The sequence below is a fragment of the Pseudonaja textilis genome, chromosome 1 (genome assembly GCF_049901715.1).
Source record: "Pseudonaja textilis isolate UNSWEBS1 chromosome 1, rPseTex1.2, whole genome shotgun sequence".
Lineage (NCBI taxonomy): Eukaryota > Metazoa > Chordata > Lepidosauria > Squamata > Elapidae > Pseudonaja > Pseudonaja textilis.
In genome coordinates, this window is record NC_141990.1 from 266,725,835 (window position 1) to 267,014,192 (window position 288,358).

At 38.3% G+C, this 288,358-nt stretch overlaps 5 protein-coding genes across 7 annotated transcripts in view; 3 read left to right on the top strand and 2 right to left on the bottom strand.

Moving 5' to 3' along the window:
* The first annotated feature begins 12,392 nt into the window (after window positions 1-12,392).
* GALNT16 (polypeptide N-acetylgalactosaminyltransferase 16) lies at window positions 12,393-173,173 on the top strand. Its single transcript, XM_026708816.2, has 15 exons — window positions 12,393-12,856; window positions 86,658-86,833; window positions 107,135-107,233; window positions 125,312-125,379; window positions 129,859-129,924; window positions 131,491-131,612; window positions 136,972-137,059; window positions 139,677-139,761; window positions 141,309-141,412; window positions 144,028-144,154; window positions 146,262-146,354; window positions 151,708-151,791; window positions 153,130-153,271; window positions 159,998-160,114; window positions 170,763-173,173. Exons 1-15 carry the CDS (start codon window positions 12,641-12,643, stop codon window positions 170,898-170,900), a joined length of 1,725 nt encoding a protein of 574 aa, XP_026564601.2. The 5' UTR covers window positions 12,393-12,640; the 3' UTR covers window positions 170,901-173,173.
* A 36,277-nt stretch (window positions 173,174-209,450) lies between these two features.
* ERH (ERH mRNA splicing and mitosis factor) lies at window positions 209,451-215,094 on the bottom strand. Its single transcript, XM_026708837.2, has 5 exons — window positions 215,011-215,094; window positions 214,524-214,766; window positions 213,585-213,672; window positions 212,434-212,554; window positions 209,451-209,887 (listed from the first exon to the last, which is right to left on the bottom strand). Exons 1-5 carry the CDS (start codon window positions 215,092-215,094, stop codon window positions 209,785-209,787), a joined length of 639 nt encoding a protein of 212 aa, XP_026564622.2. The 3' UTR covers window positions 209,451-209,784.
* Window positions 214,956-233,686, top strand: SLC39A9 (solute carrier family 39 member 9). 2 transcript variants are annotated; one of them, XM_026708850.2, is made up of 7 exons: window positions 214,956-215,566; window positions 217,610-217,718; window positions 224,832-225,026; window positions 227,194-227,262; window positions 228,575-228,660; window positions 229,628-229,762; window positions 230,233-233,686. In XM_026708850.2, the coding sequence occupies exons 1-7, from the start codon at window positions 215,471-215,473 to the stop codon at window positions 230,461-230,463; spliced, it is 921 nt and encodes a 306-aa protein (XP_026564635.1). In that variant the 5' UTR covers window positions 214,956-215,470; the 3' UTR covers window positions 230,464-233,686. The 2 variants fall into 2 exon arrangements, with proteins under 2 accessions (XP_026564635.1, XP_087777840.1); XM_087921714.1 differs by lacking the exon at window positions 214,956-215,566 and adding an exon at window positions 217,471-217,481.
* Window positions 233,687-237,463: 3,777 nt separating this feature from the next.
* Window positions 237,464-277,639, top strand: PLEKHD1 (pleckstrin homology and coiled-coil domain containing D1). The gene is made up of 13 exons (XM_026708863.2): window positions 237,464-237,794; window positions 247,388-247,481; window positions 251,105-251,194; window positions 251,954-252,030; window positions 257,335-257,426; window positions 260,222-260,274; window positions 263,517-263,611; window positions 265,037-265,130; window positions 266,499-266,677; window positions 267,018-267,150; window positions 268,074-268,218; window positions 271,325-271,474; window positions 272,140-277,639. The coding sequence occupies exons 1-13, from the start codon at window positions 237,646-237,648 to the stop codon at window positions 272,292-272,294; spliced, it is 1,506 nt and encodes a 501-aa protein (XP_026564648.1). The 5' UTR covers window positions 237,464-237,645; the 3' UTR covers window positions 272,295-277,639.
* Window positions 277,640-286,059: 8,420 nt separating this feature from the next.
* Window positions 286,060-288,358, bottom strand: part of CCDC177 (coiled-coil domain containing 177) — a 4,563-nt gene continuing 2,264 nt past the window's right edge. For both annotated transcript variants that reach the window (XM_026708873.2, XM_087921715.1), the window contains one exon: window positions 286,060-288,358. This exon is cut by the window's right edge and continues 291 nt beyond it. In XM_026708873.2, the coding sequence (XP_026564658.1) occupies window positions 286,621-288,358 (1,738 nt within the window). In that variant the 3' untranslated portion in view covers window positions 286,060-286,620.

Sequence of the window (288,358 nt, forward strand, 5' to 3'; positions counted from 1 at the left end):
TCAAATTTCATACTAGATACACCATAGAACATTTCTTGGATCAATAATGATATGAAATTAGGCATGCTGATGTTCACAATGTTATGGTTTTGTGATGGGCTTAATTAAAGCCCCTTTTCCCCATCAACTAAAATATAAGTATTACCTTTCTTGTGCTAATGTACATGATTCTTGATTTCGGCCTTCCTGTTAGGGAGAGTGGATTGCAAACTCAGACAGCAAATCTATATAGCCTGCCATGTAGGCTGTGCCTAAGAAAGTTCAGTGTCATTATCCAGTATGCTGCGTAGCTTATCAATAATGTGTTTGAGTGGTTTGAGCTGTGGGTGACAATCAGTAGTATTCCACTGTTCTATTTTTGAGGATTTTCCTTTAATATATGTTCTCTGAGAACTGAATCGGCTCTATTGATTTGTTTATTAAACTTGTTGAGTGGGTAGTTCAGTCTCTTGGTTTAATTCCATCAGTTGATAATCTCTGTCAAATAGATCAGCACAAATGCAGCCGTACTCAACGAGTAGTCCTTAATGGGTCTAAGTCTACATGGAGGGAAGTGAGGAGTGGGGTGCCAAAAGGTTCCATCTTAGGCCCAGTACTCTTCAATATCTTCATTAACAACTTAGATGAGGGAATAGAAGGGGAACGTACCAAATCTGCAGATGATACTAAGCTGGCAGGAATAGCTAACACCCAAGAAGATAGTCTCAAGATCCAGATGGATCTTGACATAACATATCTAACAAAATGAAATTCAATGTAGAGAAAAGTAAAGTCCTATACTTAGGCAAGAAAAACCAAAAGTACACATATAGACTGGGTGAAACCAGGCTCAATAGCAGTAACTGTGAGAGGGATTTTGGAGTCTTAGTGGACAACCAGCCAAATATGAGCCAGCAGTGTGCAGTAGCAGCCAAAAAAGCTAATGCAATCCTAAGTTGTATTAACAGAGGGATACCATCAAGATCAAGATCAAGATCAAGATCACTAATACCACTCCGTAAAGCCTTAGTAAGATCACACCTAGAGTACTGCATCCAGTTTTAGTCACCACATTATAAAAAAGATGTTGAGACTCTAGAAAAAGTACAGAGAAGATCAACCAGGATGATTAGGGGACTGGAGGCTAAAACATACAACGAACGGTTGCAGGAACTGGGCTTGGCTAGTCTAGTAAAGAGAAGGATCAGGGGAGACATGATAGCAGTCTTCCAATATTTGAGGGCTGCCACAGGGAGGAAGGGGTCAAGCTATTTTCTAAAGCTCTTGTAGGCCAGACAAGGAATAATGGATGGAAACTGAACAAGGAGAGATTTAACCTGGAAATAAGGAGAAACTTTCTGACAGTGAGAATAATCAACCAATGGAACAGCTTGCCCTCGGAAGTTGTGGGAGCGCCATCAGTTGAGACTTTCAAGAAGAGATTGGACTGCCATTTGTCAGAATTGGTGTAGGGTCTCCCGCTTGGGCAGGTGTGTGTGGACTGGATGACCTACAAGGTCCCTTCCAACTCTAATTATCTGTTCTTTTTTATCTGTACCACAGAGCCTAGTTTTAGATGATAAATTTGGTGGTTTAATCCAGCCAGGAGCTGGAATCATGACAATCTGTAGGTTTTCATTATAATGTGCTATTTCTGTGTCCACTGGGTAGTTGTATTGTGACAACAAGGAAGTGGGATTGCTCTTGAGGCTGAGAATGATGGTAGAATTTATGATGTCCTGATGAATTTGATGAGATTTGTTTAGTTTCCATGGGTCCAGAGGATGAAAATGTAGTTAATGAATCTCAAGTAAAAGGGGAGATTTAAGGGATTAAAGTATTACTCTAGGCCAGCCATGAAGATAAGGGGGTTATTATGGAGTTATGGCTATGCTTCTGATTGTTATGTACAAAGTTGATCAATGTGGTAGCAAGGGGTGTGTGATGCTGTTCTTAGTGGCTTGAAGATCATGGTTTTTTTTGGGGGGGGATATTGGTGTATTAACACCCACAATAGCTAAAATGATTTTGTTAGTGGTTGTCCATGGTGTTCTGCCTTCTTAGGAACTGTGTGGTATATTTTATGTAGCTGGGAATGCAAGTGACATGTGATCTGAGTATAGAATCTATGAGACCTGATAATCCAGTTGTGGTTATGTGGTATATGCATTGCAGTGCAATGGAGTAAGATGTGCAGATCTGAGCACTGGGGAAACGGAATAACCACTTCACAAACGCATGGCATAACACAGGAGAATCTGTATCTGATAGACAAAGGTCTTTGTCTTTTGAAGACAGCAAAGCTCATGTTCTGGACAGAGTATACCACTGGTTTGAAAGAGGGGTCAAAGAATCCATCTGTGTTACCTCTCTCTCAACAAAGGGTAAGGGATATGATACCACCCATCTCCTGTTTACAACACAGTCTTTTCAGCCCTCCCAAGAAGATTCCACATCCGTTTGCATTCTAACTCAGGTGACTGTGAAGATACAGATAAAACCCCAAGTGGCTTTAACAGCTCTCAGAAGCTAATTACTGATCCCCAGAGTGCTAACAACCAGCTGACTGCAAGGAATTTAAATCCTTCCATTCTCCACCAGTCAGTTAGAATGGAATAAGCTTCTTGCATGAGAAGTGAAACATTTTCAAAGAAAAAGAAAGTCAAGTCAATAAAGTCAAGTTGCCTTTTGGGGGAAAATAAACACCTTTGGGACAATCATGACCTGGATGATTGAGAATCGCCATAGACAAAAACGGTCTGTGTTGATTCTAACTATATAAAGAAATGTTATTTTAATGCTATCAATAAAACAGGATCCTTTACTGGGAAAACAATGGAACAGGACTGTCATGGCTATCCCTCAGAATCAGGTGCTTAATGTCATTCCCAAATTCTAGCTACTGGTTGGGATAGTCCTGATCATTCCTATTCTCCAGCATTCCCCAGTTTCTGCCAGTCACTTCTCCTTTAAATTAGGATTGCCTGGGTTCCCAGAGAGACATGAAACTATACAGAAGTTGCATAGATTTCCTGTTCCCCAGCCTGACAGTTTATCTGCATCCTATATTTAGTTTTCTGATGGCAATAAAGTATTTCTCATGTTAGTACTATTCCAGAGGAGAGATGGCTTCAGAAAGTTATATTTAACATAAATCTATTTTTAGTTGCCATCCCTTTTAGCAACATTCTTCGTTTTTGGTTTCTTTTAAAATGCCTTTAACTCAGACTTCATTATCTTAAAAATATCCATTTTTTCAAAACAAAAATTAGATGATTTCTATTTTTTCTCAATATAGAGATAATTTATTAAGGTTTATTTCACATTTAGGCTATTTCATATTTAGGCTATTTTATATTCAGTTTAACTAAATAATGCATTCCAGTCATCATATAGCTAATAGGCCTCTTGCAAAGCAAATTCTGTAATTAGTTTCCCCTTCTTAAGCTATGCCAGCAGAATTTACTCCATCTGTGAGTTAGAAAATAAAACAGACTCCTGGTGGCTATTGGAACAATGAATATTTCAGCTTAAACTACCTTCCCAACTTGATGGGGCTTCCTGTCGAACACATCTTAGCCTAGGGAAGACTGATTTAACAGCATGTAAATACTTATGTATTGGTAAACATCTGTATCTTTTGCAATCCCAAAAGCACTTTGTATTTTAAGGCCTGGTTCTTAAGAACAAATAATTGCCCTCTCTGTTTAATTGCAGCTAATTGTCAAATTATATAAAGATGCCCCCCACCTTCTCAAAAAGATAAGGAACATTTATTTTAGTTTGTTCTTTTGCAAGGGCATTGTAAATATTTTCTGTTTCATTTAATATTCCTGCATGATGAAGGGTTTTGTTGATGGTATAATTGTTTTCAATATGGTTTCATATATCGTTGGTCTGGTTATATACTGGCTTGAATTAGGGGTTTTTAAACTGATACTTAATAGCCAGTTATGGGATATCATGGTACTGTAGGTCAAATAATATTGAAAGAGTTCTTGATCAGGATGTTCAGAAACAACAAAAAAATTGCTCTTCTGAAAATGGTTTCATTTTTTTCTATGACCAGAAAGTTTTTATGCAATTTATCTCCGATCAAAGGAGGAAAGGGACTGAGCCAGTGACATCTGAAAGTTGTAGGTTTGGGTTAAACCAATGAAATTACAAAATCATTACTTTAGTATAAAAACATAACCAGAAACCACATGGTGGCAGCATCCTCAGAAGAAAGTAGACAGTTTCTACCCAATTTTTGTATTGCTTTCTATAGGACAACCTTGCTTTAGTTGGTGCCATCCTGTTGACTTCAGATTGAAATTCTCTGCATAACTAGATGACTTCCGGTTGAGCAAGGTTGCGTGGAACTTGATGGAAGAACATGTCCAGTTTCATAGAGAGTGTCAAAAATATAGACGTTCTCATGAAGGACTGAATTGCCAGTAGAAAATATGGCAAGTTTAATAAATTAAGCAATTAAATTAGTGTAAACCCAAGATCAGGACATTTGTTATCACTACATTTTATTTCTGGAAATTAAGTCAAAAAATATTTCAACCAAATTTCAACCATAGTTTATTGTGGTCAAAAGAATGATGAAGCTTATGACAACTTAATGATAAGCAAGTATATTATGGAATTATCCAATCTTTTTCCAGCTGTTCTCATTTTTTCTCCCCCCTTGTTTTTTCATCATTATATTATCAAAAACTTTCATATGATGTTGTAAATAGTGTTGGCCTAATAAACATATTGCTCAAATCTTGTGGAGAGACAGGATGTATGAAGTTACATAGATAAAATCTGTTTTTAATAATGAACTTTGCATGAAATTGTAAATTGTTTCTAGTTTTTAGAAAATGTGTGAATGACACATTGCCTGTTGCAGCCCTGATTTCTCAGATCAGAGGAATTTTCTGAGGAAAAGACCATTCCAGATGTTTAATCAACAAAACTTTAGATGGCTTATACCATGATATGTCAAACTTCTTTTGCTGTTGTTCTCTGCTCAAAAGATGGAAAGAACAGTGATTCATTACAGGATATTAAAAAAAGAAAAATCCCTGGAAATCAGATTTTAGAGCCATTACTTAACTAAGTCAGTTCTTCAAACCTAGAATAATCATTTTTTTCCTCAGTTGCTTGCAAAATCTGCAAGGTATATCAGTATTAGTTATCCCTGACTGTAATTCAAAAATCTCTCCATATATTTCACTTCTGAAGCAATATATCTTGATATAAATGCAAACCAGGCATTTGGGAATGCGTTTTTGCAGGAAGGGAAGGTTAATTAATTTAATCAGCATTCTGAGATTGAATACACCAGACGTTGGATTTTGATAACTACTATGTAAATCAGATAGTGCTTTTCCCCCTCTTTAGCTCTAGAGAAAACAGACAACCAAAGATTAACTGCCCTGAGAACTACAGTAATGGCAGATGAGATGCACTATTTTTGGACTTTTGCTAAAAATGATCATCCCAACTTAAATATATTTCCCACGGAGAGCAAGCCCAGTAGATTTTGACTTAATCTATTTAGAACTAAACCTGTACAAATAATAATTTATTTGTTTATCCTGTCCTTCCATTTATATTTTATTTTTACTAGGCATATTATGGTATATTGCTATATAGTTTGTATATTAAATACAAAATAAATGCGAATAAAATAATAGCTGCCTCAGTAATATAAACTAGTAAAAACTTAAAAGTCTAATAAGATTAACCAAGAGACATAAATATTTCCATAGCAGTTATCGTAATCTATCATCATTTTTGTCAATAAAGTTTGGGAGCCTCACCTTCCCCTATCTGTTCTGTTCCTGATATCTTGGATTTCAACCGCCATATATATCTTTGACCAGATTGTGGTGGCTAGGGGATGTAAGAATGCAGATTGCTCTAAGTTCAACCCACATTGCCATTGGAAGGGCATCAGGTTAAAAAGGTTAATAAGATGCTGCACCGAAAAACCCACATTTTCGGCTCCACCTCCTCTTTGGAAGCAAAAAACATCTTCAGAGGGAGTGTTCATATTTGCATCCTCTTCACACATGAATAAATGGAAGTTTTAATGCTTTGGATCATTGAATGCAATTGCATTTAGTTTGGTTCTTTTTCAGATATTCAGCAAATACCTAGAGTTTATGGGAGGAACTGAATGCTTATGATGTAAAGAGAAAGGTAAGATACAGGAATCTATTCTGCCTCTATTCGTATATCAGCCAATCATCTTGAAGGGAGCTACAGAGAAAGATCTTTCTCTGATTCAAAGCCTTTTACAACTCTAAATATAAATAGATGGTGTCAATATGAATTTGTGTCCTGTATTATACTGGAAGTCACTGGAACTATTTTAACAATGGCCAAGCACATTTCCAGCATTATAGCCAGATCATCACATTCTGTGTAACCTATATGCAATTTCTCATGACAGTTTGGATAGGAAACTGTATGGAACCCATTGGTACTTGTATGAACCCATTGCAGAAAAACTGTAGCCAAGCTACATTTTACAAAAATGAGTTGTAGGCAACTGGACAGATAAGCCTGGTGAAAGACTCTTCATTTAATTAATTCTGCTGGAACCTCCAAGGATAAGATTTCTCTATCTCTTACTCTCTCTCTCTCTCTGTCACCCTCACACTCTCTGTGTAATTTGACTTAGTGTCATGAACTCTTTGATTGTCATTGGAGCTATCTAAACTCAGTGTTTTCCACTTGAAAATTGAGCAAACATTTTCTTCATATTGTGATCCTTGACTGCATTTAAAGGATTTCTCCATCAAATTTCTACACACACACTCACAAAGGGGGGCCAGGCAAAGGAAACACAAAGCTTATTAGTAAATGATAGCTTGTACTACTGATTATTTGTAGCAAGGCAAAGTTAAAATGCCATCTGTTAAAACCAGCTATTGTTTTCTGGACATATTCCAAATGTGTTTTAGGAAGTAAGATGTCCTACGGTGAACACAATGTTAGAATCTATCAAATAAATGCTGGTTTCTTTGTTCTTTTGTGCCTTTTCAAGTACACAAGCCATAAGCATTGGGACATAAATCACTATGAAAATCTTAAGTCATAATTAAATTTTGAGTAGAGCTGAAATAGAAAATAAGGCTTTTTAGAAGCTTGCTTTGAAGCACACTCAAGATTCAAGACTACTTTCATTTAATAAGGTGATTAGGATAATATAGGCAAATGTTAAGCTTTGAGGACAGCTATGCTTAAGTGTGGCTTTGAGTAAAACAAGAGAAAAGGACTAAGAGGGACCTTAAGGACTAAGAGTAAATTAAACTGCTTTATCCCTCGAAATTCCCCACTGCCTCCTCTCTGTTTCCAGGGTCCTTATTCTGCCAGGGTGCTTTGGGGTCCTATTGTGTTATCAGTATTTGATGTATTTGCATATCTCTTTAGGGAATATCTCATTATTGAGATATAGTAGATTGTATAGAAAAAGTGCAAGCTATCTAGTCAAAAGTCAATCCTGCTGAATGTCTAAAAAAGGTTAAATCATGGCAACTCGACCAGAGAGTTAGTAGTCCACTAATCTGGAGCATACCAGATTAGTGAAGGCTATGATGAGGGGTGGGCTTCAAAATTTTTAGCAAACGGGTTCTCTGCCTGGTTGCTAGGTGAGCGTGGCCATGCTGGGCATGGCCTAGTCGGCCTCTTGCACCATGGCAGGGGGCTCTCCTTGGGCTCTGGACGCTTTCTTCAAGCCTCTGGGAGGGCGAAAATGGCCTTCCTGGGCTCCGGAGCCTCTCTGGAAGCCAGAAACAGGCCTGTTTACGGCCTTCCCGAACTCCCAGGAGGCTCGTTTTTTGCCCTCCCCAAGCCTCCGTGCGCGCCCTGCACTTACTTCCATCCAAAACAGGCCATGTGGGGACTCCTGGGAGGGGTGGGGTGGGTGGGCCCAGCCAGGAATGGGATTTGGGGGTTCTCCAAACTGTGCAAAATCTTAGCTAGGGGATCTCCCGAACCCCTGTAAACCCCCAGCAGCCCACCCCTGTCTATGATAGAAAGTCATTCATTTTCTGGTAAAACAATTTGGCGGCTGTGCTTTGACTCTTACCTGTTTTTCTGCATATGGTCATAATCTCTGTGCTTGTTAGTCGTGGTCAGGTTGGCAGAATGGTCTCCTGAAGGGGAAGGAGCAAAGGGGATTTTTCAATATATCTATAAAATTGATACAGATGAGTTCTGAGGAACAATAGGGCTAGTGATTACCTTCATGTTAGGAGGAAGAAAAAAGAAGGAATAAATGTGGCCAGGGCAGCTGTGTAGTCATTATTTCACTATTCACATATCAAGAAAACCATGACTTTGCCACTGAATATATAGAGAAGCACAGCCAACTTTGGCTTCCAAATGTACCTAATTGCCTGATGAATGTGTCACATACACACTGTACTTATACTTGAAGCAACTGAAATATTCACCTCTATGAATGTTCCCTTTACATGTTCAAATATGCTTCCCAGCCGCAAATATGAGGTATCCATGATCTAAGGGTTATAAAGTGGGTTAGACTTTCTTAATCAGAAAAATGCCGGCAGAGAACAATCCACGGAGGGATCCATCCCTCATTTTGGTGTTTTAGAACTTCAGAATTTAGTTACCCTATTGCTTTTCTTATTGCTGTTCTTTGTTTTTTTAAATACATTTTTGTGCCATTCTCTGTGAATGTCAATAGTTTTTAGTATAGTTTTTAAAGTTCTCACTGACTGCAGACAGTTCAAACAACCCTATTACCGTGAGCTTTGTTTTAAAAGAACTAAGAATAAAATCAGGGTCAGTTGGTGTCGATGTATGAGATGGCACTGATCTGAAAGGAATAGGAATAGCAAAATAACAGAATTACAGAGTTGGAAGGTACCTTGAAGGTCTTCTAGTCCAACCCCCTGCTCAAGCAGGAGACCCTATATTGTTCCAGACAAGTGACTGTCCAGTCTCTTCTTAAACACCTCCAGTGATGAAGCGCTTACAACTTCTGGTGGCAAGTGGTTCAACTGGTTAATTGTTCTCACTGTTCAGAGGTTTCTCCTCACTTCTAGATTGCGTCTCTCCTTGATTCATTTCCATCCATTGCTTCTTGTCTTCTGTTGCTTAAAAGAATAGGTTGAACCTCTCTTCTTTATGGCGTTCCCTTAAATATTGAAAGACTGTTATCAAGTCCCCCGCCCAGTCCTTCTATTCTCTAGATTAGATATACCCAATTCCTGCAACTATTCTTCATATGTTTTAGTCTCCAGCCCTCTAATCATCTTCGTTGCTCTTTTCTGCACTCTTTCCAGGGTTTCAACATCTTTTTTTATAATATGTTGACCAAACCTGGATGCAGTGTTCGAAATGTGATCTTACGAAGTCTTTACAAATGGTACTAGTAGTTCATGTGATCTTGAGTCGATCCCTCTGTTGATGCAACCTAGGATTGCATTAGCTTTTTGGGCTGCTGCCGCCACACCTCTTCATTCTTGCCTTCTCTTTTTCACTCAGTTAAGGGCTGCCCATAGGAACTACCATATGAACTCACATTAATTACTCTGTCCTCAGTGGTTCTTGAATCTCCTCTAGGCAACAGGTCTCCTTAAGATCTTTTCGATGGGGAAGCTGAGCAACTGGAATTCAAGCCATGTTTTATTTTTAGCGATTCAGGACAAATTCAGACCAAGACTCCAGATGATGATGTAAAATGAGGGTAAGATGGGTAAAACATGGATAAAATGTTTGCCTCCGTAGAACTGGATCCCCTTTTCCCCCTCAGGAGATATTATAGGATTCTCCTTGTGAGATTTAAAAACGTTCCAAAATGTATACTCACTAATTTGATAGGCAACTCTGATGTACAAAGAAAGTTTATTAAAAATGCGTTTGCCAAGGCAGCCTTCACGTCCCTTTCCAAAATGGATTGAGATCATGAAGCGCAAAATCCCATATTCAAGCAATACATTTATACTCCCTACACAATGCACGCCATGCTGAAGAAGCTCTTCCAACTTCCCCTTATTATCTTAAACCATACTATAAGCTAAACTATAAGCTAAAGGGTCAACATGACATGTTCTTCTATGCAACAGATATCGTATTTTGTTTTACTTATGGACTTCGCCTTGGGCTGATGTCCCTATCTTATTTACTTGTTGCCTGGCCCTGGGTGATGTTCCCGTTTTCCAAGAAAATTGTAACAAGTCACCACATACCTTTAACTAAATACCCTCTGGGGTTTTAGGGTGGGGGTTTTAATATGTAACAAAAGGAATATTCTAGCTTAACAATGCATAAAACACTATTATAAAAGAGTAGCTTATTATACTTTTCCTTTATCCTAAACATAAGCCTTCAATCACAGGATTGAAGTCTTGGTTGGTCATAAAGGGACCACAGGACTCTTTCATGTTTCTCCAGCAAAAGGCGAACTCTTTTAGTGCCATCCTTTTGAAAGCCGTTGAATTCCCCCTTCCTCCTCCTCCTAAAGTTATCTTCCCAGGAGAACGTGTTTGCTAGTCACCTCCAGTCTGAATCACTTCTGAATCATCAGTATTACAAAGGCCCTTCTCTCTGCAATGGACAGCTCCAGCGCTTTCTTTTAGAAGCAGAGTTTAGAAGTAGAGGACTGCATAAAAAACAATTGCTACCCACCTGCCTTCCGTTGAGGACCTGTATGCTGCACGAGCCAAAAAGAAGGCTGTGAAAATATTTACAGACCCCTCACATCCTGGACATAAACTCCTTCCCTCAAAATGACCCTATAGGGCACTGCACACCAGAACAACTAGACAAAAGGATAGTTTTTTTTTCCTGAAAGCCATCACTCTGCTAAACAAATAATTCCCTCAACTCTGTCCAACTACAGTATTTACTAAGTCTGCATTACTATTACTATTGAACTTCTCATCATTCCTTATCACCCATCCCCTCCCACTTGTGTCTGTTTGACTGTAACTTTGTTGCTTGTATCCTTATGATTTATATTGACTGTTTCCTAGTATGATTTGATTGCTTTTTGTACCCTATGACTATCATTAAGTGTTGTACCTTATGATTCTTGATGAATGTACCTTTTCTTTTTATGTACACTGAGAGCACATACACTGACAAATTCCTTGTGTGTCTAATCATCCATGGCCAATAAAGAATTCATTCATTCATTTATTCATTCATTCGTTCATTCACCCACTTTTCCTCAAGAAAGCTGAAGGTGCAGCTTTATCACAGACATCAATCTTCCTGAATTGCTGGAACTAACCATCTTTAGTGAGGTCCAGATTCCAACAGTTGTCCTATTTCATTTCTAGGGCCATCAGTGGAGCGGAAAGTTTTGATTTATTTTAATGACATTCAGGATTGAAATTCAACAGCACCTGTCAGTAAAGATCCTGAATTTAAATGAGCCTGCGAACACACCCACTTTCCCCATTCAAAGAGGTTCTTGCTACACCGGTGGGAATAAATGTTTGGATATTTACTGACTGTTGGATTTCGGGGGCTGGAGGATTACATCCGAAGTACGATGGCAAGAGATTGTGCATCCTTTGTAACGGGGAAGTCAAATATTCCGCCTCCCCTCCCCCTCCCCAAATCGCTTTCAGTGTCCGTTTTTTTTTTTTTTTAATACTTTGGGTTAGCTCGGGAAAGCTTTTTCTTTCTCTAGGAAACTCCTGGCTTGTCCCATTGCCCACGACGATCGGAACTGCATCTTCTTGCCCCCCCTCTACGTGGCATCCGACCCATTTGATATCAACTGTGCGCAAATTACAATGCCGGCTTTATGAATGAGCCCAGCGGCGGCGGCGGCGGCGGCACTCGAGCGTGGGAGCTGACTTTCCACGGCCGCCTTTAACACGCCAACAAACCCCTCGCTGCTGCTTTAGGAGAATTTAGGGTGGCATCACAATATAACCCCCCTTTCCCCCCTCCCCCTCCCGAAATTATTTTCAAAAGCCTTGAGGTGAAATATCCAGCCTTCCCATCCTCTATATCAGTGGTTTATTATTTCACTCGAACCTCGCACCCGCTGAAATAAATAATAAATAAAAATGCCAACATATAGCCAATATCCTATTATTTACCTGGACTTTTCTCTCAACCCCTGGAATATCGTCTCGCACCCCAGGTTGGGAACCCCTGCTCTATATTCCCCCCGCCCCCACACACACACGCACAGGGGAGCAAAACAGGAAGGCGAGAACACCGCCGTCCCTGCTCGGGTTTGAGCTATAGGATTGCGAGGAAGCGCCAGAGCTGGTTCCCGAGGAGCGATCCCCAGATTGGATCCCGCCAGCGCTGCTCCTTGTCTTCTCCGGATGGGTGAAGTCCACGGGGGAGCAGATCTCCGTAGATCTTCATCGAAGGCGTTAGGACCCGGAAGACCTGCCTCCCGCTCTCTTCCTCTCCCTCTCCCTCGCTCTCTCGCTCTCTCTCTCTTTCTCTCACTCACTCACTCTCTTTTCGCTCTGCGGGACTGAGCCGGGAGACAAGAGCTCCAACAAACAGCTGCGACCCGCTTGAGCCTAGCCAAACAGGGAGGGAGGGAGAGAGAATCGGGTGGCGCCGATTTCCCCCCCCTCCCCATCGCTCTCTCGTTCTCCTCTCCCCCAAGACCTTGAACCTCTTTTCAGCTGACCCGGAGCTTCCCAGGCAGCCCGGAGGTCCCGCGATGAGGCGGATCCGGGCTAATGCCATTGCGATCCTGACCGTAGCCTGGATCCTGGGCACTTTCTATTACTTGTGGCAGGACAGCAAGCCGCCTCATTCGGCCGCGTCCAGCCGATCTCCCAGCAGCGGCGTTGGCGTTGGCGTTGGCGTGAAGAGTGGCCCGAGAAGCTCCGGCAAAGTCGAGCTCCATAAAGAAGAGAGGACCCTCCCCCTTCTGGTAAGTGCGGTTTCTCTCCCCCACCCCCCCACCTCTCATCCCAACGCAGGGCTCCCGGAGCCCGGTGCCCGCGATGGCTTGGCGATTCCCGCGGCTGCCTTACCGCTGAACCACAGATGCTGCGCGGGAGTGGGGAGGAGGGGTGTGTGTGTGTGTGTGTGTGTGTGTGTGTGTGGTGATGGAAGGGCGGAAGGCAGGAAGTGCGCGGAGGTGTGTGTGTGTGTGTGTGTGTGTGGAAGCGCCGGGCGAGTTTGCGGGGAGACGGGCCGAGTGGATGCAGCTGGCGAGGAGGACGAGATGGAGTGGCACAGCGGAGGGGGGCGGGAGGGCAGCGTGGCTTGCGCCCGGGGGTTTGATGTATTTAGTCCAGCATGTTTCCAGGTAACCATGGCAGCATTTACAATTTGGGGGATGGGCCACCAAGTGATGGGGATGAGGAGAAACGGGGGTGGGGTGGGTGGGAAGGGGTCCCGCGCCGCGCCGCGAAGTCTTGCGACTGTTGTTGCTCCGAGTTCTCGGCACCAGGCTTAGGAACCCGTGTGTGTGTGTGTGTGTGTGTGTGTGTGTGTGTGTGTGTGTGTGTGTGTGTATAAAAGCCGCCTCGGAGGAAGAACCGGTTTGGCATTCGCGAGGTAGCATTGTCAGCGACAATCCAAAGATGCGGTTTGCAGAGCGAGGGGTGGGTGGGTGGGAGAGAATAAGAAGATGCTCAGTCCAGAGAGTTATAAACACAGCACAAAAAATAAATAAAATAAAATAAAATATCATGGGTTGCTCTCTTTCTTCTTTGGAAGAGATTGCGAAGCCCAGACTCCTCTCTAGAACATTAAAAATCTCCACAGACCATTCTCATCCTGGACATTCATATTTCGAATTGTTACCATCAGGGAGACTTATAGGTGTCTTAAAATGAGGACTAATAGACTGAGAAACAGTTTCTTTTCTTGATTCAATTGTCTTGAATCAAACAGCCCATTTGTGATCTAGTTCTATGTATATAGTGGCATTTTAAAACTATTTAACTTGCTAAATGTTTTAGATAGGATTATTATTATTATTATTATTATTATTATTATTATTATTATTATTATTATTATTATTATTATCTTAATTATTTTAATTTTTAAATACTCTGTAGTGTGATTGTGATGTGGTGTTTGGGGCACCGTGCTGGAGTAGCTTTCAAATTTCATTGTATTTGTGGAATGCAAAAATCCAAAATTCAAAATTCAAATTCAAAGGTAAAATCCAAAATTCAAAATTCAAAGAATAAGAATGAAACGCACGTGTGGGGATCGAGCTGGAACTGAAGATGGTGGTGGTGGTGGTGGGGTGGTGCTAGAGAGGAAGAAGAGGTCCTGGGGTCCCAAGACGTGATGGGGTGCGGCTAGAAGCCTTTTGCACAAGGGAGGAATCGTCCTGGGTTCTGCACACTTTGGAGACTTGGCACACAGGAAATGGGCAAGATCTGAATGGTCGCTGAAGCTGCGGAGTGTGAAAGGACGAGTTCATTAGGCTGTAGCTTTGCAAATTGCGATTCCAGATGTGAACCTTCTCTCGCGATGCAGGGGCAGAGGGCTTCTCTGCCTCAAAGTTCACCTAGTTGTACCTGGGATCTTCATTTCAAGGCATTCAGCACTCGCATTTGTAGAGGGGAAATAATATACCTCTTCCAAAGATAAGGACGTTATTATTTACTCTTCAAAAGATTAGTGCAAGCCAAAATAGGTTTAGGATTGGTAGAGGGGTGGGGGAAGTAAGTAAGTAAGTACGTAGGAGAGTTGCATTTCTTTTCCTCCTTTTCTTAAAACACATGAATTGGGACTTAAAGATTTATCAGGATAGTGGGAAGTTTCAGAGTAAGCAAGCTTTACACTGCTTGCCAATGAGTGAATTATTGCCTTCCTCTTTCTCAAATCCTCGGAGCAGGTTCGATTTCTAACATCTCCAGTTTTCAGGGAGCTGCGCGTCTGCGGGGAGAATAACAGGCGAAGGAAAGATCTTTCCTAGCCATTGAATAGCTGGGCCAATAATATGAATTAATGGCAAAACTGGTTCGTTGCATAATACGAGACCGTCAGAATTACTCAAAACACACCATCAATTCATCTACATTTAGCTGATTACACAGCCCTGACTGCTTCTATGGCAAATGTAGATAGATTTTTCATTAATCACATGTTGAATAGAGAGGCTGTGCTCATCTGAGAGTTAAACCAATATTCAGACATTCTTGGTTATGACTAAAGGAGGCGTAAGGACCAAGTAGAAGTCTGTCCCCACATTTAAAGTGGGACAGCTCGCCATTTCTGGGCCCTCTCTGTTTTGGGAGAGTTCTGAATCTACAATATCCTTTGCAAAGACTGCACTCTGCTCTACCTTAATGCTGTTGCAACAAGGGGGGGCACTTCTATTTTGGGCATGGGAAAATTATGAAAATCTTTCATCTCTGTTAGAGATGCAGGCTTTCTTTTGTCACAGACCTGCTTCTTCAAGCTACAAGGTACCATAATCAAAGTAATCTGTTCACTAAAATTACCAGAACATCATTGGAACGACCTGGCTGAAAGCATTTTAGAAATTGTATCTCATTTTCAGTGGATCAATTTGCTACCTAGATGCAATGATTAAAATAGCGACTGACAATGGGCCTTAAAAGCAAAACCAGTGGAGCTCAGCAGCTTGGGGTCATAATCTTGTTAGTGATGGAGATGGTACTACTGTCTACAGTTTAGACTTTCTGTCCTTTGTGTAATTATACATACATACATACATATATATATACATACATACATATATATATATATATATATATATATATATATATACATACATATATATACACACATACATATATAGCATACTTTTCCTAGGTGTTTCAATGAGTTGTGCTGTACTTGCATTATGTAATGGAAAAATGGCAGTATATAATTTTCCTCCCACAGCTATGATACTGGGGGCATCCATGGGATGGGAGGTGGGTGGGGCTTTCATCACATCAAAATGATGATCGGGCAGTGAAAGCCCATCCCTTTTATACACACATCACATGCATGTAAGAAGAGGTGAAACTTTAATTGCCTGATTACCACCTCCCGCAACATTCTTATTAACAGAACCATCATCTACCCAGAAATTACACAGGTGGTTCTCAATTTGCAGCCATTCATTTAGCCACCATTTGAAGTTACAATGGCATGAAAAAGAAAAGTGAGTTACAACGAATCCTTGCACTTGCAACTGTCACATGGTCATGTGATCAAAATTCTGGTACCAGTGTTGTGGTTGTTAGTCAAGCATTACCTATATACCCTAGCAATCTAAGAATTTGAGTTTAGACAAAAATGTAGGGGATGTGGCATTTTCTTAGACTCCGTTCTTGCCTGTAGTGATTATTTTCTATTTTCAGATAAACGTATATATATGTACATAATACTTCTTTTTTATTCTGATGTCCATTATTAACATTTGTAATTTGGGGGGATGAAATTTAGGGCAAATTATTATATTTTTATTTATTTTATTTTGTCAAGCGATTATAAGATAACAGGTATAAGTATGAACATAGCTATGAATACATGAAATGAATACATATAAGAAAAATATAAAAGAAACAATAGCACAGGGATGGTAGGCACGTTGGTGCACTTATGCACTCCCCCTAGAGACCTCTTAGGAAAGGGGTGAGAACAATAGTAGAAGGTCTAAGGTTAAAGTTTTTGGGGTTTGGGGAAGAAACCACAAATTCGGGGAGAGACATTGACCACTCTGTTGCTGAAGTCGTATTTCCTGCAATCAAGTTTGGTGTGATTAACCTTGAGTTTGTATCTGTTGTGTTCTCTTGTATTGTTATGGTTGAAGCTGAAGTATTCATTGACAGGTAGGACATTGCAATGTATGATTTTATATACTATACTTAGATCGGACTGAAGGCAGCGTAGTTCTACGTTTTCTAGGTCTAGAATTTCAAGTCTGATGGCATAAGGTATTCTGCAATGAGTAGAGGAGTGGAGAACTCTTCTTGTGAAATATATGATTATTAGTATTATATAGAATACACAAAAGTATGTGATTTAATTTCAAACTCATCTGATTTCACAGTATTCAGAAAAATATAAAGTTCATAGAAATAGATCTGAACCCATTTGCTAACTGCTGTCTTCTGCCTTCCTTTGGTACAGTGTTTTTTAATCTTGCCATTTTAAGATGTCTGGACTTCAACTCTCAGAATTCTCTGGGGGAATTCTAGGAGTTGAAGTCCCCGCATCTTAAAATGGTCAAGGTTGAGAAACACTACTATAGTTAGAATCTGTTTTAGCAGAGCCATTATGTCGGAGTGCTGTTGGACTTCTTCAATCTTGCTTTGTGCATAAGTAAGTTGACCCAGTGGGACAAATGCCTTTTCTTTCTTCATTGTGGTAAAGTATTCTTTCTCAATGTAACCATGAGTCACTTTATTTAATTAAATTAAATAAAATACATATTATGTTTAAAGTGAAGATATATGATTTTTTTAAATCTTTTTTTGTTTTTCTGGGTAGCTGATTTGTTTCGGATGCTTTTTCCAAAGTATATGTGGTAAGCCAGACTGCCCCTGAAAGCATCAGTCTACTCAGAAGTCGTACCCCTGTTGCTGTGTCCTCAAACAGGTGTGCTTCTACTGATCTGGCAGTGCACAGAATAGTTAATGAGGATGCACTGAGATGTAATGGGAATAACAACACAACCTTTACTGGCAGTAGCGCTACCACCTTGGCTGAAGCGGAGGAGAGGGGAAATGGATCAACTTAATAGCTGGAACTGAAAATGTCTCAGATTCAACCTCTCATAGGCCAAGCCAAATCATGAAGCCATGCTTTGCGAGAAAGGAGGGCGCTATGCAACATGCTCTCATAACGTTGCAGTCTGAAATTCGCAAAGCTGGATAAGAGTTAAAATGGGCTTTTGCACTTTTTGAAAAGCAAAATCCAGGCTCAAAGGCCTTCCTAGCATTAGCTGTGAAATTACCCCTTAACACCCAAGCCTGGGTAAATGACCCTAAATTGGGTAAAAGCGGTCCTTGTTTGGCTGACTTGCAAACCCAATCACAACAGGGACATTTCAATTGATTTTAAATGCACCTTCATGGGGCAAAAAAAGGATTTCCCGATAAGCAGTTTTGGATATGAAGTAAAAGTTTGGGAAGCGCTGTCTTAACATTTCAAGAAAAAAAAAAATGAAGCTGGATGAAGAGAAGCAGTGAAGGCCAAAGAATAATCAGATAAGCATGAACTCACCATTTTTTAAAAAATAATATTTTTTTTCTGGCAATGTTCTTTGGAAAATGGAATGACTAAATCAAACTCCAAAACAGAAACATGGCTGTGTTTGATAAGTGTAAAAGAACAAATGTATTTAATGGGGAAGCTGCTTAAGTATGATTTCTTAGGTTCTGTACTTTGGATGATAGGTGGGAAAGTTTCAAAATCTTGTTTCAAAACCTTATTTCAAACATGCTCAGATCAGGAAGGTATTAAGGGAAAACCCTCATTAAGCTTGTAGACAAGGAGACTTTTGATACTGTTCTCATTCAGAAAAGCTACCCAAACCTAAAAGCAAGCGTGCTTTTACTATGCTAGAGGATATTGCAGCTAGAGATTGGTCCCCTTGGTGGGTCAAAAGCTAGGAAATTGGTTGTCCTTGGTTTGGTGTGTGTATCTCTGTATGCTTTGTTCTTTTATTTCTTTCTATTTTATTTCCATAGACTTGTAAATTACTTAGAAGCTTTTCAAATTCAGAGTCTAATACACTACAGAACAGTGGTGGGATTAAATTTTTTTACTACCAGTTCTGTGGGTGTGGCTTGGTGGATGAGGCATGGCTTGGTGGGCGTGGCAGGGGAAGGATACTGCAAAATCCCCATTCCCTCCCTATTCCTGGGGGAAGGTTACTGCAAAATCCTCATTCTCTCCCCACCCCACTAACCTGCTTTCTATCTCCGTTCTCCTGTACAGGGCAACAAAAGAAGACCCAGCCAATCAGCTGGGAGTCGGGAGGTAGAGAATAGATGGGGGCGTGGCCAATCAGAGGTGGTATTCCAAACTACTCAAAATGTCCACTACTAGTTCTCCAGAAATGGTCAGAACCTGCTGAATACCACCTCTACAGAAACAAAAAAATGTATTGTTTAAATACTGAAATGACATACAAGTAATCCTCAAATTACGACACAATTGTTGGCAAGGAAAACAGTTGTTAAGTTAATCTGCTTTCCCATTGACTTTGCTTGTCAGAAGGTTGCAAAAGGTAATCAAATGACCCTGGGACACTACAACCATCATAACTATGAGCTAATTGCCAAGTGTCCAAATTATGGTCCAATCATGGGACCATTGGGGATGCTGCAATGGTTGTGAGTGTGAAAGACAGTGGGAAGTCCCTTTCTTCAGTGCTGTTGTAACTCTGAATGATCACTAAACACATTGTAAGTCCAGCAGTACCTGCATTTGTTTGGGTTAAATATTAAAACAAAATAGCAGTTATCCCTATTTAAAATAAAATATTCTACTTTTCCAACCTATTGTACAAAAGGGGCTTTGTACAACAGAAAGATGCAAGTTTTGTGTTAGATCGGGTAGATCGGTTCCCACAGAGACGCGAGACCAAGTGTACATTCAGCTCTTTATTTCAGTATACAGACCTGTCCAAAATTTTGGAGCTGCGGCAGCCCTTCATATAGGGATTGCTCATAGCTTGGCGGCCAATGACAGGGCTTTGAATCTCCCGCGATCGGCTCAGCCAATCGCGGTTGATTCTTAGCGCACCAATCACAGCCGTTCAGTTGACCAATCGGGTTGTGGTCTGTGTGGACCAATCAGGATTCAGTGTTTGGAATATAGAACTAATATAGAACACTTTGGAACCGTATAAAACAGTAAAAAGTAAGATTACAAATAAGTAGCATCAGTTTATCCCAATCTGCATGTTATTATAGCCCAGATCCATACATGATGTCTCTTTCGCTTTTGACTTGACATAATTTCCCGCAAAAAAACCCTCCCTGCCCTCACTCTAACTATTTTATGATAATTTTCAGACCACTTATGAAGATAATATTGCAATACAGTAATCGTTTGTAGATATGACGATCATTTATACAAAGCTGCTGCGAAAAAAGGCAGACATTTTGGATAAGTTTTCTAAAGGGATTAAGGAATTAAGATTTGCCTTGCTGATAAAATCAATTTAGGAAATTAAGTAGAAAGTTGACAGCGGCCAAAGGCAAGATAAGAGGCAGAATGCAACAACCTCTGCTTCTCCAAAGTGATTATTCAGGAGGACAGGATGTTAAAAGTACAGCAAATGTGAAGAATGGACGGTTTTCATTTCTGCTGACTGAAAATTAGGCTAAGGAACCAAATGTGTCGGAAAATTGGAGCCTGCCGTTTTATTGGCTGCTAAAAACATTTGGCCTTTCAAACACCTACTTTTCTCACACTTACAAGGGATATGCTTTGTTCTCACGTCACAGTAGATTTTGCACTATACTATTTGTCATACCAGGGTGTCCACAGGAAAAAATAAAAAGGTGGCAGCTGTGGATCTTCATGATTGTAGCTGCCATCTTGACTTTTTTGATTCTTCTGCATGTGCTCCGGGCCACTTACTTATTGAGCTAAGAATACTGGTGAAGGAGGCAATGAATAATGACTTTAACAGCAATATGGCAAACACAGGATGATCAGAATGAAGAAGAATATTTGTGTCTTTAAGAATGTGGAGGTGGTATCTGGATATAAATAATAAATAATTGTGTGACTCTCTGAAAAGCATAAGGAAGAGAACTCATCATCAAATGGTTTGATCGCACAACCTTCTTCAGTGATTGTGTATTCCCATAAATGTGTGCGCGCATTTAATGGCAAGTCCTGAGAAACAATGAACAAGAAATACATTTTAGAAAGCTACTGCTATTACAGAGTCAGAAAAAACTTCAGTGTAGATCCAGACTAGGAAAATATTTGGTTAAAAAGAAAAAAAAAACTTCAAGATACGTCCCTTCTCTACTGTATCCTTAGACAGCTAAGTTGTGGCTAGTCAAACTAAATGTAAGAAGGCAACTTGGTATGATTCTATGCTAACTTGGTAGGGTTGATCTCTGTACCAGGAAGAGAACCTGTGGCTCTTATTTCTGCTGAGTAGGTTACTGATTACACATCCAAAATATAATCCTGCTGAAATGTTATATAATATTTACTTCTTTAAATATGAAGATTGATTGACACTTTCACCATTGTGCAAAATTCTGTGTTTATGACAATAAACAGGTTGCTGGTCTCCATTTTAAATCACGAGACCAAGGGGAAAAAAGCTTATAAAAAAAATTGTAGGATCTGTTTATTGGGAGAGAAGCAACAACATTAATTTAAATCAGTTGTTCAGGTTCTGTTTTTGTTTTTAAATGAAGAAAATTTAGAATGTTATCTTTAATGGCACCTTAACAAAGACCTCCTGAAGCATTTTATTAACAAAGGCTAACATGAAATGGAGCCTTCTCTCAGTTACCTCTCTCTATCATGGAGCTAAATATTAGGTATCATTCTAGGTAGTAGATCTATTAGACAGATTGGCAACAATGAGTAGGGATTATGGAAACTGAGATCAATACATCTGAAATAATGGGAAAAGTGTCTTAATAATAACCTTCAACTTGTTGTCCTTTCACACATCCATCTTCCTAACTGCATACATATACTGCCTCAGACATATACAAAGATGTAATTTATATATTACCATATCATGGCTTTTCAGGTCATCAAAACCTATCTGCTTGAAGCAGCCTTTTCTTTCCTAGATATCAACAATTGAAATAAGGCAGCAGTTCTAATAAAGACGCATTTGGAAATAGATGAGTGATTGGGATTAGATTCCTATTCCTTGACTCCAGGGAGGAAGAACAAAAAGTTTAAGAAAAAGAAGCAGCAGCAAAAATCTATATTTGTCAGTGCCAAGTCAACAGACAGACTTGCAAAACTTCTTCAAACTATATGACTTTGGTTCTTATTCCCTCCTGCCTTTGTCACCGTACAATTTACCTAATGTGAAATCAAAGTTGTTACTAATATCACAGGAAAGCAGTAGTACATGAGCTAGCCTCAGAGTGAGGGGGAAGAGCTTTTGAAAGTGAAGCATCTCTCTATATATCTATGCTTAGAAACGATTGAGAAAAACATACCCAGTTCTGCTAAAATTGCCAGATATTAAACTCAAAGAATCCTTCTCAGCTTTCGGACTGGAAGAGAACAAGAAACTTGGTGCTTAGAAAAAACTAGAAAACCAAAATGCCTGGAGGCTGCATTAAACAACTGAGTAGCTGTTCTGTTCATATCAAATGTTGGTTGGCTTTTTGATGGATAACAAAACACACTTTGTCCATGCTCTAAGGCAGGTGTATTTTGATTTAGTTAAAATATTTATTCATCTGCTCCAATGTTGGGATCTCTGAGCATAGATTTGGGACCCCCTTCTAGACAGTTTAAGCTTAAATGACTTCATAAAGTGAGATAGATATAGATACATTTGTATAGATACAAATTCCACATATATGTTGAATGTGTTTCTGAATCATGTTTCCCTTCCAGCAAATCTGGATTTCTACACAATTCTGAAGATTTTCTAATATTATGTGTGCGAAACATTATGTATGGGAGTCAAGCTCCAAAGCACCCAAAGGCAGGACAAGAAGCAATGGATGGAAACTAATCAGAGAGAAGCAACCTAAGACTAAGGAGAAATTTCCTGACAGTTAGAACAATTAATCAGTGGTACAACTTGCCTCAAGAAGTTGTGAATGCTCCAACACTGGAAGTTTTTAAGAAGGGATTGGACAACAATTTGTCTGAAGTGGTGTAGGGTTTTTGCTTGAGCAGGGGGTTGGACTAGAAGACCTCCAAAGTCCCTTCCAATATTCTATTCTGTTTTGTTCCGTTCCATTCCATTCCATTCCATTCCATTCCCTTCCATTCCATTCCATTCCATTCTACTTTGAATCTTTTCCATACCTTTCAGAATCACCAGTATGATTCTTTTAGATCATTCATGCATTCGGGTTGGAGGACATGGGGTGGGGGGAAGGAGGATGTCCAATCTAAAATTTAATATTTGAAATAACTAGGTGGATGCAGAGGGAATCCAGGGTAGGGAAATCAAAGAGGTCAAGATAGAGGCAGCAAATACATGATTGCAGCCACACTTCTTTTTTGGTGTGTGCGCAATGCATGTGAAAAGGGGTGGTCATGATTGCAGCCACCATCTTAATTTTGTTGATTTCCCCCTCCCTTTCCTCTTCTTTGGTTGGATCAATGTTTTTAATTAAAGACAGCAAAGCAAATTAGCGACACTTGTTATTTCAATATCTCAAGCTCCTTCACACTGTCCCAATTATTTAACTATTAAATGAGCAAAAAAAAAAGAAGAGAGAGAGAAAAAATGAGTATGACCCAGAAGAGGGTAAAATGTAGAAGGGGTTGGCACGTGTTCAAATGAACACTCTCCTTCTAGAGCTCTCAGTCTTGAAAAATCCTGCATCTATTCAATGGATAAAGGTATATGCGGTAATCTTTGAGGAAAAATGGTTGTGGCAGCAGATTAAAGGCAGCACCAGAAACAGAATCCTTAGATAGCAATCTTCAACTTTGTGCCTTCCTACTGATATCAGCTCTCAGAATTCCCAGCTAATGTGACCTTTGGCTCTGCTGTTTGAGAACACAGGAAACTAATTTTCTTCCCATCTGGAGGTCATCAGGTTATAAAAGGTGTCTTTAAAATAACAAGGGATTTAGAGGATGAGAAAAAATATTTGGAGGAAAAAAATGTTTTGAGAGACACCCAATGAAAAGCAATGAAAAGCAATCAGTGGACATCTCTGAGGAGGGTGTCCCCCCCCACCAAAAAAAAGGATATCTCAACCAGTAAGACTTTTTCCCCCTTGTTATTATCTACCCCATGTTGGAAGTGACACAGATATACCTGGAGACGTGCCCAAGGAAGATCTTAACACAATGACTTCAAATGATGGAAAAGAGTTTTTCAAATATAATGCCCTTTATGAGTTATGGTGTGAAGAAAGATCAAATAACTTTTCTGCTGACCAGACAGTTTTCAAGACTCTGGGAAAATTCTGGTTGTATATGTCTTATGTCTATTTCTCATACTTGCTCATTTTTGTCAATCTGTATATCTACCTTCCCAGTTATATCATTTTGCTGCTTCAGCTTGTTATTTTTTAAAGTTTGAATGTAGTTTGGCACAAATTTCTCAAAACATATACATTCATCTCATGTATTTTTGTGATTTTTCCTAATGTAATACATTTTACCTAGTTTGATGAAGATTGGCATTTGTGTATGAATATTTTGCGAACACACTTAAACATGATAAGCTACATGCAAAATTCCAACAGTTTGGACTTGAAATAAGCTTTGGCTTGTGCAACTGTTTACTGAAATGCATGCTAAAACAATTTCTCCCCTTGCCTGTCTTACTCAGGTTAGCCATCACATACTCTGGTCATTTGAACTTTCATCATCATCTCCTCTTGTTCCATGAAGCTTCAGTTATTAACCCTTATCTAAACAATTGTTCACTCTCTCTATATATACATGTTTAACTCTTAACTGCCTATTCTCATGCCTGGATCAGATAAGGAAAAACAATTATATTGACAGCATTTCCTTCCAGATAACTCCCCCTAACTTGGAGGTGATAAATAAGCATTTGTCTAGATTCATAGCACCAGTTGCTACGTTGCAATCCATACAGAATTTTGTGCATCTTACAGTTCTGTGGTTATGAAAGGGTTGGTTATGTTTTCACTGTATTTTGCTTCATTTGATGGTCCAGGCTCCATCTAGAGGACCTCTCTCCCCCAGGACACTTAAGAATGACATAGGTGGGATGAATGAAGGATATTGCAATTTGTGAATTGCATTGTTCGCTGGTGCACTGTTTATACTATTAAGGTGGAACATTTATCATAACAAAAATTCACCTTCCAGCATTTGCCAGCTGAAGAGTCATAACATGTGTATTTTCATTTTGTGCAGTCATTGCTAATGTATAATGTAGCTTGGTTCCCAACTGTGCTAGCTCATTATTCTGGCAGCATATTGCAACACCACAAACAAGTACTGTGACTTGACATGTTTAAACTCTGTAATAATTGGCAGAAAAAGTTAACATATATGACACAATTTTGGGTTCAGTGAAGTGGACGGGTATGCTAAGCTGTAGGAAATGCAATTTACAATATTCTGGAAGAGCTTGCCACCAGAAACTAAGAAAAGTGTTTATATTTATCTTATTACAATCCCTTTATTTTATCATCATAAAGCAGGACTATAGCTAGTTTTTTTTTTTTTACTGCAAAGGCTGGCTTTAACTGTATATTTATTCAGACACTTCTTCACTAGATGCCTCGGGACAACATTTCTTTTCTGGTTATTGACATTACAGGCTTCTGCAGATGCCCTCAAAAAGTATTTATTGTTTTTTTTAAGTATTTTTTTTACTTCGTTCTTCAGCACAAAAGGCTCACAGAAGGGTTTGCCAAACAATAAAAAGAGAGAATTTCTGCCTTCAGGTTTACAGTCTAAGAGGCAATATAAAAAAAGCAGAACAGGGCAAGGAGACAAGAGGAGAATAAATAAAATCTGCCTGCAATTTTTAAAAATAGCCAGATATAATTAAAAAAAAAGGTTCATGCAGTGAAGGAACCAAAACCAAAACAAAAAACCACTCTTTCTGCAGACCTGACCCAATTCACCCATCATAGTAAGTCATATTGTTACCTGTTTTCTTTAGGTTTTCCATATCCTTGGAATGCATCATTGTGATTTGTAATACCTTGGATTATGAGCTCAGCCAATTGTAAGTTATTACATAAGTCCGTGGTTAAACAAACCATGGTTTAGTGTGATGTGCAAACCCAGCCACAAAGAGGCTCTGCAATCATCCTTTTTTCCTGCAGCTAGGTAGAATTCCTACTGTTAGGTAACAGTGCATGAAAATAAAAAGGCCTAAATGTCTCCAGTCATTCAGTAGACTTGCTGGGCAGCTTCTGCTTTTTTTTTTTTTTTCAGGGATTCAGATCCACCAGCACTATGCAGAAATACATATAAGATAGATAGATAGATATTCCCTTCTGATCTCAAACAAATCTTCCTTTCCTTGCTATGTTGTATTCTAGTACTGCTTTCTGAGCCATATGCATGTAGCTCTTATTCCAGAATATCATCACTTAGATTTGTCTCTTACTGCTTTTGTGCAAAAGAGAAGGATGGTCCCCATGTCATCTCCTTCATTCCATTAAATAAGTATGCATGTTTTTAACTCAGAATATGGCCTCGTTCATGTGATGCAATAGACTCTGGTTTATATGAGTTAACGTCAAAACAGAGACTTACCAGCAGAATTTTTGAGGACTTCATGTAAGTCAATAATCTGGCTCTACATGCATCATGGCATAAGGATCTTTGCAAAGGACAATTGCAGGACCACAAAGTTAAATAAAATTTAAAAAATGGCTGCCAACTTTTGCAAAACCACTAAATCTATTTTAGATAGTTTTGATATCATGCTCTTTTCTGTAGTGTTGACTGTCCCAGATACTCCCTTGAGTTTCAGGTGGTCAGAAAGTCCAGTTGCCTTTTGAAAAAGCACCTTTGGAACTCTTCCCTTTTAGATAATTTAATACATCCTCTTGTCTAATGGCCACCATTAGAGTTCCTTTGCAAAAAAAAAATATCTCATTACTGTTTAATTACTTGCATCCATTTAAATAATATTTTCTTTGTTGCATTCACTGACAATGATTTAGCTTACGTTTTGAAAAGTTACAAATGCTTAGTGCACATTTGTAGTTCCATAGTAGCAGGAGGTAGCTGACTTTGGCTGACTTTGAAAACTAAGGTGGGTCAGATCTGATTAGTTTTTGGAGGGGAAATCACTAAGAGAACCCTGTCTTCTAGGCTAGATGCGAATGTTCAAAATGAAGAAACAAGCACACAGACACAAAGAAGGCAAACCATTTCAATGTGCTTTGAGTGTACCCCAAGAAGTCATCTTCTACTTCTGTCTCTGTGTTACTCCTCTTATGACAAGTAGAAGAAAAAGGAATTATGCCAATGAGTGGCATAAAGAAAGGCTGATTTGGGGGAATTGCCAGATATATGAAACACCGTTTTTATTTCATACCTTATATGTTGCTGGGATGGCAGATCCCAGGAAATAAAAGTACTTCCTAGCTCTTATCTGAAGTGTTAGTGGATCAGATCATATCTTTGATCAAGATCAATTCTTTAATTCCCTGAGACTCCACTTCTTCCCAACTGATTTGTTTTGAACGCCATACAATGAATATCATTACTTTGGTTATTTTAAAACTTAAACAGACTTTTGGGGGAATAGATACAATTGAATTAAAATAGATTGGTGGACTCAATATAAAACATTTTTTGTTTTTCAAAAGTGAAACTGGACCAAGAGAAAATAGTATTTTCTCTTGGTCCAGTTTCACTTTTGAAAAACAAAAAATATTTTATATTAATTTTATCATTGGATATATACTACCTTAATCTAATCTTTGTATTTTAGTTGAATGCCAATACTTTTGAGATTTATAGTCTGTCTCCCATTTGGGAGTCCAAATTGTTTTGTCCAAATGAATGAATTTTTTCCCTTCAGCCCCCCTCAGTTCTTCTGATTTGGACAGGGAAGTTTAAGGAGAAGGTATATATGTGAAGTGCAAGATCTGTCTGATAGCTCTATAAAGATAGGCAAACACAAGGTCTACAGAATCTAATTTTTAGTAGAACCAGGACTTTTTAGGCAAGATAGTGAAGACAGTTGCTTGGAGATGTACAAATTAAAAACAGCTGTCAGGGTTCCAACGATTGCCCTAATTAAATCATGAGCTTGAGCCAAGCTTCAAAAAAATTCAAAAGATTTATTAGGAACAACATGCTGGCATTAACCTAAATGAAGCCAACTCTGGCATACATAATTTAAGTCACCTGTGACTCTGTTTCCCCCCTCCCCCCTGGGTGTATCATAAATCAGATTCCCCAATGAAGCACGTTAGTGGGCTGGGTGTCATCAATCACATTCTCCAATAAAGGATTTTCCCCGAGCAGAAGATCCAGTAGCCTAGCTACAATCTTTATAGATAAGGGTGGAATGTACTTCTCGTTTTAAACTGCTGTAATGCTCCTTCAGATTCCCCCCGTTTATGGCAACTCAAAACAGGCATAGGAATGTTTTATGAAGTGACAACAGCACTCTAAAGTTTGGATAAGGATTTGGATGAGGATAAAGTTAGGATAAGGTGAACATCTTTTCACCATTTTTCTAACTGATCAGTTAGAATGTAATGCCATGGCTATCTCCGGTTTTTTCTACACCCTCCCACTGACCAAGCCACTGATTTTAATGGATTGAAAGCAATGGAGAGGACAGAAAATAAGACTGATATAGCAGGCAGTGAAAAGAAAGTGGGTAGGAAGGACTTTCCTTAGTTAGAATGCTGATAGCTACCATCCCAGGAGTGCCAAACTGGTGGCCCATGGATGGATGGATGTGTCAAGTGCAGGCTACACCCACCCCAGCTCCATGAAGGGAAAAAATGTCGTGAAACATCACGTGATGGCAATGTGATGCCACAGGTTTGACATCTGTGATATAGGCAGTCTATAACTCTAGGCAGGAAAGGATTTATTGTAGCTCAAACATGACTTTACAACCCTCAGATACTACTAACCAGGTTTGCTGAAAATGAAAGGTGTGGTTTTTCTGACGTTTTATGATGGGAAACAGATGAAGGCTATGATGTAAAGCTCTAAATTAGGCATCAAAAAAATTCAAAACACATCCCACCTACTTGTATACAGTGATATGGTTTCATCTGGGGGTTTTTTGGGGGGGGGCGGGGGGGGGAGGATTTCCACTTTCCCAAAATATTAACTCTAGCCTTAATCTTCAAAGCAAAAAGTCTAGATTTAGAGTTAAAGAATTCTGAACCATAAATGAATATAGTCATTGTAGTTCCGTAGAAAAAATACTGCTTCTGGACACTATATATTTTAATTGGTAAAGTACTAGATAATTTTGTCACTGCTGTTAATAAAAACCTTTTCTGGTTTATAAAATGGGTTGCATTGAAGTGTGCATAGAAAGTGGACCTGCCAGAAATGGTTTCTTTGATTTTCAAGGCAAGCTGAAATAATTCTTAGCTATTTTCTCCTGTCTCTTTAAATCTATCTCTGCTCTTCTTTTGGAAACATCTGAGCCAATAACTATAGTCACATTTGTCTAATTATGTTCACTGGTTTGAAAAGTAATTTAAGTTTCCAAGACAGCTTCATTAGCAGTGATTTTAGGAGGCTGCATTGACCAAAGCTTCTGCATATACAACATGTTTGATGTCACTGAATTCAAGACAATCCACTTTTCATTGATAAACGTTGAATGGTTGTAGTAATAATATTGACCCAGCAGCATTGATAGTCACATCTCAGTCTTCTTAAACTGAGTGGTCTCCAGACCTTAAATCCCAGAGATCCTCAGCAGCATGGACAACGTTCCTGGAAATTTAAGAGTCGAAATCAGCTGGATGGAAAAGGAGTGAAAATTTATATGTTATTCATTTCTCCCCTCCCTCTCATCTACCCAGGTTGGGGAAGGATGGTAATATGTATAAAATTGGATTGAAGAATGTTTCCTATGTTAGGCAGAGAAACCTATGGACTACAATTCCTGTGAGCCCTCTCTCCTCACTGGGAGTTATAGTTTAGCAACGCCTGACTTCACATAGCATGTTAGCTGCATTATGGTTTAGAGCAGGGGTGTCAAACTCGATTTCATTGAGGCCACATCAGAGTTGTGTTTGACCTTGGGGGGCATGGCCAGGGTGGGCATGACATCACTCATGTCGGGGCACCTGTGGTGCCAGCAAAAACGGAGCTTGGGAGTGCAGACCTCCTGAGTTCTGTTTTTGCTGGCAGACGTACTGTGGGCCAGTCCTTCAGTGTTTCCAGGGCGGCCCTGCAAGGTCAAATCTAAGCAGCTCACAGGCCGGATTCGGCCCGCCAGCTTTGAGTTTGACACCCTTGGTTTAGGGGGTTGTGTTATTCAAGCCACTCTGTTTAATTTAATGGGGAAGCTCAGTCTCATTTCTCTCCTACCAACTGACTCCCTGGTATAGTGTAATAGTTGGTTCCCAGACTGATAAAGATTCAGAAGATCCTTAAACAAACAGCTAGCTTCTCCATTATTGTGGAAAGACCTGCCTTCTTTATAGTTTGTGGGAAAGCTGTTAGAAAGAGAATGAAACAATTTCTCCCCTCATCCATTTTGGGATATATTGGTTCTAAATGATAAAGAATTCAATTGCGGGAGTTCTTGTAACCCTTTTCCTATTATCTCAATAAATCTTGCTAAAGAGAACTTGGTTGCATTCATGCATGCAAATAATCACGATCCATTTTAGGAAGTGAGCAAAAATTCTGTGATTGAGGCTATATTTGGGTAGGGCTCCCGAGTTTTTCTTGTTTTTCTTCTGTTTATGGAAATATAATAAGAGTTCTCATGAGGTGGTCATGACAGAAGTGATTCAGAATTAAAGCTCTTAATGGTGCTACTCATTAAAAAGCTCACAGTGTTCCCCTCCCTGCTTTTTCCCCCAGCTGCAAAGATGGTAGGAATTCATCCATAGTATTAAATCCAAGCAATTACATTTAGCTTCTTTAAATTCTGCTTGCTGTTTCAACAGGAATAAATTACTCTGGTGCTTCCTTATCTGGAATTAGTTGTGATTCTGAGTCCTAGCTTAGCCCAGGGAGGTGGTGTGGTGTGCCAGGTTTCCTTCTGTTATTGTATTTTTTTAAAAAATGTATGTTGTGGGAAAGCTTTGTAGCTATTCTGTGGATCTGTTTCAAACCATTTTTACAAGCTGGGTGATCTTTAGCACTAGCAGCTAGTTTTCACAGAATTTTTGTTTTTGTTTTGATATCCTGAATCCACTTTCGGCACTTTTTGAAACATTCCACAGAGAGCAGGGTTTTGCCAGTTGTACGAGCAGCAACAGATACTCTATTGCTTTTCTGGAGCAGCTTTTACAAGTAAACAGTTTCAGCCCCGTTATTATTAATAATATTAATATTATTATTATTTATCGCATTTACGCTCTGAAATTAGAGATTCTTATTTGCTTAAATAGATGAAATTAATTTTATATTCTGTGGGTCTACTCACACTCCCTGGGGTTTTAAAAATGTAAAACAAACACACAGCATAAACTGCCCTCCCAGTGGTTTTAAAGCATTTGTATGAAGTCCACCTGGCCTTTGTAGATTTCTTACTTACCTCCATTCAGGTGGAAAATGATTCTAGGCATGAGATGAGGATGAAAAGAAAGCTACCATGCATGAGCTGCAAAAAACAAACAAACAAAAAACAACAGGTGACCACTAGATGGCAAAGAGCTTTCTTAAGTCTGCCATCTAACCCTTGTATGAGGCCTTGTATGGTTATCATGCTGGGTGAACTTGCTAGCCAAGCAAATTCAGGCACGCTGTCTCAGTTGATAAGCTATGGTTAATGACTGTATGTGAAACAAATAACTGAATACAGCATTCCTCAGAGCTATGGAACCAGAAAGGAAACATGACGGAGAGTTGCTGGCATCAGATCTGTGTTTCGGATCCAATTTGATATATATTAGCTTCCTCTCCAGGAAAGGAGGGGGGGTCAGATTTTCAGCTGACAGATCAGGGAAAAAGGATTCCCTGAAGGGTATGGAGCCCGAAAACCATTCAGACAAATGTTAAATAAAGTAGAAAGCCAAAGAGCATTAAGCAGCACTAAAAGAGAGAACATCCCAAAGTAGGATATTTAGATCAAGTTGGATTATATAGCTTTTATAATATAAACATTTCCTGAAACACAACAGGAGCTGCAATTAATTATCTAATTGGCTTGCAGGCTGGTCCAAAGTATGTTTGCTGAAAAGTGCTTTCCATTCATTTCATTGAGCTTTGTCCTGATGGTTAGAGAAGATTATTTTTGATAGGCTAGATGCAGCTCTTAAATTACTGTATATGTCTGTGCCTCAGCTGGATTCTGCCCAGAAAGACAGACCCAAATAAGAAAGAAGATTAAGTGAATGACCAGATTGTTTATCACCCTGATTGCATTTATCTCTGTTTTGTTTTCCCCACATCCCTCTTTTGTGCACTTGTCTGTTTTTCTTACCAAAATAATTAACTTCTCTCCCAGACAGGAAGATTCCATAATCTCTGACAGGCTTGGTTAGAGCAAAAATAAGATTCCCCTCCCCCCTCCACTTTCCTTGTCTGCCTCATTTTCAATTTCTCAGGTTGGCTGTAAAAAAACAAAACAAAACCACACAACAAAATGAAAAAGAGGTAACGGGCTTTGTGATGAGCTATGCTCAGTCTTATTAAATATGTATAATCATCACTCAGCTGTACAATGTGTCCCTTTTGAAATACCCTCCTTGAGTGCCTGCAATCTCCCATGGTAACCATGTTCCTTGGTTTTCTGAAGCATTATCAGAAGTTTCCAAGCAATTTCTTTTTACAGGGAGTTGGAATTCTTGTTTCGCATTATGAAAATTACTGTATTCACCAACCTGTTGCCCTGCAGATACATCGGACAACATCAGCCCAGCCAGAACAGAAAAGACCTTTCTTTCAAACGGGATCCTTCTCCTCCCGCTGGAATCAGATTTTTATAAACTTGTAGCTGCAGTATATTCACAGTTATAATTGATTCTTTTGTTTACACAAATATCATGTCTTTTTTAAATGGAGGCATAAATAATTTGTATGGCTACCAGCAAGACTTATCTTATTAAGAATCTGCTCAAAGTTATAAACACTGAAGGGCAGTCTTCCTCACACTTACTTTTCCTCAAAAATCATCCAACTTCTCTTTGGCCTCATAATGAACTCAGCAGCTGATCACCAATAAGATTATAATCAAAAGGGACAACTGAAAATAAAGAGGGAGGCATCATCTTTCCCAATATTTTAGTTAAGTATGTATGTATGTATGTAAGTAAGTAATTAAGTAAATAAGCAAGCAAGCAAGTAAGTAAGTAAGTAAGTAAAATGTCTAGCAGCAGACTGACAACAGAAGATTGGCTAGCTGAAGCTCCATAGAGGTTTCAATGCTCAGTGGAACTTTCAGCAGGACAACACATATAAGGATATATTGAAGCATTCTGTTGCTGGTTTACTTGTGAAAACTAATAAAACATTTATTAGATGTTCCTTTGAGATTAAACATTAAGATGCCATCATTTGAGATATATTTGGGATAATCTCAGTTCAGGACAGGAAAGAACAAGAATTACATTTTCATTTCATTTCCTGAGATATCCATATGGAGAGGATTCCCTTGTCTTTTCTTTCAAAATTAACTAAGCAGTCATGTTGTCTAATTGTTCTTGAGTAGTTTATGGATAAAGTTGTAAATCAGTTGATGAAGAATTTGTTAGGAAAAAAAAACTATTGGAGAAGTCCCAGAATAATCCAGTTTATAAATGTTTCTAAATGATGTTTATAAAATGTCGATTAATTTATCTTTTTGGAACGTTCTTTTTTACAGTAAATTTATTAGAAATTACAAGTAGAAAGATAAAAACTGATACAAACTAAAAAAAAAGAAAAAAGAAAAAAATTACAAAATTTGAATGAAAAGCGAACTAGAAAGTTGGAAAAGAAAAAAATAAGAATGTAATAATGAAAAAGAAAAGAAATATATAAAGAAATGACTTCTCCCTTCATTACAACTGTAAACAATTTTAGTAACCTATCACCTTCTATTAAAATGTACCCAGTGATCCGATCTTCTCATATTCTCTTAACTGTAAACAAAATTTGAAAGCTTCATTATTCAGTTCTGATCAACGAAAGTGCATTAATAATTACTAGACATATCTATTCATCTTGATCAACTAAATCAATTTCATACTGTATTCCTTCCTTTTTTACTTTCAGTAATCTTGATCTTTAGTCCCTTTAAGTAATGTCACAGATCTTGATTTATTTTCATTGTTTTTTTGGCCCTTCTCACAAAATTCTTCAAAGCTTTAACAATTTTCTTTTGTAAATTCAGCATACAAAATTTATCCAGGTCACTCTTTTGATTTCTAATTTAATTGACACCAGCCAAAAAAATTTGTATGTCCAGGGCAACATCGTTTTCCTGGTAGCCTGTCATTTTAAAATCCATTTTAGATCAGTCTCAATCCTGTTGGGTACGATTTGTTCCTATTATGTAACATCTTTAAAACACAGTCTATCTATAGAAGCAGACACTTTAAAAAATTAACTTCTGCCTCCGTTGTTCAAAAATATTCTTCAATATGCCCAATGTCAAAATATTTTGTTTCATTCTGTATTAGTAATTTTAAGTGTTTTTTCTTTAATTGTAATCTTTAATTCCTTCTGGTTCCTTATAGTGCCCAACCTTCAAAGTCTTACATTATCATGGTTTGTTTTTTACAAAAAATCAAAACAAAAGCATTTTCCCATGGGAAGGATTATGATAATTACTTTCAAAATCTTATTTAAAATCCATCTGGAATCTTAATCTGTTTATAACTTTTCAGAAGCAAAGTCCTTTTGCTATTCATCCTAAAATATATTTTTAAATTTTCTTCCACTAAGGATGAAAGAAAACTCATCCAGTGCTACATAATTTGTCATTCCAAAAGGTTGTTACTAGCTGAAGAGCAGTTAATAAGCAATTTACATAAAGGATTAAAGTATGCAAACATAGTATCCATTGCAAAGGTGCTGGTCACATTTTCAACAAAGATGGGTTTCCCTCATCTCCCAGAACTCTAAGACCACCAGGGACTGCTGTCTTGCAGTCTCCTAACAAGGAGCAACTATGTGAAGCACTTGATATCAAGTCCTCTCCTTGTCTGGAAAAAAAGTTATGAAGACCCTGTCTACTTTCTGGTTCTTAATTATGCTGTGGTTATCAACTTCACGCTCAGTGGAATCATCTTCTGTTACCATTTTTCCCCTGGAAGTCCTATCTTTTTAGAGCTTTCATAATTAGTTCTTACTTGTAGATCCAAAATATGTTGGCAAAAAGGTGAGAAAATTGCCTTGCACCCATGTTTAATAACTACATGTGAACAGTACCTAATAAATAGTAGGCCCCTGAGAAAACCATCTCTAACATCATCATCTTGGATGTGACAAACTGTAAGTCATGATCATTATTTTTAACTGGCTCCATGACTGAAATTGATTCTGATTTCTAACTTCTAATTTTATGCAGCAAATTATATAAGCCTGGAAACTGTGCCTCTAACTTGTGAGGTATATGTATCTTATAAACAGTTGTTTGCCCTTTGGGAATGATAATTTCTTGGGCTGTTCATTGACTCTTCTGAACAGTGACAGCTATGCTTTGTGCTCTTGAATCAGGTAAGTCAGCAAAGCAGTGCTGTCTGTCAGTGGCCTGGTGGTTTAAAACGGAAGAGAAAGGCTGTGAAAATGTTTGTTTATTTAGAAAGTAACTATTCATTTGCTTGATGAACTGTGAGAATTGAAATTAGTGGTAATGCACAGAGCATTAGCCTTCCTAAGGAAAACCCTATGATCGATGCAGATCATGTGCTGTAGTTTAATTATATATATAAAAAAATTAACATAATAAATTAGGTTAAATACATGTTAGGCTATAATGTGAGTTGTTAGTTTTGGCTTAATATGAAACCACACACTAAAGCTTTGTGTTATACTGTTTGTATTTTGTTTGTTTTAAAGGGCTGAAAAAACACCGTTCTAGTTCTTGTGAAAGATGAAACATTCTCATTTCTACATTATTTATTACATGTATGACTTTTTATCCACAAGCTGTATTATTAATTCTTCCACTAACAATTTAATTCCCACAACAATTTCCCTCTGAAATAAGTTGGATGAAGACCCAGAATCATCTATAGGGTCTGTGATTGAATATCATCTTGGAGCTTCTCTTTTAATCAATACAGGACATTCTTCTTTGGGTGAAGAAAAAATGCTATTTTAAAACAGTTGTTTTCCTAATTGGGGCTTGTTGATAATAGTTTCATTTATTAACATTAGTCTTGTGACCCTAAAACAAACAAACACACAAGTAAATAAATAAATAAAAACATGATCTAATTCCAGGATAAAATAGATAAAAAAATATATAATAATAAATACATATGTGGAAATATGAAGAATCAACACTGAGATAAATACATCACCTCTACAGGATTATAATGTCAGCAGTGTTCAACAATCATTACAGCAGCTGCAAATTATTAGGACCGGTTTTTTTTTTTAAAAAAGGGGTTAGGAAGAAAAGGCACAGCTCTAAAAATATTCATAGCACTGTTTTAGAAAAGAGCCATGAGTTGGTTATTCTTTATATACCATTGCTAATACTTTTTTCTAGCTGCTTTGGGGTTATATACTGTCCTAGTTATCTAGGATTTATTTAGTTCTTCCAATTCATCTCCAAGAGTCTTTCTTACTCTCATCCACCAATTTTTTGATAATGGATTGTAACAGCTGCCTTAAGCTTGAAGAAGATTGGATTGTTTTATATGTGGTTTCCTTCATTTTAATCTTAAAATATTTTTGTGACGAGGGAACAGGAACAGAAAAATTAAAACACCATTGTTTCCAACAAGTCCTGTGGAAAGGACAAGAGATTCGACGTGAATATTTTAAAAAACTTCCTCTCTAGTGTCCTTGTAACTGTTGTGTTGGATGTTCTCCAAGTGTTAACCTGTGACAGCACTACATCAACTTATTTTCATGGTTAGCAGCCATTATAACTGGCAAGGCACGAAGCGTCCTTCTTCAGGCCAAACTTCCCTGCAATTTTATGAAATGTTAGCTCCAGGTTTTGAGGCTCCCTTAGGGCAAAAAATCTTCACAGTAGCTCAAATGTGTATTTCTATTTTTTTTTTCTATAGGGCTATCCCAGCTTCTTATTGCTTTCTTTGACCCTCAGGGTTTACCTGATATTAAGATCTAGAGAATCCACTGTAATCCAATATTTTTTCTCCTTGCTTTTGTCATTGTTTAGTCATGTCTAAAGGGCAAGAAAGTAGCAGGAGGAAAGATCTTCAAATTAAGGCCAACTGAGTATAGATCTGAGCCTATTCCCATTGATTCTAGGGCTGCTCTATCACAGCTCTTCCTTCATCTCAGTTTTCTATGTGTCAATAAGAAATGTCTTTGCTCACCTGTGTATGAGTTGTGCTCAATGAACTTAAAGTCAGAAATACAGATAGAGGGAACTTTGACAGAGCTGCACTACGCTCACAACAGTGCCTACAATATCCTTTTAAAACGTTGACCAAGAGCTTTGCTTGCTTGTGAAGTTTGTGATGAAACAACCCAGCTTTATTTTTCCATTGCTGTTTAGAATAAGAGAGGAATACCAGCTGCCTCCATCATTAATGTAACAGTCAACCACACGTGACTTCCAAAAACAGTATTAGAGAAAGGTGGCCTTGGGGAATGTTTCAATGAGGAGAGAGGAACACCCCGCCCCCAGAAATGGCAGCATAGATAACTGTATGTGTGTGATTTTTCACTCTGTCAATAAAAGAAAAACTCAAACCTGACCTTTGCAAAAGCTGGATGGAAACAAACCAGCCCACTCAAAAGAGAATGTTAGATAAGGTGGGATGAAAAATTAAGTGGAAGAAGGCTACAATCTATGTCCTATAAATAGGGCTGAGTGTCTATAGAGATTCTCAATCATCCAGGTCGTGATTGTTGTCCCAAAGGTGCTTTTCCAAAGACAACTGGACTTCGTTTTTTTTTCTCTTGAAATGTTTCACTTTTTATTCAAGAAACTCCTTCAGTTCAGAGCTGAAAAAACTTCTTCAATGAGAACAAAACATTTTCAAGGAAAAAAAAAACCCAAGAAAGTCCATTTGCCTTTTGGAAAAGCACCTTTGGGTCATAAATGGAGCTAGTTTTTGATTGCTAAAATCATTTTGATTATAACTATCTGCTTTCTTCAATAAATATTCCTGTCAGTGTTCCAACTAACGCCCCCCAACGAAAGAATTCCGAGGCATAAGGTCTCCTCAAAGAACATTTTATTAGAGTATGTCATATTTATTTATTTTTATTTTATTTGGTTTGTCAATTGCTTACAAGATAATAGGTATAAGTAAAAACATAGTTGTGAATACATGGATACATATAAGAAAAAAGAAACAATAGCACAGGGACAGTAGGCACGTTGGTGTGCTTATGCACACCCCCTACAGACTTCTTAGGAAAGGGATGAGGTCAATAGTAGACAGTCTAAGGTTAAAGTTTTTTGGGTTTGGGGAAAAAAACCAGAGTCAGGTAGAGTATTCCAGACATTGACCACTCTGTTGCTGAAGTCATATTTCCTGCAATCAAGTTTGGTGCAGGTAACCTTGAATTTGTATCTATTATTTGCTCTTGTATTGTTATGGTTGAAGTTGAAGTATTCATTGACAGGTAGGACATTGCAATGTATGATTTTATATACTGTACTTAGATCGGACTGAAGGCGGTGTAGTTCTAGGTTTTCTAGGTCTAGAATTTCAAGGTATTCCGCAACGAGTAGAGGAGTGGAGAACTCTTCTTGTGAAATATTTCTGGACTTTCTCAACTGTGTTAATATCAGATACGTAATATGGGTTCCAAACTGATGAGCTGTATTCAAGCATTGATCTAGCAAATGTTTTGTATGCTCTAGTCAGTAGTGTAATATTACCAGAGAAAAAGCTACGTAAGATTAGGTTAACAACTCTTAATGCCTTTTTGGCTATGTAGTTACAGTGGGCTCTAGCACTTATATTATTAGAGATGAGTATTCTAAGATCCTTGACAGAGTTTGGATCATCAACAAGGTCTTGATTATTCAGACTGTATTTTATTTTCTGATTTTTTTTGCCAATATGTACGACAGAGCATTTATTTGTTGAGATTTGAAGTTGCCATTTGTTTGACCATTCTGATACATAGTCGAGGTCTTTTTGAAGGGTAGTAGTATTGTCTGTGGTGTTGAATAGCTTTACATCGTCAGCGAAGAGAACGCAGTTGCTCTTAATATGATCACAGGGGTCATTTATGTAGAGTATGAAGAGAGTTGGTCTAGGTATGATGCTGGTGAAAACCGCATCTAAAAGTTCCCACCGGTTTCCCCCCTAATTAAAAGTAAGTTTGTCACTTCCCCCAAAGCATCGATCACATGGTCCAATCAGCACAGAGTCCAGATGCAGGATGACCTCAGTCTCCACCCCTCCCAACCACCTGCACACATGATGTTGGTTACCAGGGGAAAGAATGTTGTTTTGGGTTATAGCATCCCAGCTATCTTTACAATCCCCTCCCTATCCTTCAACTCCAGTCTGTGTCAGCACTGAAGCTTTGAAGAAAGGAAAATCCCAGTAGAGTAGTAAGATGGCCACCATCTAACAGCTTCAGGGTTGACATTCCATTTTGTCCATTCTTGGGGACATGATTCCAATCATTTACTTTGTCTTGGAATCTGCCTGACTCATCCCTGCAGTTTTCCTGGCAAGATTTTTCAGAAGCTTCCTACCTAGGGCTAAGAGGAAGTGACTGGTCCAAGGTCACCTAGGTAGCTTCCATGTCTAAGGCATAATTAGAACCCACACCCTCTTAGTTTCTAGCCTGATCACTATACTAAACCTCTTCCACGTTCAATGGCTGAGGAATAAGAAGACTTGGAAATGATTTATAGCACCACATTTTCCCCCCATAAAAGGCTGTAGGCACTGAAGGCTGCAGGCACAAGTGGAGGCCCAATTTGGTTATTCCTAAAACCATCACTGATGTTCTTACAAGCTTAACTTTAGCAATGAGGTGCTTTTCAAATTCTGCATAATTCTATTATGTTTGATAAGCGATGGAGGAATTAGTTACTATGAGCAATTAAATCCTGAATTACATATTGCTTTCAGTTTCTGACTATCTTTCTTCAGAATGGATAAATTTAAATTTTAAACAAATATACGTTCCATTTATTTAAAGGGAATAAGGGAATTGCAAAATAATTGCTGTTCAGCTAATATGGTTTTTGTCTTCTTACACACAATATTTAGAATATTAAGCTATGAGCAATGACATGGCTTCATTTCTCTGATAAAGCTCAACAGTAGGCAATTGATTAATTAAGTGTAATTAACTTTTGGCATCCCCATTTGAGCAAATTTCTCTTTGTATCATAACACAAAAAGGTATGTCTTAAAGGTCCTGTTTAAGTTGTGGGTAAAGTTATTATGCTAGCCGCAATTTCTTTTAACAACTCTGTAATCCCTTGCATCTGGGTGAAGTTGGGGCAACTGAATGGAGCTTGAGTATTTATTGGCCGGATACCCTACCTGATGCCTATCTGATGGACAGCTGACAATTACTCATTGTGCCCAGACAGAGAACTACCTGCTCCTACCTAGGATCAAACTGACAGCCTTCTGATTGTGAGGTGAGAGCTCCATCTCTAGACCACTGCACTGCTCTGGCCACTACTCTACATAATGAGCAAAATATTTCAAATCATGGAAAAGAAAGCTGGTTTTGGAACTGAAGGAATAAAAAATAATTTAGATGATACTCAAATCCCAATAAGGATAACTTTTTTTTCATTTATTATTTTTTTGAACCTGGATTCTGTCAGACTTGCTGATAAGTCATTGGCTGAAAGTCCCAAATACTTGACTCAGGATAACTGGCTGGATTCTAGACATACGCACTTGGCTTAAATTCTCCTTCCATGGCATGGAACAGCTGAATACATTTCTTTATTGCTTTCTAGAAAGAATGGATCAAGTTGATTGCTCGTGTCAACATGAAGATGGAATTGTTTTTCTATAGCCACTGAAATTTAAGTTCAGTGTGCATTTCTCCCATTTTTCTTTTGGTCTGTGTTTCTTGACCTTGAAGCTAGGTTAATGTTGGTTATTGACATAACTAACATCTGTCTCAACAAATTCTACCTCTCAGCTAATGCAGAATCTCAAAAATGAATACAATTTTTTTTCTAGCAAAAATTTCTAGACACATTTTACATGTCTAGCAAAATTAGATGCAGTGTGAGTTGAAAACAAGCCACTGGTAAATGTAAAGATGAAATCTTTTGTCTTATAGCTTCTTAGGTTTACTTAATGGCTTTCACAGTCTATATGGCAAATGAACAGCTCTATATCATTTTTTATCTCATTTCTGTCTTCCATAGTAAAGATTTTTTAAAACAGTTGGAAATTTTCTCTGACAGCATCTTGGTAACTCCATGGGAGCATAAGAAAGAGTAGCTATAGGGACCAGCCGCTCTATTTTCTTCCCTCCTTTTACAATGCTTTAATTGGCAAGGAAAATAGATTATTGGTTAGGCCACAGTGATGGTATTTTCAAATTAGTTCCATTTCTGTATGAAAATGCTGCATCTGTCTTAATCTTAAGAAGAAATAACCAAGCCATAACTTGTATTCCTGTAACTTTGGTTGGAACAGAGGTAATTAAGTTGCTAAATTGCCCATTGAACAACTTGTCAGAGGATAAGAATTAGGGTATTCTGTGACAGCTTCTAAGAAATTACAGTCCAAGTCAACAGTATAAAAGGGAGCAGGCAAAAACCTGTGATGAGAGCTGAAAATGCTGCCACAGCAATGCAGAGCAGCCATTTTTTGAAGCTCCAGTACTTTAAGATAATCCCATGAATGGTTGAGGAACCTCAATGTATCTGCAGAACTTGCTGCTGGAAACAGAATGATTACAGAACAGGGAATGCAGGAGACGGTTATCAAGAGCAGATATACCATATTCTTCACAATGGAGACATGATCAGAAGGCACTGTTTCATGCGAAGCAGGAAGACTCATGTGACTGACCACCGCTGACCACACATAAGTGAAGTTCTGTAAGGCAGGGGTCTCCAACCTTGTCAACTTTAAGCCTGGCGGGCTTCAACTCCCAGAATTTCCCAGCCAGCTTTGCTGGCAGAGGAATTCTGGGAGTTAAAGTCCCCCAGGCTTAAAGTTGACATGGTTGGAGACCCCTGTTGTAAGGTGACCATGCAGCAGGTCAGAGAACCAACGTTCTCTACCATTTGCAATTCAAAATCCTTTTCATTCAAGTATCCTGTATTCTGTTTCTTAAATAGAAGAGAATATTTATTTATTTATTTAATTTATATTGCCGCCTATTCGTCTATGGTGACTCGAGGCAGCTCACACGATGTAGAACCATATTTAAAACAAAAAACAAAAATAAAAAAACAATAAAGCTAACAAAAAAGAATCAAATAAAGTATAATAAAACAAAATCTGGGGGGGAGAATCACCCCCCCCCAACTCCCACCCCCCCACCCCGACGACAGCAGACCACCCTAACCATTTGATGGGCCCCATCCCACTCTGGTTCCCCAGGTCCGCTGGCACAACCAGGTCTTCAGTGCCTTCCAAAAGAGTGTTAGAGTGGGGGCCATTCTAATCTCTGGGGGAATGATATTCCAGAGAGAGGGAGCCACCACGGAGAAGGCCCTTCTTCTGGGTCCTGCCAGAAGAATTTCTCTCAGAGACGGGACCCGCAACATTCCCTGCCTCCCCACTCTAATGGGTCGGGTAGATGTGACCGGCAAGAGACATTCCCTCAGATAATAGCAGTACAGGTAGTCCTCAACTTATAGCAGTTTCATTCCGTGACTATTCAAAGTTACAACAGTGCTGAAAAAAGTGACTTATGACCGCTTTTCACACCTAACAACCGTTGCAATACTCCCATGGTCATGTGATCAAAATTCAGACACTTGCCAACTATCTCATGTGTAGGATGGTCACAGTGTCCCAGGGTCATATAATTCCCTTGTGCTACCTTCTGACAAACAAAGTCAATGGGGAAGCAAGGTTCACTTAGCTAATTTAATGACTGCAGTGATTCACTTAACAACTCTGGCATAAAGGTCTTAAAATGGGGCAAAGGGCGCTTAACTAATGTCTCACTTAACAACAGACATTTTGGGCTCAATTGTGGTCATAAGTTGAGGACTACCAGTACTACAATGATACACTAGTTTCAGTGTTTCAGCCTTTCCTAATCTGCTGCTCTCTCATTCGTTTGACTGTAAGTCCCAGCATTCTTATGAATTGCAAAAACCTACAGTCATAAGCGAATCAAGCATTGCCTCTAAGACGCTGCTTATGAGAATGGAAAAACTGTCAAAAGTTGAGCTGGCTAATTAAATGACCTGAAAAGCAGTATTAAAAAAAAAAAGTTACCTGTATTCTACAAAGATTGGAAACTGATTCAAAAGCTTAACTTCTCAAGATACAAATTAAAATTAAGAGTGGATATTGAATGGAATGTGAAATGCTCTTGTTTTTATTTTCTTCTGGAGTACTTCTGTTTTTTGGGGGCCAATCTTTTAAAACACTGAGGCATGAAGTGGTCACATTGCATTTGGATTTGCTGAGCTGCCTTGGAGCGCATATAGGCTACTTAGGGGCTGTGTCAAATCCTTGAGTCTCCATAAGGTATCATGCTTCCTATTTCTCTTAGTGGAGGTTAAGACATGTTTGTGTGCAAATAGAATAGGCAAGGAAAGGAAGAAGAGAGAGAGAGGAGAAAGATTATTTGTATGTGTGTGTATGCATTTTATATATATGTTTTCTTAAGTTTTTGCGGGTACTTACATGTATGGCATTTAGCTTTGTTCGGGTATTTTCCCATGTCATTGTAGTTGTGATATCACACATAAACATGTATATGTATATATCCCATCTTTATTATATTTACAAATAATTCTAGGTGATGAATATATCCAACACACCTACCCCCTCCTATTTTCCCCACAACCCAACTTTGTAAGGTGAATAGGGGTCACTGATCTTTTGGACCTCAGGGACCACCAAACTCATAATTTTAAATCCCACAAACCAGAGACCCTGGGAAAATCCCCCCAAAAAGTCTGCAGGAAAATTCCCCACCCCGTTTTCCTACCGATCAATCATTCTTTATTTGGGATCGCAGGATACCATCTCCAGCTCCGTTCTCACGGAGAGAGAGAGAGAGAGAGAGAGAGAGAGAGAGACTGACTGACTTTTGGCTTCATGCAAGGAAAGCAGCAGAAGCAGCAGAAGTCTTTCTTTCTCTCCCCCAAATTATGCCAGAAATGAGTCTTTGTGAGACTTGTCATGCCGTCGCAGTGTCTTGGAGCAGGATGCCTTGCAGGGTCCCAAAAACTCATTTCTGGCAGAGTTTGGGGGTGAAAAAGAAAGACTTTTGCTGCTTTCCTTGCATGCAGCCAAAAGCAGAAGAAGGAAGAAGCAGCCTGGTGGCCAGGCAAGGCGTGTGGGGAAAGTGGGGCAAGTTCCTGCCTCCACCCTTTCCCACCTCCCCTCACTACCTTGTGTTGTTCGCAATGCAAGTGATGCAAGCCTTGTGTTCCCGTGGGCCATGTGGGTTGTGCAACCTTGTGTTCCTGCACAGTGTGGATTAATTGCTTTGGGGTGTGTGCTTTGGGGGTGACATTTCTCTGTGGACGACCAAAATTTTATCACGGACCACCAGTGGTCCCCAGCCCACTGCTTGGTGACCACTGGATTAGAGTAACTGGCTCAAAATCACCCAGGTGACTTTTGTGTCTAAGGGCAAATTTGAACTCATGGCCTCCACTTTCTAGGTTGGTGTCATAACCACTAGACCAAATTGGCTCCAGTATTAATTAATTGTCATGACCTTTACCTAGTCCTGAAATAGTGCATCATAGGGCAACAATTTTTGAACCTCAAATTGTTTCAAATGGGCTAACTTAGCTCAAATGGGCTAACTTACACAATTTGTCCAAATTCTGGGATCCACAAGTTCCTTGAGAATGAAATTTGGGGATGTTCTGACTGCTTCAGTGCTACTGGCTACAGCTGGGCTGCTGGGCTGTTGTTGCAGTCATGTGATACCCCTTCTGAATGTTTTGTAACAGTTTACCAGCCACTCTCACAATCCCTCATTCCCTCCCCCACCCAGCAACAAGCAATTGATACATCATGTGCTCTTAACTTCCACTTTAAGCAACAAGAAAGGCCTGCATATTTTTCATTGCTTTAGGTGCCCCTTCTCTGGCATGCAAACAGGCACACGTATCTATATCCCATCTTTGTTCATGAACTCAGGGCAGATACATTGATTCCAACCACTTATATTTCTTCACAACTACCCTGTGAGGCAATTTGGGCTGAAGTGTGAAGCAAGTGAGCTGCTGTGGCTGCAGATGGTATAGAAACTGGATCTTTTTGGTGTCAATTAAATACATTAGTTGCTATGATAATGATAGCAATAGCACTTAGACTTATATGCCACTTCATAGTGCTTTCCAGCCCTCTCTAAGCAGGGTCAGCATATTGCTCCCAACAATCTGGGTCCTCATTTTACCGACCATGGAAGGATGGAAGGCTGAGTCAGTGAGCCAGTGAGCCTTGAGCCAGTGAGACTTGAACTGCCAAACTGCAGGCAGCTGGCAGTGAACAAAAGTAGCCTGCAGTACTGCATTCTAACCATTGCACTACCAGGGCTTATGATGATGTTATCCATTCAGTCGTGTCCAACTCTTGGCAATACTATGGGCCAGATCTTTCCTCATCTTCCAATCTTGCACTGTTCCTTTGAGGTTTTCTATGTTCTGGCTGATTCATTTTTCAACTGCTCCCTACTTTGAAACTGAGTGTAGACAGCCCATCCTTCAGCCACCAGAGATCAGGTAGACTAGTCCTATCCTATCCCTTAGGAGGTTATGTGATCCTGTTTTTAAACTGTCACCGATAGCTTCCTACAACTCAATGGAGGAGCGGGGAGGGATTATAAACTGAGGTGAGAATGGTAACATACAACATTATTATGGAGGAAAAATTATTGTGTTAAAAAATGACGTTGCCATGATTCCAAGAATTATGCTCAATTTATCAGAAGGTGAACATGTCCCTCTTCAGTGAGCACAGTTCCCAATATAGTCATACTTTGCTCTCACTAGATATACTCTGCAAGGACAAGCCATGGAGAATGTGCTGATTTATCTGAAGAAACTGGTATTCCCGCATGGTCAGATGCATATTGCTTTAAGCTGAAGGAAAAGAAGTAAAAATGTTAAGAGTACTGTACTCTTAAAGAATGGCAGATCAACCACAAATCTTATCAAAAGTGTCCTTTATAAACAAAAAGGATCTATATTTGCCTTGCTATGCATCTTTCTTCTTTAACAGATGTTTTCTTCGTTAATTTAAAAACCAAAGCAACAGCAACCCACCCATGGTCACTCTGTTTAAGTAAATAAATATTTCTGGTGGAGGATCTTTGGTGCTCTCTTAGCTTGGTGGTTTTCTTGCAGACATTTCATTATTAAACCAGGTAGCATCAGAAATGCTAGAAGGGAGGGGTTCTGTTTTATTTAAAGAAATATCTCTGGAAGGACGACCCAACAGATCACCAATTGGTGTGTGTGTGTGTGTGTGTGTGAGAGAGAGAGAGAGAGCGAGAGAGAGAATGAGAATGAGAATGAGAATATATATGTATATGTGTACATTTATAAGGATGTGTGCATATGATGGAATTAATTCTGTCTAACTCCAAATTTAGCCCTGCTGTCACGCGCATGTTTTGCTTACAGATTTTCTCCCTATTCCTCAAAATGTGGCCTTTTTTTAATAGAGAAATTTCCTGTCACTGAAGTATTAAAGCCTTAAAAATGAAAGTGAATAGCATCTAGAAGTGGCTAGTGGAAATAGAGAATTTGAGTGAGCAAACATCCTGTCCATTACTTGCAACAACGTGGACACATTTTGCCTTGTTGCTATCTGTTCCCAAACTTAAATGCCCCTTCAGCATGGCAATCAAGGTTAGTAACAGACATGTCCTTCACAAAGCTTTTCTGTCAGTAGTTTTGCTCATGTGGATAATCTGATCCAAATCTGAAACATTTTTCCTTGGTAATAAGATAGGAGCTGCAGAGATAAGAACAATGAACACTGATGCCAAGTGAATAGACATATTCACTTGTACATGAATGATGAATGATAAAGGTCAACCGGATGGACTGTGGGAAGGGGGAGAGAAGCTAAGGATCAAAGAAGAGACTCCACCTCTCACATATTTAAAATGAGGAGAAAGGGATTTTAGGGAAGGATGACTTTGATTTGGAAAGATCCAGCTCTCAAAATTCCATTGTTGAGCATGATCAACAGCTTCAAAAGTAGGAGAAACATCAAGGATAAGAAGAGAACAGAGTTAGCGAGATTTAGCCAGGAAGAAGTCACGAGGGAGCCAACAAAAACAGCTTCAGTCAGCTTAAAATGTCAGAAGTTCTTCTCCAAGGAAGCTGGGAAAAACTAAAGTCAAAGAAATCAGTGCATTGATTTTGGCCCATGTAAATTAATTCTATAAAAAGAAGGGCAACAGTCTGTAGTTAAACATGAAGGTCAAAAGTTCTTTGACAAGCCTGCCTCTTTTTATTCTGAATCTTTTTTTTTTTTTTTGCTTCTCTTCTTTCATTTGAAAGTAAAATAGCCAAAGGCACTTAGCATCCTTCACTTATTCTGAATAAATATTCTAAAATCAGCACCGCAAAAAATGGCTGTGTTTGGATGTTACGTAAACCTTCATCTGGCTTTTTTGAATTTAGCTTTTTTGATTAGTTGTTACTGACAAATACCGATAACTGTGGTTTATCAATAAATTGTGGTGATATGTAAAGTAAATCATGTCAAATGTGATATGTAAATGAAATTGATCCATAGTCACAGAGATTTAATGTTTATAATTTTCCTCTATTCTACTGCATTTGGGAGGCAATAATACTCATTGTTAAGGAAAACTGATGGGCATTTACAGAAGGGAGCAGTAAAATATAATGAGACACTATACTGTCATTAAGGAATGAGGATGAATCAAATCAGAGGCCATTTCAAACCTGGTCTGTAAGTTAAACAAAATAGGCTAAGCACTTATCCACATTGGCAAATTGCCTCATTGTACTTAATTGCTCTTAAGCCTGGGGCCTAGGTGGGTGATTGAACCTATCTCCTGACTATTGTAAATATGTATTTTTCCTGGTTTTAATATCATGAATTGCACACAGCCGTGTACTTGAGATAGGCAGCCAAATACCATGTTTTCCCAAAAATAAGACCAGGTCTTATATTTTGGGGGCTCCAAAATAAGTACTAAGGCTTATTTCAGGGGAGGTCTTATTTCTTTTTCCATGTGTAGGAGGCCCCCTTCTGCTTGCTCATTGTCGCAACAGGGTAGGCAAGCCAAGAGATGGTGGGATGGAGTGGATGGCCAGTCGAGGGAGGCTCATCTTCATGTCTCTTGGCTTTCCCGCAGCCTGCACGGTGGGTCGGGATTGCCTGCCTTCCCGCTGTGCCTCTTTTCCCTCTGCTTCTGGTGCTGCCGCATAAAGAAGAGTGTCCTGTGGCTTCCTGCCCACTCCATCCCACTGACTCTCAGCTTTTCTGCATCCCATGCGGCATGACCAGATTGTGTGCCTCTGCCTCTGCCTGCTGCTTGGACAGGTAATCAACCCACCTGTGCTACACAGGCTGCTGCTGGACACTGGCAGTCCCCGCACCCTCACCACCTCCAGTTCTGGCCACTCTCCCTGCTGATGACAACCTTAACTAGAACTTATTTTTGGGGTAGGGTTTATATTTGGAGCATGCTATAAAAATCAGACTCGGTCTTATTTTTGGGGAAACACAGTAAATAAAATAAAATAAACAACGGGCTAGCAGTGGGTAATAGATAATGTCATCCTCTATTAATTTTTTTATTAATATATTAATTATCTATTATTTGGGGTTTCTTCCCCAAACCCCAAAAACTTTAACCTTAGACTGTCTACTATTGACCTCACCCCTTTCCTAAGAGGTCTGTAGGGAGCGTGCATAAGCCCACCAACATGCCTACCGTCCCTGTCCTATTGTTTCTTTTATTTTTCTTATATGTACCCATTTCATGTATTCATAATTATGTATATACTTATACCTATTATCTTGTAAGTGATTGACAAATCAAAATAAATAAAATAAATAATCCTTCACTAATTGTCAAAACAACTGTCAAAATACATTTTTCCATGTTAAATCACTTCAAGCACATTTACCTGTTTTAATTAGTAGGGTTCAGTTAATTACAGCTGAATCTAGTAGTTTACTGCTTACCTCACAGAGGCAGGAAAGTTCCTTTGGCAGAGTCAATGCTTGCCATGGTTGCAAATGCCTTTTAGAACTATCTTTATCACGCATGCTGTAGTTGTACAGTAGTTAGAATACTTTTCTGGCAATTAGAAAGTTGCTTATTCAAAGCCTGGCACACACACATGCACACACACACAAGCACATACATTTAATCACTACTTTCTTTTTTTTTCACAAACACAAACATTAAATTATGAATGTTAAATAAGACCTTCTTGCATGAATAAAAGGATATAGCAAGCAAGGGAATTTTAATGATAGCCTTTTATTCAGACTGAATACCTTGAAAACTGTTGCCAAAGGGTTTGTACTGATCATAGAGAATTGCCTTGAAGGACAGGAGGAAGAGCTGCTACCAAGACAACCGTTAAGTGGAGCTTGAGCCAAAAAACAAAAAAGCTTGATAAACAACTCAGTCAAGCTCCTTCCTGGCTTGCAACAAGATAACATGAAGAAGGGTGAAGCACAGACTTGCAAGATTCTCCTCCTCCTTTATCTTTATCTTCCACTTGTCCTTCAAGGCCATTGCCTGTGTCCATTACAGTGTGTCAGCCCAGGCAAATTTTCTTGATTTGGAGTGAAGGTGTCATGAGCTCAGGGCAGAAATTGCTTAAACCTCTATTACTGGTTATTTTCCAGCCAAGGTCATGTAGCGAAGGTAGTAATGTATGAGGATTCCTGCTTTCCGGAGGTTGGACTAGAACAGGGGTAGGGAAACTTGGGTCTTCTGTCACTTATGGACTTCAACTCCCAGAATTCCTGAGTGAGCCATAAAAGATTCCCCATCCCTCGCCTACTGTTTTTCAGTTGTGAGGGAAATCAATTTTTGACTTGAATAAGACTGTTTAATATACATATGTAGGACAGTCCCATTCAAGTCAAAAATTGATTTCCCCCACGAATGAAAAAGCAGTAGGCCAGGGATGGGGAACCTTTTATGGCTCACTCAGGAATTCTGGGAGTTGAAGTCCATAAGTGACAGAAGAGCCAAGTTTCCCTACCCCTGGACTAGAAGATCTCCAAGGTTCTTTCCAATATATTATTCTAAACGATAAGTACAGATATGTCCTAAGACAGAGGCCTCCAAACTTGGCAACTTTAAGACTTGTGGACTTCAAATCCCAGAATTCGTCCATAAGTCTTAAAGTTGCCAAGTTTGGGGACCCCTGTCCTAAGAGATATGCTCACAAAACATATTTTTCTTGCATTTTAAATTCTTTCTTATATTTATATCAAACAGAATATGTTTTTCTTGTAAATTGGTGGCCAATTCAGCAGTGCTTTATAGTTATGACCTTGTACACAGATACCAATCTTTCTTTAGCAGGATTGCCATTTGTATTCTTGCGTTGTCAAGCCATTGTCAAAGTAATATAAAGCCTGTGGTAATGTTATTTCAGAGCATCAATAGCTGGATGACTCTAGAAGACACAAGTCATTGGTAAGGATCCCGCCTTTATCTGTACAGTAGCAGAAAACTCTCATCTATTACTTCTAAGAATTAAACCTGCCACCTGTGTCATTGCTTCATTAGTCAAGTGATTTTCCCCCAGAATTAAAACGGAAGGTCCTCTTTAATCTTAGAGCTGAAAAAGTTTGCTTTTAAAATACGAATGGCCAATTTTCATGGTTCTGTATGAGTCTTCAATCCGGTTCTTTTGATTTTATGGCAGAATGGAACAAACATTCATCTCAAGTTGCAATAAATAGTTTCCTTGGGGGACAGAGGCTGCTCGAGGATTTTTAATGATGATTTGATTTGTTGCACAAGCCATAATGTCCTGGTTTGTACATAATGCTAAATCAAAATCTAACAGACCCCGTTATAACTTAGTGTTATGTGTGCAAATTAGACCACTGCATCTCTGTAGACAGTAATTATCTATTCCAAGCCAGACTGTTTTCAAAGTGGTAAGGTCAGAAGAAGAGTAAATCTCACAGAGATACAATGGGCAATCTCTTCTGAAGGCAGATACCTTGAGCTTGAAAAGGCCATTAAACATTTCTTAAACAGTATTTATTGCAGCACACCAATCATTTTCTCCCAATTCACCAGAGTGCCTTGGCATAGCTTGAAAGTCATGGTTTTAATTCTGCCTTTTTTTTTTAGTTGATGGCCTCCATCCAAATTACAAATAAAATTGTTCCTGTTCTCAAAGCAAAGAAAGATGGGACTGAGACTTGCATTAAGAATACTGTGTAGCATTTGTTAAAGCTTAATAAAGCGGATTTTTTTTCCCTGCACATCCTACTGGAGCTGACAGGGGCTCCCATCTATTAGGGAGTATGTGGAGGGTAGAAATTGTGCCTTGTCTGTCCCAGCACCTGCTGTATGAAGCAGCATCCCCCTAAAGATCTAGATGGCCCCAGGCTTGTTAGTCTTTCATACAGTATTAAAGACCTTGTTGTTTTCCCTGGCTTTTGGACCAGCTCCCTTGACTGATCTATTTGTTTCCAATTCTTGAATTATAGGTGGAATGTTCTTGGACCTTTTGCATGTACTTATTTGTTATTTCTACATGCTATATGTACTGTGTTTTTTCTTTCTTTCAGTTTTAATCCTTGTTCATTATCTAAAGTCATTATATTGGGGAATAGAGGGTTTTATAAATTGCTTGAATAAATAAATGATAAATAAATTGTGGAAAATTAATTTGTCCTATGAAGACTACTGATGCAGGCTGACTGGTAATAATAATTAAATATAGATATGCCACAAAAAGTGACTGATAATGTCCTCTTTGGTGACCAATTGTTCATTATTAATTTTCCCATGTTCTTCTTTTGTTGTACTTGTGTTTTGGTCTGTGACCGCAAATAAAGTATTATTATTAATATGAGCGACTAATCATGTGAAAGCAAGATGTGACAGATATATGTTTACTGTAAAGTTGTGAAAGTTAGAATTAGGGGAGGCCTCACATATATTGTAGGGACATAAAGTGGGGTTAGACTTCAATCTCCCATTTGCACCTGTCATTTTGATGACATTTGTGTCATATATCTGTTCCCGCACAGCACTGAATGTTGGCAGTATACTACTGGTTTATAGTAGTATATTGATTTGGATGGATGAATGGATGGATAATTGCTTAAACTGGAAATAAATAGTACTAAATTAATTCTTAATTATTGTGGAATAACTAATTCCCTCTGTTGAAACTTCTATCATTTTTTTGTCCTGCTATGGTAGATTTCTGCATTTTATTTTTATTCATCAGTTCACATTTATGTCATAAACAGGCAAATGGTTAGAGTTTATAAGTAAGCATAATAAACACGTATGAATCTCTGGATTCTCAAATGTTATATTTGCTATAGAGGCTTCTGGAGGATTTATAGTGGAAAGTCATTTTGTCTGCTGTCGTACACATAGCAAAATAATGATAAAAGTGTCCTATGCAGATATTTAGTTTTATTCTGTTTCTAAACTTAATAATCCACTTATGGGCAAACTAGATTTCCATCTATAATATCATCTTGTAAAACTCTTAGTATAAATGACAGGCAATTTGAGTTGTGGTGTGTTTTATAACCAGCAGTCAATGATTGTTTCCTTTGTGAGAAAATAATTGTGACTAATTGTATCTAATAAATTACAGTTATGTCTGCTAAAGTTACATATAATATAGTAAATTATGCTAAATGCTCCTGTCCTTCTGTTCTCATGGTATGTATGAAACAGACAATTCTTTAAATTGCCCTTATGTCAAGGATGCCCACATTGTTTTAAAAAATGTAACAGAAGTATATGGATTGGTTTTATTTCCTGAATTTAATTAATTTAAATCAAATTTAGTTTTTCTTTGGGCTAGCTCTCTTTTTTCTTGCATTCATCATTATGTCACTCAGAACCCAAATACAGCCATTGGCATCAAAAGAATTGCACAGACCTGGCTTATTGTTATCACATAGCAGTGTTTGAACTTGGCAGGATGGATGAAAATACTGTGCCTTAATTATGTTGATGTGATGGATTTGAGAACAATGCTCCTGAGATTTGACTCCAGGCTAATAATAAAATCACTTCTCTGTGCATTGAGGGGAAGAACAAATGCTTACATTGGCCCATCACAATTACAAGATAATGGATGTACTTGCACACAAAGTGTTCTTAAAAATTTGGATTACCGAAAATAGCAATATGATACATCCTGATCAGTGACTGTCACTTGGCTTCTTCCACAAACAAACACATCTAACAGATGGAGATAATTCCAGTTGTGGTTTGCTTATTGTTACAAATGAATCAGGATTTCTGCTTGTTCCTCTCCTAATAATACAAGGGCAAAAAACAAAATAAATCATGGTTTATGACTATGGTATTTTTTTCTGATCTATGTACAGCCAAAAGGCAAACTACAGATGGAACTATACCTTTATTCCAAAGGGACAAACTAAGCAGGACATGCTAGCAAATTACTCATTCTGAAAAATCTGGCTTACTGCTATGTATAAACATGACTGATGTGTGATAGGACCATGCAATTAGCTGACTGTGTGACTCATTGCACAATTCATCAGCATATAGCTGTATCATAGTATGGGCTTATTGGAAGAACATGGGTAGTATGGATACATAGAGATACCTATAGAAGAGCTACTTTAGGTGAATCAATGATCTATGACCATCTGATTGCCTGTCCATCTCAGAATGCTGCTGGAAGCAAGTGCTGCCATAGCAAGCAGATTGGTTCCAATTAATTTCAGGATTAGAAGCCCCAAAGCTCTGATTGGGATTGCTCTGCTGCCAATTGTAGAATTATTTGAGATAAACTGTGCTGGGTAGTTTGGCCGACATTCGACCCCTTCTGAAGTGAATAGCAGAGAGATCAAATCAGGTTTACATAGGCAGGTATGCTACAGCAATCGCTCTAAAAATGGAGCAGCCCTGTACAGTGATTTTAGAGTCGTTATTACCTGTGGCCAAGTATTAGGTGCCATGTGACATGAGCATATAATTTTTAGAGAGCCCATGACTTTAGCTTTATTTTATTTAATTTATTAAATTTGTTTGCCACTCATCTCGCCATAAGGCGACTCTCTATATTTCCAGGTATGCTTTGCTTTGTTTTCTTTGCCTTCCAAAAGAGATGTTTGCTGTACTGCCTTCACCTCTAACTCATCCCAGGGGCATCTTTGGTCATCTTCTATTCAGCCGCTCATCCAGCCAGTGTTTCTGTCAGTGTTCCAAGTAATGCACCCATAGAAAGAAGAACTCCAAGGCAGGCATATCCCTCAAAGAACAATTTATTGGATACATCATATTGGCACAACTGGTGAAAGCCGGACTCTGAAAGTTCCCATGGTTTTCACCTGATTAAAAGTAAGTTTCCCCTTTTCCCCCAAGTCATTAGTCATATTGTCCAATAGAGGTGCTGGCCAATTGCTTAGTTATTCCACTCCTCCTCTTCTCAGCCACCTTTTGGAATGTCTTTGGTTCCCACAGGAATTTTGCAAAACCCCAGCTATCTATTTCCCCTTCCCTGTCCCCTCTTCTTCCTTGTGGCAACCCTGAAGCCTCAAAGATGGCCCCAGCCAGATTCACTTCAGGGCTGACAGTTTCTTCAAGTTGGCCAATTGGAGAATAGAAAAACTGGCAAGTTGTCCCTTTGCTTCATCCTTAACCTTGGTGTTGATCTGTGTGTTATCTGAAATAAAGGGGTGGGTGTGGGAAAGCACACTGGTCATCATGCGGAAGAGTGGCAAAAACCTGATTCATAGCTGCCAGGAATTGCTGGGGTAGGAGATTCCTGGAGGAAGGAGAAAACCCAGTGGGGAAGCAGAGAATGGGCAAATTATTATTTATTTAAATTTGCATAAATATTTTACCTAGAAAGCAGAAAACCTCCCTTGTCTTGGAATGTTTGTCCATTGCTGATGTGGTTGCCGCTACTTCATACTGCTGACTAATGTGGTTATAGCAGTGGAAGGAACATCTGCAGCTACCAATTAGATTAAAGTCTAAAACCACCAAATGTTTTGGAATTGGGGACTATTAGTTCAATGTATTTTGAGGCAGTGAGCAGAGGATGGTTGACCTTGGATTCAGTTGTTTTTGACACACATCACTAATCGAGGATGGGTGATGGGTACATATTTAACAATCACCACATTTCCATTCTGAGAAAGGGCATCTGTTGCAATTTTGGACAATTACGTAATTGTTGCAGACAAACAGCTACCATTAGAGGGAAACGTCACAGCAACTGAGATAGATGAGTGTCCTTGATTTAAGCTTGAATGCAAATTGATTTAAGTAGAATGCAAATTCAAAGTATTGTTTTGATATTGCAATAGGCTAGTCTTTGGGCAAATATTTCAACATCTGAATTGCGAATATGAAATGCTGAACAACTTTGTCATACTCCTCCAAGTTTGCCATTGGAAAATAGATTTCACATTTAAGTGAACAGCCCATTTATAACGTAATAGCCAAGTGGGAGAACATCTTCCATGAAGTTTGGCAAAAAGCCCCATGAAATTCTTTTTGGCATATTAACATCAAAATAGACATTTCTGTTCAGAATGTGTATTGTAACCATCAATGTTTAAATGTCACATATTTGTACATATTTTTCCTGCCACATATCTGAATGTATATATTCTACAAAAGCACATTCATATCAGTCAGATATCGATGTAACACTGCTTGTTTATAACCCTGATGAAAAGCTTGCAGCTGCCATCCTTTTCTTCTTCTCTTAATTATAGCAGTAATAAACTGTGGTTAACAATAGCTAACTTCATTTTTTTAATCAAATCGTGGCTGGCATTAACACTAAGCCATAATGTAGTTTGTCGTAGCATTATGACTGTAAACCTATGACTTGGTATGCCATGTAAACCTAGCCAATTGTGGCACAATCAACGAATCACAATTAAACACACTAGCATTTAATTCAAGAAAGTGAATTTTGTTACAGTTTGCAGCCAGTTTCAAAGACTGCTTCTGAATTCCAATTAAAATGCTAATATTGGATGGAAAGTTTAACAGTGACAGGTTGGTGATTCATACCTATGTATTATTTAATTTGAATTGCACAAATCTTGCCTAGCTGTCAAGATGCTGAAAAAACACATAGATCTGGTAGTAGTTTATGATGGATGTAATTGATTTCAATCTTTTTCATACTAGCGCAAACTTTTTGGAACAGTTCCTGCTACTGCCTTGTCCTTATTCTACAATGAACCAAAGCTATTTTTGTTTTTGTAAGGGAACATCAACGGTTCTTCCTTTAAAGAAAGTTATCTCCTGTATGCTTATAAACACTAAGTGGATTAATTTGTACACAATGGCATGGGAACTATTTACAAAGCCAAAGTGATTAATTTTAGAAAGCAATGCTGTGATGAATATTGTGTCTTCTTATCCTCTACCTGGGGGCAAGAAAGTGTTCTTATGCAGTTAGAGCAAAATAACATGATGCAGTAAATCTGCCTATTACAAAAACAAATGACAGATGCAAATTGACACTCCCAGCCAAAGGATGGGTCCCAGATATTAGTCTCTCACATTTGATGGGAATGAGCAATAGAGTTGAAAATTGTTTCTATATATAAGGTTTGCTCTTGAAATGGTTGTCATTTTTTTTAATGGCTTCATAGCCACAATCAATATAGAATTATTTACAGGAATTGCTTAACTGGTTATAGTTCTGCCTATTGGGTGAAATATGGGACTAATTTTCCAAGGGCTGATTTCTTCTATTTCACACATGCACGTACGTGTTTCCTTTTACATCATTTATCATGTTCCACAATGGAGCTATAGCTGGATATGTGCAGCAACTAAATTGAAAATAGCTGAATTCAAGATGGCTGCACGTCCTCTTAAAAATCTACTCATACCATAGAATTCAGTTTCTACAGAAGTTAACAAGTTGCCAAGTGTTGGTTTCTATAACTCTGGATATGGATGGCAACTTCAACACAAACCCCATCCTCATAACAGACATCTGTAGAGTGGCTGGTCTTGATTACCTAATATATTTATCCGTGTTTCCTAGTTTTGTACTGAAATTCTATTGTTAAGTTTACCTGGGGAGTCCACCGGTTAGGATAAACAAAGAACATTTTTTCCCATGAGGTCAGTCCAGGCTGAACTCAGATCTGATCATATGGGATTTCCTAATTGAAGCGCCATTTTGAAATCTTTGAATGAAGTACTGGGGCTAAAATACTGATTGAAGACTTATTTTCTTTTGGAAATTCTTTGTAATGAGCTTGATGCTTCTTTCTAAAACAAACTGTACCCAGAGCCAGGCTGAGTCCTGTTAGCACATGAGGCAGGGACATTTGCCTAGTTTTTTTTTAAAGGGCAATGAAGTAAATGGTTAGTGATTTATTAGTTCTAAAACGTGCTGCTTCCAATGGTTGCCTCATTCGGTCTTGATATATAGTCAACCCTGGAAGATGCTGTTGTGGCTTTACCCTAACTTTTATAGTAAATGATGTGTTATTTTCTCTTTTTAAGTGGTTAAACTCTGTAGCTTTATCAAAGCTCCAAATTGGCTGTTTACTTCTTTCATGCTAGACTCAAAATAAGCAATAGGCCAAGTGAAAAGTGGTAGCACTGTAGAGTAAATCAACAATTGTGTAGACTCATTAAGTTTATAAAGTTAAGTCATTAAATTTATAAAGCAAGGCTTTTTTGTTTTTCTCTCTGCATCACTCCAGACATCAAATTTCCAAGTCTAGCAGAATGATTTCTCCTGCATCTATAATGAAATTACCTCAGACACAGAATGTGGCAAAGACATTTTAAACAATTTCTGCTCAGTATATTTTCACCTCAAGTTAAAAAAAAACTTAACAAGAGATTTCATAGTTAGCTCCCACAGTTCTTTGCAAATCTACAAAATCAAAAACCATTGAACAAAAAAATTGGTTGGTATCCCTTACATTCCTTCCCTTTGACACACAAACACACACACACACACACACACACACACACACACACACGTATATGGTCTGTGTCTTCCTCATTATCAGGTTCTCAGGCCTGAGATTGGTTCTGAACACTATCTTAGCTATCCCTAGCACTGCACTCTTCTGGATAGACAGCTCTGAAGTTTTTCCTGGAATCTGTTGGAACCACTCTCCCATCTTAGGGAAGACAGCCCTGATTTCTCCTACTACCTCTGAGGCCACTTTGGCCTTTACTTTTCACATGCTCTCTAGTGCTGCTAAATATATACATTAGGTCCACACCATGGATATTGCTAGAATGAAGATCCTAATCACAGCTTTAGGCATTTGGAAAAAAGGGGGCCAAAGCTTCTTGTTTTGATAATTCGATCTATCAGCTCTACTACTGTATAGTAAATGCACACGAGGGAGCTATTCCTCAGTTTTCCCAACTCGAATATTGCAATCATAATTCCTAGACAAGAGAGGGCCAGAAAGAGGTATAGAACAAAAGCAATCAACCCACTGCCTGTCATATGTTTTGAGACTCCACTTCTCCTCGGCTGACATGGTAATGAGGATTGTAGTCCAAACATATTTTAATATGGGCCACGCTTGCTAAATACAAAGACATGCTTTGAGGTTCACAGACAACTGATCTTTTGAATAAATACATATATATATATTTTCTATTGGGAATTAAGAATCCTTGGAATTAAGAGTCACTTGATATAACTGAATATAGCTAAGCAAAGTTGACACAGAAATTAGAAGCTTATTTTTAAGAAGAAGGAAAATGGTAATATAACATCTGCCTAATGTTGGTCCTTTGGAACCAGATGAAATGAAACTTTAAAGACTTTGTACTTTAAAATTACTTTAGTAAAAAGCACATAGCCCATGCATGTTTTCAGTCAAGTCAACTAGTTCACACCAAAACTGACTTTTATACTGAGATTTACTTTCTACTTTTATAAACAGCCAAATGCTCCTTTGTGTCCTCTGATGAGATTTGCATCTCGAAATCAGAAGCCTGCATTAACAATGCAAATATGAACAATCTAGAAATTAATTTTTCATTCTCTAACAGTTGTTCATATTTATTAATTCAGTTTCTCTCATGCAAGGTGATAAAAGCTCATAATTATTATATAGCTTCCCAGCAGAAATGTTTGCCATATACGTCTCTTGAATACTATTTGGCCCTTGCAGAGCTAAAACTAGCAATCCATGTGCATCTTGCAGAAAACCACAAACTGAATGATACTGGCAAATGGGCAGGATTTTGATCTCAGGTGTGCTGGAAGACATGAAACTAACAGGGTCCCAATCTTAATATAATGTTATTGATCCATCACTCCCCAGAAGGGAAAAGGATGCCAGCTTAGTATGAAAGATCAGGTGGCTGTTTTGGTGCCAAATTTTGCACTCTCTTAATATCTTACATTAAACAGTGGAGAAACCACTATGTGAAAGTGTCCTGGAATTTTCTTCATCCAGGACTTGATGTTCAAGATAGAAGCAGACCTGCCCTGGCCTGATGTCTCCTAAATGCATTGCATTGGCAGCATCCAGAATTCCCAGCCTTTTACCAGCTGGAGGAAGGCTTAGGAAAAGAGGAATCAGTAAGTCTGGGTTGCCATGTAAATCCCTCTGCTTAATTTAAAGGAAGTTGACTTATCTCCAATCAGACTGTGAAAACTAAAAAAAGGAGCTTTCCCCATCTCTTGCTATTTGTTCCTTTCCATTTGGATTGCAGCGGGATCTTCTGCCTGCAAAGCATTTAATATAAAATTGAACCACAAGCACACAGACACCGCCCCCACCACAAGGTTATGGTGCTAATCAGCTTATTGCTGTGTGATAAAGGAATTTATTAAACACATGCTTTGTAAAAACATTTTCTTATTTCCCCTAGCATTTTTATTTCTCTTCCATTACTTCTGACTCTATAGGAAGAGTAATTTTTTTTTCTAGAAAAAGTAAAAAATACGTGAGTTTCATGTTATTAAATATTTGCTGCTGGCTTCTCCAGTGCTTTCTTTCACTTTTCCATCTGCCTCTACTGGGTCAGGTAACTAAAACCAATTTAACACGCTCTGTCCAGCAATTCAAACAACCAAAAGACATGGAAGGGAACAGTATAAGGAAGGAAAAAAGAAAGCTTAAGGCCAGTTCTTGTAATTAGAATTCTTAGTATGACTTGCCAGGGGTAGAACAGTTCAAGGAGCCTGTTGGGCAGCTGCCAGCCAAGTGATGTTAGGCAGAGGGCAAAGCAACAGGGTCCTTTTCCCTTGACTCTTCAGCCTGTTTGAAATGGCCTATTCTAGATCACCACTGGAAAAGAAATTACTCTGAAGAAATATCATGTGGAGGATGTCCAAATTCTATCCCGTAAGGGCTAGCTAGCAGCCAGAGAGATCATAAAAGGTTATTGCCACCAAACAAACGATGCAGATAATATAGGGAATATCTGGGGAGACACTAGTGTGAATGTGCTCTGACCAATTAACAAATACACAGCTCTCTAGGCCCAGTCAAGACATTTCCTTCTTAAGCTGTTGCCTCATAACTCCCTCTGTCCTCTTTGTCCACCACATAGCTCTCTCTCTGGGTTCAATGCCAGGTTTCTTTTTATTCTCACGATCAGATGAGCTCATTTAAAACAAAAAGGATGAAGACCCTAGCAACAGGCAGGAAATGCAAAGCCGAAGATCCTGTCAGTTGAAATTGCTTTCAGTCCTGCAACTGAAGCAATGCAGTTAGTGAAAAAATTCAATCAATTCAGTTGGATTTTATTTGGCTTCTAAATAAAATGCCAGCAGTCTGGGTTTTTTTTTTGTCTGAAATCTATACTGGCAAATGGAGCATGAGGTTTTTTTCAGTGTTGCATAAGCAAGTGTCATGCTACCTGCCTAAATGCTTGGAAAGGAGGATTAGCACAATATCAGACTGTCTGATCCCACAAATGTTAACAGTGTAATCATTGATATCAAACACAGCATTTATCTAGATCCATGCTTAGTTCTGAGGTTCAAGGAGGTAACAACATACAAATAAGCAATGTTTGAAAAAGGGGGGAGAGAGAGAGAGAGAGAGAGAGAGAGAGTCAAACAAACCTAAAAGTATTATTTGAAGTATCAGTTTAACTTGGATTTTTTCATAACCAGGTGATGTTATTTTATCCTTATAACTCATTAAATGATAATTAAATGGACCCGGTTTCATTTGGGTCTAGAAAGAGTGTAGCCATAGAATCCAATGAGTGCTAGGAAAACTAGGAATAAATTTTGGGGAAATTGTGCAATTTCAAAATGAATGTGTGATCAAGCCAAGAAAGGAGGTTGGGAATGATTATCTTGTTGAGCAAAATGAACAAATGGATGGGGATGAGAAAGTAGAGCAAAATTGATTGGACCATTTGGAGACCCCAAAACGAATGGAATGCTGATTGATAAGTATCTGTTCAAAGGAAGAGTTGTTTTGAATAAAATGCTGAAGCCAAAATCTATTCATATTTCCTTTTCACACGGAAAAGGAATAAATAAAAAAGCATGACTGATTGGATCATTTTATGATGAAAGATTGAAAGATGCATAAATGAATGTGTTCTGAGTGTGAAACTGGCCTTTTTGGGGTAGCGTTAAAAGTGGATCTTGGAGAAGAAGTGGACATGAAAGAAAAGGAAAGAAGTGAAACAAACCAGAATGAAAGTAGAATGACTGCTGGAAATGTGAATTGTGTATGAAAATTGTAAGGAGATATATTAATTCCCCAACAGAAGAAATTGGAATGTTGATATTCTGGGAACAAGATAGACAGAATTATGTCATGGATTGCCCCAGGCTGTGGGGAGTTATGCTAATATGGAATGTGAAAAAGGACACTTGGTAGAATGATGTGGTGAAAGAGGTTGTGTTTTGTGAAATCTTCTGACTCCTCTGATTCAAAGGATAAAGAGTCCCAGCCTGCAGTCCAAGTTGCAAAAGGCTGTCAGGCACTTGTGAGTGATGTGTCTGACCCAGTACAGGCAGCCATTGATTCTAAGAGTAAAGAGCCAGAGCCTCTTTCTGGGTGAATGCCAAGTCCTAAATCATACTACCAGCTAAAGAGAGACAACCAACAGAGATCAGTATGGCTCCTGGAGAAAAGGGGGTAACAACTCCTCTAATTAAGCCAAGCTAGGAACTCTGACTATATAACAGTGTGCTGCTGACCCTTTCCTCTTTTCTGAAACAATTCTTTTGCTTTATGGCTAGTGCTCTTGTGATGTCCTGTGCCAATTTCTTCTGCTTCTTCTCCTGTAATTGGTTGTTTGGCTTGATATTTGGACCAGCTACTGTGGAATTTTCTGACACTTGACCTATAGACTTGGAGATCTCTTGGCATAAGGCAAGCAAATAACTACTCTCTGAACTCTCTAAATCTTTATTCTCCATCTAAATTACCACCCATTAATAATGCCTCAGTTACTGGGGGAAGATTTACAACTCACCAGCAAAGTACTTAGACCTGTAATTGTTGTACTTTCTCTTTGCAACAGTCTAGTGTTTTCTCTTTGTAACAGTCTAAGGCTTGTACAGGACACTATGGGTGAAAACAATTCATATCAGAGAATTAATGCTGCCAAAAATAAAGGAGTGTGCGTGAGAGAAAGTTATTAGAGATAATGTATATTAAGAGAAAAAGAGAATCTCAAAGAATGCAGTCAAACAAAACAAAGGAAGTTTAAAATTCAAAGAGGTAGAGAATACTGGAATTAATGGAAATAAAATTGTTTTTGAAAGGAAAAGACTAAACAAGAATCAGCAGTTTGAGTTGAATGAAAAATAAAAGTGATAACATAAGAAGAAGAAGAAGAAGAAGAAGAAGAAGAAGAAGAAGAAGAAGAAGAAGAAGAAGAAGAAGAAGAAGAAGAAGAAGAAGAAGAAGAAGAAGAAGAAGAAGAAGAAGAAGAACAACAACAACAACAACAACAACAACAACAACAACAACTTTATTGTCATTGTACAGTACAACGAAACTGTGGATGCACCCCAGCAACTGTTCGCAATACAATAAAACCAGAGCACTTAAAAATGAAGATAAGAAAAATAGGGGATGATGGGGAATGATGGATTGTATATTTTACAGATTTGTACAGGAATAATACATTAGAGAGTGAAACTTATCCTATAAATTGTAGCGTCCAAGGGGGGGAAAAAATGACAAAAAAGAAATTGTAAATACTCTGTGAATGTTGAAAATTAGAAAGGAGAAATATGGGTGTGGTTTGCTTATGGAGTGACTGTATGACTTAAGTGGCATTTGTAAAGACTGAATCCATGCCTGAAGGCTGGAATAACACTATATTATCATAACCCACTGGAGGATTAGTTTGTTAAGTTGCCTTGGAAAGTGTTTGGCAGATTTCTGATTGAAAGTGTATGAAGTGCCACAATGGATAAAATTTGAGAAGAGCTGTGTGGCTTTGTGCCTGGCATGGCCTGTGTGCAGATGAGTTTTTTTTGTCTCCAGCGGTTATTAAATTATGGAATCTTCCATGAGAATATGGAGTTGAAGTTTGATTATTGATTAAAAAAGAAGGTCTATGATGGAAGTAAAGCCTGTGTGTGAATAAATGGAATGCTTAACAAATGGTTAATTTGCCTTCATTTGGTTACTATTAAGCAGGAATGAAGACCAAGATGGGCAATGTTCCATTGGTTGCTTAATGTATTTAAGAATACATGTGTAAGAATGCTTGTGTGTTGGGGCATGAGATTTAATTCACTGATGTTACTCAGGATTTTCTTCATTTAAAAATAGTTCCTTCAAGAACTATATTAAAAACTAGACTATTGTCCTTCCTTAGAGTATGAACAGAGGATACACCTGGAGATAAAGAGGATATACATGGACATAATAATTGTCATTGTTTATAGAATGTTTATAGATGATAGTATCCAGTAAGATAGATTCCTGATAGTATAAAGAAATATAGACATGCCATAGTAAGGACACCCCTAATACTGTATCAAAGGTATTTTTGTGTAGAGTTCATGCTGTGTTTTATAATATTATCTATATTTTGTATGTGATGTAACAAACCAAACACATTTAACCTGTACTTTTGCTCTGTTTGGGCCCTTCTGCAATTCTTTGGAGAGAAGCCAATGGTCATTATAGTTCCAACATGCCAATAAAAATATTTTATAATTCAAATTGGTTTGGTTCCTGGTTTATTTGGGAATTTTTCTACAACATCATTATATGGGTGCTTTTGTATTGGGTGGTTCATTGAAGATCCAAATAATTTATAGCAAATGTTTGATAGTTTATATAAGTAGGGGCATGGGTATGAAAATTAATCATCAAAAATGTTAGTGGGTTTGACAGGCAAAATGGAAAGAACAATGGCAAGTTATTCATAAATTTCAGACAAGTAAAGCAAGTAGATGTATTCCTACAGGTAGTTCTTGACTTATGATCACAATTGAGCCTTGAAGTTGAGTTGTTAGTCATTGTGATCTTTAAGTGGGCCACCATGTGGCCTAACTAGATTTTATGAATATTGTTACAACGGTCATTAAGCAAGTCATTGCACTCATTAAGTGAACCACATGGTCCTTAATCAAACCCATCATATTCAGTAGCGTAGGGTGTTTTTTTTTGCTATTTTCTGCCAGCAAGTGGCAAAAAAGTAACAAATCACGATTACATAAACACAGATTGCATAAGTGCAAGTCAGTTACTAAGTGCCCCAAATGAGATCAAATGTGGAATAATAGGGTGCAGCAGTTGTAACTTTGAGGATGGGTTAAAAGTAGCTTTTTTGAAGTCTGTCATAACTTTCAGTTGTTGTTAAGCAACCAGTCATTAAGCAAGGACTACTTATAAGTCAGTATAATGTTAATTAAATATGGGAAAATGAATGGAAAAAATTTAAGGCATGAAAATGCCAGTAGAAAGATAGTTGGCATTTTGGAGTTTGTGATGAGGAATGAATGTCAAAAGAAGAGAAGATTGGTGTACAAATTGTGCTGTTATACAATTTGTTATAAAGAGGTAAGAGTTGGACAATGTCAGGGGAAGCATGAAAATAAGTTGAATGCAGTGAGAATTGATTTTTTAAAAAGTTTTGTGTGGTAAAAAGTGAAGATAGGATGAACAATGAATGAGTAGTGAATGAAATATGGATTGAATACAGTAGTGAGAGACTTGAGGTGACTTGGTCATAAGAAAAGAATAAAGGAGGATTGGATTGCAAAATGAAATATGAAGGAAGGATGAATGACAACAGAGGAAAGACTGAATAAATAATGGCTGATGGAGCTGAGATTCTCAAAAAGATAGAGATGGCAAACTTAACAAAGAGTAAGAAACATTGAAACTGTATATGGGTTATGATAGATAATCTCCAAGGATAGAAAGATACACAGAGATACAGTGAATGTATTCTTCTAAATCAGATTTAGCTGCATTTCCTTCTTTTATCCTATCTGATACCATTAATTTGATAGCACCAATGTGATATAGTGGTTAAGGAGTTTGACAAATGCAGGGAGACTCAAATTCAAGGTATCCTCAACCACAGAGTGACCTTGGACAAGTCATTCTCTCTCAATCCAATATATCTAACATGTTTGTTGCAAGGGAAAATTGGAGGAGGACACCTCATGTGTTGGCTTTTGCTTTTGAACAAAAAGTGGGAGATCCAACTTAACAAAGAAATAAATACATATTTGCTTACTCTTTCTTGCTTCATTTTGTGATGGATATAGGTATCTTATAAATGTAGTTACTGAATTTAAAAGTAGCTTATCTTTTTCTGCTTGAAACATAACATGGTAGTTGTTCAACTGTCCTTTGATGTCTCACTTCCACTATGCTGATTTCCTGTTCGTTTTGTTTCTCTTGCCTTTTTGCCGGCCAGCTAGCCACACTTTATTTTTTGGGTCCCATTACTTCCTGGAATTCTGCCACTTGAGAGGTCTGAAATGGATTCAGCCCTAACCTGAGAGTAATCACGACACCAGCTGTCCCCAAAATAGACATGAATCATTGGGAAAGAGCCAGAAAATGAAGAGTCAAGATGCATTCAATAGATGATGTATGTCCAGTGGGTATGGACATGTACTGAAAGTATGGGTGGCCTATGATAGGAACATCAGCATATGTTAACCATGTCCCCGCCTTACAACACTGCTACCTTTGGCTTCAGTAACAAAGATAACAATATTCCCGAAGTTTTTGTGCAAAAGCTGATGGAGAACACTTGTGACCATAAGTACTATAATCTGGAATCTCAGTGAGTATAATTTTTATAGGAAGTGCTAAATCTAATTTGGTTCAGACATGAACTATTTGATTGCTTAACATTTTAAAATTTTAATGTCTGCCAAATCACACCTCTCTTGATTCTTAATTCCTGCTTCATCAGCCAACAATGAAAGTTCTGATATCTTTCTGAATGTATCCATTTATTCTTTTCCTGGCAACATAATAGAAGTCATTTGTCATAGTCTTTCCTCCCCCCCACCATGAAACCTCTCAGTCTGATCCATACTCTGGGATTTCCTAGTGGTCTCTCATCCAAATATTAACCAAGTACAACCCCACTTAGCTTTTAAAAATCACCTAGATAGGTAGTTCTGCTCTATTTTCTCCCTGGTCTTCTCTGTCCTGTTATTTCAGATTTCCATTCTCTTTAAACAATCTGTTTTAATCACTTATTTAGAAATATAATATAGAGAAAATGGAAGAATTAATATTTTTTTCTTCAGTTCAATTAGGTTTGGTTCTCAGAGACTTCCTGGAGAAGTCCCTGAAGTTTTCTTAGCAAGACTTCTCAGATATGATTTGTCATTACCTTTTTCCTAGGGCCGAGAGAAAGTGACTGATCCAAGATTACTCAGGTAGTTTTGTATCTAAGAATGGACAAGAACTTACAATCTACCGGTTTTGAGCCTAGTGCCTTAAGCACTGCACCAAATTGGCTCTCATTGCTTTTAATAAGCATATTTAAATTTTTCCCTTTCTTTATTTTATTGACTAACATTGGGATGAAAAAACACAGGGCATCCTGATTTGGATTGTGCTCCCAGTCTGAACTGGAATTGTGCGCTTTCTATTCATCAACAGCCTCTGGTTTGCAATTAGAAACACCAGTTTGGGGGAAAATAGAAATATATAAGAACTGGTTGATATTTTCTGGCTAGAAATAGATATAAGTTCCCAATTCTGATCAGGAATATCATTTAAAGGAGGGTATTAAGCATCTTCTTTTTCTTCAGAATAAGGGAGTTGACATAATAATTTTAAAATATATCTAATGTTAGATACAGATTAACACTTTATTTCCAGGGAACAAATTAGGGCTAAGAACAGGAAAAAAACAAGAGTGGTGTCTTTTGGTTTGTGTATTTCTTGATGACATCCTGGAAAATGATATTAGCAAGCCATTTCTAAGCTGTTCCTGACAAAAGTCTATGGAACTGTCCAGGTAGCCATTAACTAAACTTAAAGAAGACTCTGTAGCTTTGCCTTACTATCTAAATTTTTTTCTTGTTTAATGACACTCAGAAGGAGAACTAAGTTCTGGATGAGAAGTTCATATGCCAAGAGTGGAAAATTGCTTCTATCTTAAGCAGTTCGTGGGAACCCTAACATGTTTAACTGCAAAGCCTTCACTTAACAATAAAATTGTTAAGAAAGAATAAATAGTATTCTCCAAAGCCATTCTGTTCTCCCCTCATGTTATTACTAATCTTTGTGGGTCTTATTTTTATACACATTATGCCTTTACCGTCTATCATTTATTGGTTATTCTGTTGGGTTTATTTAGGTGACCAATTAACACCTAAATATTATGGAAAGCAAAATGGAATAAGTGAGGCTAAACTGAACATATTCCAATTCAAAGCAATTTCAGAATGGGTTCATGCAATTCTCTGTCTCAGTGCTTTGGGGGGGGGATCTATCTATCTATCTATCTATCTATCTATCTATCTATCTATCTATCTATCTATCTATCTATCTATCTCTATGACCTATCTATCTACTTATCTAAGATTGGTAAACATAAATGCATGGATGTCAAATTTTAGAGGATAGTTAGGATAAGTGTAGAAGACACTTCATGCAGCTTAAACACAAGTTGATTTTGTCATAATCTTGTTATTGTGAAGCTCTCAAGTTACTTTATCTTGAGCTTGGGGAGTAATTTCATTCTCTAGTAAATACTGCCATCTCAAAGATAAGTTCTTTTCTTTCTTTTCTATCTTTTAAAATATATTATTATGCAAATATAATCATATGTTTATGTAGACAATAACACACATCAATTTTCCAGCAGCTGTGCAGTGCCTATATTCTATATAACAAAAGTTTGCATGACACATAATATATCTGCATTTACATAAAAATAGGAAATGCATTTCACTCCATGACAACTATAGTATATCATGCTTGATTTGAATGTAGTCTATTGAAATACAGACTTATTAGATTTTTGGATATGCCTACATATGCATTTGATTTACAACAGTCTTCCCTAATCTTTTAGAATACAACTGCTCACATTCTCAGTTAACATGACTTAGCTGGCTGCAAATTATGGAAGTTGTAGCTTAACACATAGATGGCTTCAATGTTAGATATATTGCTTGCATTTATTTGAAAGGAATATCACTCCAATTTTAAGATGATTCTTCTCCTTGAAAGAATGGACAGAAGACACATTAGAAGCACAAAAATCTTGTCTGATGCCTAGAAGCCAAGCCAAACCAAGCCAAGGTTGTCATTTATACCTGAAACCAATCCCTAAAGATTCCACCCTGCCAAGTATGCCAGTGACACACTTGCATATAGTATGGGCTTTTATTTGCAGTATATCTTTTGTATATCTATTCCTGCAGAAGCGTCTCTCTCTAAAATGGGTAGGACTAGGACAATAAATTTACATTCATTGAATTTAATGAATTGAATTAATGCCTAACTAAAATTAATTTAGTGAAAAATTCATGTGTAAATTCATACAATGCATGTACCAGCTTTTCTAGGCCTCAAGCAGAAATTTGCAGACAAATGCACATATCTATGCTTCTCTCTTACCAACCAGTAGAAATAGCTAATAACAATCAAAGAGGAGAAGAATGTAAAACAAAAAAAGGAACATTGGAGGAGAACATAGGGTTCTAGTGTTCAGTTGTAGGAGTTTTCAAAGCTTGTCCAAACACCTCACTACTTACCTAAACAGGGAATGAAACATGTGCAATTGAAAAACCAGGCTCGGAGAATTCCTACAACCCAACAGAGAAATAAGTCCCTTATTAGGTCCTATGAAAGGCCCAACCATATTGTCCAAGCAAAGTTTAATCTTCAAAGAAATCTGTACTTTTCAACAACAGATCTGCAGTCTTTCTTCCTCATTCTTCTGTTTGCACAGCATTTTATATTCTGACTGGTGAAAGTAAGGTGAGGGTTTCCTAATGCTATTCATTAAAGGGATTATTCATTGAGTTTATAACACTGCATAGGATTGCAGCCTGAGTATATTAATATAATCACTTGGGTTTAGGGGTTGGATTGTCATTTAGAGCGGAGATGGTTATGTTAATCACAGCTGGATTGTTGGGTTTTTTTAAAAAAACTTGACTATAGTTTATTTTTACTGTTGGTTTTTATTTTTTAACTGTGTGAGTGGCCCATTGACACTATGGTAAGATGGATGGCCATATAAATCATTAAGTAAATAAGTACATATTTGTTCCATTCAATCATGTCCAATTCTTGGAGACTGTCTGGTCAATCCCTGCAGTTTTCTTGGCAAGATTTTTCAGAAGTGATTTGTCCTTGCCTTGCCTCCTTCCTATATCTGAGAGAAAGTAACTGATTCATGCTCACCCAGGTAGCTTTGGGCCTAAGGCAGGACTAAAACTCACATTCTTCTGGTTTATAGCCTGATGCCTTAATTACTACACCAGACTGGCTCATATAAGCAAATAAAAATAAATAAATGAATAAAACAAAACATGCTTTTAAAAAAATAAAAACCAGTGAATTCAGAGAGACTTGAATGAAAAGGTATTACAGGATTGTTCTGTCAACTAATACATTTGCTGAATCAGGTTGTTTTAGTGCTAATCTTTTCTCTCTTACAGTACTTGTGTTAGAATCTACTATTGCCACGTATCATTTGTGTCAAACGGGCTAATAGCACATTTCCAATTATCCTAGCATTTAACAGCCATTTCTTCCTCCTAATGAGGAGATTGAGGTTGACTACTAAGTGAATATTTAATCCTAAAGAACATACTCACAGACACTAGCTAATTTCCATGTGGCATTATAGAAAATTCTCTGGGCTACAATTCTTCTTACATTAGAATTTTCTAACAAAAACTGCTTTTAAGATATTGATTCTCAGAGAGATATTATATACCGGTAATACATTTCTTTGCATTTGCCCAGCGGACTGTGCTTAAACCCTGCTTCAGTTGTAATGCAGAAACTGGCTGAGGTGTCATTATTAATGGTGATTAATGTAAGCGAGATAGGATAGAAAACCTGTCATTCAACAGATCTCGAGAGTAATCAGGCCTCAGCAGCAGTGAAGAATGGTTAATGAAAAGAGAAAGGACAGGGCTTCTTCAGTCAGCAAGTTTAGGCACAGAATATGGCAGAATAAGGTGAAGTTCTATTGACCCCAAAATGCTGTATTGGAACAAATTGTTGGATCAGCATTTTGGAATAAAAAATGGCCTTTGTCAATAGTGGTTGGAATTTGTGGGTGAAAAGGGAAGGTGTGTGTGTTGGGGGGTGTGTCCAGTGATGAAGCAATGTTCTGCAACAAGGATCATGTTTACAAATTATAGGTTTGTTGTATGTGTTGTAAATGTGGGAGAGTGAGAGAACACAAAAGATTAGAGAAAAATGGTCATCTTCCATGGAGCAGAATACAAATAATTCCCCATGCTGGATTAAAAGTTTTTAAAAATTTTCCCAATATTCCCGAAGCTTCCTCTAACATTTCTTTTTCTGTGTAACTGGTCACTAAAAAAAAAAAAGGATGGTCAGGATAGAAAGGCTACATCAGTTGTAACAGCTGGCTAATTTTTTTTTGTTGGTTTCCATGGTAACATCTTCTACTGTATTTCTTTTGGCACGTAGTCTGAGGTAATTGAATAAAGCAAACGCTATTGTTTTGGACAAAAAAAATGCTTGGCAAAATTAGTGTTTGTGTGTGCATCTATATATATTAGTTCTATAGGGAGAAATATAAGCAAAAACTGTCATTTTTTTTTGTTCCACCCGAAACACTTTTCTTTGGGCACAGCAAATATATTTCATTTGTAGCTTCCAGCATATCTGCTAAAGCAATGCTAGCCTTACTTTTGAAAGGCTGTTGAGAACACTTTTCCACTTTTTAAGCTATATTAAACTCTAGATGGAAGTTTGTACTTGAGTTCTATATTTATTCTTCAGCAGCCCAATTTACATGGGAAATTGTTATCAAGAAATCTTAAAACAAAGGATTAAGAAAACCCTCAGTGTTTTACAGTGATTTTCATTAATAGATTTTGAAGGACCTTTTTTAAAAAAAATCTTTTTAATGTGGTCTGACCAACACTCCAAAGAAGCAGTTAATCTATTTGGTTGTGTCCAAAAGACACATGGCATTTTATAAATGTGTGTGTGTGTGTGTGTGTGTGTGTGTAAGTTTATAGTGGTGTATAAGTTTATAGTGTGTAAGTTTATGCTTTTTAGAGTACACCCTCTCAAAGTGAAATATGTTGCTAGCATAATAAATTAAAAGACATCAATTTGTAAATAATGTAAGAGGAGAAAAAATATTTTGGCATACAACTATAAGCAATTTAGCACATTAGTCAAAAGCAATTCTAAAACACAGAGTTTTAAGATTTATTTAAATGAATCTGGCTGGATTCATGCATTGTGCTAAACCATGACTTATGTAATAATAGTTTGTTGAATGCTACAATTAGGTGGGTCTACACATTATGCTAAACCATAAACCAGAAGTGCATAACTTTTTCAGGCTGATTTGCCAATTGTGTAGCCTGTCAGGGGCTACCTCCCCCGCCCCCCCCAAAAGATGGGATCAGGCCAGAGATTTAAATGGGGCATGAGAAAACATAAGTTTAATGCAGTATAATTTGCATTTAAATGTAATTTAATTAGTTGAATATAATTAATATGATCATACCTGATCTTTTTAATAACTTTCCCTTTTATCTAATTAAGATCACAATTAATTTTTGGAGAAGCAATGAAGACAGATCAAAAGTTCATTTGAATCTCAAGGAACTTAGACCTGGCACCTCTTCAATAAATCAAAGCTTACAAACTGCAGGGGCTGATCCATACATCTTGTTAATCCAACAGAAGAATACATTACGACAGAGCAGACTATATATACATGCGTATAAACTATATGTGGATAAACTGACCCTCAAATTTTTAATCAAACCACCATGAAAATGCATTACCCTTGGATAAGCTGACCCATATTTTCCATGATATTTTGGTTAAAATTTGAGGATCTATTTAGCTATGGATAGGCTTATGTTTTTAGACTATATAGGAATATGTAGGTTCTTTAAATATTTATATATATCTACTTATGGATAAGCCTATCTATGGATAAGTTGAACACTATTATTTGAGTATATTTTAACATCTAGAATTCTTGGCTTCAACACAATATATACAGCAATACATAAATCCAATCACTGTGGACCTAGCAGTTTCCATAAAGACATTAAAAAAAAGTAAATTTGCCTCAGATTTCAGCTGTGGGCAGACATGATCATGTAACTGAAGGTAGATATTTATATCAACCATTTAGGATTTAGCATTCATAACACCACTTTGAATTTGGCTTTGAAGTATGTCAGCCTCTGATTTCATAAGTGCACAATTTATTTGTGCACAGATTTATTATCTTCCACCAGCATCTGGATACCCTTAATCTGCATCATCTGAACTAGTTTAAATTTAATTTGAAGGGGTTTAACATACCTTATGCTGAATAGGGTTCTAAAAATAAAGTTGCTATGAAATACCTAAGCTGATAAGAATGATTCCTGACTATTGTGATCAGCTGAGTTTTTCCAACATCTCCAAGAGCACTTTCAAGCTGTATGACTGATCTTTAGCAGGAATGTAATCCATTTAAAACCTCTTCGACTATCCAGGTTAGGTAACTTTCCAAATACAACCTATATATTTCAACTTGTTTACCCCTATGCATACCAGTACAACAGTTTCAGAAGCCCCATAATTTCTCTGATCATGCAGCTGAAAAAAAAAGGCAAACCTGCAAGTCATCCATAGCACTGGCCAAAAAGTATGAATAACATCTCCCAATAGATTCATACAGAAGTTGCAGAAAATATAATGGCAAGAAAGCCATCCATGCTATCTGCTGTAATGGAAGTATTAGAATCACTGTGCTCCCCAAATCCAGAGGAGTGAATCCAGACAGAAAAAATTGTGGTAAGCAGTATCAAATACTGCAGAAATAACCCCCAAATAAGGAGGCTCACATCCCAGGCACTTGGCTTCTGCGGCAAAATGTAAATTGGGAGAAGGCTGAGAAGATATCATACTTCTATTTTCACAGCGGGTTTTAGAGGTGATAAATCTTGGATGAATGCAGGCACTCTTCTCAAGGTAGGGCTTCCTGGCTGAGTAGGGAGTTGGACTAGAAGACCTCCAAAATCCCTTCCAACTCTTATTCTGTTAGAAACCAGCTTAACTGTGAGGGGAGATATTTAAGAGTATACCTGAATCAAAATGTTCCTAATTACAAAAAGTGAAATATTAAAGCATCTTAGATGTTTCAATCAATAAACTGTCCGAGTAGACAAATCTGATCATATCAGCAGTTGCTCTGCATCAATAATAATAATAATGAAACATATGTTTCAAAAGAAATGATTAACCTTTATGCATTCTCTGCTCCCCACTCTTCTTCTGAGTCTTATCCCTTTGCTCTAGTAGGCAGTTTCTATTTTGCTCTGGAGCTGCAAAGATAAAAGATTTTGTGGAATGAAAGTAATAAGAAACTTAGGCTGTGCAAAATTGGTTTTCATATTTCCTCTAATTGTCCCATAGCTATAAATATTTGCTGTGTGCTAAGCCTCACATATTGTATTGTGAAATGTTTATGGCCTAGGAGGAAACATCATTTTTCTTTTGTGGAATATCATGCCCGCTAGCTGTAACAAAAGAGAAAAGCAGCTACACTGAATTAATTTGGATTCATTATTTGTTTAGAGTCAGTTGAAGCTTTGCTTTCCAGAGAACACTTTTGTTAAAAAAAAAAAATCCCTAATATGAGTATACTTATATTATTTGCACCACAAAGGGAAAGGGTTTGGGTTAAAATGATGGCTTATCTCAATTCTTTTCACATTTGCATTTTCTCATACTTCTTTTCATACTGTAGGCTTTTATTCCAAATGCTACCCATTAATTAAAGCGATTAGAATGATCACTTAACATTTTCAGATCTTTGACAAAACAGTGGTAAAGAGCTATCTGTTATTAAAAGTGGCTGCCTGTGGGAAGATACAAGATACAAAACAAATGGATCAAGAGAATCACTTACAGAATACAAACACTGAGTTTGATTTATTTAATAAATAAAGTTTTAGGGATATATCAGGTCAACCATCTAAATCAGCTCTACTTGGTTTTGAAAGAACTTTCATATACCATATAAAGCAAAACAACAGCAACACCAAGATTCACTTATGAAGAGTTTCTGAAACTGAGACAGGGAAAGGGAGAGAAAGTTATTTCACGTAAATATATATTCCATTCCATTCCCCACTATCCTGTCAGAGCTGAAGAAGCTTTTTGGATGAGAAGCAAAGCATCTTCAAAGAAATGAAAAAACAAGAAAGTCCAGTTGCCTCCTGAAAAATCACCTTTGGGACAGTCGTGACCTGGATGACTGAGAACCACTACAGACTTTTATTTCACACAAACTTTTTAAAAAGTGGAGAGTTGAGAGAAGCATATACATTGAAACTTTGCATCATCATATTTGTATATTTACAAGTTATCCCATGTTACAGCTTCCAAATAGGTATCAACTGTTACAAAGTGGATACCAGTATTCACACTGAAAATCTGAAATTCTGTAATTGTGTAGAAAACATATTCATGCATATGAAAATTATGGTTATTCGAAGATTCAATTGGATGTCACATTTCAAAACTTGGCAGGCTAACTCTTGTTTGCTTGCTTGAATTTTCTTATGGATTAATAACAGAGGTGGTATTCAGCAGATTCTGACCAGTTCTAGAGAGCTGGTCGCGGAAATTTTGAGTAGTTTGGAGAACCAGTAAATACTCCCTCTGACTGGAGATTTTACAGTATCCTTCCCCTGCTATGCCCACCAAGCGACTCCCACAGAACCGGTAGTAAAAAAAATTGAGTTCCACCACTGATTAATAAGTGTCTGTTTTTAGGCCAGAGATTCCTCACTTCTGGTCCCCAGATACCATCAGTCATAAAGAATCCTTTCTCTTCACTTTCATTTATATTGTTTTCATTTATTATAATCAAAGCAAATATAAATCCAAAAAAATAAACTACTCAAATAGGCAAAGATACTTTGATTTGTTATTGCGATAAATACATAAATAAGTATTTTCTCATCTTTCTTTTTGAAAAAATCTGCTCATTGTCTCATCTGAGTCAAAGCAATGGTTCTTGAACTATATGTTTTCCCCTCATCTTCTTGTCTAGAGATGTTCTTTAGAAAACAGTAACAAATGGCGGTGGAGGGTGGGAAGAAAATGGGATGCTGAAAAAATGTAAATAGAAGGCAGTCTTTGATCCATGATCCAGACATGCAAATCACAAGGGGATGTTATCATGTTATTAATCTTCTATGGAACTTCCTTTCTGTAAGATGAGAGAAACCACAATGAAAATACATTAATGGGTCAAGGACTTGTGGAGGCTAAGGAACTATTCAATTGATTCCCAAGTATTCACCTTCAGACTTCTGTTAAATGTGTTTCTTAACTTTTTGGCATATTCTTACCTAGTGCAGATACAGCCTCTTAACTTGTGTCTCTTTGGTTTCACAGTTGTGGACCCTGCTAAGTGTATTTGTCATAATTGGAATGTCAAGATTGTTGCCTTGGGCAGCAAGATGATAAACTTTGAGTTCTTTTTAAAATTTATTATGCTGATGTAAAGATACTATCGCCTTCTTCTTCTTTGCTATATTTTTGATTTGAAAGTGCTTCTGTATTTAAGAAAGTCATAAATCACTAGGGAACTAATGACCTGCATATATGCTGATAGAATTCAGTGGGAGGCAAATTCACAATACATGCTGACAACTCCTCCAGTCTTATTCAGAGGGAACTTTCATTTTAAATTACTGCATGATAAGGAAAGAAAACTAGCTAAATGCATAAAACAAAACAAAACCCCAATATAGACAGTTATCTGAGGAGCAAATACAAATGCAAAATAAAAAGAGAGAGATCAGCTTTCTTAGTTATTTAGCAGAAAGAATATTAATAAACATAGTTCATCTTATCATTGAAATATGTAGCCCCTGGGCAGATTTGATGACTTTTATCACATGTCTCTTGTCTTTTTCTTTTAAAATTAAAAAAATTGAGTATACCACTAGAGAAAATGATGAACCCATTCAAACGTCATAAAAATTACACCCTTACAACAGTGGTATCAAACTCACGGCATCATGGCCATGGTGGTGTCACGTGATGTATTGCAACTTTTACCACCACCCCTTCGCAAAACTGGGCCTGGGCCTGGCCAGCATGTGAAATATCCGGCCTGCGGACCATGAGTTTGATAGCCCTGCCTTAGAATTTCAGACTCTGCCCATTCTGCTGCCCTCTAGATGCTGGCAATTGAAAATCTCTGCTCTGAATAACAGTAATGAAATAATGGTGTCTGATATTATCAATCCATATAAGAATGAAGCAATCCGACTGGGATGAACAGATAATGAAATTGTTGTGTTGAGTTCCAATAAACTGAATAACCTGTAAGAAACGGAAGCAAATAAAAGCCTTATCAGGGATTGGGATAATGGTATTTTTTGAAAAAGTCTACTTCTGGAGCAAGAAATGCAGAGAAATCTCATGATGTATTAAAACTGCATGATGTTGTGCTTAAGTAAGAGGTGGAAAATTGTGAACTATGTTCAGGGTTCGGTCTCTCAACTGAAATTCCTTAGATAATAAAATTAATTATATTCTCATAGTAATTTATACTTCCTTCCAATAACAATTGTTTCCATTCTATTTTGTCCCCTTGTAACTAAGAGAGTCACTTCCTAGATACTCTGTTTCCTCTTTCCTCAGAGCAGAATTGAACCCATTCTTGGTTCAGATGTATTTAATTTGTAGAGGATCCTACAACAGCAGCAAATAGATGAGAACTGACTTCCTTTAACTTGGTGCCTCATATCTGATGTGATACAATTGTCATTTTATTTATTTACCTGTATGGTCTTTTCTATCTGGCATACTCATGGCTATAAACCATCTCAAAATGAGAACACAGCTCATTTAAAAACAGTTATATTTTTTAAAACAAGTAATTTGCTTATAAAAATACATTGACACATATGTTTCTTACAAATGTGTCAAAGAGAACTGTATGAAAGTAACAGATAAAATGCAGATGAAATGCCTGATGAAACAGAGAAATCATAAGATGTCATTTAAAGCTTATGAAAACTGATGCCAACTCTATCTTAATAGGTTCATAGTTGGCAGCATCATGTATTTGGCTTGAGAAGGGTCAATAAAGAAGCAAACTTGACAAGTTTAGTGATATTGGACAATTGTCCTTATATGATACATAAAGCAATCTGACACTCTCAGGGTCAAAGCAGTGATACACTGCAGTTGAAGCTCAGATTTAAGTTGGATTCCCACTGTTGGTGTAAGGGCAACAGTTTTACTCTAATGCAAGCACCTATACCCTTAAAGCAAATTGGATGCAGGCTCATGAACCACAAGGTTAAATATAAGATTGCAGTTTAGATAAGCTCAGATGTAATAGTAGGATTACTGTAGTGTGATTCTTTCATTCTTTTAGATGTATTAATTCCTTTGTGTGTGGCCAGTCAGAGAGAAATTCAGACTTCTTTCTTGCTGTCTACCACTTCCATTTTATCTGGGAGTGTTGCTCAGATTCTTTTTTTAGGGAAGCCTTTCAATGTTCCCACCCTCATAGTTGTCATCAGATACACGTATTTTTATTATATTTTACTAAATGACATATTCATGTCTCTGGAATCAAGCTCACAATTCTGAAGCAGACTCAGGGTCCAATTATCTCCAGCCCATCTCTCTTCAGAGGTTGCCCACAAATATTCCATTTTGTATTCTTTTGGGCCTCAGGGCATTGTAGCAAAATATTTATTTTTAATTTAATTACTCTATTTCCTGCCCCCTGACTTTCCAGATAATGGACTATATTCATCATGAACTGATCTTGCTGAAAACCCTGAGGATGGCAGCTTATGACTTGAATGCTGTCAAGGAATGGTGGCATACAGTAGCAAGCAAGACCTGTTTCTTGGCAAATCAAACAATAATCAGTACCTTGGAGAGTGCAATTCACCACTTGTTTTAACTAGAAGCATTGCTGCTTCAGCTGTGTGTATAGATAACTGAAGCAGGCTTTAACAAGACAGGCAAAGCCTGTAGCTTTGCTCTGCTTGTTGCTGTAGCCATTTTGAAAGCTTCAGCTTTTCTGCATAGTGGAGGCTCACAAGAAGCCACTGAGGGATTGATCCTGCAGATCAGGCTTCACATTGCGTATTATTATGTGACAGCATTCAGTCCCATAGGACCTGCGTATTATAGTTGAGGTAGTTTCTCAGTGATTTAAGTATGTGGAATTCTAGATGACAACAGATTCCAACTAACTATAATTTGGTTCAGTTGCATGTAAAGAAGAGATTGGTTCACATCCAATTATGTAACCCATTTTCCTAGCATTACTAATTTGGAACAAATTTGTTCATGTTCTGTTTTGGCTTTATTTGAAGTATTGGTATTCCCATTGATTTAATTTAAGGATTTAACCTGTAAGGGTATAATTAAAGATTCTTAGATATGCTTCACATAGAGTATGTAAATTGAAATGCTTAGATAAGTTTAATGAACACGCTGTAGATGCCTGTCACACAATACCTAGCCATTAGCAGACAAATAATATGACTAAGCAGCTGATAGACACATTGTGCTAACCCCTCTTCTCATTACATTGTGTCCTAGTTATACAGTATGTGTTTTTAGCCAAGTATGCAATTAATGATGCAAATTGCTTAGCAATTATATTATTGTTGTAACAATTTTTTGTATTCTATTATTGGAAGGACAAAACATATTTGAGAAGGAAAATCCATGACTGAATCTCCTGACACTTTTTGAAAGTCATTAAAACAGACTTATTAAGGAGGGAGTTGAGTTTTATCAAAATCACACAACAAGCTGAGATTTGCCCATCTGGATAGAGGAAAGGAGCTGAAAGCAGATACTAAATAGTAGCTCAAAAATTATGAATTGTGATTAGGACTGTACTGCTCTGGAGAGGAAGTGCTGCGTCCTATTTTCTAGAGCATCTTTGTTGTCAATTGTACCCCCATCCTGCTGTTGCTTTTAAATCTAAAACAAAAAATGACAGGAGATCCAATTATAGATCTTCCCTATAATATCTAGTTTGGGATCAGAAACCACAAATGAAATTATAAATGTTGATATTTTAAAATCATGATAAATTCTAAGGTTACGGAGGCAGAATCACAGAAAAAGCTTGAGAATGATAGGCTGATTCTTTCCTGTCTGTCACTTCCACATTTTAAAGGGACTAGTACAGGATTCTATATACTGTAGGCAAGTCTTTCATTCTAGATGTCAATTGTGTAGAAGACAGATTCAGATCCTGGCCCATAACCTAGCTCCTCCTAGCAGTAATACTGTTCTTATCCCTGATGTTTTACAAAGTCAAGGAACATTAAAGGATCTTCTCTCTGTCCATCTGTCAGTGAAGGGCCACTCCAAACTTTCATGTAGATATTATATTCAGTTGTGGATTGCGTGCTCTACCAGGAGGCTGCTCAAATTTATTTATTTATTAAACAAATGTATATAGTCACCCAACTCACACATAGGTGATTTTGGAGGACTTACAACATTTTAAAAAAACTCTACCATATAAGAAAAACAAGAAAAACCACCTCACTCTTCATGGGTAGCAACCGTTCAAATCAACCACTTGATAGGCTCCATCTCCATTCATCATCCTCAGGCCTGCTGGCAAAAATCACATTTGTAGATCCTTTTTGAGAGCACTAGGGTGGGGACCAACAGTATCTCTGGGGGAATGATGTTCCATAAAGAAGGGGCCACCATTGAAAAGGCCCTTTTTCATGATCCCAACAGATGCACCTCCCTAATAAATGACACTTGTAACATGCCCTGCCTTTCCATCCTCGTGGGCCAGGTGGATGAAATAGGGGAGAGGTTGCCCTTCTAATAGCCTAGCCCCAATAAAGGTGATAACCAGCATCTTGAATTGTATGTGGAAGCAGATTGGCAGTCAGTGCAGTTCCCGCAGAAGAGATAACACATGCACAAGTCCAGGCTTTTATGTTAATGATATTAATGTTAATTTTAAATATCAATGTTAATTCCACTGTCTCAGATCTTATACTGAGTGTCCTCTTACAAACATTTTATGAAATCAGAGACAGGGTAACCACAAAAACATTTCTCTGGTTGTGACATTCAGGTGTGTGGAACACAGCAGCAAGGAGGAAGGGGAGATTACAGGAAGGAAGTAGAAATTATGGGTGAGAAAGGAACTATATATATCAGTGGTGGGATTCAAACATTTTTATTACCGGTTCTGTGGGCATGGCTTGGTGGGAGGTGGCATGACTTGGTGAGTGTGGCTTGGTGGGCATGGCAGGGGAGGGGTACTGTAAAATCTCTATTCCCACCCCACTCCTGGGGGAAGGTTACTCAAAATTTCCTCCAGAAATTTTCTCCAGAATTGGTCAGAACCTGCTGAATACCACCTCTGATACCTATGCTAATAAAGTGTCCTCAAAATACCTTGCTCATCTTGGCAACACCAAGAAGAAAAAGCCCATCACTTTTACACATCCCAGAACTATTTTTCTGTTGAGTGGAGTCTTACTTTCCAGCTGGAAACTGGGTTTGAAACTACTTTGAACTATGAACATACTAAGAGTATCTATCTATTCATGCCTCATTTACAAAGTAACCTATGGGTTAACATTCTACAAAGGTGTCTTGGGCTTCTTCGCTCCCTATCTCTTCTCTTACTGATGGCTAAATACTTGGTTCCACTTGCTTTTGTTTGCAACCGGCTAGAATACTTATGTCTGGTTTTCCATTATTTGCCTGAATAAGGTCAGAGCAAATTGTGCTTTATGAATCTGGCTTGTCTGAATCAACTACAATTAAAACTAAAAGCACTTTCTAGTAGATATGGAAACCAACTCTTGTTAGCAAAGGATTTCATGGCATAGGAGTAGAAGAGAAGGGAGAAGGTTTGCATGTACAATATTAAACAATGGCTTTAGCACTGTATATGATTTCAAAGCCTCCTGCTTCTACCTGTGATGGTTGATTAATAATGCCTATGCCATAAGAATCTTTAAATCACTGTGTTGCTGGAATTTACATTCCAGAAACATGAGTAGAAGAATTTCTGACTATGCAACATTTGTAGGACCCAAGACAGGGCAAACAGGAAAACCATAGAAAAGTTCAGTCAGCTGAAATAATTGTAGTATTGGATAGCCATCTTATATTTTCCTGAGCATGGTGCCTTTTCTAGGGTAATTAGCCACTCTGGGCCTTTTTATGAGGGAATATTCTTTTAAGGAATTGGATTAATCCAGCCTCCAGAACTTGTTTCTCTTGATATGTTGGAACTACAGCTCTTATCAACTCCAGACATGCCTTGAAATAGGACCTGAACTGAAAAATAATAAATGATACAGGAGAAAATCAGGCTAACAGCTAAGCCAAAAATTGATAGCCATGTTTGCTCTAGGGCCACACTTCATAGTAACAATGAGTCAAAATCAAGGAGAAAGCTGAGATAACTTTTTTTCTTGGAGATCAGATAAAAAGGAAAAAAGTAAACAGCACACTGTCAGATAAAAATGGTAAAACATCTCCCAATACCTAGGAATGGAATATTTTTTGTGACATTGGAGACTCAATAAGAATCAAATAAAACAAATGAATTAGGATGCTTTTGCTTCAAATTTCTATTAAGTCCTTTTAATGTACTTAACAGCATTTCTGGAGGAATGCAATTGGATAATGCTTCACAATCACATTTTTTTCTGTTCTGTTCAATTGTGTCTGTTTCTCAGAGATTGCCTGGGCAAGTCTCTGCAGTTTTCTTGGCAAAGTTTTTCAGGAATGATTTGTCATTGCCTACTTCATGGGGCTGAGAGAGAACGAATGGCCCAAGGTCATCCAGGTGGCTTTGTTCCTAACACTAGCTAAAACTCAGAACCTCCCAGTTTCTAGACTGATGCCTTAACCACAACACTAAACTGGCCTGTGCATAGCACCATGAACAAAAAACCCAGAAAATTAGTGACTTAAAGCATCACTGTGATGCTAACACTACCTGGGAGATGGGTGGTTAAGAAGTTTGATATATAAAGTAATTAAATAACTGGTAAGAATCCTGGAGATAGTTTATAAAAAGCCATCTTCAGACTCCACTGTTTTCAGTCAAAAGAACCATGACCACTTCACAGGAAATTTGCTATAGAAGTCTCTGTGTAAACATTGATTGATTATTTATGTGACATCAAGTCATTTATGATTCCTAGTGATCCCATAGATTTCCCCCCATGACAATCTGTCACTAACCTGCTTTTACAGGTCTCCCAATGGCACACTCATTATCACTATAACTGAGCTCATCCATTTTGATGCTAGTCATTTTCTTCTGCTCTTTCCTTCCACCTTTTCTAACATTAGAGCCTTTTCTAAAGAGCTGAATCTTCACATTGATTGAAGTAAGATAACTTGAGCCTAGTTATTTGTGCCTTAAGTGAGAACTCTGGATTATTTTGTTTGGTGATCCACCAGTCCATGATGTTCTGAGGAGACTTTTCCAACACCAAAGTTCAAATATTTTTTTCCTATTCTGCTTCTTCAAAGCCCAATTTTCACTTCAATAAAGGGTTACCAAAAATATCACGGCTTGCATGATTCTGATCATTGCAGATTTAGAAACCTCACAGCATTTGAATTTCTTTTCCAAGGCCTTAATGGCTGCTTTACCAAGTGCTGGCTTGTGGTGTATTTCTTAACTGCTTGTTTTCTTATGTTTGACAGTTGATTCTAAAAGACAGAAGTTATCTACCATTTCAATATATTCATTACCAGGTCTAAGGCTAGTTGTTATTGGAAGATCAATTAGTTCAAAACTGAAATTCTCATTAGCCTGTCCCTTTCATTTCAATAAATCTAATTAAAGAAGGCTTTGTAAGGAGATTGCTTAGGAGAAGTATTTTCAGTTTGAAGCAGCTGCCTAAACCTGACACTTCACCCAATGCTAAGGCAATATAAAACGTGTCCTCATTATTATTTTGATACAACAATACTTGAAAAACTCTAGAAGACATTTGGGCCTTTTCTTCACTAGTCACATCTTGTAAAGTCACTCAGCCATAAGAACAATGAAGATAGGCTTCATGCAATCTGCAGAAACAAATATATTCCATGGCAAATTTGAATATATTGTTGTACACGTGGCAGTTAAGCAAGCTGCCATTGTCAGATGCATTTCCTAATCTCCCTCCCATGTTCTTTTCTTTGAGACTCCTGCTTTAGAGTACAAAACTATGGACAGGGATTGTATAAAGATTTTTTGGGGTGGGAGGGTGGGGGGCTACATTGGCAGCTTTTATCAGCTGTGAAGGGAAAATGCTTTCCACCAAAAAAAATTAATTATTTTGCCTCTGGCATTTCTAGAGATCAGGAAGGAAAGCGAGCAAAGGTTCGCAGATAAAACAGTATATAGGCATTGAAAGGCTTGTCACACTTGTCCAGTACCTTCTTTTAAAACTGAAGATAATTGTTTCAGACATTTGAAAAGAAGAAAAAGCTGAAATGTAAACAGTTCAATTCTAGGGTATTACTCAGATGGAATTCATCCATCTTAAATAGGCATCATCTTGGATAGTTTTCATTTATCATCTGTTTTTCTACTTGAAATTCTAACCTTTTCTGATGACTTATTTTGTATGAATTTGCTGCTGTAATGGTTTTCAGAAAATGGTTTATACAGTTTTCCTCACAAAAGTGTAGTTTTCTTTGCAGGTGGTCTTCAGCTAATAACCATTCAATCAGCATCTGTGCTGAATGGTGCTGAACGAGGAGACTTACAGCTGGTCCTTACACTTGTAACTATCGTAGTATCCCCACCATGCCTCGGTGGCACAGTGGTTAGAGTGCAGTACTGCAAGCTATTCCTACTGCAATTTGGCAGATCGAATCCCACCAGGCTCAAAGTTGACTCAGCCTTCCATCCTTCTGAGGTGGGTAAAATGAGGACCCAAATTGTTGGGGGCAATATGCTGACTATGTAAACCACTTTGAGAGGGCTGTAAAGCACTATAAAGCAGTATATAAGCCTAAGTGCTATTGATATTGCTACCATCATCTGATTGTAGTTCAGTGCGTGGCAACTGGCTTGCAATTAAGATTGTCTAGCATCCATCAGTCATGTGATCATCATTTGTGACCTTCATAGCTTCCAACAAGAAAAGTCAATGGGGAAGTTGCCAGGAGATAGCAAATAGTGATCATGTGGTGATGTCATGCCTTACAACCACACACAGGATTTATCTAATGACTGCAATTGGAACTTCCGGAATTGCAATCATTGGTTGGTGTGGTCAGGTGACATTGCATTTTATGGCTCTGTCACTTAGTTACAGAGTTCCCCATCCCAATTACCATTGTTAACTGATGACTACCTATATTTCCACTGCTTTAAAAAGGATAAAAGCTGTGAACACCCGTTTTCATTTTGCATTCTTAGTTGGCAGGACCTACACTGAATAGTCAATTGGGCAAGAGTCATTTAGAAAACAGATTATTTTAAGTGTTTTAAAACAAAAAGGAAGACTGCAATAAATCTGGAAGAAAAGATATGGATTTTCTATACAGTTTGCTGAATCACCATAGGATACATTTTCCTTGGCTATTCATTAGGAAACTTTTCTTAAATCTGCTTTCTCCTGTGAATAAGGTCTGGACAGATATTGACAACTATCTCAACAATTCCTATCTTCAAACATTTTATCAAACATCGCTCATTGTTTAGTATGTTCTAAGGTCTCAATAAAGAGGTGCATCTCTATATGGCATTTAACCAGCTTATCCTAACAATGAGGCTCATTTCAGCTTACAGAAGATGAAAGCAGTTATGGAACTGATAGAAGGATAACTTTTTCATGCAAAGCAATGTTGAAGGAGGAGGAATAGATAGTGCATCATGTATCTGTGGGACTGTAAATTGTAAAGCAAGCCCTTCCTTTTCTTTGGACAGATTTAGTAGACTTTTCACAATTATTCTTTTAGGTCAAAATAGTTGACCGGGTAAGATGATTCTATATTAACCTTTCCCAGTTTAATGCTCTTCAGATGTAACTGCCATATTTCTTAGAATTCATTCTTGACTGAAGTTGATGTTGGTTAGGAATTTAGGAAGAAAAGGCCAGCTATGTAGCAGCACCTAATTGACTATGACTTATCTTAAAACATTAAGATATTATTTGGATGGGGCCACAAAGGCCATTGGTTGGACCAGAAAGTTGAAAAAAAATTGGGTAGGAAAAGACATACCAGTTCCATATTATTGTTAAAAAGAGTCCAGAGGTATATGTTGTATGTATCATTCAAAATATAGGTATATATCTAAACTGAAGTCTGCAATATTTTAACTGTATTACTGTGAAGTAGGGCCCATTGAAAACCAATTTGGTTGTAGTGAGTAAGGCAATGGTCTAGAAACTGCGAGACTATAAGTTCTAGTCTTGCCTTAGCTACAAAGCCAGCTGGGTGACCTTGAGCCACTTGCTTCTCTCAGTCCCAAGAAGCAGACAATGGCAAATCAGTTTCAAAAAACCTTGTCAAGAAAACTGCAGGGATTTGTCCAAGCGGTCACTAGCTTTCAGGACGGACTCAAAGGAACAAAAAAGCCCTACTAAAATAAAAATATAAATATGCAAATGTTTTGACAAGAATAGAAGGAAACATAGTCCTCATTTCTTCTGCATGAGCATAATCAATCAGCCAATAATTAGACTGACAAAATAAATTTCTGTGCTTCATTTTTTCTCCCCAAAATAAAACTTTGTACGTATTACTTTGAAAATCTATTTCTGGTTTTCAATAGAGTGTCAGGTTGTCACTTGTATCCTAAAAGGCCTTTCCTTTATAGGACTAACTTTTAACTCTGTCTCTCTCTCTCTCTCTCTCTCTCTCCAGGCATCCAAGCCACCACAAGCTGAGAAAAATGGCTTAAGAGGATTTGATGAAAAAGCCTATGTATCGTCAAAGCTACTGAAGGCTGGAGAAGACCCTTATCGGCAACATGCTTTCAATCAGTTGGAGAGTGACAAACTGAGTAGTGACCGGCCCATTAGAGACACTAGACATTACAGGTACTGTAGTGCAGATGAGTATTGATTGTAATCAATACTCTGTACCATGGCATCTCTGTGACCTAATCTTTGAGACAGTTTAATTCTGAAAGACAGAAAGATATTATCTGTATCCCACCTGACAGAGGACTTCTCATCCTTAATGCAGACTGTTTTATTTATTTTAACATCTGGATATAGTTAACGTAAAGATGTCATAGAAGATGGAAACATTGTTTAACATTTAAACAAATCTCTAGAAATGTGATAATGCAATGAACTGGGCCAGATGGTTATGTATATTTAATTCCTATTAAGGATCCTATTAAATAGTGACTAGTAAAAAGCCAAGTAATTTCACACAACACAAATATGCTCTGACAATACCATTTTTTTCTGCCTTTGACCCTGTGTTGTTTCTTTCATCTCAACCAGCTCTTGAATGAAATAAATCATAGTTATCTTTGGTTGGATCATCATTAGAAATGTATTATCTTTTTTATTTTGATATGGTCCAATGGCAAACTCAAGGTACATATAAAATCTGTAGGCTTTGTCACCCATCATTTTGGAGGAAAATCAGGTGATTGGCAGTAACTGAAAACAGAGGCGAGATAGGCAGGATAGGAACTGACAGTTGGGGTAGCCAATTTCATTCTAAAATAGCATGGTCCCCAAGTCCTGGTCCGCAGACCGTGGGCCATTTGGAACCAGGCACAAGTGGTGGGTGAGTGTGTGAAGCTTCATTCGTGCATGCATGGGATTGGGTTGTATGCACGAAACCATCCCTGCTACCGCCTGCTGCCGATCTATGGAACTGCAGGATAATTTTCTGCTGATTCAAGAAAGGATGACAAACTCTGGAGAAAGGGTCAAGGAGTTTATGATTGCCTGAATAGCTTATCTAATCTTTCTTCCTGGAATTGTAGTTTACCATCTCTCTCTCTCTCTCTCTCTCTCTCTCTCTCTCTCTCTTCTCTCTCTCTCCCTCCCTCCCTCCCTCCCCCCCTCTATCTATCTATCTATCTATCTATCTATCTATCTATATTCTTAAGTTTTCGTGGGTACTTACATGTATGGCATTCAGCTTCGTTCGGGTATTTTCCCACGTCATTGTAGTTGTGCTTTTAAAGTTGTAGCAACGTTTTGGCAGAATCTCATCTGCCATCATCAGGCTTCTGTATTGTGTTCATCTGTGAGTCAGACTTTTATAGTTGTTTCAGTTTTAAATTTGGGGCTAGCCTATTGCTGTGCCAGAATGGTTTTTTCTTCATCCTGATTGGTTGGGAGTCTTGGTCTGTGTTTATTGGTCTTGAAGTTTGCTGTGTTCTGTTTGATTGGTGTTTCTAATATCTTCTGTCTGTTTTGTGGCTTTTTTTGTCTTGATTGGCTGGCAACATTGTGTTCCTGTATTGGAGGCTTTTAGTGCAGTTTGGCTCTGAGTAAATGGATGGCTATCATTTATTAGGAAGCTAGGTTTCATCTGGGTGCCTGGTTGGAGTGTGTTTGAGCTGGAAGTATCAGGGGGGATCTGTTTGTGCCCAGGTGTTTGCCTGGCTAGTGGTGTGGAGATTTTTTGTTTGTGAGTGCAGGCTTCCAAATAATTGACAGTCTGGAGGAATCATCTCTTCTATTCATTTAAAACTGAAACGGCTGTGAAAGTCTGACTCACAGACGAACACAATACAGAAGCCTGATGATGGCAGATGAGATTCTGCCGAAACGTTGCTACAACTTTAAAAGCACAACTATAATGACGTGGGAAAATACCCGAACAATGCTGAATACCATACATGTAAGTACCCGCGAAAACTTAAGAATATATATATATATATATATAAAAGTTTTTGTAGATTTTCACGGGTACAGTATGTAGGTGTTGTGACTCCAGGATTGGAATCTGCTCCGTTGGCAGATGTGAGCTCGAGCGAAGACGATTTGGCAGTGAAATTTGAGCTGGCATTGCTGAGTGATTCTGAGGGCAGCCAGGATGAGGAAGTGGACAGTTATGAGACACGAATCTAATTTGTTGGAGGTGAATTCCCCCGAATCTCCCTCGCTGACTATACAGCAGCCGGGAACAGTTAATTAGGAGAATGTGCGAGAGTTTTCAAGTGCGGAGGAAGAGGGGTTTGAGGGATCTTGGCTTGACGTGAGAAATAGACGGAGATTGAGACGTCAATCTCAATTGGGAAACAAGCGTCAAGCCAGTGATTAATGAGACTGACACGCCCCCTTTAGGGGATAAAAGGAAACGGATTGGCTTGAGAAATTTGCCAGAAGCAAAGTGTCTTGTTAGAGCGAAAGTCTTGTGAAGATTCTCTGAGGCATTGTGATTTATAGGCACTTCAGGTTTGCCAAACAGATATCGGATTTATTGCTGAGGACTGGAAAAACTTCAGCAGTTATCTTGGTTGGGGTTTGTTTTTAGTTGCTTATAATTTTGGAACTTCAGAATTGTGATTACTCACCTGTGGATTCAGGTGAGGCATAACATTTAGGTCTACATGCGTTCGGGTCTTTACCCGTGTAAGATTAAGAGTATCTTGGCGACGTTTTCGCGAGGTCCCATCCTCAGGCTGGTGCTTTCAGCTTTGTGCCAGTGCAAGCATCACACACTGCTTGCACTGGCACAAAGCTGAAAGCACCAGCCTGAGGATGGCGAGTGGGACCTCGCCGAAACGTCGCCAAGATACTCTTAATCTTACACGGGAAAAGACCCGAACACATCTAGAACCACACACACACACACACACACACACACACACACACACACACACAGAGTATATATAAATCTCTGCCATTGTTTTTTAAAGACCTAATCTAAAATCATGGTGACTCTTCTGTTCCTTTGCTTTATAAAGAAGACTTTTCAATATTTTTAACCAGAGAAAGAACAGCTCATAAAATGACTGAAACTCTCTAGATAAGGAAAGCCATTTTTAAAATCTGTCCGGAGGTAACATCACTTCTGCCTCATCACAGTTAAGAAATCCAGCTTTACAATTGTAAAGGATGAGTCATCAAAGTTTCTAAGTTCTGAGCTGAAGCAAGGGCTGTTGGCCTTATAGGAGGCCAACATATAGGAGCAATGGATAGCCACAGCTCTGTAGACTTTCAGTTTTATGGAGATATGGATGTTGTATTGATTAAGCACTCTAGTATACAGCTGCCCTGTGCCTGGATGACGTTATTGATCCTGGAGTTAATTTCTTTGTCCAAAAACTCATTACTTGAGATGATTCTTCCCAAGTATTTGAAGTTTTATTTGTCAACAGTGAATTTTGGTCCTATGGGCTTAGTATTCGGTATGGGATTTCAATCTTGCTCAGACTAGTAATCAGGCCAAGGGCATAATGGTATCTAAGAATTTGTTCACTATTAACCGTAGATCATTGTCTTTGTGCCCTAGAAGCTCAAAGTCCTAGCAAAATGGATTTCTTGAAGGCACTTCATCTATGTATTCAACTGGCAATGGTCAAAAAGATCTTTGCTTGATGTACACTCCTTATTTCAGACAGCATGCGATAACATGCAAGTAAATAACAGATTGAATAGGACTGGGGCTAGCACACAGCCCTATTTTATCTCACTGGAAATGACAAATGCAGCTGACATATCAATTTTGTAAAACAAAACAAAGCCCTGTCCTTTCATTCTATTGTGGAGTAGCTGAATCAACTTCACAAATTCCTTGGGCATCCACAATGTCTCAGGATAATCCAGAGACTCTCCCTGTTTGCAACCCTTTCTCAGGTCAATGGAGAAATGGAATAATTGTTCTGCTTGTTCTGATTGATGCACTTTTCTGACTTGCCTCATGGCAAGTGTCATGTGCTGAAAGCTGTACTGCACCTCTGGGAGGTCCCTTTTTGAGAAAGTGACAAATCTGTTCAGGAGAATGTGGGCAAAGATCTTGCCAGTGAGACATTTTTGTAATTTCCACAGTCTCATTTGGTTCTCTTATTTTTATAGAGAACCACAATGAGGGCATCATAGAAGTCATCAGGCATTTGACCTGTGGACCAAATGTCTTCCAAAAGTCTTGTATGCCTGCAAGGTGTTTGGGTCTAATGTTTTGTAGATCTCATTAGAAATGCCATCCTGCCCTGTTACTTTATTTGAGCTCATCTGCAAGTTTGCTTTCCTGGTCTCATCAGTAGAAGGAGGGAGGCAGATCTAGGGCATGCAACACTGGCAGCTGTAAAACCAGCGGTGGACAGCCTATTGAGTAAATTGGAAAAGGGTTTGGCTCAGTGGGTTTTTCAGTCTTTCCTGGTCTTTGATCAAGTTCAATGCATTCCATGATAGCAAGGGGAGCATCCTGATTTAGAAGGATCATAAATGGACTTTATGGCACTGAGGGACTCTGTGGTGGCCTGCACCACCTGCACAGTGTTCCACCTTCTTAGCTTTCCTCTGCTGCCAGCCTTACTTGCACTTCTGTGTGTGCTTTGGACTGCAGGTACTTAACATTGTCTTTATATGAGACAGATGATGGATCATTCTGCCAGGCTGCCTAGGGCTAGGCCTTGTTCTTGACCTAAAGAGCTGCTGAAATGGTTTTGCGGTTTTCATCAAACCAGTCTTGATGGGCCCAGAGTTTCAGTCCAAATGCAGTTGTTGCAGCCTGGGTGATGGCATCTTAGAATTGTGGGTCCATTTTTCAGAACAGGTTTCTAGAAGTGGTAAATTGCTGGAGAGCTTTATGGCCTGTGCATTTGAAGGACCATCTATTTCCTGTAGTTTCTGCCCATCATGTATAATGGAATGTAATTGGCATGCTTTGGGTCCCATCAATTAAATGATGGCTCTTCTCTGACACTGTGCCTGTAGTCTGGAACAGTATTCCCCCAGATGTTGGTATGGCACCTACTTGGCCCTTGTTTACATAGATTCTAAAAACTGAGTTTTCCCCAGGCCTTGACAGACCTTTAATGGGAATGCTTTATATTTGGGATGTACATTTTATTGTCTTTCTGACATTTATTGCTTGTTTTTGTTATATTGTTTTGAACTCTATCTAATACCACCCCCAGTTATTATGGAATCAATCAGATTTAGACAATTAACAAAAGTGCAAAACAAAGAATCCCTTCCTCAAATGCAACTTTATTATTTGGGATCAGCCATGGGGCTAACAATAATCCAAAAAAGTAGGTCTTTGTACCAATACTAATATTTTGCAACAAATTCTTAGGGATTGTCTGTCTGCAACATCTATGATGAATACAACTTTGTTGCAGGGGGGAATCTCCCTTGGGCTGCTGTTTCAGCAGTGACAACATCAGTGAATTCCTCAGAAAAACTAGGCTACCTAATTTTGGATTCTATGTTCACAGCACAGCTGTACAGTCAGAATTCTCTCCCCGCTTTATAGAGTTTGCTGCTGTAGATTGTGCCCAAATTGGAAACCATTTGTGAGTTCTAGTCTAGCCTTAGGCATGAAAAATCAGCTGGGTAACTTTGGGCCAGCTGCTCATTTCACATTTGTTGTGAGGAGAATATGAGGAATAATAAATGCTAGCATATTTGCTACCTTAAATTGTATATGAAAAGGAGGATTAAACAAAACGAATTGCCCATTCTTGCAGGTTGGCTGGTGTGCTGTATGTCAGGTATGTAGCCTTGGCTTTGCATGATAGATATTGCCGGTTTAACTCCTGATTTCTGAGAATAACTCCAATAAAAAAATCTGGTTTGCTTTGCCTATCAGAGTAGTCAACATGCTGCTATTTTAGAACATGGCCTTCTAAAAAATTATCTGAAATTGGCATTGGGTTACTTTTAAAATCCCTTTAGATAAGATAAAAAAAACTATCTTAGGCTTCAATTCTCCTAATTTGCAGTCAACCTGAACATTTAACATTTCTGATGATCATCAGGTTGGCAAAGGTTGACTCAGAGAAAATGTTTCTATGCATACATGTGTTTCCAAATTAACTGGCAAGGTCTTCAGAGGTATAGCAACTATTCTTTTCTTCTCATAATCTGAGTAATTTAACCTGTCTGGGTAGTTTAGCATTATGAAGAATGAATGATTCTTCCCAAAACATTAATTTTCTATCTTTTCAGCCAAATGTGTGTAATTACCTATTTTCTGCAACTCTTTGTTTTTAAATGTCCTGGAAAGTCACCAATAGATCAAATAACAAATGATACGATCGTATTTCAAATTACTTTTGACACAATTTTTAGTACTTTCCTTCTTCCATAACTAGCAGTCCTATAAATGGCTTTCCACATTTATAAAAATTACTTTTTAATTACAGTGTATTGTTCCAGTTTGTCAAATGTTACATACAACCTTCAGTTGATTAGAAAAATGAGAGATCCTTGTTCCAGCTATGAAAATATCTTAATCTATTTATTCAATTTATAACTCTACAGTTGGATTCAAGAAGTTAATAATAAAATACATATTTCTCTACAATTGGATTCAAGAAGTTAATAATAAAATACATAATAGAATGCAGGCTTATAAACAAATCAAAACAGATCAATGAGCAACTCATAGTTTTAAAAATCAGTTTTAAAGCTCACACTTGAATAATAATAGTAAATAATAGTGATTCAGGATGCAATCTGAGTTGGCCACTGAGATCAAAGGTTTCTTATTCCAAGCTTTCAGGCTCGTGCTGGAATCTGTCATCAGTGAGCTTCTCTCTCTCCAGAATGTGTGTCTTAGCTGGTTCTACATGTTGTATTTATATGGTACTTAGTTGTGTATGTGTAGCTTTTAGGGTGTTGATGACTGTCATTGATTGTTGTTTTCTTGTGTTGCTGTGCCCTGGGCTTTAAGTACCTTATAAACTGGTGGTAAATCAGCACTCCTGTTGACTAACAGGGGCCCATTTCCCAGGCTTCAATAATTTCTCTGGCTATTTTTGTTCCTGCTTGGCCAACAATAGTAGTAGCTGCAGAACTGAATGCATGTCCTTGTTTTTGCACTGTGAGGCTACCAATGAGTTTGGGTCTCCACATCTAACTGCTCGCTCATGTTCTCACAATCTGGTGGTTAGCTTCCTTCCTATCTGGCCCACATAGTTGCAGGGGCAATCCATTCAGAGAACCCAATACATTACTTTTAAAGTTACTCCCAACTCCAAACATAGTTATGATTCAAACTACTGTTAAACAGGCTGCTAATGATGCCAGGAGAGGAAAAAATAAGGCTCTGTTGTGAATCTTTGATCTGTCATTGAGGCCAGGAAATGGTCTGATGACCACTCAAGGTCCTATGTGACAAGAAGTTAGGCCTATCACATCTAGGCTGCAAACATCTGAATGAACACTCGATGATAACGAAGCGTTAGAGGTTTTCTTGGCCTTTTTATGTCATATGGCTTCCTTTGTGGGGAAAGAAGTCTTCTGCTTCTTATATCTGGTGTTGTTTAAAAGTGAACTGGCAGCAGTCTAGAGATTTTCAGGCTAGACAAGAAGTCACAAAAACAAACCAGGGTTCTCTGAAGGCACATAGGTTTCAAACTGGTAGAAAATAGGCCCATTGGACTCTCCTTGTTTTCTTTCTGACTTCCCCATGTCCACCTGATATTCTGAAGAAGATGTGTACTCTGTGCAGTCTGGGACCCTATTTATTATAGTTCCAGGTGAAGCAGTAAAATTATGTTCATGAAAAATCTCTCAGCTGAAGATATGGATCAGGAATAGAAGGGGTGGGGCTGCATGTACTGCCCTGATAACTTTTCACCTTAAAGGTCTGGGGGAAACTATATCTCTTTCTGGGTTTTTTTTCTTCAATATTCAATGCAGTTACCATCTGCAAAATTCCTTTGAGTGGCATCCAGTTAATTCTTCTGGCTCATGAAATGTTTTCTGTTAGTTGGTACCCATAGTTTCATCATTTGGATGAACATTAGGAAGCCCTGGTTAATTAGATATTTTCTTATCTGATCATTTTGCTACAAAGGAGGAAGAGATTGCATGTACAGGTGTAGGACTCATTTTGAATGTGCCCAGTATTAACAAAAGAGCACATCACATTTGACACTACAAAGGGCCAGATTTTTTTTTATTAAGCTTATTAAACTGAGATACAATCTTCTGAAAATTCTATTATCTTCTATTATGTTTTCATTGCTATTGATGTCTGAGATATTTAAGCTTTACATTGATATTGATTTTAAAATTATGGATTTTTGTTCATTTTTTTCACAATTTCTTTTTGCTTCAGAACATTATAGGAAAATTAGAAAAAAAGATGAGAAAAATCCATACATTTCCCTTCTGAGAAGAACCATTTATGAGGCTGACAATAGGGATACTGGTCTATTTTTCCATTATTATCATTGTAAGCCATTTATTTTACATCCTTGAACCTAATCCATTGTTTTAGAGAGTAGGAATGTTCAAAACCAAGGGAGCTTGAATTTATTTTTTATTGGACCACTTGTTTCAAGGTCAAAATGATTGTTTTGAATGTTCTTTGACTCCTGCTAGCATATGCTGGCTTGAAGCCTTTGGTTAACAAGCAAATATGCTTGCTTGCCAGCTGTAACACACAGATGAAGGGGAATTTTGTCTTGAATCATATTGGATTATCTCCCCTCCCCACTCCGCTGGATTTTATTGCTTGTGAGATGCCTTCTAGATGGAGAATAATATGATTCACTTGCATGACTCTTTGTTGGTCCCTGCTGAGTAATGTCACACAGGATAGAAGTTGATGTGACCCCCTGCTACGTTTTTAATACCCATGCCACTTGAATAACAGTAGGATTCAGCTACGATTCCTCCCACAATCTTCCATCCAATTTTATCCTGCTCGCAATCCTTCTTCATGTATGATCAGTGATGAAGTTAGCTCTGAAGCCACAAAGTGCACATGTTGTCTGGAGGCCATGCTCTGCTTGGATGCTCACAGGCTAGATGGACAGAAAGTGAGGATCTTTCTAAGCCTCATGTCATTACTTGTCTGCCTGAACTCACCTGTTCAGAGTTACAGAATCATGTCAAATATGAATCAACACAATCAATTCATGAACCTCAGGATCAGAGTAGAAGATTTAGTATAGAGCGTGCACACTGACACATATATTTAAGTTAATCAGACCCACGCAATGTGTTTTCAAAACAGCTTCATTATACTGGTAATAACTTGTTCCTTTTGCTCTTTGTTTTAATTGTTTGAGCTTTGGCAATGGTATTCATTGCTATTTCTGACTGCATTTAAATACAGACATTCTGTGGTTTTAGTTGGTTTGCTCAAATTTTGACATGCATATAATTGGTACATGTTCTTATACCTTAGAACTGTTGAATTTTCAGAGTAGATTGTAATTAGACTATAGCTGAATGTTTATTTAATTTTTGTAATTGTGCATTTTCTGAAAGGGCATGATGGTGTGATCTACTGTACTGAGTTTGTTTTTTTGGTCTGTTGGAGCTTCAGGATTTAAAAAGACTTTAATATACGATGTATATGTGTGTGCAAATGTGTGTATACCTGGTACAGGTATTGTGCATATGAATACCTAAACATACTTAGCCTTCACTGTTCCAGTTGTTTTTTGTAGCCACGATCTGATATGTTTTTAAAAGATCACTTTTCTTTTTCTTTAATAATTTACTGATTTTCAAAAAAAAATTACAACATTAAAAGATAGATAAAAAGATTTGAAACAAGAAAAAGCACAGAAAAGAAAAAAAGTGAAGTGAAAAGAAAAAGAATGAATTCTGACTTTCTTTGGTATAGATGTAAGTAAAAAAATACATCAAATTATAAAAATATCAGAGTTTTCTTCTGCAATTCCAAAATTTATCCCATTGGAACTCAGTCAACCCAGAAAATTTGGGTGGAACATTTTTGAATGGGACCGTACTGAGTTGAAAATAAACCATCTTTTATCTTTTAACCCTATTGTAAATATCAATCTGTTGTTAATTTTCCCATTATTTATGCCAGTCTGAAGTTGTGTGCAAATAAGCCCTGACTCCTAGCAACTGCCTGGATACTCCGATGCAGTTTCTAGATAACTTTTTTGGAAATGGTTAGCCCTTGCCTTCTTGCTAGGGATGAAAGAAAGTGGCTGGCCCAAAGTCACCCAGTTGGCTTTGTGCCTAAGGCTGGACTAGAACTCACAGTCTCCTGGTTTCTAGCCTAATGCCTTTAACCAGTACCCCAAATTGATTCTCATTCTTCCACATATCTCATTGCAATTCCCCACATATTTTATTTCTGCTGCATTGCAGATTAGTAGGCAAAACTGAACTTACAAGGATGATCTTTCTAAATTCTTTAGAAGCTCTCCTAAAACTAGATTCTTAAAGATTGAGTCGCCAGCTGTGCAAAAGAATGGTAAAAACTCAATAAAGTAGCGTCCTCCCACAGTCTTTTTCCAGATGATGCCGGGCAGTGCTATTTCCATTGAATTGCAAGCTGTAGAATGGATGTAGTGGGAAGCACTCATCATTTACCAGTTGATACTTATTTAAGTGCATGAAGAGATAACGATGTATGAAACGGATGAAGTGGTAGATAAGATTATCAGCAGGCTACTGTTCAAAGCAACAGAGCTGGCAGGTCTATTGAATAGGATATGAATACTTCAACAATTCCGGACTTGCCAAAAAACACCCGGTGATGATACATTATCAGAAAGAATAAGTGGGCTTTGTTACTGTCTTCACAGATACTTGCTGATCTTTAATTTCAAGTGGTAATCTCAAAGGGGAAAACTCTTTTTCAAAGGCTGGAGGAGATATTTCTGTCATATTGTATGAATTAAGTCGTTATATGAATTAAGAAACATTAGTGATATTGTAATACTTGTCCTAAATGTGACGTTTTAGAAAAATCTTTGCAATTCACCCAAGCCTCTCAAATCTCTGGAAGTGCAAGCAGCTTATTGCCTTGAAAAAATCCATCAGGAAGAGAAGCTTATCAAGGGTCAGCTGGTCTCTCCCTTTACTTTCTAACTGGCAAGGGCAAAACAAATTTCCAGACCGTGGCTTTGCTGAAAACAGGCAAAGTGGAGATGGTGGACTGGAAGAAGAACCAGAAAATCCTTTCCTTGTATTTCCCAGAATCCTGAGGCAAAAGTCTGCCTGATTTTCACCATTCTTCCATGAGATTCATGGATGGGAGGAAGAGAATGAGAAAGCCCCCCCACCCCGCTTTCCCAGAACTGCCAGCCAATCAGAATAACAACAGAATAACAGAGTTGGAAGGGACCTTGGAGGTCTTCTAGTCCAACCCTCTGCTCAAAACAGGAAACTCCATACCCATTTCAGACAAATGGTTGTCTAATTTTGTCTTTAAAACCTCCAGTGTTGGAACAGTGACAACTTCTGGAGGCAAGTTGTTTCACTGTTTAGTTCTAAAACTGTCAGGAAATTTCGCTTGAGGTTGCTTCTTTCCTTAATTAGTTTCCATTCATTGTTTCTTATCTTGCCTTCGGGTGCTTTGGAAAATAAGTTGACTCACTGGCTCATATTTAAATGATTGTCCACTAGGACTCCAAGATCCTTTTCTCAGTTACTACTATTGAGCCAGGTACTACCTGTTCTGTACCTGTGCATTTGTTTTTTCTTGCCTCAATGTAACCAGTCTTCTCTTCTTTTTCCTAAGACATCTGATGCAGAATTCTCAGGTATGATTTTGCATTTTTATACCGTTTATTCCCCCATCCTACCCCGATTAGTTTTTCTCTTCGAATCTTTTCTTAAAAGAAAGTGCAGTTGCTGCTCCTTTGTGTTATCTTCATGAGGGAAGATGTCAACCTACAAGGAAGATCTTATAAGGATCTCAACTCCACAGGAAGAGTAAAATAATATTTTATTGAAGTGAACTGTAGCAATATAATCTTATAAGTCGGCTTGTTTTTTACTGTCTGTCCTTCCCCACTGAGTCAGAGAGACCCAGCCCGAGTCTTTTCCTAACACCATTCCAGAGTTTAGAGAACACTTCCACCATTGCTGTTTTTATATAATGGTTTCTGAATATTTCTTCCAAGGCTATCTGGAAGGCTAATATATCCCTTAGCCAAAACTCCTGAGTCATTCAATCAATCTTCCAAGTGACAGAGAGGAGAAAGAGCTTTGTAGGTGGTTGTGCATCGGGGATTTCTATTTCTCTCCCCAATCTCAAAAACTCTACGCAACTGCTTAATTTTCTGCTGTTGCCTGCTAATTATCCGTAAGCACTTTCTAGAACATGGGCTCTTTCCTCAGAGTAAGGGAAAGGCTATGCGGGGAAGGAACTGTATAGGCAAATATGTATATTATATTTAATTAAAATAATCTTCCTTGACTTGTTTTAAAGTTTGAGGAGGGGAAATCAATCAGTTAAAGTAATATACTTTATTTCAGTTGATTTAATTTTTGCCCCAACATGTCTACATTTCAAAATGTATTCTGGCAAACACACAACCCAAAAATCACTGAAGCTCACATTTTTTTAAAAAAGTGCATCTATGGAATATGGCTAATCATCCATTATCAGTTTGAGGATGACAGTTTAATGGTACAAGTTGCATATGATCATGTATCATTTGGCAGCGCTGTGGACATCAAAATAATAACAACAATAATAATAATGCCTTCTTTTAGCATGCTTTCTTGTCAGGTAGTCCTTTTCCCGAGGACCTGTGGGTTGACTTTGAGAAGAAAAGATAGGTTTCAAAAATGTCACACATAATTCAAGGCCCAACTGAGCCTACTTTCAAACCAGCCAAAAGCTGATTCATTTGACATGACTTATTGACCTCTTTGGGAATCACTGAATGAGTTAAGCATTCAATTCATTTTTCCAAGCCATACAAGGATGATTTGGGATTCATATCAGCAGTGCACTTTCAAAGTCAATTTTGGAAGAACATCTGCTCTTATTAAGACAACTTCATTCTGCTTTACTACACTTACTGTTGTCTTTTCTTATTCAGAACCTTGTCCATTAGGCAGAGGTGGTGACTAAGAATACTTAATGAATTTAATAATTTCGATCAGAATTCCCTAGTCCTAGATGAATATTTGGATTGTTCAATAACATATGTATATTTATCAAGCAGCTGAAAGACTTGACTTTTATATATGCTTTTTGTTCTGTCGTAGAACAAAGACAGACTCAAGACCGGAGTTGAATTCAGCTCTTTATTAACTGCCAGTAACTTCAACTAAACTCGAGCCGCAGCAGTCTCTTTTATAGCGGCTGCTTGCGGCTTGCGGCCAATGGCATCATTTTAAACCTCCCGCCATTTGGCGGACCAATCGCAACAGTTGTTAACCACCAATTGCTAGGCGGCAGTGGTAGTCCAATCAGAACGTAGTATTACGAGTATGCAAATGTCTATATAGAACACTTTTCATATAAACATTTAATGTATAAAGTGATTTTTATATAGTCCTAGTGCCGGGTTTGCACCTGTACAGTACCTATTTTAAAACATTATTATACTGCACCTTGAGTAGGCAACCCATCCTTTTGTAATGTTCAGGATTTATATTCTTTGCAGGCATCTGGTCCAGGGGTGATATTCTACTGGTTTGGCCCGGTTTGGCCAAAACGGTATCTCCGAGGATCATCTGTGAGTGAACCAGTTTGCTCCAATGATCAGTTGCTGGCCCTGCCCTGACTCTATTCTGACCTTTATTTCCTGCTTTTGAAGCTCAGCTGCTTCGCACGGCACAATGGATTGCCGCGTGTCAGCTGTTTAACACACAGAGAGAGTGCAGGATTGCAGGAGAAGGTCAGTAGCAATCTCTCTGTGCATGCGCATGCGTGTGCAAAGCACACCCACCAAGCCGCACCCACAGAACCAATCGTAAAAAAACTTGAGGGTTGGTTGTTAGTTCTCTTAAATGACTGAATGTAAATCCTTCCATCCCCAACCAATCAGTTAGAACTGAAGAAGCTTCGTAGATAAGAAGTGAAAATTTTCAAAGAAAAAAACACCAAGAAAGTCCAGTCACTTTTTGGAAAAAGCACCTTTGGGACAACCATGTCTGGATGATTGAGAATCTCTATATTCAGGGGGTCCTTCTCATATTGAAAATAAAATTTAAATTTTGTGTTCATCAGAAGCTATTTAAAGGTATCACAGATACTTTGGGAAATGCAAGCAACATATGGTCCAACCATGATTAGGATCCAGGTTTTCCTATTTGATACCTTTCTATGGAAATGTCTATTCTATATTCATCACTTCAAGACAGACACAGACTTTAGAGAGCAATTAGAACTGCAGAAAAAACAATTACTACCAACCTGCCTTCCAGCTTGTCATCAGCTGGGTGGAAAACACTAATCAACTCCTCTTAATAATGGGGGCTGTGGCTGGAGATGGAGGAAAGCCAGTTTTGACAAGAGGGAAGTTTTAATGGGCTCCATCTTCTGTCAAAATTCCCTCCAGGCTGGAGGGCGGAGCTGGCGTCGCGACGATATGGCATGCGATCTTGGAGGTCTGAGATTGCTGCCAATATCTTTGCTCCTGGATGATCCAATTGGACCTAAACCGTTCCGAAGAGACGGTGAAAGTGAAGAGCACATCCTGCAGATCCCAGGGATACCGCAAAGTCCCTGGTTGATCCAGGAGAAGCTCTTCTTGCCAGCGGCAAAGAGGCAGCCATTAAAGCTGCTGAAGTTGGGACAGCTCCGAAACGGAAGAGAGCAGAAAGAGAAAGTGTGCTGGTTTGGTGAGAACTTTTTTTTTACTCTAAGATCTGAAAGGACACCTTAAGGGAAAGAAAGAATCTGTAAAAGTTTTGACAGAAGTGACTAAGCGGCGATTTTAAACAGGAGTGTCAAAGTAATGTTTTTTGTTTTTTTTCTCATTGCTGGATCTTTTTATATACAATCTTGTATTTTGAAACTGGACTGATTTTTTCGTTCATATCTATTTATCTTTTTTCTTCTCCTTTTTGATCTTGTAATATTTTAGGCTACAGGCTCCCTGTAGTTAATTCATTTTTTAAAAAAATATCTTTTTTTTTTTTTATCAACCCTCATCATATTCTGCTTGGAAAAGGAGGGAGAAATTGAGAGCAAAGGAACTTTGTAACACTGCCAACTAGAGGCTTGAAAATATTCTTTCCCTGTGACCAGACAAAGCTGAGAAAGAAAGAACTGAGACTCTTTTTCAAGGACATTGCTATTTGATAAGATAGAGGGAAGAGCATGAGAGAGTATTATTGCAGGTGCTCTTCTGGGTTTCTATCAACAGCTGGAGTCTGGTGTTGAAATGTAGGGTGGAAAAAGGTGATAAGTTTTTGGAGAAGAGAGCTACAATAAGAGCCTTGGATAATTAAATAAAGTGCAGTGTGCCCTTTTTATTTTTCCTAAGTTGTGCTATCCCTCCTCACCAGCTTTATTGCATTTTTTAAAATCTCCTTCTTTGTAATAACTGTTTGGGTTTCTGGCTTTGCTGGCTCCTTCAAGGCTCCCAATCTCTGATCTCAGAGTCAGACATGGTGGAGTATTATGTGGAGTATTATGTGGAGTCTGCACCTTCTTCTCTTGCCATCCGTCCCACCCTGCCAGCTGTTAAGTGAGACTAATTTTAAATATGGATTTAGTAAGAGGTAGAAAGCAGTACTTTACAACAGGTTCACTACTATGAAACTGGAGCCTCAAAAGATAGCTAAGGCTGTCTTATATAAGAGTTAGGGGTGAGGTGAAGCAATATCATGAAGATATAGCAAAAATCGAAGGGAGAAGAGTTGTTGGACAAGTTTATGTTTAATGCAAGTGGAGAACGGCCCTTTGATTCTTAAGATTTTAACTAAGCAGCAGTGATGAAAGATGCAGGTACTATGTATTTATTTGGGGATTTGTAGCCTATTTAGGATGGATTTGCACCTAGCTGAAGTGCAGAAAAAACAATTACTATCAACCTGCCTTCGGTCGAAGACCTATATACTGCACGAGTCAAAAAGAGGGCTGTGAAAATATTTACAGATCCCTCACATCCCGGACATAAACTGTTTCAACTCCTTCCCTCAAAACAATGCTTTAGAGCACTGCAAACCAGAACAACTAGACACAAGGACAGTTTTTTTCTCAAACACCATCACTCTGCTAAACAAATAATTCCCCCAACACTGTCCAACTATTTATGGAGTCTGCACTACTATTACTATTAATCTTCTCATCACTCCTTATCACCCATCCCCTTCCACTTGTGACTGTATGACTGTAACTTTGTCGCCTGTATCCTTGCGATTTATATTGACTGTTTCCTAGTATGATTTCATTGCTTATTGTACCCTATGACTATCATTAAGTGTTATACCTTATGATACTTGACTCTTGACGAATGCATCTTTTCTTTTATGTACACTGAGAGCATTTGTACCAAGACAAATTCCTTGTATGTCCAATCACACTTGGCCAATAAAGAAAGAATTCTATTCTATTCTATTCTATTCTATTCTATTCTATTCTATTCTATTCTATTCTATTCTATTTGGAGATTCTTTCAAGAACCATGGCACAAGGTGTTAGGAATTGATAGTCACCTAACAGTGGGGTTGGAAATATATAAACCAGGGTAAGCATGGAGCCAGAAACCTTGGTTGTTAGTTCTGTTGTTAGTTGCTAGTTGCTAGATGTTCTGATGGTCGATGTTCTTTGGTTCCTGCATTTTTCCCTATTGATTGTTGCTGATCGTTGTTCTTCTTGGATTGCTGTGAGTGTTACTGAACTGTTTATGATCCTGGACTTTGTTATTTGGATTATCCCTGGACTAAATACTGACTGCTTTAACTGTGTATGACTTGGACTGCTTGTTGGACTTTGCTTAACCGTTTACTGGAAGTAAAACCTACATTTTACTATTCAGTGTATCTGTGTGCTGGTCATGTGTTATTCAACATCACTCTCACTACGTTTCCCTGTGCGCACTCATTCTCCTAACAGGGAATTACCTCAACACTGACCCAAGCCTTGTTCCAAGGAAACAAACACGAAACAGAGGTAACAGCAAAACCTTTTAATGATTCTTTATGAATTCCATTCCTTCATGGTTAAAAGGCTATTTCAAACTAATTGTCTCTGATAAGGTATATAACACAACACAAGGTATATAAAGGAAAAGGATCTCAGATAAGGAACTCCTTGTGTTGAAATAAATCTTACAATGCAAAGCCTTGAGAGAATTGTCTCCAAATTCTTGTCTCTAGTCAAAATAAAGATTTTGCCTGGCTAGTAGGATTGGCATCTCCCTAAGCACAATAAGACACTGTCCATTGAAAGTTGCTATAATGGTCCAATGCCTGTTGGAGCCAGTGGTGGGCTGAAACCAGTTTTACAACCAGTTCTGTGAGTCTGCGCTTTGTGTGCTCACAGCATTCAAAACACAGCAATTTGAACCTCAACTGCTTACTTTCTGGGGGCCATGATGGCGAACCTATGGCACACATGCCAGAGGTGACACGCCGAACCCTCTCTGTGGGCACATACACAGGCCAGCTGGTCTTCAGGTTTCTGGTGCTCCGGCATGTGTGAAGACCAGCTGATCCTTGGTTTCCGGTATACGCAAAGGCCAGCTGACCAATATGCACCTGCACACCAGCCAATTGGTCTTTGGGTTTCCAAAGCTCTAGCATGCGCAAAGACCAGCTCGCCGGCACACACATGTGCACCGGCCAGCTGGTCTTCAGTTTCCAGTGCTCTAGCATGCGTGCACATGTGCCCACGTGCCTGCGTTCCGGTTTGGGCACTCAGTGCCGAAAAGGTTCGCCATCACTATTCTAGGGTGTCCCCAGTAAGTAGAACAGCTGAGGTGCAGAAATCAGCTGTGCTGCGTGAATCAGCTGAGCCAGAAAGACAGAAATATAGGACAGGATAGAGTGTGTGTGTGTGTGAGCCTGGGCCATCTGATAGTCAGAACTACCGGATTACTAGAACCGGTCCAAACCAGCATCAGCCCACCACTGGTTGGAGCTTGAGGAGCTCTCCCAAACTGTGAAACAGCCCTTCACAACGGAGTACAAACCAATGCAGAACAGAGTTCTTCACCTGCCAAGCTTTTCTTTCTTTCTTTCCAACAGTATTCAAAGCCATAACAGATAACAGATACTCAGAATTGGAAGGGACCTGGTAGGTCATCTAGTCCAACCCGCTGCCCACGTGGGAGACCCTACATCTATTTCTGACAAATGGCAATCCAATCTCTTCTTGAAAGTCTCAAGTGATGGCGCTCCCACAACTTCCAAGGGCAAGCTGTTCCATTGGTTGATTGTTCTCGCTGTCAGAAAGTTTCTCCTTATTTCCAGGTTAAATCTCTCCTTGTTCACTTTCCATCCATTATTCCTTGTCTGGCCAACAAATAAAAAATAGCTTGACCCCTTCCTCTCTGTGGCAGCCCCTCAATTATTGGAAGACTCCTATCTTGTCTCCCCTGGTCCTTCTCTTCACTAGACTAGCCAAGCCCAGTTCCTGTAACTGTTCTTCATATGTTTTAGTGTCCTGTCCCCTAATCATCCTGGTTGCTCTTTTCTGTACATTTTCTAGAGTCTCAACATCTTTTTTATAATATGGTGAACAAAACTGAATGCTGTACTCTAGGTGTGGTCTTACTAAGGCTTTATAGAGTGGTATTAGTACTTCTCTTGATCTTGATTGTATCCCTCTGTTAATGCAACTTAGGGTTGCATTCACTTTTTTGGCGGCTGCTGCACACTGCTGGCTCATATTTAGCTGGTTGTCCACTAAGATTCCAATATCCCTCTTGCAGTTACTGCTATTGAGCCTGGTTTCATATGTGTACTTTTGATTTTTCTTGCCTAAGTGTAGGACATTAATGAAGAAATCCAACATCTTCAGAGTGCAGGCTGCAAGCCATTAGAGCAGATTCAAAGTTTCCATTCTGAATCTCTTTCTCCTGCTTGTATACTATGACATGCTGAAAGCTTGTCAGTTTGTGTATTGTTATGGTGACAGACCAATCCAGTCTCGTGATGTTTCCCTCTGACTTTGGCATTTCCCACATCTTTTTTCCAGCACAGAATTTCCACTAAGGTGACTAAAGCAGTCTTTGCACTATATTGTGGATTAACTATATTTAATCAAGGTATACCGGTTCTCATGTAATGTCTACTTGGTCAGCAATTGTTCAAACACACAGTGGTGCTGAACAAGTGATATTTATGACTGGTTCTCATACTTATGGTTGCAGTGTCCCATGGCCACTCGATGGCCATTTGTGACCTTCTTTGTCAACTTCCTACAAAAAAAGTCAATGGAGAAACTGGTGGGAGGTTACAAATGGTAATATAAAGATGTCCTTGCATAAAGAGATACGGTGCTTCATTTATCAACACTAAATGGGAGTGTCATAGGGGTTATGTCTGCTGTGTCGGCAGCACTGTCCCTCTCTAGCATTCATGTCCATTATTCTATGATGTATTTCCTGCCTCTGTAGGATTTACCTCTATCTGCTCCTGTGGGGCAATTTCCTGTTCCTATTATTTGTGTGTGTGTGTGTGTGTGTGTGTGTGTGTGTGTGTGTGTGTGTGTGTGTATGTGTATTCCCAGTGATGGCTTATGACTTTTAACTGCAATTGATTAAACTTCTTGAAACATGGTGCGCTGGAACACCATGACATTGCACTTTATAACTATGTCCCATAGTGATGAAAATTCTAGCCCCAATTATCATTAAGTGAGGACTACCTGTATTAATGACTTCAATTTCCAAAACAACTAACACTAACCCTTGAAACCAAAAAGAGGAAGAATCCATACTGTTATTCACAAAAAATCAGAAGCCAATAATATAAGTCAACTCTCTCCTCAGGTAGAGATGATTAATAACAGCCTGTGTGAGTGCATATGATTTAGATAATGTCAGCTTAACTGCTCCATACGTCTTGCTACTAAGGGTATGAGCTCCACTCTCCCCAGCTGCTGATGAGTGATGTAACTACATGCCACATCACCTCATCATCTGCTGCTAGGTTTGTGGAAGAATTAAGACCACCTGCTGATTTAAACCCTCCTGGATTTACATCTGTTTCTCTCTTCCCACCCCTGCATCAATTATGCAGCAAAAGTATAAATAGGTGCCATCTTGTGTCTTGATGGCATTGAAACCACAGGCTTGTTAACAAGTGTTCCTGGCAGTTATAATCCAATGTGTGGTAAACCTTGTTGTCAGCACTGCCAGCATTTGACAAATTGCAATCGTATAAAAGATGTTGTATGAGAAATGTGTTGGCAGGATAACAAAATTCAGTTGGATGCTAAATACGTATATCAGGATTGGTGAGCTTTTACCAGATTGGGATTTTTCTTTGTTATTAGTTAGTTTTCCAGAAATGGAGGCATGGGCTTTGTCTGATGAAACTCTTTCTCATTTGTTACAGATGTGCATCTGTTCACTATACTGCAGATCTGCCGGCCACAAGCATTATTATCACTTTTCACAATGAGGCTCGCTCCACTTTGCTCCGCACAGTGAAAAGGTACCTCATACTTTTTGACTTAAGAGTGATGGACATAATGTATGCAAGAATTAATTTCCGCTGTGATTAATGGTGTTTATTCTGAGTAAAAAGAGAACAATCCAATATTGGAATCCCAGGAACACAAGAAAGTCTTGTTGAACTCAGCATGACATATGCCTGACTAAGGTAGCCTCATTTGACTGTTAAGCTCTGTTAATATTAAAAGAGCATCTGAATAAGCATTTGTTCAGATCCATGGGCTATTTATTAGATAATGCAGCCTTAGCCCAAATTATCATCCTTCTGGATTTGCAGAGGAATGGCTTTTCTGTAATCACAGCGTGATTTTTAAACAAAACAAAGACATTAATCCTATATTTTCATCTCACCCCTTATTTTTAAATTAGATGTTGCAAATCATGATCATCAACTATTACTATTTCTAATAATATTACTTGGAACAGCTTACATCCTGTGACGGAGACCTTTAACACCATCAAACAACAGCATCCGCTTATCCCAGGTCTATGGGAAGGATTCAATAGATTAAGAAAAGTGCCATATCCAGTCTAAACATCTTGTGACCAACCATAATAATAATCCCCCCAGTGAGGCACTATCTTGACATGGTTGTGGGACTTGTGTGCTCTGAAGAAGATGAGAGCTATGGCCATTGTTCAATGATATTGGACAGGTCTCATCAGAGGAGCCAGATGAAGAGAGTGTTTCTTTCCTAAACAATATAATGAAATGTAATTTACAGAAACCCATCCTACAATAGTCATCACCTGGGTCAACAGGGATTATGTTAGATGTTAGAGTTCCTGGACATCTGATGACAAATTGGCTATAGGACTTGTAGACCAATGTCATTCTTTAATTTAAAATAAAGTACTCACAGCATCAGAATTGGAAGAACTGCAAAGGTCTACCCAGGGCAAAGAAACCAAAGCCTTGCCAGAAGTAACTCAGACTGTAAAGGCAAAATAGGGGGAATTCACATTAGGAAGAAAAAAACAGTATAACTTTTGAATCATTTTCATTCCCAAACATGGTACCTTCTCCTCTGCCTTCTCCTCAGAAAGAACAAAGCCCTCTAACTAAAAACTGAGCATTTAGAACAACACAAAAAGATTGCTTGCATTGAAACTTGTTCCAAAGGAACAAATAGCACAAGTATTAAAAGGTGCCAAAACTGCAATATCAAATATAAACACTAAATCATTGCAGGAAACAAACCAGCTGATATGCAGCACAGCTACAGTTATAACTGAATATCTTGGATGCAAAATCAATAAATAACAAAGCCAAGCAGTCACTACCAAATTGAAAGCTCAGGTTAGAAATAAGATCAGTGTTCTTGCCCTAGCTTCTGCCAATCTAGTAGTTAGAAAGCATGCAAATGCAAATAGATAAATAGGTACCATTTCGTAAAAGCATTCTGTGTACCTTGCCATACAGTCAAGCTGGCCACGAAACCAGGAAAGCATCTTCAAACAATCCTGGCTTGCTTGGCTAAGAAAGGGTGATAAGCACTGCCCCTAAAGTCAGATATGACTTTTACCCTTACCTTTGCTAAAATTAGATGCAAACAAGCTAGAAAAGGTGGGGAGGAAGAGAAGTTGAAGAAAAAGATCAAATAATAACTGATCAAGATGTATCACCTAGAAACCAGGAAGATCAAAAAAGCACTGAAAATAATAAAGCAGCCAATGACAGCTATAGCCAGGAAGATCAGCAAATACAATTATCAAAGTGGACATTATAGGCAGAATCTCCAATTTCAGTTAAATCAGAAATGTTTCTACCAGTCCATTAATGGAGGGATGGCAAAAAAACAGTCAGCGCCTGATAAAGAAGACACTGTGCAGTTCTGGGTACAACTAGGGGCAACACAAAGAAATACAAAAATGCAGCTTGGAAAAAAAGGAGATAAATAAGAATAGAAAAGAAGCTGAAATGAAATCATTTGAAATATGGGCAGAAATGGCGAAGAAAGGGGCAAGGAAAATCAAGAATTGGTCCACTGGGGGAAGATGACCAGGTGTTTTTTTTAATATAAACAAGTGACTAGTCTACACATACTTGTTGCCAAGCAGTTTCACAACATACTTTAAGGAAGTGAAATTGAAGCCTGGTTAACATTTAGTAAAACCTACTTGATAATAAAAACTGAAAGAATCAAGATGTCCCACGGAAATAATATAAAGCATCTGGATGAAGACAATCACTACAAATACTTGGGTATCCTTCCAGCTGACAGCACCAAGCACACTGGAATCAAGAAGAAGGTTAGAAGTGAATACATCATGAGAGTGAGGAAGAGTTTAAAGTCTAACTTGGTGGAAGAAATATCATCAAGGCAATTAACACTTGGCTAATTTCAGTCATTAGACACACTTTTGGAGAACTAAGCTGGATAAAAAGACTGAAAAAATTATAACAATGAATCATGCCCTTCATCCACACAGTGATGTTGACAGACTCTACTTATCAAAGAAAATAGATTAATGTGGAATGTTGCAAGTACTCCAGGCAACTGAAGAAGAAAAGCATGGCATATGAAGAATATCTAAAATCTGCTGAAGCTGGTACATTATGAAAATTTACTGAGTACTTGAGAGATTAAAAAAAAAGCAAATGAAGAACAGAAAAGAGACAAGGCAAGGCTAAATATTTCATGGCCAATACATTAAAAAAAAATCTAGCAGGCAAAGCAGGTAACAAGACTTAGGAATGGAGAAGAGCAAGAAAGTTGAAGAAAGAGACAGAAGGGTTAATTCCAGCTGCATATCACCAAGCCTTAAAAACAAATATATACAAAGCCAGAATTGAGAAGACAGTAACAGATAGCAAATGCCATCTATGAGCTGAAGAAACAGCACTAGTTGCTGTTGCAGCATTAGTTGCTGTTAGTAGATAACACAGACTGACTATAAACCGTAGTCAGTCAAGCATTGAAATATGTGCAAGAAATATCATTTGCTTGCGGACTTCCAGTTTGAGCTTCTTCGGCGACAGACCGAAACCTCATCTCTCCGAGGCTTCGATCCGTGCTCACCACTGGAGTGCCCTGAGCCAGCTGGTTTGGGGGCTAAGCCACCCCATAGAGGTGGTGAAGAGGGGGGAGACTGCCTGCAGGGTTGAGAAGAGCTGCATCTCTCCTCCCCAGCGGTTGTAGCGGCGGTCAGAAATGGCCACCACAAGGAAGAACTTGACTGGAAAAGAATGTGCAGGAGGAAGATAAGAAGAGAAAGTTTTGGTTGCCCGGGTCAAACAGCAAAAGCAACAAATAAGGTACCCTGGAATTTAAACTTAACAACATTGTTCCCAAAGAAGATTTTGAAGGAGAGAGAGAAGGGAAAGGATTAGGTTTTTTTTCTTCCCTTCCTTATACTGACAGCTAAGAGACTTAAGCAAGAAACTGAACAAAAAAAATCCACTTTGACATTAATAAGCATCTAAGCTGAAAATAAAAGTCAAAGGGATAAATAAAGATTTCTGGACATTTAAAAGTTTTTAAAAGCTGGAAAGGAGAAAAAAAAGAATAGAAAGGCAGGATCTGGCAAAAAGGAGGAGACTGCCTGGAATTAAGGAATGGAACTGTAATTAAAAGGAACTTACAGTGAAATTTTAACAAGATTCCTCAAAGATACATTTTAATGGAAACTTGGTAACAAAACAATACAACCCCAGGAAGAGAAAGTTGAAAAAAGAAGCAAGTAGAAACAGCCTTGGATTATTTGGATTACTTGGTGATTTTTGGTTTTTGCATCTAGATGACTAAAATTAACTGGATGGTTGTTTAAAAGTTTTTAAAATGGTATCACTCTTAGAAGAACTGAAAGCGGAACTTTAAAAATGGAAAGAAGATGCACAAGAAGGGAGAAGTTCTTTTGGCTTCGTGTTTCAATTCTTAGAAATGGAGATCTGGAATTATGAGAAGCAACAAGAAATGCTTACAGAACAAAAAGATTGGGACAAAGAAGAAGCCATCTTTAATGATCAAATAATTTTAAGTGGGGGGAAAAGAGAAAAGGGGGGAAAGAGAGTAAAAGGTTTAAGATTAGAAAAAACAACCAAAAAAGAAGAACAATTTGAAAGATAAATATAATATTAGAAAGCAACAGAAGAGGGGATTACAGATGAGAGAGTTAGAAGTAGAGAGACGAGGGGGTAAAAAGGGGAGGGAGAAGAAGGCAAGAAAAAGTTGTAAAAGACAGAAACAAGAAATGGAGAAACAGGGAAAAGATATAAGGATTGTAACCATAAGTTTGTTTAGAGATAATGGGTGAAAATTTAATTGTAAAAGGGATTCTGCAAAGGTACATAAGATAGCTTTGTTATATTACAAATAGAAATAACTTTAGAAAATATGATGATGGATAAAATATTTATTGTAATGCAGTGGGATGTTTGTTAATAAATAAATGAATTAAAATGATTGAGAGAATTAAAAGGGAACATTTTTAATTATTAGTAATGATTTATAAAAATATAAGTGAGAAATATGGGGAAAAAAAGAATTAACTATGGAAAGTTTATAAGTGTTCCCAAGGAAATATGATATTCAATTGAAAAGAATTGTTAAATATGTTAAGATTTTAATGAATATTAATGATAGAATTGAATTGGAATGGAATGTGTTTTATATATATATATATAATTTTTTCTTTTTAAGAATATAGTGTCTATTTTAAGAATGTACCAAACAGAATTCGATTAGAAGTTATGTATTATATTGAATGCTATAATCTTAAAGCTATACATTGAAGCTTAAATAAGAGCTTGAATGGATAAAATTAAAGGATATAAAGGTGTCATACTCTAATTGGTAACTACAGGGAAAAATTTGTTTAATAAGAAAAGATAATGTGAAATTGTAACAGGACAGACAAAAGTATAAATATAATGATTTGAATTGAGATAATCAAAACAAAGTTGAGAAAATTAGAAGAGGGGAAAAACTATGTAGAAAATATAAAATGGTAATAAGATATGGAATAGAATATAAAAATGAGCATGAAATTGAGTTTCCATGCTATTTTCCAAAAAGATGTTTTATTTGTATTTTGTTTTTGTGAAAACCCAAATAAAATTTTCAAAAAAAAGAAAAGAAAAAGAAATATCATTTGCTTGCAAAATAGACAGAGTGATTGAAAATCAAGATGTTAAAGTACTCTGGGACTTTAAAATGCAAACAGACAAGCACCAGCCATGTAACACCCCAGACTTAACAATTGTCAATTGTCAATCAGAAAAACAAAAAAGCCTGTGGTACTTTTGTAGTACCTGGAGACTGTAGAAAAGAAGACAAAGAAAATCACAAAAATCACAAAATACAAAGATGCAAAATGCAAATAAAAGTACTGTAGAATGACTGTGGGAAAAGAAAACAAAGATGGTATTAATAATCAGTACCTTGGGTGAATCCTAAATCATCTGGAGTCCCACTTGAACACTATTAAACATAGACAAAATCACCACCAGCCAATTGCAAAAGACAGCTTACATTCTCAATGATAACCTTTATCACCATCTAACAACATCTGCCTATGCTAGGTCCTTGGAAGGACTTGATAGTCCCTGGATAAAAAATGCCAAATACAATCTGAATAACTGGTTGACTAGGTGACCAACTATAATTTATGTACTTGAACTTGCCCCATGTTGGACTCTTTTCAACAATGGTATATAGTACTACATGTGGGATAGATTCAGATGCAGAAAGATTTTAAATTAAGATATATATATATTTTCTTAAGATATATATAGATATATTTTCTTAAGTTTTCATGGGTACTTACATGTATGGTATTCAGCTTTGTTCGGGTATTTTCCCACGTCATTATAGTTGTGCTTTTAAAGTTGTAGCAACGTTTCGGCAGAATCTCCTCTGCCATCATCAGGCTTCTGTATAGTGTTCGTCTGTGAGTCAGACAAAACGGCTGTGAAAGTCTGACTCACAGATGAACACTATACAGAAGCCTGATGATGGCAGATGAGATTCTGCTGAAACAGTTGCTACAACTATAATGACGTGGGAAAATATGTATATGTATATATACTGTATTTATAACTGTATATAGAGAGAGTTTCTAAGAGTCTATTTCTCACTGTAAAAGTTCTGTAGCCTGCAAAGCTGATCATCTTGAATAACACATTATGCAGATTCCAGAGCAAAGAAACAGGAGTTGAAAACAAAAAATAATAAATCACCACCTCTTTTCCCATGTTTTTCTTTGAATCTGTATCTGGCCTTTGCTGAAGTCCTATCACTTAATGCAGGACACCATCTGATTATCATCTACTTGGCTAAATACATCTTTTTTTTTTGTAATAAGCCAGAAAAAGGTACTCTCTACATTTGTAGTTGCTGCTTCCTTCTTCTTTGGCTTCAGTTCTTTGATCCTAATAAATTCCCTGTAATGTTGAAAATGTTGGTTTAATGACTTATTTGCTGGAAGTGCAGATGGAAATAGAATTTTTGATGACAAGCCAGGATGTAAATTGAATAGGTAAAGATTGCTAAATGGTTTAAAAAAAAACTGTTGCAGAGATAGAGAATTAATTCATCATGTGACCGTAAGTATCATGCCCAGATAGGAACACCTGATACCTGCTACATGATAGCCAATTTATCTTCCTCCTATCCTTTGGCCCTGGGTAAGAGCCAAATAGAATAGAATAGAATAGAATAGAATAGAATAGAATAGAATAGAATAGAATAGAATAGAATAGAATAGAACTGGAAGGGACCTTGGAGGTCTTCTAGTCCAACCCCTTGCTCAGGCAGGAAACCCTATACCATTTCAGACAAATGGTTGTCCAATCTCTTATTTAAAAACTTTCAGTGTTGGAGAATTCACAACTTCACTATTAGTCCCCCTCATTCAACACCATTGCAAGTTTGAACGGTTGCTGAATAAGTGGTGATAATGTGAAGACTAGGTGTACCATTCAAAGGCAGCCAGCCTCTTGAGACAGCATGTACAAGTCAAATTTGAAGTAGAAGTGGACCTAAATGTCAAATCACTAATGCCAAATATTAGCTTAAATCAATTCCTTCCCATTCTTTCCCACATTCTCTGCCTTTAACAGAGAAGAGTTGCTGATCCAGATCATCATGTTCAATTGTCCAGAGCTAAACTATAAGATTGAGGCTGATGCACCAGTGAATCATGATTTCTATTAAACCCTGATTATCTTCAGGAGCTTGGGGACTCATTATAAATGCAAGTCTTTCCTCCTGATGATAACTTCTGATTTGTGTCTCTCCAAAGGTTATAAATAAAGAGAAGCAAGGGCAAAGAGATAAGCAGACATTCATTAACGACATCCTATATCAGATGGATTTTGTAGAGTCAGAATTGATTGACCTTGACCTTATGCGAGGTGATTGGGATGATGATTGGGGTGGGGTGGGGTGGGATGCAGAGATGATTGGGGTTGGGCAGGATGCAGCTTCAGTTGAAAAGCAAGGTTAGACCAGTCTACATTAGGATTGGAACCAAAGGTAAGCACCCCATTCATGCAGTGAGAAATAAAATCCTGATGACAGGGTACTGCTAAGTCCCAAGGAAAAACCTTGAGTCTGATTTCCATTTTTTTTCAGCCTGTTGTGATTTTTCCCCTCAGTCCCATAGGTCTCCCACTGTGTTCCTTTCAATGAATGCAGTTCTTCAGGCAGTGCACAAATCAATCAATTTTTTTTTTAAAAAAAGTTGAAAGCCAACGTACAACAGAGCATAATATAGTGAAAATTGGAAGCAGTAGTAATATGGGTACTAAATACAGCACACAATCGCAGGCATTAGCAGCAATAAAACACTGAATTTCTAAAACCACTCAGGAATAGCTTAAAATGGATGGCAAAAGAAAACTTCAATAGGGCACCAGAAAGGACTCCGATGTTACAAAGTGAAGCCGTTTAGATGTAAAATAATGAAATAAGCAAATTAATTTTATATTTGAGGGAAAGTTCAAGAAAAGGTAAAGTTCCACCTAAGAAATAGTTTCTGATATTGAAACAAGTTTCATGGGATGAATGCCCCATGCCTCACTCTATTGTGCACATTTGAATGAATTCCTAATCTTGGAGGGAGGGGGACATTTTGTATTTTATGCATCTTTACTTATTTATTTATTAAATCTATATGCTGCCCAGATCATTGTCCAGTGTGATTCCGAGTAGCTCTCTTGGTATCTTATTCCTTTAATATGATTTTTTAAAAATGCTGCTCGATTCCAACTGACCCTGGGTAGCTTACAAGTCAGACAACAGTAATATAAAAATGACAAATAAATTTAGACGCCATAAAAATTAATTAAAATTACAAAATACATCTTTTGCTTTGTTTCTTTTGTAATTGGTTTTCTGCTCAATTAAAAAAAAGGCCCAAAACTCTAGCAAGGTTTCCAAGGTGCTTGAGGTAAGCCATGTATCTCAATGAAAGGGTTCTGAATGCACTCAGCTGGGCATGAATTATTACCGTGAGTATAATTGCTATGTCTTTACTCAGCCAGTGCTCCTTCCTCTAAATAATTACTGTGAAGTGCCGTGGGGTATGTGAAGTATGAAAAGTCTGTTCTGATCCAAATATTGACTTCTCGCAAGCCCTCACGGGACTGCATCAAAATCTGGCAAGCAGAAAATGACAGTGTGAAAATTGCACCTGTCTGCTTCTTTTGTGACGTCTGGTCACACTCTTAATACAGATCTGTTTTTTTTTTCCCCTCCTGAAAAATAAAGCCAGTGGATTAGGCCTTTCATGACAATTAAGGGTTGGTTTGATTTAATTAATTAGCTGTTCTGGTAGCACCTGTTGAAAATTACATGTAATTAAATTGTTAGAGATGATTACAAAGTTGTTTTCCTAAACAGAAGTTTAATGTCACTTTGGGAAATGGCAGTGATGAAGTCCAATTGATAAGTCCAATGTTAAAGCCCAAATCTATAAAGTTGGCTAATGAGTTTCTAGGTCTGGCACGAATGGTCGGAAACCCCACGGGACTTCTCTTTCAAAAAGAGTGAGACTCAAAGAGTCAATTTGAAAACTTGGGCTAATGAGCAGGTCTGAAAACAAGCATTCAGGTAGCCCTTATGAATCTAATCTAATGACTAAGTTTAAATAAGTGGACCAAGCTAAATTCAGCACTTGGTTGAATGCAGAAGCTTTGTAAGCAATTGCCTTCAAAGTGCTTGTATTTTTACATGTTGAAAATCCTTTAAAAAGTAGAATATTGTACCTCAAACAAAATTCTAGTTATATCAGATACTAAGATGATATCAGCAGTTTAAGGTTGTTCAGAGCAGAAACCAAAACTGTGAGTACCAATACTACCCTTATTTTAAGGCTACAATACTGAACCTTGCGAGTCTGAAAGCATTTCCTCCCTTTCCAAAGAACTACGGAAGAAAGGATCACTTCTGAAATGCTTTCTCTATTTCCATCATCCTTTGGGCTAAGACTATATTTATAAAATTGCTGTCTAAACTGTGCCTTCTCTCCTGTCTCCCAAGGTTATTCTCAACCCATTTCAGTTGGTCCCTCAGCCATAGATTTGTGGGGTGTCTGGTTAGAAAGGTCTAGATTGCTATCATGATGGAGCAATTGAAATTCTGTTTTATATGAGTCACCACAATGGCTGCCATCCTCCCTTTTTTTGACTGTGACCTATAAATTCCTTTGCACAAATCAGATATCATGTATATGCCAGAGATTGTTCTTATTTTATTTACACAGAAAGGGTCCCAGGATTTACTCTCAAGTAAATCACGGCTGAAAAGATCATGTGTGAATAATTCTGGAGAGATGGCTGAATGATCTGAAGTCACAACAACATACAAAACTCACTTTCCTAGTCATGATTTTGTGCCATTTTAATGGCTGTCATAATGTTTACTGCTTGAAGGTGTAGTCATTGATTTTTCCTTGATAGTTATTGTGTACAATCAATAATACAATACAAGATAATTCTACTGCATGTTAAGAATGAGCAGTATAGGTGTTTTGATTACTTCAGGTCTGTAGAGATTAGAATTTTTTTTATCCCTGTTATAAATCTGAAGAAATGGAGAATGGTATTTGCAAAATGGGTAGAATATCATGGCCTTGTGCCTTCAAATATGGCATTGCATATGGGCAAGCTGTTTAAGAGAGTGTGGACAGCTTTGGGTACATATTTGTATTGCAGATGAGATGTTAACAGTGGAAAGTAAAAGTGGATGAGAGGAAAAGAAGGTCATGTGACTGTAGAGTGGCCACAAGAGGATTCCTTGGTTCACTGGTGAACTTAAAGTCACCACAGTAGTGATTACAGAAATCAAAATTTACAGTAGGCTTTTTAGAGTTGAGTGAGATTTGGGAAGCATTGCAATACATTGCAGGATGCTGCAGGATATATCTCTGAAATGGCATTGTGATTGTTTGTTGATAAGTACTTCCAAGGTTGTGTTTTCATGGTCAATATTTTTAAAATGTGTGTAAAAAGCTGCTTCATATATACTTTGTAATAAAGGGAAAACATAACAAAATGAAGCCTCCTACTGCACCAAATGTCTCCAAACATAACTGTGTGACTATTATGTGTTCTGGAAGCCCAATGATGAAATCATAATTCATGTGCAATTTATAGATTTTATTAAAGGCCAATGGCAAGGCACTCAACCAATCACTTAGTATTCAGAAGGGACAATGGACAGTCTCAAGCAAATCAAGGTAACTTAAGCTACTAACACTTTATTCAAGAAGATCAAAGAAACAGGAGATGTTGGAAAACAGTTTCCTTCAATGGAATATCCACAGTGTTCAATGGTGTTCAGTGATTGGTATATTGGGCTTCATCCCACTGAGGCAATTCTTCCACTCCAGAAGGCTAGTATACAGTCTTGTGGTCATGCCTTTCTTCCCCAGTCTCTGATAGCTGCCCTCCAAGTCACTTTGTCATTGGCTGCTGCCCTACTTCTTCTAAGCCCACTGTGGTTATAAAGACATATTCAGGCGTGTCTCAGTCCTTATGTGGACTCCTTATAGATCTGGTTTATGGAGCACTCACTGCTATACCAAGATTTCAGCTGGTGTGTGTGGGCCAAACAAGGCACATTTCACTTTCTTGCCTCTGCCCGTCATCCTACAGAAGAATATCCCATATAAATGCAGTGAGAAAGCACCACTTTACCCAGTCAAATGCTACTTTGCACACCAAAGATTATTTCCAAATGTTGTGGCTATTAACTGTCAATCTTCCCTTGCAACACTTATTGCTTTGGAATATTTGGGATATGGGGTAAAATTAAGGTTCCTGACAATTTATCCTTCTAGCCTATAATAGGTACAACTTCTACCTTTAATAGGTACGACAGTCTTCTATAAGACTAGTAAATCTGTATCCAGAAGAAGACTGGCAAAACCTGCTTTTCAAAATAGACCAACTGATGGGTTATTGGTAAAGCAAAGAACCTCTGCACTAGCGGCCTATCATTCAGGCATCTCAAAAAGGGGGCTAAAGCCCCTATCCCACTCATTCAAGTCTGCCCCACCAGTCTCTAAGGAGAGTGATTGGTGGTTTATTCCACCAGCAGCTGACCTTAGTTAGGAGAAAAAAAGGAAACTAGGGAACCATCCTATGGGAAAAAGGGGAAAGTGCAGGCAAGAAGGGAGGAAATGAATCTCTTTCTCCTCCCAGCCATGGGTTGATAGGAAAAGAGGGATATAAGAAGAAATTTTTCTTTGATGCCAGTTGTTTGATCTCTCAGAGGAATCTCTGGCACCAAAGAAGCAATCTCCCCTGCATCTCCTCCCCACTCCATTTCTTGTATGGGCAGAAATAATACCCCACTTCACTGGAGAGGCAAAACAGAATTTGGAAATACAGCTAACCTTTAATTAAGCCAACATACTTTAACCCAGGGTCCCGTGCTTTAATGTTGCTCTGTGGAAGAACCCTTAAACTCAGAAAGAAAAAGAAAAGGGCTGCAGGCTACAGCAATGGGAAAGAAACATTTTAAGGCTTCCATGTTACAAGAACAAAAGCCAGAGATTTACAGAAGTAAATCTGTAAACAACTTCTTGTGCTAGCAAAGGAAGAAGTTTAAAATACAACATTTACACACTATATACTGACAGAATGTACCGTATTTTGCATAGGCACAATCTAGTTTGAGAATAGAAAATTTAAAAAAAGAAAGTTGCATGCTTGGGGGGAAAGGCGGAAGATGAAAAGGATTTTTAAATGAAGGAATAAGAGGTAGAAGAGCTGCATTAGTTTGCTTTGCTAGTGTAGGTTGTTATCTAAAAACACACAATGTATCTGTATCCCACACAGTATAACTAAAAGTGGGGACTGTTGGAAAAGTGATGTCACACTGAAATGTAAAGGAGGGCTGGAAGTAGTGAAAGAAAGGGTGCAAAAATTGTGCAAAAATGATTTGGGATAAAGTAAAATGGATTGAGAGAAAGTAAGAGAGCCACTGAACGATTAAGGGGTGCTTTTTAACAGCTTCTAAACACAGAAGGATGATGGCTTGTTCAGACATCCTCCTACTAGATCTGTCATTATTATATAAGACCCCAACAATCAACTCTGCAGCTGAGAAAAGGAGGGTGAGGGGTTTTATGTTTGCACAACTTCATAGGAGTGTGTCACTTTGAGAGTCAATCAGGGCACACTGTAATATTATTTTATTCCCTCAAGTCACTCACTTCTCTACCCCTTTTCAAATCAACCAGACATGCCTCTCAGGCTCATTCCAGATCACCAGATGTCACCTTTATTATAAGAGGGAGTGCTTGCTGCAAACAGCTGTTTTGTCTCATTTCTTGGCAAGAGTACTGAGACTGTGCAAATGTTGATCCAAACTAGGGAGTACAGTTCAAGGGGTGGGGGGATTTGCAAATCACATAATAATAATAATAATAATAATAATAATAATAATAATAATAATAATAATAATAATAATAATAATAAATAATGACCAGGCCATTTCCTGTTCCAAGTGGCATGTAAGAAACAATGCATTTCTCTCTTCAGAGCATAATTTCAGGAAAGAAATATTCAAAGGAATCCCATGTCTGGCAGGGAATCCTGAAGGGAAGAAGTCATTATTGATAATTGGGAACTAGCCATGAAAATAATTGTCATGCCATTAGCCATTATGACCAAATGCACCACTGGGCTAGAGGACAACAGATGTCTGGAAACTTTAATTTCTTTTTATTAAGATATTACATTTCTGTAATACTTGATAGCTAAAAATCACCCTATAAAATAGAAGTAGGTGTGTGCCGTACTTGTGTGTGAATTATTTTCAGTTCATACACATTGTTATCGCAAGCTCTGTGCCAGAAACCATTTTCCTGCTGGCATTTTTTGTTTTCTTCTGATGTGAAAAGAATTCTGATAGCACCAATTAACAGTTTATTTAAAGGCATAAGCTTTAATAAAGTAGAGCTCACTACCTCAGTTGCACAGGGTGGCTAAACTGCAATAGTATTTCAATTGAGATGAAATTACAGGAGAAGGAAGAGGGGTTAAATATGTAGATACAGGTATTTGTAAGACAGATTATAGGTACCTTATGAAATAACAGCTATAATATGTTTAAAAAAAACATTGCGTTTGTTGAGACCTAGCTCTTTTTTAAATACTGTATATGCAAGTTCAGCATACTTTCACTCAGTGCTGTTAAAATTCTTCTTTATTTTTTCCAAAATGGTTGCTTTGAGATTTCCTTAGCCTCTTTGTCCTGTTATTTCATGTTGTTCATGAGAATCTTCCTTAGGTTAGTTGTTGACAATTTGCAGATTCTCACTTAATGCCTGAAAAAGTACAGTGCCATTGTCCAATATAGGTCCTACGGCTTATTAATAATGCATTTGAATAGTTGGAGCTGTAAGCTGTAGGTGACATCCAATTTTGTTCTGTCATTTTGCTTTTGTGGTTTGACTTTTAGTAAGTAATCTCTAGAGATCAGTCCGGTTCTATTAATTGGTCTTTTGATCTCATTGAGTGCATAGCTCAATCTCTTGAATGCCTGTTTCCTAACTAATTCTAATTAATTAATCTTAAAACTAATTCCATTAGTTGAGCCTCTCTGTGAAACGAATCAGAACAAATATAGTGGTAGTTGAAAGTGTCTCTATAAACAATGATTTGGGCTGTATGTTCTAGGTGAAAGCTAGAAACGTATAACGCCATATGACAATCTCAGAATTTCCTGTATAATGTGTTTATATGTCAACTGGGTTGTTCTACCATGGATTCAACAAACTGGATTTGTTCTATAGATAGATCAAGGCTAAGACTGAAAGCTCTTAAGGTCATGTTAAAATTTGATGAGAGATTCATTTTAGTGGGTCCTGGTAATGTTTGTTGTCAGTCAAGACCTGTTTTATTGAATTGACTTCTTCATTCCATGATTATCCATCATGACTGTTCACTCCTTTCACCTTTTGCTGTATATAAGATGGCTGTCAAGGTTGTAACAAGATATCAATCAATCAAGTCTTTATTACGGTCATGACCAAACTAAAAATTAAAACATGAAAATAAAACAAAACAGAACAAGATATGGTCATAGATTACAGTTTGTGGTGAGATCATCAATGCCCAGCCTAATTTTATAGACAAAACAGCAGAATTTAGCTTTGCTCAAGAAACTGTATCATACTGATCAGACAGTAATAGCTGTACATAAAAAAGATTACAATTTTCCAGATATTTTACCAGACATGGTTATACAAAATGAGTCCATGAGTCCTTAGAGGGTACAACATAACCTGCACATGAATTGAGGTTTCAATGGGCTTCTTATCCACAGGTGCACAATCTCAATTCTATGCAATTTTTTAAATCAATCCTCTAGAACTGCTATGGGGAAAGTATTACAATGTGATAGAGTTAATACCCTTCAAAATTTAGAAGCAGCTATATAATATAAATGTCTTGTTTGTTTATGGGGGTGTCTGACTACTCAAGCAAATATTCTTGGTGGAGCAGACAGGTCCTGTTGAACTTTCTGGTCTTTAATGCACTTAGACTTAGAATAACTTTATTGTCACTTTAAATATACATGAATTGGCATACATTAAAATGAAATTTTGTAGCTTACAGCTCTCAAAGGGTCACCACTTCCAATATACTCTACATAAACATGACAAAACAAACAAACAAATAAAATATGTATACACACACACACACACACACACACACACACACACACACACACACGCATTACATATTACACAGAGAAACAACACAGTCTAGTTCGGATATATATGTAGTGAGAAAAACAAATATTTGCGAGTTTACCAGATGGATGGGATAGGGAACAAAACTGTTACAGAATTGGGTAGTCCTGCTAGAAATATTTTGAAACCTCCTTCCAGAGTATGTGGGCTCTCTAACAATGCTTTGAGCTTTAAGCACATAGCGCTTATAAGCAGTATCCTGAATCATGGGAAGTGAGTTTCTTATAAACTTCTCGGCTGTCTTTACCACTCTCTGTTTGGACTTTCTATCTGAGGCACTGCTATCACCAAACCAAACAGTGATGCAATTTGTTAAAACTCTCTCAATTGTGCCTCTGTAAAAAGTGGCCAGGACAGAAGGAGAAAGATGTGCTTTCCTCATCCAACGCAGGAATGCACACTTCACTAGGATGACATGTGGAGAGACCGATTCAGATTGTTATCTGCACCCCCAGATACTTAATAATGTTGACTACCTCTACAGCTGCATCCTTGATAATGAGTGCATGCTCATAGCCAATCACAAGGAACATCTCCTTGGAGTGGCCAAGATATTGGAGGCTTTTTTTTTTTTGGCCTACCCCATATTGATTTCTAATTATCATCCATAAGGAAATAGCTGTGGGAAAGAATATTTTAGCCAATGTGCTTTGATGCAACTGTTTCAACCTTAGACAACCCTGTTTACCACCTTGTATTATGTTAAGAATGCAGCAAGTTAACCCTTAGAAATTTGTTTTAAACCCTTTTGAGAAGGTTAAAGAAGGAATAAGGTACCTAACTGGGCACTGGAAGGCAATTGTGCAGAAGCCTGAGCTGGGAAAACAACTTCAATAGTTCTGGTATATATTGTGCTCCTCTTATAAAATAGAAGGATTGGATTGTGGCCACCGCTTCTTGAGCATTTTGTATGGCATAGCTTTGATGTGCGCTGTGTTTAGATATATTATACTGCAACGCTGTGTCTTGGATATCTCATTCAAAATATATGAGTGTTTTGGAAGAGTAGTTTTTACCTATTCCAACTTTACAGTTCTGCTAGGTGTACAGCACTTCCTAATTTGAAAAAGTTCAGAAGAAAGAACGCCCTCATGATGGATCTGGGAAACCAGGCCGACTGGTTTACATACATTAGTTCAAATAATGCCATGCAGAAAAATGGTCCTGCATTCTTTTTGACCAGTTCCTATTCAGTATTATAGCTGGTATGTGCTTTTAGTAGGAAATTAGATAACCTGTGACCTATTGAGTCATTGTTTTAGAAATATTTCCTTATTTTATTTAAACAAAGAAACATCAGGAATCTTCCTTTCCTTTCCTTTCCTTTCCTTTCTCTCCTCTCCTCTCCTTTACCTTTCATTTCCTTTCCTCCTCCCCGTCTCTTCTGAATCCTTGCTGGCTTTCCCAATTTCTCTGCCTGTGTGAAGCTTGCAGGAAGAAAGTCAATGGGAAAACCAGCAAGAAATTGCAAGTCCAGTGCCAGGTAAGGTGGCTGCTGCTGGGTAAGGGAAGGTGTGAGGTTTGTGTGGCTACAGGTCAAAAACTGTGTGTGAGAGAGAGGTGTCATATGGCTGGGAAAGATGTATGGGTGTGCACCAGAGATGATATGTATGTAGGGGAGGGCACACAGGTGGACTACATATGTTGAATAGGGTGCACAGTGAGGCAGCGCCACAGCACAGGTTAAGAAGTGTGTGTTGGTCATGGAGATTTGTAAGAAGAACTGCACAGACCAAATAGTCTGTGCTGGGAAGGTGGCAAAGGTGAAGAAGAATGCATGGGGGTTACAAGGGTAACTGACATTGCCAAATTTCATTCCTTCAGGAGTCCTGAGTCCTGAATGAGAGTTTTAGCAGTATATAGATAGAGGAGACGATACCAGGATATAGACAAACAAGATGAAGTTTGTAAGGATTACACAAAGGATTCTCCAATTTGGCTCTCTTCAATAGAGTTTTACACCATCATGGACTCCATTTGGATTTTTTAAAATTACCCTCCTGGTGGATGCCTCTGGATCGACTATAATTCTCATTGTGCTAAATGAAATAGCAATGGCCATATAAACAGGAGATAATGGGAATTGCAACCCAACGTATCTGGAGAATGGAAAGACTGTGCTAGTGGAGTCTGGAATAAAATAAGTAGCAGTGTAAATAAATCTAGCCAACTTTGTATTCTTTTAATATCAGAGAATTCTTAACTAGCATGCAAGTTATAATCTAGATAGGGTACAAGTTACTGGAAAGTAATAATGTGATAAAAAGCAATAATTTGAATTAAGAAATGGAATGTGACACCGAGGCTGCTATTTACACTGAGTTACAGTGTAGTACATTTGTATGATGAATGCATGGGTAACTAAATGGGTTTCCTTTTCTATACATTTATTTTACATCCACCGCTCACAGATGTCCCTCTCTCTTTTTCATTTAATTCCCCCTATTAAACAAAAATTAAGTATAAAGTGGACCATGTTCCACAGGCTTTATTTTCACTCACCAATTTCTGGATGGAAAAAGTTCTTCGGTGCCTAACTTTTTCATAGGCAGAGTTCACATCAGACTTCCTCAAAGCTAGTTTTTAATTCTTTATCTAAGATTTTAATTCAGGAATGTAATGCATATAAATGTAAAGGAAGGCATCTAAAACAGTACTGTACATATGATCCAGGCTATCTAAGTTGTCTCATCTATGCTGCCATTTTTGACTCTTACTGTGTTTTGGAAATAACTTTTTTGGGAAGAAACTCTTAGTGGTAAACTAAGGGGCAGGCAATGTATGGAAGACTACTTTCAATTAATACTGGATTTGGTTATTGCTGACCTTTTTATTATTTTTACAGTGTTCTAAATCGCACTCCTGCAAATTTGATTCAGGAAATAATTTTAGTGGATGATTTCAGCTTGGATCGTAAGTATTACTTTTTTCCCCTTTGTGTTATATTATGTTTATTCTCCTACCCTCCCTCCCTCCTCCCTCCCTTCCTGATGTTTCCATTCATTTTTATTTTGGGGAATAAAAAGCTAATTGGGGAAGAAGTAATTTTTTTTCTGGCTTGGAGTTGGGGAGGAGAACAACTGTGTAAGGAAAAGAAAAAAGAAAAAAATTGGCATTTTTCCATACCTTTTCAGAGAGACAATCCTAACCATAAAGTTCGGCTGTTCTATTAGATTTCATTAACTATCAATTGAGGGCCATAATCATAAGGATAGCAAGTAGCGCACACAGCTAGAATTCTCAATTACATAAGCTTAATACAAAGAAGATAATGCATACTATATTGTGCTTCTTGTAGATGAGAGCTGTTCTTGCTGGGGGTTTTATAGAGCAGAATTATCCCAGAGCAATAAAGGAGAATACTATTGCAAAATTCATTATCCTTCTACCAGGAACCTTGAGCAAGAGCATACTGCTTTACTCCCGCATTGCAGATGGACTTTTCAGTGGTTTTCTCTTAAATATTAGAATATGTGGCTAAAATAATTTAGAACCTCAGCTGATGAAAGCTATTTTGAGAATCAAATTAAGTGAGACATTGAGGATATCATTAACAATTGCATCAGTAATTTAAAAAGAAAATTCAAATAGTGGGGTAGGGGACTTGATTATTTTTGTTAGAATCCTATAGGGTCAGCTTATCCCAATCCCCTCATGCTAAAGAATATTAACTCATTACTCCCTTGTTGTATTTTTGGATGAAAATCACCCATCACCAAACCCTTAATACTTGTAAAATCAAAAGTTGTATTGTGAGCTTTTCTTCTTATTGAAAAAATATATTAGTAGAAAAGGCTCTTTGGGAATTCCTTGGAATTCTATGGATGGAATGGAATAAATGCTCCCTTTCCATACAGTAATCTCTCCACAAATTCAGATGGGTCTGGGGAATGGCTTGCCCTATTATTAAATATCTCTGTGCCTGATTTAAAACACATTGTGGTATGGTTTCTGGGTGTAAGACTTGGGAGCTCACTGATCTAAAGAACTATGGAAAGTTAAGGCTACCACCGTGAAAAGGGTTATGAGCTTAAGAATTCTTTTATGTATATGGGAAGAAAGTAATACTTTGGATGTTAAAATAGATTCAAGAAATGAGTTCTTCATTAATCATTGAAATGCCTTTAAATCATAGAAAGGAGAAGACGGGGCATTATGCTTGATATGGTTTAGGTTTAATACAATCTTAAAGAGGTTGTACTTCGTTATACATATTTTTTCTTTTTTCCTCTTTACTGTTTTTTTCAGCTTATTGTCATTCTTTCTTATTGTATTATCACCATGATGTGTTTTATTTCCACCTGTTAATTTCATAAATTTAAAATGAAATTAAATCAAAAGAGATGCATAGCCAATATTTTGAACTAGGCATGGTACGTCATCAGTGGTTGAGAGCCAGAGAAGGCTAACAACTTGGGATTAAAAGGTAAAATCAAAAGAATCCAGTTTAAAAATATGTGTACTATTCCAAGAGTGTCTAGATGAAGAACAGTTTATTATATAATGTAAATACAAAATAGATAAATTCTACTCACGTGGTTTAATTCCTTTATAAATCATGAGGAAGCAATAAGTAGATAGCTCATGCATCACTCCTGAATTCAGCTATAAAGACAACATAGCAGAACAAGAGACTTGGCAGCTAAAACATCTTGCACATCTAATCCATTTTTCTTTCTCATGTGAAAAGTCAGGGCCAGAATCTATTTGTTCTCTCTCACTTTGGACATTTTAAATCACATTTCTTTAAACTTCTCTAGGTGTATGATAAAACAAGGTATTTTTCCAGAAGCTTGAAGAACTCTTGTCACTTCCCTTGGTTATTGTAGAATGTCAGAAAACATCTTATCAAATTTCTTATCTCAAATCTTAATTTTCTTGTTGCATGTTGCTGCAAAAAGGATGTCTCATTATTTCAGATATAGAGTAGTCACTCGATAAATGATGTAAAAAAAAAAAATTGTTAAAACATCAAGGAAGTGGGATTTCAGCTGAATACTATTGACAACAACATACTCATGGGAACATTTCAGACAGTGGGAGCTGTATAAATGGAATTGGTCCAGGAGATAGTTGCCAAGTACTTAGCTGGTGGCCTTCTTACTGTTGCAGGATATCAAGGTTCTGCAGACATGATATAAAAAGTTTTACAAAATATGGAAAAGAACAAAACATGTACCTATGGCTAGTGCTGGGGAATTATGAGAGATTAACATGAGAAAACAAGATTATTCTGGTATTTCTTGATCCAGAGACAAACCTACACAATGCTGAATTCATTCTCTGTGATAGTGAGTCTGTCTCATCTCCAATATCCTAGCTTCATAGATTAATTCAGACTGAGCCAAATGTAAAAGAGACAAAAGAACAATCCAGTGAATTTGGAATGAAACTGAAAAAGCTAATCCATGGTGTTGAGAGTCATCTTCCAAGTCTGTTGGGTACATTGTGTATTGGGATGTAGAATATTACATCAGATTACTCAGTAATCACTTACCTGATGCTTCATTGTCCTTTACAAATAAAGACTTCAAAGCTCATTTCTTGGAAAAAAAGGAAAAATAAAATAAACTGATATCTCTCTCTTCCATTTCCCTAGAGCTTTTTATGTGCATTTATCTATCTCTAGCAAAAACATGTAAATCCGAGCAGTTCTTATACAGAGTTAGCTGTCATATTGCCAAGCAACGTTTCTTCTTTTGTTGCTTAAAAAAATACCACTATTGCTAGCTGTGATGGTGAAAAGAGAGCAAGCTATCTTTTTATATTGTTATGGATCATAGTATCTGTGCTGGTTCTCACACTGTGTTCTAGTTCACACTTTCTTCCAGCTTTCTATATTTTCTTCTTGTTGTTTTCAGTTCCTTTCCCAAGTAATTAAAGCCTTGTTAATTAGTACTGGCCATGCAATCACAGACAAATTTTGTTCTTTAATTTGTTCCTATTTATCAGCTCTAAACGGTGGTCGATTAAGGTTTAGTCTGTATTATTTTCTCATCAGTTACATCATCCTCAAAGACAATGTCCTGGAACTGAAATATGTATGGAAAACATGTTTTCTTAGTCTCCAAAAGCTATAGATAGTTACTGGCTAGCATATCCTGCTGTTCTTTTGGTGGCTCTTCTCTTGTTCAGTCCAACTTGATGTTTTTTTCAGTCTGGAGGAATTTCAAGAGGTGGAATGACATATTATATGGGGAAAACACCCTAACACAGGGATCTTGCTGACAATTACAAAGGGCAACATAAGGGATTGGGGCAGGAACTGAAATATTTCCTCCATCTCTTGATTTTCTCCAGCCCTTCTTTCTTCCTTCTTTTTCAGAATGCTTCTTTTTAAGCTTGGAGATGACTGGAGTAAAAAAAAAGAAAAAAGGAAGGGTGTTAAGGATAAATCAGCTCATTACTTTTTCATTACAAACGATCTCTATGCATTAAGGAATTGGTGTGCTTTGTAAAACATATTTTTAAAAAGTAACATGATTTTTTATTCTAAACTAGAAGTGGGCAATTGTTTTGTGGCTAAAGACTACATTTTGCATTTTTTAAAGAGGCCATGGGCTGCAATCTGGTGGGAGCAAGTTGTATTTGAGGTCTGCCTATATTATGACTGACAAAGTATTAATAAAATGATAGGAAATTGTGTCGTCGCTTTTAAACAGTCAGATAAGCTCTAAGTCTTCAGTAAGGAGAATTTAGGATCACCTTTAGCCCTGAGATGGCAGGCTGCCCACTGCAGATCAAAGATGTTGGGCATCAAACAATGCATAATAGTGTCATCTAGTAGCTATCATCTTACGTAACATTATAAGCTTTGCAAGGCACTCACAATCAAGGCTGAATTGTATCAGAGAAAATATGAAAGAAGTATTAATTTTTTCCCCTTTCAGTTGATTTTGCTCTGAATCTTTCATCTTTTTTTCCAGATGCATTTAATGAACTAGACATTTCTTATCTTACAAAGTATAACCCCAGAGGAATAAAAACACCATCATGAAAGGGAAATGCGGGTGAAAATTGGTTGGCAAGGGAAAGATTTAAGCACCTTCTTCTCATTCACTCTTACTGATAATAGCACTTTATGATGGCTGTTAGGCATCTTTTTATACTTACACACAGATGTAATATAATATATGGAGTCTGCTTTACTGTCTCAAAGAGATTGGTCACAAAGAAAGGAGATGACAGGTTAAATGAAACCTATCAGAGATACTTTAAGCAACAGAATTATTTGCTCTGGAATCACCAGATTGATTGATATCATAACTGAAAATAAAATGTTGACCTGTACTGAGAACATGGGACAAATTAATTACAGCTTTCTATGTGTGCCAAATGAACCAGGCATTTCAGCCAACTGGATTTCCTCCCCCCTACCCCACTTTTCTTTAGCTGAAGACTGCCAGCTACTTACCAGAATCCCGAAAGTCAAGTGTCTACGCAATGGACGTCGAGAAGGTGAGTATGACAAAGTTTGCAGAAAGCATTCACTGTTATGAGGCCCTAATGGAAATATAAATGAAGACTTGTGGCAGAAAGAATATGGAATTATCTCTTCTGAACTGAGCATGGTCCTTTGTTAGATCTAGTTTTAAAAAAAAACCTGGAGACATTTTCAGATTATTGACTCTCATTGTCAGGCCAATAGGAAAGTCCAGATCAAAGGAGCTTTATAAAAGAGGGTTGAGATCTAGAGATTAGACTCAGCTATACTGAAAAGGAGATAATATGAATATTTCCAGAACAGAGACCAACTATCATGAGCATAAACCACTTTGTACTGCCTGAATGGAGTTTTAATGTATTAACTCTCCTTCTTTTATAAATCTCAAGTTGCAACCTGAGTACAAAACTCCAGCAACATTTTTAGTGAAAACAAGAAATAGAACTAATAGTTTTCAGCATTGGGATTATAGTGTACTCCAAAATTTCATACAAGCTATCCTGGCATTTATAAGCATGGTAACGTCCCAAAGCACTGCTGATTAATATTCCCAACCAATATTGCTAAACCAGAAAAATATGATAGAATAGCAAAGAATCATAGGGCGATAACCCAGGTAATTTTGTTAGATAACAACTGACATAATTGAAAGACAGATGACAGTTGGTTAGGAATATAATTTAGTTGTAGAGTAGACACTTGCTGCTCAGTAAAACTCCAACTCATCAATCTGTCTGGAATACAGATTGCTGTCTTATCTAGCAGAGCTGATTAGAGTTAGTATTATTTGAGTCAAATTATGCAGATGCAAAATATGGATAACAGGAACCAATTAGACCAGGAATTAAAGTATTCTCCTAAGGTTTTCCAAATGAGAATAAAAGAAGTGGAACCTGAGCACTTCAGAAAAATAAAATTTTCTTGAGAAATCTTAACTAAATACCCAGATTCTCCTTATACTTGAAGCAATTAACATTCCCCTTGCTATCCTTCAAAGCTTCCCCAATCCTCATGAGTAGATTAGTGGGGGTTATATATAGGGAAGGAATTATTATAGAGCACTTCCTTTAGTAGAACATATCTTGTGAATAGAGACAGTTGGATTTTACCTTTGTAAAACATGTCAGGTTCTAAAAAAGATGAGAAGAAAAGACTAGAAGATAAAAAACAACAACAAGGAAATAATTTAAATGCAGAAAGGAAGCTATTATCGGTCAGGTTTTATCTAGGTTTAATAGAATTCAGTTGTCTTGGGAAATTCCTAGGCCTAGTGGAAAGAAAACATTAAAGGAAATATAGAGAGAATGATGTGGAGGAACAAGATCTGAATGCAACATATAAGCAGAGGTCTTCAGAGGAAGGAGAAGGGAGATTTAGTAAGGTGTAGAGGAAGTAAGAAAGAGTGTTTCCTATGTGCTAAGGTCTTAAGTCTTTTGTATATGAAGAAAGATCTTCGGGTAGACATAAAAGGGTTAGGGTTAAACCCTGAGCTACAAACATTCTCCTTTATCAATTCTTTGGTTCATTTACTAAAATAAGTTGGTGTCCTTTCTCTTCATTTTCTTGCCTCCCCATTTCAGGTCTAATCCGCTCCCGAGTACGAGGTGCTGATACAGCCACAGCTGATATTCTCACCTTCCTGGATAGCCACTGTGAAGTGAACAGTGAATGGTTGCAGCCAATGCTTCAGAGAGTAAGAGAGGTGAGCATGTTTTCCTTATCTCTGTCTAGTCCATGTTTTTTTTGCTTTCAGTTGATCAGAGTCATGTCAGGTTCTTTGGCAGTTGGCTAAAACCAAAAGTGATTTTCTACCAAGCAAAGTTCTTTTATAGCAAGATTCATTGAAATAAAAGGAATCACATTGCAAGAATTCCAGCTGTTAAACCATTTTCAATTTACAGCTGATATATCTTTCTATATATTAGGTCTTTCTGATTTTCTTTCCAGCAACCTTTGTTTTCTTTGTTCAATAAGTATGTGGAAGCTTACTGTGAGCTGTTTATATAAGAGGATCCATAACTTTTATCAGTTTGGAATTGACTTTTACAAGTGTTACAAACAGAAATGAGGCATTCTAATGTCTTTCTTCTCTTTGATGCATTCCTTATCTTGCTGCAGTTGTTGCTCTCACTATAGCAAGGTCCATGGCCTCAAACCTAGGAAGATAACCAACATGAGGTTTAATTTTCTATGTTGTAGAAGTTTTCATGGAAGGAAAACTGGAAAGCATGAACTCTTTTTTTCATATATATCTGTTGACAGTAAGGCAGTAGTAATATATTGGAAAAGAAATTTTTTTAATCCTGCCTGGCATTTGGACAGAAGCCAAGTTCATAAAAGATGCAGGTTTTTGCCTCCATAGATGGAAGAAATAGGAAGTCATAAACAGAAAGCAAATGCCACTCCTTTCTAGCATTGATGATGTTACCATATTTGGTAATGAAACGTCTTCAAGAAAATAACCAAGCTCAGAGAGCACTAAAGATCCCACAAGTAGGAATTTGTTTTCCACTTGTTTGGTACTTTTTAACTGATAAATATACCTCACAGAAACAAAGATGAAGAGCAAGAGTGCTGAGAACTGAAAGGCTGGTGATACTGAAACCTGGAGTGTGCTGGAGAAACACCTGGTAAAGTTTTGAGTCTAGAGCAGTGTTTCTCAACCTTGCCAACTTTAAGATGTGTGGACTTCAACTCCCAGAATCCCCCAATTTCTGGGAGCTGAAGACCACATATCTTAAAGTTGGCAAGGTTGAGAAACCCTGATTGTTCTGTGCCACTTCACCTAAAGAAAATAGAAGATGTGAGACTGGGAAGTAGACAAAGTGGGACAACCAGGACAGCTGAATCGTTATTGAACTGATAAAAACAAGCAGTGTTGGTTGAGAATGGATAGCTATTATGCAGGTAAAGAATATACAACCCAAGATAAAAGGGAAGTGTATTCTAAGTGACTCATGCATCTGGAATCTCCAAAAAATAGGCAGACAGGTCTCCTATAGTGTGAACTATAGGAGGCTAAGAAAATACTATTTAAAGAAATTGACAATGAAAGGGAAAAGTGGAGAATGTATGTTATTTGACCTCCATCTTCCAAGCTAAGAGAAATGCTGAAAACTCTGTACATAAATAAGTTTATAGAAAACTACCCAGAATGTAGATTAAGTTAGGTATAAGAATAGGATCAATATATAATATATTAAATAATCTTTTAAGTTTTACTATATGGTAATTTATATCTCTGAAGCAATAAGTAGAATAAACAATAAGGATGAAGCCCATGTCTACTTGTTTCCCCTTTCTCTGCCTGAATTATCCAAAGTGAATCCATAATGGTGCTGTGTAGAGTGAACATGGAAAGAAGGAGTTAACCTTGAGGCAAAAGAGGAAAAAGAAGAATAAATGATACAGCTGAGTAGGCAGTTCTCATTCTGGATGTGCCAAGGGGTCAGGAAGAAGGTGTGATCTGCAGTAACAGAGATAGGTAGGCTGATCTTCCTGCCAGCTGTAATGCCTGCACATTTTTTTAAAAGAACCTTCCTAGATATTTAACAAGGCCCAAGAGACAGATGGGAGGAATTGGTAGGGATGCAAATTGCAGATATGTTCAGCTTTGTGCCAAGAGGGGAAGAAGGTGAATTGTCTGAGATGGAGTTTTGAAAGCCCTCAGCTTAATAAATCCTCCCCCTCAGCAGCCCATAAATGTCTGATTTATATTTGTTCATAAAATCATGTTGCTGAATGGAGCAATAATAGTGACAACTACTCCTATACAAAAGAAGTTCCACAAGGCAGCTTTATGGTAGAGAAAAAGATTCCTCCAAAATGTCCTATCATTGTGTAGGAGTGGAGGATAAGGATTGGTCTTGGATGTTTGTATGGTAAATTCAGTGTCAACCATTGTGAGTTCATCAGGTATGCCAATATACTGTTTTTTTAAAAGCCACTCATTCATCTCTTTAAGAAAATGCATACTTCTGTCAAGGATTTTGAACATTTTAAATTAAATTACCAGGATTTTTCTTTTTTGTTTTTGCTTTATAATGTTGGGAGCTAAGACAGAGATAAATTAATGGGTTAGTCAAGTGCTACACTTGATCTTAGCTAAAAGGCCAAGAAGTGATTAATGAGTTAAATATAGAGAGAGAGAGATCTCCAAACCTCTGCCTTTTGTCCTGTGTCCAGATCCCAGGGGAATGTCTGCACACAATCCTTACACTGAATAATTTCAAGTTATGTTTTTTTACACATATTTTTTCTTACACATAATTCTTAAGGCCGTTATTTCTCATGTTGGTCCTTATTGTACACCATATCAATTAGCACTGAGATCTTTTGGAACTTATCAGTACCTTCTTTTGCCCAAACAGTTCTAATGTTTAAAGGTTAACATCTGGCAATCTTACTGAAATTGAATCAGCCTAGAAAAATAGATAAATGCCTGCTTCTAGTCCTTTGCTCATCCCTTTGTTCACATAATCCCAAACTGAGCTATAAAAGATAACCATAATAAAAGTATTTAAATGATGTTTATGGATTTCAAATGCTTAATCCTGATTTTTTACTTACAAAGCACTCAGGCTAAGCAATGTTATTAGAACAATTGAAGTAGTATACAATTGCTATTGAAGTTCCAATAAAACTTGAACTTTCTCCTGAGTCTTTTCTTTATTGACTATATATTCTAGAGACGTTTAATTCTTTTAATTCTACCCTAGATTCCATTGCATGCCCTTATCAGACTTTGTGGTGGCATAAACATTAACATCAGAGGAAATCCCCCAAAGAAAAGTTAACAAGAGAAATATGAAAAGAAAGCACACTGTTGAACTATATACAAACAGTATTTTTATTTTTAAAAGGGCTTTAGTTGAGGAAATGTAATTTTAAAAAGGCTGTGTATGCCAAAAAATAAAAGCATTAAGAAAAATGGAGTTGAAGCCATGGAAAAATAGCTGCAGAAAATTTATGGTCTTCAAAAAGATTTACTGTAAAATGGTGCAACTGTAAAAAATGATGATCCTTTCTGTGGATTAAGAAACCCACTCACCACCCACTAAACAGGCTTGACTAAGCAGAATTACCACTCTACTGATGCTGACAGTAAAGTTTACCAGACTTGTATTGATCATCATGTGTGTAGTAATATGTTCTACTGCCATTCTCTTGCAAAGATTTTTTTCTGGAACAATAAGAAATAACCACATATTTTTGTCTCTTTCTACATTTCTCTGTTCTTCTTTCTACTTCGCAGTCAACAAGTTGCATCCAAACTCGGCAGAGTTTATTTGTATCTCTCCCCAGAATGCTGAAGAACTTGCTCGTTAGTAAATCCTTTGACAGAAGAAAGTTACACCTTGCTGTTGTGTTGATTAGTTTTTACAAGGAAACTTTCCAGAGTATCTTGGTGTCACTCATAAGATGATAAATGCTATTTTTGCACTATAGAAGTGGAATTTAATGCTTGTGAATTACCACTTAAAATTGGGCTGTTTATCCATGAATAGACAGACCTTATGATTATACTTTTTCTGCTAAAAATAAATCAATAGAATTTCTGATTGTATTATATAATTACAAATTCACTGTAACTTCTGATATTTATCATTTCTGAAACATGAAAAAAATGAAGAGACAAAACTTGGATTTGCAAAGATAAAACCTGGAGTTAGGGTCTTCATTAGGGAGCTACCTAAAATATATTGAAGAACAGCAAGATCCAAAAATTTGGGTTTCCACAATTTTTTGTTCAGTGACCAGGATAAAAAATGGATCTATCACACATTTCCTGGAACTAATTATATTTTTATGTTTTTTCAGTGTCTTTTGGGGGAAACTTGGCATTTTTGTTTCTTTTTGTTTTAATAATGGCCACTTACACAATGTATTAACCCAATCCTCGATCAGCTCTGTCATCATCTCTTTTCAGCTGTGCAGAGGTGCTGTTTAGCCCAGATGAAGCCAGAAGGAATAATATTGACACGGTTCTGTCAGTTTCTCTTGCTTTTCACCCGTGCACCAGCCTCTTCCAAACTGCCGGGCTAGCTGGTTTTTTAATTTCTTTCTTTTTCTTTCCCTTATTGTAGTGTGCGGGAATGATTTTTATTGCTGCAGGACATACTGAGGACGGGGCATAGATTGATGATCTTTGTTTCTCAGCCTCCTTGAATCAGCAGATGAACAAACAGTGCTGGAAAGGAGAAATGGTGGCAGTATGAAAATGCCCTGTGTGGAATTTATTTGTGGAAATCGCAATCGTTTTTTATGAGTTTCCCGCTTCAAAGTTGTAGGAAATAGCTTTGTTGACTTTTGGTAATCAATTCCAGCAGCCATAAAAAAAGATGTGGGAGGGGTATGAGTTGGCTGACTGAAATGACACCAGCTATTCTGGGCACATACACCATAGATGTGGGTGCAAACATAACTTAGGTGATGTGGGCACGCCCTTGGGAGACAATGTTAGAGATACATGAATCCTATGAGGAGATGAGTGATTGGGTATTATTGACTTAATGAACAACTTGAAAAAAACAAGTCTGAAGAAGTATTTTGATCAGCATATAGCTCAAGTGTAAAATTGGGAGATTTCTCCATGAAAAATTAGCATGAGGGGAAAGCAACCTGAGATGTTTTGCACTATAAATTCCTGCCTATGCGGTAACTGGCATCAGTGAAAATGATAGTCTAAAAAAAAATCTTGAAGAAAACCCGGGTGTCTACTTCTCTACTTTAGCAACACTTTTTCTAGATGATTGCAAGAAGTAACATTAACAGTGAGAGTCCGTCTGATCAATACAACTTTGAAATGGTTGTGCTGTACTTAATGCCTGAAAGTGGAGAACGATAATTGCACTGTGAAAGTTTCACTTTTCGCATTTAAAAAAAGCTACGGGCTACAGTTGTGTGTGTGTGAATATCAATTTAAAAATCTGAAGGTAACACAGGCATATGTGTCCATTGCTTTTCCTTCGACCATCTTTGTCTTGAAAGCCTCTTGAAACAGTACTTTCCTCCTAGGAAAAAAAAAATCCAACATTCTTTCTTTTTCTCTACTGTTTCAGGATTACACTCGGGTGGTGAGTCCTATCATTGATGTCATCAGCTTGGACAATTTTGCCTATCTAGCAGCATCAGCAGATTTGAGAGGAGGTAGGTAAGAAGACAATTGATTCTGAAATACGATGTTTCTGGGTCTTTATCACTGAGGATCTGCCCCATGACAGATTCCTTTTGTCTCCTGAGGCACTTCCAGCTAAGTAATCCAAGGACATTATGCAAATATTCTGCTGTATGCTTGTGAATTGATTTTCTGTGGGACAAGAAGAGACAGGCAATCGGTTGGATAAATGTATGAGAGGTATAAATGGAAGGTAGCATAATCTGGTCCTTATACAATTCTCTGAACAAGACAGGGTGAGGATACAATAAAAGCCTCCTTGGAAACACCACTGATGTTAAATGGTATTAAACTTATGCTTTTCCCGGCTGTTAAAATTGACCTAGCTTATATGTTTGTAGGATTCATAACAGCTGTAACTTTCAACAGGCTGTAGAGCAGGGCTGTCAAACTCGTAGCCCTAGGCCCAGATGCATCACATGCTGGCCACGCCCACACCTGGTTTAGCAAAGGGGGGGAAAGTCCCGATATGTCACATGATGATGCCGTGACAACATGAGTTTGACACCCCTGCTATAGACTATCACAGTTTGCATAATTAGCCACTGCTGCACCTGTGTTTTCTACAGCTGCTGCTCTTCTGTTCACTTCTTTTCCATATCATAAGAACAGTGGTGGGATTCAATTTTTTTTGCTACAGGTTCTGTGGGCGTGGCTTAGTGGGCGTGACTCAGGGGTGTGATTCAATTGGTGTAACAACCAGTTTGTATTCGGTGAACTGGGCCGAACCAGTTGAATACCACCACTGCATAAGAACAAGAAAAAGAACGTTTCAATGGGAACACATGACAAAGGCCATTACATCAAAAAGAAGTTGAGTGCTAATTTCTTTCATAAGAAAACATGATAAATCAAGCATTTTATTCCAATAACATTACTGTCATAACATTTAAAATTCATTACAAATTAAACATTATTAATCATTAAAATGCAGTGTCATTTGGTCAATAATAAATAAACCAGAGTCAAATGTGCTAAAAATTAAATGTTTTTATTGATAACATTTAGAGCAGAGTATTAATAATGACTGGTTCCTCAAAAGTCCAAGCTGCATAAAAGGACAGCGACACATAAATGATTTCCAAGATGTCGCTGCCTCTTTGAGGCACCTCTGGAAGCTATCTAAAGCAACAGGATTGGGTGAGATTGCTCATTCTCTTTACACACATGCTAGATCATGGGTGTCAAACTTGTGGCATCCTGTTGCTGTAATGTGATGTTTCGTAACATTTTTCCCATTTGCGGAGCTGGGGTGGGCATAACCTGCATGTGATGCATCCGGCCCACAGGCTGCCAGTTTGACAACCCTATAGATGTCCCTGCTAGTTTTCCAGATAAGATATTATTCCTCCATATGTTGCACAACCATTCACATTTCTTTCAATACTTTTAATAGTCTCTTGATAGATAAAACTGTATTTGTGCCTGTGTTCCTTACTATTTTCCTCCTCCTCCTCCTCCTCCTCCTCCTCCTCCTCCTCCTCCTCCTCCTCCTCCTCCTCCTCCTCCTCCTCCTCCTCCTCCTCCTCCTCCTCCTCTCCATCTTGTCAGGTTATGAATACTGTCTTTTTGTCAAAGAGATGCTTGATCTTTCTCAAAGGATGAGCAAATTCTTAGGCAAGCAAGATCCTTGCTGTTGGATGGACAATGTCCATGATACAGCCTGATTTCATCTATAGTTCAGCTATATACATAAGTCAGTGAGGGTAAGTAGTTCGTGTATTATAAGAATACCAAAAAGGGTTCAAAAAGGGTGAAAGCAGCTTTCACTCTGGAAATTAGATTTTGCCCACAAGAGATAGTGTTTTACATAGGGCTAAATTAGCCTCACCTTTGGTGTATCATGGTAGTCAAGGAAGAAAACAAAATATTGAGAGAAACTATGCCAGAAAACTGCCTTCTATCTATGCATCATGTAAGCCAGATTTCACACTGCCAGGATAAAGCACTTCTGCAGATTAGCCTCAGATGCAGTGGTCAGTTCCATTGCTGACCATGCTGGACTGCAAGAAATCCAAGCACTCAGTCTTTTTCCTAAAAGAATTGCTATGCCTCAAGCACCTTTTTTAATTTTTGAAATCTCCCTCACTGTTCTTTATTTCCTTTTGCGAAGGCACCTCTGCCTTTCACTTTTGCCATTCTCACCTGCATGCATTTTTTTTGCCAGCTACAGCCTTCCCAATACTCAATTTGCAACACTTTGTAAGTCAGATGCCATTTTTATGTGGTGCACATGGGGAAAAGCCAATTACAATAAACAGAGACACTTTGTTCCCGGAAATACATGTCATCCCATTGAGAGTACTGATTAATGTCTCATAACTTTGGCAGCCAATGAGGCATAGGACAACCTGATAGAAAGCTAATGATTGCCTTTCTTTCTGGGAATCAATATAGGAAGTTTGGAATGTTACTCAGCACAGATAAATACCAGTGAGTATACCTACTGTGATAGGACTATCCTATAGAAGGCCTTTTCTGCTCTGGAATAATATGTGTAGAAACAAAAATGCCTAATTGTCATGCTATGCTAGTTAACCTTTAAGTTTGGATACAAGGTTCTATGCGTTTTTATGTTCTACATTTTAGGATTTGACTGGAGTCTTCATTTTAAATGGGAACAGATTCCCATTGAGCAAAAGTTGTCACGGACAGACCCTACCCAATCTATTAGGTAAATTCCTTCATGCAAAATCCTCTTGGAATCCCATTTCATATGTAATCTTCCATGTTTTATTTAATTAAGAAGTGGTCTCACTGGTTGATGTAACCATGAGGAACATTCAGAAGTTATGTTTACATCATTTATGAGATATAATAAGTCTCTTTTGCTCCTGAAAGATGTTAACATTCTTGAGATTCTGTCTGGTGGCCCCACTGCACTGCTACAATAACAGCACGATATTGAGTATTGTATAATCATGTATGGTTTTTATAGATTGCACTTGTTTAATATGGGGAATTTTACTGTGCCTGTTTGAAAAATATGTGCATTTAATTGATCTTTCCCCAGGCTGTATATAAGCTACAAATTGGAATAGAATCTACCTTCTACTTCCAGGACAGGAGTTTTTCCTCAAGATTTAGACAAATTCATCAATACAGGGCTTTTTGTGTTGACTTGCACAGTCACTGGCTTGTGCACCGTGTTCTATTTAAAGCATAGTGGAAATTGTAGATAAGGACCATGAAATCTAGCTAAGCTTAGGGTTTCTTTGAACAGTAAGAATATGTTGCAAGTATATTCAAATAGCAATAACACCTAGCCCTACATTTATGTAAACTGTGTTTCAAATAGATTTATATATGGCAGGATGAGAGTTCTATTTGAGGAAATGTACCAGACAAGTATAGCGCTCTCAGTCTCTACAGCCCAAATACAAAGAAACTTTTAGTCAATTCTGTTTTTTGCTGGTCAATTTTGCAAATATGGACCAGTCTAACCTAGTGTTCTGGTCAGTGAAGAGGAGTGAGATTGATTTGTTGTTCCCTCCTTCTCACAGAATTCACTAGCAAGCAAAAGAAGTATTTCTTTACGTCCCCGATACACATGTGGAAAATTGGGAACCATCCTTCAGTTCATTTTCACTTGACTTGTTAATGACTTTAACAGGCCAGGAACAAGTTGTGAGGCTGCATGATTTTCTCAATTTTCATCCCCTTTGATGGAGACTGCTCTGTTTCCATTAGCTACAGGGGCCTATAAATGAGCCGCACTGAATACTAAAGATCTTCTCTGCATAATTAAAGTGATTTTAAAAATTCCAAACTTTCCCCAAAAATCTCATTAAAGAAAAACTAAGTGATCACTATATATATTTAAAACCAGAAGTTGGGGGGGATTTACAAAATGAAAATTTGTAGTATTGTGATCCAAACCCTGCATCGTTTGTTCATTCATTCACATTACATGCACATACACAATGAGCGGTGTTAGGATCACAACACTATGCCCACCATCTTGCAAGTTTTGACACCTCCTTGCAGGTTATTTAAGTACAATGTAGACATTTTTGTAAATCGATCATGAAAATATTACAGACCTACAGATTTTTCATGTTACATAATCATAGGAAGGTTATTACTTTCCAATTATTTAGTTTATTTTTCTAAAGTATTTTATATAGAATATATTGCTTACAAATGTAGAACAGTTCTATTTTTCACTCTAGCATTTTTTATTTATAATTTTTTGCACTTCTCCATTGTCATTTTCACTAGAACACCTGTCATAGCAGGAGGAATCTTTGTGATCAATAAGTCTTGGTTTAACCATCTTGGAAAATATGACGCACAGATGGATATCTGGGGAGGAGAGAATTTCGGTAAGTTGCTACTATCATTTGACTTTATGTAGCCTCCTCTTGTCAATTTTTCACAAATCAATTCTGAAATCCTGGACACATAATATAATATTTTCTCCTGACTGGAAGGACTGAAAACCCAGACTTTATTCAGGATCTACTTGCATAGAGATAGAATCTCTTTCTTGTCACCAGGCAGTCCTGCCTTCTCAGCAGATCTTTGGGTAAGTCAACATTTCCTACAGATTCTTAAATGACACTCTGGCAATACCTGCATTATTTGTTATACTAGATATCTCCTGTGGATTTATTCACTGATAGGGTCTAGAAGAAAATACTAGTAAATAAATATAAATTAAGTGTTACATTAAATATTTAACTTACTAAGTTTGTATTTTGTCCTTTCAGTGTTAGTTAAAACTAAAAACATGGAAGAAAGAAATGCACCACGACTGAAAGATATCTAAGGATTTTGCAACCCTAACCCTAAAATTTTGAACTGGGAAAATATGGACCTGGGTACAAGTCTAGCTTAGAAGTAATGAAGTCTAGTTAAAACCATTCAAATACCACTACAGTAAAAGATGATAGAACAGCACAAACAGATAAAAAGTTCCAAGATAAATTCATTAAAACCAGATTATGAAATAAGCTTTGTTGAAATGAAAGCACTTACTTTATGACAAAAACTAGCCACATTCCTCAGCAACTGCCTGCAAAGAAGGTGGGGGATATTATGATCACCAACTGTATATCTGAAGATGAGATCCACAAAACACAAGAATGTGCAATAAAAGGGGGAATTTAATAGAGAGCTGGGGAACCTGTTCCTTCCAGTTGTTAGATTTCCACTCTTCTGTCGCCTTCAGTTTCTGATTTGTTTTGCTGCAGCTTTTCTGATGTTTTTTTGTACCCCCAAATCAGTAAACAATGGTGAGCTTCCAATTTGATTAAACATAGGACCTTTGCAAGGTCACTGTTTTTCTGAGATTCAAATGAGGTTTTACCGTCAAAGCCTTGGTAGTCCTCTGATCCTTTTAATAATAATTAAAAAAAAGAGCTTCATTTATTCTGGGGCAGTAAAATCTCTGAAAGCAAAGGGCAAGGGGATAGGGAGGCTTTAGTTTAAATAAACAGGAGGAGGCATTCTGTGTCTCAGAATCTGGATTGCCAAATGATGAATTCTTAGGAGAGTTTAGGACCCTACAGTAAGAAAATGCCAAAAGATTTCAGCTTCAGCCTGTAAGAGATGAAAAGCACGGGGACTTTTGGATGTTATGAAAAGAGATGTGTTCTCCCACAGATTTAGGAGATTATGCTTTAGATCAGGAGTCTCCAACCTTGGCCCCTTTAAGCCTGTAGGACTTCAACATTCCCCAGCCAGCTTTGAATCCTCTAGGCTTAAAGGGGCCAAGGTTGGAGACCCCTGCTTTAGATGATGGCCAGACTCTGTCATTCCTATAATACTGGCCAGATACTAGGAGTCTATAAAGATTTTAAAGAGCGTGAAATTTGATTACTGCAAACACACCCCTAAGCACTGATTAGAGTCGATTACATGTGTCTCTAGAATCCTGACAATTTTTATTCAGGTTTTCAGTCTCAGAGATAACATACAGCTGAAATGGTTTGCTTGGGACTGCATAGATCTTTGTAACATTTTGTCTTGATTTAATTTTGTCAGTGCCATTAAGACCAGGGGTGGGATTCTACCAGTTTGCACCTATTCGCTAGAACCGGTTGTTAACATTCTAAGCAGTTCGGAGAACCAGTTGTTAGAAGAAATTACTGGCCTAATCCTGTAAGGAAGGCAAGAAGGAAACATTCTGGTGTTGCTTACAGAAACTGCCTCTCCGTTAATCCTTATTACATTCTTGGCAGGCCTAGACTTCCTGTCTCAGGAACATCTCTGGGTTTTTTCCCCTCCTTTGCTGGTACTTTGCTTGTGTGGAGTGACCATTCAAAGTTACAATGGCACTGAAAAAAGTGACTTAGCACCATTTTTCACACTTACGACTGTTGCAGCATCCCCACAGTCATGAGAGGCCAAGCGAGGAGATGCGTGCCACGATATGAGTGATATTGAGTTGGCCACATCCAGCCAATAACATGACCACCAAGCCATGACCACCCAGTCACATGACCACCAAGCCACACCCACCACCTAAGCCATGCCCACAGAACTGGTTGTTAAAAAAATTGAATCCCACCCCTGATTAAGACCTCATATTTTCCATCTCTCATTTTGTACTTGCACATGGAGCCTTCTCCACTCCACTCTAAATTATGGATTTTCTTCTTTACGTTAAGGGAATCTTCCTTTGATAGACAGCCTTTTAAAATAAAATCAAGTAACATATATTCTCTGGGATCTTTCAGCAAGATTCCCTTTTAAAAGCCTGCACCACTCCACCCCAAATTATACTGATCTGGTATGTGGAAACAAGAGAAAGGTTACAACTGAGGAGGAGCAGGATTTTCCCTCCCCTCATACAAAACTTCATTTTCAGTAAATTTCTTCTCTTTTCATAATCCAGGTGTGTCTCTACATCTAGCACTTTCATGTCCACCTGCACATTCAGTAGATGGTTATTCTTTGTTTCACCTTATATTCTCTTTCCTTGAATGTTTTCTAGAGCTTTCTTTCCGTGTCTGGATGTGTGGAGGTAGCTTGGAGATTGTCCCCTGCAGTCGAGTGGGTCACGTTTTCAGAAAACGCCATCCGTATGACTTCCCTGAGGGCAATGCATTAACCTATATCAAGTAGGAATGGCTTAATTCTTGATTCCAGTTTAGAGAACAGTAGAGTGGAGGGGCTTAGTTCTCACTGATGTATGGTGCTTGGTCAGAGATCCTTTGTGTATTTTATTTATTTGTTAGATTTTTTAAAATCCTGTCTTTATTACTTTATAAGTAATACAAGGTGGAAAATATTCATAATACTCCTTTCTCCTATTTTTCCCACAAGGGTAGGTTGGGCTGAGAGAGACGGAGACTGGTCCAGGGTCACCTCAATTTTTCATGAGTAAAATTACAACTCATAGCCTCCTGGTTTCTAGGCCACAAGCTTAAACACTGCAACACATTGGTGTTCTCTCTCAATCTCTCTCTCTCTCTCTCTCTTACACACACACAAACAAATTTTTCATTTTATTAATAATTATTTTATTAGCAAAATTTTACTAATTAGACCTTACTCTGGGATATGAATATAAACTCAAAAAATGTTTGAGTTAGCTGACTAATCCTAACCAAATTAATATTGTCTTTTCTCTTTTAATAACACAAGTTTGCAAAGAGAACTTCTCTGATGATTAGAAAACATTTGTTTTTTAAACTGTGACCCAGTTATTTTTGTGGAGATTGTACTTTGGGATTTGGAGTCTTGCTTAACCATTGTGTACTTGGAAGAAATACCGATCTAGTACAGAATTCTGTAATTAAATAGCAGCTCAAAAATGATGATATAGATTTGACACTGAGCTTCATTTAATGTAACAATACCATATCCAAAATTAAGAGTTATAATGAGAGCATTCAGATGTTCGTATCTGTGCCTAGATATAAGAGCTAAGGTCTAGAACAGTACAGAAATAATATCATTAATATCATGTACTGCTGTAAACTTTCTGAAAAATAATGACTACTGATATTTATGGCAGGCAATCATTATTAAGTGCTTTAGGTAACCACACACACATGCACACATATTGCACTTTCCTATTTTCTATTAGTAAAGTCCCAAAATAAGACAGATGATAAGTCAACACAACCATTGCCCTGTCCTCATGTTGCAGTCAATTAGGCCTACTGATAAACAACTCTTCAGATGCCTCCTTAGTGTAAGATGCCTCAAAGTTTATCAAACCTGCTACATAATTGGCACTGCTTTGGCACAACCCAAAGTAGGCAAGAAAGTTAAGGGGCTATAAATGAAACACCTAGATCTTTCTTATGTGCAACAGAGCAGTGGTTATTACAATAGTAATAGATAAAGAATTCCTTAGTTGCCATTCCCACAATATGTTTGCTTTTCTCCATGTTAAGAATACTGCTGAAAAATGCTTGGCTGTTGGAGTTAAATAATCTTTAATGATGGACTCCAACATTATGCGAGTAGAAGAATGCTTGTGCAACAGGATGCTTTATTTCTTTTAACTTTTTCTGCAGCCCATCAAAACTTGATTAGGAGTATTCCTCAGTCCCCCCAAAAGACTTTGAGTGTACAGGAGATTGTCAGAAATGATTCTACTCTAAGTTAAAATGAATAAAAAAATAGAATACTGTATATTCATAACACTTGCTCTGGGAATCTAAGTTGTCTTCCGTTGAGATGTTTAAAGGCTAAAGTTCGTAGAAAATGGAATGTATCTTCCTTAAATACTCACACTCTTATATTCCATTCCTTATTGTCCGTGATTTCCTCAAGTTGCAGAAGAGTTGTCCTCCACATCACTGATCAGGGAGCTGTTCTCATCTTTAAGCAAATGAGAGTACAGCTCTCCTTCAGACATCCTTGTGAAGGTCAGGGAGAATAAGGGACCTGTTGAGTGGTAAATGAAGATATAAATATGGGGGTAGAATACCTGACCCTATTATCTTTGTGCCTCAGTCATCACTGTTTTTTAGAATGCTTCAGATATGTTCTTTTTAAATGTTATACACTGAGTCTATTTTGTTCATGCATTGAGGAAAGACAGCTCCTTTTTATTTGGTTTCTACTTTTTGAGATTTTTCTACTCCTGCATCAAAGTTTAATGACAGTTAAACAGGATAGCAGATTCTTGAAAATGTGCTGCAACGTCATGTTGTGGCAAGATGGCCTGTGCAACAATGACCTTTAATAGGACTTATCTCGTCCTACCTGCAGAAATACCAAACGTACAGCAGAGGTATGGATGGATGAATACAAACAGTATTATTATGAAGCCAGACCTTCTGCCATTGGAAAGTCATTCGGAAGGTAAGGATGTAAACCACTTCAGTTAAATTGCTCAGAATCGTTGTAATCTTTGAATCTTTTGTTCTTTGTGAATTCAGAAAATTGATTGTCCTGAAACTCCCTGATTAAAATACAAATCAGACAATAACTGGTTGGGTATGTTTTGATTTATACTTCAAAACATGTTTTAAAATATACATTATAAAATAAAATTAACTTAAAAGTGTGTATTTTGGGCACAAATAATATTTAAAATGTAAAATTTTCAATAAAGGATGTGCAAAAAAAGTTACTAAAATTAAATTATTGAACACTGCTGAAGAAGAATAATCTGTATAGTTCCTGCAAAAGCAAAAGCCTGTCTCGCTAATTTTTTACATTCTTTGAGGAGAATAATAATTTATTAAACATATGCCACTTGATACCCAGTGGATCTGTTACAAGATACTGTATACTTGATCTTTTGAAAGTTTTTGGCAAATTCCTTATTCAAATCTCTAGGACTGAGTAGACATGGAATAAGGAGAGAAAATTATTTATGGCTTGGTGAGCAGTTAAATAATTCAAAGCAAAAATAATATTTTCACAAGGACGATGTCATTAATAGGATTTCTATTTATTTTATTTTATTTATTTTGATTTGTCAATTGCTTACAAGATAATAGGTATAAGTATATACATAGTTATGAATACACGAAATGGGTACATATAAGAAAAATAAAAGAAACAATAGGACAGGGACGGTAGGCACGTTGGTGCGCTTATGCATGCCCCCTACATACCTCTTAGGAAAGGGGTGAGGTCAATAGTAGACAGTCTAAGGTTAAAGTTTTGGGGGTTTGGGGAAGAAACTACAGAGTCAGGTAGAGTATTCCAGACATTGACCACTCTGTTGCTGAAGTCATATTTCCTGCAATCAAGTTTGGTGTGGCTAACCTTGAGTTTGTATCTATTGTGTGCTCTTGTGTTGTTATGGTTCAAGCTGAAGTATTCATTGACAGGTAGGACATTGCAGTGTATGATTTTATATACCATACTTAGATCAGACCGAAGATGGTGTAATTCAAGGTTTTCTAGGTCTAGAATTTCAAGTCTGGTGGCATAAGGTATTCTACAACGAGTAGAGGAGTGGAGAATTCTTGTGAAATATTTCTGGACTTTCTCAACTGTGCTAATATCAGATACGTAATGTGGGTTCCAGACTGATGAGCTGTATTCGAGTATTGGTCTAGCAAATGTTTTGTATGCTCTAGTTAGTAGTGTGTTATTACCAGAGAAAAAGCTACATAGGATTAGGTTAACAACTCTTAATGCCTTTTTGGCTATATAGTGACAGTGGGCTCTAGCACTTAGATCATTAGAGATGAGTATTCCAAGGTCCTTTACAGAGTTTGGATCATCAACAAGATCTTGACTATTCAGCTTGTATTTATTTTCTGATTTATTTTGCCAATATGTAAGACAGAGCATTTATTTGTTGAGATTTGAAGTTGCCATTTGTTTGACCATTCTGATACATAGTCAAGATCTTTTTGAAGGGTAGCAGTATTATCTGTGGTATTGAACAGCTTTACATCATCAGCGAAAAGAACGCAGTTGCTTTTAATGTGATCAGAGAGGTCATTTATGTAGAGTATGAAGAGAGTTGGTCCTAGAGCACTAGACACCACTATTGACAGGTACACAATTTGATAGGAAACTCCCAATTTTGACCATTTGTTGTCTGTTTGACAGGAATGTTTCTATCCAGTTATGCAGTTGTCCAGAGACACCATAAGATTTTAGTTTTAGGAGTAGTTTGTCGTGTACCACTGAATCAAAGGCTTTACAGAAGTCTATGTAGACTGCGTCTATTGCTTTGCCCTGATCGAGTTGTGTAGTCCATATGTTTTTGCAGTGTAAGAGTTGCAGATTATAGGATAGTTTTTTCCTGAAACCAAATTGTTTTTTGGAGAGTAGGTTGTTTGTCTCTAAGTGGAGGATAATGGATTGATTAATAATTGATTCCATGACTTTACAGGTGACGCAGCATAAGGAGATTGGTCTGTAATTTTCAACTAGGATGGGGTCTCCCTTTTTGAAGATGGGGATGACCATGGCTTGTGACCATAGGTTAGGCAAGGAGCTGGTCCTGAAAGATTTTTCAAAGATTATGCTTAGAGGTTTGGCTATGGCAGTGGACAGCTTTTTTAAGAAGTAGGCACATATTCCATCCGGTCCAATAGATAGAGATGGTTTTAGTTTGCGTAGTGCTTTTTCAACATTGTCTTCTGTAAAATCAATATGTATTAGATCATTGTAGTTGTCTGTGGTTCGGCTAGGAAATACTGGGCATGATCCATTGCTGTTTACAAATACTGAGCCGAAGAATGTGTTAAAGATGTTGGCTTTAATGGTGTCGTCGTTGCAGTCTTTACCATTAGGTCCTATTAAGGGGTGGGATGGACCTTGAGTCTTTTAGTTTGTTATTTACAAAATTGTAAAAAGCACGGGTGGAATTGGTGGATAGAAGGTTTTCCTCTTGTTTAATGTGATAATTGGTGCATTCAGTCTTTATCTGGTGGCATAAATTTTTGTATCGGCTTTTGAAATTGGCAACGTGACCAGATTTGTTTTTCCGCCAGAGTGATCTCTTTTTGGATTGAAGTTTCCTTATTGTTATGGGTAATCTGTTTTTTTGTTTTGTTTTGGGAGTTGTTGTTGGTACATATAGTTTGATGACTCTTTTGACTTCAAGTAAAAATATGTTGTAAGTACAGTATACTTCAACAGTATTGCATCCAGTGAATAGAGATTTCCAATCAAGGGATGAGAGATCGTTGTCTATAAGATCATAGTTGCCTTTTTTGAAGTTATAATTGGGGATTATGTCATTGTGATGATTTTTGTGTGGGCGTATGTTGAGACAAAGGTCAATCATATTGTGGTCACTGCTGGAAAAGCGTTCTTTAGTTTGTATTCCATAAATTAAATTCAAACTATTGCAGAAGATGAGATCGAGGCAGTTGTTTAGTCTAGTGTTGTTGGTTACTAGTTGTTCCAGTCCCAGATTTGTAATAGCATTGTAGAAGGTTGTGTGTATGGGTTTAGTTGTACATTCATTTAGGGTCCAGGTAGATTGAAGTCACCAAGAAAGATAAAAGTGGACAGGATGCTGCCCATATTAGTAGTGTATTTAGCTTGTTTACATTTTTGATGTCATAATCAGGTGCTCTGTAACATAGTAAGAATCAAAATGTGATATTTAAGGATAGTTCACAGATGACGGTCTCAGGAAGAGCAAGCTCCTGGGTAACTTGGATGTTTTTTAGATGTAAGGACTTTTTATAGAAGATAGCAACACCACCTCCTCTACGAATTTCACGATCTGATCGGAAAACATGATAGTCTCTTACTGTGGTAATGGAGTCAGGGAGAGATGTGTCGAGCCATGTTTCACAGACAAATATGATGTCGAATTTAGTCATGTTTAGTAAGAGGAAAAATTCAGGTATTTTATGTTTCTTGCATTGAGTAGCTTGCATTTAAGGCCAGCAGTAGTTGGAATTGAGGTAGTTAGGGGCGTGCATGCCTAGTCTTGAGTGATGGTCGATTGGTTGAGGTAGGGTTGTGGTTAAAGGTTAAAGCTGAGTTGCGGGTTGTGTGACTTACTTTTGATACAGTCAGCATGGTAGTCAATGTACAGGTCCTTTTCTCCATTGTCTAGACATTTTGAGTTCAGTGAGGAGTACACGGGAGCGGGCACATACTGTTGCTATTTTATTTCATTATTGCTTTTTAAACATATTTTACCTTGAGATAGGTAAGTGGCCACTCTTACCAATGATTTCAAATTATTTAGAGTGGTTAAAAACAAAGAGGGACAATGAAGAATTTTGAAAGGATTTCTCCAAACTAGAAATTAACTAGGAATTAAAACTATGCATGCTTGGAAAATGATTTGGAAGAGATGCTTTGGAAAATTCATGAAAACAACCCAACCTTGAAGCAGCTACATGATGAGCTGTGTTTGTGCTTCATTTCTCAAGAGTGTTTCTTTTATATTATCTTAGTGTTGCAGTTGTTACAAGCAGTTTACTTCAGTGATGTGTCTTGCTAATGTTATTTATCTTTTGACATCTTACTTATAAAACTTTATTCTAAATTTCTATAGTCTTATGTTAAAAAAGCCAATCATAGGACACCAACTAGTATCCTTTCAAACAGACTTATTATTATTATTGTTGTTGTTGTTGTTGTTAAATCTTTGGTAAGATTCACAGCCTTAGTAGCTGGTGGGTAGCTCAACAGCTCGAGTCCTAACCAAGGACCTAGGAACTGTTTTTAAAAACTGTTGTTATTATTATTATGATCATCATCATCATCTCTTTTATTCATTAACATGAAACTCAGTCAACTGAACATTTAAAAATGTATCACAGATACCCATGACTGGGTATTTGTGGTTGATATGGGCTGCTGCCAGCATCCTAGGTGGCCCGGCTACGGGATGATGATGATGATGATGATGATGATGATGATGATGATGATGATTATTATTATTATTATTATTATTATTATTATTATTATTATTATTATTATTATTTTAAAAAGCAAATCAGTAATGGATATATTACATCAACATTTCAAGCAATAAAGAAGTAATCACATGGATTATTAAAACAGCAAAATTGACAAATAAACCAGTATTTGAATCTCTGGTATATACAGTATTTATTAATGGAGTCAAGAGTTTTTTTGAATAGGATTTTTTCTCTCCTCACTTTTACTTTAAGAGTGAACTCTGATAAAAGAAAGAAAAAAGTAAATGACAAAATCCTTGTCATTTCACATGCTACATTACTGTCACCCATGCAGTCACTTTGCGATGTGTTCTATCTTGCACACGATCTTCTACACCAGGGGTGTCAAACTCGTGGTGTCACATTATCATCACGTGATGTATCATAACTTTTTCCCCCTTTGCTAAACTGGGGGTGGGATGTGGCCAGCGCATGATGCATCTGGTCCATGGGTCGTGAGTTTGACACCCCTGTTCTAGACCATAAAAATATTAATGGAGAAAGAAAAATAAGGAATTATTTTTGTTGGGAAAAGGAAAAAAAACCAGAAAACGGTGGCCAGATGGAAAAGATTCCCCCACCTCTGCTCTAAGATTATCAAATGACCTTTCATGGGCAACTCTATAAGCACAAGCACCATGCAAATTTGTCTTTGAATAGCTTCCACCATATTGATTCCAATGTGGTTGCACCTTAGAAGTGCTGTCTGTACTTTTAATTATTCTGCAAATGTACTTGTGTGCTGCTGTGCCACGCAATTCTCTTTTATTCATGCTTACAAAAAGATAGATATAGGCTACTTTTGCTTCTAGTATTGCAGACCGAGTGGAACGACGCAGGAAGCTGAATTGTAAATCCTTTCAATGGTATTTGGAGAATGTCTATCCGGAACTCAAGTGAGTCATTCTTTACCTGTCAACAAAACTGCATGATATGTATTTTGCCACTGTGGTATAAGAAAGCACCGACTATTTCCTTAATTTGGCTGTTCCAGTGGGAATTTATTTTTAAAATATTTCCTCCTATTATACTCTGCCTGACCTGTCTTTTCTGTGTTTGGTTTCTTTGAACTCTGAAAAAAAAAGAGAGTTTATGTGGGGAAAACTAATTGGTAGACAGCGCAGTGAGGCTGAACTCAGGTTGCAGGCAGCAAAAGAAGTATAAGATCTTCAAAAACAGATATATGTTTTGTTAAATAAAGGCAAATTTAAAGACAGATTTGAAATATACATAACCTACTTTAGCAAAGAAAGAGTAGAAAATAATAATATGTTGTATACATACAAGAAAACAGAAAATATGAGATGAATGTATATTCCATCTCTCTCTCTCTCTCTCTTTGTATCTCTCTCTCCCCCTCTCCATCCCCCCTCTCCCTCCCTCCCTCCCTCCCTTTCTCTCTCTCCCTCTCTCCCTTTCTCTCTCTCTCTCTGCTAATCCTTTGGGGTCAAAGAAAACAGGCTAGTGTGCATTTTATCTGTGGTTGCTGTATGTAATACAGCGACAAGTAGCCACAGGTGAGAGCTGAGTGCTGGGTGAGGGCTGAAGATAACCAAGCAGCCCTAAAAAAGAATTTTGCAGGCCCCTCAATCAGAATTGCTACTCCCTCCTTAAACACTCCATAAACACACACACAAACACGGTAGAAGAAAGGCTATTTCTTAAAAAATAGCTCTGACAATGTTTTATAGAATATTCCTTGTTATTAGATATAATTAGAATTACCGTGATTCCTATTCATAGCCTGTTATTTGAAGATTTGTTCGATCCATGTCCATTTTAAGATAAAGAAGTCTAACTGATGAGAAAATGTATCATGGGTATTCAGCAGGTGGGCAGCAAACTAAGAAGGCACTCTGGTTGCTTGGACACCATCTTCCTTATGCAATATATTGAATTTCCATTCTCAGAGACAGAGGAAGATATAATATTTAAAATTCAGTAATAGGTTTTATTTTTATAAATAACATTTATATAATATTACAGTCATTAGTTTTTTTATTAACACCTCTACCTATAAATTAGTATATGCATTACAAAGACATAAGTAGGTCATTATTCTTCACTAGCATTTTTAGTGACAAATTTCCTCTTTTTGGAGAAGTTTGGCCTAATTGCCCAACCTACTTGTCTGGAATGGCTGATTTACTGATTTGATGTGGGCATAGAGTATGTAATAAACAAGATGTTTATAATTTCTTCTTTTGTCTTTGATGATCTTTCTAATAACTCAGAGTCCCAGAAAAGGAACTGATTCCAGGGATCATCAAGCAAGGAGCAAATTGTTTGGAATCTCAAGGCCAGGATACAGCAGGAAATTCTCTAGCTGGGATTGGAAGCTGTAAAGGGTCAGTGAACAACCCTGTTGCTACTCAGGTAAGGTCATCAAAAGTTCATCCCATTAGTCTTCTTTTCTGCTCTGTAGAATGTCCTGGAGAAAACATATGTATATTTGAAGCGTACATCAGCACATCTGTAGTTCGGGCAGAGGGAGTTAGTCATTTGAGGATAATCACTCAACCATGCCTCAGTGTTCAAGCAAACTGTAAAGAATAGTGCAGCTACAGCCAGCCCAATCAGCACTGCAGAAACCCACATTCGGAACTTCCGGTGGCAAGGCAAGGATGAACAGAGGTGCAGAAGCCCGTCAGTGGTTTCAGTTAATCTCTTTTTGCGGTTGGCACGATCCCTTGAGGGTGCACGAGTCCTGGAGAGATTCGTGCCGGCATGGGAGAGACTTGGGTTGCACTGTGGGGAAGGCAACTCCCCTGCAGCAAAGAGGAGCCCTCCAGAGCCCAACGAGCAAGAAACAGCCCCCTATCAATGGCGGCTCTGAAGTCTGGACTGCTACCGATGCAAAGAAGCAAGTGAGTGACAGTTTGTGAGATCATTGGGGAAGAGTGTGGCAGAGAAAATTAGCAGTGGAGAGGAGGATTGGAATGCCATAGACTTTTATAAGGCTGTTACAAGTGTCTGTCTGGAGCCCTAAAAGAAAGCGGCCAAAAAGTGGATGCGAGGCAAGTGAAAGTGAAAGGGCTTGTCAGACAGAAGAGAGAGAGAGGACAATAACAAGTAAAAAGGGAAGTTTACGGGGTTGGGAGACTAGCGTCTGGAAGGTGCCTGGAAGTTGTGGAGGATTTGGACTATCTCATTTGATTTTTATTCTGATAGACTTTATTAAAGCAGAGACAGGAAGAAGATCGAAGCTGACGGAACAGAGACAGTGTGGCGCCACAGGCGATACTTAGAAACCCTGAAGTTATCGTAACAATATAACTGATATAAAACACTTAACAGCCCTTAGGGAGCATACTGATCTAATTGAGGAGGTGGTTCCATCTGAAGAAAATCAGGAAAATTGAACTTAGGAATGCTAAGACAAAACGTAAAAGTGGAAGCTTCCGAATGTGTGGAGATACCGTGTAATTACAGTCACTACTCAGCATTTTTTAACTCTCCACTTCCGGTGCGTTTGGAGTGAAAGCTCTTAAACTTAGAGATGGAAAGCTAAAAACTTACTTCAAAATTCCCTTTCCTCCTTTTTTTACTCCCCTTTTTCTGTATACATTTGTTCAATTTTTTCTTCTTCTTTTTCCCTCACCATCTGGCACTATGATGAACTATCTCTCCTTTATTCTCTCTTTATAATGATTATAAATATACATACTGGGGAAAGGAAAATTGATTGTTGTATCTGATTGTTAAATAATTGAATTAATTGATTTATTAATAATAGTGATAGTTATACTTTGATTAGATATATAGGGAAAATAGTAAGAACATTAAGTATTATTTAATTAATAAGTATAGGATTTTATGTATTAATATTATAATTTATTGTGTGACCACAATTAATCTACTTGGGGATTAATGTAATACTGTTTGTGTTTAAGAATATTTAAAATAAGGTTAGATAAATACACATATTTATTTATAATATTTAAATATAGTTGGATTTGGATATAACATTTATATATATTTATTACATGAAGTTATGTATGGAAGTTGAGCACAGACCTTGCAAAATTATATATGTGATTTAGAATTTGGATTTAAAATAATACAGTGATAATATTTTTATATATAAGTACTTATACTCCAGCAACCAGTTAAGAGCACAGCTATCCAGCAGATAGATAGATTAAGTAATTAGATACCGGTCAATCCTAATACTGAGATTCTATCACTGAATGTTAATTTGGGATAATATAATTAATATAGTACAACAACAGAAACAAATCTTAAAAGAAATGACTTCCACACACACAAAAAGAAACCCACATTCAAGACTACCAACAGCCATGGAGGTTTACTTGCTTACTTAGCACCATTACTATCTCTCAGTCCAGTCCACCCCAAAAGAGTTGATATGAGAATAAGGTAGAGGAGGAATTCTATGCATGCTGCTTGAACTCCTGGAAGAAATATATAATTCCTCCCAGAAGTGTTATGAAATGGAATCCTTGTGGTAAAATAATATATGAAACGTTATAGAATTGGAAACTTTTTTCAAATCCCCAAATAGACATTGCTTGTCTTCTCATCAACTATCTGCTGATTTGAGAGAGCGAGATGGAGGTCCTTTGAGTCAGACTTGACTCCTGTCAACTTCATGGACAAAACTTCCTGAAGGTTTTTTTGAGGGGGGGGGGATGGGGGGACACAAGATTTTCAGAATGATTTGCCATAGCCTTCTTCCTAGAAATGAGAGAGAATGATTGATCCAAAGTCAACTAGCTGGCTTCCATGCAAGGGGTTCTTTATGCCTGGCCCAGTGTTTTAACTTTTAGATGAAACTGGCTGATTTTTATTCAACCCTTAATATTTATTTATTAATTTATTCAATTTCTATAGCCACCCATCTCAACCAACTGACTCTGGATGGCTTACAAAATTAGAATTGCCTGCAGCCATTCACTACAAAGCTTAAGGAAAAAGACAGCCATGCAGTGTGCCTCTCACTGAATTGGGTTCCAGCAAGATAGGAATGCCATCTGCACAGGACAAGCAAAGATCAATTCTGTGGCATTAAGAAAGCTGTAGGGAAGGATGGAAAAACAAATTAGAGGTGACCCAGATACATATATATATATTTAGAAGACCTTCAAGATGTATTTAATTACAAGATAACACAATAAATGTGCAAGAAAGAGAGAGAGAGAGAGAGAGAGAGAGAGAGAGAGAGAGAGAGAGAGAAAGAAAGAAAGAAAGAAAGAAAGAAAGAAAGAAAGAAAGAAAGAAAGAAAGAAAGAAAGAAAGAGAAAGAAAGAAAGCTATAGACAACTATGATTGTAGAATAGGATTTTTGTTAAAAACTATTCATCTTGTACAGCCATCCATCTCACCTGTGGAAAACATAGGGTGGAAATACTTTTCTTTTAGAGTATGATAATGATGATATTTTGAAATTCAACATCTTCTTTTTTTAAAGTTGTTTCAGATGCAATGTTTTTTTCTATAAAACTCAGTCTACGAAGAAAGAGAATACGAAATGAGTGCATGTTCTAAGAATATTGATGTAGTTCTTTGCACACATGAACAGTGAAGACCATAGTATGCATTTACCTTTATCATGTTTATACAGATAGATTCCCTGAAATGCCTACAAGCCCCAAATAATACTTCCTGAAGAAAAATTTAAAGAAAAAAATGTCAATTTTAAATTACCAGATCAAACAGCATATTTATACTGTTGCAGGTTCTGTTTAATACATTATCACAGGTAATGCTGGTATAACAATCAAAGATGCTGCTGCACAAGATGAATTTTATCCTGAAATGATGTGAAATTCTTCAGGGATTCCCTAACATTTGGGGCTTCAGTGTTAAGATTTTATCAAATAACTTCTACAAATGACTTACCTATTCCAAAAATTACTGCCATGAAAGATATAATCATTAGAAATCAATGTTTAATAAATTTTCCCAATGTATAGATACTTCCTCCATTACCTCTGTTTATCTTTGTCCTTTTCCCATGCCAATGAACATACTTCCAATTTAAGTACCCAAATGCTGCTACTCATTATTTTTATTTTGTAAAAAATCTTTTGAAGCTCATTTGAGCCCAGAAGCATTCCTAGATATGAAAATCACGCTGGCAGCATGCCACTTTTCTATAAAAGAAATTAAAAGAATTCTTTAAAGTGTAAAAAGTCAGAGAGAGCATTGCACTGGGAGTAGCTCTGAGCATCATGTTGGAAAATAAAAGATGACAAATTGTCTAGAGAATATACTAAGCTCATTTTTTTCTTGAATAGATTATATATCACTGTACTGTATTTAAATAAAAGTCAGTTGAAAATATCCAGAAATAGCTTGAAATATTAGCTCCTTTCCCTGCAATTTCTTATGGATAGCAATGAAACAGTTATATAGTCCAAGGGATGATGGAACAAAATGGTATAAATTAATACCATTGTCTAAATTTAGGATTTTTCCTGGGAATTATTTTAGATGCTAGCAACTTGAGTAAGCAAAAGGTTACAATACAATACCAGGTGCCAGCAAAAGTTTGCTTGCATCTGTTGGGAATGAGTGAGCAGACTGCATCCAGCATGCTCTTTCATTTGACTTGTTGAGCTATTTTGTGGTTGTTTGAAATGGCTGAAGTTCATTGAACTGTATCTATGTCCAGGGAATTATTTAAACAAAGAGAGCATATATCAATTGTCTATGGGAACGGATAGTTTTTAGGCGAGAGGATAAATCAATGAAGTTGGCTTTTACTCTTGTTTGGTTTGTTAAGGGTGTTGAAATGCATCCCTAATGATCCATTGCATATAGTGACACCATAGACAAGAGCTGATGAAACAGATTAAAAACTGGCTGAGATGTTCTCCTATTGTATAAGAATTTTTTTTTTTAAGATGATTTTCTGCTCCAGAAATTAAGGGGCAGACTCTATTGTAGTAAAGCCTATGCCAAAAGTAGCCAATGGAGAAAACTGAATTCTTTGGACCAGTAAATGAAATGGAGCCAGCTCACTTCCTGCCAAAATATTCTTATTGGTAGAAGAGGAGAAGAAGAAACATTATGGTGTTTATAGACCCCAGTCCACCTTTTCAGAGTGTTAAAGGATGCAGCATTTCAGAGCTGATTTAGTGCAGTGATAGACAATTATGGAGAGAATGGAAACTCTGTGGTATACTACCATAAAAAATCAGCAATAATTTCCTTCCCCCCGTGCTGTTAGGAGATAGGAGACCGTCTTCTTGCAGGAGACTAGATAGTCCCAAACTATTGTCCAATTAGAGGGGGCTAACTAGAATGCTGTGAAGTCCCTGTGAAGTGAGGAATTTTGAATCGTACCAGATTATTTTAAGAAACATATTTTATTCTTGAAATACTTTGTTTTCTTTATTTGTAGACTGCTCAGTGTTGCTGTGGAGTTGGGCAGCTTCAAAGCTAAATAAATCAAAGTACCAAAATTGCTATTTTCCAAATTACATCATGATTTCACAGTTTCACATATGCAAATAGTTTCTTGCCTTTTCAAAGGGCATTGTACTCAAAAAATGACCTTTAAAAATATCATTGCTGAGTGGTTTATATGGATATTGACCATCTTTTTTTTTAAAAAAAAAATAACTGCCTTATTCACCACAGTAATTTTATTTAAAGTGTACTTATTCTATGTGTGTGCAGAGTTTGCATCCTAGCAATTTGTATACTGGTAAACACAATGTAAACAATTCCAGTCCATGGGACAGTGCTTTTTAAAATGATGGCAGCTGCCAAGAACATCAGCAATATCTGGCTTAATTGAGTTTGCACTATTAAACCAGCATTGTTCTTCAATTTAACACAGAATAGTAACATTTTCTCCCACCACTTTTTACCCATGTTTAATGATCTGTTGGCATTGGGTGGCATCCAAATTGAATTATTATTATTTGTCATTTAGTGTATGATGAGAACATGATAGAAGAGAAGCAAACCTACATACACAGTTCACAACATTCTAAGTAAAACTCCCATGGGGGTACAGTAGTGGCCTCATAACTACTTGTCCAATTAAGGTATTCAGGTAACCACTTCTGGCATTGCTTCATGCAGATCTTCTAGGGAACCATAGAAGGCACATCATGGGCAATCTTGCACAATACGGTTAGCAGTTTGCATATGAGCACCACAATCCAAACAAGGGGAATCTTTCCATCCCCACTGATACGGGGCGGAGGCACTTATTCCATATCTATCATATCTAATTCTGTCCAATTTCATTTAGACAAAGTGAGGCAGATCAAAACTAGGTGGGTTGGTAGAGGGATCACTAATGGCCATAAGAAGGTACCTTGGACCATTCATCTCTCAAGGTATGGGCTGCGTCAGGGTTTAAACTGGGTAGATGTTAAGAGAATAACTGGGACAGCATTTATTTGTTTATTCAATTTAGATATTTTGCAAACAGAAGTAGCAAACAAGTAATAAAGTAATAAGCAAATAAATAAGTGTTATTCCCACAGATTCATTCACGGCACTAACCTAGTCAATGCATTAGATAAACCTTGAAAGCAGGCAGCTGATTTCCTAAGAGCCTTGAGGGCTTTCTGTTACAATGGAAACCTACAATTACTTTTTGCAAGCACTGATAACAACCAGAGTAATACAAAAATGCTGCTGCAATTACAGATTCTTCTGAAAACAGGAGGCACATTTTCCTGATTTATGCCATTTTTCTCCTTTCACCAGATCCCTGCTGAAAGGCAATTGTATGTAAGAGGGAGAAATGTTTGAGTCAGGCTTTCTATTAAAAAAAAAAGGCTATAAATTTAACAGGTAGGATTGAGGAAATGTTGTACTATCACAGCAGTCTCTAACCTTTGAAGCTTGGCTGGGGTGGGTGTGGGGGAGAGGGGAACTGGGCTGCACCAGTAGCAGGCTAGCGCACATGCATGCAGCTTGAATTATGCAAGTGGCAGGCTGGCGCGCATGCGTACAAGTGCCCTCTGGGTTACAACTTGAGCTACGCACGCACTCCAGCCAGCCACTCACGCAGCCCAATAGGCCACAAGCTGGTAATGGGCCGTGGCTTGGGGGATGGGGACTCCTGTACTATCACATTATGCTAAATTCTCTTCTTGCTTTCTGCCCCCAAAGGAGTGGATTTTCAGTGACCCTTTAATCAGACAGCAGGACAAGTGTCTCTCAATCACCTCCTTTTCCACTGGCTCACAAGTCACAATCGAGGCATGCAACCAGAAAGATGGCAGACAGGTACAGTATTACACAGACTTTACTGACACTTGAGTTGCTGGGCTGTTCTGGCCTTAATTTTTACAAGGACAATTCACGGGATCTGAAGATGAGGAACCATCTCTGATTCTTGTTATCTGGTCTGATAGATGGTCTTCCATATCCTGTTATACATGGTCCAAGCCTTTTACCATAAAAAAAAAAAACACTTGGTAGACTTGCTCTGAGTAAATTGTTCTCTCTTGTTAGCCCTGAATGGTAATGTGCAAGAACTTTGCAGTCTGCCTCGGAGTTCACTGAGGCTGGGATTGGTCTAGTGCAGTAAACATTCTTCCACTTGATCGAGCATTAGTGGCAGGCTATTTACTTGCTTTAGTGAAATATAGAGAAAGCAAAAATGATGCACGTAAAAGCCACCTGGAAAAGATGCACATTCAAATGCATTAACTTGAGAAAAAAGGATCTTAGTAAAATGGCAATGCCTATCATCTGCCTTTCATTCTCCATTCTTTAGTAAGAATGCATGAATGATCCTGGACATTTTGCTAGAGGGGACCATCGGAGAATAACTTTTTTTAAAAAAATCACAGTTCTATGGTTTTTCTATAGATTAGGCTTTTCAATCAGTTATTCTCCAGATGATTTGGTTTAGAACTGCCATCAGCCCCAATTAGCAGTGGCCAATGGAAAAGGCACATAATAATTGTAATCTTACAACGTCTATAGAGACATAGCTTCTTCATTCCCGAACTAAGAAAAATATACAATGAATCAAAACATTTTTTTTAAATGTAATGTAATTAGAAAGGAATGAGGAACCAACCAGGTTGATGTCTGGACTGTTTTTTTTTTTAATGGGGCTGTCATGCAAGTACTTATATCATGCTTTGCATTTTTCTTCATAAATTATTCCACTTTGTCTATGGAAGTTGATATAACCCCCAAAATCTGGGTACCAAAGTGCAGTCTACTCTAGAAGCATATAAAAGAACAATAAATGATAAATATTAATAATTCTTTAAAAATCACAGTATATTACAAACATTAGGAGTGGAAAAATGTTTCACACAATTAAAGACAAATGCTTATTGCATTCATACAGATCTGAAGCAATGAAGTGGGTTGCTTTTTTGTAGAACATCTTATACTTGGGCGGGGGGATGATTCCTGTACCAGAAGAATAGCCTCAATTAAAGACATATGGTTTCCTGCTTTTACTGTGACACTATATGCATATGGAGAACTAATGCGGGCAATGTTTTTAACCTTGAAACTCAAGTTTCTGAAATTCAGTGTTCAGTGTTGGCGAGGATTTTTCTGAGAGAATTTATCTATCACATTTATGTAGCCACCCATTGCACAGAATGTGAGATAATAAAAATGCATCATCAAAACTAAAAAAAAAATTGTACAATTACAAACATCAGTCAAAGTTACCAACAACAATGCAGCAGAGAAAGCCATCATCAATCAGCCACCATTTCCTATCACTTCCTGATACATAATTCCCTCAAGTATTAGGTAGGGTATGTTATGGTAGGGCTTCATTCAGAAGCCATTATATCATTAAAGACCAAATTGGTGCCTGCCACTAATATCATCCTATTCTTCCCCAGAATATCCCTCAAATGTTGCTGCATTCTGATAAAGCATAATTTCAGTTGCATACTGAAGTGTTCTTTTTAAAGCACTTCTGGTGTGTAGTTTCTGAGAAAGGTTTGTGGCTGTTGCAGTTACTACTACATGCAGCAAAAAATACAATTTATAAGCCTCTAAATGGCCTTTAGAAAAAGAAAATTAAAAGCAAATGAAAAAGATGGTAAGAACTGCCTTAAATTGCATCCTGCTAATGTAGCAAATGTAATAAGAATATTTGATTTTAATCCTATATACAAAGAAAAAGAGTCTTGATTCCTGGTACTGAAAGCTTTCCTGTAGCTTTTAATTACTGTGGTAAGCTCAGCACCTCCTGTTAGAATGGCACTTATCTGTGATTGTCAAACAACTGTGATCAGCTTGATATTAAAGTTAGAAACCTTTCTGGTCTAGTTGTTGGCAAACTTTAGGAATTATGAATGGACCCTTCTTTAGATCCAACACTACCAATTCTTTTAAGACATTTTAATCAACTGTGGATCTTGGAAGAATTAAACAAACACTTTTATGTTTTTAAAATCTTTAAAACCACAGGAAACTTAAGCAGACATTCACCAAGAGAACTGGCTAATGTGAGGTATCGTCAAAAGCTGTTACAATACACATGTCATGAAAAGTCACACAGATGAACTTAGTGTCAACTAAAAAATACTCTTTTGGTCTTTTTAGTTGCCAGCAGAAAGGGAGTGGGGGAAGCAGTGCATCCTTAAATGCCTCAGATAATCGCCTTGCTGTTGGCGTGCAAGATTATTACTGGAGAACATGATTGATGACTCTTGGCTATGGATGTGTCTCATTGGAGAATATACATCCAGGGGGTAGGGGGGAAGACCAACGTCAAGGGTGAAATAAATGTGTCAGAGTCAGCTGCAACCAGGAAGCACCGACATGTCAACTCCTAATAAATCAATATTTTTTACTCTGCGAAATGCAGCTAGAGACTTGTGATTTGAATGGGGGTGCATGTTGGAGCCCTGACACTCAGGGTTATAGCTGATCTACCCTTTTTAGGTGACTGTTACATGTGTACTAGCCAGCCTTTGAAGTAGGCCTCCAATAGCCTCTTAAGACCTTTCACAGAATCTGCAGGTTCCAGTGAGGAATCTTGCAGCAGGAGCTGAGGTGATCCTTCAGTTTTTCAAACAACTTTGCTGGTAATGCTGCCTACCACTCTTAGCTGATCTGGGTTTTTTTTACGAAGCATGATATCAATTCACACCTCCACTTGAGGATAGCAGCCTGAAATTTCCAAGATTAAGATGGACCAGGAGAAACTATCTCAGTTGATTGGATGCACACATTAGACATAAGCCACAATTTATAACCATAATGTCTGGGCTCTGGATCCATATCTTGTGCTGAGCTACAAAAAAGCTAACTCCATTATGGCTTCGGGCAAGTGTAAACTCAGCCACTAAATAGTGGAGGAAAAGTAGTTTCAAAGCTCAGGAGCCACTATAGGAGGCCTCACTGTGGTATTATCATCTGAAAATGCTCCTACAAATCAGGGAAGCAAAGAAAGCCAATTTCAAAGCTGATTTCAACCATGATCAGGGTGGATAATGTAGATGGAGAGAGGCATTCATATAACCCATGTAGGTATTGAATATGCATAGAGACAGCTGATTAAGCTGGTGCTCAGATGTCCAATATCTGGTCAATCATATTTTCACCTAGCTGCAATTTTTCAGTCACTTTCAGAAGCATTAGCCTGTAAAGTGTTATGCTAATACAATTTGGAAATACCTAACACATGGATAATTGAGGCTTGGTCTGGCTACAATTATCTCCACTAATTTAAAATAAAGTACTCCTGGTTTATGCCATTAACTGGGCTTCTCCACATACGATCATATCCAAGACTACTTCCAGTTTTCTCATCTGAATTTTCAGGGAAAGTGCAACCCCATGCAGAATCCCTTCTACGCCACTGTCGAAATTGATTTTGTCACACATATTGCAGATTAATTTTCCTCATACTTTCCAATACCCTATCCATATTTAAATTGAGATACCCTATCACTTTCCTGGAAGATTTAGGTGAAGAAAAAGGACAAAGCCACACAATCATCCACACAGACATTGAATCAAAGTCCAGAGCTCTAAAAGCTCTACTTTTCTCCCCTTAGTCTGAGTAACAGAAGCTATCAGTTTTTGAAATTACAGCACCCAGGAATAATCAGAGCCATTGAAGCACTGTTTTCCAAGCCCAGTCTTGGTATTAAGTAAGCAATATGTCTTACATTGACTCATATGTGAATAATTTTTATGCTATTCTTTTCATGTAACATATGGTCTCCACTATGGAGAGATCATCTCTGGAAAATATTAAGGCAAGGAATAGCTACAATACAGAAACTAGTTTCCTAGACATGGCAGTGACATGACTTTCTTATTCCCACTATTATTGTCTAGAATCCAGGGGACACCCACACCTCCCCACCCCCAGATCATTTATCCCTGCTACCTCTTCTGCATCCCATGTTGAAAGGTGTTGGTTTATAATGTTCTCAAAGCTTCTATTACAATAGCAGGACAGGAATTCAAGAGCAAATTGATATAGTACTGTCTCAATTGGTTTGGAAGTGGGATTGGGTCAAAGCTAGTAACAATGTGCAGTCGTGGCTGTTTTTTCTTATCTGCTCTCTCATCCACAAGGTAGCAAAGAAAGGAGATTTGTATCTCATGGGTCTCACAGGGGTCTAATCATTCTCCTATGCTGTTCAGTATTTGCATGAGATCAACTGAAGAGGGCATTTGAAATATGGTGTCAGTATATAACACTCATCTATTGAACTTAGGGATTTTGGCATGCGATTCTCGTCTGGGTATGCACTATTGCAATGCACTTGACTTCTAATAAAATTATATCTTTTTCAACAAATAGAGTCAAGAATCATTTCTAATTAGAGATTTAAGTGGAAGCAGGTCTGATATATATTAATTTATAAAGGCTATTTTTTTTAATTATTATTATTTTTGCATTTGTGTACCTTCAAGTCACTTTTTGATCCCTTAATGACTGCTTTGACTAATTCTTGCAGATTTGTTTGCAGGGTTTTTCCTAAGGGTTGGCGGGAGACTAGAACTGAAATCTTATGATTTCTAGCCTGATGCTTTAACCATTACTAAATACAGGTTCTCATAAAAACTTTTATTTGGCATAAATAGACTGGGAAACATTCATTGTTCCACATTGAAATCAACAAAGACGTGGGAGCCTTTCTAAGCTATTTTCTGTTTCATTGATGATGGATCTATTGGGGAAACGCTGGCTACTCTTACTGAGAAGGTTTTACCTCTATTTCTCTTTTTACCTGTAGCAGGTCTTCATAGTTGCTTAGAACTGGAGATGAAGTCTGGCAGACCAAAACGAATGTAGATAACATGGAGGTACTGGGTTTAGAAATTAGAAATTTGCCAGTTTTTAATGATGCACCCCGCCCCCCTCAAAAAAGCAGCTGTATCATTTGGGATTCTCCCTAATTTCTGTCTCTTGTTAGGAATTCAGATAATCTCAATAGCATGGAATTTTTTTTAGCTATATTCCTATTTCAATTGGAGCAAAATAGCTTGGATCCATGCACTTAGAAACCTCTTTTGAGTCTTATATGAGATGTTCTAAAAACTGAAAATGATGCAGAATACAGCTGATAAATTCTCAAGTGGAGAAGCAAAATAAGAGTACGTAACACTGGGAGCCTTGGTGGCTCAGTAATTAGAATGCAGTATTGCAGGCTAACTCAGCCTGGAGCCAGTCCTGAGAAGCCTCCCATCCTTCGGAGGTCAGTAAAATGAAGACCCAGATTGTTGGGGGCAATATGCTAATGTTGCAAAGCACTATGGGGTGGTATACAAATCTAAATGCTAAATGCTGCTGCTATTGCCTCTTGCGTTTGCTGCCCAAGTGACATCAAAGCCATAAACAACATAGAAATCAATGCTCAGGGCTTACAGAAACAGAAGCTGCCCAAAGGAGGAGAAAAAGATTGTCTCATTTAGGACTAGAAAGTGTGAAGTCCATGGAAGGAATCTGCATCGTTGCTGAACTCCAAACTGTTTTTCAAGAGATCTCAGTGCTCAGGAAGTCAAAAGCAAAGAAACATCTTCTTTTTTTTGTCTCAGAGCAGATGCCCTCCCTCTAAAAAGCATCTATCCATCTTCCCTGGATAATTCCTCGACCTCCTGTTCATCTCCATTCAGTTTTGTTTTCTCCACTTTTCTTTCCTTTGCTGTGCTGAGTGATTCCCTTCCTCAAATATCCCATCTCTGATCTGTTTCCCGCTCGCCTGCTATTTCTGCTGAAAAGAGGATACGTGTGTGTGTGTATGCAGATAAAGGATTGATTGGGTTTATAAATTGGATGCCTTATTTTACAGGCAATTAATTTAATCAGTAGTTACCAACTCTATTAATATTATTGCTTCTTTTATTCCTGTCATTTTCTGAATATGGTTTCTGATCAGCATGTGGACATGCACATCCAATTAATCACATTTACAGGGAGGTAGGGAATTCTCCAGAATTGATTACAGCTCTGCTTGATAAGATGGAAATTTTGAGTGTGCTTCTAATACGATTTATTTTTCTTATTCTTTCTCTGGAAGATTGGGAGAAGCCTCCTATATTCAGGAGGGTAAATTTTGGGTAACTACCACAAATATTGTGATTACAATGTAAACAAAAGATGTTGAGACTTTAGAAAGAGTGCAGAGAAGCTCTACAAAGATGATTAGGAGAATGGAGGCTAAAGTACACAATGAATGATTGCAGGAACTAGGTAAGACTAGTCCAGGGGTGTCAAACTCACAGCCCACGGACTGGATGCATCATGTGTTGGCCCCACCCCCGCCTGATTTAGCGAAGGGGGAAAAGGTCCTGATACATCATGTGACACTGCCGTAATGACACGAGTATGACATCCCTGGACTAGTCTAACAAAGAGAAGGACTAAGGAGTGACATGATAGCAGTCTTCTAGTATTTGAGGGGCTGCAAAGAGAGAGTCAAGCTATTCTCCAGAGCATCTGAAGGCAGGACAAGAAGCAATGGATGGAAACTAATCAAGGAGAGAAGCAACTTAGAACTAAGGAGAAATTTCCTGACAGTTAGAACAATTAATCAATGGAACAACTTGCCTCCAGAAGCTGTGAATGCTCCAACACTGGAAGTTTTTAAGAGATTGGACAACAATTTGTCTGAAATGGTATAGAGTTTTCTGCCTGATCAGGGAGTTGGACTAGAAGACCTCCAAGGTCCCTTCCAACTATTCTATTCTATTCTATTCTATTCTATTCTATTCTATTCTATTCTATTCTATTCCATTCCATTCCATTCCATTCCATTCTTTCACAGTAAATAGAATGAAAATGTTTTTAAAAAAGGGAAAAATTATTCAGGGCTGAAAATCATAAGTATCAAGCTCAAAGACTCCAAGAAAAGAAAGAAACAAGAGGGTGCATTTTTGAAAGTCCTACAAAATCAGAAGATGAGCCAAACTACAGGGGGGATCAGAACATGACTTTGCCTGGGGCATCAAAATGTCTAGAGCCAACCCTGAACAAAGCTATCGGATGCAAAATTTCAAACATAGCTGTGTTACATTACCGCTCCCTGGGTGGTATCTTGAAAAATGGAACAGCAGGATAGGATATGGTAGAAATTAATGAAATCAAACCCACTGTTTGTAGTTAACTAATTACAAAATACAAGGGTTGTGGAAATGTAGCCCCCTGCATGTAATCTCCACCCTTGGTTCTCATTCTTTTTCCCTAACTTATTTTATGATTTCACTGAACTGAATGATTATTAAAACAGCTGCTGTATTTCAAGGTCTGCAATCAATGGAGGGATTCTTTTATATAGTATCATTCATTAGCAAGAGAAAATGTTTGCTGAGTAACCTGCTATTATGGGCCACTACCAAAAAAAACCAATTAACAGCAACAATTGCATCTGAAAGTGGTTACAGATTAGTGGTCCCCTAATCCAGAAAACTTTCATGATCAATTGTCTCTGATAAGACCAAGTTTTCCTTGATGTGTAGAAGGAAAGGATTACTCCTTGCCTGTCACATGAAAAAAAAATGTGTAAAATTTGAAAGGCTCTCAAAGGTATTTAGCCTCTGGCTACTTCTACCACAAGTAGAACTCCCAATGTCAGAAGCTGGTTCAGAATATTATTGCCTTCCTAAAATCAGATTAAAATGATGAGGGGTTATCTTTGAATTATCTCTAATAATAATAATAATAATAATAATAATAATAATAATAATAATAATAATAATAATACAGATGTTATAAGTACAACTGGCCAGAATGCCTTAACATTAGCTTAGAGGGCCAGTTTACAAGAGAGACTAGGAGCATCTGAATGCTGAGTTCTGAGTCCCAACCACTTCAGAAAGATAAAACAAAACAAAACAAAAAACTATGGAAAGAGAGACCTGCAGAAAGACTTTGAGGAATTGTCTTATGTTCAGTGATCAAAGTAGCTCTAGTCTTAATTGAATTAGAATTCAAATTACAGGCAATTCTCAAATTATAACCATTCATTTAGCAACTGTTTGAAGCTACTGAAAAAAAGTGACCTACAATTGATCCTCACACTTACTACTGTTGCAGTGTTTCCATGGTCATGGGATCAAAATTTGGGTACTTGACAATCAGCATGTATTTATGATAGTTGTAGTATCTTGGTGCCATGTGATTACCATTTGTGACCTTCCCAGCTAGCGTCCAACAAGCAAAATTAAAGGGGTATTCCCTCAATGACCATGGTGCTTTGTTTAATGACAATAGCACAAATAGTTGTAAAATCAGGCACAACTCAGTTGATATGTTCTGGTCCAATTGTGGCTGTAAATCAAGGACTACCTGATAACTCCATGGTCTCCAAGCGATCTTTCTTAAACCAACAAACAGAATCTCTGGTCTCCAATTTTCCTAAAGGAAAGGAACGACCTCTAATTAACTATTAAGAGAATGTTCCTGTGCCGATACAAAAATATTGCAGACGATGTTGAAAAGTTTGTCTTCTTAATCCATTTGCAAGGTTTGTTTATATCATCTCTCTGCTGAAAACAAAACTCTTTTGTAATGTTGAGAGTGCTTCTCCAAGAAGTCTTTTTCCCCCTGGCGTAGCTGGCTTGAATTTGTATGTTAAATCTCACCTGGACAATCTCTGTTCCGTTTGCTGTGGAATTATTTAGATTATTGATTATAATTATTTACATTTCAAAATTTTAGGTTGCCCACCTCTGGGAAAATTAACATGTACATATTGTGATCTTTATACTGACCTTTATTTAGAAATACTGTATTCTGAATTCAGAGCCATGGTGGTGCAGTGGTTAGAATTCAGTATTGCAGGCTAAAAATTCACTGCCTCACTACCAGGAATTTGATCCTGACTGGCTCAAGGTTGACTCAGTCTTCCATTCTTCCGAGGATGGTAAAATGGGGACTCAGATTATTGGAGGCAATATGCTGACTCTGTAAACTGCTAGAGAGGGCTGTAAAGCACTATGAAGCAGTATATAAGTCTAAGTGCTATTGCTTTTGGTGTTGCCATTGCTATTCATTTTGCTCTTGAGTGATGCTGTAGTAATTGGAGTGTAGTGTAGAACTGGCAAGGGACCACTTTGGTTTAAGACTGGGGAGATAGTGTATGGCTATATAGCCCAACAAACTCTGGGTAGTTTACACAAAGCTGGCAATGTGCATTTTTCTTACATACCATAATATAAAATATACTGCATACATGAAAGCTATTAGAGTAAACTTAATTCACAATTACAGCTGCAAGAAAATAGATGAGGGGTATAATGTATACATATAAATTGTACATATATTTATAATGTTATTTATAATAAATAATCTAAGGCAGTCCTCAATTTGCAACAGTTCGTTTAGTGACTGTTCAAAGTTACAACAGCATTGAAAAAAGTGGCTTATATCTGTTTTTCACACAACCCTTGTAGTGTCCCTGAGGTCATGTGATCAAAATTCAACCACTTGGCAACTGGTTCATATTTATGATGGTTGCAGTGTCCTGGGTTCATGTGATCCCCTTTTGCGACCTTCTGACAAGCACAGTCAATGGGAAAGCCAGATTCACTTAACAACTAGGTCACTAGCTTAACAACTTCAGTGAATCACTTAACTGGGGCAAGAAAGGTCGTAAATGGGGCAAAACCCACAACAAATGTCTCACTTAACAACATAAATGTTGGTCTCAATTGTGGTTGTAAGTCTAGGATTACCTGTATATATAAAATTATATATATAAATTGTGTTATTTCCAAATTTTGGAAAGGTCTGCACACACTCTACCCCATCTACAGCAGCTGAGACCACATCATTCTTTTCTGCTGTTGTTGCTATTTATTCCTGGTTCATATATTTCGTTAATATCCTGCTTGGTGGATGTGGCAGGGAAAGATACTGTAAAATCCCCATTCCCTCCCCACTCCTGGGGGAAGGATACTGTAAAATCCCCATTCTCTCTTCCCCCACACCAACTAATCTGCTTTCCAGCTCTGTTATCCTGTGCAGGGCAACAAAAGAAGATCCAGCCGATCAGCTGGGACTCGGGAGGCAGAGAAGAGATGGAGGCAGGGCCAGTCAGAGGTGGTATTCTGAACTACTCAAAATTTCCGCTACCGGTTCTCCAGAACTGGTCAGAACCTTGCTTCTTGGGATCTTAAATATAAGTGGTTTTTTAAAAAACATTTCAAATTCCCAATTGGACTTTCCTGGTAGTCTGACATCCAAACACTAACCAATTCTGACTGGCTTAGTTTATGAAGATCAGCCAAAGACCTGAGATTAGAAAAAGACCTAATCAAACTATAAAATGGTAATCTGTGTTAATGAAGAAATTGAAAAATTTTGCTAAATTATTGCTGTAAAGAGGTATTTGGGGACAAAGAGAAAAAAACAGGAAAGAAAGGAAAGAAGAGGAGGACACGTTTCATATGCTCTTGTTTTTCTTTTCTTCTTTCCCCCTTGCAGAAATGGAAGATGAAAGGTAGCTTCATCCAACATTTTGTCAGTGGCCTTTGCTTAGAAAATGAGTCCAGCAGATTAGTGACCAACATCTGTCAGTCGGATATTCTGGGTCAACAGTGGGAGCTGATCCAAGCGACATGATGGTTGCCCAGCATCTTTTGGTTCTGATACCTTTTGCATGAGACTCTGGGAACAGAAGGGGCTAGGGAGGGGTATGAATTCTGGTTTTCCTTAAACCTAAATGTTTTGACTATGATCCTCAGCCAATAACCATTTCAGATGAAATGTCGTTGTTTTTGGATTTATGTTAAAGAAGAAGTCGAAGTTGTATGGCAACATCAGTCGAAATGACCCATCTTGTCCCACTTTGAGTAACAGTGGGAACTGGGTGTGGAAGAATCTGTCTCAGTAACCAGTATGTGTTTAAGCCTGATTGATAGCAGTTCCCTTCCCTTCCTTTGTCTCCAGAGAAACCTGTGGTCTATGATCCCATGGAGTTGCTGTCTGTGACTAATAGGCTCAATGTAAACTCCTGATGCTTTCAGACATGTCACCTCTCATTTTGCATGTGTGTCATACTGTTTGATTTATGGAAAGGATGGTAAGAAAAGGGGACAGACTAGGTTATGGGAAAGTGCAACATTGAGGAAAATTGAGGAAGAGGTAATGCCTTTTTTTTTCTAAATGTGTTCGATTACTGGAGCAGATTGATATTATCCCTTGCAGAGAAAGGGTTCCATGGTTTCTCTGGCAAGTAAGATTGATAAAACTTCAAGAAGAAAGCTAAACTGGTCTTCATCAAGGAAGATATCTGGTATATTTCTTATACTTTAAACCTGAAGCACAGAAACATTGTTAAAAAGGACATGAACAAACGGTCCCTTTTTCTACCCTCTGGAGAGAACACATATTATTTCCTTCTGCTTTCATCAATATGTGCTTGGCATACAATTGTGGGGAAAAGGCAGCTTGTGATAACAATTCTGTATTTTTGCAAACACAGCTTGGGCTGATGGCCAAAGGGTCAACTTGTGCTTGGATTTTTCCACTCAGTCCTTTTAGGTTAATCAAAATTGTATTTCTTCCTAAGGGCCCATCAGCTATTTCTCAGCCTAGTTCTGTCTGGGGAATCTTTTGGAGCCAAGCCCAAAGCAATGCTCTTTTTCCTTATGTGTGTATGTGCTCACTGAAAAACATGAACCTGGACTGTTGGGAAAGATTCTCACAATAATTCCATATCACCCAGTAAAGTGCAAAGAGTGTGACCTTCAGCACCTTTACTGATGGCAAAATGGCAGTGCTTGCTCTGAATTCATTCATGAAAGAAATTTTTTAATGAACATTTGCTTGGGAATCTCAACTGAATAGATCAGAAGGAGTCTGGTAGCATCTTTGCCAACTAATTAATTATGTTAAAAGGCATAAGCTTCCAGTCGCTGCATCTCACTCTATCATAATGATCTGATGAAATGAGATGATCACAAATACTTGTACCTTTTAATAAAATTGGTTAGTTGGAAAAGGTGCCGCCAGATCTCTTCCGGTTTTTGGCTAACATAGACTCACACACCTCTCTTCTTACAAAGTTAGCTGAATAAAGTAGAAGTTACTTCTAAATAAATGCATGGAAGATTGAACTAAACATCATCTATGTGTCAATGGATCCGAGCATTGACTACATTGGTTGAACATCAGCAAAATGTCAACCTGTTTACCAACTGAGGAAGCCATATGCCATAAGTTATCAAATCTGAATTTGAGACAACATATTTGATGGGCCTTTTCTTTTAGTTAATTGTCAAAATATTATGCTCTCTTCCACTCTGGTTTGAAATATGAAAGTAACAGAAGACATAAGTTACACTTAAATGGTCATTATGAGTCTAACTAATGAATTGGTCATTTGCACAACAGGAATACTCTCTGCTTGTCAATCATCTCCAGTATAAGAAAGCATTCCCATATAGACAAAAGTAATATCAGGATTATTCTAACAATATATTTAGGGCAGATAGCTGCAAATGTGAAGAATCAATATCACTAAACTTTAGGAAAATCTTCCCCTCAGTACCTAATTATTTCTAATGGGTTACATTGGACTCTCATGTTGGTGGATGCTGTAGTAGTGACCTGTAAGCATCTCTTCAACTCATTTCTGGGAGAAAATACGAAGAGTGTAGGAGGTTTTTCAAGTTAGTAAATAAAGTTTATGGAGATTCTCAAAATTGTAAGATCACACACTTTGTATAACTTCTGTATTATATATATATAGCAAGAACTGATAACTTTCCTTTAATGTAAGAAAGGGTTTGGTAGTTGCAAAGATTTGAATGTTCATATTATTTATTACAAATGGCATCTTGTATATATCTACCCAGAACAATAAATTCAAGGGAATTTAATACCCAAGAAAAGAGTACAGAATTGCAGTGTAAGGGCATTTTGGGAGTGCAGAAAGACAGGTTGTTCCTATCACCACCAATGGGGGGGAAATTGTGAATCATTCCTTCTGGACAACGTTTTGATAATAAGAAAAAAAAAACGTGACAATGACAGTAGAAAGAAGCAAGGAGGCTACAACTGGAAGACATATCATCTGATCCCCTGTAATATTTGGTGAATTATGTGTCATTTTTGACTTTTAGTGACCACATAGATTTTCTCCATGACAATGTATCCCTGCCTTGTTCTTTCAAGCCTCCCAAAGGTGCACTCATTGCCATCTTAACTAGACTATCCACCTTGTTACTTAAAAGTGAGTGGTTTGCATAACAAAATACTAATCAGAAGCACTCCAGATGTTACACCTGTTTCTAAACTCGATACCAAGACTTTAAGAGGCCTGGGTTTCAATAACAAGCCCAGCCTGGGAATCCCATCCATCCAAGATGCTTCTAGGGATTTTCTATTGTGCAATAACCTTGACATGTATTCCCAGAATACTTTTCAGTGGGGGGAGGGAGTGGAACCAATATAGAGAAAATGGAAAAAACACTATTAAACTTTTCAATTAATAGCATTACCAGTATCAAAAAGAAATCCTAGGAAGATGACAGTAGGCAAGCAATGATATCCAGATTTTTTTTAAAAAAAATTCAAAGTAATGCTACTCCTATCCAATGCTTAAGAGCATAAGCTGATGTTAGGAAGAAGCATAAGATTAATTCATCCTAACATCTTTTCAGCCAGAGAAGCGCATTTTAAGTCTATGACACACACACACACACACACCCATATGGGTCTCAAGCCCTCTTTTATTACAGTCCCCAGAAAGTATGACACTGAAATACAGGACCATGAATTCCTCCTGAATGTTTGGAGAGAAAATACCAAAAAGATGCTCAAGGTTTGTTTAAACTTATCTTAGTAAAACCAGAAACAACTTGTCTTAAATAGCCTGGAAATCCTGGTTTCATCAAGCTATTCACCACTGTTGCCCTCTAAAGCCTATATATGCCAAAAGGTTGCCAATTTTGCTTCAGAAAGAGGCCTCTGATTCAGACTCACATTTGTGCTCATGCTTGCAAATGGTGTTACTTACTAGTTTTGAAGGGCATTAATCCAAGTGGAAGGTAGGGATGGCTGGAATATAGGCATCCACAAAAAGGATGATGAAACGTGGATCATAATGTCAACTCTGTCACTTACATTTTTGTGTGCAATGTTACAATACCAAGAAAGTATCAACATCGCTTGCTCAAATGTCAGTTTTGATTTTCTAAAGATACCAATATGTGGTCTAGAAGTGTTCGTGTAAACTGATATTTGGGTGAAGGCTGGTGGTGCCTTGAACATGACAGCTTGCCATTTAATTTTTTATCATTATTAAAATCAGATAGGTCAGGGAACTTAGTGAGTATCAAGAACATCATCTGTGGGGATGCTCATGCTCAAGGACATCACATTGCCTATTCCAGTACACAATATTTTCATCAATGACTCACCAATATGTTTTTGGTCATGCTTTTGAAAATTAAAAGTCTTCAGCTCGTAAATGGAGCCAAACAATGAACAGTGTCTTGATTGCAAGAAACGGGGTGGAGGGAGAGTAGTGGGTTTATAAACAAACAAATGAATATAATGCCATCCACTATCCACTGAATGTGCAGGATAGAGAATTATCAAAATCTACTGAATGGGGCTCCAAAATGAAATCCCAAATTTTTTTGGAAGGGTTTATATTCCCCCCCCTTCTTCTTTCATTAAAAACGCACTTTGTCAAAAGTAATTTATGTCAACATATTTTTTCTTCTCTTTTTAACCAAAGCATGTACCAGAACTTGTCTGTTAAGATGCTAGAATAAACTCCACTTCTAAAAGTTATGTTTCTTGGCCTTCATTTGCATAAATTGGCCAGCCTTTCCAAGCTTTCAGATGGACCTCCAGCATCACTCAGGAATTGCTTTTCCATTAATCAGCTAGAAGAACTAGAAGAGTAGTCACAGAAAGTACTTAATTTAACAGCATTTCCTACCTGCATAGGCAAAATCTCATCCTAACAAACCCGAAAGCTGTTCAGGAAATTCTCCTTCTCTCTGCAATTGCTCTTTCATTAATCTACCTTATTCCTTTCTTTGAAATTGCTTAATCACTTGCTTCCTGTTCACTATATCATGCCTACCTTGTGATTAATTAATCTTTTCCTGTTCTCTGCACAGGAAACTTTAATTACTGTTTTTCCCTTAGCAGCAAGAACAACCATTGGCTAAAGTTTATATTCCTATTATTTTTGGTATTAGAACTGTAAACATTAATTTGTCAGAAAAAAATTTATAAAGTCTCTTCTTAGAAATTTGCCTTTCTGGCAAAAAAGCACCTTAGTGAACTGAATAAATCAAATAGTATATCTGGAGAGGTTTGGAGTCATCAAGGGAATTTTTTTTCTCTCCTCTTTTTCTTTCCTGGCAATGCTGAGCTTTTTAAATTATTTATAATTATTAGGATCAAATGGGCATACAGAGGTACAGCCTCTCAATTCAAGAGATACTGTCAACAACTTGCTGAGAATTAAAGGATAAAAAAACACTAGTTATTGCAATGACCGCCTATTTCTGGTTGGTATCTTCAGGAAGGCCACAAAACAATTTTTAAAAAAAATCCTCATATAATCCTGGCTGTGGAATTCTGGGAGTTGAAATCCATACATCTTCCACAAGCTGCCAAGGTTGAGAAATACCGCTCTATGGAATTCGTTGCCACAAGGGCTGGTGTCTATTATGTAGTTTTAAAACTTAAATTAGACAAGAAAGACGGTATCTCCATGAGGACTGTGGAATCTCCATAGCTAGAAGATAATTATTTGATCTGTAATCCATCTTTTCACTTGCATCCAAGGCAATTACTGAGTATCCAAAATTGGAGCATAGCTATAGGACAGGGGCAGAGCTGGCTGGAGAATTCTGGGAGTTGAAGTCCACAAGTCTTAAAGTTGCCAAGTTTGGAAACCTCTGCTATAGGAGAAGGCTTTGGTTTTTAGTTTTTACTTGCTGTTTTTCCAGAGACATCTTTTTGATCATTGCAAGGAAGTAGAATGCAAAAGACAAAGAAAAACTTAGTGGCTGCATAGCCTGATCTTAACCATGTTGCTGTTATTATATGGTTATAGACATAATTATCCTGAATGTTTATTTTTACTTTTATTTGTGGTTTCGGTGGGTATCACTGAATAAGAAACTAATTAATTATCGCTGGTAATATTTCCATGGAAACCAATGCAAAGCATTCTGCAATGTACCCTGGGAACTAAGCCATTGTTGATCTAGATGAAAATGCAATACAGCCGTGTGTAAAATTAAGGTCTGTATATGAAGGGGTTGCCAATTTCAAATACTTTATCCTTTCATTTAAGGATCCTATGTTTGGGGTTAGGTTTTCCCCCCCCTATAATTTCATGTTCCATCTAGATGTGTTGGTAGATCTCTTAGAGAATTTCAATGGCTGGTCAAAGGCTTTCTGCTCCCAGTGGTTTCACAATGGCAACAAAAACGTCAAACTATCATGAAAGCTCTTTAAATTTAGTTTTGGAATGCAATTAATCCCCCCAGACTGTATATATGATCAGGGGCAGCTTGTTCCTTGGTCCCATCCATGCAGTCTTCAAGTATTACTTTGCATCTAATGAACAGCCTTTAGAATCGTTGCAAGGAAAGCAAGACTCTAAATCTGGATCAATCCCACCCCAGCTTTTATCCATACAGTACAGCAACATTTATTGCTCCTCTTAATCTGGCATTCCATCATTGTCTATAATTATATTGCTGATTCTTCTAGGCACAAAATGTTAAGTGATGTAACCAGTCTATTCGAATGTAGATCTTTGGGAATAAGCTCTTAGGATTAAAAAAAAAAATATCTTTGAGGAATGGAATTTTATGAAAGTTATGGAAACCCTGTCCGTACTGGTTCTCTTGAGCTCCTTGGACTAAAAGTCTTCTCTCTACCAGACAGGCATTAAATTGGGAGATATGACTTAAATAAAGGTCATCCATCTAATCAGATCTGGTCTCCTGCACCTTTTGAATTTTATCACTAACACAGGTGGTTAAAATAAAATCTGCAAGTAAAAGACACTGGCATTTAAAACCATTTTTAGCAGGACAAATCCTTTGCCTGATTTGATCTGCAGTGGTGAATAGCGCTCCAGGGTTTTGAGCAAGTCTCACACATTCCTCACCCTTTTTAAGTTGAGATACTGAGGGAAGGTCCTAGAGGTTTTGGCCGATATAGCTTGTCCTCTGAACCAGGGGTCGCCAACCTTTTGGACCTCAGGGACCACCAAACTCATAATTTTAAATCCCACGGACCACTAATATGAATTTTGACTGATGGTGGCTTGCTGATGTTGGTGGGAAAGTCGGTCCCATATTCCAGAGCAGCAGTAGTCACAGAACTGGCTCTTTGGTCATCCAGAGCAGCTGCTCCTCTACCCGGGTGCACCAGCCTGCTATGGACTGGAGGAACTGCTCCGGGATGACCAAAGGGCCAATTCTGCAGCTCTGGAACATGGGACCGACTTTCCCACCAATGTCAGCAAACCACCCCAGGGTGGATTTCCCTCCACCGCCATTGGTTTTACCTTCCAATTCCAGCTCATGTGGCTCTACTCAAGGTAAGGTTTGTGCTCGGCTGAAGGGTGGGGGCCAGTGGGTGGGTGGGCCATATGAGCGATGCAGCCTTGTGTTCCCCATGTAGCCTGGATTAATTGCTTTGGGGGAAATGCTTTGGGGGGATATTTCTCTGCGGACCACCAAAACTTTCCCGTGGACCACCAATGGTCCCCGGCCCACTGGTTGGCGACTGAACTATCCCATAAAGGCTCACAGACAAGGAACTAACTGGCATTGAAAGGTTATCTTGGGACTATGGTAATTGAGGGTCACAATCCCTTGTCATTAGCTTAACCCAAATGAGTAACTCTTAAGTCCTCCCTAAGTTGAGGCAAGGGGAGGGAAAGATGGCAGCAACACCAGGAAATGGTGTGGTGAACACTCGCTCTTTTACAATAAGTCACTGTGATATATTTTTTTAAGGGTAGAAATATTGAGAGATTCAAAATTTTAATCCTATCATCACTTTTCAAGGGTGAAGCTTGAGAAGTTTTGAGCCATGTAGAGAGGCGTGCCTGTACCTGGGCCAAGACGGTTGTGTAATTCAGATCCTTTCCTTGCACTGTGGATGTGAAAGATTGAGTACAAGAGGAGGAAGATCACACCATGTTTCATTGAAACCATAATAATTGGCTTCCAGCTTTTAAAGAAAGAGGAACAATAAACAATAAAGAGGGAGATCTTTTATGACCATTTTGAATGGTGGGGCAAGAAACTCTAAAACTCTCTGATTTGCTCTTGGGATCTTGGGACCACATAAAGAAAACCGGTTACTAGTTGGAAAAGCCAATTTATTTTTAAGGAACTCTTTGCTTTCTACAGGCAGCAGGGTGCTGGAAATAGCTGTTGTTTCTTATTAGCAAGCAGAGAAGTGCTGATGGAATTAAGTGCCTATCACCTGGTTACTTTGTGTAATTTCATTATTATCTTTGCCTTAGTCAATGGATTTTCCTGACTGGATTTTCACTGGCTCTAGTCAATTTCACTCTGCCTTTGGTAATGGTGAGCAATACTTCTTTCTTTTCACCAGGGAAAGGATTAGTGTGAGGAGGGGAGCTTTATTTAGGGGCAGGAATATTTCCTTTGGGGTTTACAGGATTAGGTAAAGTGGAGAACAGAACCTGATTCTTGTCATGTTTTCAAGATCAGGAAGAAAATGTCCTGGAAAGAAGCTCTCCTCTCATTTCAGCTGGAACCCTTTTGTCTCTGATTTATTTCAGGCATTGTCAAAAGTGAGGATCTTTATTTCCTCCATAGCAGGGGTCGCCAACCTTTTGGACCTCAGGGACCACCAAACTCATAATTTTAAATCCTGCAGACCACTAATATGAATTTTGACAGTGGCTTGCTGACATTGGGAGGGAGGGAGAGAGAGGAAGAAAAATCTAATCTAACCTTGGAGGGCTGGTGGTGATTCTCTCTCTCTCTCTCTCTCTCTCTCTCTCACACACACACACACACACACACACACACCACACACACACACACACACACACACCCTTCAAGGCAGTCACATTCCTTTATTCACCTGCTTTTCAGCTCCATTCTGGGGGGGAGGGGGAAGGAAGAGGGAGAGGGAGAGAGAGATAGACATTCCTGCAATCCCAAATAAAGAACGATTGATCAGTAGGAAAATGGGGTGGGGGATTTTCCTGCAGACTTTTGTTTTGGGATTTTCCTAGGGTCTGTGCCTGGCGACCACTGCTCCATAGCATTCGGATTAGATTTTGAATGGACACCACTCAGAATCACTCTATGAGGGAGATGGGTGGTTTCTAAATACGATTAAATAAATAAATAAAATGTACCGGCTTCACTGGGGTACAATTTTATATAGGGGTTCCTTGATGTACGACCACAATTGAACCCAAAATTTATGTGGCTAAGCGAGATGCTTGTTAAGTGAGTTCGCCCCATTTTACGTCCTTTCTTGCCACAGTTGTTAAGTGAATCACTGTAGTTGTTAAATTAATTAAACGGTTGTTAAATGAATCTGGCTTCCTCTTTGACTTTGCTAGTCAGAAGGTGGCAGAAGGGGATCAACATGACCCTGAGACCCTGCAGCCATCATAAATATGGACCAGCTGTAAAGCATGTGAATTTTAATCATGTGACCCCATGGGGATGCTGCAATGGTCATAAGTGTGAAAAACGCTCATAAGTCACTTGTTTCAGTGCCATTGTAACTTTGAAGAGTCACTAAATGAACTGTTGTAAGTCAAGGACTAGTTGTATTTATTTTGGATTTTTTTCTAGCATAGAGACGTATACGTGCAGGTTGCATGAATGAAACACGCCCCAATCTTCCCCCAATAACCCTTCCCCAAGAAACAAAAATCAGAATCATTATTACATCATAAAGTAGTATGTAGGCTTTCAAATTCTCCAGACAGAACACCCGTCTGGAAGAAACATAAATGATCAGAAAGGGATGGGAGACAGTTAATATTAAAGTGATAGGATCTATATTTCATTACAAGAGGAGGTCCCATTTTTGGGAACCAATGGGATGTTGAGGCTATGTGGAGGGTGTTCACAAAAAATGGCTGATATTTTATTTTTCTTTATTTATTTACATTTCGCCTTTTATTATTTTTACAAATAACTCAAGGGGGTGAATATATCCAACACATTTTCCTCCTCCTATTTTCCCCACAACAACCACCCTGTGAGGAGGGTTAGGTTGAAAAAGATTGATATATGATATATGAGGTTAATGTGATACGATGCCTTAACAAAATAAGATGGGAATGGAAGGTTACAACACATCAAATTATCATAAGGTAATTTGGTGAAGATATTCTTCTACTTCTTCACCCTCTCCAGGAGACTGTTATCTTACCTTTCTGACATACATCCAGATAAATAGAATAGAATAGAATAGAATAGAATAGAATAGAATAGAATAGAATAGAATAGAATAGAATAGAATAGAATAGAATAGAATAGAATAGAATTCTTTATTGATTGGACACACAAGGAATTTGTTTTTGTACATATGCTGTCAAGATGTATACGTCAAGAATCATAGGTACAGCACTTTAGAAATAGTTATAGGGTACTCTAAATCATACTAGGAAACATATATATATGAAACATATAAAACATATAAATCATACTAGGAAACATAATAATAAGCTAGGGCCTATCAAATCATACTAGTAAACAGTCAATAAAATAATAATAAAAAATCGTAAGGGTACAAGCAACAAAGTTACATTCATAAGCACTAGGTCGGGGGTCTCAAACTTGACAACTTTAAGACTTGTGGACTTCAAGTCCCAGAATCTCCTAGGCAGCATAGATGGCTGAGAAATTCTGGGAGTTGAAGTCCACAAGTCATGCTTGGAGACCCCTGCACTAGGCTATATAAACTTCTACCAATTTATTTCCAGAAGGAATCTATGGGGGCCCAAAAACAGTCTCATAAATAAAGATAATATAGAAGTCTGGCCCTTTGTTTTGTCCACATGCCTAAAGATCATTAGCAAAAGAACAGGACAAAAAAACCTAAACAATATTTTAAAAGTCAGATGGGACAGAGGGTGCCAGGTAATAAGGGAAGCAATAGAGTCCATTTCAGATACACTATGTAGAAAGTTAGCACCCATCCCTCTCCTAGAAGAATGAAATATTCTAGGAAATATCAAAAAGGCAGACTATTATACCTTCCAGGATGAGAAAAGGAGAAACATGCTCTTGGAAAGCAGCCTCCACCTTTGTTAATAGCCCCAGAAAGACTAGACCATTCTATCTACCAGACAAAAGGCCTTCGGCTCCAGGGTGATAGGATCAGCAAGATCCAAACCAGGACAAAGCCATGAAGCCATAGTAGGAACTGACCAACACCCTTTCAGAACACAACCCTCTTCATTACATCATTCATCACCCAGCAAGATTCAACCAAGCCTGAGACACAGACAGCTTACAAAGTTAGCTGGATCCCTTGCATAGAACCCTGGGAGTCTGACAACCAAGAGAATACATTTCTTGCAAGGCCCAAGAGAGGGTATAAATATATCCCTCTCTCCACTCCATGTGGAGATCTACCCAGAATCAAACATGCTTGGTGGTTCTGCTTCACCATTTAAACCATCCTTCCAAGCAGCCTCCATGTTTCCAGTGTCTTTCTTCCCAGATGGACATTCCTTCTAACAATTACATAATAAAATACGATTGTGCTTTACTTACTTCCATGCCTGATAAAAAAAAAAAACTCTGGAGAAAACCAGAGTTGACCCTGTATTTTGTGGCTTTGAGTTGGCCTAATATATTGCTTGGGGTCACAAAGAGTCAGACGCCACTTAGTGACTGGACAACAACAAATGTATTGCTGGACCACAGATAAATGGTGTTACAACCAAAAGCAGTAATGGCTGAGAAAGACAAATAATTAAGTCCTGACAGAAGAATAAGAATAATGTATTCTTTGGATTGTAAATTACAAAGAACGACCAGTTCACATCAATGCTTTTCAAATCAGCTTTTCTCCCTTAACCTCCCACTCAGAGTTCAGTGGAGAGTAGTTAATGCTGTTAGTATTTAATATGCTTGCTGAAATGTTTGTTGTACAATGTGCTTTTTTATCCTCCTCGGCTTCCCCTACCAATGCTTTTCTCTCTCTGCTTAATCTTGAGGGGAGCTGTAATAGTGTCACTGGCAAGGACAGTCCCATGATGTCAAAGCCTTTCTAATTATTGCAACCTAAACAGTCAGCTATGTTTTCTGTCAGGGTAGATGAAAATAGCACTCAAGGAGATCTATTTAATACAGAGCTTTCCCACCTATCTACCCCCAAGGCAATCGCCTGCTGGGTTCTTTCTTCCCTCAAGCAATCTAAATGCTAAGTAGATCTTTAAAATAATTGCCAAAGAGAGGATGAGGAGCCAGGCTCCTCTTTGCAAACACCTGATGCTCATTATCAATATTTAGTATGGTAACGTACCCTTTATTTCATACAACTTGGTCTCAGCTTGGCAATTGCGCTGAGAAATTAGATTTGCTTCTGTGACACTGGGGGAAAAAAGAAGGAAACCCTCCCCTCATACACCAAACAAATCCTTGACCACAGATTGCAGGAGAAGAATGAAACCCCCAAATTTCATTTCTGTCCATCTTACTACTTTTTTCCTCTAAGATTCTAAGACATTCTCAGAAGAATAGAGTTCACAATGACCAAATATTTCTAGGTAGTAGGAACAGTAAAGCCCTATTTTATTCCCTGGCAAGAGAGTAAAAGGGGAAAAAAAACTCACATTAGGACAGGTTGAGAAATCCTGTGTTTCCAGATATTGTCAGATGTCCACTTCAGGCATTCCTTGCCATTGGGCACGCAGAGTGAGATTGCTGAGGGTTCAGTTACATCTTCCAAACCAGGAGTGTCAAACTCATGGCCCTCAGGCCAGATGAGTCATGTGCTGGCCCCACTCCTGCCCGGTTTAATGAAGGGGGGGAAGTCCCGATACATCACGTGACAACACCATGACGATGCAAGTTTGACATCCCTGTTCCAAACCATCAGTTCTTCAAGTCCAGCGTGTAGCAGAAATAGCATTGGTACCATGAATTCCTGAAAGAATAATTTGTAAGGTCTCTTTGTGTGTGTGTGCCTTTGAGTTAGTGTGGACACTTGGTGACTTCCTGGTGGCTGTAGTTTCAGAAGTGTCTTGCCACTGTCTTCTTCCTAGTGTTGGAAAAATGTCCACCTGGGTTCAGTTCCAAGTGGGAAGAAAGATACTGGAAACATGGAGATTGCTTGGCAGGATGGTTTAATGGTGAACAGGACCACATGGGTTTGAAGTCCTGGGTAGCTGACCACATGGAGGAGAGAGATATACTGTATATATTTATACCCTCTCTTGTCTTGCCTTGCCTTTCAGCTTCCTGTTCCTGTGGCAAGGGCAGGTATCCTATTGGCTGCTGTAGGGGTCATGTGCAAATCCTAGGAGTTTGTCTGAGATAAGTCTGGCTGAACTGTGGGCTGATGTAATGTCCCCAGGTGATTTTGCAATGCAGTGAGTCCTGCTGTTAGATGGGTAGAGGGCTAACCCTATCATGTCCTGAGGGCCATGTCTTAATCCCATCATCCTGGAGCTGAAAGGGGGCGGGGGCAGGTAGCTGCAAGGAATTGCTTTGTCTTTAAATCATGTTCCTTCTTTTCTCATCCAGGGAAATATAATACTCTGTCTTTTTAATATTTTTTGGAATATTTCATTCTTCTAAGAGAGGGGTGGTGCTAAGTTTCTACACTAGGACTAAGACATAGACTGGCTCAAGGTCTCTCACTTGACTTCATGCCTAAAGCAGGACTAGAATCCAATCTCTCATTTTCTAGCCTCTACTGCACCAAATTGGCTCTCTTGGCAGCTCCTCATCCCAGCCTAGGATAGCAGGGCCAGTGTCTTTTATGATGTCATCTGTACGGTTAGAATTTAACCTGTTGCATAAAAAGTTCACTGTAGAATGCTCAAAGGTACTGGAGACTGTTGGAGTGAAAAAGTCACAGATTATCACATGTGAGTCATTGCTCCTAGCCATGTGGGTGCCTGATGGCCAACTTAGTATTAGGTGCCTGGCAGGGGTGGTATTCAATTTTTTTTACTACTGGTTCTGTGGGCGTGGCTTGGTGGGCATGGCTTGGTGGGCATGGCAAGGGAAGGATATACTGCAAAATCTCCATTTCCACCCCACTCCAGGGGAAGGATACTGTAAAATCCCCATTCCCTCTCCATCCCACTAACCTGCTTTCCAGCTCCGTTCTCCTGTACAGGGCAACAAAAGACGGGCCAGCCAATCATCTGGGACTTAGGAGGCAGCAAATAGATGGGGGCGGGGCCAACCAGAGGTGGTATTTAGCGGTTTTCTGAACTACTCAACATTTCTGCTACCGGTTCTCCAGAACCTGTCAGAACTGGCTGAATACCACCTCTGGTGCCTGGGCTGAGCCTTCACAGGCTGGGCCTGTGGAGGATGAAGGAAACTCCAAAGAGAGGCTAAGGCATGCTTGATTTGAATGCTTGGAAGAAAACACAAAGAAGATTAGGAGATGATGCCCCCACTTTGGAATTTTGTTCTCTCCAGATAGTGAAATTAGGGAACCTTTGCCTGGGAGTAAGCCTTTTTCTTGGGGTTGCCTTGAATTCTGATTCAATAGTGTCGAGCCAATTATGGACTAGAGTTCTAGTCTGGTCACAAAGGGTTCCCTTCTGGCTGAGAATACTGCTTCTCTTGAGAAGAGGAAATCATGCTCCTTCCTCTTGGAGGGCAAGAGAATTCTGTAGAACAAATTGTTTCAGGAAATAACACAACGTTCTCAGAAAGCAAGGGTTAGGTTACCAACTCAAGGCAGCCAAAATCTAAACAACTGCTAAACGGCAGCCAAAAGTTAACACCAAGCCGTTGGGACATTTAGATATTTGCAACTGAGATTTGGTAGCACTATCCTGAACCACAAACTAACCAGCCACATTATAGTCTGGTGTGTTATATGAATCTAGTACCGATAGGTATAATTGGTTTAAGTGACAGTTGCCCTCTTTAAATGCTACCTTGATACGTTTTCTTCACCCTGTGAAGAGGTAGTAAGCAATTTTTCAACTCTCCTTGATGCACTGAGGATAATTCCTGAAAGGGCCGTTTTGATGTTTATGACACAGCTGCCTGCAAAAGAGAAATTAGTTCTACCTTTCTTGGTTCCATGCAAGCTGTGCCAGATCGGTAGACACCATGCCTTCATTTATGTCACAGCATGATAAGGAGAGAAGTGGGAGTAATCACTATTTCTTCTGGATTGGATTAAGTTCATAATCAGAAATCCTGAATAAGATCGTTGTGCAAAGCAAACCCAGAAAACTGGGTTTAGTGAACCAAGACAGGGTTAAACATGGGTGTGTAAATATATCTATGTATGTAAATATATCTAAACAGCCAGATTGGTGCATGGAAAATCTGGGCACTGTCATAATTATGTTGGGTAGTGAGTTGCTTGACAGGTAGTCCTCAACTTACAAGTATTTGTTTAGTGACTGTTTGAAGTTACAATGTCATTCAAAAAGGGAATTATAACATCCCGCATACTTAAATGTCTATGAGAGTCTCAGTCATCCAGATCATGGTTGTCCCAAAGGTGCTTTTTCAGGACTTTCCTGTTTTTCTTTGAAGAAGTTTCACTTCTTGTCCAAGAAGCTTCTTCAGCTCAATTCCTCATATTTATGACTGTCACAGTATTCCCCAAGATCATGTGACCAAAATTTGGGCACTTGGCATGTATTTATGGTGGTTGCAGCATCCCGGAGTCACATGATTGCTATTTACGACCTTCCTACCTGGCTTCCAACAAGCAAAATCAATGGGGAAGCTGGATTCACTTAATGCCCATATGATTCACTTAACAACCATGATAAAAAGGCCATAAAATTGGATGTGATTCACTTAACAACTGCTTTGCTTAGCAACTGAAATTTTGGTCTCAATTGTCATCACTTGACGACTACCTGGACTTAACCAACAAATATTTCACCTTGACACCCATTTGCTGGTAAAGGTTTGGTGGAGAAGGCTAGTTTCTGTAGTCTTTACAGAAGTAGCTATGAGAGCTCTAGACAGTGGCGGGGTGGGGGTGGGGAAGTAGTATGCATAACATTGCATGTTTCCTGAGTCTATCGTGTGTTAGCCTGCTATGTGCAAAATTATGTTTTAAGTGCCCTTTCTCTGTAGCTGTCTTCTCATGAAGTCAAACAGGTAGAGCCTCTTCACTGTTTAAATTATTAGCTGAGCTCTCTCTCTCTCTCCCTCCCTCACCCTCCCTCCCCCCCCCCCCCCCCTCTCTTTCTCTGTACCATGATTTTTACCCAAAGCATTTTACAACATATCCCAGCTTTTCTTAGCCTGCTTGGTACAGAATTTTTCCCAGCCATTGGAAGTTAACAGAAGGTTAATCTCTTGCAACAGACTGATATAAACCTATATTCCTTGTGCGTTACTAGACAAGGATTGATGAATAGGGAGTATGTGTACCCCAATGCACTTAGCTGGTACTTTGCAACATCCAAAGAGGAGATGAGTTTGAGGGATTTGGAAGATTGAAATTCTTTTCATGCTACCTTTCACCGGGCATTATAAAGAGAAACTAAAATTGTCAAGTTCATTGATCGTTGAGCTGCATCACTTGCTTAAGCAGGAGCATTTTGTCTTTTTTGTGAAAAAGGCATAGAGAATTTGACATTTAGAAATTCAGCCACCCGAATAGGTGAACCCAGTCTTTATTCCATTCCATTCAATTAGAATTTTATTTATTCTTTATTCCATTCAATTAGAACAATTATCTTGGTCTCTCTCTGTTTCTGTTTTGACTGGACTATTTTGGTCCCTAACAAGATTTTGAACCTCATTTCTGGGGGCTAAAACTGTTTGACCACTGAAGGGGTATTTTATTATGAGGTACTTTATTATGATGAACTATGCTTTTTGACCTCCTTAATACTATAATATCTTTCAAGCAGAAGTTCTAGTCTCACAGTCATAGAGTTAAACAATTTTCCAGCTCTTCTTTTAGTGAGAAATCAATTTAATCTGAAGGTGGGACGAAATTGTTTGGTTTGGATGGAGAGCAGGGAGGTCAACCTTTTGAGTTCATTCAACATGATTAACTTAATTCACTTTCCAATTGGTTTTTTTTTTTTATTAGGAAAGTGCATTGCAGGAAGAAGTGATTAATTTCAAAGCTTAAAAATCAATGTTCCTTAAAGATGGGAGATCAATGTAACTCAATGAAGTAGGCCGAGAGGAAATTAAATAATTATTTTTAGTTAAGCTTTTTTCCCCCTTCCTTACTTGCTTTTTGACCTGGTTCTTATACTGAAAGAAAGCAAAATTGTTCATGAAATATGTGCTAGCATAAATGTGTGAGGAAGCTTGTGCAGCAGATCCTTGTTGGTTGTGTCACTGGTGCACTGTTGTCTCACCTGTTGTTTTGGTAATATGATCGGTCAGATGTCCCTGTTGCAATGGATTAATGAGCTTTTTCTCTGCACCACATGACACATGTCCCTGACACATCACACAGTTTCCAAAGGCAATGCATTTTACAACATCTGCTGTTTTCCTGGCATATTTTGTGTTATTTGGTTGTGCGGTTTCAATCTATCTTTCCAAGAGGAGCATCTAACATACAGTGGCAGTTGCTGAGTATACAGTTGCTGTTAAAAATATCCAATTAAACTTCAGGATATGCTCTAAATTAAAAGATAAAAGAAAGTTATAAATTAAATTCTACAGGAATACAAATTCCATAGCAAAATGCACAGCTTTTTAATTCACAAGGTTAACCATCGAATTCAGCTTTATTTCTTCTTTTTGAACCAATTTTACAAAGGTTTTTAATACACTTGCTAAGATGTATTTAACCTGTCTTTTTTCCTTCCTTCCTTCCTTCCTTCCTTCCTTCCTTCCTTCCTTCCTTCCTTCCTTCCTTCCTTCCTTCCTTCCTTCCTTTCCCTCCCTCCCTCCCTTCCTCCTCCTCCTCCTCCTCCTTCTTCTTTTCTTCTTCTTCTTCTTGATGGTAGCCACCAATTTTCTAAATAAAGATCAATCATCTCTGGCTTTTGGTTGTAACTGAGCAAGATATCTGTGTAGAATTTTTACAGTTCATTAAATGGATCCAGATATGAAATTTCCATATTGCACTCTTTCTATTTCCTCAAATGGAATTTAGAATTTGCTGGTGAAGTCCTGCCAGCTCCACAAATTGAAAGCAAAAGAAGATCCCAAGACCAATTCATTTTTATTAATTGCATTTAGCTAACTGCACAACCTCCCCACAAGCCTGCCATATTAAAAGATCAATCAAAGCCACCAAAAAATTGTAGTAGACGCTTCCACTTACTTTTGGCACATTTTCACTAATAAAGCAGATCATTTTCATTTCTTCAGGGAAGAAAAGGAGAGGGAGAGAAAAAAATGTGCCCCATTGCCTCAATTAGTACCATAATTCAAAACAACATTTATTTGCTAAGGCTAAAGGGAAAAATTGGGCAGAACCAGCCCAAGTGGAACCATTTTTTAAAAAAATTCACATGTGCAATGCTTTACCCAAAGTTTCAAATTTACTATCAGAATAGCTATCATCTAGCAATACTTTAAAATGCTTTAAAATTGAAGGTATAAAATTTAGATTAAAGGTATCCAAGATGGTAGCCATTTTTAGATCACATAATATTATCGTGAGTCTGAAATTTGAGTAACGTGAGGAATGTCACTCTGTGAACTCTTGTTACCTAAGATTTTTCCTTCAGCATGACATACTGTAGAAACAGCTTTAGTATTTTGCTTCACTTTGTTTTTGTTAAGGTGGCTGCGTGTCAGAAGAAAGTCCTCCATTATAGAATGTTCTTCATCTGATGAGCCTTCTGCCAAGGCCAACTTCAAGATACAGAACCATACAGATGGAAAGAAAAGACCTTGGCACCATGAGCTGTGGTGGTGCAGAATACAGTATTTCAGGCTAATTCACCTCACTGCCAGGAGTTCGATTCTCACCAGCTTAAGGTTGACTCAGCCTTCCATCCTTCCAAGGTTGGTAAAATGAGGACCCAGATTGTTGGGGACAATATGCTGACTCTGTAAACCACTTAGAGGGGGCTGCAAAACACTATGAAGCCAGTGGCGGGATTCAGCCGGTTTGCACTGGTTCAGTCAAACTGGTTGTTAAATCACACATACCCTGCTTTCAAAGTGAGATCTGGGCATTGTGTTCCACTGCAATGGAGAAACGAGCAATGGAGCAGCCGAGGCGACGGAAGGAGAAGGCTGCTTTGCCTGTTTCTTCTCCCTGCTCCTCCTCCTTCCCTCATGCCGGCCTCTCCATTGCAGCACAGCACTCAGGATCCACTTTGATGGGGGGGTAATTAACAACTGGTTCTCCCAGAGTCAGATTAGCTGTCGTGGGAAGCTCATCCTGCATGTGTGATAGAGCTGGAGAACAGGGATGGGCCATGCCTCCCACGACAGCCAACCTGACTCTGGGCAAACTGGTTGTTAAAATTATTTGAATACCACCACTGTATGAAGCGGTATATAAGTTTAAGTGCTGTTGCTATTTCACATCAATACGACCACCAGTCTGAGTACGTACCTAGACTGCTATCTTGCTATGTTTTCACTTTGGTGCGATATACTGTATTTCTGTTTACAATAATTATCTCTTAAGTTTGCAAAGCCATATTACTCTTTTTTTGATGAAGTGTAAGACATCATTCTAGTTCTCATATAAGTACATTGCATAACAGTACCCAACTAGTAAGAAAACATGAAATTGCATAATGCCACAATAGCCTTTTCTTAGAACATTTACACATACATCACATAGGCATCTGCAGGAGAAAGAATGAAGTCACAATGTCCTAGGGCAAACTTCTCTATGGCTCACAACTCCCCATGTCAGAGGCTTTATGGTAGATAAGTCACAATAGATCACTCTATAAGGCAGTAGAATAGCTTAACAATAATGGAAAAACAACTGCAATCTTCCTTTGCGGGAGACTATAAGGTAAGCATAATGACTGGCAAAATTGTTGTTTTGGATGTCTATCTTGTTTTTCCCCCTTAGAAAAAAAATGGCTGAAAGTGGCTAATAAAAAAAAAAAAAAACAGACAATCCGAAGGATATAAAATTAAAACAAAATCCCCAGGCTAAAAAGCAGCATTTAAAACAGAAATTTAAATGAGCCAAAAGTAAAAATAAAACTAAGAACGCAAAGCAATCACAAGGCTGTTTTAAAAAAGAAATGATTTTAGTTTCCAGCTGAGTGAGATAGACACAGAGAGTCAACATACCCTCTAGAGGTGGGAATTCTATATATAGGCTGTGTTCCAGCATGCCTGATTCCAAAAACAGTGGTACCTCTAAGAAATATGCAATGGTGTTTCAGATTCACAAGGTGTCCTTGGCAACTAAATTTTAAAATCAGATGGATGGTGGAATACTTGCAAAGAAACTTTGGACTGGAGTTTAAAACATGCAAATAGTTTAAACAACAAGGACTGTAAACTCTTCACCCTGTATTCTACTCTGTCCACATCTTTGCTTCAATATTCAGAATTCTTTTGAAATTGTGTAGAATGGAGGAAGATGGAATTGATATGAATGATATCATTCAGGAAAGAGGGTGGTTTGCAGAAACTGAGATGATTTTTTTTTATATGAGAGTATTTGTGCATTTAAATTGTAATAGTTGTGTGTCTTTAAAGGTTTTTTGAGACAAGGCAATTTATTTTTAAAAAACAAACTTTATTGGTTTTACCATTAAAAAACAACATATCTACAAATATACACATAAAGAAGAACCAGGCCTTAACAGAGGCCAGCAAGGAAGAAAAGAACATAAAGGGGGAAGTGGGAAAGGGGAAACGTAAGGAGGGAAAAACAGTTAAAATAGAATCATATCTTTTGTAACAGTCTGTAAGATCCTTTCTTCTTCAAATGTGCCATAAGCAGAACTTATTGATATCTCTACTTAAATTGCCCCTGGCTAAAGTTCTCTTCACTGTGCTCTATCTCTGATTTAGCCAATTGTACCAAGTGTTCCAGTTGTTATAGTAGGTTGGAGATTCTTTGTTTTTTAGTGTTAGCGTTAATCTATCCATTTCAGCGCTCTCTAAGATTTTCTGGATAATCAGTGGGAATGAAAGGTGATTTCCAGCACTGAGCGAACGCCAGTCTGGCCGCAGTTAGGATATGGATTATCATATACTTCATTTTCTTTGATAGTTGTTTATCAAAAATCCCTAAAAGGACTCTGGTTTATATTCGATTTGTTCCTTAGTTATCTCCTCCAGCCAATGACTCATTTTTTGCCAATACTTCTGTGTTTCCTTGCATGACCACCACATGTGGAAGAAGGTACCATCTATGTTTTTGCATTTCCAGCATTTTGGACTCGTGTTGGGGTGCATTTTTGCCAACCTCGAAGGGGACAAGTGCCATCTATAGAACATTTTATATGAATTTTCTTTGTACACTGCTGATTTTGTGATCTTGTTGTTCCTATTCCAAATCCTTTCCCATTCTGATAAAGTAATGCTCCGTCCCTCGTTTCTGCTCCAAGCAATCATATTTCCCTTAATTATCTCTTGTTCTAATTCTGTTTCCAATAAATATTTATAAAATTTGGATGGTTTTTTTGTGTAGTCCTAATAAAATTTTGTCTAAAATCTGCAATTGATTGTAGATTCCAAATTCTTTAGTGTCTTGTTTATATCTGCTGTGAATTTGATGATATACCCACTGATCAATTGTAAATCCTTGCTCTTGTAATTCTTGTCGTGTTTTAAGTTTTCCTTGTGGGTCTAATAAATCTTTATATTTAATCATTTTTATGATGTCCAAATTATTAGGATGTACTATTGCCTCCATTGGGGATAGCCAGATCGGTATTTTTAAATAATGTTTTTTGCGTACTTTTTTCCAGTTGATTAATAGAGAGTCCCTGATAATATGCCTATGGAAATATGATTGCTTGGGTTTACCAACATCCCACAAAAAGGCATTTCACTCTCTCTGCATGTCGTGACCTTCTAGTAATAAAGTTATTTTATTGGTTAGACTCACCCATTCTTTCAGCCACATTAAGGTGGCTGCCATATGGTATATTTCCCAATTTGGGAGAGCTAGTCCTCATCTGCTTTTCAAATCTTGTAAAGCTTTTACGTTGATCCTAGCTTTTCTTCCCTGCCAAATGAATTTTAGTGTTGTCTTGTTTAATTCTATGAAAAAGGTTTTATTTAGTTTGATTGGAATTGTCTGGAATAGATATAGATATTTGGGTAATATATTCATCTTGATCGAAGCAATCCTACCCAATAATGAAAGCTGCAGCTTGCTCCAAGCTTCTAATTCTTTCTTAACTTGTCGAAGTAATTTGTCGTAATTGTTTTCTTTGAGCGATTTACTTTGTGGAGTTAGCCATATTCCTAAATATTTAACTTTTTTGGTCACCTGTATTCCCATCAATGCCTCTAACTCTCTATTCTGATCTTCTATTAGGTTCTTGGTCATTAAATTTTGTTTTTTTCCTGTTTATTTTAAGTCCAGCAACTTCACCAAATCGTTCTATTTCTTCTAATAAGATATATCCTTTTTCTATTGGGTCCTCCAAGAAGACCATATCATCAGCAAATGCTTGTACTTTGTACTCTTCTGATTTTATCCTCAAACTTCTAATTTCAGAGTTTTGCCTGATACATGTCAGAAGTGATTCTAAAGCAAAAATGAAAAGCAGCGGGGAGAGCAGGCAGCCCTGTCTAACCCCTTTTTCTATTTTTATAGGGCCAGTTTGTTAAATTTGCCAATTTAAAGTGTCAGAGAAAACAAGACAAGGTAAAGTGAATGTAAGAATAAGAATGATCCAAGATGGAGATGTTAGGACAGGGGTGGGTTTCTACCGGTTCTGTCCACCTCTGTAGAACCGGTAGCTCTGAAGAGCAGCATACAACCAGTTCTATGTCTGCTGATGTTTTTGTCCACCCACCCACCCGGGCTCTTACCTGACCTTTATTTCCTGCTTTTTCAACTTCAGCTGCCCTGCGAGGCACAGCTGCAGTTAAAAAAGCAGGAAAAAAGTGCTGTTTCAAAGGCTGCTTTCTCTGCACACAGTTTGCTGAGCAGCATGCAGGAAAGCACATCGTAAATCACCGAACCTCATAAATCATCGAACCGGTAGTTAACCCTGTCGGATCCTACCCCTGTGTTAGGACTGTTCATTCCAGTAGGAATAAAGCCAAGAAAGCTTTGAGACTAAAAACTGTGGACAAAAGAAAGAAAATTAGAAGCTGCACTTTTAAGAATCACAAGAAAACTACTAAAGTTTAGTTTAGAGGTAGGTAGGTAAGTGTATATAGGAGAATTCTAGGCTGACAATCTATTATAAAATTGTAAGATTGTCAAAATAAATAAATAACTGGCAAATTCTAAGCTCTAGGTGAGGTAAGTAGCCAACTGCAAATAGTACTGGTCAGCAGGAATGATGGTATTTATAGAGCTACAACATGTCAATAAGTTAAGGTTTAAAATGTATTTTGACTAATTGGGAAAACATTTTCCTTCTATTTTTAAGTTATGAAAATGACATAACTTTGTTGGCTTTAAAATGCAATCTACCCAGTGGTGGTATTCCACATTATTTTTTCTACTGATTCTATGACAGTGCGCTTTTGCATGCACACATGCACTTTGTACGCACACGCAACACTTTAAAACCACCCTCTGTGTTAGCACTAGTGAGGTGAGCTGTTTTTTAGCTCTGCTGAGGCGTGGCAATCCGCTTTGCTGCACGAATCAGCTGAGCTAAAAAACAAGGGGATATAGGACGGGAAAGGGCAGGTGCAGGTGGGCGGAGCCATCCAGAGGTGGTATCTGCCGGTTCTCCGAACTATTCAAAATGTCCGCTACCAGTACGTCCGAACCGGCTGAATACCACCCCTGGACCTACCCATCTACATATTATCAGTTAGATTCCTACTGATGCTCAAGAAGCCATGGCAATCAATTGGATTATGGAACCTAGGTTGTTATTCATACAAAAATCAGAAGCAAACTGTGACTCACTAGGAAGGAAAAACTAAGAGTAAAAAATGGAAACCTGCCCACAGCCCAGCTAACCAAGCTTTTTACATGAGCATAGTTCAGATTATACTAATTAGAAGGAACTAATTGCTCATGTTCCTCATAATATATCTGGATAGAGTCCACTTTAAATTCAACTACTGTATTTTCAATGTTGAAACCACTGAGAACAGGTATATTGAAGCATGCACTATAACAATATGTATCCGTGTATTCATAACTATGTTTTTACTTATGCCTATTATCTTGTAAGCAATTGACAAAATTTAAAAAAAACACCAAAATAACGTATAATATGCTAGAATGTCCTCCCCCCCCCCCACACACACACACAACAAAGCCCAAAGGCAACAAAACCCAAAAACTGACATTTTGAATTTATGGATGAAAGATAGAAAATAATTTCTTATGCAGTGCTAAAACAGAAAATAGATGGCAGCCAAATATAACATTGAATATTCATTAGTCTCAACTTTAATTTTTTTCCATTACACCAATCAGCAGAATGTCCATTATTTATTTGTTTGTTTATCATTATTTATCATTGTTTTGCCAATGGAACTGAATAGTTTCTGGATTTCAAAATTGTGGGGTATTCCACAAATATTTCCTAATATTGTGTTCAGTGCCAAAAAGAGCAAGCTTCCCCATGGTGGCAGTGCATGTGGAGTCTGAGGTTTCTTCTAATTCTATAATATCTAAATGCTAGGCTTAGTCATGGACATTGATGATAATCTATCACATTTTAGTCATATCCACAATATTTTATTCATAAATCCGGTGGCACTTTTGAACATGGAGGAAGTAGTAATTTCATTTAAAGAATATATTTCATTCAAAATATACCCCGGTACTCCAGAGATATACTGAACAATTTTGCACTCACTTTGCATCAGCAAGATATACTGTATGGTATACAAATGAGATGGATTTGGTATTTGTAGGAGGTGAATCAAAATTCTGATCATTCTTTCATTGATACAATCACATTCCGTGCAGCCCTGACATTCAGCAAACATTGCATAAGCCAGAAAAATCCTTTCCTTCACAACATTCTGAATGCTGAGAAAAAATAGAACACATCTGCTCCAGTAGTGCACAGCTTTTGCAACATTGTAATAAAAACAGTTGTTTGGAAAAGCTCCTGCAAAAAAACGTATGACAAAGATTTCTCTAAAAAAAAACCCAGATATAATGCTACACCAAGTGACAAGTTGAGGACCTTGGAGACTCTTCAGACAAAAAGAGACTAAGAGACTACACTCCGGTCACTCCTCATGAGGAGACTACAGGATTTGAAGGTCCTTGCAGTCATCTCATGAGTTGAGCAGCTGGGAGATGAGAAAAAGGCATCAAGCTTGCACTGGCAATGGAGCCTTTAAGAAAACTGGATTCAGAGGTGGTATTCTACCGATTCAGCCTGGTTTGGCCGAACCGGTAGTAAAAAAAGGAGGGAGGGAGGGAGAGAGAGAGAGAGAAAGGAAGAAAGGAAGGAAGGAAGGAAGGAAGGAAGGAAGGAAGGAAGAAGGAAGGAAGGAAGGAAGGAAGGAAGAGGAAGGAAGGAAGGAAGGAAGGACGAAAGAAAGGAAGAAAGAAAGAAAGAAAGAAAGAAAGAAAGAAAGAAAGAAAGAAAGAAAGAAAGAAAGAAGGAAGGAAGGAAGGAAGGAAGGAAGGAAGGAAGGAAGGAAGGAAGGAAGGAAGGAAGAAAAGACTCCCTTTTATTTTCTGCTTTTTAATTGATCTATTCTCACTTTCTGGCTTATAAATTTTAAAAATGGCAACTACTATGAAAGCAGTAAAAATTGGAGAAGGGAAAAGGAAATCATTAGAACAATCAATAGAAATATTACAAAAAATGTCTGAAGAATTTGAAGAATTATTTGAATCTCAAAAAAAGATGGACTTCATTTGAAGGATAAATGGAAGATTTGTAAAGCTGAAAAAAATAAAACAAGAGGTTAAGAATTGAAAAGTCTGTAGGTTAATTGACTAAAGAACTAAAACAAAGACAAAGTGGAAATCTTAAAAAGAAAAAGGAATAATAAAAGAGATGGAAAATATACAATCTGGCATTATTGGAACTGTGGTAGAAAACAACTTGTTTGAGATTCAGAATTCTGAAGTATACACTACAGAAAAGATTGTTCAACCTTTAACAAAATTTCTGGAATGAGATAAGATGATGTAGATGCAGAGATAGACAAATTGTAGAGGAGAAACATACAGCTTGCAAAACAAAGAAATGTGCTAGGGGATAGTCTGTATACTTTATCACTAAGATCAGAGATTAGGTTTTGCAGCAACATTTTAATATTAGATGAAATTAATAATCTAGATGCAATTATACCTAAAGAAATTGCAATTAGAATACTGCATAAATGAGAGCTTTTTTTTTTTTTTACTGATAAGCTCATTGGAATAAATTGGAAGATGTGATTTTCACTTTTAAACAGCAGAGGTTCCGATTTAACTTAGTTCCAAAAGCAAGAGGCTTCCTAGAAAAATTTAAAGAAATGGAAAAATATAAATGTAAGTGACAAAAGGAATTATGCAACAAAGAAGAATCTGAGGAAGGAGGTATCATGTAAGGAGCTGCAGGTATTGATCTTTTCTACAATTTTTGGCATAAATGTGGATTTTAAATGCCTTATGTGTAATATAAATGGAATGCTGTTCAAAAAGAGAAAAAATTCACTATTTGAACAAAAGTGAAACGAGATGTAATTTGTAAGAAATGTATATTAGAAAAAAGAATACTTGCTTTATTTAAAAAAATAGGTAAAGAGTTTGTTTCAGTGGGAACCAAAGAGAGAAATTGAGTTTTCTAAAGGGGAACCTCAGTGAAGATGGAACTTTTCAGTCCACAATGAGATATCCTGCCAGAAAGGTCTACATTAAAATAGATCTTTGGTTATTAGGTTCACCTGTCATTCATGAAATTAGGGATATATGCATAATGCCCCATGATATATCCTGAGTGACCAATGAGTGGCTCAAAGTCTCTCTGAGTCACTATAGCTGAGGATGGACTAGATCAGAGGTCCCCAAACTTGGCAACTTTAAGACTTGTGGACTTCAACTCCCAGAATTCTCCAGCCAGCTGGAGAAGTTGAAGTCCACAAGTCTTAAAGTTGCCAAGCTTGGGACTAGAACTGGACTAGAACTTGGGTTTCTCACTGTCAGTCCAACACCTTGATTATACTGATTCTTCATTTCCTCTCTTTGAATATAGAAGTTGTTCCCAAATTGTTACAAAAATGTTAAGAACAGGAAAATCTTTTTTCTATTTTTTAATCTAATTCAGAGTAAAAGCAAACCAACAGTGCTGAGATGTGATAGATGTGAATCTGCATTCTTAACTGTGATGTGGGCTGCAATCAGGAAACAGATTTTTTTTTTTCATTTCAGTTTTACATGAAGTCTTTTAACCTGTATATTTGCTTACACAGATTCTATGATTGCACTGCATACAGGGGCAGAAAAGTAATGATTAGACTGATAATAAATGCCGCACCTAGAAATTGTATTTCAATTTCTCCAAGTAGCTTTGCATAGTCCTAATAAATACACATCCATTTTTCATATGAGCATTTTTGGTTTGAAATATGTTTATGCATTGCTTAAAACCTTCTCTACCGCACTATTTATTCTGAATTCCAAAAGCACTGATTTTATACAAACTGCTCTTAAAGCTGAAAAAAAAAAAATATTCAGCAACCCTTAATGTCTTAATGAGATGGAGTCTGTGATGCAGAACTATTGAGTGGAGAATAGCATAGAGTGAGAGGAAGAGATGCAACGTGCAATAGTATTAACTTGGTACGATGCACAGCAGAAAAATAAATTCCAATATGTGCAGCTCAGGGTTGAACTATCCTTGGTGCTCTCTGAGGGTTGGTTTGTTTGCTTGCAGATGTTTCATTACCCAATTAGGTAACATTATCAGTGCTAGTTAACCAGTGCTCAATCCAAAACACCAGAAAGCTTGGCATTCAAACAAATCAGAAATCACTGGACACATTAAAAATAAACTACATTTACACACTATTCAAGAGGCAATAAAAAAGATAAGAAGGAAACAAAAAAGATCAAAAGATCATTTTTTTCAGCAACCAACATTCAAATAAGGAGGAATTAACAGCAGATAAAGACTCAGAAAACAATAATCAAGGGACTGCCTAGGAGAAAACCATACTCCTATCAACCACCTTGAGATCGGTAGGTATACATTAATGGTGGTCGTTGACTTACAACAATTCATTTAGTGGCCATTTGAAGTTACAACAGAACTGGAAAAAAAACCTAACTTATGACCATTTATCATGCTTATTACCACTGCAGCATTCCCAAGGTCACGTGATCAAGATTTGGATGCTTGACAAGTGACTTATATTTATGATGGTTGCAGTGTCACAGGGTCATGTGATCACCCTTTGTGACCTACTGACAAGCAAAGCAGATTCCCTTAACAACCATGATACTAATTTAACAATCACAGTGGTTCACTTAATAACCGTGACAGGAAAGGTCATAAAACGGGGGGAAACTAACTTAATAAATGTATTGCTTAGCAACAAAAATTTGGGGCTCAATTGTGATCATGTATCAAGGATTACCTGTATAAATTGGACAAATAAAATAATTAAAATAAACAACAGCAGAGCAAGATACTGTATATAAACACAAAACAAGCTCCACACTCACTAACACTGATGATGCTACTTAGTTGGGTAATGAAACATCTGCGATCAGACAACCAAGCTCACTGAGCACTCAGGACTCCACAGGAAAATAAATTTCCCACATCATCCAGCACAGAACCTCTAGGAATTGATCCTTTTCTTTTAAGTAAAGTTTACTTCAATTGTCATGCCCCTGGTGGAGACTGACTCCGAGGGAGAGGAGGAACAGCCAACAGGGAGTGGAAGTGTGTCCACTCTAGAGGTTGTGGAGGAGGCTGGGAGAGGTTGTGCAGGAGGCTGGGGAAGGGCAGAGGCTGGCTGGGAAGTCAGAGGAAGACCCAGGCCCATTCCTTCTTCATCCTAGGGCTCACAGGGAGGAACAGAGAAGGGTATAACATGGCTTACAGGAGAGGAAGCGGCCATGATCCCCTCACTGGCTGCAGCTGTGGGGAATAGTATAAAGGAGGGGCTTTTAAAACGCAGAGTTGCTATTTCTGGCTGAGGTTTATCTTGGTTGGCGTTCTTCCAATGGACTGTGCCTTATCTTCTGGAAGTTTGTAATTAATTATCCTGATCTGTCATGGAAATTCCTTCAGTGCGGTTTGTTTTGGTTTTTTATTTCTCCATTATCTGTTCTTTGAGTTTGGACTGTATTTCTTTCTTTTGGAGACTATTTTGGAAAGAGTTTAATGTCCAATTGCGAACAATTGAACAGTGAGCCAAGTTGGAGGCATTAAAGGAAATTTATTTACGTTTGGGAATTTATTTATATGTGTGCTGCTTCCCGGGTCATCACATCAATTGAGTATCAAGTATCTTCTTTTTGTTGCAGACAGGCAATCATAGAAACATTTCTGATAAAGTTGAGCTCTTGTTCATTATTATGTTTGGTATTCACAATGCACTCCATATACAGAATACAAATGAAAACTGAATAAACATTCTATGCAAGTCGAAGCATAGGCTTACATGAATTATCGCAGCTTCTCAGATATTTAACTTTTGAACTGTAACCTTCAGATTATTTTTACAGCTGTTGAATGTATTTTATTTACTTATAATATAAATACTATAAACATAATAACCAATGCCCTACTCAGGCACACTGGACTGAATCAAGCTTTGTACACAGTAGAATTTCACTTGTGATAGGGAATGGTGGATGATTTCAATTGATGAAAATTCCAAGTAGACAGCTCTCTGCAAAAATAGTTCACCTCTTTCTTCCAACAGAGTTTAGAATATAAAAGTAGCCCAACTACTTTTATACAAACCAGAGTTCTTCCTACTAGGGATCTCTGATAAACATTTTCCTAAAAAGACGAAATATATAATAATTCATATTCTAACTGCGGCCAGATTAGCATTTGCCCAGTGCTGGAAATCATCCTGTTTACCTACAGATCAATTGGTCATTCAGAAAATATGTGACTGCGCAGAAATGGACAATTTAACCATAGCTCTTAAAAATAAAGAGTCTTCAGCATTTGATAATAATTGGAATGCGTGGTATAATTGGTTATATCAGAGATAAACTGTTCAATGAATAATTGGTAATTTAAGCATAAATAGTGATAAGATGTGTATATTTAAAGTAAGGTAGGAGAATTGGATCTTGCAGACTGTCAAAAAGAATATCTGTTTGGTTTTAACGTATTTTCTTTTTTCTTCCGTCTCTTTGTTTTTTTTCTCTCTTTTATACTTCTTTTTCTCCTTTTTCGGTCGCAAGACCGAGCGTTTTTTTTTTTTTTTTTTTTTTCTTTTCCTCTCTCTTTCTCTTCTTTCTTTCTTCTTTTTCTCTCTCTGTTGCATATGTAATGTTGTTATGTTATTTTTTAATTGTAAATTCAATAAAATTTATATATATAGATTACACAAAGGGCCATTTAAATCTTATTTTTCCAGTGGCTAATCGGAGGCCACTGGGGTAATCATGAACAAGAGATGCTATATCCCTCTCCCGTGGTTGTTACTCTGAGCCTAGAATTTGGAAATACATTGACCTGAGCCCAGAGGTAATTTTCAAAATTAGACCTTCATATATAACCTGTCCTTCATATCTTCATAGGTCCCCTTTTAAAGCCACTCAAGTTAGTAATCCTTCCGTTTTTTGTGAGAATGAATTCTGCAGATAAATTACCCAACATGTGAAAAATACTTTTATTTGAATTCTCCTTCAAATTAAGTTCATTGGGTGACCTCTGGTCCTTTTGAATAAGAAAAATTCTCCATGTGCGCTTTTGATAAATCATTTCAAGAGTTTCAAATGTTCCATCCATTTAGTCTTGAATTCCATGTATTTTGCTTGCAGAACAGCAAGTCCGGAGCGCAACCATTGCTACTAGTTTTGTTGAGTGTGTCAATGCGCTTCTGGGTTGAACAGTGGTGGGATTCCAAGATTTTTACCACCGGTTTGATGGGCATGGCTTGATGGGTGTGCTTTGCGCACATGCACACAATTTGCACGCATGTGCATGCCAAATGCGCTTTGTGCAGGCACAGAGGTGTTTGTGCAGGCGCAAAGTGTTCCAACTCACTTCCTGCAATCCTGCACTCTGTCGCTTCAGCAGTTGCCACGCAGAACTCTGCTGTGCCACACAAAGCAGCTGCGCTTCAAAAGCAGAGGATAAAGGTGAACATGGAATACGGGCTCGGCAGAACCAAGTGAACCAGTAGAATACCACCACTGGGGTTGAAAGAAAACATCACTCTTGCTCAGGGGATGCCCAGTTGGAGGCTCTTTTCATGTCCGTTAAGTTGCCCACTGAATTGGTATTGGAATTGGAAATTGAACCCCTCGATCTGATATCACACGTTCAGGGACACCATGCAGTCTGTAGACATGTATAATGAACAGTTTGGCTAACGACTTCGCCGAGGGAATCTTGGAGCAAGGAATGAAGTGTGCTTGCTTGGAAAACAAATCGGTCACCACCCAGATGACTGTGTGCCCAGCACTCTCAGGTAAATCTACTATAAAGTCCATAGAAATTTCCTTCCAAGGGGCAGTTGGTCTGGCCACATTCTGCAACAGACCTGGCGGCTTACCAGGAGGTCTCTTGGCTGAGGCGCAAACTCGGCAGCTTGCTACATAAGATTCAATGTCTTTTTTCAAAGAGGGCCACCAGAACTGCCGCTTCACCAGGTGTAAGGTCTTCACGAAGCCAAAATGACCCGCTGCCTTGGAGTCATGAGTCTGTTGTAACACTTGGCTTCTCAGTGTTTTTGGTACATACAGCTTCGCACCCATCCAGGCTAACCCATCTCTAACGGTGCAGTTATTCACATTTGCCTGGAACCACTCATCTGTTTTCAGAGCTTCTTTAAATCGTTCGATCAAGTCATTGGGCAGATCTGCCTCTTGTTTCTTTTTTTGAGCTCTGGTGACCACTGGTGCAGCCAGCTGTGTGGTGGGCACAATCGGACTTATCACTTCTTTTCGAACACTGTTGTATTGAGGCATTCTAGATAAAGCATCCGCCATAAAATTCTTTCCTCCTGGGATGTATTTCAGGAAGAAATTGAATCGCTTGAAGTACTGGGCCCACCTAACTTGCTTAGGAGATAATTTCTGAGGCGTTTTTAAGGCCTCCAGATTTTTGTGATCAGTCCATACCTCAAATGGGTGCCTTGCGCCTTCCAGAAAATGCCTCCAGGTCATTAGGGCCCAACAGACTGCAAAGGCTTCTTTCTCCCAGACGGCCCATCTACGTTCAGTGTCAGTTAATTTACGGGAGGTGTAGGCACACGGTTGTAGTGTCCCCTTTTCGTTTAACTGAAGTAAGACCGCTCCTACAGCCACATCGCTCGCATCAGCTTGGATCACGAAGGGGACATCCATGTCTGGATGCTTTAGCACTGGTTCTGCAGCAAATAGTCTTTTTAGCTTCTCAAAAGCGGCTTGGCACTCCATGGACCAACTCAACGGCTGGCTGGGCTTTGGCTTCGCTTCTCCCTTTGTTTTTAGGAGGTTGGTGATAGGCATGGCTATTTTAGCAAAACATGGGATGAATTGCCGGTAAAAGTTGGCAAATCCAAGGAAACTTTGAAGTTGTTTTCGGGTTCTCGGTGGAGCCCAATCCAATACGGCTCGTACCTTCTCCGGGTCCATCTCGAGACCCTCGGGTGAGATACGATATCCCAGGTAGTCAATTTTTTCTTGGTGGAACTCACATTTGGACAATTTGGCGTACAATTTGGCAGCTCGCAGTTTGTGCAACACGGACCGTACCAGTTTCACATGTTGGTCTCTAGTCTCCGTGTAGATAAGGATATCGTCCAGGTAGACCAAAACCCCCTTATATAAATGTTCGTGGAGCACCTGGTTGATCATTTGCATGAAAACGGCTGGTGCCCCCTGTAGGCCAAATGGGAGAACATTGAACTGGAAGCAACCCATCGGACAGTTGAATGCAGTTTTCCACTATCCCCCTCTTTAATTCGATTCGTAGTAAGCCTCCCGCAAGTCCAGTTTCGTGAAGATCTTCCCTTGGCCAGGTGGGCTAACATGTCCTTCATTAGAGGAAGGGGGTACACGTTCTCCACGGATACCGCGTTCAAATTTCGATAGTCCACCACCAAGCGCTTGGAGCCATCTTTCTTCTCACGGAACATCACAGGGGCCACCACTCGAGGTCTGGCAGGTTGGATGAAACCTCATTTCAAGTTCTTGTCGATAAACAATCTCAATTCCTCCAACTCCCTTGGGGTCATCGAATACATCTTTGGTTTCGGGAGCATCACCCCCGGTAGAAATTCAATGCTGCAATCAGTTGACCGATGGGGAGGGAGCTCATCGGAGGCCTCTTCGCTAAACACCTCTCTCAGGTCCCAGTACTCTTTCGGGATTTTCTCCTCCCCTTTTATGCACTCGGCCCCTGCGGAAGCTGTCTCAGCAGGGGTTTGGGGCTTCGGATGGGGATTCTCTCCAGTTCCCGGGGGGGGGGGTTGCTCCTCCCCTTCCGGAAGTCGGTCGGTACGAATCCGTATCCACCCCTCTCTCCAGTTCACTTGGGGATTCCATTTCCGAAGCCAGGGCAATCCCAAGATTAGGGACTGTTCCATCCCGGGAACCACAATAAAACACAGGGTCTCGCTGTGGGTTCCCATGGTCATCTCTAGGGGTTCCGTTATAAAACGTGCAGGGCAACCTCCCGCCTCAGATCCATCCAACTGACAAAAGGATATGGGCGTTCTCAAGTTTCTCAGTCCGATGCCCATGCCCTTAACTACTTTCATGTTAATTAAGCACCTCGTGCACCCCGAGTCCAATAAGGCCAGCATTTCCCCCTCGGTCCCCGAGGTGGGCACCCTTAACTTAATTGGGATGGTAAGGGGCCCCCGGTTAGGACTTACCGGGATGTCGTCTTCCGAGTCGGTCTCACTCTCGTCGGGAGGAGTCGGAGGTCCCAGCTCTTTTTCCGCTGGGGGAGCGACTTCTACAACCTCCCCTATCTTTAGCCCGGTTTCGCGGGGCCTGGTTGGGGAGGATTCGGGTTTCCTTCCTGGGCCCCGTCCTTTCTTTGGATCTGGTTTGACTCGACAATCCGCAATCCGGTGGCCCTCCTTCCCACAACGAAAACAGGCAGTCGATTTGGCCCTTGCCATCACCCCTCCCTTTCGGGGTTTAGGGGTCTCTCGGAGCCGGGGAGGGAGCAGGTTGCTCCATGCGGGGCCTCCTCTGCGTCTGCTTCGGGCTAGATCTATTTCCACTTCTTCCGCTAGCAGGTACCACAACTGCAAGTCATGTGGATCCCTTCTGGAGATGCACATGTGGTATACCTCTTCATTTAGGCCATCTTTGTAGGCTTCTATTAGAGCCTCCTGGGACCAGCCTCGGATGCGGTATGCCAGCTGTCTGAACTCTTGGGTGTAGTCAGCCACTGATCTCCCCCCTTGAGTTATGGTTTTCATTCTGATCCTGGCCCTTCTCTCCGCCAGAGGGTCTTCAAAACTCCTCCTCAAAGCAGTCATGAAAACATCGAGGCTTCGTAGTTGGGGGGATTTATCATTATACAAAGCCACCACCCAGTCTGCTGCCAACCCCTCCAGGGTCCTGGTAACACATCTTACTTTGGCTGCCTCAGAGGTGAACTCCCTTTCATATTCTGCCATATAGCTTCCAATCTGTACCAGGAAAAACCCCAGATCCTTGGGATTTCCTCCAAACTTCACATCTAAGGAGGGCAGGTGGCGTCTTCTAGGCATTACCCCCGCTGCTGGGGCTCCCCAGGGGGCGGCTGGTTGTTGCGCTGGCGTGGGCTGGGCTAGGGGGGTGGCGGCAGCCCGACTTCCCCAGGCTGAACTCGCTCCCCTTTCCCCCTCATATATTGGAGCCCTGCCGGGTTTCTCAGAAGCATCCTTAAAGCTTTTCCGGCTTGATCCAGCCTGCATTCCATCTCCTCCCCTCTTGCCACAGCCGCCCTCGCACCTCTTCGACTTACAGTGATTCCAGGAGTGGGGGATCTTCCGGATCTCTCCATCCAACTCCTAACGACCATCTGGGCATCTCAGCTGGAGTTTCTTCCAGTGTAAGGTCAGCTAACAAGTCAGCGGCTGGCATCTCTGGTAACAGCATTGGCTGCCCCCCCACAGCTCCCTGGTCATCTTCATCGCCGGCTGGAGATGACATGATGTGAAACCCCCTCGGAAGAAAAATTGGTGTTTTCTCCGGGTGGGCTGATGGTGAGTTTTGGAATAATGTCAGTGTGTGCTCCTTTCAAAATCCAAGAAAGAAATACCCAGACTCCATGGATCAGAGCAAAGTTATTCTTTTACTGGAGAATGAAAAGGAAGCTACAGATGGAATTCCGAAACTGAGAATTTGGCGCGCAGATCACACATACAAAGAAATGGAATTGTTCCCACCCCCCAAAATCCAGAAGTCTCTTCCAATTAAAAGTTCTGAATATGATCATGTGGGCATCTTCAGGTGGTGATGAGGCCTCTGTCCGTTGACCTTGACATATTTTGATAAGACTTCGCAGCTGCGCAAAAAGGGATAGAGGCTAGCAAGGAAATGGAAAGTTGAAAAGAAGAAATCATACACCCCCTCCTTTTTCTGCCCACAGTAAAGGAATGCAAAACACCTCCAGCTCTCTTCCCCCCCACAAATACCCCTCCCCCCGTTGCTAATGACAGCCGAAAGAAGTAAGCCTAGCAGTAGAGAAGATATGGGAGAAATAAATGAGATAGATAGCAGTTAGGGTACCCGAAGAGATCTTGAGGCTGACAGTATCCAATTATCTACACATGTTTTTGAACTGCTGATTCGGCAGAAGCTGGAGGATATGATGGAAGCTCACTTCGTCCTGCAGCAGCAACCAGGTCTTGAACATGAGCCTGTCAGTCTTCAGCCCAGCATCCTAACCTTGTGAGGCACAATGCTCCTTAGTGCAACCATTGTACTCTGGCCTTCCTATCCATTCCTATTTTAGTTACTCAAGATGTCCCAGTAAAGAAATTAAACAGAAAAGACATCCTGGCTCTGCCCACCAGTTAAAGAAACAATAACTGCATAGGAATAGATTTTTTTTATCTCTTGTACCAGTTGGAGAATTCATTGGATTATAAGTTATCTCTCAGAATAACGCCTATAAACATGCATATGTGCAAAATAGGTTTTTTTCTCATAAAATTGTACTTCTTCAATTTTCTTAATAGATGCTGCAACCCAACATTTTTACCATGGCTATCCAGTCAAACAACTGAATTATTCTTTTCTATCCTTGAATACTGAAAGGAAATGTGTACAGACCAGGAATATTCTTGAAACACAGCCGAGTCACCTATCTAACCTCAAATTCAGAAAAATGCAATGATGTGAAAGCAGATGGAAGCCAGCCGGAATAGCTTAATGAGAATTAGATTTTGTGATAATGAAGTGGTAACGATATGCAGCCACGCTATGTATCAGAGAAAACAGAACATCCCAATATAATTGGCTTTTGCTTAAGTTGTTGGAGTTACATCTAAATTAAAAACCAATATAAAAATCCAATCCAATCAGTTAAAAATGTCAAGTAAAGTGGCAAGACCATTTTGCTTGAAGTGTTATATCCTCCAATGTTTAAATATACCGAATTAAATACAGATGGTCTGTGATACAGACTCTACTCAACAAAACATGGTTTCTAAGGATTAATTCCCACTCTGACCCCTGCAAATCTGTCCTGAAAATTTGGAAGATCCTCTGGCATGTGAGAGGTAAGTGTTTATTATTTAATGTATGGCATTTGTATATTGAGAGCCAGGGAGCCTATATTATTACATAGTAGTTTGGCTGCCTAAGATAGCCAGTTTGTTTAGTTCATGCTCATGCGCTACCCAAGATGCAACGCAGCGAGGTGAACTAGCTGCACGTAGAGGCAACAGTGAGGAAACAGAGAGAACCAGCCAAACAGTATCATCATAAACAATTACACTGTTATCCACAAGCAGTAATATCTGCTGACCTAGATCTTCTGTATTAATGGATAAGCAACTCTGAACCGCATTCACAATACTTTACATTCTGTCATGCTAAGTGTAATAAAAAACCTCTTATCACTTATAGTAACAATAATTTGACATATAGCGCTCAAAAATTGGTTGCCAATTTGGTTCTGGGTGCAATTCAAGGTGCTGGTTGGCACCTTTAAAGCCCTTCATGGCTTGAGGGACCATGTCTTGCCGGTCACATCTACCCGACCTATCAGAGTGGGGAGGCAGGGAATGTTGTGGGTCCCATCCCCAAGGGAGGTACACCTGGTGGGGCCCAAGAGGGCCTTCTCCGTGGAAATTAGAATGGCCCCCACTCTAATACTCTTCCGGAAGGGGCTGAAGACCTGGTTCTGCCAGCAGACCTTAATGGATGGAGCCCATTAAATGGATCGTGTGATCTGCTGTTGTCAGGGCGGGCGGGTGGGAGTTGGGGGGTGATTTTGTTATATTGTATTTTATTAATTGATTTGATTCTTTTTATTTTTTATTGTTTTAAATGTAGTTTTATATTCTGTAAGCCACCTCGAGTAGCCATGGGCAAATAGGCAGCAATAAATTCAATCAATCAATAAATAAAGCAGAAATTTTTATTCTAGCTTGCTTCTTTTGTATAGAATAAAATGTTTTGATATACTTCCTTTGCTTACTAGTTTTCAAACGATGGTTGGAACTGTATTGCATAGGGAGAAAGGACCTGCTTCTGAGCAAAGTCAGTAGGGTGATAACAAGAATTTCAACTGCAGTGTTTTATAGAATACAACTTATTTTTCCTAATGAACTATTTTAAGTGTTAATACAGCAACCAGTGAGAACCCAGGCTTAGTTCATAGCACTAAATTCCAAAGAGACTGTTTGTATTTTTATTTTGCATGAAATGTCGTGATGTGGCAGCCCAAAGCTGAATTTGTATGTTGTGCCCAACAGTAAATATGTAGTTTTTCTTATTTTTGCTTATCTCAATGAATAAACAATTGATTCTTTTAGAATGGGCAATGTCTAAATGTCTAGAGAGAGGCTGCTGGAACCCATCCACTGAAAAGAGCAAAACCAAAACATTCTGGCTTTTCTTCATATTTTAAGATTGAAATTTTTTCCCCTTCCATTCTTGCCCCTAAAACCACCTTTATTCCCCTAACTGTTGTGGGGAAATTTAATCTACGGCAGCAGATATGGACTGCAAATCTTCAGATAGCTACTACATGGCAGCAAAGAATTAAAATGATCTACATCTTTTAAAATCTTTTGTAATTTTAATGTTTGTTTTTCTGTTTTATTACACTGTAAGCCACTTAAGTCACCATGAACCAGGAGATGAGCAGCATATAAATTTAATAAACAATAATAATCTGGTAGCCCAGGTAAAACAGAAGCATTACAATTCCCATAAATATGTTGTTTCCATCTTTAAATCGTAGTAAACTGCCAAGCTTAGGTACAATCAACTCCAAAAATATGAATTTTGGATTGGTTTAGAGGGGAGGAAGGGCAACAGCAGAAAAGGAATCCAAAAGCTTCATCCATTTTAATTCTAATTATTAAAAATGGGGGAGGGAGATCCCAAATGTGACAATTTTATCACTAAAATTTGGCAGTGCAGAATGCTGAAAAGTGACAGATTGCCCATTCCTGGTTTATACTGTAATATGTTGTGTAAAGTTAGTTCAAAATTTTAGTTACACCCAATCTGGTTTAATGTGTGAACTCAGAATCTCAGTATGAACTGGAAAATGCATTAAAAGGGTTTTTTTAAAAATAAATTATCTACATATTATATATCCAGCTTATAAAACCACCACTCAATATGTTTAACTAAAGAGCATTTATTTTATTTTTCACTATGATTTTTCACTGCCTCCAAGTAATACTATTGATCTCCCGTTCTCTGAGGAGTACATATAGCAATGGTGGCAAAGGAGATGTGAATAATCTTGAGGAGCTTGAACAAAATAAACTAAGAAAAGTGAAAAATTAAAAATCAAAAATCAAATGTAAAAGACATTTTCTTCTGGAATTGAACAAGTCTCTTACAGTTCCGACTCAGTCATAGGTTTATAAAAATGAACAGTGGACTACAATACAAGACTTTCACTACAGAATGCTGTACACACCTGATGTCCACACCCTCCCTCAGTGCCCCATTATTTGCATGCTTGCTGAGCTTGTCTGCGGAGAAGAACATAAATCTTCTCCTTTATCCAATCTTTATTGTACGGCTGGTATGTCTGAGTATCAGCACGATAGCTGGTAGGAAAAAAAATAGATCAGTTAATATTTTTCATATTGCTTTTCATCATACATTTCTGCAAAACATTTTCTTAAAACCAGTAATTCTCAACATTTTGGAATTTCGTTTCCAAAAACTATTCTGTGTTTCTGAAGTAACCATTATTTTTTTGAATGCAATTCTGTAACTGTTTACGCAGAAATTAAGCATACACTATATTCATTCTATTTCAATATATAATAAAATATTACATATTTTAGGTAACAATTTTTAATGTTTGTTTTTATTTTTAAATCAACACTTTTACTCCTTTTTTAAAAAAAAGTTTAAGCTCTTTGAATTTTATTGTAGACATATATTATCAATATAGTATAGCATGTCATAAAATGTGTAGTATTGGATGTATCATTTAGACAATTATGGCTACAGAGGAATGCATATTTGTTTACTTAAAAGTCATATACAAGTCTTTATATATTTATTTGCCCAATCTGTAAAATACAATTCTGGGCAATCGGCAATATGACATGCATGCCCTCTGGTGGCTTCTAAAATCTAAACACTCAACGACAAAAAAGAAAAGAAAAATCAGAATATTAGCTATCATTTAAGGAACTTAAAGTACTTTTTAACAGTTGTTGTCTTTACAAGGGAATGCATTTTGAAAGATCTACTATCACAGCACTGGAGGTAGCAATTAGTACACTCCAAAAGATTACTCCATGGTTTCCATAATCTTCTAATTAAATGGGTGATGTTGCTTAGAAGTTCATAATAAAGTATCACCAATATGTTGATGACACCCAACTTTACTTCTTCACAAGAGAATCCAGTAAGACAATAGAAGTCTTGAAACAATAATAATGGAGAGGTCTAGGACTAAAAAACCTATTTCACTACAGGTAAAATGGAAGTACTGATGTTAGATGCTCAACAAGGGAAGTAAAGCTTGGTTCTTTGTTAATAGGAAAATCCTTATGCTGCCTTGACCTTAATATAGATGCTCAAATTTGCAGTGTTAAGTTGTTGCTCCTCCAAGAGATAACCTCGCTGTGATTATGCATGCTATTATAATATGAAAATAACATTATTCTAGCATGTTACAAATCTTGAACCTGGTTTGGAAACTTCCACTGATTTAGAGTAAGACCGAAAAAAATATAAATTATATACCATTCTTGAATACATATACTTTGTCTATGCACTGGCTTTCGGTGAACAACTGCACTCAAATTAATGGACTAGTTGCACTTTAAGGAAGTAAAGAATAGGACTGTACAGCAATCTGGGACTTGGAAACCTGGCACAAAGGAGATTGTACATTGCAAGGACACTTATGTTATTGCTTATACCTGTCAGAAAGTCCTTAAATAAGCTAGCCTTATTTTAAGATTTCAAAAGCTGTGACGTTTGCCCTTCAAATCAGCTTTTTCTCCTCTGAATCCAGATTGCTGTACAGGTCTACTAAAAGATATATGCTAAGAAATGCCTCCTTCAATATGAAGTTGGCTAAAATCTAAGTATCTCAGAGTACCTAGTCCAAATATCCACACTGGAAGACTTCAATATAATGATCAAGTAAAAGTCTCAAATATGATACATCTTCTCCAGGGGATTTTTTTCCTTCAGCTGATAATACTACACAATTTTCATCATTCTGGGAAATCTTTTCTTTTTAAGCCTTTATAATATTTTGCACTGTTATATCAGCCATTTTTAAAGTAGCACATAAAAACAACTCCCTCATAAAAGTGTACCAGTGAATCAGTACAATATAAAATACCTACCAACATATTCCTAAATAATTCCATTGTTCAGATACTTGTTGCTTTATACTGAGATTCAATATATTCAATATTCAATAAAGAACTGTTAACATTCCATTAGATTGTACTTATAAAACATATATAAGGTGAGATGAGTCTCATCAAAAGTACTTTTTATCTCACAGCAGAAAGTTATACATTATAGATGTACTTCTATTTGGGCCAATCACTCACTCTCAGCCCTGGGAAGGAAGTAATGACACCACCATCACCACACACACACACACACAAAAAACTGGTCAAGAAAACTGCAGGGATTAACCTAGGCAGTCACCAGGAATCAAAAGTGCAAAAAAATATTGTCCATTAACCATCAGCAGCAAGTAATACTTCCCACTACATTACAGTGGAATTCTGGTATTTTGATAATACTTCTAACCAGTTAATACCGAATGCAATCCAAATCAGAATTTTTTACTTCACTGTCAGCTAATTTTAGGCTTATAGTAAATTATAAACTACAGTACCTAAGCATTGGTTCTACAATGGTAAATGAAAATTTTGTGAGAGCGGTGGTGATATTAATTTGACAAATACTTTCTAGATAACCAAAGCACTATCAGATAAATTATATTTGTTTCAAAAACATATTTACAAAGTAATACACTCATTATCTCTCACATATTAATTCAAGAGGCAGAAGCACAGATCAGTAACATTAAAAGTCTAATTACATATGTGCAAACCAGAATATATACGGCAGTAAAATTGTAGAATTGAAATTATATGATACATACACAAGGCAGCTAAGATCAGCCAAATCATCGATGAAATCAAATAACTGGCTAATATCATATGTAATGGAAGGGCTGTTAGGATTCATTCTCTTCAGGTGCTCTTCATACATTTTACAGACTCCTAAAAAAAGAAAAGGATGATGTTTAGCAGTTACATTACACATTTGTGCCACCTAGTTGTCAGAGTACTTGAATGTTAAGAAAAACATACAAGCAACAAGAAGAAATATGCTAACCCTATAAATAAATGCTAATTCACTTATTAGTTGAGTGGATAAATATAAATACCTTTACAATTTTGTATAAGAATTGTAAGAAAAGTAAGATACTAGATTTATTCACTTTCAACCTTCTTCATTAAATTATTAACAGAATCAAACTTTTCAATATTCATTTAGTAAGGGGTGGACCTAACTAAATATCTAATTTAGATATTGCTTCATTATTCTGCATCACTGACTATAGTGCCCAAAGCTGAGAGGCATTGGGATTCATAAGATATCCTTAGGTCAAACTGCTACAGCAAGAATCACCAATGACATTTGCTTCATTAATCTAATAAAAAGTACAGGCTTTACAGTTGTGCAATACTTTCAATCTGATTCTAAACCAGTGTTTCTAAGCACTTTGAAGCAGCTCTCTGAAGTTAACTACAGGTAGTCCTTGATTTATGACCACAATTCAGCCCAAAATTTCTGTTAAGTAAGACATTTTTAAAGTGAATTTTGCCCCATTTTATGACTTTTTTCCTCAGATGTTAGGGAATCACTTCAGATAAGTTAGTAACCCAGTTAAGTGAACCTGACTTCGCCATTGACTTTGCTTGTCAGAAGGTCGCAAAGGGCGATCGATCACCTGATCTTGGACACAGTAACGGTCATAAATATGAACCAGTTGCCAAGCATCTGAATTTTGATCTCATGATCATGGGAATGCTGAAAAGATTGTAACTGTGAAAAATGGTCATAAGTCACTTTTTTCAGTGCTGTTGCAACTTGGAACAGTCACTAAACAAACTGTAGTAAGATGAGGGCTGCCTGTATGGTACAAGAGAGTATGAGACTTATTAGCTATTTTCCTTCAAATGCATCAGCTCATTTTAAGAATGAACTGCCCTTTAAAAATTCAATTAAAAGTTTTTAAAAAATTACCTTCCATACATTCATTTACAGATTCATAATCTGCATAAGTCCTGCCTTCGGGTCGTTTGGTAGGCTGAACAAGCAGAATTGTGTGAGACTGAAAAGGAAAGACAACAATCTTAAAAGGGCATCAACAAAAGTTAGATCTGTCAAATGCAAATATTTTTCTTCCTGCCCACGCACACACCATTTGTTACATACATTTCTTACATACAGAAACCAATGTAGCTTTATTCTGATGCATACATCCTAGGGAAGATTCACACCCCCGCCTTTCCGCCACAGGCCTCTGACCTGGTTCTCGATCTAATTTTTCCAGAACAATTAAGATTTTTTTTAAAAAAACATAAAGCCCTTCCGATATTAATTCAACTGTTACTACTCCTATTCGTTTTATCATCGGAATTGCTTTATGATTGTTTTTTCTACAATTCACTTTCAAATTATTAAAAAAAAAAAACAGGCGATGAAACCTCCCAATACATCCCCTGAAGGGGACCGTTACTTCTCTTCTCCGCTCAAGGCGGGCCTTTTTTGGGGGGGTTTGGCCAATACAAGGCAGGCCAGGGGAGGCGGGAGGAAAGAAAGTCTTATGGGGAACTCCGTCCGGAGTTGGATGCGACGGGGGCATCGCCTTTCCGAGTAGCCCCCCCCCCCAAACATCCCTCCCGAGGGCGGGTTGGTCCTTCTGTCCCAATGCTGGAAATATTGTAGAGAAAAAACAGGGGGGGGGGAAGAGGGGGGGGAATCCCAGTCAACTGGCCGACCTCCCACCGCCGCCATGGCCACCTCAGGCCCAGTGCAAAAGGAGTAACGAAACGAAGCTGTTTTATTCACGTGGAAACCCTCCCCCTTTCTTTTATTTTAATTTTTTGGCAAATAATGTCAGCCCGCCTTTTCAGGCCTCAGCCTGATAAAGCCGCTCACGCTTTATCTCCTTCGACTCACCATGGCGACTCGTTCCGTTTGGCTCGGGCGCGAAGCACAAACTCCCCACGACGCTTCTTCCCACAATGCATCGCGGCTCCGGATGCAGGGCACCCAAGGCTTTCGTGCGTCACACGAAAGACACACGCCACCCTTCCCACACCGCGGGTTGAAATCATAGAGATGCCGTTGCTTTCGCTCTCCGGTTTCAGAAGCTAGAGAGGCCTCTGTGCTTGTCCCGCGAGATTCCCCACACAGACTCTCCTTTTTAAAAAAAAAAAAAAAGAGACGGAAGTTCTCATCTGGCGTCCCTCTTTGATAAGGGCGTCGCTGCTACCAGACTTTATAATAGCACGCTGGCGTTATTAAATCGGCCATCTTAAATTGGGCCGGAAGGGAAAGAACAAGTAAACCTGGACTTTATAACGTTTCCCTTCAACTGCCAAGTCTCCCGGAAATTGAGCAGGGGAGAGGAAGTGGAGGGCCCCGACTGCCACTTGGCCTTTACGGCGCTATCGGAGGGAGATGAGAGTTGATAGCGGGTTAGACGGGGAAAGGGCAGGCGGGTTTTCTTCCCGCCTTCTGTTTCCATGGGTGTAATTCCTTATTGGCTGAGGAGGAGTTGAGCTTCGGTAATGAGGCCTGGTTCGCCTGCCTGCCTGCCTTCCCTCTGAAGAAAGGGGGGGAGCCCCCTGCCTGAGCTGAGTGGGAGCCCAGCTGAGGGGAAAAGGAGAAGGCGGACTCCGGAGCGGGACTTTGAAAAGCGGCCTCTTCGGAGGTTTCCGTGAGTTTCGGCAACAAAGCAATTGAGCACTTAGTTTTTTCCCTTTTTGCACGAAAACGGGGTGGTCGCCCCGCTTGTCTGCCGCTGAGAAGCTCGGCCAAGGTGCTTGGCCCATGTGGCTTTATTCGGAGCCGCGAGGGCGAATTCCCCTGCTGAGCCGCTGAGCCTGGAGGAGAAGCCGGCCATGGATGATTTTTTATCCATCAGTTTGCTCTCCCTCGCTATGCTGATCGGCTGCTACGTGGCGGGGATCATCCCTTTGGCCGTCAACTTTTCCGAGGTAAGGAAAGGTCTTGAACACCTGCCTTCCAGGGTGTGCGGAAGAATGCAAGAGTATTGTCTGAGGGAATGAAGTCCTTTTAAAATTTGATATAAGAAATCATTTTGCTGTATGCAAAACCCTGGTTGTTGTTTTTTTCAGATTATTCCCCTGTTCTTTTTTTCAGTACTGTTGGCTAAAACTTGAAGAAAGAAACATTATTTCACAGTTGTTTTTATCTGATCTCTTGCATATGTGCATTTAAAAGTGAGTGTATGAAAAAAAAATACATGCCCGCATTTTATTTATATGCAACGTAGTAAAAATATTCTGCATTTTGGAAGGAATACTTTCCAACATATTTTAAAAGATTTGGCAAGCCAAAGGCAGCTCTATATATTGTCATTGTAGTCAAATTGTGCACATGATGCCAAAACATCCTGCCCATGATATAAAAAAATATTCTGGTTATAGAAAGATATCTGCAAACATAAAACTTATTTTAATAATGGAAGCCAGATGCAATTTCATTTACTGCACAATTCAAAAGTAAACTTCAAGTCCAGTAAAGCCTATGGAACTGTCACTGAATAAGCAGGAAGTGTATACTGGTAGTACGTATAAAAATAACAAAACAGAATGCCAGGTTAAAATAGCTTGAGGAAGAAGTTTTAGCTATGGTATATTATTTGTTCTATCCTGTAAAAATACTTTGTTCACAGAAAAAAGAAACATGTAAACTTACTTGCATGCTTCAAACTTTTGCAAGCTAATGCCTGGTCATTTGACTTATTACCTATACTTAATACTTGTGGGTGATCATCAGGTCTGCCTGCTTAGAGAAAATAGGTTATTTTCCAAATAATGTGAAAAAATAATTTTTTAAACTGAAATTGCTGTAAGGATTTGAAAATGTGAAAATCTCAGAATGATTTAAATCAAAGAACCTGTAAATAGCTAAACAGATCTAAAATAAAATATTTTTAAATTTGTTTTCTTAAATGCAAATTAGAAAATTTCTGTCCAGTTCTTTGAGTAGCATTCATGCATTTTCAGAATTAATTAGGCTATATATTTCTTCATCAATTTTATTTCTATGCTGTCACAATCAAGAGACTCTCAGTCTACTGTGAGCACCCTTCATTTGTAAAAAAAAGTTTAATGCTAGATTTTATATGTAAAGTGAAAAGATAATGTGAACAGCTCATTGTGAAAGTGTGAAATGCATGTGTCACATAGATTTGCATTGTATAATTTCCTTAATAAAATATAATAGCATCAGATGTCTTGAACACAGCATTCCAAGAGCATTTGTGGATTGTGTATATTATTGTAAACCATAAAATCTGGCTCTTGTTACTTTTAATAATGTCTGCTTCATCTTTAAAGGCTGGGATTATGTTGATCTTTCATATGATCAAATGTTTTACTTTAGATTATTTTTTAAAAATATGAGACCTGTCTTTTCTGACAGACAGTTCATTGTCATTAAGCTAACTGGTGCTTATACTTTATAGGCTAAAATATATGTTATCTTTTGAAATGTGTCATGTTACCGGAATAAGAATCAAACAGGTTATGCAAATATCAATGTAAAACAATCCTCAGTTCAGATAATGTACTTAGAAACAATAAATTATTGTGTTTTATTTTATTCTCTTTTATTAGTGTAAGTAGGCATCCACATTTCTATTCTTTCTATTCAGGATGAGGATAATGAAAAGAGACCTATTATTTTTTGTCTGTGTTGGAGTGGAAACAAGACAGTGAACCATATGGAATTGTCAATGAAGGCTTAATTAATAAACAGCAAATACATAGTATGTCTAAAATACTATGGGAGTGTTTTATAGGGAGAACAAATACAGTATGGTTCAAAGGTCTGATAGCAAAGGGGTCCATGACCTTTTCCAGTTCCAAGTTATCCACCATTAAAGTAAGCACTGGAAATGAATATGACTGTTTTCTCCATATATATTACACAAACATGTATCCACACTCACATGCATAACAGCATTTATCTTCAAATTTCCTTTAATTAATTATTTTACCTTTTATTTTCAGGAAAGATTAAAACTGGTTACAGTTCTTGGCGCCGGGCTCCTTTGTGGAACTGCCTTGGCTGTCATTGTGCCTGAAGGAGTACATGCACTTTATGAAGATCTTTTGGAGGGTAAGAAAATGACTCTTATTCTGGTACAAGGAATTTGGAATAAAACAGATGTTTTGGTTCAGACTATAAACATTGAGTACTATGGAAGAGAGATTTGTTTTTCCCTCCCCAAAATTAAATGCAAAATGCAGGAGGACTTTACTTTTTTAAAACAGATTTTATCCTGTGGCACTTTAAAATTTAATTGTGATATATTGTGATTTAAAGCTATATATGAAGTTATATAGCTTTTTCTTGGTTAGTTCCTTTCTTCAAGTTTGCTGTGTCCTGGCTTTTACACTTAATTGTTATGATTTAAAAGAGATTTGTAAATTGAAATCCTGCAGACTATATATTCTAGTTCATGTGATCAAATTGAATAACAACTGAACTTCGTATCAACCACAATTCAGCTTCAACTTCTTTGTTTATAGACATTAGATGTTTCAAAAAACAATGTAGTAGCTTGAAGGAATATAGAGGACAGGGCCGGATCTATTTCTTATTTCCTTCACTTAATCTTAACAACTGGATGTAATTCTAGAGAATCATTGCAGAAGCTGAAATCAGATGAATAAATACCATTGGCGAATGTATTTAAAATAAGCAAATTTATGTCAGTTTATATAATTACATACATTTGATTGTAACAGGTGTTTTGGTAATAGAGTCCCGTTTTCTACAGCAATGGTTGCCAACCAGTGGGCAGGGGACCACTGGTGGTCCGTGAGAACATTTTGGTGGTCCGCAGAGAAATGTCACCCCCAAAGCAATTAATCTAGGCTGCGTGGGAACACCAGGCTGTGCCACTCACATGGCCTGTGGGAACACAAGGCTTGCATTGCGAACAACATGAGATAGTGAGGGGAGAGGGGAAAGGGCGGGGGGGGGAACTTGTCTCACCCACCCCATGCGCCTCACCTTGCAACTAGGCTGCTTCTTTCCATTTCTTCTTCTGTTTTTGGCTGCACGCAAGGAAAGCAGCAAAAGTCTTTCTTTCTCTCCCCCAAACTCCGCCAGAAATGAGTATTTGGGACTCAGCAAGGCATCCTGCTTCAAGAGGCTGCGCTGGCACAAGTTTCACAAAGACTCGTTTCTGGTGGAGTTTGTGAGAGAGAAAGACTTCCGCTGCTTTCCTTGCATGAAACCAAAAGTCTCTTCTCCTCCCCCCCCCGCCCCCCAGGAATGGATGGTATCCTGCGATCCCAAATAAAGAATGATCACTCAGTAGAAAAACAGGGTAGGGAAATTTCTTGCAGACTTTTTAGGGGATTTTCCCAAGGTCTCTGGTCCGTGGGATTTAAAATTATGAGTTTGGTGGTCCCTCGGGTCCAAAAGGTTGGCAACCCCTGTTCTACAGCATCTCAATACTTTAAAAAAAAATATAATACATTTTCCTGCCCATATATCTTAGAGAAGATCATAATATCACGTAATATGACATATGGTTATCCTGCTTGAGCAACTATATATGTTTTATCAGCTTTAATTTCAATATTTTATCAAATGCTTACATTGTCTCAAATTCTCTAAGTTAGACTACAATGTGGTGGCTTACATCAGGGGTCCCCAACCTCTGGTCTGTGGATCGGTTCCAAGCTGCAGCATGCCAGAAACTGAGCCACGCAAACAAGTCAGGGTCCCATCCACGGAATGCAGGCAGCATGCTAAACCATGCCCCCTCTGGTTTGTGGGAAAGCCTTTCTCCATGGAACCTGGTGCCCAAAAAGTTGAGGGCTGCTGGATTACATGGTTAGGACACTGGGTTGGAGGTTAGCAAACCTGCCTTCAGATTTGAAGGCAAGTTTGGACTGAGGGCTGTTATGGACTGCTGTGTGGCAGGGTCAGGTCCCATCATTTTCTCCAGCTCTACAGGTGTTTCCACCCCCACCCTGGGCAATGGTGCTATTATCAGCTAATCCCTTCATCCAGAAGCTCCTTAAACTTGACAGGGGTACAGCAAATGGCCAGGCCTTAGGTATATTAAAAGTGAAGCCTTTAATAGTTCATTGCCTCTTTAAAATCTTTTTCATGTTGATAAGGGGAGGGACAGACAGAGTGCTGATAAGAAAGTAAATACAGCTTTGTTGGAACTTAGATAAGCAGGAAATTAGAGTTTTCCAGTGGAGGATAGCAGATTATTTGGGCCACAGAAACACTTATCTAAGCTTACGATAGCCTCCTGTAAACTCTCATGGCCTCCTGTAAACAGATGAGAAACATGCATTTACTAGGGGACTTTGGGGTTTAGCAATTTCTTTCAAATTTATATTGTTTTAGCTTGTATTTTTGTTTTAATAAGCATGTTTTGTAAAAATAGCTAGGAGTTCATCTAATAGTATGTGTTCAGATAAATTTAAGAAATACTGCTTGGATTTTTTTTAAAAAAATGAGTAAAATCAGAAATTTTTTGATGCTTATAATGATTTCATTTGTAAAATAGTTAAAAGGATTTATCAAACCATCCCAATTTATTTTCCTAACCCTTCCTTTGCCCTCCATAAAACTCCAGGGTAACTGGCTTTGTGCAGTGGGGTGGGGACTGCCTTTGAGTCAGTTTTTGACTCTTGGAAATTCCCTATTTTCTGAAGTGGTTTCCCATTGCCTGCTGCTTAGGGCTGAACTGCCCAAAGTCACCTAGGGGGCTTTGTTGATAGGCAGGACTAAAATGCAACGGTTTTCTAGACTAGTGCTTTAACTACTCCACCAAACTGGCTCTCATTACTGGCTGTTATTCCCTGTAAATAACTTGAGTTCAAAACCTTTGTTCAAACATTTCATGACTGTTAAGCAATGTTTACTAATTTGGGGGATGGGGCAAAGGTTATTTATTTTAACCTGTTATTTGATGATGTTATTAGCATCCTGAACTACATCTTTTCTTCAAATAATTTTATTAAGGTTTGCAAATTGAAAGGATAAAATAAAATAAAACTACAACAAATACCAAAAAGAAAATAAGAGTAGAAAAAAGAAGACTGAATTATACCCTTATCCTTAACAGATAGTTTCAGATATTTAACAATTCAGTGAAGGAGAGAGAGCAGTAGCTGAGAAAGGGATAATATTTTTGCATTGTTTTAGTTTGCTGATATTTATCACTCTCTGCAGAAATTAATAACCCCGGCAACTGTAAACCATAAGCATGATTTCTTCTCAAAAACACTATGTAGTTCTAAGGGGAGGGATCAGGTCTGCATTCCATCTTAATGGAATGTGGATAGATAGAATGCATCTCAACACAGTAATTCAGGAGAGACAAGCATCCAAATAGCAATCAGTGTATTACAGCTCATCAGATGTTAACTCTTTTCCTCTTCATGGTTCTGTCATATTCTGCTAATCCCTGCATCAGATGGACTGCTGGAAAGAGCTGCATTTGTTTGAAGGGTAATAATCTGGGGCCATCCAAAGCACCAGATATAGTAGCTCTCAAAACACAAATACACAATTAAGATTTTCTTTCCTATACTTGAAAAGAATTCAGTGGATTAATTGGACTAGGTTTCTCAGTTCATGGTCCAGTCACGTGAAAAAAGAAAATATGAGCAAATGCTACACAGAGATTTGCGTAATTTAATAGGCCTGCAAATTCTGCTGTTTATACTTTATATTGAACTTTTCTCTTAGTTTTGAATGATGCTACACATTTTAATAACATTTTAAATTTGATGTTTGATATATCCTGATTGGTATATTTGAAGATTGAATATGATTGAGAACAGGTTGTCAAGTTCACTAGAGCAGTCATGCAAAATTGCCGTGCCTAATGGCTGATGTATGCTGTGATATATCTAAGGATAGTGATCATTTCAAAGCATGTTTCTAGTATTATTGCAAGAAATTCTGTGCTTATTGTATTTCTTATTATTTGGATATCTTTTAAAAGCAGACTCTTATTATTCATTACCATAATTGTTCAGTTATCCACCCAGGAATACAGTCACATGAAAAAGGAAGTATACCCCATTGGAATGTTCCACTTTTTCAACATATTTCAGCGCACAGATATTTGATCTTTAATTTAATAATAATTGATAATATAACAAATTTTCACCATTTATATTTTGTAGTCCATTGTGCAATTTAATTGAATGTAAATGCAAATTTTGCACAGTACACTGTGAGTTTTTTCTTTCTTTTTTATCATACATGGACATACCAATATTTTGTTTTCATTCAAAAAGTATATTTTATTTATTTGTCAAGTTCTGAAATTACCAATCTCTCTCACAGAGGAATTGCAACAAATAAAAATTCCGGTGTACAAACAAAATATTAAAATATAAAAACATAAGATTTAAAAAGAGGCAAAGATGATTAAAAACTAATGTTAAAAGGAAAGGGGGAGGACTTTCAGGGCACTAACCACCCTGACAGCTATCTGCTCTTCTGTGAGCCCAAAGCAAGCCATGTTTTCACACCTTTCTGAAAGGCCAGGAGAGTGGGGGCATGGCTCATCTCTGGGGGCATAAAGAGGGATAGTCTAATTGAACAAAAAGCTATACAAAATGACTTTGGATCATTTATTTAACAAAAAATTAGCAGATATGCTATTTCATTCTGTAGAAAAAGTAAGCACAACCTTGCTTCATATACAGTGACTTCTCCCCCAATGTGTATGTATGTTATATGGTAGGGTATGGCTGCAGTATTATTATTTATCCCCTTTATTATTTTTTACTTCCCTCTTTTATTATCTGTAAACTTTAGTGTTTATTATTGTATTCCACTGTTTTGCAAGTACACTGAGTACTTCTGTATTGTAGACAAAGTCCTTGAGCTAACCACACTTGGCCAAATAAATGAAGTATAAGTACACTCTAATCCCTGCTATTGTTCCCTTTGGCAGAAATAATCTCAAATACACATTTCTTATAACTGTCTATCACTCTCCAAGATAGACTGGGAGGATTTTTTTACCCATTCCTCCATGCTGGTGGAGGTTATTCCAACTGTGCAATATCTGGGAAGGTTTTTTGCATGCATAGGCTTTTTCAAATCACCCCACAGCATGGTGGGTTTCCTGGAATGTTTAGAGTCATGTTGCAAGGTTCACTTTCGATAGAGCTTCAATTTTCTAACAAACGGTCTCATGTTATCTAAACACCCTCTGGAACAATGAAGAATTCATAGTGCATTTTGTGATGGTGATCTCCGCAGGCCTTGAAACAGCCCCAAACCATAACATTTTCACTACCATTCTTTACAGTTGATATAATGTTCGTCTGGTGAAATGTTGCCTTTGGTTTTCACCAAACATGTGCCCTGATACTGTGGCCAAATAATTTGATTTTTTTTTTTGCCTTGCTGCTGAGAGCACATTGTTCTAGAAGTCCTGGTGTTTGTCTAGGCCAAGCTTGTCCAACCCGCGGCCCGCGGGCTGCATGCGGCCCAGGTCGCCTCATAATGCGGCCCAGTGCCCACCCCAACCTTTGTGCCAGAGCCAGCGAGGAGGAGGAGGAGGAGAGGCAAGCGCGGGGTGGGGCGAGGCAAGTGCCAGGCCAAGCAGCAATAGAAAAGGCGGGCGCCGTCAGATCGCCACCTCCTGCTGTTGCCACCACCGCCGCCGCTTCTGCCGCCGCCCCCGCCGCCGCTTCTGCCCCCGTTGCCCCTTCTGCCCCTGCCATCGCTGCCGCTTCTGCCGCCGCTTCTGCCCCTGCCGCCACTGCTTCTTCCCCCGCCACCGCTGCTGCTTCTGCCCCCGCCGCCGCTTCTGCCCCCGCTGCTTCTGCCCCTGCCACCACTGCTGCTTCTTGCCCAGCCGCCCTTCTTCCCCACCACCGCCGCCGCTTCTTCCCCCGCCGCCGCCGCTTCTTCCCCCACCACCGCTGCCACTGCTGCTTCTGCCTTCCAGTCCTGCCTCATCCAGCCGGGCCATTTGCAGGAGGAGAGGTAGGCGCGAGGCAGGCAAGCTTTCTCCCCCCCCCCTTGCAAAATTTGGCCGGAAAATAAACCATGATAAAAAAAAACGTGATAAAAAAAAGTGATAAAAAATAAACAATTTTTAATAAATAATAAATAATAAAAACATCTCACTAACTTCATTTCCAAATAAATTTAATATGTTAACTATGTTTTCTATGGTTTTTTTGGATGATCAGATATCGTTACTGTTATTTTATTTTATGTGCAGCCCAAACCAAATTTTCATCTTCTAATGTGGCCCAGGGAAGGTGAAAGGTTGGACAAGCCTGGTCTAGGCATTCATGAGCAAACTTGTTCTGATGTGTTCTTTTTGGGCAGCAAAGATTTCCTTCTGGCATACTTCCAATGTATATCTGTGCAGTTTTCTAATGGTAGACTTATGTACTTTAACATTAGTAGTGATGAGACAGACTTGTGGATCACATGAAACTATGGGATTCTTTTTTCAGCAAAATGATTCTTCTTGTGGGTTAAAGTTGCTGAGATGGCCTGGCCTGGCCAAGTTGACAGTTGTTTGAAATCTCCTCTTATAGATGATTTTCTGGACAATTCTTGTGCACCTAGTCCTAATTTTAGATAACTCAGGTAGTGATAAATATAGGGATGTTTTTACATTTTTCACATACATTTGTTTATTTAAATGACAAAATGCACTACACAATGTAAACGTTCATGATATGTGTTATATCCTCTTTATCAATATCATTGAAATGGAGATCAAATGTCTCTATATTGGAAAAGGAAAATATTTCAATGGGGTGTACTTTTTCACATGACAATGGATTGATTTGAACCATAAAAATACTCTGCCAAAACAGAAAATGAATACAATAAAAAGATGGCTTCCATTAGACATTGAAGATATTTTGCCCAAAATACTTACTTCTAGCCTTTAGAAATTCAGATTCCTGTCTGTTTGCTTTATGCCTGCAGATATATACTTTTACTTTCATTCAGTTATTTGATGAAACAGTTATGTGATGTTATAGACAGATATTATATTATATTGAAGTCATGTTAATCAAACAATTGTTTCTGATCAATTTTAAATCATATTCTAAATTTTTTTTTTACAAGATTTGAAAACTAATTAATCACTTTTAAAATTAAAAATGTTCCAAAGAGTGCTTTGATTTGACTTTTAGCATGTTAGGAATTGAGCCTTTTGCAGTTCTAATTTCATCTGTTCTTTTTGGTTTCCTTTAGCAAAGCACCAGCCAGTCAGTGAGAGTCAAAAGGTCGTTGAATCTGAGAAAGCAGATGTTCCAGATGTGCATGATCATAACCACAACCATGACCATTCAAGATTACATGCTTACATTGGTGTTTCTCTTGTTCTTGGCTTTGTCTTCATGCTGCTGGTAGATCAGATTGGCAGTTCTCACGTCCACACTGCAGATGGTAAGCCAAAGTTTTTCTAATAGGCAATCAAAACGAGAACAATTATTTGGAAATATTCAAATAACTAAATATTTGTTGTACATGATACTGTGAATATGAAGAAAGATGGGGATGAATTTTGGAGCAAAATAACATTATTTTCACCCATATGATTTTGCAACCCAACGTTTGCTCAAAAATTTACACCCTTAATGGTGAAAGAAAATAGTGTACATGAGTCCTCACTTAGCAACTCATTGGAATGGAAATTTCTATCGCTAAGTGATACAATTGTCAGGTTAAATATCACATGATTGCACCGCTAAGTTGTGACAGATGTAGTAGTTCTGGTTGTGGCTAGGACTATGCTATCCTTAGGCAAAAACTTCACCCTTGTCCTGCCCTGCTGCTCTTGCCTCCACTTCAACTCCCCATCTGCCTGTTATCTCTCCCCGCTTCCCCAGACTCTGCCCTTTTGGCCATCCAGCGGTCGGCTGGGCTTTCCTAGTCTTACAAGGACTCATGTGGCCAGAAGCTGCTTTGCAAAGGGCCAGGTCAGACACACCTTGTAAGCAGCAGGAAGAAGAAGATGGCAAAAATTGACAGCAGGAGCAGTGGATGGCAGGATGGCAGAGGGCAGAGGCAATGGAATAAAGGGTGGCTAAAAGGGTAATAATGGAGGGACAGATAGGTGGTGGGAGGAACTGAAGCATACTGTTGTATGGTTGTAAATGCAGGTAGGCTTCTAAATTTTAATTGTGACCACGGAGGTGATTTCACAGCTGTAAGTTTATGGACCGGCCATAACTAACATTGTTCAACACTATCATAACTTCAAATTGTCACTGAATGGCCATTAAGGTAGGGCTTTAGAAATTAGGAATTTAGAAATTGTAGAGATTGGAATTTGTAGAGATTTTTGGGAAAATAAACAAATGAGCTTCTAGCTTTAAATGAAATTTAATAAACCCATGAGTAATTCTTTTTCTTGTGTAAATAAACCTTCTAACTGGTTAAACAAACAACTATTGTGATGGCTCAATTCAGTGTAGTAGATTTGCCTGAGATTTCTGCTAAAAACAAAGTAAATGGCAGAAAGGGTTTATTTTAACCAGAAAATACTTGAACATTGAATATTGAGCACTGAAACATTGTGCTTGGTTCTTTGCAGGTACCTGTGGAGGCATGCCTTCCGCACCAAGCCACAGTGTTCTGATATAATAAGCATGTCACAGAGAACATAATCCCATCTTTAGTATATTTCTTTAACCCATAACTAACCTACTGCCAATCATAGTTACATTCTACTTGACAGTAACTAAACCTAATCATTGTTAAACCATGTAAAAGTGATTTGGAGCCCATGCTTTTCTGATCGCTCCATCTAACAGCTGCATTTCAAAGCTCCTGCCTGATATTTTCACTGTTTAACAATGGTTACCTGTCAATGTTAATTTGCCTCCACCCTCTTGGCCTTCCAGGTGGGACTTAAAACCTGGGTCTGCTGATTGGCCTGGGCCCTGATGGGGGCGTGGGTATATTAAGAAAAGATCCTGCTTCCACCTCATTAGATATTGCTTACTTCTTAATCTGTATTAATTTTAATATGTATCACTTTAATATTGTAATGTTTTATATTACCATTTTTATCTTGTTGAAAGCCACCTGGAGTCACTTGATGGCAAGGTGGGCATCATATAAATTTAATAAATAAATAAAATATTAAACAGCATCTTTCAAAAGGTTTCAATTTCATGGAATATTCCATCCTCTTAAATGGGAAGAAGGGAAAGAAGGAAGGAAAGATACAAAGGCACTGAGAAAGAATTAATAGAGATAATTTAGTTTGATGAAAAATTGTTATTATAATCTGTTCACAATAAAGTCATAACTGCCAGTTCTTTAGCTGGTGTTGGCCTTCTTATTCATCGATTTCCTCCTAAGAACCTGGAATGTCTAATGTATCAGCATAGTGTATAGTGTACGTATATTATCCTATATAAAAAGCCTCCGGAACTCAGTCTTCTTCTAGTTTCTAGGCCATCACTGTAATCACTTGACTAAAGTGGCTTTTTAACCTATATTAACTTCTATTTGAATATTAACTTTTCTAATGTTTCTTCATTTCAGTTTCTGCTCATACTCTCTTACTTATGTCTTTTTGACTAAGATTTCTTTATTATTTCAGACCCAGAAGCAGCAAGGTCGGGCAATTCCAAAATTACTACTACACTAGGACTAGTTGTCCATGCAGCAGGTAAGTTAATGTTATTGGTTGGTTATGTTTTTCTTTTTAAAAAATGATGCAGGTATTGTCAAGTTATGTGAGTTAGGGTTAAGCTATAATTGCATGACATTATCCCAGTACTTACTGCTACTAATAATGGAATAATGCTGTGGACCTCCTTTTTATTCTTCTCCCCAAGTTTAGTCCACCTTGAGATAAGAGAGCAGGGAAGAGACTAAACTGAACTGCAGGAATATTTGCCTACGATTCTCTGCAGCTCAGGGCTATTGTGATTTTTAATAGGAAAATACATATGTCATCCAGTCTATAGGCTTTAAGTTTCTAGAGCTTTATTTCTAATAAAAAATGTTTGTCCTCTAGAATTACATTTGGAGACAAATCTTTTTAAGTTTTTTAAAAAAATCTAAACAAATATTTTTACTTTGTTTCTGCAAAACCATTACAATGTAAAGTTCAAAAATATTGTGGTTTTGCATTTTTTGTATATTATAATATGAATTACTGCTTCTCTCTTGCTACTGTACTGTACTTAACTACAAGTGCACTATAAATAAATTTGCTGCTGCTACTTTATACATTTGTTTCAAACACTGTAGCAATATATCTGAATTTTTAGACCCTATATCTCCTGCCCTAAAACATACATTCCCTTTTCAACTTTTAGAATGAGTTTTAGAACTTTAAATCCCCAATTAGTTATGTAAAGCAAAATTGACATTTAATATACCTAGATTTCACAATGAATCTACTGATAATTTAAGGAGGAAAGTTATTAGTTGTAAATTTATTTCTTCATAATATTGGTTTAAAAAGCCAGCCTAGCTCAAAACTGACTCACAATTTGCTCTGTGTTAGGTGACCAAGCCATGAAGGACTGTGACAAAGAATTCCCAGTTCAGGAAAGGGCATAGTTGGTGCATCAGATGAATATATGCAAGGGCCTTCCTGATCATAGCTGGTTCTTGCTCAGAGAATAGAAACTGTGAATCCAGGAGAACCTAATTATGCACCACCCCTGAATGGGGAAATACAACTCGATTAGATCACTGGGACCAGAAGAACCAAAAACATAGCAACAAAGCACAATGTTGCAAAAAACTAAATAAAACTGTTGGCTATGTGACCATTCCTGATTCAAAACTGTTGCCATGGATCTACTCCGAAACATAAATATTAAAACCATCAGCAGGAATGGGAGAGCAGGTTAAGATAAGAGAATCAAGTAACAGACTTACTCTTGTATAATTTAGCTCCACTAACTCTTTGATCAGTGGATGGATTCACTATCATGTGGCTTGTTTTTCCTTCCTCCCTCATTAAGCTGATGGTGTTGCCTTGGGTGCAGCTGCTTCTACATCTCAGACTAGTGTCCAGCTAATAGTATTTGTTGCAATTATGCTGCATAAGGTAAGTTTTGAATATGAAATTTTTCCATGCTTCTTTCATCAGTGAATGATATTTGTTATTAGGCATCATAGACTTCAGTGAAGTACAAAAGCTCTTTAAAAATATCCGTGCACTTTTTAAAGCATTTCTGTTTGCTTTTGTATTTAGGATTGCATCTAGGAGTAGAGGTATGCAGTTATGTACTGTGTAGGTGGGAGTTTTGTGCTAGCCCAGTAATAACATGTAGTAAGTAGCAATTCTTCTTACTGATGAATTTAATGTAATTAGAAGATACTTTATATACAGCTAATTTTGATTAGAATCACATAGATCTTGTATAAGAGATAGTGGCTAATTCTGAACAATTACTGGGCCTGAAACTATACTAATTTTATATTTTGGATTTCTTGTTATAGCAACAGGGCCAAACAATCTCTTTGATTTTCCAGAATTACATTCTAATTTAACTAAATTAGAGATTGCTGCCATAGAAATTGTATTTTCACAATATGCCATGGTACATGTTTGTAATCACAAAATTACCTGAATGCAAACAAATAAGATTGCTACTCACCAGCCTCTTTAGCTCTCCACGATGCTTTTATCATAATAATCTGTATGTATTATTTTAATATTAAAATAAGAATTTTAGTATTTTTTTTTTACTAAAAAGTATTTGTTAATAAGAAATAACTTTTTTCAACTGTATGGCGTATAGTGTTATAAGGAAGAGGAAAGCATGTATTTTTATTATACTCGAAGTGTGCTATCCTCCCCATTATAGTATTTTAGTAGCAACTCTACTATCTCACATTAAGGGAGTGCTATACTGATGATACATTATACTCCATCAACAGAAAAACTTAAGGAAGGGCTCAGTAATGTGCTACTGGCATTTGATCTTACTAAACATTCTATTTTGCAAATGAGGGGAGTACAGCTTGTTTTATACTTGAGGATTACATATTTAATTTCTTTTATGTTGTAGGCACCTGCTGCTTTTGGGCTTGTCTCGTTTCTTATGCATGCTGGCCTTGAACGAAATCGAATCAGGAAGCACTTGCTGGTTTTTGCACTAGCAGCACCTGTTTTGTCAATGGTAACTTATCTGGGATTAAGCAAGGTAAAACAGCTGTGAAACATGAACAGTTTTAAATAATCAGATTAATCATATTTACCAGCCAGTTGTGCATCAGTATGCTTGTTAGGGAAGCTGTATCGCAGATGCTTAAATATTTGGCATTTTGTTTAATAGAGCATTTTTGCTGGATTATGAATTGTTCTTTGAGTGAAAGTATTGCATACAAAATGCAATTAATTGGTCTTGTGTTGACTTTTTTTAACTAACATCAAATCATGGATTTTATATAAGTCATCTGTCAGCATTTAGATTTTTTACACTGACAACAATTTGCAGGGTAAATTTCCCATTGGTAGTAGAGGATTTTAGATCTCTAGAACATTCTTTGAGGTGAGGTATAATGCTTTCTAAAGATATTTTTTTGAAATTTCAGTAGAATAGCCATTGAAGAACAATTTAAGGAAGGATGAACTTTATATCTTATCAGCATTTTGCCTTTTTTTATTTTACAGAGCAGTAAACAGGCACTTTCAGAAGTCAATGCCACTGGAGTTGCCATGTTGTTCTCTGCTGGGACTTTCCTGTACGTTGCCACAGTTCATGTTCTTCCCGAAGTGGGTGGAATGGGACACAGCCATAAACCTGAATCTGCTGGAGGCAAGGGACTCAGTCGCCTGGAGGTGGCTGCATTGGTTCTGGGTTGTTTGATTCCTCTGATTTTATCTATCGGACACCAACATTAAAACTTGGAAGACCAGCATTTCCCCCCCTCCCTCAATCTGATATAAGCAGCAGTCAGTTGCTTTTTGTATTGCTGTCTCTCTTACCCTGGTAACCACCCCGTGTATGTTAAGGAGTTGGAGAGGATCATCATTTCAACAAGAAAACTGTGGGAAAACTCAATATGAGAGAGAGAGAGAGAGTACTCTTCAACAGCTAGTTAAAAATCCTGCATAATTTCTCTTTTCTAAAGATATTTTAATTATGACTTCCTACCTATTCTCAGGGAAGCTGGACCTTGGATATTATCTGGGAAGATCCTTGCAATTCATCATGAAATCATAATCCAGATATTCTGTATGTCAGCATTCAGAGCTGATCTCTTGACAGTATCATGCTATCTTCTAATATGCAGGAAGATTGTTCCCATCTTCCAAATGTTCATGCATTAATAATGGCATGGGCTGACTTAGAAGGAGGCATCTGGTGAAGAATATTTGTGAGGATGAAGTTGTAGGCAAAATTTGTATTAAAGAAGTTTACTAGGATTCTTGCATTGAATTATTATGAAAGCACATTTGTTCCTTGATTTTAACAGGCTAGACAGTACAGAAGAGAGCCACATTTAGCAGAAGGTTAGATTATTCTGAGCTCTAAGAAATATTATTTTTATTCAAATGAATGCTAGTTTATTTACAAAATATTGCTTTTCAAGTAGAATAAGGTAAGCCCTGTTCATCAGACATCAACATCAAAAGCAAAAGTGTAATACTTTCTGATATTACTACCAAAAATCATTCCAGGTTGTGAGCTTGTATTGAATTAAATGTCTGAAGTCTGTTAAAACTGAGTATCAATACACCTCTAGAACACAATTCTACTCATCGTAGTGGTTCAAAAAGGTAACTGTAATTATTACAAAAAAAACTGTCAAAGCCATTGTCTTAAAAAAAAATTAAATGGTAAAAATATATGTTGATTACTGGTGCACAGTTTTCTATATACTTTAAATTTTCAATCATATTGTCAAAGTCATTAATAGTTAAAATTTTATTTATAAACAAGATGAAATAGTGTTTGAGTGAAATGGTTTTTACTGGACTGGTTTCTCCATGAGATAAATCTGTTCCTTTCCTCAGTAAATGTTTACAGTCCAGTAATTAATGAAACTTCTTTTCCATGCCTACCTTGCTCACATATTATATTTCCTTGACAGTGGATGTTAAGGTTGTTCAGAATGGTTATGCTTTAACTGGCAGTTCCTACTTATTGAGTGACTATTGGTTGTGCGTCAATAGACAATATCAGTTTTTCATTACAAAAAATCTTGCCTTTTAATATGGGGGGGTGGCATAATGTCAGTACCAGAAAGGACTTAACATTAAATAATATAAACATGACTTTTTCTAAAGGTTTTTTTAAAGCTGATACTCAACAGACCTATTGACTGCTATTCTTTCCAATATGTGTTTTATCAGCTGCGTACATTTATATCATCAATAACTGGGATAAATCCTCTGTGCTAGTGTGGACCAAGCATCATAAAATGGTGCTATCAATTGCCTAGTAAATCACAAATGGACCTGCCAGTTGCACTTGATCTCTAAGAAAGCATTTCAAATATTACAGTTTTAGAATTTTCTTCTCTTCTGTGCTAGGAGAGAGAATAGAAACACGTTTGTCAAACCATGGGACAAAACCCCCAGATATACATGAATTGAGGTGGTTAATGTGTCTGTCACGTTTGCACACTTAATGACTGAAAATAAAAGTCATAAAATGCCAAATTACCATTGCTGGGGAAAATGACAAGAATGTCTATTCTTCCAACTAGAAAGTTGGGAAATAATGGCAAAATGACAAGTCACCAAACTTGATTGAAATGTCATTAATATAGAAATATTTGGAAAAAGAATAGGGATTCTGGGATAAAATTTTGAGTTGAAATTGTATTTTTTTTTTAAAAAAATTATTTGATCATTGTATGTAACTGAGAGAGAACTTCAGGAATTCTGTTTTAAGCCAGACTCAGCTTTAAGTGCTTACTTATGAATTTGTGAAAGCAAGTCTGTTAGTTCTATCTTTCCTATTTCACTTCACTGGACTTGTGCTCGATAGGTAGAACTAAATTATTATTTGTAAGGCAATGGCTTAATGTGTGACGTTTATTGCACAATAAACATCATAAGGCACAGGGAATCATAAGTACAGGGAATGCTTGTGGGGCTGATTTGCTCCTGTGTGGGAGCAAAGGTGCCTTGAATACTTTGCCAGTATTTAATTGCTAACTAGTGTTGTAGCAGTGGTGAGATATGAGAAGGGAATTTCTTATGAATAAAAAAAATTATGTAGCACAATTCCAGAAATTTGATCTCTTGTAATACTCTTGTAAAGCTCCATTTGAGAAATCTGGATTGCCCAGATTTTAAAAATCAATGTAAAATCATTGCTTTTTGTAGTCTAATTCTACTCTTCTTGACTCTTATTACTAATCCCATCCAAATTGTACTCTGAACTTCCCAGTAAACCTGAAAGCCATGGATTACTAAATAGAGGTACATCATTAATACATTCTTACAAATGCCAACACTTCCAAAAGTCACATCAGTTGTAGACTGAGTTAAAAGTGGAAATGTTTCACTATGAATTGTGTCTGTATGCAACATTATATTCAGTCACCTAATTGCCATTATTCATAAAACAATCTTTGGCCTATGCTGGAGAAATGTAAGTTTACAATATTTGACAGATATACCAAGGAAATGCAGTATCTTCAATTGAAAGGAAATGTCTTGGAATTTCTGAAACAATGGAAAAGAGAAGCTCAAAAGTGATTTTCCAGTATCCTAAGTGAAAATAATTTTTAATATCCAGCTGTACCGGAATGGGAAAACTTGAACAATAAATTGTGCTGCTGTGCTGTTTATGATGAACCATAGGTAACTTGGAACATGGGAAGCCCTTGCTGCAGCATTTGAAGGAGAATATCCATTTCAAAAAGATACGAACTTTTACATGTTTCTGTTATGTCCCTAACCAGCTATGATTTTATGGGCAGTGTTCCCTGGTCATAGCTGTATACCTGATTCCTTATACTAAAGTGTAATTTTAATGTCTTTTCTAAATCATTTGTACACATGAGATCATTCCATGGATGGCTGCCTTATTTTTAATTTTTTCACTTTAATTGTGAACTGTTTAAATATGTTTTTATTATATTAAAAATTATTTGCTGCATTGTTGAAATAAGTTGTCTTATTTTTAATGGTGACAAAAAAGCAATATGTAGATTCTTCAAGGGGAAATGGTTTATACTTTGCTTTCTCTCATTTTTATTTCCTTATTCACTTCCAGAAACGGATTAGATAAAGCAATTTTAGAAGAACCCAGTGAAAAGCATAATAAATCAGCATACTTTGGCCATCCCCACCCCCCCATCCTGGTGCATCCAAATGTAACACACCAAAGTATTAAATGTACTTACTTAAATATTTCTTTTATTTTCAAAACTTGTTGATTTACATACTCTTGAAGACCATTGGAAACTTCTGTTGGACCATAGTTATCATGAGTTATCATGATAACTCCCTTCTGTAAGCTACAGCTAGGTGCAATTCAAAGTGCTGATGATATCCTAGCTGACAGAACTGTGTTGCCTGTTGGACCAACTGCTCCTGAGGGTATATTTGCCCATCCCCATACATTCTGAAGGAGAAGGCAAAAAACTCTTAGTCCTTTCTTTGACATTGTCATATTATGAGACCCAGGAGGTGTGCCGCCTTTGTGATGTACCCTGCCATTTGGAATGATCTTTTCTTAGATATAAAGTTGGCCCCAACCATTCATGCCTTTAGGGGGGGAAAGCAGTCAAGACCTGGCTTTTCTCTCAGCCCTGGGATCAGGTTGAATTGAGTCCACGATGGTAAGAGAAGGGTTTTCAGTTCTCTTTGTCCTGTCATTGTTTAGTATGTTTTAATTTGTTTGTTTTTTGTATTATGGGCTTTTTGTCCACTACCCAGAGTTACCTGGTTTGATTTCGGCAGCCATGTCAATGCATAAATAGCCACAAATGTACCACATACTGTTAACTCCAAACATTTCTAAGGAAAATGTATTTTTTTAAAAAAATCCAAACTTAAATTTGTTTAAATGGAACTGGAATGTCTTGGAAATTTACTCAAATACCTATCCAGCTGGATAGAAAAAGGCTAACCAAAAATTATTTTTAATGTATTTTCTCTAACAAGCTACTTGTGCTTCTCAAACTTTAAACAGATAGAATCCTGCTTATAGAACTTGCTATCAAGTCTTTCTTATGAAAAAGTTATTCCGCTGCCAGGTTTTGGGCATCTCTGTAAAAATACAAGTTGTGGGTAGGTATTGAGGTTGGAGAGAGAGGCTTGTAAATATGTGCAAAAGTGAGCAGGTAGTTTGTCTATCTCTAGTTGACCTTTCTAAGTACAGACCACAATCTTAACAAAACAATTGTGTACAGCACTTTTCCCCCATCTCTGCCGTACGGTACTGGCCTCCCATGATTTTGGTGGGAGTTGGAGAGGAAGATAACAGGCAATTACAAATTGAAAAAGGGGAATTTGAGGACATCTTATTTCTGCTATATGTTACATATGAATTTTCAAAAATTGTCATGGCAGGTAATCAAAATAAGATATACCAATTTGCTTCGAATTAAAGAGTTTAAGTTTGTTTTCTATAAATCGATATCAAAAGATGCAGACTCAAAAAATTGAGTCAAAATTGGACTCCTTTGCAGTGATTGCAAATTATGTGGTAGCATTTTGAAATTTCCACTGAATAACTGGTAGACGGTCTTTTTGTTTTATTTCTGGAAATATCAAGAAGCCTTTGTTATTCTTTACTAAAATCCGTTCATTCTGATTTTTAATTTTCCTGATAGCTCTTTATAGTTCTGGACTACCTATATATCTTCTTTGATAACCTGAGTTTTCTATATTCTACAGCAGGGGTAGGAAACTTGGCTCTTTTATCACTTATGGACTTCAACTCCCAGAATTCCTGAGTGAGCCATAAAGGTTCCCCATGCCTGGCCTACTGGTTTTTCAGTTGTGAGGGAAATCAATTTTTACTTGAATGGGACTGTTTAATATACAAATGTAGGACATGTATATTCTTTATATGTCCTACATTTGTATATTAAACAGTCCCATCTAGTCAAAATTGATTTCCTCACAACTGAAAAACCAGTAGGCCAGCATGGGGAACTTTATGGCTCACTCAGGAATTCTGGGAATTGAAGTCCATAAGTGATAAAAGAGCCAAGTTTCCTACCCTGTTCTACAGGTTTGATTTTTTTTTCCTGACCTCCATTAAACTTTGAATAGCTTAAGTTAGCCATAGAGCTTCAGTTTAAAAAAGGTGAAACCTGGAGGGCAAACTAATGTTCATATCTAACCCATATGTTTTTAAGAAACTTTTTTAGGAACTTAAGTTGAAAAATTACAAAATGGTAATCCTATCTGAAATTTTAGGCAAGCAAGGGTTAACCATTCCATAAACGTCATCTCCCACACTGCAATACTTAAAAACAGAAGTGTGGCTTCCAACATCTACAGCCATCAATATCCAAGAAGCCCTGCCAGGATCCTTTGTTGAGATGAAATCAGGCAGAAGAACCTCTAAATATCTCCATGACCACAACTCATAATGTATGGGACAGTTCCCAATATTCCACACAGGTTGAAAAGGAATGCACAGAAGAAAGCTTGCTTTTTAACTGTCCTGTTGCTATTGCTGCACTGCCGAATATGTCTTGCACCTCTGCTAAAATTTGTTAAGGCAGTTTGCTTTGAGACAAAAAGGTCAAATGTATTTGCGTTGTAAGTAGGTTTCACCTACTGTGGTTTGAGGTTAAGCTATTGCGTATAATACATATTTCTATTTATATCATGGGATATTATTATATACTGTACATTGTTTGCACAAATCATATGTCAATCAGCCACTGTAACTGCCCAGAAAAGCTGGTAATCAGTTTAGTAAGAGCTTACTTTTTAAACAGTTTCTGAACATTTTATTGTTAAGCTTTAATAAAACAATGTTTGCTTTATTTCCTTTCTCTGTCTCCTCTATTTCTGCTTTAAAAGAGTGCAGGTGCATTTTTCTTTTTTTAAATAATAATAATAATGAGCTCTGGCTGAAATTTCACAAAGTTAATGTGCTCTGAAAACCAGACTGTTCCTGTTCTGCCAAAAATTGCCTCCCATGACAGCTTCTCAACAAATCTTTTCAAACCATCTCTGACTTGTTTGAACTGAATCTTGTCTTCAAATCTTGGATCACAAGTTATATGTAGGCTGTGAATGTGAATGAATATTGAGATGTATTGTTCTGAGCTCTTATTATAGATTGTGTTTTTTTCTTACCTCAGAGAAAATTAAAAAAAATAAAATAAAAATATCTTGGTTCACAACTTAGAATCAACTTTAAATCTCACATCTGAACGGAAACTTGGCTAGTAGGATTCATGCTCAAACATGTGAATGCTCAATGTTTCAACAGAAATGCAATATTCGTTGAGCTTGGGGGTGGTTAGTGTGATCCAGCTTATTCATTAAAGCACTCCTTTATTTCATAACTATCCCATTTTTTTTTCAAGCTGCACAAGGTCCCTTCTTGGATTCTCCTCCCATTTTATCTTTACGACAACCTGACAAGGTAGATTGGGTTGGTTGTTACTGCCTCTCAGCACAAGAATTACCCAGTGAATGGATTGAGGATTTGAACCCACATCTTAGCCCTAAACATTAACCATCAAACTAAACTGACAATGAAAGAAATAAGAGCCATTTCAGCTATACTTTGTGAATGCTCCATCGTCACAGAAACTGCCTTGCCTTGTTACATTGAGGGCTCCATCTACTTCATGAAAAATGGTGTGTTTTTTTATCTCCCTGCTTGTCTGGAATGTTCCCTCTCTGTTCAGGGCATCAGGAAGTGAAATGAAACGAGGAAGCTCACATCATCTCTGCATCAGGGAGACAAATATCGAGCACTGGCAGCAGAGTTATTGATTCAGAGCTAAGCGTCACTCTCTCCCCCTCTCTCCCCAAGTAAGCAGTTACGCCTTTCTGCTTCGTTGCATTTAATCAGATTCCTACAGCTACAGAGTCGAAGCAGAGAATTAGATTTTTTTTTTTTAGAAAAAAAAAGTCTGCCTCTTAATAATGTTTACTTCAAAATCCAACTCGGTCTCTCCTTCCCCCTCCATGGATCAGACAGATTTGGGTGCCTTGGATATCCGCACCAAAGTGCAGCTGTATGGAGTGCTCTGGAAGAGACCGTTTGGGAGACCGTCAGCCAAATGGTCCAGAAGGTAAGGCAGAAGGTGTCTGGGTAGAGCTGCAGAGGCAGAAAGGGAGGGGAGAAGAGAAGAGAAGGTGGTGATTATGAATTGGGAAGGAAAATCCAGAAAATCTGGGGTAGCAATCAGGCTGGGGTTCTGGATAGGCAGGATCTTAAAATGTCCAGCCCCATATGAGTTTCAGAATAGAAGAATCCAGTCCAGGAATGGGACTGTATTAATGTGTAGGATCCAAATCATCATCATCATCGTTGTCGTTGTGCAGCTTTATGGAATCTATTAATTAACAATCTGGGCAAACACGATTTCTGTATGGTGATCTATTTGTAGGTTGGCAAAGGCTCTCTGCCTGCAATTCTCTATGTTCTGCAAAGAAGAGCGTAGGTGAACTGGTGTTAGGCCAACTCATGCTGAATGTAGGCTAAGTTGAGATCATCTACTTCTAGGGAAAGTTTAGCCAAGCAGTGAAGGCTTTCTTTGCTTGCTTGCTTGCTGCTTGTTGTGTGAACTTAATTCCAAAGTGCTTTTTTTTGAGAATGCTGGCTGCCTGATCTGAAGACATGACACAGTGCCAACACAACAGGGAGGAGTGAAACTGTTCATGCTATCACTATCAAATCCTATGCACATATTTATCTTGTGGACATTGTCAGAATTGCTGCACAATTCTATTTCTCAATCACAAAATATTACGGGTTATGGCTGAGAAGAAACTGCCATCCCCATAATAAATATCCCATTCCTAAATATAGTTTTGGATTAGTCACCATGTGACTGGGGCAATCAGGAGTAACTTATTTTATTGCCAGATTTCAGAAACATATAGCATATAAGGTTTCTTTTTAATCTTCCTGCTACCAGTCCTTCCAGAAAAATCTGTCTCTGTACATACTTCACCTGAAATTCCATATGCATTTATACTTGCAGTTAATATATAGCCAACTCAATATGAAAGTAAATAAATATAAAAGAGAAACTTGGGTCAAGGGTTCCTGTAAAATAAATTCTGCTTGCAGGCTTCTTCCATTGAAGCAAAGATGGGAGATAATTTTTTTTGCTGATCCTTCCTCTGTTTCTTCTTTTGCCTCATCATTCCAGCACAGCAAATAAAGGAACTGCAGAGTGGAGAACATGCTTTAGTAGTTTCCCTATGCTCTCCCCTGCAAAGAACCTCTGAACAGCTATTCCTTGAGTTCATCTGTTCAAAAAATGAAGTTCTGGATCAATTCTTTTAATATCTATATGTATTTTATTGCTAATTTGCTTGAGTAAAAGAAGAGGAAGTAAGGAAGAGGTACTGTACGCTCAACCTGTACTTCTACTCTCAATTTGTACTTGTGAACTCATGGAAAAGAAATGAGTGGGCCTTCTGCAGCTAAGTAGAGGCAAAAGTTAATGGCAGAACCCTTCCGAAGCAGAGGAGGTGTTCACTTGAAAGTTGCAAGACTTAGCAAACTATCAAGAGCCAAATAGAACTGATTCCTGTATAAATAAGGATAGTGATGTTTTTTTAAAAAATGCGTTTCAATCACAGTATGAGGGCATTGTATAGAATAGCACATCCCCCTGCAGGCTCCATATATCTAAAGCACAGTAAAAATGCAAGTCATAAAACAGTTTGCGAGGCGAACAGGTGATCAAAAAAGGCAATGAGGAGCTGTCATCTCCTTAGCTATCATCTCCTCCTTCTCTGGCACTGCTGAGCTGGGGTTCCTCTTCTTAAAGAACTAAAGGAAAGCAGGACCTTCTGTCTGGCAGAAAGATGGTTGTCATCTATGCTCTCTTGAGTTGCCTATTTGACCCAAATAGAGATGCTGAAATATTCTCTTCAATTCCAGTCACAATTTTTTGGAAACTAAGGTCCAAATACTGTAGCAGAGAAAACTCTCATTCTCTGTGGTTAGCCTATCAAGAATAGAAAGGACTTTTAAAAAGAGACCTCTAATATCATGTTAAGGCAATATATAAAATTTGCTTGGAATCTATTTTAGTTCTGCTTTCAGCTAATAAAGGCATATAGATGCAAAATGCAAACAATTGTACTTATGGCACACATAATTTAAGGACCTCTTGCCTCAAGAACAGTGTATAGGAATGGAAAAGATTATTGTTATGGGATGTATGGTTATTGGTGGTTCTTTCCTTTCGTTTCACAAATCTGCAACAGTGTTAAAGGTAAAGGTTCCCCTCGTACATACGTGCTAGTCGTTTCCAGTTCTAGGGGACGGTGCTCATCTCCGTTACAAAGCCAAAGAGCCAGCGCTGTCTGAAGACCTCTGTGGTCATGTGGCCGGCATGACTGAATGCCAGAGGTGCATGGAACACTGTTACCTTCCCACCAAAGTGGTCTCTATTTTTCTACTTGCATTTTTACATGCTTTCGAACTGCTAGGTTGGCAGAAGCTGGGACAAGTAACGGGAACTCACTCTGTTACGCAGTACTAGGGATTCGAACCACCGAACTGCTGACCTTTCTGATTGACAAGCTCAGTGTCTTAGCCACTGAGCCACCGCGTCCCTGCAACAGTGTTAAGTGTTACTAATTTGCAATGAGAAAGAGACAATACAATAGTCAAGATATTCCACTTTTGCAAGCAAATATACTGTATTATTTGCACAGGGATAACAAGACCTGTTAACTTGAAAGACAGCAAGCTTCATCAACACACACACCAAGTTCAGGGCCGGTCTAGATAGAATCCAGAAAAGTGTACAAGTCCTCTGGTCTCCACAGCTGAATTCCCATCTGAATGTTGCTTCCACCCTGGTTACTGGCTTCAATGAAAGCCTTGTCTTAGGTCCACTTAGATGGCAAAACTTCTATTAGGTCTTATGTTGCTCTTTCCATGGGACACACTAGACTGGCATCAAATTCATACAATAGAGACAAACCCCATGCCATGCCATGCCATTTATTTGAACGGGGAGGAAACAAACTTAGATGCATGTAGAGTGGTTTCAATTTAGATGGCAGCAAATATGAAAGGGAGGCTTAAACCATTTGTCAAAAGGTGATTTTGATTTAACTTTCTCCCGCATAAAATCCATAGTGCAGATAGGGAGGAGCAAAATATTAAAATTCCCCTACTCCTGATAATCTCCACAATGGAAGAATGGATGGAAAAATGGATCAAACTAGCAGTTACCATAATTACAGTAACTGTTTTAATCAAAGAAAAGACTATGTTCAGTTATGTTTCTACCTGGAAAACACTTCTACAGTTTTGTGCCCAAGATAGGGGGAAAAAGAAATTCTGATTTTGAGCTTTACTGATCAGTTATGCTTGTTGTTATAGAAACGACTAATATATCTTAGTTGAAAAAAGATGAAGCTTTTTCTTCTGCATTTTTCTTCTATTGCACTAAAAAAAGTTGGAAGTTACTGGTTTTTTCTTCTTTACCTCACACTTTGTTTTCCCTTCTTTCCCTCCCCCATTTCCCTATTACCTTCATTTTCATTTGTAATTTATATTTATACATTTATAGTATGATGCTTTCATAGTATGATACTTTTATTAAAATTATATCTAAAAAATCCTCCCACCCCAACATGTCAGGGTCTTCGTCTAGATGCTCCCCCTACCACCATTCTTTTTGACTTTACCACACTAACATTTATTTTGTAATGCATTTCCATGTAATCCCTAGGGAGATGGGTGGTTCAAAATGTGATAAAATAAATATAAATATAAAAATAAATAAAATAAAAATAAATAAAATAAAAATAAATAAAATAAAATAAAAATAAATAAAATAAAAATAAATAAAATAAAATAAAATAAAATAAAATAAAATAAAATAAAATAAAATAAAATAATAAAATAAAATAATAAAATAAAATAAAATAATAAAATAAAATAAAATAAAATAAAATAAAATAAAATAAAATAAAATAAAATAAAATAAAATAAAATAAAATAAAATAAAATAAAATAAATAAGGCTTTCATTGTCTGCTAGCTCCCAGGAACTGGAAAATAAACCATATGTGACTACTAGATCGAGGCGTTTAGAGAACAAAGGTTGCATTTAAGCACTGAACTGACTTTTATGAAACATTGCTGAAACCCAGTTGAATGTCATTGGAAGAAGTAGATCCTCTTATGTACAAATACATACTACATAAAATTTAAGAATATGATTCAGTATTAAGATATGAAGAATAAATTACCTTAGAATTGGCATTAAAAGAATCATAGGAATCTCTCTTGCATTGAATTAAGCTACTGGTTTGTTATGGTTGGAAGTAGGCAACCTGGTACATTCCTGAGGCTTTCCACTTCAATTCTCATTGCCCCAATGAACATGGGCAATGGCAAGAGATTATGAGATCTGCAAAACAAGACATCTGGAAGACACTTTTCTGTTTCTGATCCACTCACTTTCCTAACAGACTCTGTAGAAATGCTAACTGAATGTGTTCTCCTACAGAGTTACTATCTTTTTTCTAAAAATAGGCATATTCTTTTCTCAGGTGCTCAATGAATTCAGGTCCTCTTAAGAATAATGTCTCTGGACTAATTCAAAGTCCAGGTAATGTGTTAGAGTTCAACACCTATAATTCCCAGTCAGCACTTTTTTATCCAGGGGTTGAAAACCTTTTGTTAACAGGAATCATGCCACTGAAATCTCATAGCAACTTGTTAACTTTGGCTGCATGGTTTCTTACTGGTATCCTGTGGCAAACTAAAGAATATAACACAAAGGTCAGGAAAATAAAACCTAGAGTCCCCAAAAATCACGCCCCAAATTTCTCTAAAACATCATCACTTACCTGCCTGATATTCTGTTGTTATCAGCTCCTTCTTCTTTTGACCATAATACTAGAACATGGCAGCAAGGCAGTCTTTTATGGCCTACCAGATTAGCCAAGAAGCACTTGAGCCATTCTTTTTATTGATCTCTGTAGTATTTGAGAAGAATTAATCAAACTTAAATATATATATTTAAGAAATCTTCCTTAAAGTGGAAGATATTCGCTTTTTAGGAAAATTTCAAAATATTAAAAATCATGGCCTTTTTAAAAGATCGGCATTCTAAGTCTATAGAAAGAAGTTTCTGCAAGAATGTGTAATGGGAAGGGAATATGACAGACTAAAGAACCAACTAAATTAATAAATTAATATAGACTATTAAAAGCAAAGAGAGACATTGGCAACCAATATTATTATTATTATTATTATTATTAGGCAAACACAAATTGTTTATCTTTATTTTTAAAATAAATATTAAAGGATTATATTTGAAATAATTGAAATGAAACAAAAAGATGTTTCGATTGAGATTAATGAAAGAGGCTAGAATTAATGTGTTTGTTTCTCTCCTTACTGAAAATTTGGAATGGAAAAGGTAATAATAGAATTAAGTATGCATATATGAACGTATAATTGCTGTTATATTTGTATGTAAAGGTGATGACCCGGAAATATGTTGTCCACTAAAAAGAGATTTTTGTTTTTATGTGAAAAACTGAATAACATTTGTTAAAAAAAAGAAAGAAAGAAAGAAGTTTCTGCCTTTTTAAGGAACACAAGTGACATTCTAAGCTACATTGATGAAGGCACTTAGAGAAAGAGCTGGTTCTGATTGATAGAGTACAAGATAATAGAGTTGGAAGGGACCTTGAAGATCCAAGTTCCTCCTAGCAGGAGACTCCATAGAATTTCAGACAAGTGGTTGTCCAGTCTCTTCTTAAAAACCTCCAGAAGAATCCTATGTTTTAATAACGGATAGGTTTATTCTAATAGTTGAAAGCAGCCATCAGCAAAAGAGAGGAAAGAGTTTCTTTTGCAAACCTCTTTTTTTCTTGCATTCCCTGGAGTAGGCAGTCCTGCAGGTTCATCAGTTTTGTGACTTTCTTGTAAGAGTGTCACCAAACAGCAGTGATGTTGAGCCAGCTCTAAAACATGGCAAGACTCATCTGTCCCAGTTTGACAAGCACTCTGCTAAAATAGCCACAATAATTCAATGGTCATATAACAGCTGGTATTACTGATCAATCAGAGGAAATACAGGAACAAAACCTATTAAAAAGGAAACTGATCAACGCTAGGCAATTGCAATTAGAATATAAAGAAATAACCCCCAACTAGCTATCTTTCTCAACCATAGGCTCATATCTAGTGACTATCTGACAGCTGAAAGTTTGAAATAATGGTAGATGGAACTTTTCCTAAACAAGAACTAAGGTCCCATAAGAGCTGACATCCCCTTCAGTAACTGTGCTTCAGGAATTATTGCAGGGAATGTGCAGCTTTAAGTACTAGTTTCTGCCTTATTTATTTAATTCATTGAATTAAATAGAAAACTTCAACATCAATCTGGGCTTCAGATGTTTACCAAAATGCTTAGAATCACCCACACTGAAGCTTTTTTCCTCCCTAAATTAGATATCTCTCTTTTCCATTTAATAAACAGAACTACCATCCTCAAATCTTCATGGTTTTGTTGCCAAAACATGTAACAGAAAAGTATGCCATCTCAGTTGGCCCATTAGAGATATAGAAAATCCTGGAGACGTTCTTGTTCCATTTCTACCAGAATCTATCTCCCAAAGGATGAAAATGATTCCAGTTTCAATTATGTGCATTATTTGGTACCTGGAACTTTTAAAACAGTAAAGTACAAAAGAAAAAAAAATCTGTGGATCTTAGAAGAATGTTAAAAATCAGAGCGTACTTAATTGAGTTCTCTTAATTGATTTTATAAATATTAGCTAACTAAGCTCATTAACTGAATACATAGCAGCCTTTTTTCTTCTTCTTTAGAAAACAGACTTTCTGTGGGTTGATCACAGAATGTATATATTTTTCTCAACTATGCCAAATGTATGTGTAACTCACTTTGAAACAAACAATTCGCAGTTCACTGTTGATTTTATAGCACAACACCCACCTCGACTTGCAGCAAAACCTCTTTGCCGCCATCTAATGGTTTTCCAGATTTTTTTGTAGCCCAGATATAGCAGATGGAGTAGCAAATGAAATTATTCAGATACAAAAACACAAACTCCTAATTGTGGTTTGTAAATCACTGTGGAATATCAAAGATCCTGCGGGTACGCTAATTCTTCAATGTGGGTAATGAAAATAGTCTCCCTCTCACCCTTGTACACCTAAACATATAATCACAATACTTGACAATCTTTGAAGATTGCCAATCTTTTGTGCTTGGAGACTTCACATTTTAAATCTTGGAAGATTGAGACAGAAACAACACCGCTGTTTGTGATTTGGCATTTGGGCAAAAGTTTGTCCTTTTAGCTTTTCTTATAATATGTTGAAGATTTGCACAGTAGTTTAGAGTTAGGCAGTCCCTGGATTGGGACAATCCTCAAAAGCTTCAGGGATGACACAGGGATCTACGTATAGAAAATGGCAATGGCTGTTCTGGAACAGAAGTGGTATTCAGCAGGTTCTGATCAGTTCTGGAGAACCAGTAGTGGAAATTTTGAGTCATTCGGAGAACCGGTGATTGCCTTCCACCAGGAGTGGGAAGGGAATGGAGATTTTGCAGTATGCTTCCACTGCCACTCCACCAAGCCACACCCACCAAGCCATGTCACACCCACCAGGCCACGCCCACATAACTGGTAGTAAAAAAAATTGAAGCCCACCACTGCTCTGGAGCCAATGAAAGTGTTAGGAATGAAATGTAGTATCAAGTACAGTTTCTGTGCGTGAACATCTCCTCAGATTATTTCTGTCCAGGATCAGATATATATAAGTGGTGGTCCAGAGAAAGCTGTCCAGAACATTCCATGGTGTTGAGACTAGTTGAACTATGAAAAGAAGGATGGAATCTAGGATAATATTCAAGGGATGTGTTTGTTATTTCTTTCAAGAAGAAAGCAACCCCTGAGTTACCTTGTTTCCAGTGAATAGCCAGCCCACAAAGCTCCTGACGCTGGAAGTTTTAGGAAGAGATTGGATAACCATTTGTCTGAAGTGGTGTAGGGTATCCTATCTAAGCAGGGGGGTTGGACTAGAAGACCTCCAAGGTCCCTTCCAACTTTGTTATTCTATTCTATTCTTAATATAACCCTTCTGCAAAGTTACTGTTTCAAAAGTAATTTATTTTCCATTCATTTTAAAATGCCCATGTATTCTCAGTTTAATGTGCCTATAAAACAGGGTTGATATTTTGTCTTTGAGATATGGGTGGTAAAGAAACTGGCGCTTAGACATGCCATTGTTGACATACATGATATTGGGCTGATTTTATGAAGAAGTTAAAAAAAAATCTCACCAGTTCAAGAACTTAAAAGAAGTGAAAGGTGACTTTGTTCTGTTTAGACAAAAAATGTTTTCTTTTTGCTCAGAGAGTTGATGAGAATTGGAACTGCTCTAAAATTTGTCTATAACTCAGAACATTTCTTATCTTAACTCCTTTTGTGAGTCTGGATAATTAAATGTTGCTTTAGTCTTCGTCTTCAAAGACAATGCCAGTGGATTTTAAGATTTATTTTCACATATTTCATTAGCATTGAGAAACTAATGCTGCTGAGAAACTAAACCGTCTTTATTAAAAAAAAAATCTAACCTCATTATGCATTTGGTACAATATGTCTTCAGTTTGTTTGTACATATATAATGGCTAGAGTGAATCATTACACTGAGAAGTACAAGGGAGTATATTTATATTTATTCTCTGAGCCATAACTACTAAGATGAATTTGATGAGGTGAAGAATCTTCTCATGTATCACAAGTATACAACACTGATATGTTTTAGCATTTCTTTTTAAAGAAATTCACCTCTTTACCCAGCCGCTAGTTCTCCCAATACAGACAGTCCTCACTTAGTGACTATAATTGGGAGCAGCAATTCCACCGCTAAGCTCTACAGTCACTAATTGAAACATCACATGACTGTGACAGGCTTACAACATCATCTTTCCTCTTAGCTCATTAAGCAAAGCAAGTTTACTTCTACCTTTCTCTTTACTCTGTTTGTTGAGAAACACACAAATGGCAACGGTGATCACTCAGGTCATAAATGTGAGGAATAGTCGCAAGCTTTTTTTAAAAAAACAACAATACTGTCCCAACGTCAAATGGTTGTCAAACAAAGCTGTCAGTAATCAAAGACAATTTGTATATCTTTTTGTTTTTCTTAACTGCTTCCAAATTTTCTGGGCACTGATAGGCACTGATATAAAAGGCATTTTTAATAAATAAATACCGTATTTAAAAGTACCACATTACTTTTCCCCCCTGAAGATTCAGTGTGTGATAGTACAGATATATGTAATTTTTCTGGGATCAGCATTAGATACCAATACTTAGACTTGAAAAAATAGTGAAAAGATAATTTCAACTATCTTTTTTTAGGCTTAAGAATGTAAATCAACAGGCTGTAATCACTGCTGTGCCAAATAGGATGTGTAGAAAACTCAGCAAAAGGCTAAGTTTCCTCAAAATGATACTGATAGAATAGTAAAAAGATGTCATAACAAAAAGGCTAAACCTACAGAAAGGCCAATTCATACTTGGCCAGGTGCATTGTGAACCGATGGCGTCCCACAGAGTTCAAATAACTCCATGTTACCATTGCCTTTTTGGAGAATTAAAATTTTATGTAAAGATACAGCATGTCTCTTTTTCAGATTCTTTATCATCAAGGAAAGTTTTCTGCTTTACTATGCTGAGAGTGAAAAGAAGAACTTTGAAAATAATCGGTACTTCAATATCCATCCAAAGGTTAGCAACATCTCCAAAGACATTCAGATAGGATCTTGTTAGAAGGGAGTCCAGAAAGACTAGATTTCTGCTTCACAAAATGTATTTGGGTACTTAAAATGAACCTTTAAAAAATTTAAAGGAACCTACACTGTGTATTTAGGATTACCTGGGTAGTAAACAATCAAATAGAGCATGCACTTTTAATACCCCTGAAATCCAGATTACCCTTTCTTTGTTCAGTTTCCAAAAAGCCTGGGAGTTGTACACTTCAGGAAACATTTGAGGACAACCAGGATTGTGTGAAGCCATCTGGAGTGATTGTTTTGATTGACCGATTGATTCTATTTTAATGATATTTGTTGCTTGACGTAAGCAACTCAGAGCCATTAGGAACTGAGCAGCATACAATTATGTTCAGTAAGTAAATAAATACAGATAGTCCTCTGTTAATGACCATTCATTCAGCAACTGTTCAAAGTTACAATGGCACTGAAGGACACTTACAGCCTGTCCTCAAAACTGAAGCCATTCACAGCATCCCTACAGTCACATGATTGCAAGTTGGGTACTTGGCAACCAGCTCACAATTATAACGGGTGCAGAATCCCATGGTCATATGAGCCTTGTGACTTTCACAGCTGGCTTCCAACAAGCAAAATCAATGGGAAAGTCAGCACAAGGTCACAGAGGATGATCATATGACCATGCAGGATTTGCTTAAAGGCACAGTGGTTAGAACGCAGTATTGCAGGCTAACTCTGCATTCCCAATGCCAGGAGTTCAATCCTGACCGGCTCAAGGTTGACTCAGCCTTCCATTTTTCTGAAGTTGGTAAAATGAGGACTCAGATTGTTGCGGGCAATATGCTGACTGCTTAGAGAGGGCTGTAAAGCACAGTGAAGTGATTTATAAGTCTAAATAGTATTGCAGTTGTCATTGCTTAACATGAACTAGAACTTAACATGAACTTAACATGGACTAGAACTGCTGGAATTTGCTATGATAAGTCAGTATGGTCATGTGATATCACATTTTATGACTATATCATTTAGCAACAGCGTTCCCGGTCCCAATTACTGTCATCAACCAAGATTACCTGTAAGTAAATAAAGTTTTTCCATTCTATACTTCTTTTTCTTGAAATTTTACTCCTTTTCTGAACACCCTGAACATTAGGCATTTCAGAAACGGTGGGGCTATGAATCAGAGTGGGCTGGCTTAAGGCTTTCTGACGTTCACTTTGTTTTTATTCAGAAGCTCAGTAATAATTCATGGAGGTGATTATGCCTTATGCCTTTAAATAAAAGGTGCCACTAAATATACAGTATATGCTCAGCCTGGGAACAGAATGTACAGTTCTCTAGGTGTGCTTCTGTTACCTTGCCCCCACAAGCTTTCTTCTTTTCACCAGTCTCATTTAGAAAACAGGCAACATCGGCGTATTTTCTGTCTTTATGATGAATTGACAGTCAAAAGTACCGGTACTTTTCATCTACACCTTGTAACTTAAGAGATTTACCAGCTGATCCAGATCTATGCTCTACTGCAGGGCTGTCAAACTCCCCGCCCTATGGGCCAGATTTCATCACATGCTGGCCACGCCCCTGCCCGGTTTAGCGAAGGGGGGGAAAGTCCCGATACGTCACATGACGCCGCTGTGACAATTTGAGTTTGACACCCCTGCTCTGCTGCTTCCATAGCATTATTTTAGATACCTGTTATAGTTTGTTGTTTAATAAAACATTTTTTTTATAACTGGCATTTTAGTAAAAGCACCAATACAAACTACAGACCATTAGATTTTTATATAGAATACCATTATCACAGCAGGCTTTAGACTTTAAAGACTTCTTCCCTTCTCCCCCCCTCACCCCTTGCAGTTGAGGATATATAACTTCATTTTTTAACAATTCAATTTTCTCCTGTAGTATGTCATGACAAATTTTGAGCAAGGCACATTTCAGAAGGCTATAAGAGGCTGACCGATCCATGGAAATCCTTTCCTTCTTCTCTTGTCAATCATGAGCATTTTGCTGATGGGAAATGCTCATGACTTGGCTGTTTTGAAATAAGCACAAAGCAAACCAAGAAAAGTTTGCATAAAAGGTGAAATCTCTTTGATCATCTTGTGCCATGCTGGAGGTTCTGGATAAAGAGAAACACCTTCACTTGCACCGGGGGAAAAATGCAGGTAGCTCTAGATAAGCCACCTAAAAGTATTCTAGCAATAGGATGCCATGCTTGAAGATTTTCTCTTCTCTCATGGGGACAAGCTACGTTTAGTGTAACTGGCCCAAATATATAGCATTAGCAATAGCACTTAGACTTACATACCGCTTCACGGTGCTTTACGGCCCTCTCTAAGTGGTTTACAGAGTCAGCATATTGCCCCCAACAATTTGGGTCCTTACCCACCTCGGAAGGATGGAAGGCTAAGTCAACCCTGAGCCTGGTGGGGTTTGAACTGCCAAATTGCAGGCAGCCAGCAGTCTGCAGAAGTAGCCTGTGGTACTGCATTCTAACCACCACACCACCGTGGCTCATCCCTATGATCTATCTGCTGAACTTGGCATTAATTGAAACATTGAAGAAATCTTAAAGGATGGCTCAAGAGGAAATACATTCCAATAGTGTAACCTAGAGGACACCAATACATGGAAAACAGTGGCCAAACACTGTTGAAGAGTTTAGTTCAGAGAACTGGCAAATCCCACCTCTGACTGGAGATTTTACAGTATCCTTCCCTTGCCATGCACACCAAGCCACGTCCACAGAACCGGTAATACAAAAAAACTGAATCCCACCACTGGAACAAATGAAAAAAATAAACTCACAATATTCAGTACCGGTCAGACTGAAATAGAACTGATCTGTCTGGAAACACCTTCCTTTAATAAGCCTTTTTTCCTGCTAATTTTCTTTACAAAGTACCTCACATTGTGGAGATTTTGTAGCTGAGAGAGAGTGTTAGTATCTGTGAGCTAAGTCAGCCTTGAACAGCAAGGCCCAAGATTAAGAAAGAGTTCTGTTCCTAACTCTATCCTTAAGGTGAATTTGTATGTAAACTGGAACAGGTTATTTAGTCTTACTATGTAGTTAGAAAAATACAGGAGCATGACGTCACTCAAAATAGACAAGAAGAGGACAGCATTCTTCTTTCTCCGGCTGAGGAATTGTTGAAGACAAGCAATGCTTTCAGGAACCATTGAAAACAGGCTGCACAGTATATCAACATACATGCACTATTTTGTGACAGTCATAGAGACATTGTGTAGCTTCAGTAATTCATTGATATGCAGTGAGTGGAGCATGTGCCATCTGCCTTTTCAAGTCAGATCTTGTTGCCGGTTGGCCACTCAGCCAGAGTTGCTCCAGTGAGATAGGAAGTATATCATTAAAGTAAATAAGTAGATAAATAAATAAATAAATTTGTCATTTTGAATACTACAGTCAGCCCGGTCATAACTAAAGGCTGTTTTTAAGCCAGAGGACTTCCTGTGTATATTTCTCTGTTATCATTAGCTCTATGAGGATCACCATTCTGGGTGCCCATCATGCAATCTTATCTAGTTCTAACTGCATCATGTCACTTCTCAATGATGATTTTAACCAACTGTCTGAAATCTTTGGTGCCTCCTCAGGGTGTCATACCTCTTGGTGGATGCATCGTAGAAGCCAAAGAAGAATCCAATATGCCTTATGCAATGAAAATCTCTCATGAGGACTTCCATGTAAAGTGCTTTTTTCTTCTTCTTTCTTGCTCCATTTAATAGATTTTAATATGGCACTAAGTTACTAATTAGACGGTAAAGAAGTAGATTGCCCAACAGAAGCATACAGCAGAGACACCTAAGCAGCAAAACAGTACTCCATCACTGGAGGCTTTTAAGAGGAGATTGGACAGCCATTGTCCAGAATGATTCCATATAGGGCAGGGCTGTCAAACTTGCAGCCCATGGGCCAGATGCGCCATGCAGGGTTTAGTGAAGGAGGGGGAAAATCCCGATACATCACATGACACCACCATGACAATGTGAGTTTGATACCCCTGATATAGGGTATCCCATTTAAGCAGGGGGTTAGACTAGAAGACCTTCAAGGTCCCTTCCGACTCTGTTATTCTCTTAATCTGATTTCTCTTTGGTAGCTTATTTGGTACCTGTGATGTTTTACATTACTGTAACTGCCAGTAAAGGGAATTGTTAGCTGTGACATTAGAAATCCCTAAAATTTTTCATCTGTTTGTAGACCATCACTTTCAGTCAGTTAACTTTCACGACTTCCTTCCAGGGATGAAAGCAAATTGTTTTGACAACATTTATCATTCCCAATATTACTCTGGGAAAGCCATGCAAGTAAAACTGATGTATGCATTTGCAGATAGTCTTTTTATCCTAGTCTTGGTTGTTCGTTTTCCTCCTTGATGGGGTGTGTTTCTCTTGAAGAAAAGATGGGGTTTGTGATTTGGGGTTGTTGTTGCTTTTTTTTAGGGCAACATTGTACTAGCAGCAGAATCAGCTTATGAGCAATCCCAGTGGCTGGAGATGCTTCAGGAGTCTGGAAAAGTGTAAGTGTGCCATGCAGTCTCCCCATTTTGCTTGGCTTGATTTTCAATTGCATCCAAGTCACCGTTGCTTTTATTTTGGAGCTTTCGTGGTCAATAGGCTTTGATTTTGCAGTATGGTGGCTTGAATGCTTCTTCCGTAGCAGCTTTTCTCTTTAAAATAGCTTGTCAGAATACAGAAAAGATGGGAGAATTATGAATGGAGAATGACAACATGAAAGCTCAGTGCAAACAGTGCCTGGAAGTGCTCTTTGGTTTTGCAAATATTTTGGTTAATATAAACTGTTCAATCCCACAAGCATTGGTACCCTGGAAGAATTCACCATGGAATACTTCCAATAAGCTTCTCTGTTTTTGCTGATCCCATTATTTTATCTGCCTCTCAGGATACACAGGGGGTGCTGCATATTATTTATCACTGCTGCTGTTGCTGCTGTTATGGTTATTAATTAAATATATAATTATATAAGGCTGACCAATTCTATTGAAATTCCAGGTGGCACATAATCACTTTTAGACATATGCTTTATTCTCCCAACAAAATCAATAGAATGCTATTGTGTATGAATTACCTAGGGCTGTGGACTTGATTTTAAGAATGTGATTGGATGCCCAACCTGGTAAATGCTTACTGAATCAATGATATTCACATAGCTCTGAGCAGAACCAATTAATACGCAAAAAAACCCTATCCTAATCAACGAACTGTCAAGGAGAAATCCACACCTCCAATAACACTGGCAGGACAAACTACTGGATATAAATTGGGAGCAAACTCCACCCTCACTATCACTGATGGTGTTACCTAGTCAGGTAATGAAACTTCTAAACAACCAAACTCAGAGAGCATCAAGGACTCCACAATTCAACTTGCTGGAACTGGGTATGTCTAGTTTGATGAAAAGAAGGACTAGTGTTCCAATATCTCAGGGGCTGCCACAAAGAAGAGGGAGTCAAGCTATTCTCCAAAGCAGGGGTCACCAGCCTTTTGGACCTCAGGGACCACCAAACTCACAATTTTAAATCCTGCAGACCAGAGACCCTGGGAAAATCCCCCAAAAAGTCTGCAGGAAAATTCCCCACCCCATTTTCCTACCGATCAATCATTCTTTATTTGGGATTGAGGGACTGTCTCCAGCTCCATTCTCAGAGTGGGGAGAGAGAGAGAGAGACTGAGACTGAGACTGAGACTTTTGGCTTCATTCAAGGAAAGCAGCAGAAGCAGCAGAAGCCTTTCTTTTTCTCCCCAAACTCCGCCAGAAATGAGTCTCTGTGAGACTTGTCACACTGACGCAGACTCTTGGAACAGGATGCCTTGCAGGGTCCCAAAGACTCATTTCTGCCGGAGTTTGAGGGAGAGAAAGACTTCTGCTGCTTTTTTGTGTGCATCCAAAGGCAGAAGAAGAAAGAAGTGGAAAGAAGCAGCCCGATGGCCAGGCGAGGTGCATGGGGCAAATTCCCTTCCGCCCTTTCCTCCTTCCCCTCACTACCTTGTGTTGTTTGCAATGCAAGGGACGCAAGCCTTGTGTTCCCACAGGCCATGTGGGTGGCACAGCCATGTATTCTCTCACAGCCTGGATTAATTGCTTTGGGGGGGTGCTTTGGGGGTGACATTTCTCTGCAGACCACCAACATTTTCTCACAGACCACCAGTGGTCCCCAGCCCACTGGTTGGCGACCACTGCTCCAAAGCACCTGAGAGTAGGACAAGAAGCAATGGGTGGAAACAAATCAAGGAGAGAAGCAGCTTAGAACTAAGGATAAATTTCCTGACAGAACAATTAATCAGTGGAACTACTTGCCTCCAGAAGTTATGAATGCTCCCAACACTGGAAGTTTTTAAGAAGAGATTGGATAACTATTTATCTGAAATGGTATAGGGTTTCCTGCCTGAGCAGGGGTTGGACTAGAAGACCTCCAAGGTCCCTTCCAACTCTGTTATTCTATTCTATTCTAATCTTGGGCTAAGTATATTGCCTTCTGGAGGAATCAGATATTACTGTCTGTGTCTCTGTCCTCTCTGTTAGCATTTTGTTTCCCCAGTTCCTTTCAAATTTGTTACCTCTTAAGACTTCTCTGTTTCTGATATCAACTTCTCTTTCGGCTTCTGTCAAACAGAGATAACCAGTTCTGGTCTAGCGATTAAGGAATTTAGTTAGAAAGTGGAAGCCTGGGAGTTCTAGTCCCGCCTTAGCCATGAAAGCCAGCTGGATGACCTTGGGCCAATCACTCTCAGCCCAACCCACCTCACGGATTTGCTGTTGGGCAAACCGGAGGAGGAAGGTGTATTACCATAGATACGTTCGTCATCTTGTGTTATTTGTAAAAATAATAAAGGCAGGATGAAATAAATAAATAATAGAGGGAAGGTAGTAGAACTCCACCGTTTCTGCAAGGAACACAAGGTTTTGCGTTTGTAGCTGATCCTTATTTCCGCTCTAGTTGTCAATTTCAATAGTCCCCCCTCCCACAAGTAAGAAAGAAAATTGTCCATGGGCTGGTCAGTTTCAATTATTCTAGAGGAACTAATACATTTATGGGTAGGAATTCCCTCCTCTCTAAAATTCTTTCATCCCTTGTGTTTTCCAATAGCTTTTTAAAAATCCAAATATTTTAATTTTAGGAAAATTAAATATAATATAATGTAAATATACAAATATAATGTAAAAAGAAGGTCAAACCAACCAACCAAGAGAATTTAGGCAGAGCTCTGAGGTAAAAGTCTTCTGGTTTCTGATTAGTGAAGTTTTTCCCTTCTGGCTTTTGATGTTGAAAACAGATGGCAGAAAGTCAAGGAGCGAGCGAATGCCATGACCTATGAGTGGCACAAGTACATATCTGAACAACCCACTTGAGCAACAATGGAGTGTTAACAATTCGGTGAAGGCAGGAGAAGGATTGGTAATGGAGATCAGAGACAGCAAATGTTATGCTGGCCTTGTCTTATTGTGACTCAGGGAATGACTAAATATCATTTTAACTCAGCAGTGGGAAAAGGCCGCTAGGAAAGAAATGTCATTCTGAAGAGAAACTATGGGATGGAGCCTGCATTAGCCTCTTTTCTGAATATGACACCAGGCAGCCACATAAAATACATTTCCTAGATCCCATGGAATGCAATGGGATTGACTTCTGGGTGAATGTGTCCTAGGCTGTAGGGTTCGTCTCTGCCTATCTGAAATGTCACCTTTGACTCAGACTTATTATCTTGATTAGGAACCTTTTTCCCACTTCAATCCAGCTATAACACAAGCATAAATTTGCAACAACTTTTTTTTGGCTATGTCCAAAAGATCTTGCTTTCATGTGATTTCCCCAGCCCATGTGTGAGATAGGCCGAAATCATCCTCATCTGTGTCTGTATTAAAATAGAATCCCCACCCGATTCTGCTGCTACCCAAAAGCATCCTCGTGACATATAGAATTAATTAGGCTTATCACTATTATTTGGGAAGGAAAGTAGGTGCCTAGCACTGTGGGAATAGAAGCAAGGCAGGGATCAGCAATGGGGTCAGTCAATTTTGTTCTTGATTGGTTTTCTGACACTTCATGGATGGGGTGATGATACTCATTTCAACAGTGGGAAAAGTTCCATGTCAAATGGATAAGCATATCTGGCTTGAACAAGCTGGAAGAGAGTCAGAAGGACCTGTTCAGTTCAAGGGCTCTTGACTCCTGTCATCTATCTTTAGCTAAAAATGGAGCATGTAATTTAGAAGAGGAATATTAGTGATCCTATCGAAAAGGCAGTGCGCTGTAAATGGCCCCAGATAGCCAGCCAATGAGGCATTGTTAAAACAGCTTTGAATTCTTTGCTGATGTAAAGCTTATGAAACACCAAGGGTCAGGCTGCACATTCATCTAATCACATACTTCTCCCATTAAGTGCAGCATTGTTCTCCCCAAATTGCCAGTTTTGTAAGGGAAAGCAATTCAGACTATAGTGTCCTAATGTGGGAGGTTAAGAGGGGAGCTCTCACCTTTTGTCTCTGCTACAGGACTAGTTTTACCATTGGGGTTGCCATGCATTTTGACAGGAACTTTTAGGGTCAGGCTAATTTACATTTAGATGAACTTAAATGGAGAATACAAGAGAGAACAATAGGTGAGGATCTCTTACTGTGGTGGAATGTAGTGCAGATTTGCAGGAAGGGGGGGCATCTTTCCCAAAGAGCAGAGACAGAGTGCTTTAGTCTGGCAAGATTCCTGCCTATAGGCTGCCAATAATAAATTACTCTGGAGTAATTCCTCATGTCCTTAGCTATCTTCTACAATCGACATGGTTTGCTCTGTCCTACTCATCTTCTCCCACCCAGTGCTTAAGGCAAAAGCATTAAGGAGCATCTTTACTGCTTGGTACAGCTTAAAATAGCTTTGAAGAATGGCTTCAACAGTTAAGCAATTGTTTAGTTAAGGAAGGTAGCTTGACTGTGAAGGTCAAGAACATTCTGAAAAATGTGGCTTTGGTAGGATTGCAGGAGCCAACTAGCCATCTGTGACAGAGCTGTGACGCAAGATCTATCTCCCTTTTTATTGTACTCTCAACTCAGGGAGAGAACGGAATAGGAGTTAATGTAATATCTCTCACCCCCTCACACAACTGAGTAAATCTATGCCAGCCAACCATACCCCAATGCACCAGTTAATTGGGAGTTCTTCCAATATTCAGTATGGGGGGGGGGGGAATCCATTTTGAACTTTCATACCTGCCTGCAACATAAATCTGTCAGCTAAGGTGGAGCCTGCTCCAAATCCTTATAGTCCTGATCCAAGTGTATTTTAGGATCCCTAAATTCCATTTGGAGATTCGCAAGACATGGAAGCAGTTTGCACACAATGTTGAACAATTTTATACCGTTAAGTATCTTAAGTACCAAAAATAGAGTGCCAGTGAAATATGAGAATTGTGATTTGCAGTGAAGGTTTGGAGCTTCAGTAGCAAAAGGCAAAAGTCCAGGCCAATATATTGAAAGAGAAAATTCAAGTAAAGTAATGAATTATACAGGCACCCTGTTGTTATGGCCCTTTTGTTCTTTGAAGGGAAATGAGTTCCATATTTCTTCATAGTGCTGGTTAATTTCATTTTCTCCTATTTTATCTGTTCAGCTGAATAGCACAAAAAGAAGGCAAGACTGCCAACTGTTTTCAGAGTTATTTTCCTTTGTCTTGTGGGAGAACATGAAAGAAGGGGGGAACCCTTGTTTGACACCTAAGAAAGGAGGAAAGAAGAAAGAGAAAAGGAGGAAAGAGAAAAGAAGGCTGTTTTCATTTTTTTAAAAATTTCTTTCTCTGTTCCCTTTTTTAAAGGACCTGGAGAAATGCGCAGCTGGGTGAAGCCATGATTGAGAGCCTTGAAGCTCAGGGACTACAACTGGCCAAAGAGAAACAAGAATATTTAGGTTGGAACTAACAGCAGCTGATATATAAAGATTATTATCATTTGTACATGAATGTATCAAATAGGGGCAGTGCAGCGCTTAAGATGCAAGGGCAAAAGGCAGTTCATGGTACCTGGAGATTTCCTCACAGGCTTGTCTCTGGAATCACTCTGCAATTACAGAGAACAGCCAGGCAGTCTCAAGGGATGATTTCAGGGGCGCCAAGTAAGAACCCCTTCAAAATTTAAACGCCTTTTCCCTTTGAATCCAAAGTGCTCCTGAGCCCTAAAATGCAGCTACTCAGTTCACATTCATTGTCTCCCATTGTGCAGCCTATTTTTGTTATGCAAGCCTCTATCCAGTTGGGAAGATGATAGAACAGGAACATACCAGAGTCTTAAAGAACTGCTTTGGGAGTTTCCCACATGTTTAGGAAATGGCCTTGACAGACAAGGCTTTCTCAGGGGTGCCTGCGCTTCAGCTTTGGGGAGCTCATGGAAAGGAACCCTCCCTGTCTCCTATCACCATCTCTTCAGTCCCTGACTTACAAGCATTCATTTAGTGACCGTTTGAAGTTACAATGGCATTGAAGAAAGTGGCTTTATGACCATTTTTCACACAACTGGCGTTGCAGCATCCCCATGGTCATGGGATTAAAATTCAGCTGTGTAGCAATTGGCATATATATTTATGATGGTTGCTCTGTCCAGGGTCATGTGATCACCTTTTGTGACTTCCTGACCAGCAAAGTCAATGAGGAAGCCAGATTGACTTAACAACCATGTTAGTAACAAATGAGGTGATTCACTTAGCAACTGCAGCAAGAAACGTGGCAAAACTCAGTTAACCATCTGCCTTGCTTAACAACCTAAATTTTGGGATATAAGTTGAGGACAATCAATATTTCCAAGCTTTTTTACATCTGCACTATATAATCCCTATGGTTTTATGCCCATCTTTGGCCATAAAGGTAAAGATTCCCCATATACATGCTAGTCGTTTCCGGCTCTAGGAGGTGGTGTTCATCTCCGTTACAAAGGCCGAAGAACCAGCGCTGTCTGAAGACATCTCCGTGGTCATGTGGCCAGCATGACTAAACACCAAAGGTGCACAGAACACTGTTACCTTCTTACCAAAGTGGTCCCTATTTTTCTACTTGCATGTTTACATGCTTTCAAACTGCTAGGTTGGCAGAAGCTGGGATAAGTAACGGGAGTTCACTTCGTTACATGGTGCTAGGGACTCAAACCACCAAACTGCTGACCTTTCTGATCAACAAGCTCAGCGTCTTAGCCACTGAACCTCCACGTCCCTTATCTTTGGCCATAGTAAAGGTTTAATTCGATGGTTTGATTAATTCCTGTTCTTGTCTGCCATTTTAACTTTGTATTCCATGCTGGTATAACCCTGTTAGATTTGTTGTCTCTGCTGAATTTTCATTGTGTTTTTTTATGCCAAGTGGGTAATGATGTACATCTGAAGACTCCTAGCCTCATGTGACTTAATTAAAATCTGTCATGAGAGATAACTACATTAGGCTGAGTTCTCCATAGAATGATTATGCCTCTCTCCTGTGCAATCAGGGTTCCAGATCTTGGTCAAGTATTGTAACTTTGTTCCAGTTGTTGGTCTTCACTATAGAGCAGCCTTCCCTAACCTGGCCTTCCATGCTGGCTCTGAATTCTGGGAGCTGCTATTTCATAATAGAGAAGTGGAAGGCTGGTGCAGGCCTCCCTGTCAATCCAGAAGGACTGGAAATGAAAGGGAGAGAACTATGTATCTGAAGAAATATTCAGTAGATGAGACATGCACCATTTTTTATAGAGTAAGGTCCACTCCAAGCATAGGTAACCTGGTGTCCTACAGAGATTTTATTCTAAAACATCCAACAGCTCCAGACAAATGACAGTCATAAGGATGATGGGAATTGTAGTTAAAAATCAGAAGGAAAATCAAATTGCGACATTCTGGTGAGTTCCATAGGGCAATATTTTAGAGCTGCTGGGAGAAATTGGCTCTTTTGTATCTTTAAGCTGGTATAACTAATAACCTTAATCAAACAGCATGAGCTAATGAGGCCAAACAAAAGGAGGACAAAGTTAATGAGAATTTTAGGAATGCAGATGGTTTCCATAATTTAAGACAGTCTCGTATTTCCAACTAAAGCCTTCATGTGACAGGGGGAAAAACTTGTGTAGGAAAAAAAAATCAATTAGAAGGTTGTGCAATCAATGCTTCCTAATATGTATCTCTCCTCTTGCTTCATATTTTCTCTTGTATTTTAACTCGAAGCAGAGTGACAATATTCATAGATAATTTATAGAAAACATTCTGGTGGGTACCCAAATATTTTACCACGCTTGTTTTCTAGGCAACATCCACATTATTGCTAGGAACACTATTATTTTAATGCTCACTTTTCCCATCGATGTCATAACCTCTTAATAAATCAAAGCCTTCTTCACTGTTTTACTGTTGGCCTAATTTAGCACACATCCTATTATTTTACTCTCATCTGTTAAATAAAGGTGATGAAGCTGGTGAGAGAATTGCAAATTATAGCATATTGGTTTTAGCTAATGCTCTGCTCTGCAGGGAAAACCACTAGTAGCAGGGCAAGCTATTGTTTGCTATAATTTTTTTATGAATGCAATCAAAAACAAGTTTACTGAAGCTACCACATAAGGTTCAAATCAGCACATTATGCTGTACAAGAAGCAACGCTGCATTTTTCAAGATCCGTGTAATCTGTGTCTGATAATTTTCAATTATCCCTTCCATGGTGATTGCTTTCATTGGTCATTGTCTATTTGCAGATAAACTGATGGAAGAAACAGAGGAGCTATGTCTACAGAGGGAACAGAGAGAGGTTTTTTTCTCATTTTAATTGTTTAACTTACATACTGAAATATCTATCATCTGTCTCATTAGTTCCACTGAATTACAATGTAGTTGGCCTCTGCTTGCTTTTTCCCCTTTCTAAAGTTTACTGCAGGCTTGAGATACCCTTACCCCAATCTATTGTCTTCCAAATTGGTTGGACTATAATTCCCATTACCCATTTAATATGCTGGCTGGGCATCATGGGCTTTTCATTAGGCTATTGGCCAATCACAGTATTTGCCAGTCAACTTGAAATAACCGGATGTCTCTATTTGTAAGATGAGGGATTCTTTCACATATTGAAAAAATTGGAGTACTAACATGTGTCAGTAACTACCTTTTCTTGCATTGCCATTTTAATGTTGCCTTTCTTTCACTCAGGGATATTGCCTCCCTGCCTTGGTTTAGTGTCTGCAAATAGGTTACTATTGTAAAGGTAGGAGCTTGATAATGTTTAATGTTAACAGTCAGAATGGAGAGAGGGAGTTGGAAAAGGGTGTCCCAAGTCTATGAAGAGCAACATTTCTAGTTCTTAATAAAAGCGACACCTGGATGAACCCTTGAGGTTGAGACCTTGTGATAAAACAAGGGAATAATTCCTTTCCCACTCTGGCATATAATTTCAGCTCTCATTCAAAAGAGAATTGGAAATTTAGCTTTCTGTTGCTCCATTGCCCTCCTCCTACGCTTCACATGTGAGGAGGGAGAAGGGGTAGTTCAAGCCTGCAATATAGAAAATAAGGAAAGTGACCTTGAGGGAGATATGTGGGAGAAAACATATCGCCTGGGCAAAAGGTGCTGATTTTTTTTTTTAAGTTCAGAGAAATAAAACAACATTTGGAAGTGGTTCAGGCAGTTGCCATCCTGATTCACTGGAGTGTAAGAAGAGGGAGGAGATACAACACAATCAGACTTGCAAGGTTCTGCTTGTATAATATAATAAACAATCCCAGTAAAAGTAGTTGCAGCCTTCCCATGGAGCTGATTTCCTGGTTTGGACTATCTAGTGGGGCCAACATGCAGGAAACATGCAGAAAAGTTGAGTGGAGAAGTCTTGAGTGCTGAGATATCTGATAGGGGAGGATGTGGACATTCCCAATCCTTGAGCATCCTGCCATTCTACCCATGCTTTCTGGAAGTAAATCCTATACTATCTCATAAATCCCTTTTCCTGAGGAAACTTAAATGTGTTGGAATTATTATTGGAACCAATTGTTGCCTAATTTAGATAATAACCCACTTTTTATTCACAGTTCATAGCTGAGGCAGCTAAAATTGTCTTTTGCTGCTCCTGTTTTTAAAGCAGTATTTTCCCAATTCCCTTGATACAATTTGCCCAGAGTACAAATTTGTTATTTTTAAACTTGAATTTAAAAAAATGAGTTCTCCTGTGAATAATACTAGAATAATACTACATAGGAGATCAATTTGAGGAGAAAAGGGAGTTAGGTTCTGTCACTATTTACAGTAATTCTTTACTCTTTCTTTATTCTTTACACAAGGAATTTGTCTTCAGTGCATAAACTCTCAGTATACATAAAAGATATGTGATAAATCATAGTCATCATAAATATATTCATCATGAATCATAAGATACAACACTTAGTAATAGTCATAGAATACTAAATAAGCAATCAACATAAATCATACTAGGAACTAATAAACAATATAAATACTAGGAACTAATAAAAATATAAAGCAACAAAGTTATAGTCATAAATAGAAAAGGAAATAGGTAATAGGAAGGATGAGAATAATAATACAGTCTTAGTAAATAGTTTGACAGTGTTGTGGGAATTAATTGTTTAGCAGAGTGATGGCATGGGGGGGGGAACTGTCCTTGTGTCTAGTTGTTCTGGTGTGTAATGCCCTATAACGTTGTTTTGAGGGTAGAAGTTGAAACAATTCATGTCCAGGATGTGAGCAGTCTGTAGATATTTCCACAGCCCTCTTTTTGACTCATGCAGAATATTATCCAGTTGATTCTATGCTATTTGTGCAACTCCCTGGTTAAGATGGACCACACCATTTGATCAGACAGGTATTTCTGGGTAGTTAGTCATCAACATATCTTGCCACAGTTTGGGATGTCAGTCTAGCCCCTGTTGCAATTATGGCAGCAGCTCTGGTGACCACTAGAACTACCTTTTTCCTGCCACCTCCATTTTCTCCTCCTATGGCTCTTCTTCAGTAGCTCAACCACCTAAGCAGGTTGCTGTCTAATTCAAATAGTGGGTACCACTGGGTATATTACAATGTTTTTGCCGCTTATGCAGACAAAGAGTTTCATGTGCTTATGCTTTTGACTGCTTTTATTAGTTGGGAGGACGCCAGCCATGAGATCAGAACTGTGCTTCTTGGTCTTTCCCTGCCATCACTGCCATTGTCTTGTATACTATTCAAGGAGGACAGAATTTGCTTGCAGTTGTTGGCTTCTTCACATCATGCTCTCCTCCATCCCTGTGGCCTGTCAGCAGCCTAGTGTTGAGCATGACTTCAGCATTCGTTCGGAGCATCTGGGCCATGTTCAGAGATAGCCCAGATCACAAATGTGGAGGAGATGTTGCATTGGGCAGGAACTTTAGTAGTACTCTCTCATGCTTTACTCCATATACCTCTCCATGCCCACTACCTGTTAGTTAGGCACTCTGAAACATAGGAAAGTCCACCAGGTTGTTAACAATGGAACCCAGGAAGTAGTGGGTAGATGAAGGCAATCCTGGAATGGGAGGACAGCCTGCTCCTTGAAGCCCAAGGCAGCCACTGTTTTGAAACAGCAATTTATTCATTGTGGATCAAACAGATACAACATAAGGTTGATCGCAGACTAAACTCCTAGTGATTATGCTGTGTGATAGGGAGTTATGCCATCCCAATGCTGAGAGCGTGCTTTTACCTGTCTACTTTCTTAGCATACTTTTCCCCTTAAGACTGAAAAATGTTAGTTGTGGTTGCACAACTTTAAAGTAGATGCTGTCTTTACCGCCCCATCATTTAAAAAAAAAAATGCTTTCCTAAGCACTCTATTTTAGAAAAGTTCCCAATGTTTGTTCAAAAGGCAATCTCTGAGGGAAAAAATGCATATGTGGCAGATTCACAAATCTGATCACTAGCGTCAACATTTACTGTAAGTTATACATGTTACACAGCTGTGTAAATGTTCAAACTTTAACTAGAAAGCGAACTCTGCAGTCGTTTGAATTCTGCATTTATTGTCTTTTTCTTAAGGCCCTGGAGCATCTCAACCAAGTATTGGAGGCAGAAAAGCAGCAGTTTGAAGAAGTCGTACAAGATCTTCGAGTGGAACAGGAGCAGATTAAACGGTAATGCCTCTCAGCCATCAAGAGAACCAAATAATAGCTGGCTTTGGTGGTAATAATTTTTAAATATGGCTCACAACCTAGTTAGTATTATCTGTACAACTTGAGTGGTGAGTTGGCTGAGAGAAATATTTTCCAAATTTTGTACAACATTACAATTCTGAAGGAGTGCCGTCTTCAGGAGAAATCAGTTCTTTTGAGACACTTCCACACTATCAACATTTCAACTTCCCTCCTCATTCCAGACAAAAATTTAAAACTCAACTTTAATCATCTTTAATTCTTCTCACCTCAAAGCATCCTGAACCAATGAGAGTTTTCCCTCTTTCACCCCAGCTGACTAATGGGAGATAGTGGGTCACACATTGCTGCTGCAGTCACTGGATTGGGTAAGTTCTAAACAATGCAGAAATAGGATGGTGAACCTCTGTGGAGGAAGGAGTATAGAAATGGCTTGCCTGAGCCTAAATCCAGGAGATGGAAAGAGATGAGAATTTCTGCCAGTAGCAAAAATGCAGAAATATAAGACAGTGTATCTATATATTGTGAATACTGTACTTCCACTTAAAGCAGGGGTCCCCAAACTTGGCGACTTTAAGACTTGTGGACTTCAATTCCCAGAATTAGCTGGCTGGGAGAATTCTGGGAGTTGAAGTTCACAAGTCTTAAATTTGCCAAGTTTGGAGACCTCTGACTTAAAGAGAAACACAGACCTTCTTCTGATAAGACAGAAAGCAAAGGACAGAAAGTACTAGACATTTGTGTTTTCTACTTTCTTCTAAATACCACGCTGCATCTATCTCTTATCTTAAACTATCCCACTTTTAAGATATAGCACCAACAATACATGTTGGTGCCTGCTGATACTCTCATAAAATCAGGTCACTTGTAATGAAAAAAAAAAAAATCCAATGTCCTTGTAAGAGTTCTTAGATTTTTCAATAACTATTTTTTTTTTCTCAAGGTGTTTTTCTATCTTTATATTATGTATTATCTGTTATATTGCATATTAAACGTGTTGGCAATGTAACTATATGAGACATGTCACAAAACAAAGATACACAACTTGAAATTCTAGGATTGAATATGTATGGTTGACTTCCTTTTTTAAGACTTCTCTAAAATTCCAATGCCAACATTTTGGGGATGTGGTTTCCTGCCATTTTTGAGTTAGGAAATATGTTAAAACTGTAGCATAATTGGAGTCCATTTTAAAAAAAATAGAGCACTCAAGTATACCCTCATTATTCTAAAAAAATAAAATAAAATAAAATTTCCCTCATTTTTATTTCCACCGTGCCTATTGTGATCCTGAATGTCTCCTCTTTGAAAACTTACACGATCAAAAGGATGCCCATCCTCAGTCTTGTATTACAACACAGAACTGAAAAATATGCTTTCAATGGCCTTTGCATGGTTATTTCACAGAGAGCTGGAAATGACTGCCCAGTCCCTCAGAGGAGTAGAAGAAGAAAAGAAAGGACTGCAAACTCTGACAGAAGCATTACAGAAGACATTGGAAGTAGGTGTTTGATTTTTCTCCTGATGGCAGCCTTCGATGATTAGTAAACTGCCTCCTTAGAAATAACTAAATGATTGAAATTACAAATAAAAGCTGCAAAGAAATGCTGAGGTTCCAAACACAGCTTGCTCAGGATTCCAGTCAACCATATCCTCTTTCATTCCATTTCTCCATCCCAAATGAGTGCAGCATGCTGGATCCACTGAGCATTCTTGTTAGGCGCTCCATTTAGGGACCCATTTAGTACCCTTGTTAGTCTTAGGTGATTTCAACCTTTCAAGCACATGTCTTTTTAAGAATTCCTTCCTTCCACCCTCCCACCCAATCACATTTTTGTACTCTTATGTTTTTCCCCAGCCTCCTCTTTTACATGCCCCTTTAATTACATAGTCACTGGCACTTAAAGAAGTAATTTATATAGTAGGAGCTCCTACCTGCCAGAAATACTGGGCTTATTCAGTGAAACAGGCACATCTTGAGATTTTGTTTATCAGATTTGCTTTTTATATGTTTGGGGCCTCAATGTTTTTGGTTTCTAAGCTCTAAATCCTAACAAAGAATGCAGCTCATTAATACAGAATCTCCATTCCTGTTCTTAATGGCAAATGGACCGTCTCCAAGCTAAGCTGATGCTTAGTCAAATGAGGAAGTTGCCTGCAGTTGCTGTTTGGGGATGTTCTGCTGCTGATGGTTAGAGATTTCATTGTCCCTGTCATTGTACTAACAGGGATAGAGATCTTGGGAGATATTTTTGCCTGAGGTATGAAAATCATTTGGCTTAGTTTAGCAGCTGAGTTGCTCCTGGCTATTCACTTCAGGTTTTCACATATATTAAGCCATGCCTGCACAGTCTTTTTTCTCTGTTCCTTTATGTGGGAATGTAAGATGTCGCCTTTATTTTTGTTATGTCTGGTACTCTGTGTGAAATGATCCTTTGAAGAGTTCTCTTGGGAGTAGGAACATCAGCTTTCTTCTGTTTTGCAAATTTTCTCAGAAATGTTATCAGGTTTTTTTTTTCCTGTATTCATGAATGTGATAGACTAATTTCACAATTCTAATTTCACAATTGGCACCTGTTATTGGCGTAGCACCTGTGCATTTAATTTTCCATGACAGATAGAAAATTCCCTATTTGATACCAATATGAATTTATTATTCTAATAAAAAATAATCTGCTAGGTTTCTCTTTGATAAATTTTGCATTAAAGCACAGATGCCTTGCTAGCTTGGCGATGACAACCATCCTTTTGATCCCACAACTCTAATGTTGTGGAAGTTGCCTTTTTCAAAGGTAACCCATCGAAAAGTCCGTCATGGGGAAGGGGAAGAAGAATGATCACTGCTTAACCTGTCTGTGTTGGCTCTCAGGAACTCTCTCTGGAAAAACAAAGCATGCTGGAGAGGCTGGAAGAAGATGGAAGTCACTTGCAGCCCCAAAAGAGCCCTTCGGAGCAAACCAGTGCCACTGGGGACCTGCAGAATAGCCTCCATCAGATTGAGGAGAAAATGCACCAGCTGCTCAAGGAGAAACTCTTAGCAGAGAAAAGGTGAGCGGGGAGAGACTTCCAACCCACAAATATTACAAATTGGGGAGTTGACTTTTCACATTTAGAGAAACAGTGCAGTCCATAGACCTGGCTCATTTCTTCCTCTGTCCCATCAGCCCTTCTTATGGTTGTTTTTATGTCATTATTCTTGTTAAAAAAATTTTTTTAACAAAAAGTAGGAACAGCAAGTGAGATTTGCAAGAGGAATCTATTGTTCCCTCTTGGAGCAGAAAGTCAGCCTGGGTGTTGTTGCAGGCTGGCACTCCTACAAATTAAAGGCAGGAAGGAGAGAAATGAGGTGAGGTTATCATTGAATGCTTTTTCCTCTGCTACTTCATAGAATGAAGGAGAATGAAGAACGCTCCCGAGCTCTGGAAGAAGAAAGGGAGTTCTATTCCTCCCAGTCTCAGGCCCTACAGAATTCCCTATCTGAGCTGACAGCTGAGAAGCAGAAGACTGAGAGAGACCTCAAGGTATGGTAGTACAGTTTCTATTATGGTAGAAGGTGGTTCTTAGGCCTAAAGTTATCCCCACTCTCTTTTTCAGTTTCCAGAACTCCTTATGGCTTCATTAATGAAGTTCAGCCTCCTGTCATGTAGTGTCTACATGAAACAGACTTAAGGGAGATGAACAGTGACCCCGCTCTACCATTTATCCCATTTTTGTAAAAAAAAAGGATGAGACCTTTTGAATTTGTCCACATGAAACACCTGGTCCCATTAGTTCATCCTTTCACTGAGCTCTGTCTCACCAAAACTATTTTTGGTTTGTCCTTCTAGACCAGGGATGTCAAACTCAAGGAGGCCCAGGGGCCAGATCCGGGCCACAGGGTGCTTAGATCTGGCCTGTGGGGCTGGCCTGGAAACAGCAAAGGACCAACCCACGGTGCCTCTACCAGTGAAAACTGAGCTGGTGCGGGTCGTGTGCAACCCTCACAGGCTCCGTTTTTGCTGGCAGAGGGCTGCAGGAGGCCATTGCAGCCGAAAACGGAGCCCATGAGGGCCACTACTAGCAAAAGTGGCATTTGATCACATGAGTGATGTTGAGCTGGCCACATCCCCAGCCCCCTCCCCCCAGGTCAAACACAAACCTGATGCAGCCCTCAATGAAATAGAGTTTGATACCCCTGCTCTAGACAAAAAAAAGGTGGCCCAATTTGTGTTATTGAGTCAGCCAACAATCTCACTTGCCCTTCTTCTACTGCTGAATGACACAAAATAAAATAACATCAAGAGAAGGGAACTGGAGCTACCCCCAGGCAGTGTACCAAATGTTCTAAAAACACACACACACACACACACACACACACACACACTTCTTGCTTCTGTTTGCAATTTGCTGTTGTATTTTCTTTTCTGGATTTTTTGGGGGACTGCCTCCTTTCCTTCTGGCTCAGGCAGAAGTGAAGGTGCGTATGGACCTGGAGAAACGCTTGCAGGAGGCTGAAGAGGCCCTGCAGAGCCTTGAACAAGGCCTAAACTGCAAGCATCGCAACAAAGAGAAGGAGGAAAAAATGAAAGCGGATGTCAGCAACCTGAAAAGTAAGTGGACCTTCCCTATCGCTGCTGAGTAGCCTCTACTCTATTGTAGAGTCCACAATAAAGCTCCCACTTCAAAAGAAGTCTCACCTTGCAGATGCCTCCAGCTGGAAGCATTAGCCAATGAATCCTTGCCTAACTGTGAGTTGTGAATCTGCATAATGGGCCTCAGGAATGTTGCTGTAGCATTTCTGGCAGTCTAAAAATATAAATTGACAAAGTCCATGAGGGGGAAAAGTAATCATGGGTGAACTTCCTGAAGGAGGGTCAAATTTTTAAAAAGCATGAAGTGTATCTTTGTATTTCATCTCCCTCCTTTTTTTTAAAAAAAAATGCAACCTCAGCAGGTGATAGCTGGATTGAGAAGCTAAGCAAACAATACTTAAATCAGAGACCACAAGCTATAGCAGGGATCTCCAACTGTGGCAACTTGAAGCCTGGCGGACTTCAACTCCCAAAATTCTGGGAGTTGAAGTCCGCATGGTTGCGCAGGGAGTTGAAGTCCGCCAGGCTTCAAGTTGCCAAGGTTGGAGACCTCTTGGACTAGAACAGTGATTTTCAACCCCAGCAACTTTAAGATGTGTGGACTTCAACTTCCAGAATCCCTTCTCTGAGCATGTTGGCTGAAGAATTCTAAGAGTTTAAATCCACACGTGTTAAAAGTTTCTGAGGTTCAGACACACTAGACTAAACCATAGTTCATTCCACAAGAAAACATTGCTCCTAAGGAAACTATATAAAAGTGTCCATACTTTCTCCAGCAGTAAAATCGAAGGAGGACTTTATCTTTTCAAAAACCAAACAGAAGCTGCTGATCATATTGGTGAATGTGTGTGATTAGAATTGAAGCAGGCAGGAATGGAAAATTCAGCCTTCTATTGGAGCCAAGATATAAAACAGGGGTGCCAAACTCACGTCATCACGGCAGCGTCACGTGACGTATTGGGACTTTCCCCCTCTTCGCTAAACTGGGTGTGGGTGGTGCATAATGCTTCCAGCCCATGGGCCAGGAGTTTGACAGCCCTGATATAAAGCCACAGCTAATACCATGTTTAATTTGCCCCCAAGTATCATTTTTTACTTGCCTGAGTTTGCATTCTTGGTGTGATGAAATGATTTATCTAGTCAGAAGTAGCATGATTTGGGGGGGGGGGTATTATTTGGGGGATAATTATATTTTAGAAACTTGCTACCACCATCCAAAAATGATAACATTCTTCTTTTCCAAACCATTGTGGGGGGGTTTGGGCAATAGGGCAACTTAGGTAGGAGTGGTATTACCTGTTATATGACATATACTTATAAAAAATTCAAACTTTATTTAACAATAATTTTCTATCAACATCTAGTATTGATAGTAAGTTGTTTCTGTTCAAAAATGCATCAGCAATACTCTTCCTGCATGCTTAATTATGGAGTGATTGTCACATTTCTGTACATTCTTGATAACTTCTGAATTATACTAAGCTTTGAATTATTTGATTATGTGCCATCAAGAGCCTTAGCAAATATATATATATATATTCTTTAGGAAAACCTTCCCCAACTTGGTCCTTTGGGTTTTCAATGATGCGCTCATCAGTTACAGAGGGACCAGGAAGGGGACAGATCACCCTGGAGAAAAATCTATCTATCTATCTATCTATCTATCTATCTATCTATCTATCTATCTATCTATCTATTTTTATTTATTTTGTCAAGCAATTATAAGATAACAGGTACAAGTATAAACATAGTTATGAATACATGGATACATATAAGAGAAATAAAAAGAAACAATAGGACAGGGACGGTAGGCATGTTGGTATGCTTATGCAGGTCCCCTACAGACCTCTTAGGAAAGGGGTGAGGTCAATAGTAGACAGTCTAAGGTTAAAGTTTTTGGGGTTTAGGGAAGAAACCACAGAGTCAGGTAGAGTATTCCAGACATTGACCACTCTGTTGCTGAAGTCATATTTCCTACAATCAAGTTTGGTGCGATTAACCTTGACTTTGTATCTATTGTGTGCTCTTGTATTGTTATGGTTGAAACTGAAGTATTCATTGACAGGTAGGACATTACAATATATAATTTTATATACTATACTCAGATCGGACCGAAGGCGGTGTAGTTCTAGGTTTTCTATGTCTAGAATTTCAAGTCTGGTGGCATAAGGTATACTGCAATGAGTAGAGAAGTGTAGAACTCTTCTTGTGAAATATTTCTGGACTGTATTAATATCAGATACGTAATGAGTGTTCCAGACTGATGAGCTGTATTCAAGTATTGGTCTAGCAAATGTTTTGTATGCTCTAGTTAATAATGTGATATTACCAGAGAAAAAGTTGCATAGGATTAGGTTAACAACTCTTAATGCCTTCTTGGCTATGTAGTTACAGTGGGTTCTAGCACTTAGATCATTAGAGATGAGTACTCCAAGGTCCTTGACAGAGTTTGGATCATCATGCCTTGTAAGAGCTGATACCAATTTGATGGCACATAATAGTTCAAAATCAACTGAGCTTTAAATGCTCCTCCATCACTACCTAAATTATCCTGAGAGTAAAATAAGCACAAGGTTAGAATAAAACTGAAATAGCTTATTTTCTGCTATGGGGATCATATCCCAGAAACCTCATAAGGGGCAGTTAACAAACAGTAAGCAAGCTTTAGATCAGAAAAGCTTTCAAAAATGTTTCATTTGTCCCTCTCCTCCCCCCAGCATTTGTTGTCAACACAATTTTTAAACGAATAAAATAACATAGGATATAAAGCTGTAATAACAGTTAATAGTTTTGCCTTAAATTGTCTCAAAGGAGAAAGAATAATGTTTTATAAAAATATTTTGCATATGGTTCAATTAAAAAGCAACATACAGAAATCTCAGAATTGATTTTTTTTAAAGGCATAAGCTAATTTCCATATCTTCATCTTCAAAGTTGTATGGACCATTCATAACTTGACGCCCGTTAAATAAGTGGGGGGGTCTTGAAATCCCATAATATTCCTATTGATAGGGTCATTTATTGTAATTCTAGAAAGTCACGGAAGCATTGAAGTGCTAGGTTGAGGAACAACGGTCTAAGGCTAGGATTTATTCCATTTCCCCTGTCTCTGATCATCTTGTAGAATTCTTTGAAGAATGTATCCGGAATGCTGAACTAGAAGCCAAGATGCCAGTAATCATGAAAAATTCTGTGTACCTTCACAAGGCTGCCACTCGCAGGATAAAAAGCTGCCGATTTCGTCGTAGCAGATGTAGCAATTCATGGAATAGTTGTAAGTATTACTTGTCCCTGTTTCTTTTATAGTTTATAGGTAATTCAGGGTTTGGGATTTTTTTTATTATCTTGCAAAAAAGACATAATTTGTAGTCACTTTGGTGCAGAAACAGAAATCACCTTTGATTTCCTAATGATAACCTTGAGGTCGGAAAAAGGCACTCATTGATTGACAAGTTTCTCCACATTAATTAAAGTTCTAAAACTATGGCTGTACTTTATTGGTTTAATATGAAGCTGATCTCTGGGGGCAAAATCAATCCCATATATGGCTACAGCTTGCATGGCTGTTAGAAATTCTGAGTTATAATCCAACACATCTAGAGGATATCTAATTGAGAAAGGCACCCTTGGTACATTGTGATAGCTCCATTATGTGTATTAATCTGTGTTTTGTTGACTGCCATCTTTTTTCCTCTTTGATTGGTACCTAGTTACTTAAACTGTTTGATAACCTCAATTTTACTCCTTGTTCCCACAGTACTGACCTTTTCTAATTCCCAGGCCTGATTTTTACAGACCTACCCCACTGTTTTCCATAGTGCAAAATGTCATCAACCACAAAACATAAATAAGAGGAAAGGTGAACGCACAAATCTTTGCCATTGTAAGGATTACAAATAAGTAAAGTTTCCTAGTGTTGTATACCATTCTTGTTTTCAGTGCGGCAATCACAATCATTCATGTACTCAGAAGCAGAAAACATAGAAGAGCTGAAGCAAGCCGCCAAGAAGCTAAGCCAGGACCATCATTTCCGGGAAACCATCTATCAAATCATGGAGTCACATCCGGATTCTTCCTTGGTCAACAAAAAGTGAACCTCGCCCACCCTATTGCCAGGGGAGTTCTAGGCTCAGCTTGTCATTTCATTCAGCCAAAGCCAAATTGATTCGTCTAGACACAGCAGAAGTATGATAGCAGTGGAATTTCATGAGGAAGTGAATGGCACACTTTTCATTGTAGAGCATTGTGGTTGGACCATTATTCTCAAACGAGAGTTCCATGTAGCTTGCTGTAACTCCTTGGCTGTCCATTCCTGTCATATTAACTGGCTCTGCTTTCTTCTCAACTTCCTTTATCAAGATCCATGGTTTTAAAAAATGCCCAGCCTGTCCTTTAATACCAGGAAGAAATACATACAGTATATGAAATAGGTACATCAGGTGATGAGCCTAGGGAGTAAATCATCTATAAAGAGAAAGATACTACAACTTCAGGGGTGGGTTACTACCAGTTCGCACCTATTCACCAAAACCAGTTGTTAACATTCTAAGCAGTTAGAAGAAATTATTGGCCTAATCCTGTAAAGAAGGCAGGTAGGAAACATTCTGGTGTTGCTTACAGAAACTGCCTCTTAATTAACCCTTATTACATTCTTGGCAGGACTAGACTTCCTGTCTCAGGAACTTCTCTGGAGTTTTTTTCCCCTTCGTTTGCTGGTACTTTGCTTGTGTGGAGTGACCATTCAAAGTTAAATGGCACTGAAAAAAGTGACTTATGACCATTTTTCACACTTACGACTGTTGCAGCATCCCCACAGTCATGAGAGGCCAGGCAAGGAGAAGCGTGCCACGATGTGAGTGATATTGAGTTGGCCAATAACATGACCACCAAGCCACGTCCACCTGGTCACATGACCACCAAGCCATGACCACCAACTAAGCCACACCCACAGAACCGGTTGCCAAAAAATTTGAATCCCACCCCTGTACAACTTGATTCTTTCAGATTTCTCATTGGAGGCCAATGAGGGTTAAAATTCACTTTGCTTTATGTGCTGAAAGTTCTCCAAACCATTGGGTACTCTTGGAAATTCAAAAAACTGATTACAGGACAGTTTTCTGTATTCACTGTAGTTTGGTGGCTAAATCATCATGCTTCTAAGTTCTAACATAAAATGCTATGCTCTCCATTTCCTCTGCGTTGAAGGAAATTTCTAGGGCAGAAAATTGTCTGAAGAGAATTAATGAGTTATCTCTTTATGGTATCTATTGGCAAATATAATGCCTATGACAAGTAGAGAAAAATACATTATTTGCTTTTGGGGACCTCTCCTCTGATGCTTGCATAGTGCCTGTTACAATCTGGCAGCTGGCAACTCCACGAAATCACCTTTATTTCTGATCCTTCCCTTCACATGGAGAGAACATGTCCACTTCAGGCTCCTCTGACATGTTTCATAGCATAACCCCCAAGGACCATCCTAGATATTTCTTGGAAAGTTCAGTAGCAAGAGTAATGTCCAAAAAAGATTTTTTTAAAATTTATTTTTGTCAATTGCTTACAAGATAATAGGTATAAGTAAAAAACCATAGTTATGAATACATGGATACAAATAAGAAAGATAAAAAATAAAAGAAACAATAGGACAGGGACGGTAGGCATGTTGGTGCGCTTATGCACGCCCCCTATGTGGTGGTGTAACAGAGCTTCTGAGGTGATTTGATCTAAGAATGGAGAATGGAGTGGAAAACAGAGCAGAACAGGAGAAAAGCAGGTTAATAATATTCCCATTCTCACGCAGCTAGTTGTGCTACTTCCAAGTAAGAAAAAAATTATCTATTGATCTGTTGGCAGACAGACATTTGCGGGTGTGGGGTGGGGAGAATCAGAGCTGTTCTGATTAAACAGGCAACAACCATTTCTGCTGGTATCCAGCTTATTTTGTCAATAACCACCTCCAACTGTTAGTGTTTAAAATAATTCTAGGATTCTGACTAGGATCAGAATCATCATGGGCAGATGAAGAAACAGCTTAGTTCCTCACCCTCCCCCAAATTCCTTTTCTGTATCTAAATCACAGATGCTGTGAATCTGGAAGGGCTGAAAAGAAAAAACCATAAAAAGAAGCTGCATAAATAAGTCTGCTAGGCTGCTCTAGATTTCTATCTCGGTATCCCTCTCTCTTTGCAAATGCCAACATGGAGATTAATCTTCAGTTAATCCTTTACCGTATTGTATTCCAGGTTCATCTGTCACAAGTTGCTCTGGTTAAAATGAAGTCCCACTGGGTACTTTAGAATGTTTAGAATAGGATCTAAAGATGGAAAAAGATTACTAAGTCTTTAACTGATCTGTTCAAATGTATTGGACAAACCAAAACTACATCATATTTTAGAACTATTTAAAATAATAATATAACTATGTAGATTTCCCAGAGCTGCTGTTTGGAAACCAGTGGTGCAACTTTTTTATTTCATGCCTAAAATCTGGCTGCTTCTCCCTGTCCGACCCATCGTGACCCCATGGACAACGCTCCTCCAGGCCTTCCTGTCCTCTACCATCTCCCGGACTCCATTTAAGCTCATGCCTACTGCTTCAGTGACTCCATCCAGCCACCTCATTCTCTGTCATCCCTTTCTTCTTTTGCCCTCAATCTTTCCCAGCATTAGGCTCTTCTCCAGTGAGTCCTTCCTTCTGATTAGGTGGCCAAAATATTTGAGTTTCATCTTCAGCATCTGGCCTTCTAAAGAGCAGTCAGGGTTGATCTCCTCTAGGACTGACCGGTTTGATCACCTTGCTGTCCAAGGGACTCGCAGGAGTCTTCTCCAGCACCATAGTTCAAAGGCCTCAATTCTTTGGTGCTCAGCCTTCCTTATGGTCCAGCTTTCACAGCCATACATCACAACTGGGAAAACCATAGCCTTTACTTTCCTTCATTAGACACAAACAAACAAACTGATGAATTCAGATCAGACACTGGCTGTTAAATTGATCTGTTGATAACAGCAAGTTGAAGTAGCCACTAACCATACCTTATATTAACAATAGTGGTGAATATCTGTATCTAGGATGCGGATGAAGATTTGTTCTCTGAGCTTGTGAGTTGGCGTTGAACATTTGGAAACCAACCCACAAGCTCAGAGAACAAACCTTCACCCTCATACCTTATATTAGCCTAAAGTTTGGATAGATATTTTCTTCAGTGATTTAGTGGAATGGCATTCCCTTAAAAGGTCTTTCTCACTTTCCATTAGCCTTATTTTCCAAACAGAGGAAACCTAACTAGGTGTAAGGCAGGGGTGGGATACGACAAGTTTAACTACCGGTTTGGGATTTACGAGCTTCCCTGCACACTATGAGTTGCGCGCCTGTAAATCATCATCAGCACGCTGTGTGCAGAGAAGCAGCCTTTGAAACAGCCCTCTTTTCCTGCTTTTTTAACTGCAGCTGTGCCTCGTTCAGCAGCTGAAGTTGAAAAATCAGGAAATAAAGATCAGGTAAGACCCCGGATGGGCGGGTGGGCAAAAACATCAGCAGACATAGAACCGGTTCTTTGTCTGCTGCTCTTCAGAGCTACCGGTTCTACAGAGGTGGACAGAACCAGTAGAAACCCACCCCTGGTGTAAGGATAGAGAACCCTGGGGAAAAAGACAAGGATACTGAAATTTCCCAAAATTTGTTAGCACTTAGCTAAGAAGATAGAGTAGGCTAAGTTAAATGTAACTAAGGAGCATTTGCTCCCTCTAGTGGAACTCAATAATAATGCATAGATTCTAGCTGTTAATAACAAGCTTTTCCTTCCGGTCAAAAACAAATAAGGTGATCGTTAATGGACAAGAAGTCAGTAGAGGAAATACTTTTCTTTTGCTTTCATCTTAGATATGCCCAGGAGATTGCTAAAAATATTGTCATGGTTGTAGCTGGTGTTGTATAATATTTTATAAAACGACTTTGGTGTCTCTACCAGGAAGGCAGTTAAATATATTTCTTGAGACAGCTGAACAATGCTACTATTGCTATTGATTGACTGAAACATCTTTAAGGATGACCCCCAAAATTAGTGAAGCCTTCTGTCATCCTAAAAGAGGACTGGTGGTGAGCCATCAAATAGGATGGAGTTGTGAAGTTGTAGTACACTGTGACTCAACGGAATGTGTATACCGTAGTGTTTTCAGCCTTGCATTGCCTTTCTCTGTGCTAAAGTCCCTGCAGAATTTAGCTTTTCATCTGAACACCCCAGTTAGAAGAGTCATTCAGACTGATTATCAAACCATGATTTGGAATGTTTAGATAAGCTTGGGTGCCTTTATAGACCTTTCCCTCCTTCACTTCCCTCTTATGTTACTGTATTTCTGACCTCCTTTATGGTTTACAATTGCTTTGATGAAATGCTCAGAAATAGCACTTTTGTAAGCCAATGTTCTGTGAAATGTAGTGGATGAGGCTCAAAAAAATTGCTTATTACAAAGAATACAATGGTGGATATGAAAAAAAAATCTGACTGGTTGGTATTATTTTGCATCTAATGTTGAATTCCAGTGCCCCTCCAATTCTGTACATATGTGGTGGTCGTATCGAGTGTTTCATATGTGACCACACATAACCATATGTGACCACACATAACCAAACAGAAATATAGCTCTAGAATCCCCACAGGGCATATCTGAAGATTTCAGCTAACCCACCAAACAGATCACATAACTGATCAGTGGAAGAAGGAATAGATTACTTTATAATGAGGGGAAGGATGTGGGAAAAACCCATTGATACACAGTCCAAATGGAGGATGAGTTATGACTGGAGTTGGCCTGTTAAATATGAACAGCACTATGACCATTTGGGAGACATTCCTCACATTTAATTTTCAGGCTATATCAGACATTTATCAGGTTTAGATTATTTCTACAACTGTTTTAGTTCTCAATTCAGCCTGCCAATCGCCTAGAGAACAGATGAAAAACCAAGCATCATATATAGACCCGAGTTGCGGCATTTCCATTAACATTTGTGACTGAAAGGAATTGACAACTCAATGGCAGCTTTAAATGAAGAGTAACATGGAATTATTTAACATCAATTTGACCGAGATGTACTCAGGGCATAGCTATGTAAGTTCTCCCTATGCAGCATTATGTAACTAATGTTACATAGGGAGAGCCTACGTAGCTATGCTCTGAGTACATCTCTATAAGAGATTAAATCTGTGCTAGTTACATAACCGAAAAAAATCTAACAGTAATGTCAAGAACTAGAATGAATCCTATATAATACTCCTATTGATACAAATAAATATCCCACCATTTCTTTTCGTCTATACAATTACATTTTCACAAAGTTAAACATCTGTTTGCCATTGCCTATCAATTTGCCTTTATTTTTTTTCCCAAACATTGCATTGTGAAAAGGAAAAAAAATGTATATGATCTAAACAGAAACCAAATATTTGTGAATGATTTTTTTTTTCTCATTCAGTATTTTCATCAAGATTTGCTTTCTAAAGGTACCGGTATGTGTATAAACAAATTGAAATTCTGATAATATGCCATTATTTTGATGAACATATATCTGAGATGATTGACACAGTCATTGAATTTTGATTGCAAGAGAACATGTTAAACATTACAATGCATATACTCTTTGGAAAAACTAAAGCCAAAGTCAAAAAAGCCAAACCATTATCCATCCTGATATTAGATATCACATCAAGTATGGGAGTTGTGGCTTAAGCAACTTTATGAACCATTTTCAGACTATCTTCAATATCGAGAAACTATATAACTCAGTTGAGTCTCTATTACACATTGACTCCAATCAGTCCTCATTTATAGGGAGCATGCTACTTACTTTATAGGGAGCATGCTACTTACTTGTCTGCTAGCAAAACTGATGCTTTGAATTTACAAAATCCAAGTTCAGTTATAGCTTTTTCCTTTAAGAGTTTGTGATAGTAGAACGGAGCAAGATGGAAAACCTGTTGAGAGCAAGATAATACTAATTGGGTTCCCATATGTGTGCTAATCACACATAATGTGGCTTGGGTTTGGCTTAGCATAATATGTGAACCCTGCCATGAATAAGAAGTACCTAATTATCTGAATAAGTCTGATAAGAGAGCCTCATTTATTCATGTATTCTGAGATCACAACCCCTCAAGCACAATATAGCAAAAGTCTCTGAACTAGAAAAGCTTTGTGATTCTATAGAATGGTGGGTGTGGGGGAAGCTTTCACTGCTTTTCTTTTAAATTTCCAATAACTAACCCCCTGGCTTTCCAAATCTTACTGAAAATACTACGTTAGAATCCCTTACGTACGTTGCCTGGGGAGGGTGGGACTTGAAGTTCAGCAACCTCTGAACAGTTGGTTATGTAAACACATTGCATCAATATTAGAAGCGACATTTTAAGACATAAAGGTCCATCTGGTTCCCTCAGTCACTGTTTCTAACATGAAAAACAGTCAGAAAAGAAATGAAACTGCCCTGAGGACCAAGAATCAAGGCTGAACAAAATTAGCAGTCGTGAAGCACTGCTCTATTGTACTTGCTCAAGCACCTTGGCTGTGCTTCTGCCACAGGGAGAGACTGTACTGTGCACAACTTCAAATAGAAATGTAAAGAGGCACAATGGGCAGGAACAAAGCAGGAGAAGAAAATTCAAAGTATCTTTGAGATCTGTGAACTAAAGCTATCTTTACTGGGACCTGGTTCACCAGTGGACAGATTTAGGCACAGAACCGTAAGAACTGAAGAAGAATTTTGCTACTTTAATGTAGCTCAAAGGTGAAATAAACTTTAGGTTTGATTCCCCGCCCCCCAACTCAGATCAAGAATGAAAGAAAAAGGCACTGTGACAGATGAGACTCTTACTGTTCAAGAGCATGAAGAACACAGCGAGTTGTACAGAAAAGAGCTGCAGTTAATTAATCCCATTACACTTGACAGACAGCTATAAATGGAAAAACGAATGAAGAGAGACAGACAGAAAGAAAGAGAGAGAGAGAGAGAAATTGTGAAAGAGAGAAATCTTCTCCAAAGATTCCACATGTACTTGTGAATTGATGAAATTATATTTCTAAATCATCTTGTCAGGTAGCCTAAACAAGGGGAGAAATCAAGTCTTGTTTCTGATTTTTATTCTATTACTTGCCGTATTTCTGTAGATATTCCATCAGTTGCTGTACCTTCCACAATGGTGAGGCCTGGAGTGTTGATCTAACCTCATCTTCTATAACTAATATATCATTAAGTTATCTTGCATGTTGACACCTCTGTTACACAGAGTTTCAATATATTTCTTTTACCTTCATTTGATCTTCTTTAAATAAGTTACTATATGTCCATTTAGCATATCAATTTAAAGGTGGAGCATTCTTCTGAGTTTGGAGATCTTTGGAAGACTGTTTCTCTAAGTCTGTTCCCATTTTTGATGTCTTTACAGATATCAGGGTGCTAACAAGGAAATAAACATTAAGAGTGGTCAACTTCTAAATGTTTTTTCTGTTATATTTCTAGTTTCTACGCCAACTACATCCAACTACATTTGGTTTCTACATCCAACTACATTTTCTCCTTACAATTTTCAACTTTGACTTTCCAGCCTACAATCACAAGCAGCACATCTTGCTTACATGCCCAATCCCTCGTCCGTTTGAATTTGACAATGAAACTTATTAACCTCCTCTTTTTCGGCATCACATAGGCATAGATCCTATTGATGGGTTAGCCATGAGGTCTAATGGAAAAATATATATAATTTAAAGTAAAATGTTGCTGCTGAACACCTGAACACATAAAGAACATCACCTTTTTTTCCTTTTCCTTTGGATACTTTTTTGTCTTTTTATAGAAAGGTAAACCATGCTTTGGTTTTGCATTGTTTAAGGGTGGCTTACAAGCAAGTGATATTTCTACATTGTATATCAGCAAGTGAAAATAGAAATTGACCTGTGTTAGATGGTACAGCAGCACTAGATAATAAATTTCAAAGGCAAAGCTCCCCCAGTTAGGCTAAGGGCAAGATTCTTATTATCCCAAGGTAGATTTCCGTGAACTGCCTGAGGTTTTAAAATGATTTTTTTTTCCAATATTCAGGTCTGTATAAAGCAGGAGCTTTTGTCTATGTTGTATTTTCTCACCGAAATTACAAGGAAAGGGTTACCTGTTTTTCTTGTGTGCTCAAAAGAGTTGTAAGGAAACATTACATGGCAGTAAAAGATCATAAATTGTACAATCATTAAGGGTATTTGTGCTAGAGGGCATTTGATTTACAGCACAATGCAAGACAATTGGGAGGGCCAGAGCTAACAAGAATTAGATGAATATATTTGGATCAAAGGGATAAATCTTGGGTTACTATAGCAACAATGCCAACAGCCTTACCATAAAGGCATCAAGCTTTTGAAATGCTAAGCAGGAAGGCTTCAATTGTTGATATTTTAATCTCTGGATTATCATTGTTTACCATTTGTGTTGTATGGTAATTTTTATCTTGTGTACTACCCAGAATCACTGAGTTGGGAGGCCTATACATTTGATTTATTACACACACACACAAATTCATGTCTAGAACTGTATCCTGCTGAAACCAAGTAGCAATGTAATTTACTTTTGGATATATAAAAATAGCTATTTATTTGGAGGGTACAGAGTGGCTTTTTCCAAAGGAGAGAAATAGAAGAACAGCAAAGGGCAATATGCTACACATTACATTTTCTGCATCCACATATTGTTTTAAAACTTTTGATTGTTTTAACCACTATATTTAAACTAGCCACAGTGGTCTCGGTCACTCACAATGGCTAAGCCACAATGTTAACCATGGTCTGCACACCATGTCTATGTTCCCATGGGCAACCAAACCTAACCCAATCGTATTGTAGATCACAACTCCTAGCATAGCCTGATGACAGCTACAAGCCCATGCATCTGGAAATCTCTGGATGAAGTAAGGCTGTTCTAACCGATGCTCCAAGCCCTGGCAGCGGCGCCATCTGTTCTCCTTTATTACCATGCCAGACTATTTGAAAGTGGCGCAGAACAGCTGCTCACAGAAAAACCTTTGTGGGATCCCAAGGGGCAATAAATTCAAACAGGACAAAAGAGGAGCATTTGCTCTTTTCCAGCCCCAATTTCATCCCTTTCCCTACACCACTTCTCCAGAATGGACCTTAAGTGTGATGGCAGCATGTTTACTTCTGTTTGAGCAAGATGTATTTCTTCCCGTATTGCCATTTGAAGGCATATCCATCACACTCCACACATGCTACTGGATCTAAGCAGGGGTTTGTTAAGAAGTAAGAATGGTACAAACCTTGATTTATGGGAACCTAGGACATAAATAATTATACCACTCAGCTCCCTGTCAGAACTTTAGCCTCTACTTCAATGCATTCATATTCTGGCAAGTATAATGAGAGACATGTTTAGTTGCTTCTTCTACTAAATTGATGCTCTAATCTTTAAAAGAATTGTATAACATGAACTGTTGTTGCAAGTACCAGCAAGATACAGGAGATGGAAAGGACTCGTGGGGTGATTTTTTGGGGGAGGGGGGGAAGCTTCTTTTAATGAGGGATCCTGGGAATTAGAGATCAGTAACGTCTGAAAAACCTCATTGCGCCAACCAGAGGTGGTATTCAGCAGGTTCTGACCAGATCTAGAGAACCGGTAGCAGGAATTTTGAGTGGTTCGGAGAACCGGCAAATACCACCTCTGACTGGCCCCCGCCCCCATCTACTCTGCCTCCCGAGTCCCAGCTGTTCGGCTGGGTCTTCTTTTGTTGCCCTGCACAGGAAAAGCTGGAAAACAGGTTAGTGGGGTGGGAAGGGAATGGGATTTTACAGTGTCCTTTCCCTGCCATGCCCACCAAGCCTCGCCATGCCCACAGAACCAGAAGTAAAAACATGTTGAATCCCACCACTGGCACCAACCCGTGCTTTTAATATTAACTATCAACTTTGTATTAACTCTCCCTCTGCATGGCTTGAATGCTGACAGAATATAAAATAATAAACATTCTAATATCAGGGGTCTCCAACCTTAGCAACTTTAAGCCCAAAGGACTTCAACTCCCAGAATTCCCCAGCCAGCTGGCTGGGGAATTCTGGGAATTGAAGTCCTCCGGGCTTAAAGTTGCTAAGGTTGGAGACCTGTTAATTTAATTGATGTTTGTTGCCTCCCCCTCAAGACTTCTAAATGGAGCATCTAGATTATTTTCATACTCATTTTGCCACCTGCTTTGTGCAGCTACGCAGGGCAATGAATGCTTGAAGTGTTACTCAGGGGTGGGATTCTACCTGCTTGGATCAGTTCTATAGAACCGGTTGTTATGATTCTGCCCAGTTTGGAGAACTGGCAAATTGTGCCACTGGCTGGCCCCTCCCCACCCCACCCACTCACTCCTTACCTGGTATGCGCGCCATCAAAATTGCCTAAATTGCTATTCCCCCTCCCCCGCTGCAACCATCAGCTGTTCTGCTGTGCCAGGGGATTTAGATTAGCTAGAAAGCAGTTGAATTTCTTGCTTTTTAGCTAATCAAAAAGCAGAGCTGAACCTTCCTTAGGACTGGAGCTTCTAGTTTTCAGTGCAGACTCAGGTAGCAGATTGCAGATAGATAGATCTCTAAGGGAATCTGTGATTCTGTGAGCAACTCAATCTGCCTGCCTGCTTTGGGGTAAAAGTTGCTCTTTTTTAATAAAAAAAATCAATATTTACATAAATACTTACAATATTTACATACAAGCCATGCCCAGCCAGTCACGTGACCACCAAGCCACACCCACAAATTAGGCCATGCCCACAGAACCGGTTGTTAAGAAATTGGAATCCCACCCCCGGTGTTACTGTACTATAGTTTGTCCTCGACTTACAACAGTTCATTTAGTGACTGTTCAAAGGGACAACGGCACTGAAAAAGGGGACTTATGACCATTTTTCACACTTACAACCGCAGCAGCATCCAATCAAAATTCCAATCGTTGGCAACTGGTTCATATTTATGATGCTTACTCAGTCCAGAATTATTATGTATTTATTTGATTTCTTTAACTGCCCATCACAAGTGACTCTGGGTGATGTACATCATTATTTATTAGAAACTAATCATTGTTAGTTTCAGAAGAGAAGCCAAAGGAAAGGCTGGATGGACATATCACCTAAAGGCCTTGTGTGGCATAGCCTGCTTTTCTCACTGCAAGATAAACACTAATGTATGTTCGTGAGTGTGGGTGTGGGTGTGGGTGTCAAAAAAGATTGAACATTCAGATATTTTGTCCTGGCATTGTAAGAAACTTGGGAGCTCTTTAACTTTAAATGGTTATTAGATTAGTTTGGGTTTCATATTATATCCATGTAAGTCAATATAATTGTGGAAACAACAGTAATAGTTAAAGATGTAAATGTGATGTTCAACAATAGTCCTAAAATATGGATTTTTGTTTAATATGGCTACTCAATTCAAATGAAGTGACTCTGGATGGTAGGTAGAAGAGGAAAGTCAACAAGGAATAAAGAATGTCTTGAAAAGCCTCTATATTAAGCTTTCACTGCCCTGCATAGCTTCATAAAGCAGATGACAAAATAAGAGAATGGAAATAATCTGGATGTCCTGTTTATAAATCTCTGTGGGGGAGATTACATCAGCCAGGATGATTAATTTAGTAATCATTTTACATTCTGCCAGCAACAATTCCATTCGGGGGGGACAGTTGATAATACACGATACATAACATTAAAATAGGCACTATATGGTCCTAAACTCAAAGAAACAAAGGAAACCAATAAAAAACAAAACAAAAATATAATATCCATTTAGTTTCAATGTGAAATCGCCATAAACCCAACCTAAGCCAAAAAATAAATAAATTAATCCATTTAAAAGACAATTAATACAGTAAACTATAACATGGCGACCAGATTAAAATATGCTACTGCTCAACCATCTGGGACTTCACTCATCCAGATCCCACAACCTGGGAAAACAGCCAGGTCTTGACTGGCTTTCTAAAGACCACAGGTTCAAGGGTGACCTTATGGGGTGGGGGTGGGGGGGTCAGGTTGTCCCAAATACCAAACACACACAAGTTTTAATTGTAGATAGATAAAAAAACATGTAAGGGAAGCCAACAAACTGTTTCCATGGATGCAGCCTTCCTGTGAATGAAATTTTGCCTGCCTGTAACAGAATTTCTTCTATAAAATAATGCTGCCTTTTTTGTAGCATGGTGCCCTCTGGGTATGTTAAAACTTCAGCTCTTACAATTCTCAACTATTGTGTGTTTCTCACACTGACTAGGTATGTTGGAAAATGAAAACATATCTGGACAAAAGGAGATTGAACTAGAAAACTCTACGACAGTTTGACTTCAAGTGCCCCACCAGATTTTATTTATACTGCACCTATGCAAGAATGCATCCACTTGAACTTACAATATTCTGCCCAGCTAGAACATCATATTTTAAGAAACACTTCCTTTTTCAATGTAAGGCTTCTCTTGATCTTTAATTTAAGGATATTTAAGGACCACTCTTCAATAAAATGTAAATTTGACTTAACATTTAAATTGAATTAAAGTTATGTTAGTCAATGAGGCTTACATGATTTGCTTTTGATTGCTTAATAACTTGTTCCTGCATCAGAATGCAGTTTCCAGCAGGTAATATGCACTTCAGTTTAGTTTAATAAAAATATTTCAAAGAGACTTCCTTTTTACAAAAGGTATCATATAGCATATAGTCTCATGGTACAGCCTCATGACCCAGAAAATGCTGTTTGTTTAGAAGGGTAGATGTTTTTGATACATCTGTCAAATTTTCAAGTGAATTTTGTTTGCAACGTTATCCGTTTCATAATAGCCATTTTTAATACCATAGCACGATCCTTATCTTTAAATCCAGGGCAAGATCGTATTATCCTGCCATATCCATATACAGATGCCAGTGGGACTGGCAGCTGGAGATTACTTTCACACTGGCAGCAGGAGCAGCATATCTTGCTTCCACATAACCCAACCAGCCCCGTTTCCCACTGCTTCAGTGCTAGTTCTTTCTCACCTCACTTCCAGCATCTGCTGCCTAAATCATTGCCTTATTTAAAAATAGGGTCTGCCCTGGAGCTTTTAAAGCAACTATCTTCTAAACCAGACTTAAAAGATACCACTTGCATAGCGAGATGTTCTGATTTTAACAGCTAAGCAGAGAATAAATGTTATTTATTTCTGCACAGAAAAATTCTCATGGGATTAGACATCATTAAAGCTATTCCACAATTAATAAAATGTGCTTGCTTGTTGAGCAGGGATATTACAAACACACTGATTCCAAAGCATGTTAGTATAGTTCGTTATTAGCACCAACTGAGGAATCCTTGACATATAGGTGCATCAATTATACACTGTTGAGCTGATGAATGTATATTATTAATCTACAGGATTTTCATAGACCTTTCCCTACAGTGTTATACTTATCTTTTATCCAGAAACATCCTTTTATTATGCAAATACACTATATTTAGAACAAATTTGAATGCAGCAAGATGTTTTAAAGTTGACCCAATAAGCATAATTACTTGCATACATCATTACTGATAATATACATAAGGCTTACTCTTTTCATTGTGAATCTTGAAAAATGTAACTATGAAGACTTGGATCTTTCCCCAAATATTGAAGCCAGGACGCTAATTATGAGAGCTCTGGCATTGGTCCACGTGATTGGTGATTATGGACCTTCACTTGTTTTGTTTTCATTTAGTTTTAATGGAAAGTTTTTTCCTTTGTTTGTTGCCCAGAATTTCTTTGGAGAGACAGATAGCCATATTAAAAGGATTAATACATAAATAAATAACGGTCAATGAAAGGGACTGTATAACTTTCTACACATTTGCAATTTTATTGGAACAAGTTTTTCCACATGCTTTCATGTCATGAATCAGAACTTCAGTTTTGTTATTAAAATGTTACAAGGCCTAGAGTTTCCAACAGTAAGGATAAATAAAGTGCACCACATGGGCCGGATAAACTCTTTTCAAATATGGACACATATAAGAGACCAAAAGTTCAATTGCAGAGTGACATTCAAATTAAGACTCAGATATATCAATATGATAATACTTCATTTGAACTTGAGGAAACTGAAAAGGCCCTTGAGGGGAAAATAATTCTTATAATATAAAATGTGCGTATCTTGATTGTATTCCATGAAAACAGTATTTTATTCAACGGAGGAAAGGAAACATATTTTGTTACAGATAGTTGAAATATTTTTTTGTATACGTATAACAAGAGCATTTGAAAAAGTTCTATGAAGTATATGCCCGAGTTTTTGTGCTCCACAAAATAATTTAAAAAAAAAAAATCTCCCAATTCTGACAATAGGCAGCAAAACAGAAATCCCCACCAAATCCCAAATAAAAAAAAGACAATTCATTTTTTAACTAGGGTGGCCTGCAGTTCTGCCTCAAAGGCCATCTTGTCAAAGGTACGCATGTTCATCTCTTCCCTGACTTTCTCCCTCACGTGGAATGATGCCCGAGCCACAGACTTCGCACTTTCCAAGACAGTTTTTTTCTCCTTACAAATCTGTTCACTTCGCTCCAACTTCTTCTCAATAGACAACAGGATCTCCCTCCGGCGGATATCTTCACACTCCTCGACTTTCCTCTTGTTTACTTTCTGAATCTTCTCCTTTTCCAGGCGGTTCTGCACCACCTTTCGTGCTTTCTGCTGGACAACTTCCTCGGCCACCTGAGCAGCATGTTGGAGCTTCCTTTCAGATGCTTGTGCCAAAGCTCTTAAGTGCGCCTTCTGCTCCTGGTCTTTGCGTTCCGCTGCTAGCTTGGCCCTCTGGATCTGCAGGTCTTCCCGCTTGGCTCTCTCTCTCAGTTCCTGGTTCCTCTTCTCAATGAGATGCTCATAGTTCTCTTGAGCTTTGCTCAGGCTCCCTTCCATGGCTGCTCTAAGCACTGCCCGCTCTTCGGCCTCCTGCTTCGCCAGTCCCTTGAGAATGGCCTCGTGTTTCTGCTTGTCGGCTTGATTGAGCAGCTTCTTCTCTTTCTGAATCAGCTGTTCCTTCACAAGCTTCTTCTGGGCTGCCAAGGTGAGCTTTTCTTGCAGCAGCTGCACCTCTCGCACCTGGACTTCTTTCTTGTTGGCTTCCTGAGCCTTCAGGTTGTGTTCTTGGTGGCGTTTCCTCTTCTTGTCCTCCAGAGCAGCCTTCTCCAGCCTCTCTCTCTTCAGGCGCTCCTGCTTCTCCAGGTGTTCCCGCGACTTCTCATCCTCCACCAAGGTCTGCCTTTGCTTCATCTGGACAGCCTCCTCCCAGGTATGGGTCAGCCTGCCACGTCGCTTCTCCAGCCGGGTTTCCCACATCCGGCGGCCCTGCTGCAAAGCCCGCTGCTTCTCCCGCTCCTCCTGCTCCCTCCTCTGCTCCACCACCCTCCTCTGCACATCCCATTGGAGGTGGGCGCTGTGCCGCTGCTCCTTCCACAGGTTCTCCTCTTGGTGCTTGGCTATCATCAGGGCGGCAATTTTACGGTCCCTGTCGGACACCTCCTTGAAGCCTTTCTTCTGCTTCACTTCCCTGACAATCCTCTCCACTTTCTGGGTGGTTTGCGGGGAGTGGCTCAGGTCACTCAGGCTGAAACTGCGCCCCACCAGGGAGGTCATGGTGGCCACGCTCTTAGTCCTAGGCAGCTCCTGGGTCCATTTGTCCCGGCTACTGTCCCCACTGTAGGAAGAAGAGGCGCCCGAGTCAGAGGAGGTCTTGGTGGAGAAGCCCTCTCTCCTCTTTTGCAGGGAGTCCAGGGAGTGGCTCTTCTTGGTCTTGGGGCCACTCAGAGGGGGAGGCGGGGCCCCTCCTGCCGTTTTCCTCTTACTAGCCGAAGGGCAGCTCCCCTCAGGCAGGCTGCTTTTAAAGGCCGTCCTGGAGGCCGGGGAGGAAGGCAGGCTTCCGGTCAGGCCAGGCGTGAAAAGCCTCCGCTTCTCCTCTCGGATTATCCTCTCCCTCTCCTCCCGGCACTGCTGCAGCTTCCTCTGCCGATCCATCTCGTAGGCCTCATAGAGGCCGGCGGCGACGCGCATAGACCTGCCGGGGGCCTCCTTGATCAGCTCGCTGAGCGGCCGGGTCAGCAGCTCCACCGGCTTGACGGCACTTCGAGCGCAG

Bases quoted from the DNA above. Each gene is read 5' to 3' on its own strand.
- GALNT16 (XM_026708816.2), top strand. From the start codon at position 12,641: ATGAGGCGGATCCGGGCTAATGCCATTGCGATCCTGACCGTAGCCTGG. The intron at 131,613-136,971 runs GTGAGCATGTTT...CTACTGTTTCAG, and splicing joins TGCTTCAGAGAGTAAGAGAG to GATTACACTCGGGTGGTGAG. The intron at 139,762-141,308 runs GTAAATTCCTTC...CATTTTCACTAG, and splicing joins GACCCTACCCAATCTATTAG to AACACCTGTCATAGCAGGAG.
- ERH (XM_026708837.2), bottom strand. From the start codon at position 215,094: ATGGAAACAGAAGGCGGGAAGAAAACCCGCCTGCCCTTTCCCCGTCTA. The intron at 214,767-215,010 runs GTAAAGGCCAAG...TTTTTTAAAAAG, and splicing joins CATCTCCCTCCGATAGCGCC to GAGAGTCTGTGTGGGGAATC. The intron at 209,888-212,433 runs GTATGTATCATA...TTTTCCTACCAG, and splicing joins GCTGATCTTAGCTGCCTTGT to CTATCGTGCTGATACTCAGA.
- SLC39A9 (XM_026708850.2), top strand. From the start codon at position 215,471: ATGGATGATTTTTTATCCATCAGTTTGCTCTCCCTCGCTATGCTGATC. The intron at 217,719-224,831 runs GTAAGAAAATGA...GGTTTCCTTTAG, and splicing joins TTATGAAGATCTTTTGGAGG to CAAAGCACCAGCCAGTCAGT. The intron at 225,027-227,193 runs GTAAGCCAAAGT...TTATTATTTCAG, and splicing joins TCACGTCCACACTGCAGATG to ACCCAGAAGCAGCAAGGTCG.
- PLEKHD1 (XM_026708863.2), top strand. From the start codon at position 237,646: ATGTTTACTTCAAAATCCAACTCGGTCTCTCCTTCCCCCTCCATGGAT. The intron at 247,482-251,104 runs GTTAGCAACATC...GTGCCTCCTCAG, and splicing joins ACTTCAATATCCATCCAAAG to GGTGTCATACCTCTTGGTGG. The intron at 251,195-251,953 runs GTAAAGTGCTTT...GCTTTTTTTTAG, and splicing joins TCTCTCATGAGGACTTCCAT to GGCAACATTGTACTAGCAGC.